Source organism: Ambystoma mexicanum, chromosome 8 (genome assembly GCF_040938575.1).
Source record: "Ambystoma mexicanum isolate Mex_15411 chromosome 8, UKY_AmexF1_1, whole genome shotgun sequence".
NCBI classification, from domain to species: Eukaryota; Metazoa; Chordata; class Amphibia; order Caudata; family Ambystomatidae; genus Ambystoma; species Ambystoma mexicanum.
Genome location: NC_090929.1, coordinates 1,475,802,382 through 1,476,090,739, shown reverse-complemented (window position 1 = coordinate 1,476,090,739; position 288,358 = coordinate 1,475,802,382).

The following is a 288,358-nucleotide window of genomic DNA, read 5'->3' as shown; positions in this document are numbered from 1 at the left end:
GCCTGGATAGGCATGCACCCTTGAAGCCCTTCCAACCCCTTACCTCGCAATTAGCGTGTGGATCTTCCTTCCACTGCACTCTCTGCTTTGCCCTGGCTCTTCAAACACACAAAATGATACCATATTAAAATATCAGCTATACAGTTACACTCCTGATTATAATAATTATAACAAACATGTCTCTCTTCGTCTAAAAACTCTGTATGAACAACATTGACGAGTCCAAGAAGCTAAATTACACTTTACAGTCATTAACAAGTTAAATTGCAGAATACAATTAAATGAACCATATTGTTTGAAAATAGAAACAACATCTGATGGCAGTGACTGTTTTTTCTGAATTGAAGCTACCAACAGCACATCAAAGATCTCTTGCGCATGTTCCTTCTCAATCCCACTAAGTCCCCCCAACCCTCCACGCCCTCCTTCCTTTTCAGCTCCACCAGAGCACCTGTAGACCATGAAAATGGCAGCAGTGCAATATAGCATAACATACAATTTATGCTATGTTAGGATTTGTATCATGCACTGCTGCCATTTGCATGGACACCAGGTGCTTTGGCAGATCTGAAAGAGAGTGGGTGAGGTTAGTTAGTTGGAAGGAGAGGAACACATGATTGCTGTGCTTTCTGTTGAGTGTGCAGACCAGATGTACCATGATCTCTCCATGAGTGAACGCTTTCTAGGTGTGATGTGTTAGAAGCATGAGGGGCTTTGTAACCAGAGAGGTAACCTCATGGGCATGCATTGGCTGAGGATGCCTGTGTCAGTTGGTTTATGAGCTATAGAAGTGTGTTTTGTTCGTAGTCTGAGGAGGAATTGTATTCAAATGCCATGTGCGAATAGCTGGTTTGAGTTTGTATCTGGTGAGTAAGGTGGAAAAAAATTAAGAATATGTCAAAATAGTTTGGGCCTCATCACGACTTTGGCGGTAACCCTTAAATCCGGTGGTAGCGCTATTACCGCCGGATTTAAGGGTCCACCAAAACAGGACTTTGGCTGATTTTGCCCCAGCACTTATCTGGGGGCAAATCCGCTGAAAATGTGCGCTATTACCGCCGGCGGGAAATCCGCCGGAAGTAAGAGCGTGAATTTTCCCCATTGAGCCCAATGGGGAATGGGGCATTCCCGAATGGGCTCAATGGGGAATGGGGAATAACATTACCGCCGAACTCGTGATCCGGCGCTATTTGCACCGGGGAGCTCGGCGGTAGGGCTAATACTGCCAGCGGTAATACCGCCGACGTTACCGCCAAAGTCGTGATCAGGCCCTTTGCGTGTTCTTGTGGGTTTCAGTATTGGTTGGTAAAGTTTAGGTCTAGGAGTTGATTTCACTGTGGTCAGTGCTGGTTTGGCTTTTAGTGATTGAGGCAGAAGGATGTCCTGTATTGTGGTTTTGGTATTTTGGAAACAGAGAAGGCATTACCTTTTATTATTACACTATTTATTGACTGCAGACCTAAATTCAGGACGCAACGGGGTGCTTTACAAGTAGTAGGGTGAAGCATGCGGCAAGGGAGGCAGATCTCAAGGAATCACAGTGGAGGCTGTGTAAATCCAGGTGTCAAGGAAGAAGGTTCTTGAGCTCCATCATGAAATGTTTCTGAAAAGTGAGGGGATGAGCCTGGTGTTGATAGGGAGGAGGTTCTAGAGTGTAGGGGCTAGACAGAAAATACCTGTTTTTTGTCTCTTTCCTTCCTCCACCAGCAGTGTTCTAGTCTACACATGTCCTGGATTATTGTAGAATTTACGGTGTTGGTGATATTTGAGATGTAATCAGGTAAGTTGGACAGAAAAAGAAGTATATGCATTCTAGTTTCTATTCTGTCCAGGCAGAACAGGCAACCTTCAGTCTTGAAACCTTCTGTGTGCCATCTGCTAATTATTAGTATTTAAAATAGGATCTCTACGGTAAGAGGAATACAATAAACATAGTTGCTAGCTGCCTTTCTCAGAGATGTCTGCCAAGACTTTGATGGATATAATATTACATTCAAGCACCTCTTTCTGTGCAGTGAAGAATGAAAGAGTCAATTAAACTTGCTCTTCTGGTTGGATGCTGCGAAGTATCCTTCAGGATCATGTAACTGAAGTTAGACTTTTCGTTGTGAACCATCTTCAAAATGAGAGGTATAGGGCATACACTCAGTGATATACATAAGCACAACTCCAGAGAGGCTGAACTTGGAGCAGAAAGTGCCAATCCCAATATTTTAAAAGAAAATTCTTTGCAAACGTCTGAAGCTGATTACCGTTGCCATAGCCATATAGGCCAGCACCATGGCCCTCATTATGAGTTTGCTGGTAGGCCACTGGTAGTACTGGTGGCCTACCAGCAACCTCGGTTTACCATTTCTGCCGCCCGATCTCCCGGTAATAATGGGATATTATGGGCGGCGACGGAACGTAAATTCCAGGATTCCACGGGAATGGGAATACTGAAGCACCGTTAGTGATTTATCTGCCGGTAAGGTCAGTCCTGCTGGTAGTTCAAAGCCCATACCGGCAGACTTGAGTGAGCCGGTTTGGAAAAGGTGACAGTAACATTGTTACTGTTACCTTATTCCCGGAGTGGCTCACTCCTAATTAGGGCCCATATATTGCATTTGCCTTAACCTTAGACTCAGATATTTTTGGTATGTATCAATGGGTTGAGTTTTATATCTTATGCAAAAGTGGTTGATACCACACAAGACCTGCACCATTTGATAGTCATCTTATCAATGTGGTCATTCTTGAGTATTTTTTCTGAGATACTTATTTCTCAGTAATCGAAGTCAGAAACTAGCAATGCTTTAAATACAGAAGAAATTACAGATTTGATCCTGGACTAAACATCACAATTGCTGATGTCCTGACATTTATCTTCTGATCAATACCAATAATAGAATTATTGTGTGCCATTATTAATTTTTAGAGAGCAGATGGTGAACTCTTTTATATTTTCAGGTTGATTTAGAGTGTGGTTTGGTGCTTGTGCACATCTGATTTATTAAGCACAAATGACTGGTTCTGTTAGAGAAAGAAATCTATGCAGAAACATTAGTAAGTTTAAGTAAGACTAAACATTGGATATGAGTTGATGAGGCAACTGGGTAAATAATTGGAGACATGAAGCTAGGGCACATTCACTCAAATATTGACTTCTCCATTTAACCAAACTGTGTAATGTTGGACACATCACTTTATTGCATTAGGTCTAACCTTTCCTTAGTTGCTCGAATTGAGATCATCTACAGGTTCTAAAAATAACAAGTGGAATCGTTTACCTCTAGAATTCACCATCATCACACCTAAACTACATTCACTCCAAATCCCAACCCACTCACATGCCCAACCTCCACACCCCAACCATGCCTTACACCGCTGGGTGTGCTGACACAAGACTGGACAAATGAGGCTATACTTGACACACAGCCAAACTATCTCGGCCTATGTGACTGTACCTTACATATGATGAGTATATGATGACTGTGTCCCCTTTTATTTGTCATAGGATGGCATTGCCTTGGTGATTGTGGTGGCACTGCCACATAATCACATCACATGGGCTGGTAAGGCTGTGACTTGCATATGACTGACTATACAGTTTATCTGGACATAGGGTGGCACTATAAGGGCATAAAGTCTGCAATCACTATATTATACAGTGCCTGGGCATTTGAAGCCGTGATCAGGATATTATAACTACACCTGTCATGTGAGGCTTGAAGTGGCAATAACTGGCTACACAAGCCTGCAATAAGTGACTGCTACTGACCTATGCTCATTCTTATGGATGGTTCCTAGACACATCGCAGCCATGGCATATTGAGGGAGCATCATAATTAGCATATGGTTGAAAACTAAAATAGTTGCTTGTTCATTGGTTTGTTTTACTTGTGTAATGTCACTTCCTGTGATGTCACCAGTTCCAAGGTCATATGATTTTGCCTTCCAGAATGTCAGCAGGTGTGCGTGATGTCACTTCCTTTGTGAATTTGAGCGCATGCTTATAAATAGTGTTCAATGTAGACAGTTGACCCACACACTGCAAATATACAAAAGTCCAGGCCAGAATTGTGACACACACACTGCAAACATACAAAAGTCCAGGCCAGAATTGGTACTTCATCTGAATGTGATTCTCTGTGGGGCAATATGGAGGGTCTGCCTATCTCCACAGTCCAGCCATTTGCATATCATACACTTCATACATACACAGCCCTTCGCTAATTTCAGACAGAACCTAACCAGGTGGCCGAGAGCTAATGACATCTAACTACTCTAACCTACACAACCCTAGATGCACCTCCCATGAAACCCACTCTCTGCTCCTGGAGCGCACTCACTATGTGTTTGAAGCTCCGCGTGCAGCATATCATTCTGACACTGTGATGACCTGATATGTCACATTGTACATAACTGTATATTATAACCTTATGACTACGCAGGAAACATGCACCCTGTTACCTTACTGTTCCTTAACTCCTACCTTGTACATACCTGTCCATTGTAACATTGTTTATGTCTGTATTTTTCTACTTATCATGTACGTGTAACTAAGTTGAGAATATCCTTGTCTGCTTGCTCCCTGATGCCCCAGGGTTTGGCGCGCCATATAAATAATAAACTAAACTAAACTAAAGTATATACACGCATTGAAAAGAAACAGGGGGATTATGGAGGTGAATAATCTGAAAATATCTCACATTAGTTTTGGGGTGCAGTGAAATGAAATAGAAGCCTCTAAACTGCATGTGGAATGGTACAGGTGCCTCCTGCCCTGAGTGTGGAGCTGGAGATCAGATAAGAGCATAGGCCTCTGTCTCCGTTTGCTGGTGTGAGCAATAATGGAGATCAGGAATGCAGTGATCATAAAGCATGGTTGGAGAGAGCAGAATAGGGAAAGATGTTTTCTGCAAAAATGCACCCAAGTCCACATCATCTGGAAAGATAATATGCTAGGCTACATGTTGAAATGGGATTAATCACCAAAATCACTAAGGAGAAAAGGGGTGAACATTGAGCAGTGGAAAGGAATGTAGTGGGAAGGTGACCTTTCTGTGTAAGCATAGAAGGGATGATGAAGTGGATAGTACAAAAATATAATAGGTGTAGCCTTGGCAAAGGATTTCACAAAACATGAGAGAGAAAAAGAAAGAAAAAAATAGAAAGAAAAGTGGATGAAAGAATGAGTCTGGCAAAAGGATAAATGGTGTGAGGTAAATAAATTGAATGGGGCAATACATTTGGAAAAAAGATAAAAGGTCTGATCTATGGAGGATTTGGGTGGGTAGCGGGTGTGCTGAGTGCTTAAAGATAGCAGAGGCTTGGGTGGAAGTTGGCTTGCTCTGCAAGACTGGTTAATGGTCCTTACATGGATTGTCGTAGTTAAACCAAATCAGTGTTGCCACTGAACCTCTCACAGTCCCACCAATATTCAACATCTATGGGATATAGCTCTGCCGTGTGCTTTTAGTAGTTTGTCATCACTAGGTAAAAAGAAAGGTATATGACCCCAATTTTGCAGATGAACCTTCGCCAGACAGACCTTGGCACGCACAGTCTCACATTCAGTCTCACTTTCATATATATATATGAAATTAAGTAAAAAAAAGTTGTTAAGGGGACGTTATGGTTCCAAGTAAAACCGAAAAACCCCTGAAATTCGCCAGTTATGGTAAGCTAAGCAACCATAACTCGCGCCACCACCGTGCATTGCTAAGACTAACACCCAGGACATCAAAGATGACATCACAAATGTCATTGATGACATCACTGATAACATCACATGTACATTTACTTTTCATGAAAACTCTGTAGAAGGTATTCTCATTATAATGTTGACCAAAAAGTGTCAAGAAATATTGGACTAAATATCAAGTGCTAATTAGTACATACATTAAGCAATGCATTGATATAAAAAGCATTCTATTATGAAGTTCTATCCAGTATACTAAGCTACTCATGTAGAAATATAGGCATTGTGTGCAGCATATTCATAAACGTGCCATGTTGAATAGTGAGATGATCTGTCTCTGAAAGGCACAGGAGACCCCCCTCTCTAGATTGGGGTATTAACGTAATAGTTCACCTCAGAAAGAAACTCCAGAGGAAACAATTTGCAAAAGAGCGTATTAAGGATTTTATTGTACCTAATACATTTTATTCTGTGAATTTAATCACAAATTAATCTGCACTGAAACAATTATTTATTTAACATAGCAGGAATATTTTTTAAAAGAACATCAAAATTTAATAAAAATCATCCTATTAAATCATTCATACATTCATCCACATCCATACTACATCCATCAAACTGCTCATACAACTCATCAATAAGTACAAGATAAAAACATATAACAAGTGTAACAATTCATCCATAATTTGATTATTGTACTGAAAGTTTTTGTGCAAAACCACACATAGTGCAAGTCCACAATAGGTGTTTTAAGTGGTCAGCAGCAACAACACATAATGCATGGCCACCATAGATTTTAAAAACGGTGGTCAGCAATTTGGATAGGCCAAAAAGAATCTTCACGGGTAGCCTTATCCTAGGTTTCTCTCGACTGGTTTCGACATGTTAACGTTGGTTTTGTTACGTCTTCATCAGGAGATTATAAGTAGTTGTCTTAGCAACTTTAACAGGAGTCAATCCGTTATATTAAATATGTATGGAACTGGTAACACTGTTGTGCTAATTGGCAATGTTCCGGTAAGCGATCCTGCGTGGTGGATGGCTGAATTTTAGGCTCCAATCATCACCGTTTCTTCCTCCCTTGTGAGTTTAGGGTTAGGAGGTGCTACTGCGTCCCTCTGGAATACATCAGGAACTGGGGGTGACAGTACTCTGATGTCCAAGGACCCCTGTAACTTGCCTGTGGGCATTTTGGGTTATTTCCTCAGCTCATATGTTTTACGTAGTCTGAACGGCAGTTGTTTAGTTTTTGCCCGTGACACCTGTCTCTCGCGCTGTCCGATGCAGCAGCTTCGCCCTAGCGCCACGGCTCGAATAGTGAAATGATAACTGTTTTCTTATTAGAGTTTTGTGTACTGTGAAACAGGTGATAAGTAGGTAATAAAACCCACTTACTACATAATTGCATTATTATAGACAAAACACAAAGAGACAACAACACATACACATTTGAGTATATACAAGGACTTGGAAGTAAGGAAAAAAACAGCAGTAGTAGCAGAAAGTGTTCATATTCTAACTGATTACGTTTATGCAGAGAAATGATTGCTCTATTTGAAAGGTGCCACTTACCCAATGCATATGTATCACATGATTTGACTGAGGAGAAAAGGGGTGAACATTGAGCAGTGGAAACGGGGGGGTGGGTAACAGGAGGGAGACACGGGGCATGAGCGGGTGATGGGGGGGTACATGAGTGAGGCACAGGGCATGAGCGGGGGGTGGGGGAATGGGAGGTAGACACCGGGCATGAGCGGGGGGTGGGGGAGAAAGGGAGGGAGACATGGGGCATGAGCGGGGGGTGGGGGGGAATGGGAGGGAGACACGGGGCATGAGCGGGGGGTGGGGGGAACGGGAGGGAGACACGGGGCATGAGCGGGTGGTGGGGGGTACAGGAGGGAGACACGGGCATGAGCGGGGGGTGGGGGGTACAGGAGAGAGGAGAGAGACATGGGGCATGAGCGGGGGGTGGGGTGGAACGGGAGGGAGACACGGGGCATGAGCGGGGGGTGGGAGGGAACGGGAGGGAGATACGGGGCATGGGCAGGGGGTAGGGGGAACAGAGGAGACATGGGGTATGAGCGGGTGGTGGGTTCGAAAAGGAGGGAGACACGGGCCATGAGCGGGGGGTGTGGGGGAACGGGAGGGAGACACGGGGCATGAGCGGGTGGTGGGGGGGTACAGGAGGGAGACACGGGGCATGAGCGGGTCGTGGGGAGGTACAGGAGGGAGACACGGGGCATGAGCGGGGGGTGGGGTTTTACAGGAGGGAGACATGGGGCATGAGCGGGGGGTAGGGGGGAATGGGAGGGAGACACCGGGCATGAGCGGGGGCTGGGGGGAGCAGGAGGGAGACACAGGGCATGAGCGGGGGGTAGGGGGGTACAGGGGAGACAAGGGGCATGAGCGGGTGGTGGGGTCGAAAAGGAGGGAGACACGGGCCATGAGCGGGGGGTGGAACAGGGGAGACACGGGGCATGAGCGGGGGTGGGGGGGAAGAGGGGAGACACAGGGCATGAGTGGGGGGTGGGGGGAACAGGAGGTAGACACGGGACACAGGGCATGAGCAGGGGGTGGGGCGAACGTCAGGTAGACACGGGGCATGAGCGGAGGGTGGGGGGAACGGGAGGTAGACACGGGACATGAGCGGGGGTTGGGGGGAACAGGGGAGACACGGGGCATGAGCGGGGGTGGGGGAGACAGGGGAGACACGGGGCATGAACGGGGGGTGGGGGGAACCGGAGGGAGACACGGGCATGAGCGTGGGTTGGGTGGACAGAGGAGGGAGACACGGGGCATGAGCGGGGGGTGGGGCGGAACAGGGGAGACATGGGGCATGAGCGGGGGATGGGGTGGAACAGGGGAGACACGGGGCATGAACGGGGGTGGGGGGAACAGGAGGGAGACACGGGGGATGAGCGGGGAGTGGGGGGTACAGGAGGGAGACACGGGGCATGAGCGGGGGATGGGGGAACGGGAGGTAGCCACGGGGCAAGAGCAGGGGGTGGGGGAGAACGGGAGGGAGACACTGGGCATGAGCGGGGGGTGGGGGGTACAGGAGGGAGACACGGGGCAGGAGCGGTGGTAGGAGGAACGGGAGGGAGACACGGGGCATGAGCGGGGGGTGAGGGGGAACATCGGAGACAATGGGCGTGAGCGGGGGGTGGGGGGAAAAGGAGGGAGACACAGGGCATGAGCGGGGGTGGGAGGTTACAGGAGGGAGACACGGGGCATGAGCAGGGAGTGGGGGGAAAGGAGGGAGACACGGGGCATGAGCGGGGTGTGGGGGGAACAGGGGAGACACGGGGCATGAGCAGGGGTTGGGGGAAAAGGAGGGAGACATGGGGCATGAGCGGGGGGTGGAGGGGAACAGGGGAGACACGGGGCATGAACAGGGGGTGGGGGGAACAGGAGGGAGACACGGGGCATGAGTGGTGGGGGGTGGGGGGTACAGGAGGGAGACACGGGGCATGAGCGGGGGTGGGGGGAATGGGAGGTAGACACGGGGCATGAGCGGGGGGTGGGGGAGAACGGGAGGGAGACACTGGGCATGAGCGGGGGGTGGGAGGGTACAGGAGGGAGACACAGGGCATGAGCGGGGGGTGGGGTGGTACAGGAGGGAGACACAGGGCATGAGCGGGGAGTAGGGGGAACGGGAGGGAGACACGGGGCATGAGCGAGGGGTGAGGGGGTACAGGGGAGATGGGGCATGAGCAGGGGGTGGGGGGAAAAGGAGGGAGACACGGGGCATGAGCGGGGGGTACAGGAGGGAGACACGAGGCATGAGCGGGGGGTGGGGGGGAAAAGGCGGGTGACACGGGGCATGAGCAGGGGGTGGGGGGGAACAGGGGAGACATGGGGCATGAGCAGGGGGGTTGGGGGAAAAGGAGGGAGACATGGGGCATGAATGGGGGTTGGGGGGAAGGAGGGAGACACGGGGCATGAGCGGTGGGTGGGGGAACAGGGGAAACACGGGGCATGAGCGGGCGGTGGGGGGAACAGGGGAGACACGGGGCATAAGCGGGCGGTGGGGGGGAAAAGGAGGGAGACACGGGGCATGAGCGGGGGTGGGAGGAAAAGGAGGGAGACACGGGGCATGAGCGGGGGGTGGTGGGGAACAGGGGAGACACGGGGCATGAGCGGGGGGTGGGGAGGAACAGGGGAGACACGGGCATGAGCGGGGGGAACAGGGGAGACACGGGGCATGAGCGGGGATGGGGGTAACGGGAGGGAGACACTGGGCATGAGTGGGGGTGGGGGGTACAGGAGGGAGACACGGGGCATGAGCGGGGGGTGGGGGGAACGGGAGGGAGACACAGGGCATGAGCGGGGGGTGGGGGGAACAGGGGAGACACGGGGCATGAGCAGGGGTTGGGGGAACGAGAGGGAGACACGGGGCATGAGCGGTGGGTGGGGGGAACAGGGGAGACACGGGGCATGAGCGGGGGTGGGAGGGAACAGGGGAGTCACGGGACATGAGCGGGGGGTGGGGGAATGGGAGGGAGACACGGGGCATGAGGGGGGGAACAGGGGAGACACGGGGCATGAGCAGGGGGTGGGGGGAACGGGAGGGAGACACGGGGCATGAGCAGGGTGTGGGGGGAACATCAGGTAGACACAGGGCATGAGCGGGGGTGGGGGGGAACGGGAGGGAGTCACGGGGCATGAGCAGGGGTGGGGGGAACAGGGGAGACACGGGGCATGAGCGGGGGGTGGGGGGAATGGGAGGGAGACACGGGGCATGAGCAGGGGGTGGGGGGCAATGGGAGGTAGACACTGGGCATGAGTGGGGGCTGGGGGGAACAGGGGAGACACGGGGCATGAATGGGGGTGGGGGGAAAAGGAGTGAGACATGGGGCATGAGCGGGGGTGAGGGGAAAAGGAGGGAGACACGGGACATGAGCAGGGGGTGGGGGGGAACAGGGGAGACACAGGGCATGAGGGGGGTGTGGGGGGGGAAAGGAGGGAGACAGGGGCCATGAGCGGGGGTTGGGGGGAATGGGAGGGAGACACAGGACATGAGCAGGGTGTGGGGGGAACAAGAGGAAGACACTGGGCATGAGCGGGGGGTGGGGGAGAATGGGAAGAAGACACGGAGCATGAGCGGGGGTAGGGGAGAATGGGAGGAAGACACGGGGCATGAGCGGGGGTGGGGGGATCATGAGGGAGACATGGGGCATGAGTGGGTGGGAACAGGGGAGACACGGGGCATGAGCGGGGGGTGGGGGAACGGGAGGAAAACACAGGCATGAGTGGGGTGGGGGAACGGGAGGAAGACACGGGGCATGAGCTTACTGTGCATGTGGCAGATCCCGCTCCTCGCCCCCTCCACAGGCCACCGTGTGGCGATGGTGTGAGCGGGGGTGGAGGAACAGAAAAGAGACACGGGGCATGAGCGGGGGTGGGGGGACAGGAGGGAGACACGGGGCATGAGCGGGGGTGGGCGGGACAGGAGGGAGACACGGGGCATGAGTGGGGGGTGGGGGAACGGGAGGAAGACACGGGCATGAGCGGGGTGGGGGAACGGGAGGAAGACACGGGGCATGAGCTTACTATGCAGGCGGCAGATGCCGCTCCTCGGCTCTCATGCAAACGATAAACAAAGATGGCGGGCGTCTTTCAAAATACGACGCACTGCACGCTTCACTGCACTCAGAGCACGTCACACGTCCGCTGACATCACGCAAGCTGCTTGCCCAATCCCTGTCCTGTCAGCGGAGCGAACAGGGAAGTGTGTCTGCGAAGAGGACACAGATATCACTCATTTTTTTAACTTGCATTTTTGACATTTTAAAAAAAAACTACTGGACGGATTTACACCAGCGGTTTGGGCTGTAGGCGTGAGCAAAGTTTTTTCCCATTATGTCTATGGGAAAATAAGTTTTGGGACCCCCCTATAACTTTGCGCCCAAACCTCACCAAACGTTGCAAAAACATTCAGAGTGGGCCATATACTATTTTGCAAAGTTTGGTGAGGATTCGTCCAGGGGGAAAAAACAGGGGGAAAAAACTTTGTTAAAGGGACGTTATGGTTAAGTTGCGCTACTAAAAACCTATGAAATTCAGTGAAAAAACTTTGTTAAAGGGACGTTATGGTTCAAAGTAAAACCGAAAAACCCCTGAAATTCACTGAATTTCATAGGTTTTTAGTAGCGCAACTTAACCATAACATCCCTTTAACAAAATATTTTTTACTGAATATATATATGTATGTATATATATATATATATATATATATATATATATATATATATATATTAATGAAAATATTCTGGAAAAGTGGTTAGCCTGGGACTATTCATCCCCAAAAATGCCATACATATCTTGGTAACAACAGCGTGCAGCAATATTGATGACTGGGCTAATAACATTGAATACTGTATCGTGAACCACAAACATCGATGCATTCCAAAAATAAAAACAAATGTGCAGTAATGGTCTACACATCAAATAGGTTTCAGGATATATTTTTATTTCAATACAATTCTTCTCACAAGCCCTTCCAGACATGTCACTTCTTCTTACTCTCACTACACTCGGCAATGGTCACCATTATTCCCTTCTCACGTTCTCTCTTACTCTCCTTCATCCCAGTTCTATGTTCTAAATGGATACTACACATCCCCATTTCTTTCCGATATATCATAATCCTTCAGATTCCTGGGACATCTGATGGCTCTTTCAGATTTTTCCTCACACCAGCAAGGCCCTTAATGGTTGAGGAGTCTGTTACCTCTCCCATGTCTTTTATAACTTCTGTACCCCAGTTATACTCTCTGCATCCTCTCTTCAATTCTATTTTGTCACCCTACTCAAATTTTACACAGTATCCCATCTTTAGTCTTTGCTGCCCCTTGTAGGGCTTTTATCACCCTCTGTGGTTGGGACTATTTCAGTGGACCTTTCTGTTGCGCTCAAGGCAATTTAATCCTTCAATACTCCCCCTAACAAAACATCTTCTCTTTGATGGTTTTTCTTTTATCAAGTTTTTTCTTATTGTACTCCTGTCTGTCCTTGACTCTGCACTTGCCCTTATCTATATCGCTGTGTACCCATGTTCCTTTCTTCATCCATGCAGGGCACATCCTACTATCGGGTTACCTCCTTCTACTCATCTCCAAAGTAGACAGCCCTGTAGTACTATGTGGAGTGTATCTAACCACTATCACTCTAGCCATCATAATGCCTTTCCAATCTAGATTATTAGACCAAACCCATCTGATACTGTCCTGTCTGACCTTCTTAAAACTTTCCACAACTCCTTTGGTCTGGGGATGATATGTAGAGGTGAATGTGTGCACAATGACATGATCATTCAGGTACCTACGAATCTCATTCGATCTGAACTGTATTCAATTGTCTGTAAGAACCTCATCCTGGCATCCCTCCCTCTTAAACATCTCTTCCATACAATGTATGACATCCTGTGGACACGCTCCTCGTAATCTTGACTTCTACACACTTCCAGAACAATAACAAATCGAGGTACTCCTTAATTATATTATATGGGACCGACTAAATCCCTCCGTGATTTCTCCTACGGCATTTGTGGAACCTTCATCTTGGTCATGGGAAGTTCCCAGGATACCAGGTTTTATTCACTCCTATTGCAGATCATACAATTCTTCACAACACTTTTTGTTTGTATATCGCAACCTGGCCACCAAAATTCAGCCCTAACTCTTTGTTTAGTCTTTGTGATTCCTTGATGACGCTCAAGAACGATGTTGACAATCTTCTCCCTGACACCAATAGGCGGCATTATCCTCTCCCCTCTCAAAACATCTTCTCGCACTGCAAGTATTGCATCCCTTATGGGCCAAATTCCTTCCAAATTGGTGTCTTTAACTGTTTCCTTCAGTATGCAGCCATTTTCCATCATGTTGCTTTTCCCACTTTTTAATATCACATCATCCTTCATACTTACATCCCACTCACTTTTAGATATCATACCCGGCTCTACATTCAGGACATTGCCTCCTTTCTCAACATCCTCATTCTGCTCTAAAGGCACATGCCGCTTACCCGGAACATACTCAAACGTATAATCCTGTACTGATATCACCCATCTTCTAATTCTGGATGATACGCTCTCAAGTCCCTTTGTTAGCAAAGTCTCTTTCAAAGGTTTCTGGTCTGTGCGAAGTAAAAACTGTAAATCCCACCCCCCTATAGAAATGTTCAAAATGTTCACAATTTCTACACTGACCACTTGACTGCCTAATGTTCTTTGTCTATCGTGGAGTAACTTCTTTCCGGTCGCTTAAGCATCCCTGTTGCAAAAGCAATAACTACTTCGTTGCCATTCTCCACTTGCATCAGCACAGCACCCAACCCATTGTTACTAGCATCGGTATATACATGATGGTTCTTCTCCCCACTTTGAAGTTCTTCAGCAACAGTGTTTGATTGTTCCAGTTCACTTTTCACCATTTAAAATCCCTCTGTGCATGCATCATTTAATTCATACTTAGCGTTGGACCACTATGTCTCTTGGCACTGTCCCTTAAGGTCATTGGGCCTCATTACACGGTAGGTGGAGAACCATGGCGCTATTAGCGCCATGGTTCATGCCGGTAAAATACCAGCACCGCCTTGGTGGAAAGGGGAATTACTGCCCCATTCCAAGGTTGGCGGGGCGGTAATTCCCCCTTCCACCATTGCCCTCCCCCATTCCCATCTTTGCCCCATAGGGCACTGCCAAGTCTTTTTAAACTCCGGAGATTCCCCATCCTACTACGCTACTTTGGAGGGTAGCAGATTTATAGTTCAAATTCTGTGCTAGTGCCAATTTCATATCTGCGTACCTGTGGAAATAGGTCAGCATCAGTGGTGCCAAAGATTACATTTACCAGGGATTGGGGTTGGGAGTTTTATGGGGCAATCTACAACCCAGGTGATGTAATGGTAAGTGACATCACAGGGAACACAATCACAAGGTGTAAAATTACAGGATATCGCATCACAGGGAGTGAAATCAGAGACATCACAGTCATTCTACTGTGTATAACACACTTCCTAGCCATTGCATTTTTAATGATGCTATGTTTTCCACCAAAACAAAAAATATGGATTGAAGGTTTTAAACGAATCTTAACCACTGCCAATGCTTTAGGCAACTCCCGTAATTATATTAGCCGGAATGGACCATCACAAAAGGGGGCCAGCCATTTGCAAAACAGTTTTGGTCCTGCCATCAAAGTAAACATTCCCGCCCGAACTGCTAACCAATGACCCATCTGCATGGAAAGACCACAACACCGCACATGTTTCAGCCATGTTGGAGAGAAACTTAATTTCACCAAAATGCCAGAGGTAGCGGAAGTGACATCACATGGCCCTTGACCTCTGATGGCATCACAGGAAGTGATGTCATTTGACCTCACCCAAAGTGACATCACGAGAAGTGATGGAACACGACCTTTCACCCCTTGCCAAAACTCGACGTGGCATCACATAGCATTGTTCCTAAGTACACTATGAAAAATATGCTTACAATGGATGATCATTTGTATCGTTAATATCAATGTGTATAGGCCCATATTACCAAATTACTGTCAATACAAGCAGATTTCCAATGCAAAATGATAATGATGTGTTATTCTATAGCACTTATGCGTTATATGGAACAAATATACATACACTATCATCTAACCTGCGTTGGTACTCATTTATCAACCTTAGAAGGATGAAAAGCTGAGTTGGCCTTGACGGGATTCGACCTTAAAACCTGCAGATCACATACACATTGCAGCAGCAGGTGCTCAAGCCCCTGAGCTATTTTACTGGCTATAGCACAATGTGCAATTACATGTTTGAATGTTCTCAAAGTCAGAAAGTAAATTACATTCTGTAGTGAACACTGTTAGGTAAGAGTTTCATATACATGATAAATCTCCTTGACCTGTGTCTACCCCAGAACCTTGTTCTTTGAATAGGTAACTATTTTACCTTATCCCTAGGTTAAAGGGAATCTTTTTCCCCTCTCACCTAGTCTTCTACTCTTTTTATGGGTGACCTTTTTATTTCTCTCTATAGTGTAGGGTTGAAGTTATAGTTTTCTACAACTTTTGGCCTTAGGCTGGGTTGTCTCTATGTGCTCCCCTGCTTATTACTTGGGTGAACTACAGTTCCCAAGCAGTATAGAGGGATTTTCATCCTCCTTTCCATTTTCGATAGTGAGCCAGCACACCCCACCTTATGTGGAGTGCTGGGGGCATACAATGTATCCCCTTTCTTACTTACCTGGTACCATTATGTTACAATTGCAAGTTTCCTTGAATGGCTAGTGGCACTGTAACTACTTTTATGACTTTTGAGTCTTCATTACTCGTAGGCTGTTAATTCAGCCTTGGTAAGGCACTGAAGGGCTACCATTTTGCTAAAATGGTGGGCTCCCTTTTTTCACCATATCCTGTGTGCTTGCTGTTTCTGAGGTTTTCCCCTGCCATTCTAGGTAGGAACTCCCTCAGTGGCTGTTTTGTCTTCAGCGGGAATCCTGTGGATTCCACGCCCAAGTGCCAGAGTTTCTGGAAAGGCAGGAAGCGAGGGAGGAGTTCACAACTCTGCAGCCCTTTGTCTTTCACCTTGCCAGAAAGGTACAAACTTCCAGTGGGGGTCTGGCTGTCCAAATTAAACAGCCAGACCATCCCTTGCTGTAAAATGCAGAGAGAGAATGCAGATGTTATGCTGTAGTTCCTGATAAAAACTCTGAACCTGGGAGCTGCGGACAAGTCGACCACTCAGCCTGAATCCAAAGAGAAAGATGAAGAAAACACAGCTGACATGATTTCAAGCGACTGGAGGGCCTGCTGTGTAACCAGAGCCTGTTGTTACTGGTCCTTCCAAGCAACCTGGGGACTCCGAAAATGATTACCCTGACCCAGAGCCTGGACAGATCCACTAGACTCAAGAAGACCTGCATTTTGAGCCATCCCACCTCATGCTGTGACCTTGTGGGCTGCAATACCCCAATGCCATGGGTCCTCTAACCATCATGTGGGGAATGGTCTTCCGAGTTTCAAATCGAGCTAAAACTTTGGTGGCGTCCTGCTGGACCTTCAGAAATGTGAATCAAGTCTGAAAAGTCCCCTCACCAGAGTGCTGCATCATACAAACTACGAGAATTCAATCAACGATATTCAATCTTCTTCTGGATCCTGAAAAGAGCACCAAAACCACAGAGCCACATCCAGCCATGAAGAAACTCTTGCCTGGAGCCCTCCGCATTGATCCCTGGTGCAGAAGCCTTTCCAGTGTCCTATCTTCAGTCTTGATGACAAGGAATTCAGCAATGAGGTTTTTGGCTGCAGATCCTGAAGTCTCCCCGTTGCAACCTCTTCTTCTGTGCTGAGTAAACCATGCAAAGAACCTCTTGCCTAGAGCCTTCCCCATGATCCCTGCTGAAAAATCTCTTTCAGTGCCTGGTCTCCAGTCTTCATGATAAAGGAATTCAGCAACCGTGTTTTTGGCTGCAGATGCTGAAGTCTTTTTGCTGGAACTCTTCTTCCGTGCTAAGGTACTGTGTTGGCTGTGGTATTTGTGATGCTGGAAATGCATCATAGGGACAGGGCCTCCGCATCCTTGTCCTTTACTGCTTTTTATTGTATGTTCTGTCGTGTTTTCCGCGCAGGAGTTCATGTGGGACTCCTGGTGGTGCAGCTCTCTCTTTTGGTTTGGTGTACAGACCCATGGGATACCCTTATGGCACCCATGGGTGGTGGTACAACCCTGTGCACCTAGTATATGTTTTTGGGCACCAGTGTGTGACCCACAGAGCAGGGTATGGGCTGGTGGCAGCTCCATGCTGGATTTGACAGGTGCTCTGAGTATCCTCCATTTTGTGATACCAAGGCCCTGCCATTGGAATCAGTTGATTCCTGATAGGGAACAAGATGGCCCGTGTGGCCTCTTGCTCTCTATTGCCTGTTACCTTGTTTTCCCAAAGTCCTGGGAAGCCCTTACTCTGTCCCTTCCCCCTGACCGGCTGTTGGGTGGAAGTTCCATATATAGTGTTGTTGTGAAGTCCAGTCCAGACTGGCTGGAGCCTTCCCAGTGAATGTATGTTGTGGGTACACCCTGTGGGTGGGACCTGAGTGAATGGAGTGTGTGACGAATACGCATTCTGTGTTGTGGGTGTCTAGTATCTGGTGGTTGACACAATGACTGAGACAGCCCTGCCCGAAACTGGTATGAATGCAGTGTGGAGTGTTGAATGGCTGGGTACTTGTCCCAATACACATAACTTGTTGTGAGTGTCTGGAGAGGAATGAATGGCCTGAATGCACTATGCACCTGATTGGATGACTGCCTGCATGAATGCCCTCCTGACTGATTGGTTGCCTGAGTGTGACCCAGCAGAATGAAGGGGATATCAACTAGTATATCTGGTGGCCTCTCACTGCTAGAATTCGTGTTCACAAGCTGAAGAGTAACTGGAGTGAAACTGAAGCTTAACCTTGAAGCCCTGATGGAAGAGAAGAATTGCTGTTGCTCTCATTCATCAATCTGAAAGCTGCTGTGTCTCCAAGAACTGACCCAAAGAGGACCTGGTAAGGCGCCCTCTTCCCGAGCTACGAGGGACCATCGTGCACCAGCTGATCTTTGCCAAAGCTCCCTGGTAGACAGACCTATGACAGGCTGCCGACCGGAGACGGGGACTGCCGCAGAATCCCAAAGAGAAGCGCCCAGACTGTTGTCCACCACTGTCGAAGACCGCCATCGCCGACTGGAGCCGCCATGCTCCCGTTTGCCCAAGAACTTAATTTGAACCAAGGACGCTCTCGTCTGCATCGCCGCCCGCTTTATCCCGCTGAAGAAGGCGCGACTGTCGACGTGCCGAGGAGCATCCGCTGGTGTGTGTCACACCTCGGCTCCGTTCCACACTACGACACCGTGCTCCATACCTACCTCAGGGCCGGCTGCGGAAAAGGACATTCGACAAAACTATTGCGCTGCGCCGTTCTCTTCGGCATTCTGCAGCGCCATTCCTGATGAAGTGGAAAATGCCCTGGAGGCTAACGACTACTGCAACAGCCAGACGGTTCCGAACTACGATTCCCATGAAACCTAAGGGAATTCGTAGTCCTTAACATCACGTGATCTCCACTTACTTGGCTCCACCTCCTCATTGATATAAGCGGCTGCAGCCCGGAGGACGCTGCTTCTGTTTGATAGTTACAACCGGCGCTTAAGTTCCTTCTTTTCGCCCTACTTCCTGAAGCTCCTCCTTACGGTTCTATTCTGCTTCATCCCGTGCTCAGGTAAACAAACCCTCTTTTGAACTAAGGACTGCCTGTCTGCCTGCTGATTCTGTTACCTTCTTGCTCGCCAGTGTACTGACTTGTGGATTGTTATAAGGACTGTCTGCCTGCTGATTTGGTTACCTTCCTGCTCGCTCGTGTACCGACTTTTGGATCGTTATAAGGATTGTCTTCCCATTTGGCTCAAGAGTTCAAGGACATTGGTTGTATCGGATTCCGTCCTTTAAAGTGCACTTTGGGGACGCCTTGCAGTTGTGCACCTACCCGGATCTAGTGCGTCCCTCGTTCCGCCCGGGACTAGTTACCCAACTAACATTCCCCGTTTATTATTTTGCACTATCGTTGTTGTTCTGCATCCTGGAGTAAAGGGAACTGTGACTTCCTAGGGGACTATCAGAACATTGTGGTATCAGGCTCCTAGGATTGGGTTGTTCAGGTACTATTCTGTCCTATCCCCATCTATTGATAGTCGCTGTTATTCCAAGTGATTAATTGTATGTTGTTTCTTGCAGCTGGGTCCGTGGCGGCACGTTTTCTCCCCGCTCTTTCGGGTGATCAGTCCCTCTGTCTGGCTTACATATCAGCAGTGGGTCATATCATCAGAAAGGTCGTTTTTTCCCTCATAGAGAGGAGGCTCGGGTGGAGGCTCCAACCCGAGCTCTTCAATCAACGCACAGTCTCGCTGGTTTGGCCTCCTATCTTGTCCACTCCCGTGCGGTGAGTAACAAAAACAGAAGCCATGGAAGAGACGGACCCTTTGGCTGCTCTGGTCCGTTTGGTATCCGACTTACGGTCGGACATGACGGCGGCATATGATGCCCTGCACCACCGTATTGATGGTTTACAACATTTCCCGCCTCCCCACACACTGGGGATAGACACATCTGGTGCCACTGCTTCTGGTTCCGGTGTCTCTCCAGCCTCCATGTCGGGATTTACAGCAGCCCCTGTTCTCATGGCCACACAGTTTCCATTGGCCCCGCCAGAACGCTTCACTGGCGATCCAAAGCATTATCGGACATTCATCAATCAATGCAAACTGCACTTCCTTTGCCGCCCCGCAGCCTTTCCCAACTCAACCACAAAGGCGGCGTTTGTCCTCTCACATCTAGGAGGGACGGCTGCAGCCTGGGCCAATCCGTTACTCGAAGCAAATAGCTTCCTATTGTATGACTGTGATGCCCTCATCATCGCCATGAACAGGGTTTTTGATACCCGTTATAAATCCCAAGCTACAGACCTAGAGTTCCTGAACTTACGTCAGGGTACTTCTTCTCTGTTCACTTATCTTACCAGGTTCAATCAACTCGCTGCTGAGACTGACTGGCCCGAAGAAAAGAAGTCAGCAGTGTTCTATAAAGGGTTGTCAGAAGAGTTGAAGGACACCCTAGCAATGGTACCAGTAGTCCCTACCGTATTTGGTGAACTCCTGGACCTGGTATTACAGATTGACGCTAGAAGAGCTGAAAGGAAAGGGGAACGCAAGTCAACTACACCAATACCCCCTCCCTTGGATTCTGTCAGTCTTCCTTCTTCTGTTCCAGAACCTATGCAGGTGGGAGCCGTCCGAGGTCCTTTAACACCTGCGCAACGGGAGCACCGGCGATCCCATAATTTATGTATGTATTGTGGATCAGCCGAACATTTGCTAATTGACTGTCCAAAGAGACCCCACAAAAAGGCGGGAAACGCCAGAACCCGGCGATAGATGGAGTCCCTACGCCGGGGGTATACTCTTTGGACTCTCACGGGGTCGCTTTTGCCCCAGTCAGCCTGCCGGTAGTCTTTACCGTGACCCCTGACACTTCATTTTCATCCCTTGCCATTATTGATTCTGGGGCCACCGGTAATTATATGGACTACGAATATGCTGTAAAAAACAACGTACCAGTCCTGTCTAAAGCTCAACCCGAAACTGTACATGCAGTTGACGGTACATCCTTGATCTCCGGTCTAGTGACCCAAAACACGTCTCTGCTCCGGATGCAGACAGAGGACGGGCATGTGGAAACCTTATCGTTTGACTTGATCAAAGCTCCCCAGTTTCGGGTCATATTGGGAATCCCTTGGCTACGACACCATAATCCCTCTATTGACTGGGCAAACAGGGTGGTTCAGTTCCCTTCCTCCGTGTGCAATGAAAAATGTTTTCAGAACACAAGTGTGTATCCAGAATCATCCTCTCAGGCGTTGGTAGCATCCATGGCAGTCATCGGGGCCGTTTCTACCCCTACGCACATTCCTTCGGAATACCTCTCCTTTCGGGATGTGTTTGACAAAGGGGGGGCAGATCACCTGCCACCTCACAGACCATATGATTGCCCTTTTGATCTGGTGCCAGGTTCTAAAATCCCGGTTGGGAGAGTGTATTCTCTTACCATACCCGAGGACAAGGTACTGAAAGAGTACATCGACAAATCATTGGTCACTGGGTTTATTAGACCTTCTAAATCTCCTGCAGCGTCTCCTCTCTTCTTTGTCCCGAAGAAAGAAGGAGACCTCCGTCTTTGTGTTGATTATAGAGCATTGAATGCCATTACGATAAAAAATCAGTACCCCCTTCCATTGATTTCAGTCCTTTTGGATCAACTCGGGTCTTCTGTCATCTTTACCAAATTGGATCTCCGGGGCGCCTATAATCTCGTCAGAATGCGTGAAGGGGACGAGTGGAAAACGGCATTCAAAACCCGGTATGGTCTGTTCGAGTATCTAGTGATGCCCTTCGGACTTTGTAACGCTCCGGCCACGTTTCAGGCCTTTATGAATGACATCTTTCATGACTGTCTAGACCAGTTTGTTGTTGTTTATCTGGACGACATTTTAATATACTCATCCTCCACTGAACAACACACTGAACACGTACGCTTTGTACTACAACGGCTCAGGGAAAACAATCTATTTGTCAAAGCAGAGAAGTGTGTATTCAACACTACCGAGGTTGAATTCCTCGGTTACAACCTTACCAACCAAGGCATCAGAATGAGTCATTCCAAAGTTAAGGCGGTACTTGAATGGCCTGTCCCTACCTCAATTAAAGCCTTGCAGTCCTTTCTGGGATTTGCTAATTTCTATAGGCGTTTTATCCACTCTTTTTCATCCATTTCAGCCCCCCTCACTGCTCTGACGAGCTCTAAGAAACCATATCGATGGGATGAGGAGGCGCAGAACGCCTTTGAGGCTTTGAAAGCTGCGTTCTCCACCGCTCCGGTCTTACAACATCCTAATCCTCATTTACCCTTTCTAGTGGAGGCTGATGCTTCTGGTTCCGCCATTGGGGCGGTTCTGTCTCAGCGTTGTCCTGACTCCGGGGAGATCCATCCAGTCGCCTATTATTCTAGAAAACTAACCCAATACGAACGCAACTACCCCATCACTGAAAGAGAACTCTTGGCCATTAAGGACGCCTTCTCAGAATGGAGGCACCATTTACTGGGTGCACGTCATCTGGTCACGGTCTTCTCTGACCATCGGAGTCTCCTGGCGTTTAAATCCATGAAATGCCTCACCGCTCGTCAGGCCCGCTGGCATCTCTTCTTTTCCCAGTTCAACTTCACCATCACCTTCCGGCCGGCCCGACTCAACACATGTGCCGACGCATTATCGCGTCTGAATCACAACCCGAGCAATTCTGCATCAGACCATTCTCTATTGTTACCTTGTAGGGTGGTTTGTGGTTGCACACCCCAGCCTTCGCTTCGCTCCCTGGTCTCGGAATGGGTTTCCTCACATGCAGAGGAATGCATGGCCCTCAATCTCGATGTAGTACAGGGATTGCCATACATTCAGGGTCGTTTATACTTGCCACCTGGGGAGGCACGCCTCCGCGCCCTGGAATGGTCTCATGACTCATTAATAGCGGCCCACCCGGGTCAACAAAAAACTCTGGACTCTTTGCGTCGCTGGGCGTGGTGGCCCTCTATGTCTAGGGATGTGGTTGACTATCTGGCCGCTTGTTCTGTGTGTGCCCAATGCAAAATATCACGTTCCAAACCAGTGGGGTTATTGCAACCACTTCCGGTGCCGCACAAGCCGTGGTATATGGTCTCCATGGACTTCATAGTGGATCTGCCTCCGGTGGATGGTTTTGATACTATCTGGGTGGTCATTGACTATTTCACCAAAATGGCACTCTTTATTCCCTGTATGGGTCTGCCTTCAGCACCAGTTTTGGCATCTATGTTCCTCAAGCACATCTTCCGTTTCTTTGGTCTACCATCCATCGTGGTGTCAGATCGCGGCCCACAGTTTACCTCGCGTTTTTGGAGAGCCTTAACTGTATCTTTACACATTGACGATCGGTACAGTACTGCCTATCACCCTCAGACGGACGGGCAGACTGAGAGAGTCAACGCTACTGTAGAGCAGTTCCTCCGTTGTCTGTGCTTACGCTTTCAGTCTTCCTGGTTGACGATGTTGCCGCCAGCTGAATTTGCCTATAATAATTCTTTGCACTCGGCTTCTGGGGTGTCACCTTTCTATGCATTGTATGGGCAGCATCCACGGTCGTTGCCCTTGGATCCTTCTGTTCCCTTGGATAATCCAGCGGCTCAGGCATGCGTTCGGGACATCAAATCCGTCCACATGGCAGTTCGTTTGCATCTCCTCACTGCCCAGAATAGGGCCAAGAAGTATGCTGACCGGCGTCGGAGTCCTGCGCCGACATACAAGGTGGGCATGAAGGTCTGGTTATCTACGCGCAACCTGAGAATTCCTGGTAAACGCATGCTTTTGCCCAAATTTGTGGGTCCCTATTCTGTCACTGATGTGGTTAGTCCTGTGGCGGTGCGACTTTCTCTGCCCGCCTCATGGAAATTGCATCCTGTCTTTCATGTATGTCTCCTTAAGCCCTGTCCTCCTGCTACTCGTTTGCCACTCCGCCCCCCTCCCGTGCGGGTGCAGGGCGATGTTGAATACGAAGTGGCGGATATCCTGGACTTCCGACTACGCAGGGGTCGTCCGTTTTACCTGGTTGACTGGAAGGGCTACGGTCCTGAAGACAGATCTTGGGAACCGCTGCATAATATCCATTCTCCTAGACTCCTACGCCGCTTCCATGCGCGCAGGGGGTGGGCGCCGCCTTTGGGGGCGGATGCTGTCACACCTCGGCTCCGTTCCACACTACGACACCGTGCTCCATACCTACCTCAGGGCCGGCTGCGGAAAAGAACATTCGACAAAACTATTGCGCTGCGCCGTTCTCTTCGGCATTCTGCAGCGCCATTCCTGATGAAGTGGAAAATGCCCTGGAGGCTAACGACTACTGCAACAGCCAGACGGTTCCGAACTACGATTCCCATGAAACCTAAGGGAATTCGTAGTCCTTAACATCACGTGATCTCCACTTACTTGGCTCCACCTCCTCATTGATATAAGCGGCTGCAGCCCGGAGGACGCTGCTTCTGTTTGATAGTTACAACCGGCGCTTAAGTTCCTTCTTTTCGCCCTACTTCCTGAAGCTCCTCCTTACGGTTCTATTCTGCTTCATCCCGTGCTCAGGTAAACAAACCCTCTTTTGAACTAAGGACTGCCTGTCTGCCTGCTGATTCTGTTACCTTCTTGCTCGCCAGTGTACTGACTTGTGGATTGTTATAAGGACTGTCTGCCTGCTGATTTGGTTACCTTCCTGCTCGCTCGTGTACCAACTTTTGGATCGTTATAAGGATTGTCTTCCCATTTGGCTCAAGAGTTCAAGGACATTGGTTGTATCGGATTCCGTCCTTTAAAGTGCACTTTGGGGACGCCTTGCAGTTGTGCACCTACCCGGATCTAGTGCGTCCCTCGTTCCGCCCGGGACTAGTTCCCCAACTAACATTCCCCGTTTATTATTTTGCACTATCGTTGTTGTTCTGCATCCTGGAGTAAAGGGAACTGTGACTTCCTAGGGGACTATCAGAACATTGTGGTATCAGGCTCCTAGGATTGGGTTGTTCAGGTACTATTCTGTCCTATCCCCATCTATTGATAGTCACTGTTATTCCAAGTGATTAATTGTATGTTGTTTCTTGCAGCTGGGTCCGTGGCGGCGCGTTTTCTCCCCGCTCTTTCGGGTGATCGGTCCCTCTGTCTGGCTTACATATCAGCAGTGGGTCATATCATCAGAAAGGTCGTTTTTTCCCTCATAGAGAGGAGGCTCGGGTGGAGGCTCCAACCCGAGCTCTTCAATCAACGCACAGTCTCGCTGGTTTGGCCTCCTATCTTGTCCACTCCCGTGCGGTGAGTAACAGTGTGTTTCCCGCAACCTAAGATCACAGAGACGCCGACAACTCGACGCCCTTGCTGGGCCACAGTTCTTCAACATCTCTTTGCGGTCCAGGACTACCGTCACCGAGGTGCCCGCACGCCTCTTCCTTGCAGGACGCCAATGCTCCGTCGTCGACGAGCACCGCTAGGAACAAAGCTGCCACTTCACTGCCGTAGTTCACCCTGTTCTCCGTCGGACTTTCGACGACCCATAACTCCTGCCTTAAAGGTAGGGCACTCAAGAAGGGCCGTCGATTCCCCAATGACGAACGCTACAAATCCAGGTACATTGGGGCTGTAGAACTATTGTAGAGGGAAATAAGACTCGTAGAACAATATATGGACTGGGCGTGTGATACATCTTGCTTTACAGGTTGCCCAGGTGGGGGGATCTCCACACAGAACTGTGCCTAGTTGGTAGGGGCCAGTATTCTGCCAATTGTTAAACCATCTTGCTTTCCTTCCTCTCTCTACTGCTGGTTTCCTCTTTATTGATCTGTGTGACATTTTGACAGTATAGTTGATGCACTTTAATGGAATCTGATAATATTTGTGGTACCATTTTAGAACTGTATATATTTACCATTGTTGATTTTCTGAGCACAAAGTGAGTTATTGTGATAGTGTACATAACCTTGAATATTAATTCTATAAAGACTGTGTTTTAACTATTACAGTGTGTGGACATTCCTTTGTGGGAGCTTGGGGACTACACTGTACTTAAGAACTAGTCTGCATCACCTCCTGATAAGCTAGGCCTTGTTTGCTCGACCATAGCTACCGAATAGAGAATCTTGGCTGGGGTCCTCTGTGCCTCTCCTCTACCATATAGAGAGCAGAAGTACAGACACCCCCCTCCAATCTTTACACTGGTGGCAGCAGTGGGATGCTTATGGTTTTAAGAATCAGTGTATACCCGTGCCACTTACAAAATATCTGCACTTTATTAAATTGTGGTTTAGTTGTGTACATGATAACTGCATCTATTGCAAATGATAAATTGACTAGGATGAGTCTAGAGGCTCTCCAAGGTGCTTGTGAATCCAGGGAGTTAGACTTTGTGGATAAGTCTAGGGCTTAGCTGATAGCTGCCCTGGTGGACTACCAGACTGATTGTGATACTCTTGAAGGGGGGGATGCAACCAATGAGGACTCTGCCCCTGGGGGTTTTGCTGAATCTGTTTCTAGGAATGCCACCATTCCTGCTGCCTCTGTTCCAAATCCCAGCAATTCCTTGGAGCTTCAGTTATTAAGGATGAAATTGGCCTTTGAATACCGCAAGGTGGAAATAGATGCTGAGCTTAAGAAAAAGGAGCTGGCACAAGTGGAACTCAAGAAAAGGGATCTTGAACTCAAAGACAAGGACACTGAATGTCAGAGAATCCAGCTAGAGAAAGCTAGAGTGGAGACTTCAGTGAAACCAGTTGAGAGTTTCAGGTCCCCAGCCACCAAGTTCATGAAAGATTTGGTTAGTGTGTTTGTGGAGGGTTCTGATATCCTCCAATCGATTGAAGTGTTTGAAATGGCTTGTGCAATTCATGATGTTGAGAAAAGAGATTGGGCTAAGTGTTTATTAAGCAGAGTGCCTCAAACTGGATATGACTGTATTCTGAAGCTGAGTGTGGAAGAAAGGGGTCAGTATGAGTGTATGAAGTCTGCTTTGATTGTCAAGTTTGGCAAGACACCTACCCAATACCTTAAAAGGTTCAGGGATTTTAAGAAAAGAGAGAATGTGTCTTGGGTTGACTGGGTGAGTGCTGCGCACATGAACATGATGGGGTGGATTGATGGTTACAAAGTGAAACCGTTTCTTGAATTGTCTCACCTTTTGTTTTTTGAGCATTTTTCTGAAGGTTGTTCACTGTGTCAGTATGTTGCTGACTAGAACATTTTGGATCCCTTTGAGCTGGCTAAGTTGGCTGACAAGTGGGTCTCCCACCGGGTGTCCCCTAAGGACTCCAGTAGGAAGGACAAGGACAAAGAAAAGGGGACCTCTCAGAAAGCTGAGGAGTCCCAAAAGCAGTCACAGTCGGGTAAACCAAAACCTTCCTCTCCTAAGACCCAGAAATCTACTGGGGATAAGTCATCTGTTGGTGGGAATAAGAGTAGTGGTCCACCTGCTGCAAAGCAGGCTCCCAGTGGTTCCAGTACCGTACCCCGCACTCCCGGCACTTGTTGGGATTGTGGGGCTCTGGATCACAGAAGGGGTGACTTCAAGTGTAAAGGTAAGGCACTTGGAGTCCAGGCTGTCAGCCTGAGCTACCCTTACCCCATGTCTGAGGTGGAGGCCACTCTCCTCCCCTCATCTACATAAATCACATTTGGTGCTCCTGTAGAGAGTTCCTTAGTGTCGCTTGGGCCCTGGGACCAGTACGCAGAAGTACTGGCGACTATCCCACAGAACACCTGTAGGTTTTTAAGAAGTGTCCTCCTGAATGGCCAGCCTTCTACAGGTTTGAGAGACACTGGGGCAAGCATGACAGTGGTGGACAGGACCCTGCTCAAGCCAGAGGACTATGTAGGTGCTCCTCTGAGAACCACCAGGTTAGCTGGTGGGCCTCCCAAATTATCGCGTGTAGCCTTAGTCACACTCATGATTGGAGACAAGACAGCAAAGCTTCCTGTCCTGGTTCAGGACAATGTCCCTGCTAACATTCTGTTAGGCAATGATCTAGTAGAGTTGGGGTTGATCTCGGATGGTCTTCCCTTGACTTCTGCTGCAGTCACTAGGTCACAGGTGACACAGGGTCTGGCTGTTAGTCAGGTACTCGAGCCAAAGGTGAGGCCTAAGGCAAGAAGAAGGAAGAACAAGAAGTCCACCTCTCTGCAGGGGGCTCCGTCTCTACCTGCTGTTCCTACAGCACCCATTGGGGTCCATGTTCCGGATGGGCTGGGTCCAGTGGAAAACCCAACCTCAACTCCTGAGGGAGAAGAGACAGAAGACTCTCCTGTGGGAGAGGTTCTCAACCCGGAGGATCATCCCGACCTTCAATGCTTGTTAGCTTAAGGGGGACCCTCCCGGGCAGACTTCTGTAAGGGACAGAGAGAGTGCCACTCTCTCTCCAGGGTCTGAGGAAACAGGGACTGTCCCAAGCACAAGGAGAAGTGCCTAGGACATTCTGAATCTATTGGGAGGGTGAGCTCCTTGTTAGTGAGCCCACTAAGCCTGAACCTGGTACCCTAAAGAAGGTGGTGGTACCCCAGGTTTACAGGCCCTTCCTGCTGCAGTTGGCACATGAGGTGCCCTTGGCCTGTCATCTTGGGACCAAGAAAACTAAGCAGAGGTTATCTGCCCATTTCTACTGGCCACGGATGGGAATAGAGGTGGAGCCCCACTGCAGGACCTGCCCAACTTGTCAGTTGTCTGGCAATACTGGAAGCAGTGTCATTGTTCCACTGCAACCATTGCCAGTGGTTGGCACACCATTTGAGAGGGTGGGCATTGACATTGTCGGTCCCCTTGACCCTCCCACTTCAGGTGGACATCGGTTCATCCTGGTCTTGGTAGATCATGCCACCAGGTACCTGAGGCTATACCCCTTTGGACTGTAACTGCCAAGGTGGTTGCCAGGGCTCTCCTGGGCATTTTTACCCGTGTTGGATTCCCTAAGGAGGTTGTCTCTGACAGAGGATCCAACTTCATGTCTAATTACATGAAAACCATGTGGAAAGGGTGTGGGGTAACCTACAAGTTCTCCACCTCTTACCAACCCCAGACCAGTGGTCTGGTTGAGAGATTTAATAAAACTCTCAAGGGCATGCTAGGTGCTTTGGAAGAGCCCCTAAGGAGGAGAGGAGGAAATGGGATCTCCTCCTGCCATGTCTGCTGTTTGCTTACAGAGAGGTACCTCAAGAGGGTGTTGGTTTCAGCCCATTTGAGTTACTCTTTTGACATCCCATGAGGGGGCCCCTTGCCTTGATCAGAGAAGGTTGGGAGGCGACCCCTCCAGGTCCCGCCAAGCAAGTGGGGGACTATGTGTTAGGCCTCAGACGGAGGATGACACAGACGATGGGTCAAGCAACAGCACATCTCAAGGCCAGCCAGGAATTAAATAAGTACTGGCATGAACTTAAAGCCTCACAAGTGGATTGGACTCCGGGACAGGAAATCCTTGTGATGGAGCCTTCCAAGCCTAGAGCTTTGGCAGACAAGTGGACTGGACCCTTCAGGATCATCTCCAAGATGGGTAAAGTCAATTATCTGGTTGACATGGGAATCCCAGGGTAGCCCCTCAGGTATTCCATGTTAATAGGCTCAAGCCTTTCCACAGGCGAGCAGAAGTCTCATGTCTCTTGCTAGCTTCAGAGCAAGAAGAGGATGAGAGTGAGCCCCTTCCTGATTTGCTGCATAGCAACCCTCAGGATGACTCAGTGGAGGGAGTACATCTCTCTCCAGATCTGATGACAGAGCAGCAGAGGGCCTGCAGGGCTTTGCTCCAGCAGTATGCCGCTCTGTTTTCCCTGACACCAGGCCTTACACCGTGGTGTAGGCACGAAATTGACACTGGTGACAGTGTGCCTGTCAAAAGCAGGTGCTACCATATGTCAGATACAGTTAAGAACCACATCCAGGCTGAGGTTGCCAAGATGTTGGATCTGGGTGTTATTGAACCCTCAACCAGTCCCTGGTCCAGTCCAGTGGTCCTTGTCCCCAGGGCAAGTTCCCAGGCAGGTACCAAGGATTGGAGGTTCTGTGTGGACTACCGAGGAGTCAATCCCGTCACCAAAACTGACGTGCACCCATTGCCCAAGGCTGATGAGCTCGTGGACACCATAGTTGCTGCCAAATTTGTGAGCACCTTTGACCTTACCTCAGGCCATTGGTAAATAGCTCTGACGGACCATGCCAAGGAAAAGACGGCGTTCTCAACACCAGAGGGACTCTACCAGTTTAGGGTCATGCCTTTTGGGTTGAAGAATGCCCCTGCCACCTTCCAGAGATTGGTCAATCAGGCGCTCAGCGAGCTGGAGGCCTTTTGTGTGGCCTACCTAGATGACATTGCCATCTACAGTTCTACCTGGGAAGAGCATTTGACACTGCAATGGAGGTCAGGTGGGCACCATTTGTGCATATTTCTCTTTTCAAATAAATATCAGTTATTAGTATTGTTCCAATGGGTATTGGTTTTTCAATGGAGTTTACCGGGTCAAAAAAAGGTCCAATGACATCCAGACCTTAACAACTATAGTGGTATGAAAAACTGAGTGGAGACTACCCCATAACAACCAGTGCTCACTGCTTGCTTCCTGCCTGGAGGCTAAATTCGGTACTTGAAGCTATATTTAATTGTTAGTTGAGTTAGATAATTCTTGAACTTCAGCATAATCATTAAACTTGATTCTTTTAGAAAAAAGGGATTTCAGCGACTTCCTTTCTCAAAGTTTTTACTCGGGTACTTGTGTTCAAATCACACAATATATTAGGCGCTCAGGTGGTCCATTAGCCTGCAAGGGCTAGACTTCACCATAGAGCATAGACCAGGGAAGAGTCACGATAATGCAGATGGCCTTTCCAGAAGGTATATTGACCATCTGGATGAGGGTGTCTATCTCGTGGGAGATTATGCACCCTAACATAAGTATGGGGGGGGTGACTGTGATGCTGGAAATGCATCGGAGGGAGAGGGCCTCCGCATCCTTGTCCTTTACTGCTTTTTATTGTGTGTTCTGTCATTTTTCCCGCGCAGGAGTTCATGTGGGACTCATAGTGGTGCAGCTCTCTCTTTTGGTTTGGTGTACAGACCCATGGGATAACCTTATGGCACCCATGTGTGGGGGTACAACCCTGTGCCCCTAGTGTATGTTTTGGGCACCTGTGTGTGGCCCACAGAGCAGGGTATGGGCTGGTGGCAGCTCCATGCTGAATTTGACAGGTGCTCTGAGTATCCTCCATTTTGGCCCTGCCATTGGAATCTGTTGATTCCTGATAGGAAACTAGATCCCCCCGTGGCCTCTTGCCTGTTACCTTGTTTTCCCAAAGTCCTGGGAAGCCCTGACTCTGTCCCTTCCCCCTGACCGGCTGTTGGGTGGAAGTTCCATATATGGTGTTGTTGTGAAGTCCGGGCCAGACTGGCTGGAGCCTTCCCAGTGACTGTATGTTGTGGGTACACCCTGTGGGTGGGACCTGGGTGAATGGAGTGTGTGACGAATATGCATTCTGTGTTGTGGGTGTCTAGAATCTGGTGGTTGACACAATGACTGAGACAGCCTTTCCCAAAACTGGTATGAATGCAGTGTGGAGTGTTGAATGGCTGGGTACTTGTGCCAATACACGTAACTTGTTGTGAGTGTCTGGAGAGGAGTGAATAGCCTGAATGCACTATGGACCTGATTGGATGCCTGCCTGCATGAATGCCCTTCTGACCGATTGGTTGCCTGAGTGTGACCGAGCAGAATGAATGGGAGATCAACTAGTATATACGGGGGACTCTCACTGCTAGAATTTGTGTTCAGAAGCTGAAGAGTAACTGGAGTGAAACTGAAGCTTTACCTTGAAGCTCTGCTGGAAGAGAAGAATTGCTTTTGCTCTCCTTCACAATCTGAAAGCTGCTGTGTCTCCAAGAACTGACCCAGAGAGGACCTGGTAAGGCGCCCTCTTCCTGAGCTACGAGGGACTATCGTGCACCAGCTGATCTTTGCCAAAGCTCCCTGGTAGACAGACCTATGACAGGCTGCCGACTGGAGATGGGGACTGCTGCGGAATCCCAAAGAGAAGCGCCCGGACTATTGTCCGCCACTGTCGACGACCGCCGTTGCCGACTGGAGCTGCCGTGCTCCCATTTGCCTAAGAACTTAATCAGTCAAGGACGCTCTCGTCTGCATCGCCGCCCGCTTTATCCTGCTGGAGAAGACCCGACCGTCGACGCGCCAAGGAGCATCCGCTGGTGGGTTTCCCGCCACCTAAAGACCACACAGACACCGACGACTCGACGCCCTTGCTGGGCCACAGTTCTTCAACATCTCTTTGCGGTCCACAACTACCATCACCAAGGTGCCCCGCACGCCTCTTCCTTGCAGGACGCTAACGCTCCGTCATCGACGAGCACCGCTAGGAACGAAGTTGCCACTCCCCTGTTCTCCGTCGACCCGTGACTCCTGCCTTAAAGGGAGGGCACTCAAGAAGGGCCGTCGATTCCCCGACAATGAATGCTACAGTTCCAGGTACATTGGGGCTGTAGAACTATTGTAGAGGGAAATAAGACTCGTAGAACAATATATGGACTTGGCTTGTGATATATCTTGCTTTACAGGTTGCCCAGGTGGGGGGATCTCCACACAGAACTGTGCCTAGTTGGTAGGGGCCAGTATTCTGCCAATTGTTCAACCATCTTGCTTTCCTTCCTCTCTCTACTGCTGGTTTCCTCTTTATTGATCTGTGTGACATTTTGACACTGATGCACTTTAATGGGATCTAATAATATTTGTGGTACCACTTTAGAACTGTATATATTTACCATTGTTGATTTTCTGAGCACAAAGTGAGTTATTGTGATAGTGTACATAACCTTGAATATTAATTATATAAAGACTGTGTTTTACCTAATACAGTGTGTGGACATTCCTTTGTGGGGCTTGGGGACTACACTGTACTTAAAAACCAGCCTGCATCACCTCCTGAGAAGCTAGGCCTTGATTGCTCAACCATAGCTACCGAATAGAGAATCTTGGCTGGGATCCTCTGTGCCTCTCCTCTACCATATAGAGAGCAGAAGTACAGACACCCCCCTCCAGTATTTATAGTATTTACTTACCGTAAGCCTTGGTGATTTCTGTAAAGATTTTGGGTGTTTTTATGATTGGGAGTCCTCTCATCCAGTTCACCCAGGCCCACTGCTGGAATCCTCCTAGGGTGGCCCTAACTAACTTTAAACTGAAATACTTGTTTGAACAGTCCTCCTCCGGAACACTGACTTTTTCAGCAACTGAACCCTATCTCACCCTGTCTGCAGCTGGCTCCTAGACCACTAGGGTCACTCTTCTGCCTGTGAGCGAACTCATGCAATAGATGAGGGAAGGACTGGATAAGTAAAGGGTTCTATCTCGAAAAGAATAACAAGTGTTTAAAAGTGTACCTACTTGTCAAAGAGTTAGTTTGTAACTGCAAGTCTGAGAGTGAACCATTACAGAAGTTCTTACTTACCTTGAATGTGTGTTGTGCCATTCTGATAAGTATATATAAGGTTAATGCACCTACCTGTGAATTGGTTGTGCCTCTTTCCCAAAAGTAATGCTGCTGGCTTCACTAACTATTTCTTCCAGATAATAGGTGTTTAGGTTTCCCAACTAGATCTTGCTTCCCCTGACTTGCTGTTAGCCTGTCTATAATAAGTCTGCCTTAGGTTATACTTACCTTTAAGTTGCTGGTAGCTCCTTTAAAACATATATGGGGTTTACTTACCTTGAATTGCTGTGTGCAATCCTAAAATAAGTTTGAGAGTTATTGTTTACCTCAATATATATTCCACTGATCTGTAAAGCAACTGTAATAGTATATTACAACATTAGGTTTTACCTGCCTAGAATAGCTGTGTGCCATTCTTAAAACATGCTATGTAGGTGTAGCTGACCTAAATTAGTCTAAAGAGATATTGTTTATCCTAGTCTGTCTTCCACTGAGCTGAAAAGTAACTGTAATTGTATATTACACCAAAAGGGATTACTCCCCTAGTATAACTGAGATATCTAAAAGTAGTTATAGGTGTATACTGTTTCTTGAATCTGTGTTCCACTATTCAGAAAAGTATCCTGGTAACAGGGTTGGTTGATTGTGTGATTGCTTTGCTGAGCGTCACTGCATAACTCACAGGGTCTACTACCATTGACTTACTGTAACCTAATCAGGCAGTAACATATGGTTTTACTCCCCATGAATAGATGTAGCCTATACTAAATGTGTATGATATGATCTGGCATCCCTAGAATTACTATTAGGTATTCTGAAGAAGGTGTATGCTTTGGTCTGTGTACCTCCAAGCATTGTGTTGTGTTTTTATAATGTGGGTATGACTCTATGATCAGTACTTACCCCAAGACTTAGCTTGGCCTACTTGTATTTATAAGAAACCTTTATTTTTTATAATGCTTCTGGTTGTATTATTTCTATTGAATCTTTGGTGTGCTACAGGTTCTTTGTACCTTCCTACAGCCCTCTCTCCCTCCGAAAATAAGCCCGGCCGCTCTGTCTACGCTACCATATACTCAGGTGGTACAGACTTATACTAAGAGTGGAGTCTTGTACTGTCTCAGTTGAATGGTTTTACTAAGCCCTTAGTTGGACTTCAGAGAAACTGTCCTAACAGATACCATTAAACTGTATGATTTAACAGCAGGCCAGTTCATCTGGAGGTCCGGTGCAAAGTTGGCTACGTGGATCTACTTTTCAGGCTTTAGAGGTTGGCAAAATACATACCATGGGGAGGGTTCATAACCATAGATTAAAGAATTTCGAGTAGTGCAGGGAAAGGAGTGCACTCACACGGCATCCCTCACTCTGGGCACTCGTTACCTCCTACATGCAAACAAACATCCTGAACAACATGCCATGAAGATAGGAAAGATAGACACATTACAACAAAGCATTAATTGTAGCACAATGAAATCAAGGGCCACTTTATGTGCTTTGGTCAAACATTTCTATGCAATACACAAGCTTTTAGGCACAAGGATTTTGTCAAGTGACCAAGGACACCGATATGTAATGTCTTGGGATGATCGTAACAGAGACAACGGCAGAAAATAACATGCAATAACTTCAACTTGCGTAAAGAAAAATAGCCCGAAAATGGATGCTTATTTTACTCTAAATGCTTTTTGGAGGTTTTTGTCTGCATTGTGAATGGGTAAAGCAAACATCATTTTTGTTATGTGGCTATATGGGCCTACATTGCTGCAGCCAGCCTGGTTATGTTTTCTTCCTGTGGCATGACATTTTTTACTGGGTATGAAGGGTAAACCAAACATGTGTGTTATTACTTGGCATTACTGGCCTACAATGGTGCAGCTAGTCTGGATATATATGTCTGTGACATGGCTTGTTTTACTGGCAAAGCCAACAGCAGCCTGTTCTCGTATGGTAATTCTGGCATGTTTTGGTGCAGCCTGCTGGATATGTATGGGTAGAGCCAGCATTAAATTGTTTTTTAAACTGGCATAGATTGTGGGCAAGATCATCGTAAAAATAAGCTGGAAAATGCTTTGTGCGTTGTTGGTGATTGGCATCTATTGAATTTGTTCATGTTAACCTACAAAACCAAATGTAAACTGTGTGGCTCTTAACCCATTTTCCAAAGAACGTATTCTGCAAAATACACTCTTTCAACCCATTATTTTAAAAAATGTCTCAGGGGAGAACCCCTCAATACCCCTTTGGTTGTTTGGGGTTCCCTCGCTATGCTCGTTCATTTACACATTTTCATGGGAAGGATTTGCACCCCAGCAATTTCATTCTGGCACAGATTCTGACACATGCCAAACGTGCATGAAGCTGCAATATATCCCTGTAAAGCTCCTTAAATTAGTACTATTTAGGAGCTTACTGTCGTTGTGTTATAGTTGAATGACCACCTTTTAGATAGAAAACACCAGTAAAACTCAAACTTCGCAGGAAACGTTTTTTTTACAAAGGATTACTTTTTTGCACGGAAAGTATTGATTTGTCTGATGGTTTTTATACAAGCATTATTCAGGTTGGGAATATCATTAACAATAGCCGTGTTATGTCATGCATTTGCCAACATATACTGGGGTAGGTTCTGTCGCATGCCAGACTTGCATGAACCAGCAACATATCACCCTAATGGAGTCCTATTTCTATTTCGATGTTTACTGCTGTACTGTTATGAGTTCATAGCAGACCTGTGGTGGGAAAACACCAGTAAAACACAATCGCTGCAGGAAATGTTTTTTTAAAGGATCACGTTCTTGCCAGTTGAAAACAAAGAGTACATTTTGCGTTTTAAATGCAACAAATTGTCTCAACGATTGCAAGCTATTTACCCTGTAACAGTATGCCATGTTCCCTTTAAACATCTGTTTGCAGGGAAGGCTTTGGCCTTTTCAACCTGCTGTTTGCAGGACTGGAACTGTAAGTGTCTTGCAATAATCCAAACTTAAAACCCAAACTTCTTAAAGGTTCAGGCGATGCATTGACCAAAATGTAACCTGTAAATTAAGTTGATTCTGGTTCTGTTGATCATTTTTCAACCAAGCCTAAATAGCACCAACAGCTTACTGTACTAGGGGAATATGTGCCATTATACACTCCACATGGCCAATGGCATTGCAAGTGTACTTGTCTACTACAGGGGCGTATTGGACTTCAGAAGCCCCACATGGCACCATTTAACCTGGTTACAAAAACTAGCAGGGCCCATGTTTGGCAACGTTGTGGGGCCAAAGAAGCTCTAGTTGATTATTTTCATCTGTACATGGCACCAACCGGGCCCCTGTCTTTACTAGAACACGGTGCACATGGGTTTTAGTTAGAGTGCGTTCTCAGTACAACTCTTTATCCGTGTACTGGTGTCCTGGGGCCGTATACCGCCTATTTACACAAGAACAGCACTTCGCCAGTTCCTCTGTCTATAGCAGGAGACTGCAGGGCTTTCTGTGCTAAATGTGCAATGTGCAATATAGCCAGCGGTGCACGTATATTAAGCAGTGCCTATAGTGAGCAGGAACAAAATGGCTCTTACTCAATAGGTGCCCCTTTAGCAGCCCTTCTGGTGTACCGGACTAGTTAGCACCTGTAAAGTCTGGGTGACACTGGCAAGGACCAGATCATTTGATAACATGACAATGTAAATCTGAATGTTTTGCAGTGCCCCAGAAAATACGAGTAACACGTTTACACGCCGATCTGAAATAGCAAAAGGTTGTTCAATTGCCTATACATATATTTTTTTATTTTATTATATTTTAAATTGTGCTGAAATAAATGTTGCCTTTTTGTTTCCTTGGTTTGAAAATTGTATGATCTTTGCATAACAAAGCATATCTGCAACTGGCCTCGGATTCCGTATCTACACGATGAGTGCGGTGTTGTTTACAGTCTCCATCGCCCACCTTCTTGCAGTGCTCCAGAGTAAAAGCTCAGGACTCTTTGTTCAAGCGATGCCTGTCGGTGCCTCAAAAAGTGATTGAAAGTACAATGAATCGCATATGACTAGTGTTGCGCCACGTTCGAGAGAGACTTCGCGATCATGATTAGCAAATATAGCCGGACATATTGTTACATGTTGGTATTTTGTTCATTGAAGGACTTTACCTGTTGAGCAACTGGCAACGTCCAAGCACCACACGGGCCTCATTACAAGTTTGGCGGTAGCCTTGCCGGTAAAACTGGCAGGCTGCCGCCAAACTGGCAAATTTTTCAGGCCCCTGGGAATAGGGAAATACAGGGCCATTACATCCCTGGCGGACCCTGTATTTCCTCATTGCCAGGGGCCGTAAACATTTACTCCGCATTCCCATTGGGGAGACCGGTAGCACCGGCACCATTAAGAATGGTGCCGCTGCCTGTAGGGAATGTCTGCTCGCGAGTGCTGGTACGCCCGCCAGGTCAGACCTGGTGGCCGGGAAGGCACCTGTGAGCAGGTCTCCTTAGTTTGCCGATCCAGTGACAACGGTACCGGCAATCTTACCGGTACCGTTGTTACCGGACCGACAAACTTATAATGAGGCCCAATGTCTGCCTACTGGAGCCACACAGTTGCAAGTAAGGATGTGTTTGAACATCTGTGGGTTGAAAGTACATCTAACTAATATTCCCTGATTTTCAAATTTCAGCCATTCACTTGCCACATCCGGATCATTGACCCAACTTGTGAGTTGCCACTGCCCACCTCGCTCCCACCCTTTTTAGTGGGCATTTCTGCTCTGTTCGACTCTTACCCAGTGCCAATTGCATACCCTGCACCCTGTGTTCGGGCAGTTTGGAGCTCTTTGTTACATTGTCTGCCACCTCCACGTTCTCATCATGGATCCCATCGTCAATGATTCCCTAAATCCTGCTCTCTTTTGTCTTTTTTCTCCCTCAGCTGCCCAAGCCGTATCCATCTGCATCTTTCCTGAGTTCCCATTGTTCTTGGGTCAGGAATGGTCGGTGATTGTTCTGGCTGCGTTTGGATCCCATTGGTTCTTGGATCTTGAATCTCCACCACACCCCCTTTTTCCTGTGGCAAAGGACGTGGACATGCTTTTTATAATGCCAAGCCCAGCCCTGCCCTGCCTAGCTCAGCCCAGCCACCTGATTGACGATCTCCGCCTTAGCGGTTGTCTCCTTTTTTCAGCTGTTTCCATCCGACTGGATCTCTGCCAATTTCCCCTTCTCACTGTCCCCTGTTCTTTTCTTCAGCACCCTGTGCTTCTGGCAGGCATTTCTGAGCCTCTGCCCAGACCAAGTGGTTGAGCCCCCTTCCTCTCCCCACTTATTCTTCCCTTGTCTACTGGATGGATGTGGCCTTGACGTCCTCAGCCCGCTGATCATCTGATTCGTCTTTCCAGCACTCTCCTCCTTTGCTATGTTTCTGCATTCTTACCAGCTGTTTGTCTTCCTGTTTAAACTTTCCAAAGCACGGCCCACTCCTCTGCGTAATCTACTCTATGTGCTGCCATTGCACCTCATGCCCACCTTTTCCCTCCCTTCCCTTTCTTCTTCCTGGTGAGTATTCATGGTTTCTCCTGATCTCGTCCTTAGTTCCTTCTAGCCCACCTCGGTCTCGCTCTTCTCAACTCTTTGCCCTGGTTCCTCTTTCCATCCCCCTTCTGCTACCCAGGTTTGGCTTCCCACTTGCTGATATTTTACCATCTGGCAACCATGGTGGCTGTACTGGTCTGCAAACTACTAAGTGGTCTGCCCTCCATATGTTGGATCTTGCACAGAAGCTATTTGGTACTGCTACTTTATCCACTTGCCCTCTACTGGGAATTCAGTTATGCCACAGAGGCAATGTTTGGGAGTTTTTTGCCTGAGGAGTGGGGAGGCTTAATTGATGTGGGACTCAGTGCTACCACTGCGCCGCTCCTCTCCCACACGGGATCACAAATTCCACCTTGCACATCAGGAATTCCTCGCTCTCACGCCATCCATTACTGCTATAGGTGAGTGCTCGAGCCCCATGCATGAACCATACCTCATCCTATTCACAGGCTCCCCATTTCTCACTTCATCCCACTCTCTCCATGCTCTCTCTCCGGGTGGGGTGGGTGGACGCGTGGATATGACCTGGGACCCATGCTGACTTCTAGAAGGGGACTTTGGACCTTGATTTTTCTTTTCCCCGGGGACTCTATCTGGCCCTAATGAGATCATCCCCATTTTGAGGATTTTACACATGGTCTGGAGTTTGTATGCGGACATGACTAAGTTCTGTTGGGGAGAAGTTGGACCCCCACGAGGGCTTCTGGGTGTCCGAGCTATGGGAGACTCCAACACCTCCCATTTAGCACAAGGAAATGTAGCAGAGTCCCAAGCAGGCAGCAACATGTTCCAAACTGCGTTTATTTCTGGGCAGCAAAAAAAACACAAAAAAAAAAAAACAACACACTGAGAGCTTCGTGCACAGCGAAAACCCAGGCTCTGTCTCCTCCGGGGCTGGCTTGCAAGCCAGCTTTGTAACACACTGCAGGCTGACCTCACAGAATTGGACCAGCTCCCAGAAACATAGCTCATCCTGCTATTGGCTGCTAAGTGATAGGTTAGCTATGTAGCCCTTATAGGAAGCCTGATCATTGGACATTAGGACTTTTGCGTCAGTGGGTTGGTTTAGCTGCGCCACCCCCATTACCTAATTCTAAAATTAGGTAATGGGGGTGAATTCATCACTTTTAGCTGAAACAGGCTTTTCACCCCTGGGCTCTCAGTGTTCATTGGTCAGAGCTGAGCCATTCTTGTTACAATTATGTTTCAAATGATGGGTGAGTCTTGCGAAAATGTCTTTAGAAAGGAATCTTATCTTACTGTAAGACCTTGGCTGCTGCTGGATTTGCGAGGAGCATTGCTGAAGTCAGCATGAATCCCCACTGCGGCTGGTGTTCAGTGAGACAAATGCACTTGGCTGTAATTTTCCGGAAACATGGCTTTACACTGTGCAATTAGATCAGGTTAATTCATATAGGCATCTGCAAGCCTTTAAACAGGGATACTTGTGTTTTGTAGATTCTGGTATTGCTGCATTGATAGCATGTAGGTTGCGATGTTGGTGAAGTGGGTGTCTTTCTGCATATTTGTCACCCATGGGTGCGCTGTGGCCTGGTTCAAATGATAAGTGCGCTCCTTGTTCTTCCTGCTGTTCCTTCTGTTTATGCGCCTGGGGTGAGGGGCAATGGTTTGATCTTGATTTTCCCTCTTCAGTTCATTGATTTGCATTTACGCAATCATGTTACTCTACATTTCAAATTTGTATACGTCAAATGTGACACCATGAGAGATACATTTTCTCTCTTTACCTTGCTATCTCTTTTTTCAGAACCTCTTTATTTTCTCCTCTTTTTTCTATATCACAGGGTCCTGCTATCTACTGCCCTGATGAAGGTGGATTTTTTCCTTCTGATTTGAAGAGAGAACTCCATCTATTTACAACCGCTGAAACGCATTGCTGCTAAGAGGGGAAGGAAGGTCCATCATAGACTATTGCATCTATTTTTTGGACCTCGGACCATTGACAGTCCTACCTCCAGAAGGAACACCCTCCGAGGTTCCTCCTGATTTCTCTCTCCCCCCACTGCGTTGGCAAACTTGGGAATAATGTCAACTCTGGGGTTACATTTAGACTCGATACAAGGATGTACTTTCTATATATGCAAAATGGTTCTCTTTGGTTTAAACACTGAATTGATCTCAAAAAGAAGGTTTTTTAACCTAATAGATGAACTGAGCATGTTAATAATTTATACTTTTTTGAATGCTTCATTTTTTTCATTCTCTCCCTAACCCTTCTCCATTTTTTTTTATTTTAGGGATTTTAGATTTACTTTCACAAATGTGGAATTAATTGTTAACCAAATTAGCCCCCTTATGTTGGGCTTCACTGTGTGCAAATTCTCTGCTCACTTTCACATCTTCTGTAACTGTAACATGTTTAATGTTGTTGATTGTTTTTTTAGTGTTTTTTTATACTGGTATTTTCAATAATATCATTCTGTTATTTCAAAACTTGGAACTCATAAGGTGTCTTCTTTGTTCTATGTAATTGTATGTAGAGATTATAACCTATTTGGTTAAATGGGATTGAACCCAGGGATTTTTTATAAATAATTCTAACCTAAAAGGGCCAATCCTCGATGCACCGGTACTCTCTTTGCTGACACTAGTTATTTCCGCCCCATACTGTTGCGTCCCCCAAGGGGCATACCATTTCCAGTGGATAGTGGCCCCTTTTTGTTTGCATGGGACTCAGTGCGACAGTATAGTCTGTATGGATTGTGATGGGTGCATTGCATGTACACATGCAATTGGTGCATGCAATGTGACTTGATATTGTGGTATCCTGCATGCTGTGTGTTGGTTGCTGTTGTTGAAATGCCTGGTAGAGTGTAGAGTGTGTGTGGCTGGGAGTTCCGAAGGTGTTGTTACAGAGGAACTCTGCATGGGACTGTGAGCTATGAAGATGTTTACTCCCTGTGTTCCTATCTTGGCCTAATACTGGAACTGAAGAATAAAGTACTTACCTTCTTTTATAGTTACTGTCTTCTGCCTGGTTCCTGTGTTGAGTCCCTATGTCGAATGCTTCAGATATGTACATTTTCAGACGATCTGCTAACAGCACTTGACGCACCGGGAGAGCATGGTGTTGTACTATCATCACTCTCATGGTCCAACTTTCTTTTCAGAGTTTTCTCCCCGATTGCTCGATGGAGGTGAAGCATCGAAGTACACGCAGGTAGGGCACATGTCTTGGTGCCCACCTGTGCCAGGGGATTCGCAGAACTGCAGTACAATGCAGTTGGAGGAGTCAAATCCACTGCCAGGTGTGGGATGATGAAAACCCCTCAGGTCACCAACTTTATGTTCAAAGAGTTTTATTTATTTGATTGTTTATTTATTTATGGGGCCAGTTTTATAATGTTCTAACTTGTGGTGGTGATACTTCAAAGCATGTGGGGAAACACCAAACCAAAGGTTCATAAAAGCACCTAAAACATATTGGGTGAAAGAGTCATTGGCCACTTTCATGGGACAACCCAAGAGGGAGCAGTCTACCACTGATTTTGGAAATGCCTACTCCTATCGGGTCCAGTAGAGAAATGTTGGAGTAGATCCCTGGCTCATTTTTATTTTCAGTGTTTTGTGGGCCCAGTGTAGTACAATAGAAAGTGTGTGAGTACAAAAAAAAGGTGTGACATATGTACAAGCAAAGGAATCCTGGAATGCGGTTACACGCCCAAGTAGCCTGCTGAGTTACAACCGATATCAGAGATATGAGCGGACATTTAGGTTACGTAGTGTTGTATATGCTTTTGCCAAGGCACCATAGCTTGCAGAAATTCTGGTGCTTGCAGGTTATTCATTTTTCTACAAATACAAACAATTGGACATAGGAACAAGTCAGATCACTTTTTACATGGCAAAGGTAGGAAAACACAAGGTTATCAGGTAATGGCCAAATGTGGCTTGCAGACAGAAGTGTTAATAATAGAGTTGAAGTTTGTGAGAGTCAAGCATAGGAGTTATTGGGGAGAGTGAGGGTAATTTGGTTAAGGTACACAGGAATTTCTGAGTCAGATCTTCTCTTCATATGGCCAGATTTCCACTTTCCTTTTGATTCTCTTGAGGGTATATTTTGGTTGAGGTTTGTGAGGAGGCTGATCCAGAAAGTCCTGCTCAATACCGCGAGAGATCTCCCTCCGGGTTTCAGTCTTTTGAACCTGGGTGTAGTTAGGTTATTAGCCTGTGATGATCTTGCTTAAGTCAGCATGCTCTCTCTTAACACCAGATGGTTGAAGTTTGTTCTTTAGATCGGATGAAGCCTAATAATTCCTTGGCGAACAGATTAATGGGAGCGTGATGATTTGTTGATTTTATGTGCTGCTCTAGTAATAATCTTCAGCAGCACCACACATTTATTTATTTAGGTACAGAACACGCCTTGTTGCAGATGCCTACCCTGTTAATTAAGTGCATTCTAAAGCTCCCCTTAAGGGCTTTGCTACAGATGAAATAAAAATGGAAATAAAAACAACTACTGAGTCTCATCCACAAAATCACTGAATGGGCAATGAGTGGCCTTGCCACAGTGAGAGAGATGAGTACTCATCGAGCATAGACACAATGCCCCCCCCTTCCTTAGCTCCTTAGCTTCACTTGGCACCAACCCTGGAACATCCATCTCCCCCATAACCTACCACTGCCTCTCTCACCACCCTACCCTCACCCTCTCCAACATCCCTCTCCTGAACCATGTAATTCCCTCATTCCACTATGACCTACATCTCCTATCTCCCCATCTTGCCATCACCCTACTGACCGTTCATTCTATTGACTTTCATCTGCACCAATGTACTTATCCCTACCTATTTCAATCCTTTTGGCCACCACTTACTTCATTACCCATCATCTTATCTGCTCAACCCACCGCCCATCATATCACCCATCCATCATTTTGCATTTTACTCCCACCAATTGCTCCCATGCCCTGCCTATCTTCACATACGTCGTTCTTATCCAGTGCTATCCACTTCACGCTTCCCACACTGGGATAGCTACTTCTAACTTCTCCAAGCACGCTGGTGGGTGGTCACGCTATAGCGCCAACTTTAGAAGTATGTGAGGCCACAGCGCATTCCGTGGTCTTAAATGCTGCGGAACCGTGGGGCCATTTATGTCTGCACTTACCCCTGCACATGCCACTAGCTGGCCCCACTTTTACCTCTTGTTCTTATTTATTTATTTTATTAATTTTATTTTATTGTATTTATTTTATTGTTGACCCTATGTACTGCACTGCGCCTTCCCCCTTACCCCTGCACTTTTCCCTTAACCCCCTCTCCTGCACTTGCGCGATCTCAATGTCACCTGGCCTAGTAAGATCGTTGTCTTTGTCCCGCATCTCTTCCACCCTCCCTTGCCTCGTTGCGCCTTGAAACACTTGTGCATAGGCACGTTATAAATGCCATGTCATATCATATAATGGTACTATCATCAGTTAATGAGGCCTAGGACAAGTCATTTCTTGATTCAGACTTTGGAAGTCTCCCCGTTTTACGAAATATAAAGAATCATTGAGAGAGGTTCTTCTGGGATGATATCTTGTCTTAGATCAAGTACATAAAAAGACACATTTCCGTCTTGTATGGGACAACACACATGTGGCAGGAGAGTAGTCAGCCATTGTGTTTTAGAACTGCCCACCACAGTCAGGTCCGGTGGAGAAATGTTGGAGTAGTTCCCCGGCTCATTCTTATTTGAATACACATGCTTTGTGGGCCCAGAAGGGTATCTGGACCAGACCTTGTCTCTTTTACACTAGAACCTTATGTATTAGGTTGTATCAAAGGACCCTAGATGTGACTGTTTTCACTTCTAATTGGAATCAGGGGAACTCAGATAAACGTGTGGGAATTGTTTGCATATGGAGACGAGAAGGACATGGTTACATCTGTATTTCGAGTTGTTTAGTGTAAGATCTCTGGAAGATGCTTTATTGGTCTGCAAATCCACTATGCCTAAGTGTGTAGTTTTTGCAATGTCCAACTATCTAGGTAAATCATGGCATTGTAGAACAAGCAGGTGAAATGCCAATACTTTGGACTTTTGTGTAGGCATGGGAAAGATACTTGTCAGGAACTTCCGTAGTGGTATTAACTGGCCATTGATAGTAGCAGGTGTAACATTGTGTGCATACCTGGGCATCTTATAGCAATGCCTGGCAAATGCCTAATACATATACACAAGCCAAATCTGTTGGCTTTTCCAATGCTTGTGTTTTACAGGACTTATAAATAGAGTGGCTGAAGGCAGGCCTGGTTAAGACATTTGTATTACACCATTAGCAAGCTAACAGTTCTAATTAAGTCGTCAACTCTCACAAGACTGCTTTGAAAAAACACTGGCAGGCACTGGGGGTCCTTACAGTTTACCCAGTTCAGAAAAAGGGCTGGTAAAATTGCAGGTAATTCCGCCTCCGGATTTACCTCCAGCCCTGATCTGCTGGTAAATCAGGCCCCCACCAGCAAAGAAATGCAGAAATTACTGGCACCGGTATTACCAGTGCCGATAATTGTGGCAAGCCCCTCTGGAATGGGGATTTACTGGCATTTCTGCCACCTGGACTATTCCGGCAATACCGGGATATCAGGTGGCAGAAATGGTGTCAGTTTGCCAGTATCGGCGGGATACCAGCAAACTCATAATGACCCTTAAAGTGCAAAGTTTGATGGTAAGGTTTGTTCAAGAGTTCCCATGAGGAGGTGTCTTGGGGACAGGGGTGGGTAGGGACTAGGTGGGAATGGCCATAGGAATTTGCATAGCCATGGGAAGACAATGGGTGGGCAAATAACCAAACAACACCTACACGCTGTAACTCCCTTTTCATATGCCATTTCTCCCTTTATGTACTCTAATGCAATATTTCGGCCTATAGGTGGCGCAAGCGCAATAGTCAATGGGTGAGCAAATAACCAAACAACATGTTCAACAAACTCACATGGGCCGCTGCTCTTTTTCAGTGCTTGACCCAACTTTCTGGAATGAGCTATGCTTATCCATTCACATCACTGAATTACACATCTCATGCGTAAAACTTTTACAGTGTTAGCCCCTAGCATTTTCATGGAGTGGAGCCCTGCAATGAAGATGGGCCATCTATTTGAATCGTCAATTGAAACCACGCCCTCCACTTACCATCCCAGCATCCACTACCATACAGGGTTTGGGATAATTGTAAACACTCTCGCGCAATCAACACTGTCCCTTGACATAGTGAAACACAGATTACACCCCAAGCTCACACATTGTAAGTGCTGAAAACAGGGGCATTGCTAGGGGGGCCTAATGGGGCTATAGCCCCTGATCTTTTGGTTGTAGCCCCGGATAGAATCTCAGGAGCTGCAGCCAAAAGACTAGCTAGCCCCCAGTCCCGACAGTTCCGACATCAGCGTAGCCCCGGATCTTTTCCAGACCTAGCAACTCCCCTGGCTGAAAAGATAACGCTAAGGTTTAGCCCTCCCTGCCTATACAGTGGAATGGCATGTGATCTTGTACTGCGATGCGCCCATGTTAGACAGAAGCATGCAGCAATTCCCCTGTAGACAGCACACAGTGATAAAATGCCATATCAATGATTGACAGTTCATGTTCTGTCCATCTGTAAAGGTGCCAATCCGGGAACTAACAAAACAAGCCTCCAGTCTGTGCTGAAAAATCTGCTGTGGGAGAACCCGAACCCCAAACAGCAATACACAAAAGCTCGGGCAGTTTCAGGAGTCACTGGAATCCAATTGATAATAACAATTAAATCAAATGGATTTTGGCTATTGTAACAGTACATCCTCACATGCCACTACAATAAACCAGATATATTTGTATAATTACATTTTACAAAGGTACTGCCACCAGGTCTTAGGGATCCACAATTAATAATTGAAAACTGTTTGTTTACCATCAAAGTAATTACTATTTTTTTTTTTTTAAAAGGCCATTGCGACATTTAGAAGGACTTTAGTTATAGAAATGCTAGGAAGTAATACTTTGGAGATCACCTTCCTGATATGGCCAGGAAGGTGCCTTCCAGGTTATACTACAAGCTCAATTGTAGTAGCTTTGCCAACCAAAAATGGTTTTACACTTTAAAACAAATCAATGGATGTCACATCTGCTCCCTAAGGGAGATCCCTTTCCCATGAGGCCAGGGAGTTGAGGCCGCTACACGATAGATCACCTTGGGGTGATATAATGCAGGAGGATCTCATGAGGAGGGCCTCACCCCCTAGAGCGAAGGGGAACCATCAAGGGTACTGCCTTTATGAGAACACCACAGCCCCACATCCTTTAGATCTAGCCTCTCCTTCTGCTAACCTCTTTGTAGACAGTAGGCCTGTGTACTGTCATAAGGCAGACTACTTCAAGGTTCTGGAAAGTACTAAGACAAATAAATGGTTCAGGAACATAGGTAATCCAGATACTGGGACATTTGGCCCCACTGAGTAATGAAGACAAAACATGTGAAAGAGGCAAAAGGTATGATAATGATAGATTTGTTTATTTATATAGTGCATACACCTAAGCCCTGTACATAAAACATATTTACATACATCATCCCAACAAAGGTTGGTACTCATTTATCGACCTCAGAAGGATGAAAGGTTGAGTTGGCCTTGCAGGGATTCAAACCTGCAACCTGCAGAACACACATAGATACCATCAGCCCGCGCTCAACCTGCTGAGCTATTTTACCAACTTATACAATGGGCCCAGACACTGCTGGCCACATTCTATAAAATTGACAATAGGCTAAGCACTGAGTCTCGGGGAGCCACAGAGGATGGCAGGTGTGCTGCGCACCGAACAGGAAAGATATGAACCTGCCTCGCTGATCCGGAGAGGGAGAACTCCAAGGATGCTGGCAGTCTGCTGCGTCTGATGATCAGGTGGTCTGCAAGAGAAGGCCAGTGTCCAGCAGCATCGAGAAGAGGAGGATGGAAAGCAGAAGGCAGCCAAGAATGCCGTCACACATCTGGAATGAAGGCAAGATACCGGAGAAGCCAAAAAGAATGCCCACCATCCCAGGAAGCCCCTGCAACATGTCAAAACCCTCACCAAGGTAAAGGGCAGCACAGGAGACCCAGAGGGGACACAGGGTGGCTTTTCTAGAGGGTTCATACAGTTGTACCTAGTCCCCTTTGCAACCATAATGCTTGGGTGGCACGGCAGGGGCAGAAAGCCTACACACCGTCTCCTTCTAATTACAATAGTGAAACGAAGCCTGTTGATCACCAAGAAAGGGGCCAGGACCCCAAGTAACGTAAAGAGAACTTGAGAGGGAGAGTCCCTCACAACAGTGGTGGGGATAAACCCACTAAGAGAGAAAACAGAGTCAAGGACCCAAACATTGATACAAGAGATTGATATGAGTCATCTTCCTAATGGCAGTGCATGGTAGGGAAGTGAACCAAGTGGGCCCAATCAAAGAAGAAAAGCCAGGGCCACAGACCCTCCTATCACTCAGAGCTTGGTTTTGTAGGTGTGAAACCTAGTGAAGAGAAGACCAGGGGAAGGAGGCTTCCCCCCGGTTGTAAGAGACTGCTTTATGAGTACTAGAAGAAGGTAGTCATTCTTCTAGTGACTAGGAATGGGAGGAAGGTTCAACAGGCCTGACGAAGGGAATCATTATCCCAGGCTATTTGAGACTGAATGCCAGGGGAAGGGAAGCATTCTCCTAGCCCAGGAAGTCAATATTGTTGGGAACCTTGTGACCTGGGGAAGGGAGTCATTCTCTTAGGCTATCTGAGCCTAGACATCAGGAGAAGGAAGGCATTCTCCTGGCCCACCAAGGAAACATTGTGTGGAACTTTGACCATAACCCAGGAGAAGGGAGGCATTCTCCTAGGACCAGAACAGTACTGCTTTATTCGTTAGTTTATAGTGTAAGGGCCAGAAGTAGGGTTTTCTTCACACAGGACGGCGGACACATTTACTTAAACAGACATCCTGACAGACACCTTAGATCTTTAGTTGAGGCAGACAACCCCCTCTTTGGAATAGGGAAAGGTAGGTTTTCTCTTACTTTATTATTTAAAAAACGTCTTTAGCCCCAAACATGCCTTTGTGTCAGAGGCATTCCTCTGCACCCTTACAACTTCATAAGTGAACAAATCAGCCGCAGCATTTCCTAAAAGTGTAGCCCCATTGCTGATAACATGAATTCAGTTTCAGTAGATGTTTTTTTAAGCCCACATAACCTATAATAATGTTTTAATAATTGAAGAGATGCCAATAGTTGGATCATATGAAGAAAGCCAATTATGTTTTAAAGCGGAACCTGCATGAGAATCTGTTACTCAGCCTGAGCATCTGAATGGACACATTTCATCAGTGCATACCATAGAAGAGGTCCCAGATAAAGCCTGCACTCCAGTCACCCATTCTGAAGTACCAGGAACGTTCACACCAAAATATGTGACGTATGATGAGCAGATAAATCAGCAGAGAGCCGCAGTAGGGCTCTACCCAGTACCTATTAAGAGAGCAACACCTATTGAAGTACCGATACCAAGAAAACCATGGACAGTAAGGTTTCCACTAAGGAAACCTTACCAGCAAATGAGACGAAATGAATATTGCCTAAGTACAGTCCCAAAAGAAACCAAAAAGGTCTTAATGGAAGACGAATGGTGACGTCACAAGGACCCTTCTGATGTACAAGTAGAAGAAATGACAAACCCGAGAATGACACCCAGAGACGAAACGCCATGAATAAGGATATTGTGAACCTAAAAGGGGAGAACGATGTTGAAATACAAAGAAGGTTAAGCTGTAAACAGGATGAAGATATTCAACCAGCTTACACCTATACATATGTTTGGAACTGCAAGAAAGCTAAGAAAACGATGCAGCTTGCAATGCTAAGTAGAAGAATAGTATGGCAAGCACCATTATATGTAATCTACCTCAAAATGAAGCACAGTATTATAAGTGTATCCACTTTGCAAGCAAAGCAGAATCAGCCCAGGTTACTAAAGGCCGAATGAGCAGAGATTCATATTCTAGCAAAACGAGATGAGGCGGCTGAATCGAAACTCGGTAGATGCAACTCGTGCCTGGAGAGCCAAGGTCATACCAATAGAAGTAACAAACAGTAGCTACATATAATTGAAACTTAAGAACAGAATATCCTGTCTCTGAAAGGTCAAGATAAGGAGGCGTAGGCAGGTGGCAAGCTGAATAAAAATCAAATGCACAAATTGAGAGAAACTAGACAAATTCACGGTGTGGGAAGCACGTGACCGTCCGAGCGAGGAGAAGCACGAGTTAACACCTATGCTTGGCATCCGCCCAGGCAGAGATATCGGAACTTTCCCAGACAGAAGATGCAGATCCGAGGCCAACCACAGTAACATAATTGACACATAGTTGTTGAAGTGATGATTGATTGTAACCTTAATTGGAGAAAGGCGAGGTAACTAGGTGGCACCCTGCACCTGGCTGACCATTCTGCGTGCTGCTAATCAAAGTGGAAATGTATGCATGGGGTGTTGCCAACCCAATCACAATGGACCAAATAATCTAGGGTCCTATAGTTAGTAGAACCAATGAGACATCGTTCTTTTAGTGACATCTACAGTAGTCATCCTTGAAGGAAGGGCTTAGACACCCACCTGACAGTGTTTAACCAATCCCCTCACTCCGTTACCATATACAGATATAGTACCTATATTAAAGTTACCTTTTCCTCCTAACCAATAGAATTGCATATTAACTTTTGAGTGTTATACATCAATTATGACAAGTTTTCAGTATAAATGCTATGATTTTTATGAAGTTCATTGGAGTTGAAGCGAGAAGGACGATCACATCACTGCTGATTTCCATGACTCCCCGTTTTTTGTACTTGTCATTAAACGGACTCCCTTTGCCAAACCATTGAGTTGTCCTTATTGATTGGTGTTGGAGTAATACATCTGCACCCCCCTCCATCTCAAGGGTGCAGCTATCTCATCTTAAAGTACTTTCGGAGCAAACCTCGGCTTTATGGGCCAGCCGGGGGTCTCCTGAGTACACTTGGTAGCAGAGATTGATGGTTTATCGATTATCATTTATTGATTAGAATAAGACACCCATTGACCTTCGACATAAAGTAACTCTAGGTCTTCGGCAATATCATGAGTCCCTTGCCATTCAGCCGAGTAGACCGTGAAGCTCCCCGTAGACATTGGTAGTGTAAGAAAAACTGCAGACCAGGGCTTGAAGGGACCCGTGTTCCCCACGCTATCTCTTCCCATTCCTACGGGCAGCTTAAAGGGTGAAAAGCCGAAGAAGGCTGTAACAAAGGCGGTGATCGCGAGGGTCCAGAGAGGAACCATCCGAACTGTGAGTGAAAAAGATAGAATGTTTTGGCAAAAGTGCATGCCTTAGAACAACCAAAGGGAAAAGGTAACGGAGGGAGGTGGGAAAAAACAAAATATAGTTAGAAGTAGAGAAGAATGTATGTATAAGGGAATAATGATTCAAAAATAGTTAAGTAAATAAAGGCTACCCGAGTAGTAAAGGAGGACACCCGAGAAGAGAGAAGTTACCGGGGAAGACACCCGAGAAGTGAGAGGATTCACCTGTTCCTGCGCTATAAATAGAAGTGGCTACTAAAAACATGTACCCAGAGTCCCAGCTAAAGGGGGAACGATTAGACTACCACGACGGTTAAAGACGTCGTGAAAGGGGTACGTTTAGAGGCAGAGATATCTGACCAGCTGGTGTTCGTCTAGTCTGTTAAGCGTCTGTCTTAAATGTTTTTTGTTGTGACGTCATACATCTAAAAAATTCCTTCAGAAAACTGAGTTAAATTTTACGCGATTGAATAGCTGAGATAATATTGCATATGAATTGATGTTTTTTGAGTAAATTAGAAGGTATACAATTTTGTGAAAAATTCGGATTGGAGCTCGCAGTGTTTGGTGCTCGCTCATATTGTTGGAACTGTTTAAGCCACGCGAAAGTGTTGACAAGTGCTATATAAGAGGAAAAGGAACATATTTGAGCATGGAGAACAGAACTCCATTGACACACTTGTGCAAACAGTTGCCCAAACACGCACCCAAACTGAAGAAATACAGTACAGAGTGGGTTAAAGGAACCGCCCACAAGATGTTTATGCCATGGCCACAGGGTGGGTCCTTATCTAAAGCTGTCTTGCAGCACATGATGACGTATTTGTATGCCACATACATGGGCAAAAAGTTAAACAAACGCCTCGCTGTTCTTGAACTTTGGAAAATGTATGAACAGGGAAAGGAAGAGGAGCCGCCAATAGATTGGATACTTAATGTTTGCACAGAAGAGGGTGAGACGCCTACCGTGCCACCCGCCCCATCTGAAACGAAGGGTGAAGAAAGTAAGAATGAGGGATTATACCTGCTGAGAGAGCTTAAAGCAGCCACAGGGTATAGCAACCCCGCTTATGAGTCACCTACGCATAGTAGTGATGAAAATCAAGGGAAAGATAAGGATAAGGATATTGCCTCCACAGTCCCACGGGACAAGGGGAGACGTGATGAGGAAAGAAGGGATGAAGCACAGACAAGCGCATCTCTCGACAAAGAGAAAGAAGGGAAGAGATGGAAGGGAAACTGTTACACTCACCTGGTTCCACAGGGGCGCCACCCAGCAGTTGTGGTTCAGATGTCCCTCCTTGCGATGCCCAGATGCGACCAGCAGAAGAGTTCTGCCTGGAATACAGGTAAGCTATGTTCAGGACTGGGCAACCAGGGTAAACAGCCTCCCACCTCCCTGTAGGTCTGTGACCCTTCTGGACTTCTCCTCACCTTGTTTTAGATTTTGGCGGGTTCTCCGTCCTGCTGTCTTGGCAGGGGCGCGTTGAGCTTGGTGGGCAATGTCGATCGAGTTGCTTCACTGATGCCGGCCCGTCTTGAGTCTTTCAGGTAGGTCTTATTGCTGTGAATATTGCTGTTCTTGCATGCCTTTTAAACAATGTCTTTCTCTTCCTAGATGCGCGGAAGTCCAATATGTGCAAGGCGGAATCTGTGTTTCGCCGGTAAGTATGGGCGTTTTTGGAGCGCCTTGATGCGGTGAGTAGGCGCTATGCGTTGCGCTTAAGATGCCTTGCCTTTGCTAACCTGTCATCCTTTCCTCTCCACAGGTCGCGGTACTCGGCCGGAGTATGGAATTTATGTAGTGATGCTGATTGAGGAGCGGCTGGCGAGGTAAGCCTTTCAGCACAGTTAGTTAATTGTACAATGTCTAATGCCTTGTTTCTTCTCTTTTACAGGTCCGTCGATCTGAAGGAGCGCTGGTTTCAGGATTATGGTCGGAAGGGCTGCGGACCGCTGGCGATGAAGTTCAGGTAAGCTGCTGCCTTTTTCTCACGATGTCTTCTCCTTTCCTTTGCAGGCGCTGTTCTTACGAGGTTCGTGGCTGGAGCTGAACACGGTGAGCGTTATGTTGCAGTAATGCAAACTAACGCGAAGCGTGTCAGTCTATTCGGGTGTGGTTTAAATAGCTTCAAGAAAGAAGTCCAGGTAAAATAGTCCCCATGGTACCACACCCAAAAACACTACACTGCTAGCCTGGTTTCAAGGAGCCAGGTTATGAGGATGCCTCCACATGACTGGCATTAATGAAAAGTAGTTCCCAAGCACAAGTCCATATTCAAACATGAGCCTGGCTCCAAGGAGGCCTAGGCTGCAATTTCTTGGGTTAGTGGGGACTGGAATCAAGACTCTCCCTGGCCCATAGGTTGGCCAGGGGGTCTTCAGAGTGTGGGTCGTGACAAAACGAAGATAGAACTGATGAGATAGCATTTGCAAAAAACAAATGTATGGGAGGACACATTTTATTGAAACTTGATGGCAAAGGCATTGATGACGCGAAACAAAAGGAGAGGTTAGATAATGTACAGAGAAAAGGGAAAGAGAAGGAGTTAAGAGACGAAAAATAAGAAAGAAAGAGGTGAGAACAGCTATATCGCGAAGACCAAGAAAGACAGCTCGATCGCAAACAAAGAGCAGCAACTGATCATGACAGGCAGGAACAAGGATACGAGAGAAAAGAATAAAGAGACGAAGAGATGAGGAAATTAGAAGGGCAGGTGAACATAGAAATGAAAAGAAAAAGGAAGAAAAACGAGTAAGGAAAGAGGTGAGGAAATGCAGAGAATTCAATGACGACATAGAAAGTAAGCGGAGACAGAGAGCACGCGATCTTGAATATCTGGGGAGAGAGGTTGGGAAACCCGCTCCAGTAGTAGACTGCGAAGACATAGAAGAATTCTTTCCTGTGCACGATTCAGTACCAGGCATGTCTAGGGCAAATATGGAAGATGACTTCGACACCAGAAGCATTGGAGAAACGATCAATAGAATTTATGATGAAATGGGGTTAGAACAAACACCCCAAGAGGAGGGGGAAGACGAGCGCCTGGAGAGCACTCAGCTTTACGACACTGAGGATGTCTCCCGAAGTAGTGGGAATAGAGACCTATCCTTGGATAGACTAGAAATAAGTAGGAACAAAGAAGACACGAAAAGTGACCTAGTTGGGCACAGACACTGTCTGACTCAGAAAGGGAGGAGCGTGAGGAAAATGAGGAAGAGAGACAGAGCGAAAGACGACTCCCAAGAGAGAAAGGAATAAGATGGTAAGACACTAGATAGTCTGCACCAAGGACATCAGAGTCAGCCATGCAGTCTGACCGACATGAAGACGTATCTCACGGCAAGAGGGGGGTGTCTTCACCGCCCTATGTAGATAGGCTCAGGACATTGCCAGGAAGACGGCGATGTGGGAATATTACCCCTGCAATATACAGGAGAACAATGAGAGCAGACAGAGAGGGCTATGCATCCCAATATCCGCTACTCAAGAAAGGGGGAGTAAGACAACAATATATTCCAAGGCCACACATGGATCAAGAAAATTTGAAAAACAAGCTTCCAATACTGACATCCGGAGCCGGAAAATGGATACACGAGTTAGAGAAAATGACAGGAGGGAACAAGTTAGCCAAAGGGGAAATTAAGGGTCTCTTAATCTCCATACTTGGTGAGAGAGCAGACAATGTGTGGGCATGAGCAGGCTACCCTGGTGTAACCACAATGAATACTGCACATGACGGAGCTCCATTTAACAATTGTAGAGCCGCAGTATGGAAAGCGCTACAAGTGCTATACTCAGACACTTCTGATATGGGTGCTATGATGACACGAAAAATGAAGGAGTCTAAGGATCTGTTAATTTATATACAGAATTTTCAAGATGCATGGATACTCGAGACTCATTAATCTTGGACAAAATCTATACCTATACCAAGCCTTGGGCTGAAATACAGCTAACTATTGCGCACTATTGCAGATTACTGCAAGAAAAGAATTGCAAAAAGGATGGTGCACGTAAGGGTGAGGAAGCGAAATTGGTGCAGAAGAAATTGTCAAAATATGTTCGTGAGGGAGCCATGATAACTAGCCCAGCTGAATTGAGCATGCAGCAGGTGACTAATCCACAGCAGAATAATCAGGGCAATAAGGGGTTTTACCCCAGGGGAAGAGGATTTAGGGGAAGAGGATGGCAGAGCAATCAGGGAGGTTTCCAGAATAATCAAGGAGGTTTTCAAAACATGAAAAATGGTAATCAGGATATGTCAAACGGGCAAATGATCCGACAACCGCCAGCATGTTGGTTGTGTGGAATGACAGGGCACTTAGCTCACACATGCAGAAACCAAGGCAGGATGCAGAACGGCCAAGGGACAGGAGCAGGCATGGCAAATCCACCTGCAGTTTTACAGCAGGGTATTGCACAGAATCACATGGTGCAACACCAAGCACCAGGAGCGCAACAAGGCGTGCAACCTCAGAGCATGGGGAATTTTCCACAAGGACAATCCCAACAGGCACCGTTACAACTATCGCAGATGATGAGCACAGGGCAGACCACGAACCCTGGAATGGGAAGTAACAATGGGAATGGGGGAAATCCACCAGCACACAGTGGACCAAAATTGTATATAGACTAGGACAGCTCACTGGGAACCATGATGTGTTCTATCCTATCAGTGACACCAGACCCTTACAGGGAACCTAGGGTGGATGTCGTTATAGGGGATACAGAATATTTCTTCCTAGTTGAAACGGGTGCAACAGGCTCGTGCATACGTGAAGGCAAGTTTTCCTTGTCTGGCGAGGCCATAAATACTCAGAGTTTTACAGGAGCTACAAGTCGTGTTCCCTTCACAAATGCACTTCCAGTCTCTATAAGGGAATGTGAGATCAATGGGGGTCATTACGACCCTGGCGTTAAGGGTTTAATGGCGCCATAAAAGGTGTCAGCGCTGTTAAACCCTTTATGACTGATTACGAGGTCCCTTTGCGGGACCGGACCTTAACGGCTGGTTTTAGCAGCCGTTAAAGTAGGATGCCGCAAAGGGACCTCGGTGCTAATTATGGTACCGCAATTTGCGGTACCGTACTTAGCGCCTTCCCCAGTCCCATTGAGCCCTATGGGGCGAAAATGGGAATGGGGAAGGGCCATGGTGGAATGGGGAGATACCGCCCTGCCAACCTTGGAATGGGCCGGCATTTCCCCTTTCCACCATGGCGGACTCATTACAACACCGGCACCAACCATGGTGCTAATAGCGCCATGGTTTAGCGCCGGGGTTGTAATGAGGGCCAATGTTCCTTTACTATATTCACATCAGACCCCAGTAAACATTTTGGGTAGAGATTTATTGACGCTGTTAAACACGACAATCTCGTTCATGGAGGAGGGCATAGTATGTTCAACTCCAGCAATGCACTATTGAAATGTATGCAAGATAATCAGAGCATATGCGGGACACACAGCCATGAGGGCTATACCATTAGAGCCAGAAATATTTGCATATGGTATGCGTGTGCTTATGGCAGGTTTGCCAGGCCTTGCAGACAGAATCATGAGAACCCTTGATGAATTCCTATTCAGGCCAAGACTACTGATGCACGATGAAAATGGACAAGTATTTCCCTTGATGATACACACAGCTGCAGGACGAGGGAAAATGGCCTTGATTGACGTTTATGTTGACGAGGGCTGACAATGGTGCTTAGTAATTGCCATTGAAGAAGGATATCGATTGACTGACGTCGCCGATGACGATCTGTTTGAAGAACAAGCAGATATGGGAGAGACAATGGTGGAAGTGAGTCTCACCTTTTCGGTAAAAATGATCAAAAGAGAAGTACCTCAGAGAATGATATTGGCACGAAACCGTCCAGAATATTTTGATGACGACATGGCCCAGGTGCTTGTCTCAGTGTGGACCAAAGGCCCCTATGACGTAAGCCTTTTGAAGGGGGTTGGAGAAGTTAAGATTAAATTGAAACCAGGAGCAATTCTCCCAAGAGCACGGCAATACCCCATGTCCACAGAGGCAGATGAAGGGATTTTTAAGACAATTTCGGCTATGATGGAGCAGGGCATTTTAGTGACATCAGAGTCGTCATGCAATACTTCGGTTTCTATGATCAAGAAATCAAAAGGGGGGTCTTGGAGGCTAATCCAGGATTTACGCCCAATAAATGATATTGTTGAGGCCGTGTTCCCTTTATTCCATAACCCTGCTACAATTCTATGTAATATACCCGTTGAGGCAAAATATGTCACAGTGATTGACTTGAAAAATGCATTTTTCTCAATCCCGTTGCACTGTGACTCACAAGATCTGACGTCATTCACATTGCGACAGATGCATCTGAAAAGCACGAGACAACCCCAGGGGTATTGTGAGTCTCCATCTATTTTCAACAGAGTCCTGCAGATGGACCTAAGCAATATTGCACTGCAATACGTAGATGACATCTTAATTTGCAGCACAACAGAAGAGCAATGCAGGTACGATTCTGTTCAGCTATTGACTATACTAGCAGAGAAAGGTTATAAGGTTGACAAGGAAAAGTTACAATATTGTCAACAAGAAGTGCTGTACATAGGCCAGCTAATCTCACATGAAGTAAAGAGAGCAGTGGCGGCCGCTTTCATTGGGTGGGGGGGCACCGTCCCCCCCACCCAGGGCCCCCACCTGTGGAGCGTGTGAGAAGAGTGTTCCACAACTTCTGCAGAACAGATTCAGAAGTTCTGAATCTGTTCTGCATTATTTGTGAGCAGTGTGGTGGCATGACGGCAATCATATGTGTACTGGTACTGTAAATAATAAATAATGATCTGCCGCTCTCTGCATGCAATGATGTTTTGTCTTCGTGGCTGGGCCAGCTGCCACAGTGGCGCGTCCCATTTTACGCAGCTTTTTCTACTTTAAAATGTGCGAAGCTCGGAGCTCCACGCACTTTACGTAAGGCATCACAATCTAGCAGGCTGGCGGGGCGCTAGAGTGGTGGCCCCGCCAGTTTTAATCTGTGCACCAACAGCGCACCAGCAGTGTTGGATCTGATCATTACAGTTAGGCATAGTAACAAAATTGTTTGCTGAATGTCATTGGCTGTTTCCCAGCCAATGACATTTGAGTGTGGGTGGAGTGATGGGCGTTCACGTGTCGTGATGGTGTGCGCCATCTTCTCACTTCGTGCTGCTGAGTGAGTCCATGGGACGGCAGCAGAAGAGCTGCCCAGAAAGACCAGCAGATGCCAGGGCCCACATGTGCAGCCTACCCCGCTGGTAAGTAAAGTAACTTTCCTTGAATAAGATTTAATTTACTTGAAGCCTTGCCTTCATTCCCCAGGACAGTGCTCCAGGACCGTCCCGAAGCCCTGCCCTGGGGACTGCAGGGCCTACTCGACACTGTTTAGGCCAGGCCGCGTAGGCCTGCATTGACGCTCGGTTCTCACCCAGTATGGAATGTAGCACTTCGGCTGCTTAAAGTAGCTGATATCTGTTCCACTTTACAACGTGTAAAGCGGAATATCAGCGGAATATCAGCAGCCACTTTAAGCAGCCAGCGGCCACCCACAGGAACCGTTTTCAATTCAACACTGTATGCGAAGATCCGAGCATGTACATATGTGGCAAGGCTGAGGGTCTCATCTATTATCAGATGGGTGCATCACGGACCGCTGTGATAAAGTCTAAAGGCCGCTGTGCACTTTACTAATAGCACCCATCATCAGTGTTCAATTCGGCTAAAAACGGCTGACAAACACATTTTGAATGTTTGTGGTTACATTTAATCTGACGGTGACCGTTTAAGCAGTGGGGTGCACTTGTCTGCCTCTCTGTGCACTCTGACATGCTTTTAAATGTTTACCTGCCGAGTCCCGTATTTCCTACGCTGCGGGCAACTAAAGACGCAAACTGCTGAATCACAGGAGCAACTAACTTAGGCCAAAAGCAAAAAACCTGACTGGAAATACTCAGCACGCAGGGCGCAGCAAACGAAGGCCCATTCACTGAATCACCCAGGAGCAATGAGGGAGCCCTCCCTGCAACACTTTTCAAGCAGACCCACTATTAACAGCTGGTGCCAGTGTCCCTCACTGATAAACACCAAACCGTGACAATAGGATGCATATATTTCGCACCACTTAATCTATACCAGTCAAAGGTCTTAATTAATCCCATGAATTATAGGGCCCGTGCCCCTGCCTGTGGTTTTTGCGTGCTCTCTCGAGCTAGCCATCAATAGACAAGTCTTGGCATTGTGCTTTGCCTAGCCACTTTAACCAATGACTGCTCACTACCAGAGCTGCGTACAGCATGATTTCTGATAACTTGATTGAAAACCGTACATGTTCTCATTACGTTCATGGTCGGCCCGCACATCATTCATTTTGTGAAGGTGTTTTTTTTTTTAATTGCTTGCTATATCTGTAGTGCCTGAGCACGGAGTCCTAACATATCACTGTGCTGCATTTGGCTGATGTATTAAGGTTCTGTGCTCAGCCACCATCAAATGCCGAAATTGAGCCAAAGCTAGATTGCTGAGTACTGCCAGAAAACGATTTGACCATATTTTACAGTAAAACAAAGCCCTGCTGATATGTGCAGCCGAGATGAGTCTCCTCAGAGCTGCGGCTGTCATCTCCCATTCCCACTACAGAGAACTATTTTGTAATATCTCTTCTTGTTCACCTATTCACATGTTATTTTCTTTTACATTTGTCACTGCCTCGTAGGTCATTTTAATTTGTAGAATTCATTAAATATTGGTTTTCACTAAAGAAACATGATTGCATGAAAATGCCGGGGGGTAGTAGTCTCTGATGTTATGGCTGATTGTTTTATCTGAAGCTGTACAAACATGTGTATGTCTGTCTCCATTGGATGAGCTCACTTAATTGGCCTCTCCTCTCCAGGTCCTCCCTCTATGCTATCTCTCGGTGTTCTCCATGTTTTTTGTAAAGTGCTCAGTTTCTTGGTGTACGATTTTGCAATACATAAATCCCACAAATAGGTACTTTTCTCTTCTGCTTTACAACATTAATCTGCATGCAAAGTAACTGCTGATTGTATGCACCTTTAAAGCAAGCAATCTCTATTTTATGGAGGAGTTGTCATTTTAATTTGGAATCTTAAAGGTTATATACCCTAAAGTGAGTGTGTGTTTCATTTTTTATAACAATACCATTCATGGGGAAGATGATAACTCGATTGCTGCAACACTTGTAAAAATCTAAGCTGGGTCTTGAAAATACTTCTACAGACAGAATAGAAATACATTCCATTTATTGCACTTTCAAAGTAACAGACTGACAGCCATTGGAGGTCGGAAAATGTTGCATTAATTAAGTGGTAAACAAGCAATATTTTAGCTTAGTTTCTCCGGTTTCAGTTAATGCCTAAAATACCACCTTAGTAAGAGGATGAACGCATATGAATGCCAGTAACAGCATTACTGGATATCTATATAATGTATTTCTTTATGCATACAACATAGTACAAGCTATTCTCAATACAAGCTGTTGTAAAATACACCATCACACTTGTACACATAAGAATATTGTACCACCATTAGTATGTAAAACCCAATGCTTTTTATGTCATATTTCTGTGGGTTTGGAGGACAGCAAATTGCGCATTTTGGAAGCCATTTTGTCGTGGGGGATACTCCCCCCACACTCCCCTTGATGTGGGTTGGGCTTGCTCGCTGCGCTCGCTTGCTCCCTAATTTACACATTTTTTTCGAACAAGAGGGTCCTGACCTCAAATATTTAGGCTACAGTTGTTTGCTGTAGACACAATTCTCATACCTCTCCATGTACAGTACTTTGCATTTTACAGATTATGTATCCTAGGAGGAAAGTGTACAAATCCAAGTTCTGGAAGGACTGGAAAACCAGTTTGGGGACCTTTATTACTTTAGGTCACATATTACAGCGAAATTCAAGCACTTCCACTGTTTAGCAATCTTACAAATGAATAGAAAATACAAACAAACAAAAAAACACATAGTCATTAGCTTGCTCAATTGTATAAAGCGAGGACTCAAGTGTTTGGACAAAAAGAGAAAATCATTCAAAAACAACTTTTTGTACTTGTAGGCGAACAGAGATCAAAAAATAAACTGTTGGCATCCTGCCTATATTTTAAGAAAGAACACATTGGCAGGAATAAAGGTGTAGTTTGTTAACTCCACAATGTTACCCTTTACTCTCTTATTTTATCTGTGTTTTTGGTGTAACAAAATATTCATTCATATTTGTCTCCACATATATATAACCAATACTTTGTACAAGGCAATCTATTACTTCATAGAACCTAAAGATTGGGTCTGCTGAGAGGCAACACTAATGCAGACAGTGCTTTGTACAAGTCAATTTTTTGCTTCACGACACCTAAAAATAGGAGCTGCTAGGAGGCGATGTCCACACTCAAGGTGGTAGGGATGATGTGTGTCATTGGTCTCAGTGTTGTAATTATAAGACAGGAATGACGCGGGACGTTTCGGCTGTGTAGAGATGGCAGCCTTCTTCTATGGCCTGAAATAGCAGGTCTTCCTATGGTTAAAAAACGCAATGAGCCAGCTCTTTTCCTAGATGACAGGGCTTATATGGAGGATTTTAGTAATATCGCAACAAAATGTAGCAGAGACCTAATGGCTCTCACTATTACAACAGCCAAGAGAATACATACAAAAATGATGACAGATTTAAAGAATGAGGAAACCAAGTTCCTCAATGACGACACCGTCACCAACGCCAGGGAAAAACTTAAAGAAATTGATGCCACCCTTGAAACTTTCTCAGCCCTCACATTAGAATGAAAACACAAGAAACTCGCCAAGGACATTACACATTTCAAACTAGAAAATGTATACCCTTATCTTGCAATAGATTACAAGGACATCAAAGAAAAGGAAAGAACTGCCTAACAAGGAGGAATCAACAGGAGCCGACGTAAAGGCGTCTCCTTCTTTGGCTCAGATAATTCAGGCTCAGGATCCTCATCTGGAGATCAAAGCAGTTTTGGAGGCAATAACCCGAACTATGGCCAATTTCAACCACCACCCATGATGCCTTTTTTAGGGCAAGGGGGCCCCAGAGGCGGATTCTGGGCCCCCCCTCAACTTCAAATGCCATTTTTCAACTTCCCTCAGTGGAGACAACCCGGCAGGAGACGCAGGGGCAACCGAAGACGCCAGACCTAATCCCAATATTCAACCTCTCGAGTACACCACTCTCCAGAGACGAGACCTCCCTCTTGGCCAAAGGCCTCTCTTATGTACCAACGAAAACCACTGATTGGTTCCAATTAGATGGAGAACTGTCCACCTTCCTCCGGACGATCGGAAGGAAAATCTTTTTCAAGGATAAAGACGTACCGCAAGAAACAGAGGACACAGGACTGAGACCAAGAAGGGAATTCTACCCAAGGGACAGTGATATCCCATCTACATTTCTTGCATTCTAAAAATGTATAAGACAGGAAATAAACAAACTCAAGTCCACACAAAACCATCATAGAAACAACCTCACTGTCGGGAACAAAAGGCACTTAAAATCCTGTCCAACAACCCTGACATCGTGATAAAAATGGCAGACAAAGGCGGTGGTATCGTGATACAAAGTAGAGAGCAATACACGTTGATGGTTATGGAACTTCTTAATGAAGACAATAACTATAAAAAACTCAAAAAAGATCCCACCAACCTGCTGAAAAACAAAATACAAGAAATTACAAAATTTGCAGTCGAAAGAAATTGGATCTCTGACAAAGAAGAGGCGTTCCTTAATACCAATGAGGGAAGGATACCGGCATTCTACGCGTTACCTAAAATTCATAAAAATAGGACCTTACCCCCAGGCAGACCTATCGTCTCTGGATGTGGTTCTATACTAGAACCTTTGTGCAAATTCATAGATTTTTTTCTAAAACCACTTTGCCAGAACACACCCACTTATCTTAAGGACACTATGATGACTATTACCATCTTTGAAAATCAGCCATTTGATCCCACCACTGAAGAAATAGTCACTATGGACATCAAGAGCCTGTACACCAGAATCCCCCAGGAACAGGCAGTTGAATGCATAAGACAACATTTGGGCTTACATATGGCTCAGAGGAGAGTTCAGGCCAACTTTATTTCTGAACTTCTGGATTTTGCAATAACCAACAATTACTTCTCATTTAATGACATCTTCTACCAGCAGACCTGTGGTACAGCCATGGGGGCAGCATTTTCACCTAGCCTGGCCATCATCTTCATGGCCGAATATGAAAAAACCTTCATACTGAATAATACCAACCCATTCCATAACAACATCCGCCTATGGTACAGATACATTGATGATGTGATGTTTATATGGCACGGCAACAAGAAAGAACTGGTTAACTTCCTGGATTGGATCAACAACTTAACACAAGAAATCCAATTCATGATGAGCCAAAATAATGAGAAAATGAACTTCCTTGACCTCAACATACTGGCAAAAGATGGGAAACTCTCATGTTCCATTTTCAAAAAAGAGACGGACTGCAATACCACCTTGCACTATAGAAGCAATCATCCCAAAAGCCTTCGCAATAACCTACCTTACGGACAATTTCTTAGAATCAGACGCAACTGCACAGACACTAAGGACTTCAAAACCCACGCATCAGAACTGCAACTCAAATTGGAAAACAGAGGCTACCCCAAAAAACTTCTCAAGGACACCAGGAAAAGGGCTCTGTATACACCCAGAGAAGCCTTACTGACCCCTAAGGTCCGTAATCAAGACTCCGAAAATCCCATGGCATGTATAATAACCTTTAACGCCAACACATCCAAAGGCATTATCAAAAAACTATGGCCTATTGTCCAGCTGAGCCTGCCAGATGAACCGCTACCGAGAATGGCTTTGAAAAGATCCAAAAATCTCAAAGACCTGCTAACACATGCCAGAAACAAGCGCAAAGATTCCAGATCCACCTTGTGGAATATGCAGGAGATTCGGGGGCACCACCCCTGCGGCAACTGCTCTGTCTGCAGTCAAACCAAGAAACTACGGTCTTTTCCGGTGGATGGCAAAGAGTGGTAAATCCGCCACTTTTGAAACTGCAAGACCCCCAACGTTATCTACCTTATCGAATGTCCATGCCACCTACGCTACATAGGACAAACATCAAGGCCAGTGAACAAGAGAATAGGGGAACACAAGTCGAGAATAAGATGTAAGACTCATAACGCACCATTAGTTTCACACTTTCTCGAATACCAACACAACTGCGACTCCTTCAAATGGTGGGTGGTGGACAAAGTGAGTGATTGTTCCAATATTGCCAATGCCCTTAATTTTAAAGAATCCAGGTGGATTTTCAAGCTGCAGACCACTACTCAAGGTCTTAATGAACTTACACCAGTGGAGTATCTATAGATATCGGCCTTGCCCCTTTGCGGCGGGCCCCCCTCCGGCTCAAGCACTTCACCATGCCTGGGAATACATTTACTTTGCATGCCACTGCCTAGTGGCCCAGTAATCCAGCTGCTCCTTTACAATTAGTCTCTCCTGCACCAACTCTGGTGCACAAACCCTGCAATCTCCGGAGCCCCTATCTTCTCTCCACTCAGGCATCATTTTCTCGACAGCCGGTGCATACACAGAGCCATATCCAGTTCTGGGCCCCCTGCCCCCAACACAGGACCACCGGGACCCATACGTCTCCGATCACCCCCCACAAAAACTGGCTCGTGACACCCAGGCGCATCATAGGACCTTCCGACGCACTCCTTCGCCTCCACGTCGCTGCGGCAACAGGATCCCAGCACCCGTGTGCATGCGTGCCAGGCGAACACTTAGCCTGCACACATGCGCACACCACCTAACTCGCACAACTCTTTCGTTCACAAACGCGAAACGAGATGGAGCACAGCTAACGCGATCGCACTACAACAGGCGGACAGGTAAGCAGATTCCCATCCCGGGCAATCCCTGTCCACCCCTGCCTCCAATCTTCAGTCTGGACTATGTTCTGATAGACTGCTTTGTTCTTTTCCCATCCTTCTCCCCCCGCCCAGCAGCAACCCTTGCCTGGCCGCTTCGCATCGCTGGACAAGAACCACTGCCCGGTTCCACCCAATCCTTTCCTTACCACGGGATTCCATCAGCACCACACATGTACGGTGCCCCCACCAACAAGGTACCCCTTCTTCCCAAATGGCTTCTGCAAACCACAACAAGGTTCCCCAGCCATGTGTGTAACCCACATTCACGTGTTTCTTGCAGGGTGCCCCGCTGCGCATCAAACCAACAGGCTTCCATCTCTCCCTCACCAGGAGCCCAGTCACCATGAGCTCCCACATCTTTTGAAGTGCAAGGTCAGTGTTTGGGTCCGGAGGGCCAGTCCACACTCTGTAGCACCCAATGGGTATTTTAACATTTGTTTACACTATCCACTTTCTGGATACTCAACAATATTGCACATATTGTTTTTTAACCATAGGAAGACCTGCTATTTCGGGCCATAGAAGAAGGCTGCCATCTCTACACAGCCGAAACGTCCCGCGTCATTCCTGTCTTATAATTACAACACTGAGACCAATGACACACATCATCCCTACCACCTTGAGTGTGGACGTCGCCTCCTAGCAGCTCCTATTTTTAGGTGTCGTGAAGCAAAAAATAGACTTGTACAAAGCACTGTCTGCATTAGTATTGCCTCTCAGCAGACCCAATTTTTAGGTTCTATGAAGTAATAGATTGCCTTGTACAAAGTATTGGTTATATATATGTGGAGACAAATATGAATGAATATTTTGTTACACCAAAAACACAGATAAAATAAGAGAGTAAAGGGTAACATTGTGGAGTTAACAAACTACACCTTTATTCCTGCCAATGTGTTCTTTCTTAAAATATAGGCAGAATGCCAACAGTTTATTTTTTGATCTCTGTTCGCCTACAAGTACAAAAAGTTGTTTTTGAATGATTTTCTCTTTTTGTCCAAACACTTGAGTCCTCGCTTTATACAATTGAGCAAGCTAATGACTATGTGTTTTTTTGTTTGTTTGTATTTTCTATTCATTTGTAAGATTGCTAAACAGTGGAAGTGCTTGAATTTCGCTGTAATATGTGACCTAAAGTAATAAAGGTCCCCAAACTGGTTTTCCAGTCCTTCCAGAACTTGGATTTGTACACTTTCCTCCTAGTATACATAATCTGTAAAATGCAAAGTACTGTACATGGAGAGGTATGAGAATTGTGTCTACAGCAAACAACTGTAGCCTAAATATTTGAGGTCAGGCCCCTCTTGTTCGAAATATTTTTATAGCCTTATTGTCCTGTCCCGTCACAGGCTTTCCCTCAGGTTACAAAAACCCTAATTTACACAGACACATTTACGCCCCACCACCTTTAAAAGTCACCAGCCACCACTGAAAGAGAGTGACCCCAGAAAGGGCATAAGCCATACTGAACACGGCTAAGCCACACACAATAAAACAGATGCAGAGCTTTCTAGGCCTATGCAACTACGCTAGGGCATGGGTCTCCGACTATAGCTCTTACACTAAGCCTTTACTTCAGGCCCTAAAGAAGGCCCAAGTGATGAAAGAAAAGATTGAATGCTCTGAGACCATGGAGAAAGGATTTGCTGAACTCAAAGGAGCTATTTGCACAGCACCAGTTCTAGGGATCCCCAATTATGCATAGGAATTGTACCTGTTTTCACACACGAATGGCACGTCATGACGGCAGTGCTCACACAGAGAACCACACTGGGGTACAAGCCCCTGGCATACTACAGTGGGAATTTGGACCCAGTTATGAGAGGTCATTTTCCTTGTGAACAATGTTTAGCTGCCGGAGCATTCACCATAGAGAAGGCTACAACCATCGTGATGGGATGCTCCATGACATCATACGTCGAGCACTCACCATTTGCCATTCTAGAGAAACCAAAGGGCACATTGACATCTCAGAGAGCTTCTGCTTATGAAGTAATCATATCAAATCCATCGATTAAGATAGTCTGATGCAAGATAGTGAACCCAGCTATGTTTAAAGTAGAGCTAGTCACTGAAGGAGAGCCAATACATGACTGTGCAAATTATGAAGAATTCTATGATGAAATCCCCAGGGTGAAAGAAAATGCCTTGGCAGAAGGAGAGATTGTCTTCATTGACGGGTCTTCAAGGATCGATCAAAGTGACGGACAAAGATATACAGTTGTTGCTGTGGTAACACACACAGCAAATGGAGAATTTCGAGTACTTATTAGTGCACGAATACCATCCCATTATTCAGCACAGGCTGCAGAATTATTGGCGTTGATACTCGCCATTGAGAATCACACAGACCAGGAAGTAACAGTGTAAAGTGACTCTGCCTATGTGACATTAACAGTGCATGCAGGCTTAGCATGCTGGAAAAGGAGGGGCTACCTCAGAGCAGATGGCACGCCAGTGCAGCACGCAGCCTTATTGGACAGGCTGATCAAGGCACTACAGCTCCCAGTGGGCATAGCGATTGTGAAATGTGCCGCTCACACGAAGGGGACAGATTTTATCTCACGCGGAAATCAAGCAGCAGACACAGAAGCCAAGCGTATGGCATCCAAAAGTGAAGCGATCATGGAAGTGGAAATTATCCATGCCAACGAGTGAATGATGGTTACACGAACTGCACCTGAAAGTTACAGTAATTTGGGGCAAACACATCTAATGGAACTCCAAGGGGAGGCACCACAGGAAGAAAAGAACCTTTGGAAACATCAAGGGTGTTCTTTAAACCTCTCTGACAGCTTGCAGCTTGTGGCGACAAGACAGCACTGGTAAACCAGTAATGCCTGTAGCCCTATTAAAAATAGCGCTGGAGCAGTTACATTATCCGGCGCACATGACAAAAGAACATTTTGCAGCAACCCTCGCAGAAGACAGGTTCATACCGAATTTAGCTGAGCACGTTGCATTCTTTATAGTGAACTGTATAATCTGCCAGCAATTCACGGCTGGGCATACATTAAAAGTAATGAGAGCAGTCATCCCAAGGCCAAATGGGCCTTTTCAGCACTTGCATGTCGATTACGTCAAAATGATTCAAGTATGTAACGGGTACAGATACTTAATAGTTGTGGTGTGTCCATTCTGTAGATGGATTGAGGCAGGTCCATGTACACACCCAGATTCTACCTGTGAGGCCAAATTTTTAGTTATCGAGGTGGTCCCCCGGTAGGGAGTGTGCAAGGTCATGAGATCAGATAATGGCCTTCACTTTGTTATTGCAACATTCAAACAGATTAGCTTGCTGCATGGTATAAAGCACAAATTCTCGTCGGCGTATCATCCGCAAGGTAATGGGAACTGTGAGAAGCTCAATGGCTTGTTAAAGAAAAGGATAACCAAGTTGAAGCTGACTCTTAGAAAGGGATGGTTGCACTGCCTTCCTTTGGCACTGTATGCACTTCGGAACCAACCTGGTTATGACCATCATCTTACGCCAGTGCAGCACGCAGCCTTATTGGACAGGCTGATCAAGGCACTACAGCTCCCAGTGGGCATAGCGATCGTGAAATGTGCCGCTCACACGGCACTGTATGCACTTCGGAACCAACCTCGTTCTGACCATCATCTTACGCCACACGAGATAGCCACAGGAAGAAGAATGAGAACTCCCTTGACACCCCAAGATAGAGCTAGTTGTGATGCCCAGTCAACAGGAGAAAGTTTAGGGTCTGAAATACAAAACTATCTGAACTGCATGACATCTTGCCTTACTGTAATTTCAGGCCAGCTGCAGCAACGACGAAAAGGGTGCAGGGCAGCACGGAACACAGAAGGAGATACTATTACAGACACAGCTCAAGGACGTTGTGTACCATCCATCTTCCCTGGATACACCATCCTTGTGAGGAATCATACAAGGAAAAAGTGGGACGAGCCAAGATTTAACGGTCCCTTCATGGTGGAGGACTGTACACCATCTGCAGTGAAACTACAAGGCAGGAGAGCTTGGATTTTTCTCGCCGATATCAAACCCTACATCGGAGAAGGCCCCCTGCCTGCACCCCAACGAGAGGAGTCGATGAGCGTCGAGGAATAACCACAGCATGTGCAGACAAGATCCATGACGAGGAAAAAGGACACATGACCAGCCAAACACAGACAAAGAACTTTTTGCAAATTGTGGCTTAAATTGGACACTTCCTCTAAGTAAAAAAGGGGATAAGGACATGAAAACGGACACTCTGTGCATCCTAGTTGCAGGGTGAAGAAGAAAATTGCACGCTTAAGCCACAACATAACCTGTGAACTTTGAACTTTGGACTGAGGCACACTTGAGCCTTGACGAGAAAAGAATATGCCAAATTTTGACCGAGGACACTTACATTGGAAGCAACTACAATATCCCAACTCATTTCACACCGAGACCCTATTCAGAATCACTTATGGTATCGCCAAGGATGTTGCCACCTATTTTGATCTAGTGCTAAAATCATACCCGTCATTGGTAGGGAGGCTCACCATTGTCAATGACTTTCTTCAAGATCCTGAGAATGAAAAGAAGACTGCTTACTGTCATTGCCGAACAATTTCTCTTACTTCCTGAGTACAGTGAGGAGAAACGAAATGTTGCAAACACAGATGGAAATAAATGAGCTTATCAACACATTGTTCTTTCGTATAATCGAAGATTGTCCAACTCTTGTCGGAAGAACAACAGACGCACTCACGTTTCTTCGAGACCCAGCAAATACAGAAGATTTAAGCCAACTTTTAAATAAAATTGTGATCCTAGTCGCAGTCAACGCAACCGTTCAGTGCAGGAATTGTTTAGATCAAGGAAAGAACATATAATCCTGAACCTCAGCAAGACAGGATGGATGTCCCTGTCACTAGAAGACAGCAGGTTGGCTCACAATGTCCTCTTTCACCTATTCACTGACTTTCCAGAACTAGTGGGGAGACCGATCGATGTCGACATTCTCACATTCATCAGAGATCCAGCTAATGTTGCACAGATGGGCATGCTCTTGCATGGAATTGCGCTCCAAGTAGAACTCTCGAACTATCAGCAGAATTACCTGAGGAGATTCTAAAAGCCTTCTGCCGAGCAACAAATCGAGGAAGCAGTGTAAAGCACTTCACTTATTGCATTTGTTGTTATTTTTTCATTATTTCTTCATACTGATCAGCATATAATATGTCCTCAGGACTGAAGCAAATCCGAGGAGTGGACTGGGGCTTACCTAATTTGAAGATGCACAGTGAAAGGACTTACTGAAGTGTTATTTAATTAGATTTTTTCCATAGTCTAGCAAAGGAACTGCATCATGAAATAAGAGACTATTCATCACCCGCAAGAAGGGGGACACTTGTAGAACACCTGACACTCTTGAACCCAGAACTCGAAAGACAATAATGTGTAAAGGAATACATTAAAGCATTGACATTTGGTGAATGATCGAGATGGGGGTCTAGAGCAGCAATCTGGACCTACCGCAGGAGGAGAGAGAACCACGCTTCTCTGGAAGTAAATGCTGCCGCCTGACATACAGGGGCATAATGTATTTCTGTATCAGATTCATCATTGTTTTACTGTCATTAACGATGAGAACTGCATTTTTTATTGGTGCACAAAGCGTTCCAATTCCAGTGCACCCACCTAATGATGCAAGCATGAAACCCACAAAATAACCCAGAACTTACATAGTCATTCCAGTCCCTAGAAGATCTGATGGTTGAGTGAATGAACTTGAAATGGATGTGATTAGCAATGATACACACACACTTGTGGTAACAAACAAACAGAAAATCCAGAGACAGGGTCGGCAAAGAATGAATAAAGAAAGGTTACTGACAACCACACGCATGCAAACACTGAATGCACACAAAACAGACCACTACAATGACTGCAGAACCACAAGCCAAAACAGTATAAAAGAAGAGACTGATTGTCATAAGAAACTCCACAACAGACATTGTGGAAAGACAAGAGGAATCGGAAAAGAAACCAACAGAAATGATAATGATAAATACCCCTGAGACAACACTGATGGAGACAAAGACAAACTCAAGGAAGATCCCACAAGTAGAACTAATAGTAGACGGCCATCATTAGTCAGAGAAAGAAAACGACTAGAGGAATTGAAGAATAAAACCCCAGAGATAGTAGTAACAAACATATATGTTCCAACACAGGGGGCAAGTACCAGTTCCACAGTACAACCATATATTAGACCAATGCCAGAACGGACAGGAGCTTTTCTAGCCTGACAGAAAAGAATGTATGAAGAGAGGGAAAAAGCTACCAGATGTGTGTCTACTCAAATGGCACAGATGAGGAAGCCTGCACCATGGACCAGGATACCTGAGAATCCTCCAGCAAGAAAGAGCCATACAGATGCATTTAGGGATGTAGTCATAGCAAATTACAAGAGAACACTAAGAATCAAGAGAAGCATGCACGGAGATGATAATGAACGAAACGATTACCTGGACAGCACAGCACATTTGGGAAACAACATTTTGTACCAGCATATGAAAGAAGTTGGAAGACGAAATTCAGAAGGGGATTGCTTTGTTTATGCACTCTTACCATACAGCATGGGGAAATCCAAGATCTTCGTAGCTGTAGAAATTGATGTCCAGACAGCACATTGCCTATCAAACGTAGCAATTTGCAAGACCAGAGGCCAGTTCATGGGTAGTGATGCCTCATTAATATGGGCAACTGAAACAGTCTATACCGACGAAGATGATTATGTTCAAGACATTAAGACAAGAAACAGAGTTCATACTAGAAATCAGTGATCAGGTACGAGAAGCCTGGAGTTAAAAGAGCAGGAATAAGATGGGAAGTGAACCTGAGACTAAATGTCCAAGGAAAAACTCCAGAGGAAGCTCGAAAGTGGAAGAATAGAGCCCAAATGCAGATTTGGGGAACAGTGCTTTTACCAGATGGGTGGGAAAACGGAGTGGTGATTTGCAGAGCCTGGGTGATCACTGGACTCTATAAAGAAACTGTTGACATTGTGAAGAATGGCTGCAAGCCATTGTGGCCGAAACTTGCAAAACTATTGACATGGGTGGAAGACAGAGGAGGACCCTTGTATATAGTGCCACTAGAAAGCCCAAAATTCTGCTTCAGGAATAATGGCACTAGAAAGATGGGAGAGAATAAGAACTGTGGACGAGTTTTTGACACTCCAGGAATGGTGCATGGAACTGCAGTAATAATGCATCATTATTGGGCATGCGGATCCAAGGCATACATCAGACAGCCAGGAAACTGGGGAGGTATATGCACAATAGTGAATGTCCACTTTCCAGCATTAGTGATTCCGAAAAGTGACCTGAATATTGACAGTTTGCCGAAAGCAGATGCTCACCTGAGGAAGAAGAGATCTGTGGAACTGGTAACTCAGATGAAGAGATAGAATTACTTCTCTGCTAAATCGGAAGAAGCCTTTCCTGCAATTCCATACGAACACAGTCTGTTCAGCCTCACCTCATCAGTGTTAACAACGATTTTTATGCCAAGAATCCAAATTGGAGTAAATACTAAGTGGTTGCAGATAACCAGATGGAAGTTACTGCAGACGATCAACACAACCATAAAAGGATTCAATGTGATCAAGGAAGAGCTGAGAGCCATCCGACTGATGACTCTTCAGAACAGATATGTCCTTGACATGATCACAGCCATGGATGGAGGAGTTTGTGCAAAAATCGGAGAATCATGTTGCACATTCATACCATCTCATGATGAGGAGAATGGAACATTAACAGAGGCCATAGGTATTCTATCAAACCTGCACAACTAGATGATCTATGAAACTAATGAAGTTTATGATGACAGCTGGTTTGGATGGCTGTTTTCATGGGTCCCACAATGGATGGCAGACGCATTCAAGTTCTTGGGAGCCCTGTTAGTGATGATATTGTTAGGATTTTGTGTTATCAAGATAATAATCTCGCAATGACAGAAGACTGCGAAGAAAGCCATAAGGATGAAGATCATGATTGATGTCAAGCCAGGATGGAAGCCCAAAGACCTGACTGATGAAGAAATAAGAGACTTTGTGAAGACCAGTATTCACGCACCAGAAGGAACAAAGTTTCTCTATCCCAGGAAGCACAGAAATTATGTGGGAATATGGGTTTACTATAGCCCAAATGGACAATGTCAACTAATGACATGGAATAAAGATGAACATGTAAGGACAGCAGGAAGCCTGAAAGGAGTAATAAAAATATCCAAAGAGACACTTCTTCAAGCCATCATGTACAGACCCCGAAGATGAAGAAGGAATGAACCCAGGCGATGGAGTGAAGATAAATACAGAAGAATCGAGTAAGTTGAATCCAAAGATGGAGGTGAAAGTGGTCGATGAATCGGCCAGAGGGGGGAGTGTGCAGGAGGTCACAAATAAAGCCTGCACTCCAGTAGCCCATTTATAAGTACCAGGAACGTTCGCACCGAAATATGTGGCGTATGATGAGCAGATAAATCAGCAGGGAGCCGCAGTAGGGCTTTGCCCAGTACCTATTATGAGAGCAACACCTATTGAAGTACCGATACCAAGAAAACCATTAAGGTATCCATTAAGAAAACCTTACCAGCAAATGAGATGAAATGAAGATTGCCTAAGTACAGTCCCGGAAGAAACCAAGAAGGTCTTAATGGAAGATGAATGGTGACGTCACAAGGACCAGGACTGACGTACAAGTAGAAGAAACGACAAACCTGAGAATGGCACCCAGAGACGAAACGCCATGAATAAGGATATCGTGAAACTGAAAGGGGAGAACGATGTTGAAATACAAAGAAGCTTAAGCTGTAAACAGGATGAAGATGTTCAACCAGCTAATACCTGTACATATGCTTGGAACCACAAGAAAGCTAAGAAAACGATGCAGCTTGCAATGCTAAGTAGAAGAATAGTGCGGTAAGTGCCATTATATATAATATACCTCAAAATGAAGCACAGTATTATAAGTGTAACTCCACTTTGCAAACGAAGCAGAATCAACCCAGGTTATTAAAGACCGAATGAGTAGAGATTCATATTCTAGCAAAACGAGAAGAGACGGCTGAATCGAAACTCGGCAGATGCAACTCGTGCCAGGAGAGTGAAGGTCATACCAATAGAAGGAACAAACAGTAGCTACATATAATTGAAACTTAGGAACAGAATATCCTGTCTCTGAAAGGTCAGGATAAGGAGGCGTAGGCATGTGGCAAGCTGAATAAGAATCAAATGCACAAATTGAGAGAAACTAGACATATTCATGGTGTGGGAAGCACGTGACCATCCAAGTGAGGAGAAGCAGGAGTTCACACCTACGCTTTTCATCTGCCCAGGCAGAGATATCGGAACTTTCCCAGACAGAAGCTGCAGTTTTGAGGCCAACCACAGTAACATAATTGACACATAGTTGTTGAAGTGATGATTGATTCTAACCTTAATTGGAGAAAGGCCGGGTAAATAGTGGGCACCCTGCACCTGGCTGACCATTCTGCGTGCTGCTAAGCAAAGTGGAAATTTATGCATGGGCTGGTGCCAACCCAATCACAATGGACCAAATAATCTAGGGTCCTTTAGTTAGTAGAACCAATGGGACGTCGTACTTTTAGAGATGTCTAAAGTAGTCATCCTTGAAGGAAGGGCTTAGATGCCCACCTGACAGTGTTTACCCAATCCCCTCACTCCGTTACCATATACAGATATAGTACCTATATAAAAGTTACCTTTTCCTAACCAATAGAATTGCATATTAACTTTTGAGTGTTCTACATCAATTATGACGAGTTTTCAGTATAAATTCTATGATTTTTATGAAGCTCATTGGAGTTGAAGCGAGAAGGACGATCGCATCACTGCTGATCTCCATGACTCCCCGTTTTTTGTACTTGTCATTAAACGGACTCCCTTTGCCAAACTACTGAGTTGTCCTTATTGATTGGTGTTGGAGTAATAAATCTGCACCCCCATCAATCTCAAGGGTGCAGCTATCTCGTCTTAAAGTACTTTTGGAGCAAACCCCAGCTCTATGGGCCGGCCGGGGGTCTCCAGAGTACAATACATTTATTCTAGTGTTGTCATGAATCGGCGATTCTGACCCTTCTGGACCGCCTGGTCCCTTAGGCAATGGCTATTGCAACCCGACTCTTCCTAACATGGCCAACACCAGGGAACTGCACGGTCTAGTCTTTCTGATTCCTTCTCATGCTTCCTTGAAAATAGACAAGCCCCTGCGGCTCGGCGCGTCTCAGCGCTACGCCTGTCTGTACTCCTCGTCCCAGCAAGTTGTGTACCTTTCTTCCCTGCCCTCATTGTTTCCTTCGTTCCCAGCTAGGGGCTGATATTACTGCCCTCTTCCTGGCATGCCTACCTGAGCGGTCCCGCTACGTCCGTCTTGCAGAGTTACGTGAGCCACCTTTTTGGCCATTCCCGCTTAGTCCTTTCTTGTCCTAGACCCTTCCTGGAACCTCCCTGGAACTCTGAACTCCTTCCGAATCCTCTGATCTCCCGCAGGCAGGAGCCTCGGACTCAAGCGCTTGCTACCTGCCAGCTGATTGGCATCAGTGGAAACAAGACCTTACCGCTACAAGACCTGCACCTCCAAGAAAAAGAAGCCTGTAAACACCAGAAAACGAACAACAAGAAACAAACAGGTGAGTCACTAATCCGAAGACTCGGATTCCGACAGTTTGAGGCGCCAAAAAACAAATACTGTTTCCGCAATGGAGGCTGCTGTACAAGACCTCATGAGAGGAATGCAGGAACTGTCTACAGAAGTTCAGAACCCAAAGGCTGAGAATGCAGCCTTAAAACGTCTTCAAGAGCAGCGTATGTACCTAACTACTGAACCTGTTCCTAAGTAATGTAACTATGTTAACCTTCTGCCAAGTGAAAATACTATAACAGTGTCTCGATGCCCGAGGGCAGTTTGTGTGCTTTATAAATGGAAATAAATAAAAAATAAATAAATAAAACAACTCGTTCTATCCAGGGATTCGGCATATCAAGAAAGTGCATCTGTAGGAGGCATAATGGACAAATATGATGGCAATCCGAAAGCATTATGCTCCTCCCTTAATTCATGCCTGGTTCATTTTACCTTTAAACCCTACTATTTCTCCACGCCCAGGGCTAATGTGGGGTTCATGATCTCTCATCTATTTGGCAATGCATTGGCTTTGGCAACCCCTTTGGTACCCACTGGGGATTCGTTACTTGAAAACTATGACAAATTTGTTACGGTCCTTAAGGCCATTTTCAACCGTCCAGAACAGGTATATTCTGCCCAAGAAAAACTACTGGAATTTCAGCAAGGAAACCAGGATATGTTGACATACGTGACCCGCTTCAAGCAATTGGCTAAAAATGCAGACTGGACCCCTGAAGTGTGCTTTACTTTGTTCCGACACGGAATAAACAAAGAGGTTAAGGATTAATTGGCCAGGGTAGCCCGTTCCGGATCCTTCCAGGCCTTCTTAGATTTGTCTATACAGATAGACTAAGGATTCAAGAAAGAAAAGCAGAGAAGAGGAAGACATGGAGTCCTCTACAAAGACCCTCACCTGAATACACCAGTCCTAAGGAAAAAGAAACACCTAATCCAAGCCCCACTGAGCCAGAGCCCATGCAGCTGGGTTCCTTGCGGGGTCCCATCACTTCCCAAGGACGGACCTGGCGGATCAACAGTGGTTTGTGTATGAATTGTGCTTCAGACAAACATTTAGTAAGAAACTGCCCAATAGCCCCTCCAAGACGTTCGGGAAATGCAGCTCCCGATCCTGAACGGAGCTCAGCTTCGGGAGAATGGTTTGTGCTCTGAATCTCCTCTAACCCTGGACTCCACCCCCAACAACTCCTTGGTGCTTCTCCAGGTGCCCCTACCTACACCCAACAAGGACATTTCTTCCATCCTGGCCTTGGTGGATTGTGGGGCCATGGGCATCTTCCTAGATGATGAATTGGCACAGAAACATCAAATTCCAAGAGAAAAAAAGAATGTTTTCCAGGCGGTCGAAGGAATAGACGGGAAATCTCTATCCTCAGGACCCATAACTCAACAAACCTCAGAGCTATTACTTACCATTCACAACCATCAAGAGCTATTGTGCTTTGACATAATTAGGGCCGCTCATTACCCAATGGTTCTGGGCATGCCCTGGTTGCAGAAACATAATCAATATATCAACTGGACAGCAGGATCCTTGTTCTTGGGTTCAGAGTTTTGTCTTACACACTGCCTTCTTGGAAAATCTCAACAGTTCATAGGAGAAAGGTCCCCGGATTCGCAACCCAACACCGTTTCTAGCATCACACAGGTACCTGAGGTAGTATACCATCAGTTTTCAGATGTATTTTCCTCTGCAATAGTACAGTCACTACCTCCTCATCGTCCTGAAGACTGTGCTATTAATACAGAAGAAGATGCAGTCATTTCCTTTGGGAGGATGTTCATTTTGTCTGATCCCGAGAAAGCTGCCCTACGTGAATACTTAGACACCAATCTGACCAACGGAACTATTCCTCTGTCCAAATCCCCTGCTGGAGCCTTCTTGTTCTTTGTACCTAAAAAGGATACTAAGGAACTCCATCCATGCTTGGATTATCGGGGACTGAACAAATGTACCCTTAAAGACCGATACCCCTTACCACTCATTTCAGACATTCTGGAGCCGCTACGTGGAGCAGTGATCTTCCCAAAACTGGATTTGCGAGGAGCCTACCACCTGATTCGCATCAAGGAAAGTGGCGAATGGAAGATGGCCTTTCGAACCTCCTTTGGCCACTACGAGTACCTAGTGATGCCATTTGGCCTATCCAATGCTCCTGCCGTATTCCAACGTATTATGGACAGAGTCTTCTCAGACATGTTGTACCTTTTTGTAATTGTCTACTTAGACGACATATTGGTTTACTCATACAACCCGGCCCTGCATCAGGAACATGTCACCCTGGTTTTACAATGATTATGAGATCACCATCTGTTGGCTAAACCTGAGAAGTGTATCTTCCATGTTTCCATGGTTAAGTACTTAGGATTCATTCTGAGCCCTCAAGGGGCGGCTATGGACCCAACCAAAGTCGAAGCCATCCTCTCCTGCCCCGCACCAGCCTCAGTTAAACAAGTACAGTCATTCCTAGGACTTGCTAATTTCTATAGGAAATTCATCCCTGCATTCTCATCTATAGTGCAACACATTATCAGTCTGCTGAAGAAAGACACACCTTTTCACTGGTCAGCAATTCAAGAAACTGCCTTTCAGAAACTTAAACATCACTTTACTTGTGGACCCATCCTGGCTCAACCAGACACCACCAAAACCTTCCTAGTAGAAACAGATGCTTCAGAATACGCAATTGGGGCGGTCTTCAAACAGGAAGCAGAAGTTGGACATGAGCACTCCATTGCCTATTTGTCACAGACCTTACATCCTAGTGAGACTCATTAGTCAGTCCTGGAAAAGGAACTGCTTGCTATTAGACAAGCCTTCATGGAATGGCACCACCTCCTTTTGGGAGCAAGACATCCTGTGATTGTGCAGACTGATCATCGAAACCTCCAGGTTTTACAGTCTATGGAATGTATAAACAGCCGCCAAGCACGTTGGGCCTTTTTCTTCACTCAGTATCTGTTCCGCATTCAACATGTTTCCGGTCCATCCAACGTAATCGCTGATGCTCTCTCCAGACGACCAGATTACATGCCAGAAGAATCACGCACCTTCCCCAAGATGTTTCCGGACATAGTGTTCATAGCACAGGCCAACTCGCTTTTGGATATCATACGCTCAGAGACTCCGCTTCAGACCTTTGGAAGGACTACACCAAGGATAACCACTGGGCACTATCAGCCAAGTATGGATCTCTTCAAGGACAAGAATCTGGTTATCCCTACCCAGAACACTCGGTCTAAGATCATGAATCATTGTCATGACACATTTCATTCCGGGCATCGTGGAATCAAGGCCACACATCAAACAATCCGGAGGAACTTCTGGTAGCCTACAATGATCTCAGACATATGTTCATATATACAAGCCTGTGCAGTCTGTAACCTGAACAAGACCGATAACAGGAAACCAGTAGGGTTACTTCATCAACCTGACCTGCCAACTCGACCCTGGGAAATGATTGCCACTGATTTTATCGTGGATCTTCCTCCCTCCAAAGGATATACCACCATAATGGTTACAATAGACCTGTTTTCTCACATGGCCCATTTTACTCCACTGATCAAGCTATCTTTGGCACAAGAAATGGCAGGTATTTTTGTTACTCACATCTTTTTATTACATGGCCTGCCCACGAAGATAATCTCAGACTGTGGACATCAATACGTCTCCAGGTTCTGGAAACACCTTTGTCAGCAGTTAGGTATTCAACGTGCCTTATCTTCAGGATATCATCCTCAGACAAATGGCATAACCGAGAAGGTAAACCAAACCCTTGAATAGTATCTATGGTGCTTTGCTTCGAGGGTCCAGGACGACTGGTCGTTATTGATTCCAGTGGATGAATTTGCTTACAACAACTCTGATCACTCCACGACCAAGACCAGTCCTTTTTTTGCACTCAGAGGTTCCATCGTCTGTTTTACCCACGCTGTTACCTCATACCACACTAACTCCTTCAGTGGATTCTTGGATTGCCCAACTGGTTTCAGTACACAAAGAGGTTAAGGAACACCTAGAAAAGGCCAGGATGGACATAAAGAAATTTGCTGATGCCAAAAGGGGACCTGGCCCTTCATATACTATTGGAGATAAAGTTTGGGTTTCTTCTCGATACTTGCCCAGGCATCTGAGACCCAACAAACTGGCACCTTTTTTTTACAGACCATTCACTGTGACTGAAATCAGCAACCATGTGGCCTTCCGACTCCGGTTACCGGAATCTTGGAAAAGAATCCATCCTGTTTTCCATTCATCCTTATTGAAACCATTTTACCAATCAACCAGGTCAGCACCTCAACCTCCCCCACTCCTTGTCAACAACCAGGTCGAATTTGAGGTTTCCAGGATCTGTAACTCCAGGTACAGAAGAGGTTGTCTCCAATATCTGGTGGAGTGGAAAGGATATCCGCCTAGCGAACGGACTTGGGAACCAGTCTCCAACATGAATGCTCCCCATCTGTTACAGCGTTTTCATCAGACTCATCCGGGCCAACCTGGTGGATTGGAGTGTAGAGGGGGGCATGCTTTCATAAATCAGCGATATCTACCGTTCCGGACCACCTGGTCCCTTAGACAATGATTATTACAACCCGACCCTTCCTAACATGGCCGACACCAGGGAACTGCATGGTCTAGTCTTTCTGATTCCTTCTCATGCTTCCTTGAAAATAGAAACTCCCCCGCGTCTCGGCGCGTCTCAATGCTACGCTTGTCTGTACTCCTCGTCCTGGCAAGTTGTGTACCTTTCCTCCTTGACCTCATTGTTTCCTTCGTTCCCAGCTAGGCACCGATATTACTGCCCTCTTCCAGGCATCCCTACCTGAATGGTCCCACTACCTCCGCCTTGCGGAGTTGCGCCAGCCACTTTTTTTGGCCATTCCCGGTTAGTCCTTTCTTGTCCTAGACCCTTCCTGGATCCTCCCTGGAACTCTGAATTCCTTCCAACTTCTCAGATCACCCGCATGCAGGAGTCTCAGACTCCAGTGCTTGCTACCTGCCAGCCGACTGGCTTCAGCGGAAACAAGACTGTACCTCTACAAGACCCGCACCTCCAAGATAAATAAACCTGTAAACACCAGAAAAAGAACAACAAGAAACAAACAGGTGAGTCACGAATCCGAAGACTCGGATTCCGACAAGTGTTGTAACAGCAGCTGGCAAGCCAATTATTTCTTCCCTGCTGAAATTATACATGATATGTCTTATATATGGATGTTGTTAAGTTCAAATATACACCCAGTGGCAAGCAGGCCCATCTGGATACAAACCCATCAGCCCCATTGTTTAAAACAGGGGGTGCTGACTGGAAGTGAGAGAGTTTAGCAGATCTAATTTTCATGGCAGAATTCATTTACTAGCACACCTAAATGTAAAACAATTATGGGAGATTCCCCCTGGAAGATAGAAATCCTTCACACATATTCTACCATAACCAGGTGGAAGTAATAGCAATAATAGATATACAAGAGAAGAGAAGCGACCAAAACATTGCAATTGCAGTCTGCAATGCGTCTTGCAGTTTGATGACTGATCACTGAAATCAAGAGAATGACTTCCAAATCAAGCAACAAGGAGCACATAAAAAATGAATGACAGGGCCAGTGAAAATTGGGCAGTATGTTTGGAGATATCTTCACTCAGCTGCTTTTTAGCCCAGCTTTTGGAATAGCCTCCCCCTCCCTCTCCGGCTTGAGTTGTATCTCCTCAAATTCTACAAGCATCTGAAGGCCTAGCTCTTCACCTCCTCCTCTCCCTCCCATTCTAAACCCCTCAGTCGCTGAGCTTGGTGGTCCTGGCCCTTATGTGTCCTTCTGGGTCATGGCCTTCCTCCCAATCACCTTCAGCCCCTCCCACTCCCAGCACTTGCCCTTGGGCACCCACTGGCCTGTGTTCCCTCACAGTACTGCACTTATTGTATCGGCAGATGACCACTCTTTACTATGTGACCTCTGCCAAGCACTTACCTGTTCCTGGCAACTTACTCCCTGGTACTTCCCCCTCCAGGGAATCTCCTAGCACTTAACCCACCTTCCCCTGTCCCTTCTCTCTCTCTGCACTTGCATGATCTGAATGCTTACATTTGTGCAAATCAGCACACATTCCTGCACCTTTTAAAGTATATCCTGAATTCATAAATGGGATGCATTTTTAAATATGCACACAATAGAGACCTCCCACTGTGCCTGTTTGAATAGGTGCAGAACAGCAGGAGGAGTGCATTGATTGAGAGTGTATACCCTGACTCTGTCATGCATTTACTTTGAAGTGTGGCAGCGGCAGAATGAACGTTTGCCAAACCATTTGAATTTCTATCACTCAAACAGAGATAGAAATGGGTTTTATTTGGTTGACATTTCACCATGACGGGCCTTTTAAAGCTGGTCAGAGAGTACAAACGAGAATATATGTTGACCAAGCGAATATATACCGAGGATAAAAAAGCATGGACAGGCCCTTGGGAGATACCAACAGGGAGAGGTTAGAGGTTAGTGGTGGCATGTTACATAATAGAAAGAAAGGCTAATATGAGAGACGGGAGGCAATCAAGTCTAGAGCTGTTTCCTGAATTTCAATGCTGGCAAACCCATGAAGAAGAGAGTATTAATCCACTGTGTCAAAATCATTAATGTCTAGCTAAATGGAGATTATGTTAATAATGTGCACAGAAGATAGACCCCACCCCCTCAAACTGAATGCAGATAACTTGTTGGGTTGATCAATGACTCTAATACTGCAAAAATCATAAATGTAGTGCCTTTCAGAAAAGCACTTTGAAGGGCGACCTATTTTGTGGGGTCAGAATGTCATGCCCACCAAGAGGGTATGTTGAATTGTATACATTTATCATAGATACCAAATTTCTAGTCTTGAAACTAAATAGGAACCAAGTTATAATTAACTCTGCGATGGTGCTTGGGCATACAAATAGTGGATTCCTGTAAACTCATGCCGAAATAATTAAAGAATTACCTCATGACAGTTCATTGAAGGTTCAGTAGAAGAGAACATACTGTCTGGACCTCTCGGCTGTAATCTTGACAGTGATGGGCCGGGACAGCCATGTAGTGTTCAAGGGAAGATAGCAATGAGCTCAGACATCTGGTCAACTAGCAACAGTTGCTGAGTTGACAGGGAGGGCACACAGCTGATGCCCATACATGGGCTTCTGTGACAGGGAGACATGGTGCAGCTTGCTAAAAATATCTCAGGGCTGACCTCAGAAATGTTCTCTCTTGATACTTCAAAGGATTCATTGTAAAGGTCAAGTGTATCACACACAATTTTAATTAGTTGAATGCGTAGGTATGACATAAGTGCTTGGTGAATGACAGTTCAGTCAACCAACACTAGAAGGGAAAAGGGCTTGTCTTTGAGTATTCAAACCAATAAGAGTGAACTGCATCATGAAATAGAGGGCTGTGCAAATTGCAAACTGAATATAAGGAGGGAACATTCAGAGCTTATTTGAGAAATTCTGGTGTCCTGATGTATGATGGCTGGTGTATCTTGACTTGCTGTAATCTGAAGAATATAGAAGCCTTTGAAATCCAGACTGAGTCTTTGCCTGCTTCCATACTTGGTCTCAAGAATGTGTTTCCTGATCCAGAGATGTAAAGACCCCAGGGAGGGTTTTGGGCCGTCCTGCACAAATGAGTTTTTCATGGATTATTTTAGCACTGAGGTCTCATAAATACGAGATATTAGTTGACAGGATTAATGAGCTCAAACAAGGGCTTCTTAAGGATTGTTAGAACTGTTGTTACATTGAAGTCGGTCAAAAAGAAAGAAGTTGAAGAGGGGTGAACGGTAGAAGCAGGTGAGAGGCACAAGTTCCTTTAATGTCTGTGGGGAAAATGGGTCAACAAGAGCACAGGAGAGGATGGCTCTACTCAAGGTGAATGCTGATTCCAAGAGAGAAGTTGAGAGGAAGGCGAATAAGTAGGAGGTTGTGGTGGTAGTGGGGGAGAAGGGAAGGAAGAATGGAAGATGGGAAGAGAAGGGTTATGAGGTTGTCCACCTTTTAGGAATCTTAGATGAGTGGTTTTAGGCAAAGATGCTAGTGTATAGGAATGAAGGGCTCAAATGAAGGGGAGTTAGCATTGATTGTAGTGTGGCGATTCAAGATCCATGGTGAAGGAGAAGAGGGCAGTCTTTTAGGCGAGTAGGAGAGTGGGCAAGGTACCTTGTCCCACTTACAAAGGGGGTGCTGCTTGTTTATTTTGAGAGGTGTTTCTGGGGGTCTTCATGGCTTGGGCAAGTGCTATAAAGGACAAAGGTACAAGAGGGATAGTACTGAAAAAAGGGGAAGTGGTGATCCTGTATAAAGTAAAAGAGGGTTTGTTCAATACAAAAAGCCTGGAACTGCAAAAGGATTTAGCTCTTTAATCTAGGTTTGTATCTCGGGTAATCCCATTTCTGTCACCATCAGAGGGAAAACCTTAAGGGTCAGGTTTGATTCCACTTTATCCTATGATTCACAATGAATAGCCTTTTCCTGCCAACTATTACTTGATGCATCACAGTCAATTATGTACTCTGCTATCTTTAGATTAAGCCTGTGTGAATACATTTGTCCAAACCTCGAATCAGTAGATTTCTCACTGTGTGTTTGTGATTAGGATCTTGCTGAAATTTTAGGAGTTTCTGGTGACAGAGATGGGTTAAGTTCATGACAATTCAAGCTGTTGAAATGTTGCCATAAACATTAGGTTTCAGAACATAGACCTTTTCCTGACATCAAATGTCCAAAGCAAACACACTATAAAGTTAATAGAATAGACCATACGTTCAGAACCTTTCCTGCAAGGGATGCTCAAAGAAAACAACATTTCTCAATGTCTAAGGACTTGCACCTGGCATTTCTTTAATATAGACACAAAAATTAACTCATTGTTTGCAGCTGACAAAACATTCAATGTATTTTTTTTTTTAAAAGCTCTACGTGTCAAAGTCACAAAAAGAGATGAAAATAGAAAATGTGCAGGGGATTTTTATCTGGATTACTTTGAGAATGGTGGTCTGCTCATTTCCAGGGGCCTGTGCTACAGCACAAATAATGTGCTGGCCATCCCGCTTTCATACATTAATGTCAGGAGCACCAGCCTGGAACTATTGGTCTTTCTGAAAGCATTGACTGGCAGCCAGGTAGTCTCCCTATTATCAAATTAATAAGTAAAACCTCAGTAGTCAACATGGAAGAAAACTCAGCAAGATTTAACCTCATGCACCCTTAATGCCTGAGTGACTTGTCCCAACTCCTATAAGTCTTTCAGCAGCCCATGTCTATTATGAATCCCCTATGTTATCTTTATATATAAAGCTGAATGTATGTATGTGTGTATGTTTGTCTGGCTATACAAATCCACACCGTTGAAACCACGTCCCCCAAATTTTGCATGGATTCCTCTTTTTCTGGGGCAAGATTGTAGTCTATGTTTGAATGCAAAAAAATACTCTGTCGACACCCTCATTTACTGATGCTCACCCCAATTCACTACAGTAGGTACTAGAAGGAGGCAAAATTTGGAAAAGTGACTGCAGCAAAATGTCATATATGTTAGTTATTCCTTTAAAATGTATTACCACCGTATACAGTTCAAAACTGTTTATAAAAGCATTTTTACAGGGAATAAAAAAATAGAATGTACATGTTTTTTATCATGCCACTCCAAATCTGGGAAATGGCAAGGTTATAGTTTACTTACATTCACTGACGAGAAGAGAGCACAATCAATCTTTCTTGGACATTTTCTCAAATGTTCTGAAGCCATTGACTGACTGAAACATGGCACACAAAAAGCGAACATCACTTGGAAAAGCTCCATCTGATGCAAAGCGAAAATCAATATCAAGAGCTTTTGAAACACAACAAACAGCAGCATGACTTGCCGACAAGAGCATCTTCCTCCAGGGCAAATGAGATGCCAGAGCAAACTGAAGCAAGACTTGCTGACATGAGGACAAGAGCAACATCCTCCAGGGAACATGAAACACCACTCGATCAGGACACGGGCAATGCGGGATACCCCAGCTAGTAACATTATAAACCTCAATAATTCAACTTAAATAATTTGTCCAAATTAAGAAGAATGAAAGGCTGAGTTCTTCTTTAAAAGATTCAAACTTACGACTTTCTGGTTACAAGTAAATCTCTGTAGCATTAATCTACTGAGATATTTTACTGCATAGTTTTACTGAGATATTTTACTGCATAGTTTAATGTACTCTCCTTCTTGGAAAACCTTAATAGATGCTCAGGACTCCATGTCCTCTTACTAACCCCCCACCCTGCTTCACACAACCTTTCCCTTTCCCATAACCGTTCTCTCCATTCCTGAAGCCTTTTAAGTTCTTTTGTGCATGTGTTTTTCCCTAGAATCAGCCCAAACCTGACCAACTTCATCTGAACGTCTCTGAAGATGTAGGACTCATAAAGGAAATGCAGCAAGATTCGGGCTGGAAGGAAAATATGTGGCTTGGGAATCTTAGAAACGACCCTAGTCTTACTAGGAGATTTGCAGGAGCCCATGGCTCACTTTTGATAAAGTTTGCCCAGACTTAGTTCAGAATATACTGCCACTATCACTCAAGCCATTATAGGTTCTTAGCTGGGTGGATTATTGCAATGCCTTAAGGCTGGCATCCAAATAAGAGACTTGTTATCAACACCAGGTCATACAAAATACAGATCACTGGAACATTACTAAGACATCAAAACGTGAGCACATTTCTCCCATACTTAAAGCCCTACACTGGCTTCCCATGAAGGCACAAGTCCATTTCAAAGACTAAACTGTCAATGATAAGGCCAAGCTCCAATCTGCGTGCAGCAACACGTGTCCATTGGAATATTGCAAGCAGACCATTACGATCTAGGGCTTGTAAAAGTATTGCTATTGTATATTTCAATTACATCAATAAACAAAATATAGATATGCAACAACTCACATGTACATATGGAAGGTAGTGAATATGTTAACTCTGTAAAGGCCACTTGACATATGAGCAATGAACGGCTAGCATAGGGCTATGTGTTAAGCCATTTACATGCAGAAGGCAACCTGCTTGCATTGGCTCATGTAAGTTTGAATTCCCAGGTAATGTGTGATTTACAGTCTAAGCATGTTTTTCGATGGGTGTGTGTTTTCCATCGGCTGGTGCATGCATACTTCAATATGTATAATCCTGCAGGTAATGCTTTCAAGCTTTCTGGACTGGAGATGTACTATTCGACAATAACAAATACTTCACTCTTCACTCCCACACTACAACTGAATCTTCCTAGACATTGGCAGACAGGAGAATGCAGAGGGTTTTCACTCTGCACAGCTCTTAATAAATAGTATTAATTATTTCAGGATGCATTTCACCGGGCAAACATCTGGTCTATACTATGGTCTAGGTTGGCTGCATCAAAGCATAATATTGCCACAAGCGATAGTGTGTTCACCATACTATGACCTTCTGTGACTCATCGCCAGCTTCGACTATTAACTATAGTTTCAAATAATACTTAGCTTTACAAAGGCAGTCCCACTTTAAAGTGGCAGCCAAAAGGTTTTCAGTTTGGCGTTTCGTTTTTCAGTGCAATGAGCTAAAAGATCAACCCCATGCTCTGCATTCAAGATATACATGAGGAAGCACATGACATTAAGATACTAGCACTTAAGCTCCTAATTTCGAATTGCACCCCATCTGCATTCCCAGTCCTTTTCCCTCCCCAGATTTTACCCCAATAAAAGTTGGCCAATTTTAAAGAATGGGTAGGGGTTTCTTTTGATTTACATTTAAAGATGCAACTTCTGATTTGGGGAAAATCAAACAGGGACCCAGACAGGCAGGCATCAGCAAAACCTCCAATTTAGATGGCAGGCTTGGAAGTCATCACTTCTGCACAAACTGGACATCCATCTACGGGATGCTCAGACTTCCTCCTCTCAATGGACACACTCAATTACTAGTCTGCTATCTGTAAAAAGTCAGTTCTCTTGTTCTGTAGTCTTCCAGTTGGTTCCCTCCTGTATCTTCCTGACCCATATATTTGATAATCCAGACTTCTCTCCATCTGTCTCTGCCCTCTGTATATGTTATTTTTATAGGTTTTTACCCACCCCTTCTCTTAGCTTAGAGGTGTTGTTTCCAAGCCGCCTGACCAAAAGGAGGGGGCTGGTACATCTCTTTGTGCAAAGAAGCTAATTTTGTTTTTGTGCACTAACTTCTGAGCCATCGCCCTAATAGTTTTAGATTCTGCAAGGCAAGGCATACAGTTTGATTCACATGATGTAATTCGCATGATGTCTGACTATTCTACACATTTTTGTCATTTTTGAGTCATTTTCAATAGTTCTATGTCATTCCATCACCAGGCTTTATTTTGCAGAGTTTTTGCCACGAACCTTCCCTCCCAATCCCCTTCCCAGTTTTTTACTACCTATTGTACATATACCCTACCCCATATATCCCTTTACCTGCCCGCCAGCCCCACCTTCTTTTCCAATTAATTTTTTCAGTCAAAGATCAGCAGTAAAAAACTCTGTGAAAAAACTCGGGCAGTTTATGAACATCTCACCATTTTCCGCATGAAAACATAGAAATCCTTCATATTCTTATAAAGCATACTTCTATCTACAAACTGGCCAAATGTGGAGTCAATCAGATATTTCACTGCGATGCACCTCTAACAATCGTTTTACACACATAGGTAAGATTTCTGTTAAGAATGCATTGGCTCACTTTACAGCAACCTGAGAGTCAAGACAGACAGAATTCCTGTGCTTTTGTTGTTGAACTTCTTTGAGACATACTTCAAGCTGTTTGACACTTTTTTGAACCAACAGTACCAACCAGAGCTGCCTTTGCCACTAGACCGATCTTTGAGCCCCTGTTCTGCACTCCTGAAGAAGTTGGCCTTTGCACTGTGACAGCTGAGTGCCTTGTTGCTGCGGCTCAAACATGAAGCTCATTGTTGCATTCGCTGTCTTTGAACCACCTTTTGAACTGCCATCATCTTCATTGTCGATGTTCAGGGTCAGTGGAGCAGACGCTGGGGGACCGTAGCCTTTGAATGCCACACGAGAGCCATCCGACTCGAAATGCGCACCTGAACGTAAGATGAACTTGATATTGAGGGCAAACACATATAATCATCATTGTCATTTGTATAGCCACTTTCACCATTGGTATGGTCCCAACATGCTGGAGGTTGAATGTCCTCTGGGCACCGAAGTCCAGTTATGGGAAATTCATCCAAGGATTTTAGAATGCGTTTGTGCATTTTGGCTAAAGCGAAGCTGGGTGGGGTGGCCAGGTCCCTACTAGGTACGTATATTGAGCTAGCAAGTGGATGGGTGCTTTGAGTTTGATAAGAGAGACTGCGAGAGTAATAGATTCATTATGTGTTTAGCTAGACCGAATTTTGGTCACGGGGGATAGCTGATTTCTAATGGCAGAGGTGTTGTGTAAGGTGGTCGGTCATTTTTTCAAAAAAATAATGTTGAATGACAATTTTTTCGAAAAAATAATGTGGAAAAAAAAATGTCGAATTCCGTTTTTTTAATTATCTATTTATTTTGGGGGTTGAGGGGCGGAACCCCCCCATTTAAAAAAAAAAATGCATTAAAAAAAAAAATTGTACATTTTTTTTCCGACTTTTTTTTTTCGAAAAAATGACTTTCGACATTATTGGTTTCGAAATTTTCACTATAAACCGTTGTGTAATATGTTGTTGGGGATGGAGTATGGTGGCAGATGTGCGTGGGTGAGTGGATTTGCCTCTGACTATCTTGCATAAGCATGGAGTGTGATAAGTACCCGAAGTCTGTGTATGGGAAATTCGTCAGAGTAGTTTAGAATGCGTGTGTGCATTCCAGCCATAGTGCAGTTGGTAGAGGTGGCCATGTCCCTTATTAGCTACCCATATTGAGCTGGCATGCGGATGGGTGCTTTGACATTTACAAGATTCAATGTGAGGGTAGTAGGTTCATTATGTGTCCAGCTAAACAGAATTTTTGTCATGCGGGATAGCTGCATTCTAATGGTAAAGGTATTGAACGATATGTTGCATTGCATTGCAAATTCTACCTACTAAGGGCTTCAAAGGCAGACCAAAGAATGGGCTAATTCTTAGCATTAATACTTAATGGAACTTAAACCCCCTTTAGCTATCTTCTGGCAGTTATTACCGACTGGGAGCCAGAGGAGGCTTCTAACATGTTACTGCACTTATCAACATCCATGACCCACCGGTCAATGAAGTACATTTTGCGATTCTAAAAACGGTGCACACACTTTTAGAACTTTACTTGACCATTGAAGAATTTACATTAGCAGTGATTTTAATGCTATTATTCACCCAGATCACAGCTTTAAACCCGGTCACACATTTTCCTCAAACCTTACTCACCAATATACGGATGTAAAGGACTTATGCTGGCCCACATTATTATATCACTTTGGCTTCACCATGCTTAATGACTAAAGACCAAGTGACTACCCTTGCAACTACACTAGAGTTTCCAACTTCAGTGCCACAGTAATTTCCGACGTATATGTTTCTTCAATCCTTATGGGAAGAAAGCGATCACTATCCACTGATTAACATGTTTACTTCTGAAGAGCCGAAGTAAGGTCAGACCCCATAGGCACTCTTTATGTTAATCCTGACATAAAAAGAGTAACCTGGGATCCTGATCATTTAGAAAAGGCACATTTGTGTGTGACTATTTAAGACTGACTTTTTCTCTTCGTTTTTCTCAATTTACGGGTGACCTACACGAGTTACATTCAAGGGATCCTCTCTGTTACCAATGCAAAGGTCGCCTTGGCTAAGGATATTTTCAACAAGTTAGAACACTTGACCACTAATATAGCTGCGTGCTCGAATATTAATAGAAAACCCAAAGAATCGACCAACATAAGCAGTAATAACATCAATTATCGAAGATGTTTTGATAAAGATGTTTGTACTGCTAAGAGACTTCTAAGGCACGATTTACAGACTTATTCTGGAACCTTGATTAATGCAGAGGAGCTTGTGATTGCCACTAGAGATAGAAAAGCCAAATAGCAAAGGTGGCCAAGAGCGCATTTTCACAAGCTGGATAAGGAACTTTGGTACTCTCTGGCCCTATGTTCCCATACACAGGTCTCTAGTACCTTTGGGGACATTATAAATAGCAGGAACCCAGTTAAAGCCGCAAGGAGAAGGCCGTTGGAAAAGGCCTTTCTCCCTCTCTGCAGCTCTGCTGCGAGGGACCGTGTCAGCTGTGCCAACCTGCGTCGGCCAGAGGAAGGAAGCACCCCCCAGGAACCCACCGCCTGCCCAATCCACATCGATCCCTGAAGCTGCTATGGCAACCCGCCACAACATCCTTGAAAGCGGGAAGCTGCCTGCGAAAACTACTGCAGCGTCGGTCCGCCACCATTGGCACCTGCACCCTGCCAGCTCCTCCCCTCCTGGCTCATATGGAGGAGGAGGAGACCGGCAGGCGTAGCCGCAAGGAGAAGGCCATTGGAAAAGGCCTTTCTCCCTCTCTGCAGCTATGCTGTGAGGGACCGTGTCAGCTGTGCCAACCTGCGTCGGCCAGAGGAAGGAAGCACCCCCAAGGAACCCGCCGCCCACCCAATCCTCATCGATCCCTGAAGCTGCTATGGCAACCCGCCACAACATCCTTGAAAGCGGAAAGCTGCCCGCGAAATCTACTGCAGCGTCAGTCTGCCGCCATTGGCACCTGCACCCTGCCATCTCCTCCCCTCCTGGCTTATATGGAGGAGGAGGAGACCGGCAGGCGAAGCCGCAAAGAGAAGGCCGTTGGAAAAGGCCTTTCTCCCTCTCTGCAGCTCTCTGCTGCTCGACGGCGCTGCAAAGCACTCTGTTCCAAGGTACGGCTCCAAATGCTACCGTTACAGATACGCGCCCCCCGACAAGGGAAACCAGTCCCTCTCACTGTTTGCCACAGAAATGCACGGCTGCAATCACGCACCCGCTCTCACTTACAGTCCCACCCCAACCCTACGTAACCTAAGGCTAGGTTATAGATGCTCCCCATCCTCAGCACGCCCACATATCACTCAATATTGTAGTGAGACCCGACCTCGCACTCCGCCTCACCCTGAGGCCCAAGCACCGGTGAATACAAGGATCAAAAACATTGGGACCTCTATGCATCTAGCACCTGAGCCTCCTGTGGCCCCTATGCACATTACTTTAAAGGCTTGTCATACAACGCCCAAGATCTCTGTGGCCCATATGCACCACAATATGTTTCCCATTAATGATGCTGCAATGTTTACCATACCTAAGCCCTCCGTGGCCCCTGTGTCTACTGTTGTGTTGCCCACTACTGATGCTGCAATGTTTACCATGCCTAAGCCCTCCGTGGCCCCTGTGTCTACTGTTGTGTTGCCCACTACTGATGCTGCAATGTTTACCATGCCTAAGCCCTATGTGGCCCCTGTGTCTACTGTTGTGTTGCCCACTACTGATGCTGCAATGTTTACCATGCCTAAGCCCTATGTGGCCCCTGTGTCTACTGTTGTGTTGCCCACTACTGATGCTGCTATGTTTACCATGCCTAAGCCCACCGTGGCCCCTGTGTCTACTGTTGTGTTGCCCACTACTGATGCTGCTATGTTTACCATGCCTAAGCCCTCCGTGGCCCCTGTGTCTACTGTTGTGTTGCCCACTACTGATGCTGCTATGTTTACCATGCCTAAGCCCACCATGGCCCCTGTGTCTACTGTTGTGTTGCCCACTACTGATGCTGCTATGTTCACTATGCCCAAGCCTTCCGATGCCCCTCTGCATGATGCTTCCACACTTTCAAAGACCAATACTACCCTCAGGTGTGCCCTAGTTAACACCCGTTCACTACCTGCCCATGCATTAGACATTAATGACCTCATCATCAATGACAACCTCGATCTCCTAATAATCACTGAAACCTGGCTCACTGAGAGCTCAGGCCCAACACTATCTCTCGCCATTCCAAAAGGGTACACCATCTTCAGAAAAGATTGGGCCCTCCAGAGAGGCAGGGGTGTAGCCCTCATTGCCCGTGAAAGTCTATCCATCAGAGAGGTGGAAGGGAAACTGGTCCACAACTCTGACTACTTCCCACAAAAAATGTATTTCTCCCACAATTGCACTATCAACATGCATATTGTCTACAGACCTCCTGGTCCTATCATAGACTTCCATGACGCCCTCATCCACTCGTTGTCAGACAACATTAAAAAGACCTCACAAGTCATCCTACTGGGTGATCTAAATCTAGGGCTCAATGACCCTAAGGAGTCCCATGCCAGATTCCTCAAGAAGGCCCTCACTACCTTGGGCTATTCACAATCTATTACAGACCTTTCCCACGTCAAAGGACGCACCCTTGACTGGATCAGCCAACATAACTGCTCCATCCAAATCGTCGCTAACCCCTTCCCTGCAGCATTCGCAATGAGCTCACGCCTACTCACGGCCCAAAACCTAGCACCCTTCTTACAGGTGCCAGGCCTTCAAGCCCCCTTCTCCAAAGACCCTGAAACCCTAGCCAACACTTTCAAAGAAATCGTCACCCAAGCAGTCGACGCCATAGCTCCACTTACCCTAAAAAAAGCTAAGAAAATTCAACATTCTAATACTTGGTTCTCAAAAGATTTGCTTGACCAACGCTCTTGGAAGAGGGCTGCACTCTCCACTTGGAAAGCTAATCCCTCAGAAGCCACAAGGAATGCCTTCAAAACCATTTCCATCTCCTACAAAGCCAACATCACCTTAGCCAAATCTTCATCGTTCAACTCTAGGATCAACAACGCCAAATCGGTCTCCAAAGAACTGTTCACTATCTTCAGGGAACTAGAAAATCCCTCTGCGCCACTTCCCGCTCTCGTTAAGGATGAGAATTGGTGCAAAAGAATCGTCATCTTGGCCTGCAACAATCTGGCTTCTGCCCACGACACGGCACTGAGACGGCCCTCTTAGACCTAAAGAACCAAATGGATGATATCAGAGACACAGGCAAACTGCTCCTCCTGCTCCTTGACCTGTCAGCAGCCTTTGATTTGGTTGATCACAACACTCTGTGTCGCCATCTAGCTACTGAGGCCAACTTTTCCCCAAAGGCATGTGAATGGATCAACTCCTTTCTCCAGCAGAGAGTCATGAAAGTATTCTCTGACACTGCCTGTCCCACCCCCAGCCACATAAAATGTGGTGTCCCACAGGGATCGTGCATTGCGCCTACCCTCTACAACCTCTTTACAAGACCCCTGTTCAGCATCCTTGACGCCATGCACATCTCATACACGAACTATGCTGATGATACGCAGGTGCTTATCCCACTCACAGGGGACTATGATGCAGATCTCACCACTCTCACCTGCATTTACTCCACCATCCAATCTTGGATGCCAGACAATTGGCTCTGCCTCAATAGTGAAAAAACTGAGCTCCTGCTCATAGGGTCACCCACCACCCTGGGGAACCTCGATGAGCAGTACTCATCCTTCTCTATTGACAACATTCCTGTCAAAGTCTCTACCAATGTGAAGACCCTTGGAGTCTACCTGGACGCCGACCTGACTATGGACAGGCAGGTTAATGCCATTGCCTCATCATCTGCGTACTACACCAAAGTGCTAAACGCAGCTTGACCCTTCTTATCCCGTGAGAACTGCCTTACTATTGCCAGGGCTATAATCGGCTCTAGGCTTGATTACTGCAATGCTCTCCTCATAGGAACATCCCAAAAAAACCTCAACAAACTCCAGATGGTGCAAAATAACGCACTCAGGGCAGCCACTGGAACATCCAGAACAGACCACATCTCTGGAGTGAGAAGACAGATCCACTGGCTTCCAGTCAAAGAGAGAATTGTCTTTAAAACTCTTGCCATCACCCACAAATGCCTCCATGAGCTCGCACCCCCATACCTATCCCAGAGAATCACCAGACATACTGCCTTAAGGCCTCTCAGAGAAGGCTATTCCAACACGATCCTCATCCCTAAAATCCGTAAAGCCCGAGCAGGCAGCTCCAGCTTTCCCACACTGGCCGCTACTCACTGGAATGCACTCCCTCCTCACCTAAAACAGATCGAATCCCACCAAGTTTTCCGGAAAGCCATCAAAACTAAGCTCTTTATCTGAAAAGCTGTAACCAGTACCACCCTCTGAGGTAGAACCAACATACTGTTACTCTATCATTCTGTATGTTATGTATTTTGTCATGTAATTTTGTAATTAACCAAGAAGCCTAAGGGCACCTCAACCTGTATGTCAAACCTCTTACATATTCTTGTAACAGCACCTCGATGCCCCTGGGCTGCAAGTTGCGTGATACAAATGCAAATAAATAAACAAACAAACAAACAAACAAATAAATAAATAAATAAATGAATGAATAAATAAAGTACCAATAATAGAGTATCCAAAGAGAACTGGATTCAACACATTCACAACTCCACTGGATCTGATGCCCCTAGTGACACTTATTTTAGCCCTGATACTTGTAGATGGACTCTCTTAGAGCTCCAGATTAAACATATTATCAACGGTGCTAAACTTCCTCGGGCACCTGGCCCTGATGGATTATGTAACACGCTATTAAAGGTAATTGAGGGAATGGACAAAAATATGACACTCTCTACCTATAAACTTAACTGGTTCTTTATCTCAGTCCTGGTCAGAAAGCATCATAGTTCAAGTGTCTAAGGAGGGCTCACGCGACAGCCCTAGGCACTACAGAATATTGGGCATGTTAGACCCTCTGGACAAAATATTTGCTTGAGTGCTGCCAAATTAACTAAACGATTGGATAAAGGAAAATAATATCATCCCCTTTAACCAAAGAGGCTTTTTTTTAAAATGCCACCAGACTGGATAACATCTTGACACTAACTACTGCTATCCAATCATCGTGGAAAATCCATACCCGAGCAATATTTGTATCTTTTATTGACTTCAGCTCGGCATTCAACTCAGTTCAGAAAGATCGCCTATGGGGTAAACTACAACAATGGAATAGCCCAGCTGGATTATTGAAGATGATTGCCACTCTATACGCCAATACTAGAGTGAGAGTCTGACAGAATAGAGAAGGTGCAGTCACAGATTGGGTCCCAACACATCTTGGCCTCAAATGCAATGGATTTTGGCACCCACTATTTTTAATCTCAACCTAGCTGGCTTAACTTCAGCAATAACATAGGAAAAAAAATACCCCCCCAAAGATAGGAGACTCTTCTATCCAATGGCTGGGATACACCAATGACCTAGTTTTGTTGGACTACACCCCCAGAGGTCTCCAAGAACAACTAAATCTCCTTGACTCCTATTCTCTCACAAACAGTCTAAAAATGAACATTGAAAAAAACAAAGTCCTGGGCTTTTACCCAGTGGGTAAACCCAAAAATAATGGATTTGGATGGACCCTAGATGGCCGTCATCTTAAACTAGTGCATCAATACAAATATTGGGGTATCATCTCTGACAATAAACTAACTTGGTACACTGAGCTGATGAAGACCCAGTTTATGGTTAATCAACATCTGGGACCTACTAATTCCCTCGCACATATGCCTGGTGGTTACTCTCTAAATGTCCTTATAAAATTCTATTCAGTAAAAATGGTACCGATCATAACATATGGTGTTGAGATCTTGGCTACCAAACTTGGCCAGGGGCTTGACATCATGGCAACCAAATGTCTGAAATCCTGGATAAGATGACTGCGCTCTAAAATCCTTGAATACATGTAGTATGTAGAGTATAACCTACAAAAAATGTGATTGATTCCGATAGCTAGGCAGCTCAACTATCACTGGAAGTGTCTGAACTCTCCATCTGGCTGTTTGCTCTCGGTAGTTACCCTGGGTTGCTTACTAAAATCTGCCTTTCTCAAGGGAACCAAGATTGATGTCATCTTTGAGATCACCACCAGTTGGAGTTCTCACTGCCCCATCAGTTTTCAAGATTCTACATATGGGAAATCTAAATTAGCTACCAAAAAAGATCAACTTGTTTGACCTCGAGTGCTCTACGATCATCTTAGATACTAAAGCCAACAATGGCCCTTACCTTATGTCAGGCCTCGACCACATACGTTTGCCTGCATATTTATATTAATTTCCCAATGACAATGTATTATGGAAATACATCAGGATTAAGTTTAATCTCGTTGAGTCACTTGAGATTGTAGGGTTGAGATTAAAGATTCGCAGAAATGAGTGAAGCAGATTTTATGGTGATGATTTACTCAAATCTTCCAAACATCTAATACTCTGATGTGAGAGCTTGGTTCCCACTCGTCGAAAACATCTATTAGCTTATGGCAATTTCTGGTCTTATAATGTGCCTGCGGACACGTTTTGGAAATGACACAGCTCATTTTAACTTAATCTTCGATTTAACTACATGTTGGGAATGTGTCGAGGTTGTAGTGAATGAGTTATGTACTTAACAATGTTCGCTGCTATGGTTGCTTTTCCCTGTCTATCTTTTGGAATTGTTGATCAATTGTCAGATATGTATATTTTACTTATGTTCTCTTTTGTATAAAAAGGTCACTGTGTAACTATAGTGTACTAACAAAACAAATGTAAAAACGCAATGTATATCAAGTTACCAGCATCTTTGCCATTAAATCGGCTGTTTAACTGAACCTGGTGGCCCTCACGATGTGCGCTTCTACGAACCGCCAAGAAACTTCAGCTGGACCCCAACTCACAGTACTGTGCTACTGGTAAAAGATGCCAGCCCAAATGCTGGCTACCTACACTCTGCACAGCGCTTCACTGATTTCGAGTTAGGTCTGCGCTTTAAACAATAAAATAAAAAATAAATAGGAATAATTACTATTTATATCTGATGTTCTGCAATTTAGTTTAAGTGGAATGTGATTTTGAGATTCTTCATTCTGCGATGTCCTTTACTCTGTTTGTGGAAAGTGTGCTGCAAAGGGATGGGAAAGAGGTGTTATGGAATGACACACGGAGGCCTTTTAAAGAGTCATAAACACGTGTACATTGTTGAAATATTTTGCCAAACCATTCAATAGTTCACTCTGCAGAATATTGTCGCAAGTGATTCCCTATCCCCAAGTTGATACATGAACAGCTGGATTCGTTATTTTTTTTGTCTTATCCTGTCATCCAGCGGTCTGTTTTTTTCCACATCTCTCCATTTTGTTCAAACACTGATCATGGTCCTGAATCTCGAAGCACCGCAATAACAACAGTGTCCCAATTACTGGTGAATGAGCGACATCATGTGGACAGTTTAGGCAGCACCACTATCCAATATTAAAATAGTAAAAACTGGTTGATGTGTTCGTTACGTGTGCTCTTCTATTTCATATGCGACCAGGTCACATTCATTTGTTTAAGAACGACTCTGTCACATGTATTTTTTAAATACTCCTACTAACACGTTACACTTAAACATTAGTTTATAGTTATTTGTTCAAAGAACAATTATTCCAGGTAGCCAAACCATCTCATACGGAAAATTGTCTAATCTATAGGTCAGATCTATGGCATTTAAGTCATTTGGTCACATGGGATGTCTAAGGTGTCAAAGAAATGACGCGCTGTGGCAATAATATCAATCACATGGACCCCGGCGTGCAGCCCTTTAACTTTCTCTCGGTGTTTGGCCATTTTAGGTCTAGAATAAGCTTTGTGCTAGAATTTATGAAGATACATAGAAGAGGGGGACCCCAGTGCCAGTTAGCTGCCCCATCCTGCATACCCAATGCATCCTGCTGAAAGGCCCCGGTGCCCGTCAGCTGCCCCCTCCTGCATACCCAATGCATCCTGCTGAAAGGCCCCGGTGCCCGTCAGCTGCCCCATCATGCATACCCAATGCATCCTGCTGAAAGGCCCCGGTGCCCGTCAGCTGCCCCTCCTGCATACACAATGCATCCTGCTGAAAGGCCCCGGTGCCCGTCAGCTGCCCCCTCCTGCATACTCAATGCATCCTGCTGAAAGGCCCCGGTGCCCGTCAGCTGCCCCCTCCTGCATACCCAATGCATCCTGCTGAAAGGCCCCGGTGCCAGTCAGCTGCCCCCTCCTGCATACTCAATGCATCCTGCTGAAAGGCCCCGGTGCCAGTCAGCTGCCCCATCCTGCATTCCCAATGCATCCTGCTGAAAGGCCCCGGTACCAGTCAGCTGCCCCATCATGCATACCCAATGCATCCTACTGAAAGGCCCCGCCTGTGCTAGTCAGGTGCCCCATCCTGTATACCCAATGCATCCTGCTGAAAGGCCCCGGTGCAAGTCAGCTGCCCCATCCTGCATACTCAATGCATCCTGCTGAAAGACCCCGGTACCAGTCAGCTGCCCCATCCTGCATACTCAATGCATCCTGCTGAAATACCCCGGTACCAGTCAGCTGCCCCATCATGCATACCCAATGTATCCTGCTGAAAGGCTCCGGTGTCAGTCAGCTGCCCCATCCTGTATACCCAATGCATCCTGCTGAAAGACCCCAGTGCCAGTCAGCTGCCCTATCCTGCATACTCAATGCATCCTTTCTCCTATCCTCCCACCTCACCCTCCCTACCCCGCAGGCCAAGCCCCCTTCTGAACTCTTTTGCGACCTCTGCGACTCTCTCTCACTCACCATTCTCCCCTCTGGCCCGACTCATTCTGCAGGGCACACTGTTGATGTTCTGATCTCTTCTGACCTTCCCCTCTCTGTCCCTCTCTCCACTCCTCTCTCCTGGAGTGACCACTTTCTCCTATCCTCCCACCTCACCCTCCCTATCCCGCAGGCCAAGCCACTTCCATCACTGCCACCCACCTTCTCGGTCACCCGACCATGAAGCGTGTGTCAGTTGAGGCTTTCGCCGCCACCTTCTCACCCCCTTCTCCCCACTTGGCTGACTCTCACCCTGACACAGCCCTCTCAACGCTCCACTCTTCTATATCTGATACTCTCAATATCCTTGCCCCTGTCATGAGAATCCGCCTGAAGCCCAAAGCCAAGTGTAACTCCTGGTATGATTCAGACCTCGTCTCCCTTAAACATAAGTGTAGGGTTGCCGAGAGGAAATGGCGTGCTTCAGGCTCATCCTCTGACAAACTGGCATGCCGCCTGCTGCACAGGCAATACCGGCTCTCTGTCCTCACCAAGAAAAGAGCCCATATCCAAGCCTGCGTCTCTGTGGCATCTAACAACTCGGCTGAACTCTTTAAAATCTGCAAGGAACTGGCCAATCCTGCCGCAGTCTCTACCTCTCCTGTCCCTTCCTGGGCCCTCTGCACGGCACTGGCTTCTCACTTCATTTCCAAAACTCAGGACATCCTGTCCTCACTCTCCCTCTCCCTCTCTTACCCCCCTTGCGCTATTCCCTGCTATTTCTCCGGCCCTTCTGCAGCCACCCCTCCTACCTCCTTCTCTGCCTTTCCCCTTTTCTCTCCAGACGAGGTTTCTAGACAAGTCCGATCTATGAAAGTCTCGTCAAAACAGGTTCACCCCTGTTCATCCAAAACTATCAAGGATCACATCGACTCCCTGGCTCCTACCCTGGCAGATTTCTGCAATCACTCCTTCGCCACTGGAGTCTTCCCTTCCCCCCTGAAGCACTCCCTTGTGCACCCTCTTCTTAAGAAACCCTCTGCCGACCCCTTCTGCCCGGCTTACTATCGGCCAATCTCCATCACTCCCTTCCTGGGCAAGCTCCTGGAGAAACTGGCCATCTCCCAGCTCAATCTCCACACTGAATCTGTTGGTTGTCTTCATGACCATCAGTCTGGCTGCAGAGCTGCCAGAAGCACGGAAACTGCTCTCCTGATCATCCGTGAAGACCTGCTCACCAACCTCGACTCTAACACCCCTTGCATTCTCATCTTGCTTGATCTCTCTTCTGCCTTTGACACGGTCAACCATGCGGTCCTGCTCAACCGTCTCCGTGATAAACTGGGTATCACTGGTCAGGCCGTGGCGTGGCTGACTTCTTTCCTCTCTGACCGACCCTCCCAGGTCCAACTTAGGTCATTCCTTTCCGACATCTTTTTCTCTACTTGTGGTGTCCCCCAGGGGTCTAACCTCTCTCCCTGGCTGTTCAACCAATACCTGGCACTCCTGGCCCACCGCATCGCTGCTCTCTGTCCCAACTTTCAGTGCTATGCTGATGATACCCAGCTCATTTTCAGGCTACCCTCAGCCTCCTCATCTCCTTCCCTTATCTCTGACTGTCTTTCTGCTATCCAGGACTGGTGCGCCGCCAATAACCTCTGTCTTAATGCCAGTAAGACTGAGATTCTACTCATCGGCACACCCACTCCCTCCTTCCCTGCAGCTCTCTGGCCGGCCTCTCTTGGCCCTCCTCCCACTCTCACCTGCAAGGCTAAAAACCTGGGGGTCATCTTCGACTCTGTACTCTCCTTCTCCCCTCACATCTCCGACGTCTCCAAGAAGTCACACTACCAGCTGCACCTCCTTAGAGGTATTCTTCCTTTCCTCTCCTAGCCCCGGAAGCTCACTGTCTCCAGAGCCCTGGTCCTCTCCAAGCTGGACTACTGTAACAGCCTCTATCTAAATCTGCCTGCCTCTGCTCTCCGCCCTCTGCAATTTATCCAGAACAGGACTGCGAGACTTGTCCTTGGCCTCAAGCCCAGGGATCGTATCTCTCCAGGACTGACTTCTCTGCACTGTCTCCAAGTGGCTGCAAGGATTAAGTTCAAAACCCTCTGCATTGTACACAAGGCCTTCTGGGGTCAGGGAAACTCTCTCTACCTAAATATCTCCCTTCTCAAGCTCTTCGCTCATCTGCCTCCAATTCCCTTAGGGTCAGTCGCTTCTCCTAGCAAAGAGTTGGTGGCAGATCACTCTCTTCAGCAGGGGCCTCTCTCTGGAACAGCCTTCCTGCCTCCCTGAAACTTGAGGAGAACCATCTCTGGTTCCGGAAACACCCCAAAACCCTCCTCTTTGCTTCTGCTTTCTCTCCTCCCCTCCCTTGCTCAATTCCAGACCGTAATTGCCCTGGTTACCTGGCCACCCTTTTGATCTCTGGCCCAGGCCCCGTCATTTGCCCACCTGCACTGCCTCCCTGGCAACCCCTGCACTTGGGGACCGTTTTTCTGTATCCTTTCAGTCCCCTTACATCTGCACTTCCTTGCACTTGCCACTAGCTAGCTGTTTATGTGTCATATGTATTCCACTTCCCATGTACTGCACTTCCCCTCTCCCTTCCCCCTGCGCACTTTTCCTTTCCCACCTTCCCATGCACTTGCGCGATCTGAATGACACCTGGCCTAGTAGGATCGTTGTTTGTCCTCCCATTGTCCCCCCCCCCCCCTTGCCTCGTTGCGCCTTGAAACACCTGTGTATAGGCGCGTTATAATTGCCACATCATATCATATCATATCCTGCTGAAATACCCCGGTACCAGTCAGCTGCCCCATCATGCATACCTAATGCATCCTGCTGAAAGACCCCGGTACCAGTCAGCTGCCCCATCATGCATACTCAATGCATCCTGCTGAAAGACCCCGGTACCAGTCAGCTGCCCCATCCTGCATACTCAATGCATCCTGCTGAAATACCCCGGTACCAGTCAGCTGCCCCATCATGCATACTCAATGCAACCTGCTGAAATACCCCGGTACCAGTCAGCTGCCCCATCATGCATACTCAATACATCCTGCTGAAAGACCCTAGTACCAGTCAGCTGCCCCATCGTGCATACCCAATCCATCCTACTGAAAGGCCCCGCCCGTGCAAGTCAGCTGCCCCATCTTGTATACCCAATGCACCCTGCTGAAAGGCCCCGGTGCCAGTCAGCTGCCCCATCCTGCATACTCAATGCATCCTGCTGAAAGACCCCGGTACAAGTCAGCTGCCCCATCCTGCATACCCAATGCATCCTACTGAAAGGCCCCGCCCGTGCAAGTCAGGTGCCCCATCCTGTATACCCAATGCATCCTGCTGAAAGGCCCCGGTGCCAGTCAGCTGCCCCATCCTGCATACTCAATGCATCCTGCTGAAAGACTCCATTAACTCAGATGCTTATCATGGCAGAGGATCGCTGAAAAAGAAAGAAGTGATAATATTGGACTTTACCCATTAATTGGGAGAAGAGGCAAACCTTGTTAAAATAAAACTATCAAGCTTAGTTGATCATCCACTTAAACCTGTCAAAAATAGCTAGATGAATGCTAAAATCACAGATTGGATACACACTTCCGTTCCTAATGAACCATTGTTAGCAACTATGGGGAAACACGTGTTGAGAGAGACATAGTAAGGCATAGATAATTAGTCTAAATTGAGGACAATATAAATTAAAACAATCTTTTCTTGAAGAGCCACCAGACTACAGGTGTGGAGTTAACACCTCATATCAAGTTGCATTAAGGATTAAAATGGTGTGAAGTAAATACAAAAAAAGCCACCAAACTACAAGTGTGGAGTCAACACCCTACATTAAGTTGTATTAAGGATTGTAATGGTGTGAAGGAAACACAAAGGGGTCGATTCATGGAATTAATGTGCGCCGAAAATTCCCGCGCAGAGGTGCCAAAACCTGCGATTCACAGTAAAAGTGCGAAAATCACAGTGCAAGTGTGAAAATCGCAGGGAAACCAGCGCAGATCGATTCATGGAAGTCCGTGTGCGAGAAAAACATTGGATGTGCGCTAAAAATGTGCGCCGCACATGCCGGCGCACAGGTCATCCAACAGCGTGCGCCACGGCCACTGCGAAATCGCACATAGCGCGGCGCACATCACAAAAGTAGGCGGAACACGGGGCGTAACACTCGGAATGGGGAACAACGCGTGAAAATATGGGCGTCACGGGGGAAGTACACGAGGCAAGTGCGCGGAACGCCCACACGCTCGCCTACAACCCGTATTCATGGAATCGAATAGGGCAAACCAGCGCACGGTCAAAGACGCGCACAGGGCCAAACAAGTACCCCACAAGAAAGCAGGCGGTAGCGCCACTGCGCCTGAAAAAAATGTGCGCCAAAAAGTGTGCTAACAAGAAGCACCCATATACAGCCATGATGAATGGTCCATACAGTGGCCCTCTAGGACAAATGAGGTGCAAAGGGGTACCGACAAACACGGACACCTGCTGTGTGAAAAATAGCGTGTGCGTGTGTGTCTGGGTGCGCGGGAAGTTCCACACGCGATTGGCCTGGGTACGTGTACTTCGGGGTGTGCGGGAAGTTCCACACGCGATTGTTCTGGGTACGTGTACTTCGGGGTGCGCGGGAAGTTCCACACGCGATTGGCCTGGGTACGTGTACTTCGGGGAGCGCGGGAAGTTCCACACGCGATTAGCCTGGGTACGCGTACTACGGGCTGCGCGGGAAGTTCCACATGCGATTAGCCTGGGTACATGTGTTCCGGGGTGTGCGGGAAGTTCCACACGCGATTGTCCTGGGTACGTGTACTTCGGGGTGCGCGGGAAGTTCCACACGCGATTGGCCTGGGTACATGTATTTCGGGGTGCGCGGGAAGATTCACATGCGATTTCAGCAGGGTACGTGTATTTCGGTGGTGCCGGGGAATGCTACACGTGATTTGGCCATGTGGCTCCTCCCAGGTGTTCCCTCTACACCCTCCACGGCCCCTGCAGCCAGCCCACACCACAGGGGACTACCCTACACCCCTGCTCATGTCCCACAGGCAACCCATCCACCATGGCCATGCCCACCAGCCAACCCACATGTCACCTTGCACTACTGATCACCAACACATGTCTCCCAGCACCCCCACCCCCCAGCATCCAGGGGCACCCACCACCAGGCCCCCAAACATGTCTACCACCACCCCCACCCCCAGCAGTGCAGGGGCAGCCTCCACCAGGCCCCCACTCATGTCTCCCACCACCCCCACCCCCCAGCAGTGCAGGGGCAGCCTCCACCAGGCCCCCACTCATGTCCAACACATGTCTACCACCACCCCCACCCCTCAGCCACCAGGGGCACCCTCCACCAGGCCCCCACTCATGTCTCCCACCACCCCCACCCCCCAGCAGTTCAGGGGCAGCCTCCACCAGGCCCCCACTCATGCCTCCCATCACCCCCACCCCCCAGCAGTGCAGGGGCAGCCTCCACCAGGCCCCCATTCATGTCTCCCATCACCCCCACCCCCCAGCAGTGCAGGGGCAGCCTCCACCAGGCCCCCACTCATGTCTCCCTGCACCCCCACCCCCCAGCCACCAGGGGCACCCACCACCAGGCCCCCACTCATGTCTCCCACCACCCCCACCCCCCAGTCACCAGGGGCACCCTTCACCAGGCCCCCACTCATGTCTCCCACCACCCCCACCCCCCAGCAGTGCAGGGGCACCCTCCACCAGGCCCCCACTCATGTCTCCCATCACCCCCAACCCCCAGCAGTGCAGGGGCAGCCTCCACCAGGCCCCCACTCATGCCCCCCTGCACCCCCACCCCCCAGCAGTGCAGGGGCAGCCTCCACCAGGCCCCCACACATGTCCCCCTGCACCCCCACCCCCCAGCAGTGCAGGGGCAGCCTCCACCAGGCCCCCACTCATGTCTCCCACGACCCCCACCCCCCAGCCACCAGGGGCAACCTCCACCAGGCCCCCACTCATGTCTCCCACCACCCCACCCCCCAGCAGTGCAGGGGCACCCCCCACCAGGCCCCCACTCATGTCTCCCATCACCCCCACCCCCCAGCAGTGCAGGGGCAGCCTCCACCAGGCCCCCACTCATGTCCCCTTGTGCCCCCACCCCCCAGCCACCAGGGGCAGCCTCCACCAGGCCCCCACTCATGTCTCCCACCACCCCCACCCCCCAGCCACCAGGGGCACCCTCCACCAGGCCCCCACTCATGTCTACCACCACCCCCACCCACCAGCAGTGCAGGGGCAGCCTCCACCAGGCCCCCACTCATGTCCCCTATCACCCCCACCCCCCAGCAGTGCAGGGGCAGCCTCCACCAGGCCCCCAACCATGTGTACTATCACCCCCACACCCCAGCAGTGCAGGGGCAGCCTCCACCAGGCCCCCACTCATGTCTCCCACCACCCCCACCCCCCAGCCACCAGGGACACCCTCCACCAGGCCCCCACTCATGTCTCCCTGCACCCCCACACCCCAGCAGTGCAGGGGCAGCCTCCACCAGGCCCCCACTCATGTCCCCATGCACCCCCACCCCCCAGCAGTGCAGGTGCAGCCTCTACCAGGCCCCCACACATGTCCCCCCTGCACCCCCACCCCCAGCAGTGCAGGGGCACCCTCCACCAGGCCCCCACTCATGTCTCCCATCACCCCCACCCCCCAGCAGTGCAGGGGCAGCCTCCACCAGGCCCCCACTCATGTCTACCATCACCCCCACCCCCCAGCAGTGCAGGGGCACCCTCCACCAGGCTGTCAGGGATGGCACTCTATTAAGAGTGGCACAGGACACCCAGGAAGGGTTTGGGTGGTTGTGCCAAAGTAAAGTGGACAGATAAGTACACACACAGCTGAAAGGAAAGAGAACGAAGAGTAGGCAAGAGTAGCAAGGAAAAAGGTACAGAATGAATTCCCTCTTGGGGTGTATGCAGATATAGGAAAAGAGTATTCCACGAACCTTAGGAAAACTCTAGCCTTCTGCACAGTTTGCTATAACAGAGGCCCACGCTGTTTGCTCATAGCTTGGAACAACAGCTAAGGGTGTCTGTAACGCAGAAACGATACAAGGGAAGGGGCAGAGGTTGCCTGACGGAAACCAACAGACAAGCTCTGTACAAGGGGTTTACAAACAGTACAAGAGAAGACACTAACAAATTAATCCAGGAAAAAGGAAGTTGAATAGCAAACTAGCAGAAGGAAATGAAGGGAAAGTCCTGTAGCAGGATTGGATAACAGAGTAACAAGGTTGAGAGCTAAGAGGAGCAAGAAAGCAATGAGCAAGCCCACAGGAGCAGGGCTGTAAGATAGAGAGCCTAGAGGGAAAGGGCTTAGGGCAGCGGAGTAAAGCAGGATGAGCAAGCCCACAGGAGCAGGGCTGTAAGATAGAGAGCCTAGAGGGAAAGGGCTTAGGGCAGCGGAGTAAAGCAGGCTGCACGGCAAGGAACCCAGAAGGGCCGGGCATCAAGGTGTGAGCCCTGAGGGGCAGGGCCGCTGACCGTGGAAGGTTGCAGAAGACTGTAGAGGGCTGCTAGGCCGAGAACCCAGCGGAAAAAGGTAGATAGTAAGCAGCGGAGCATGATCAGCTGCAAGGTAGTAAGCCCAGAGGACAAGGGCTGTAGGCAGCCGGAGTGAGGCAGGCTGCAGAGGACTAGGATTGTAGGCAGCCGGAGTGAGGCAAGCTGCAGGGTAGGGATCCCAGAAGACAAGGGCTGTAGGCAGCTGGAGTGAGGCAGGCTGCAGAGCTGGGAGCCCAGAGGACAAGGGCTGAGGCTGGAAAGCAGCAGAGCGTGATCAGCTGCAATGTAGAGAGGCCGGAAAGGCAAGGGCGGAGTCTGGAAGGCAGCAGAGCGTGATCGGCTGCAATGAGGAGAGCCCGGCAGGGCAAGGGCGGAGGCTGGAAGGCAACAGAGCGTGATCAGCTGCAAGGCAGGAGCCTGGAAGAGCAGGGCTAAGGCAGGGAGCCCAAAAGGCTAGGGCTGTAGGCAGCAGGGTGTAGCAGACTACAAGGCAGGATGCCCAGAGGAGCAGGGCTGAGGCTCGGAGCCCAAAAGGCCCAGGGCGGAAGGTAGAAGGCAGCAGAGCGTGATCAGCTGCAAGGCTGGAGACCGCCAGGGCACTGGAACAAAAGCAGGTGAAAGCAGGAAACAGCAAACAGCAAAGTTTGTAGCTCAAAGCAAAAATGTGCCGGAAGGACTCTCAATGCAAGAGACTGAGCTCTCGCAGGCAGCAGCCTTTATACTGCCCAGCCCAGCACAGAGGCAGGCTAATTGGTTGCACCTAGCTCAGCACACCTGCAGACAATCGGCCACCTCCCTCTCTGTTCCTGAGCTGGTGGAAGCAGAGCAAATCCCTAGGGCTTCTGGGGATTGTAGTTCTGATGAAGGAAAATAGGAATAGCCCGGAATAGATGGTTATAGCCAAGTGCATTATGGTAAGTGTAGTTTTCTGGGAAAAATAAAAAGGCACCAAAGTCTTGCAAATGGGAAATAAAGTCCAAATAGTGAAAAGCGGTTGATCCAAGAGTTTTCTGTAGATAAATGAATAACAATTTGTCCATATTGATCGCCAATGTATGTGCCCATGGCGCAGGCATGACACAGGCCCCCACTCATGTCTCCCACCACCCCCACCCCCCAACAGTGCAGGGGCAGCCTCCACCAGGCCCCCACTCATGTCCCCATGCGCCCCCACTGCCCAGCAGTGCAGGGGCAGCCTCCACCAGGCCCCCACACATGTCCCCTGCACCCCCACCCCCCAGCAGTGCAGGGGCAGCCTCCACCAGGCCCCCACTCATGTTTCCCACCACCCCCACCCCCCAGCCACCAGGGGCACCCTCCACCAGGCCCCCACTCATGTCTACCACCACCCCCACCCCCCAGCAGTGCAGGGGCAGCCTCCACCAGGCCCCCACTCATGTCCCCTATCACCCCCACCCCCCAGCAGTGCAGGGGCAGCCTCCACCAGGCCCCCACTCATGTCTACCATCACCCCCACACGCCAGCAGTGCAGGGGCAGCCTCCACCAGGCCCCCACTCATGTCTCCCACCACCCCCACCCCCCAGCCACCAGGGGCACCCTCCACCAGGCCCCAACTCATGTCTCCCTGCACCCCCACACCCCAGCAGTGCAGGTGCAGCCTCCACCAGGCCCCCACTCATGTCCCCATGCACCCCCACCCTCCAGCAGTGCAGGGGCAGCCTCTACCAGGCCCCCTCACATGTCCCCCCTGACCCCCACCCCCCAGCAGTGCAGGGGCACCCTCCACCAGGCCCCCAGTCATGTCTCCCATCACCCCCACCCCCCAACAGTGCAGGGGCAGCCTCCACCAGGCCCCCACTCATGTCTACCATCACCCCAACCCCCCAGCAGTGCAGGGGCACCCTCCACCAGACCCCCACTCATGTCTACCAAAACCCGCACCCCCCAGCCACCAGGGGCAGCCTCCACCAGGCCCCCACTCATGTCCCCCTGCACCCCCACCCCCCAGCAGTACAGGGGCAGCCTCCACCAGGCCCCCACACATGTCCCCCTGCACCCCCACCCCCCAGTAGTGCAGGGGCAGCCTCCACCAGGCCCCCACTCATGTCTCCCACCACCCCCACCCCCAGCCACCAGGGGCACCCTACACCAGGCCCCCACTCATGTCTCCCACCACCCCCAAGCAGTGCAGGTGCAGCCTCCACCAGGCCCCCACTCATGTCTCCCATCACCCCCAGCCACCAGGGGCACCCTCCACCAGGCCCCCACTCATGTCCAACTCATGTCTCCCTGCACCCCCAACCCCCAGCCACCAGGGGCACCCTCCACCAGGCCCCCACTCATGTCCAACTCATGTCTCCCATCACCCCCACCCCCCAGCAGTGCAGGGGCAGCCTCCACGAGGCCCCCACTCATGTCCCCCTGCACCCTCACCCCCCAGCAGTGCAGGGGCAGCCTCCACCAGGCCCCCAAACATGTCCCCCTGCACCTCCACCCCCCAGCAGTGCAGGGGCAGCCTCCACCAGGCCCCCACTCATGTCTCCCACCACCCCCACCCCCCAGCCACCAGGAGCACCCTCCACCAGGCACCCACACATGTCTACCACCACCCCCACCCCTCAGCAGTGCAGGGGCAGCCTCCACCAGGCCCCCATTCATGTCCCCCTGCACCCCCACCCCCCAGCAGTGCAGGGGCAGCCTCCACCAGGCCCCCACACATGTCCCCGTGCACCCCCACCCCCCAGCAGTGCAGGGGCAGCCTCCACCAGGCCCCCACTCATGTCTCCCACCACCCCACCCCCCAGCCACCAGGGGCATCCTCCACCAGGCCCCCAGTCATGTCTACCACCACCCCCACCCCCCAGCAGTGCAGGGGCAGCCTCCACCAGGCCCCCACTCATGTCCCCTATCACCCCCACCCCCCAGCAGTGCAGGGGCAGCGTCCACCAGGCCCCCACTCATGTCTACCATCACCCCCACCCTCCAGCAGTGCAGGGGCAGCCTCCACCAGGCCCCCACTCATGTCTCCCACCACCCCCACCCCCCAGCCACCAGGGGCACCCTCCACCAGGCCCCCACACATGTCTCCCTGCAGCCCCACCCCCCAGCAGTGCAGGGGCAGCCTCCACCAGGCCCCCACACATGTCCCCCTTCACCCCCACCCCCCAGCAGTGCAGGGGCACCCTCCACCAGGCCCCCACTCATGTCTACCATCACCCCCACCCCCCAGCAGTGCAGGGGCAGCCTCCACCAGGCCCCCACTCATGTCTACCATCACCCCCACCCCCCAGCAGTGCAGGGCACCCTCCACCAGGCCCCCACTCATGTCTACCACCACCCCCACCCCCCAGCCACCAGGGGCAGCCTCCACCAGGCCCCCACTCATGTCCCCCTGCACCCCCACCCCCCAGCAGTGCAGGGGCAGCCTCCACCAGGCCCCCGCACATGTCCCCCTGCACCCCCACCCCCCAGCAGTGCAGGGGCAGCCTCCACCAGGCCCCCACTCATGTCTCCCACCACCCCCACCCCCCAGCCACCAGGGGCACCCTCCACCAGGCCCCCACTCATGTCTCCCATCACCCCACCCCCCAGCAGTGCAGGGGCAGCCTCCACCAGGCCCCCACTCATGTCTCCCACCACCCCCACTCCCCAGCAGTGCAGGGGCAGCCTCCACCAGGCACCCACTCATGTCTACCACCACCCCCACCCCTCAGCAGTGCAGGGGCAGCCTCCACCAGGCCCCCACTCATGTCCCCCTGCACCCCCACCCCACAGCAGTGCAGGGGCAGCCTCCACCAGGCCCCCACACATGTCCCCCTGCACCCCCACCCCCAGCAGTGCAGGGGCAGCCTCCACCAGGCCCCCACTCATGTCTCCCACCACCCCCACCCCCCATCCACCAGGGGCACCCTCCACCAGGCCCCCACTCATGTCTACCACATGTCCCCTATCACCCCACCCCCCAGCAGTGCAGGGGCAGCCTCCACCAGGCCCCCATTCACTTCTACCATCACCCCCACCCCCCAGCAGTGCAGGGGCAGCCTCCACCAGGCCCCCACTCATGTCTCCCACTACCCCCACCCCCCAGCCACCAGGGGCACCCTCCACCAGGCCCCCACTCATGTCTCCCTGCACCCCCACCCCCCAGCAGTGCAGGGGCAGCCTCCACCAGGCCCCCACACATGTCCCCCTGCACCCCCACCCCCCAGCAGTGCAGGGGCACCCTCCACCAGGCCCCCACTCATGTCTCCCATCACCCCCACCCCCCAGCAGTGCAGGGGCAGCCTCCACCAGGCCCCCACTCATGTCTACCATCACCCCCACCCCCAGCAGTGCAGGGCACCCTCCACCACGCCCCCACTCATGTCTACCACCACCCCCACCCCCCAGCCACCAGGGGCAGCCTCCACCAGGCCCCCACTCATGCCCCCTGCACCCCCACCCCCCAGCAGTGCAGGGGCAGCCTCCACCAGGCCCCCACACATGTCCCCGTGCACCCCCACCCCCCAGCAGTGCAGGGGCAGCCTCCACCAGGCCCCCACTCATGTCTCCCACCACCCCACCCCCCAGCCACCAGGGGCACCCTCCACCAGGCCCCCACTCATGTCTACCACCACCCCCACCCCCCAGCAGTGCAGGGGCAGCCTCCACCAGGCCCCCACTCATGTCCCCTATCACCCCCACCCCCCAGCAGTGCAGGGGCAGCCTCCACCAGGACCCCACTCATGTCTACCATCACCCCCACCCCCCAGCAGTGCAGGGGCAGCCTCCACCAGGCCCCCACTCATGTCTCCCACCACCCCCACCCCCCAGCCACCAGGGGCACCCTCCACCAGGCCCCCACACATGTCTCCCTGCACCCCCACCCCCCAGCAGTGCAGGGGCAGCCTCCACCAGGCCCCCACACATGTCCCCCTGCACCCCCACCCCCCAGCAGTGCAGGGGCACCCTCCACCAGGCCCCCACTCATGTCTACCATCACCCCCACCCCCCAGCAGTGCAGCGGCAGCCTCCACCAGGCCCCCACTCATGTCTACCATCACCCCCACCCCCCAGCAGTGCAGGGCACCCTCCACCAGGCCCCCACTCATGTCTACCACCACCCCCACCCCCCCAGCCACCAGGGGCAGCCTCCACCAGGCCCCCACTCATGTCCCCCTGCACCCCCACCCCCCAGCAGTGCAGGGGCAGCCTCCACCAGGCCCCCACACATGTCCCCGTGCACCCCCACCCCCCAGCAGTGCAGGGACAGCCTCCACCAGGCCCCCACTCATGTCTCCCACCACCCCACCCCCCAGCCACCAGGGGCACCCTCCACCAGGCCCCCACTCATGTCTACCACCACCCCCACCCCCCAGCAGTGCAGGGGCAGCCTCCACCAGGCCCCCACTCATGTCCCCTATCAGCCCCACCCCGCAGCAGTGCAGGGGCAGCCTCCACCAGGCCCCCACTCATGTCTACCATCACCCCCACCCCCCAGCAGTGCAGGGGCAGCCTCCACCAGGCCCCCACTCATGTCTCCCACCACCCCAACCCCCCAGCCACCAGGGGCACCCTCCACCAGGCCCCCACTCATGTCTCCCTGCACCCCCACCCCCCAGCAGTGCAGGGGCAGCCTCCACCAGGCCCCCACACATGTCCCCCTGCACCCCCACCCCCCAGCAGTGCAGGGGCACCCTCCACCAGGCCTCCACTCATGTCTACCATCACCCCCACCCCCCAGCAGTGCAGCGGCAGCCTCCACCAGGCCCCCACTCATGTCTACCATCACCCCCACCCCCCAGCAGTGCAGGGCACCCTCCACCAGGCCCCCACTCATGTCTACCACCACCCCCACCCCCCAGCCACCAGGGGCAGCCTCCACCAGGCCCCCACTCATGTCCCCCTGCACCCCCACCCCCCAGCAGTGCAAGGGCAGCCTCCACCAGGCCCCCGCACATGTCCCACTGCACCCCCACCCCCCAGCAGTGCAGGGGCAGCCTCCACCAGGCCCCCACTCATGTCTAGCACCACCCCCACCCCCCAGCCACCAGGGGCACCCTCCACCAGGCCCCCACTCATGTCTCCCATCACCCCCACCCCCCAGCAGTGCAGGGGCAGCCTCCACCAGACCCCCACTCATGTCACCCACCACCCCCACTCCCCAGCAGTGCAGGGGCAGCCTCCACCAGGCCCCCACTCATGTCCAACTCATGTCTCCCTGCACCCCTACCCCCCAGCCACCAGGGGCAGCCTCCATCAGGCCCCCACTCATGTCCCCCTGCACCCCCACCCCCCAGCATTGCAGGGGCAGCCTCCACCAGGCCCCCACACATGTCCCCCTGCACCACCACCCCCCAGCAGTGCAGAGGCAGCCTCCACCAGGCCCCCACTCATGTCTCCCACCACCCCCACCCCCCAGCCACCAGGGGCACCCTCCACCAGGCACCCACTCATGTCTACCACCACCCCCACCCCTCAGCAGTGCAGGGGCAGCCTCCACCAGGCCCCCACTCATGTCCCCCTGCACCCCCACCCCCCAGCAGTGCAGGGGCAGCCTCCACCAGGCCCCACACATGTCCCCCTGCACCCCCACCCCCCAGCAGTGCAGGGGCACCCTCCACCAGGCCCCCACTCATGTCTACCACCAACCCCACCCCCCAGCAGTGCAGGGGCAGCCTCCACCAGGCCCCCACTCATGTCCCCTATCACCCCCACCCCCCAGCAGTGCAGGGGCAGCCTCCACCAGGCCCCCACTCACTTCTACCATCACCCCACCCCCCAGCAGTGCAGGGCAGCCTCCACTAGGCCCCCACTCATGTCTCCCACCACCCCCACCCCCCAGCCACCAGGGGCACCCTCCACCAGGCCCCCACTCATGTCTCCCTGCACCCCACCCCCCAGCAGTGCAGGGGCAGCCTCCACCAGGCCCCCACACATGTCTCCCTGCACCCCCACCCCCCAGCAGTGCAGGGGCACCCTCCACCAGGCCCCCACTCATGTCTCCCATTACCCCACCCCCCAGCAGTGCAGGGGCAGCCTCCACCAGGCCCCCACTCATGTCTACCATCACCCCCACCCCCCAGCAGTGCAGGGCACCCTCCACCAGGCCCCCACTCATGTCTACCACCACCCCCACCCCCCAGCCACCAGGGGCAGCCTCCACCAGGCCCCCACTGATGTCCCCCTGCACCCCCACCCCCCAGCAGTGCAGGGGCAGCCTCCACCAGGCCCCCGCACATGTCCCCCTGCACCCCCACCCCCCAGCAGTGCAGGGGCAGCCTCCACCAGGCCCCCACTCATGTCTCCCACCACCCCCACCCCCCAGCCACCAGGGCACCCTCCACCAGGCCCCCACTCATGTCTCCCATCACCCCCACCCCCCAGCAGTGCAGGGGCAGCCTCCACCAGGCCCCCACTCATGTCTCCCACCACCCCCACCCCCCAGCCACCAGGGGCACCCTCCACCAGGCCCCCACTCATGTCTCCCATCACCCCCACCCCCCAGCAGTGCAGGGGCAGCCTCCACCAGGCCCCCACTCATGTCTACCACCACCCCCACCCCTCAGCAGTGCAGGGGCAGCCTCCACCAGGCCCCCACTCATGTCCCCCTGCACCCCCACCCCACAGCAGTGCAGGGGCAGCCTCCACCAGGCCCCCACACATGTCCCCCTGCACCCCCACCCCCAGCAGTGCAGGGGCAGCCTCCACCAGGCCCCCACTCATGTCTCCCACCACCCCCACCCCCCAGCCACCAGGGGCACCCTCCACCAGGCCCCCACTCATGTCTACCACATGTCCCCTATCACCCCACCCCCCAGCAGTGCAGGGGCAGCCTCCACCAGGCCCCCATTCACTTCTACCATCACCCCCACCCCCCAGCAGTGCAGGGGCAGCCTCCACCAGGCCCCCACTCATGTCTCCCACTACCCCCACCCCCCAGCCACCAGGGGCACCCTCCACCAGGCCCCCACTCATGTCTCCCTGCACCCCCACCCCCCAGCAGTGCAGGGGCAGCCTCCACCAGGCCCCCACACATGTCCCCCTGCACCCCCACCCCCCAGCAGTGCAGGGGCACCCTCCACCAGGCCCCCACTCATGTCTCCCATCACCCCCACCCCCCAGCAGTGCAGGGGCAGCCTCCACCAGGCCCCCACTCATGTCTACCATCACCCCCACCCCCAGCAGTGCAGGGCACCCTCCACCAGGCCCCCACTCATGTCTACCACCACCCCCACCCCCCAGCCACCAGGGGCAGCCTCTACCAGGCCCCCACTCATGCCCCCTGCACCCCCACCCCCCAGCAGTGCAGGGGCAGCCTCCACCAGGCCCCCACACATGTCCCCGTGCACCCCCACCCCCCAGCAGTGCAGGGGCAGCCTCCACCAGGCCCCCACTCATGTCTCCCACCACCCCACCCCCCAGCCACCAGGGGCACCCTCCACCAGGCCCCCACTCATGTCTACCACCACCCCCACCCCCCAGCAGTGCAGGGGCAGCCTCCACCAGGCCCCCACTCATGTCCCCTATCACCCCCACCCCCCAGCAGTGCAGGGGCAGCCTCCACCAGGACCCCACTCATGTCTACCATCACCCCCACCCCCCAGCAGTGCAGGGGCAGCCTCCACCAGGCCCCCACTCATGTCTCCCACCACCCCCACCCCCCAGCCACCAGGGGCACCCTCCACCAGGCCCCCACACATGTCTCCCTGCACCCCCACCCCCCAGCAGTGCAGGGGCAGCCTCCACCAGGCCTCCACACATGTCCCCCTGCACCCCCACCCCCCAGCAGTGCAGGGGCACCCTCCACCAGGCCCCCACTCATGTCTACCATCACCCCCACCCCCCAGCAGTGCAGCGGCAGCCTCCACCAGGCCCCCACTCATGTCTACCATCACCCCCACCCCCCAGCAGTGCAGGGCACCCTCCACCAGGCCCCCACTCATGTCTACCACCACCCCCACCCCCCCCAGCCACCAGGGGCAGCCTCCACCAGGCCCCCACTGATGTCCCCCTGCACCCCCACCCCCCAGCAGTGCAGGGGCAGCCTCCACCAGGCCCCCGCACATGTCCCCCTGCACCCCCACCCCACAGCAGTGCAGGGGCAGCCTCCACCAGGCCCCCACTCATGTCTCCCACCACCCCCACCCCCCAGCCACCAGGGGCACCCTCCACCAGGCCCCCACTCATGTCTCCCATCACCCCCACCCCCCAGCAGTGCAGGGGCAGCCTCCACCAGGCCCCCACTCATGTCTCCCACCACCCCCACCCCCCAGCCACCAGGGGCACCCTCCACCAGGCCCCCACTCATGTCTCCCATCACCCCCACCCCCCAGCAGTGCAGGGGCAGCCTCCACCAGGCCCCCACTCATGTCTACCACCACCCCCACCCCTCAGCAGTGCAGGGGCAGCCTCCACCAGGCCCCCACTCATGTCCCCCTGCACCCCCACCCCACAGCAGTGCAGGGGCAGCCTCCACCAGGCCCCCACACATGTCCCCCTGCACCCCCACCCCCAGCAGTGCAGGGGCAGCCTCCACCAGGCCCCCACTCATGTCTCCCACCACCCCCACCCCCCAGCCACCAGGGGCACCCTCCACCAGGCCCCCACTCATGTCTACCACATGTCCCCTATCACCCCACCCCCCAGCCACCAGGGGCACCCTCCACCAGGCCCCCACTCATGTCTCCCTGCACCCCCACCCCCCAGCAGTGCAGGGGCAGCCTCCACCAGGCCCCCACACATGTCCCCCTGCACCCCCACCCCCCAGCAGTGCAGGGGCACCCTCCACCAGGCCCCCACTCATGTCTCCCATCACCCCCACCCCCCAGCAGTGCAGGGGCAGCCTCCACCAGGCCCCCACTCATGTCTACCATCACCCCCACCCCCAGCAGTGCAGGGCACCCTCCACCAGGCCCCCACTCATGTCTACCACCACCCCCACCCCCCAGCCACCAGGGGCAGCCTCCACCAGGCCCCCACTCATGCCCCCTGCACCCCCACCCCCCAGCAGTGCAGGGGCAGCCTCCACCAGGCCCCCACACATGTCCCCGTGCACCCCCACCCCCCAGCAGTGCAGGGGCAGCCTCCACCAGGCCCCCACTCATGTCTCCCACCACCCCACCCCCCAGCCACCAGGGGCACCCTCCACCAGGCCCCCACTCATGTCTACCACCACCCCCACCCCCCAGCAGTGCAGGGGCAGCCTCCACCAGGCCCCCACTCATGTCCCCTATCACCCCCACCCCCCAGCAGTGCAGGGGCAGCCTCCACCAGGACCCCACTCATGTCTACCATCACCCCCACCCCCCAGCAGTGCAGGGGCAGCCTCCACCAGGCCCCCACTCATGTCTCCCACCACCCCCACCCCCCAGCCACCAGGGGCACCCTCCACCAGGCCCCCACACATGTCTCCCTGCACCCCCACCCGCCAGCAGTGCAGGGGCAGCCTCCACCAGGCCCCCACACATGTCCCCCTGCACCCCCACCCCCCAGCAGTGCAGGGGCACCCTCCACCAGGCCCCCACTCATGTCTACCATCACCCCCACCCCCCAGCAGTGCAGCGGCAGCCTCCACCAGGCCCCCACTCATGTCTACCATCACCCCCACCCCCCAGCAGTGCAGGGGCACCCTCCACCAGGCCCCCACTCATGTCTCCCATCACCCCCACCCCCCAGCAGTGCAGGGGCAGCCTCCACCAGGCCCCCACTCATGTCTACCATCACCCCCACCCCCAGCAGTGCAGGGCACCCTCCACCAGGCCCCCACTCATGTCTACCACCACCCCCACCCCCCAGCAGTGCAGGGGCAGCCTCCACCAGGCCCCCACTCATGTCTCCCACCACCCCACCCCCAGCCACCAGGGGCACCCTCCACCAGGCCCCCACTCATGTCTACCACCACCCCCACCCCCCAGCAGTGCAGGGGCAGCCTCCACCAGGCCCCCACTCATGTCCCCTCTCAGCCCCACCCCGCAGCAGTGCAGGGGCAGCCTCCACCAGGCCCCCACTCATGTCTACCATCACCCCCACCCCCCAGCAGTGCAGGGGCAGCCTCCACCAGGCCCCCACTCATGTCTCCCACCACCCCAACCCCCCAGCCACCAGGGGCACCCTCCACCAGGCCCCCACTCATGTCTCCCTGCACCCCCACCCCCCAGCAGTGCAGGGGCAGCCTCCACCAGGCCCCCACACATGTCCCCCTGCACCCCCACCCCCCAGCAGTGCAGGGGCACCCTCCACCAGGCCTCCACTCATGTCTACCATCACCCCCACCCCCCAGCAGTGCAGCGGCAGCCTCCACCAGGCCCCCACTCATGTCTACCATCACCCCCACCCCCCAGCAGTGCAGGGCACCCTCCACCAGGCCCCCACTCATGTCTACCACCACCCCCACCCCCCAGCCACCAGGGGCAGCCTCCACCAGGCCCCCACTCATGTCCCCCTGCACCCCCACCCCCCAGCAGTGCAAGGGCAGCCTCCACCAGGCCCCCGCACATGTCCCACTGCACCCCCACCCCCCAGCAGTGCAGGGGCAGCCTCCACCAGGCCCCCACTCATGTCTCCCACCACCCCACCCCCCAGCCACCAGGGGCACCCTCCACCAGGCCCCCACTCATGTCTCCCATCACCCCCACCCCCCAGCAGTGCAGGGGCAGCCTCCACCAGACCCCCACTCATGTCACCACCACCCCCACTCCCCAGCAGTGCAGGGGCAGCCTCCACCAGGCCCCCACTCATGTCCAACTCATGTCTCCCTGCACCCCTACCCCCCAGCCACCAGGGGCAGCCTCCATCAGGCCCCCACTCATGTCCCCCTGCACCCCCACCCCCCAGCAGTGCAGGGGCAGCCTCCACCAGGCCCCCACACATGTCCCCCTGCACCACCACCCCCCAGCAGTGCAGAGGCAGCCTCCACCAGGCCCCCACTCATGTCTCCCACCACCCCACCCCCCAGCCACCAGGGGCACCCTCCACCAGGCACCCACTTATGTCTACCACCACCCCCACCCCTCAGCAGTGCAGGGGCAGCCTCCACCAGGCCCCCCACTCATGTCCCCCTGCACCCCCACCCCCCAGCAGTGCAGGGGCAGCCTCCACCAGGCCCCACACATGTCCCCCTGCACCCCCACCCCCCAGCAGTGCAGGGGCACCCTCCACCAGGCCACCACTCATGTCTACCACCAACCCCACCCCCCAGCAGTGCAGGGGCAGCCTCCACCAGGCCCCCACTCATGTCCCCTATCACCCCACCCCCCAGCAGTGCAGGGGCAGCCTCCACCAGGCCCCCACTCACTTCTACCATCACCCCACCCCCCAGCAGTGCAGGGCAGCCTCCACTAGGCCCCCACTCATGTCTCCCACCACCCCCACCCCCCAGCCACCAGGGGCACCCTCCACCAGGCCCCCACTCATGTCTCCCTGCACCCCACCCCCCAGCAGTGCAGGGGCAGCCTCCACCAGGCCCCCACACATGTCTCCCTGCACCCCCACCCCCCAGCAGTGCAGGGGCACCCTCCACCAGGCCCCCACTCATGTCTCCCATTACCCCACCCCCCAGCAGTGCAGGGGCAGCCTCCACCAGGCCCCCACTCATGTCTACCATCACCCCCACCCCCCAGCAGTGCAGGGCACCCTCCACCAGGCCCCCACTCATGTCTACCACCACCCCCACCCCCCAGCCACCAGGGGCAGCCTCCACCAGGCCCCCACTCATGCCCCCTGCACCCCCACCCCCCAGCAGTGCAGGGGCAGCCTCCACCAGGCCCCCACACATGTCCCCGTGCACCCCCACCCCCCAGCAGTGCAGGGGCAGCCTCCACCAGGCCCCCACTCATGTCTCCCACCACCCCACCCCCCAGCCACCAGGGGCACCCTCCACCAGGCCCCCACTCATGTCTACCACCACCCCCACCCCCCAGCAGTGCAGGGGCAGCCTCCACCAGGCCCCCACTCATGTCCCCTATCACCCCCACCCCCCAGCAGTGCAGGGGCAGCCTCCACCAGGACCCCACTCATGTCTACCATCACCCCCACCCCCCAGCAGTGCAGGGGCAGCCTCCACCAGGCCCCCACTCATGTCTCCCACCACCCCCACCCCCCAGCCACCAGGGGCACCCTCCACCAGGCCCCCACACATGTCTCCCTGCACCCCCACCCGCCAGCAGTGCAGGGGCAGCCTCCACCAGGCCCCCACACATGTCCCCCTGCACCCCCACCCCCCAGCAGTGCAGGGGCACCCTCCACCAGGCCCCCACTCATGTCTACCATCACCCCCACCCCCCAGCAGTGCAGCGGCAGCCTCCACCAGGCCCCCACTCATGTCTACCATCACCCCCACCCCCCAGCAGTGCAGGGGCACCCTCCACCAGGCCCCCACTCATGTCTCCCATCACCCCCACCCCCCAGCAGTGCAGGGGCAGCCTCCACCAGGCCCCCACTCATGTCTACCATCACCCCCACCCCCAGCAGTGCAGGGCACCCTCCACCAGGCCCCCACTCATGTCTACCACCACCCCCACCCCCCAGCAGTGCAGGGGCAGCCTCCACCAGGCCCCCACTCATGTCTCCCACCACCCCACCCCCCAGCCACCAGGGGCACCCTCCACCAGGCCCCCACTCATGTCTACCACCACCCCCACCCCCCAGCAGTGCAGGGGCAGCCTCCACCAGGCCCCCACTCATGTCCCCTATCAGCCCCACCCCGCAGCAGTGCAGGGGCAGCCTCCACCAGGCCCCCACTCATGTCTACCATCACCCCCACCCCCCAGCAGTGCAGGGGCAGCCTCCACCAGGCCCCCACTCATGTCTCCCACCACCCCAACCCCCCAGCCACCAGGGGCACCCTCCACCAGGCCCCCACTCATGTCTCCCTGCACCCCCACCCCCCAGCAGTGCAGGGGCAGCCTCCACCAGGCCCCCACACATGTCCCCCTGCACCCCCACCCCCCAGCAGTGCAGGGGCACCCTCCACCAGGCCTCCACTCATGTCTACCATCACCCCCACCCCCCAGCAGTGCAGCGGCAGCCTCCACCAGGCCCCCACTCATGTCTACCATCACCCCCACCCCCCAGCAGTGCAGGGCACCCTCCACCAGGCCCCCACTCATGTCTACCACCACCCCCACCCCCCAGCCACCAGGGGCAGCCTCCACCAGGCCCCCACTCATGTCCCCCTGCACCCCCACCCCCCAGCAGTGCAAGGGCAGCCTCCACCAGGCCCCCGCACATGTCCCACTGCACCCCCACCCCCCAGCAGTGCAGGGGCAGCCTCCACCAGGCCCCCACTCATGTCTCCCACCACCCCCCAGCCACCAGGGGCACCCTCCACCAGGCCCCCACTCATGTCTCCCATCACCCCCACCCCCCAGCAGTGCAGGGGCAGCCTCCACCAGACCCCCACTCATGTCACCCACCACCCCCACTCCCCAGCAGTGCAGGGGCAGCCTCCACCAGGCCCCCACTCATGTCCAACTCATGTCTCCCTGCACCCCTACCCCCCAGCCACCAGGGGCAGCCTCCATCAGGCCCCCACTCATGTCCCCCTGCACCCCCACCCCCCAGCAGTGCAGGGGCAGCCTCCACCAGGCCCCCACACATGTCCCCCTGCACCACCACCCCCCAGCAGTGCAGAGGCAGCCTCCACCAGGCCCCCACTCATGTCTCCCACCACCCCCACCCCCCAGCCACCAGGGGCACCCTCCACCAGGCACCCACTCATATCTACCACCACCCCCACCCCTCAGCAGTGCAGGGGCAGCCTCCACCAGGCCCCCACTCATGTCCCCCTGCACCCCCACCCCCCAGCAGTGCAGGGGCAGCCTCCACCAGGCCCCACACATGTCCCCCTGCACCCCCACCCCCCAGCAGTGCAGGGGCACCCTCCACCAGGCCCCCACTCATGTCTACCACCAACCCCACCCCCCAGCAGTGCAGGGGCAGCCTCCACCAGGCCCCCACTCATGTCCCCTATCACCCCCACCCCCCAGCAGTGCAGGGGCAGCCTCCACCAGGCCCCCACTCACTTCTACCATCACCCCACCCCCCCAGCAGTGCAGGGCAGCCTCCACTAGGCCCCCACTCATGTCTCCCACCACCCCCACCCCCCAGCCACCAGGGGCACCCTCCACCAGGCCCCCACTCATGTCTCCCTGCACCCCACCCCCCAGCAGTGCAGGGGCAGCCTCCACCAGGCCCCCACACATGTCTCCCTGCACCCCCACCCCCCAGCAGTGCAGGGGCACCCTCCACCAGGCCCCCACTCATGTCTCCCATTACCCCACCCCCCAGCAGTGCAGGGGCAGCCTCCACCAGGCCCCCACTCATGTCTACCATCACCCCCACCCCCCAGCAGTGCAGGGCACCCTCCACCAGGCCCCCACTCATGTCTACCACCACCCCCACCCCCCAGCCACCAGGGGCAGCCTCCACCAGGCCCCCACTGATGTCCCCCTGCACCCCCACCCCCCAGCAGTGCAGGGGCAGCCTCCACCAGGCCCCCGCACATGTCCCCCTGCACCCCCACCCCCCAGCAGTGCAGGGGCAGCCTCCACCAGGCCCCCACTCATGTCTCCCACCACCCCCACCCCCCAGCCACCAGGGGCACCCTCCACCAGGCCCCCACTCATGTCTCCCATCACCCCCACCCCCCAGCAGTGCAGGGGCAGCCTCCACCAGGCCCCCACTCATGTCTCCCACCACCCCCACCCCCAGCAGTGCAGGGGCAGCCTCCACCAGGCCCCCACTCATGTCCAACTCATGTCTCCCTGCACCCCTACCCCCCAGCCACCAGGGGCACCCTCCACCAGGCCCCCACTCATGTCTCCCACCACCCCCACCCCCCAGCAGTGCAGGGGCAGCCTCCACCAGGCCCCCAATCATGTCTACCACCACCCCCACTCCCCAGCAGTGCAGGGGCAGCCTCCACCAGGCCCCCACTCATGTCTCCCACCACCCCCACCCCCCAGCCACCAGGGGGAACCTCCACCAGGCCCCCACTCATGTCCAACTCATGTCTCCCTGCACCCCAACCCCCCAGCCACCAGGGGCAGCCTCCACCAGGCCCCCAAACATGTCTCCCACCACCCCCACCCCCAGCAGCGCAGGGGCAGCCTCCACCAGGCCCCCACTCATGTCTCCCATCACCCCCACCCCTCAGCAGTGCAGGGGCAGCCTCCACCAGGCCCCCACACATGTCCCCCTGCACCCCCACCCCCCAGCAGTGCAGGGGCAGCCTCCACCAGGCCCCCACTCATGTCTCCCACCACCCCCACCCCCCAGCCACCAGGGGGAAGTCTCCACCAGGCCTCCAAACATGTCTCCCATCACCCCCACCCCTCAGCAGTGCAGGGGCAGCCTCCACCAGGCCCCCACACATGTCTCCCACCACCCCCACCCCCAGCAGTGCAGGGGCAGCCTCCACCAGGCCCCCACTCATGTCTCCCATCACCCCCACCCCCCAGCAGTGCAGGGGCAGCCTCCACCAGGCCCCCACTCATGTCTCCCACCACCCCCACCCCCAGCAGTGCAGGGGCAGCCTCCACCAGGCCCCCACTCATGTCCAACTCATGTCTCCCTGCACCCCTACCCCCCAGCCACCAGGGGCACCCTCCACCAGGCCCCCACTCATGTCTCCCACCACCCCCACCCCCCAGCAGTGCAGGGGCAGCCTCCACCAGGCCCCCAAACATGTCTACCACCACCCCCACTCCCCAGCAGTGCAGGGGCAGCCTCCACCAGGCCCCCACTCATGTCTCCCACCACCCCCACCCCCCAGCCACCAGGGGCACCCTCCACCAGGCCCCCACTCATGTCCAACTCATGTCTCCCTGCACCCCAACCCCCCAGCCACCAGGGGCAGCCTCCACCAGGCCCCCAAACATGTCTCCCACCACCCCCACCCCCAGCAGTGCAGGGGCAGCCTCCACCAGGCCCCCACTCATGTCTCCCATCACCCCCACCCCTCAGCAGTGCAGGGGCAGCCTCCACCAGGCCCCCACACATGTCCCCCTGCACCCCCACCCCCCAGCAGTGCAGGGGCAGCCTCCACCAGGCCCCCACTCATGTCTCCCACCACCCCCAGCCACCAGGGGGAAGTCTCCACCAGGCCTCCAAACATGTCTCCCATCACCCCCACCCCTCAGCAGTGCAGGGGCAGCCTCCACCAGGCCCCCACACATGTCCCCCTGCACCCCCACCCCCCAGCAGTGCAGGGGCAGCCTCCACCAGGCCCCCACTCATGTCTCCACACCACCCCGACCCCCCAGCCACCAGGGGCACCCTCCACCAGGCCCCCACTCATGTCTCCCAGCACCCCCACCCCCCAGCCACTAGGGGCAGTCTCCACCAGGCCCCCACTCATGTCTCCCATCACCCCCACCCCCCAGCCATGCGATTTGCCTGGGTACGTGTATTCCTGGGGTGCGCGGGTAGTCTCCCATGCAATACCATCAGGGTACGTGTATTATGGGTCCGCGTGAACTTCCACACATGATACCAGCAGGCTATGTGTTTTACGGGGTTTGCGGGAAGTTCCACACACGATTGCCCTGGGTACGTGTATTTCGGGGTGCGCGTGAACTTCCACACACAACTGGGCCTGTGAGAGTGGGGTTTGTGTATTCCAGGGGTGGGCGGGAATATTTACTCGCGACTGGGCCTGGGAGAGTGTGTTATGTGTATTCCTGGGGTGGGCGGGAAGATTCACACGTTCGCCTACGACACGCCAAAAAATAAATGGTCCAATCCTGAAACACGTACGACAGCATGAAGCAGGCGTACGTCGACCCGTGCAGCATAAATGTGTGCGCAAACAACAAACAAGCTCAGACGCCAGGATGAATATACCGTTCCTAACAGCAGTGGCCGTGGGTCAAGGAGGAGGAGGAGGATAGTGAGGGCCCGAATTTTCACTCCCAGAACCAGCCTTTTTTGGGATGCCTGATGACCAGGTGTATGGGAGGTACAGGTTTCCACCACACATAATACTGGACCTGGTCAGTGAGTGGGAGGATGACCTCACATCACCCACCCTGTGCTCCCAAGCACTCAGCCCCCTGGAGAAGGTCCTCAATGTACTGCACTTCTTGGCCACAGGATCATTTCAACGGACAAGTGCCATAGTGGGTGTGGTGTCACAGGCCACGCAGTCACGCTGCCTACACCAGGTCTTGAACATCATCACTGCACGCCCATCAGTCCGTAGGCACATATACCTGCCCAGGACACCTGCAGAAAGGCAGGCTGCCGCCCTCGATTTCTACGGTGTGGCACAATTCCCCAAAGTGCTAGGTGCCATTGACTGCACCCATGTGGCACTACGTCCCCCCAGGGCATCTGAGCACATCCATAGGAACCGCAAGCACTGGCATTCCATCAACGTGCAGGTAGTATGTAATGCCAAGGGAATCATCACCTCAGTATATGCCAACTATCCAGGGTCCACCCACGACAGCTTCATTTACTGAATGTCTACCCTAAGCCGGGACCTAGAAGCTGGGCGGCATGGCGATACATGGCTGCTTGGTGAGTATGAATGCCACTGCACATGCATGCATGTCAGATGCAGAGTTATGTCACTACCCCACTAATGATACCCATCACCTCCTCACCAGGGGACAGTGCCTACCCTCTGAGCACCCACATGATGACACCAATTCGGAACCCCATCACGCCTCCAGAGGTAAGATACAACACAGCCCCTATTGCATCCCAGGGCATAGTGGAGCGCACATTCAGAGTGCTCAAGTCACGCTTTCGCTCCCTTGACCGTTCTGGCGGGCAGCTGTTATATGCGCCCCCGGTAGTGTGCAGGATCATAGTGGCAGCATGTGTCCTGCACAATGTTGCAACACGCCGGGGCCTGGCTGTGGACATGGTGGTGCCCCCACATCCCCAACCACATGCACGCCCGCTGCGCATGGGAGGGGAGAGGGCATGGGGTGAGGCAGCCCGTACGCAGCTGGTGGCTAATTACTTCACATAGAAATCACACCCCTGTGGAGTGCACACAGCCCTGGCACATACCATCTGTTAAGCAATGATGACTCGACCTGACAATTATGGCCAACAAAGGGACAGTCAACTGTCAGAACCATAGCAGCCTGAGTTTGTTCATGTGGAAGTGTCACAATGTGTGCATCCCTACCTACACAAACACCACCAATGCAGTGTCATCAAAAGACACACTTCCATGCTGCAGAAATGAACACCCACTTGCAAAATACCACATGAAAACAGTGCCATGTCACCCAACCCCTCCCTGGTACGGCCACACAACACACCATGGCATGTCATGCAATGTGAGGGCAAACAAATTAATCCCCACAACATGCCCCAAGTGTCACCAGCTACAGCGTCCCTAATGGAAACATGGCCACACATGAAATGCTCACAGTAATGCAGGACCTACAACACACATCACCAAATACTTACCAAGAATACCAATCACCTACACAACCTCCAACCTACCTTAAACATGACATTACAGACTTAAAAATGTGCTAGCCTCACTACCTGATGATGCCAGCACTTCGAACACTTCCAAGTATACAGTGTTAGCGCCACGCAAGAGTGTAGGTGCACTGCTTACAACATGGACTCCAGTTCCAAGGTGGACCGCCTTGTGAAGACATGAGAAATGGACCTGCAGATTAGGAGGATGAGATGGATGCAGAGGCGCATATCAATACACCATGCAGTGTACAATACAACAACAGTATGCAATATGAATGTATACACAGTATTGACTACAGACTGCCCACACATCGAATGGGAGTCCAATGTCACCATGTATGTCAATGCAACTTGGGCACACCCTTTGCAAGCCCATGGAAACGGGAAGCAGGAGGGGTGTGTGTCACAAAAACCCAAGCATCTGAACCAAATTCATGACAAGCCTGCATGTGCCCAGCCACAATGCAGCGTATGCCCACGGGAGCCACACAAGGCAACACACTGTCCCCAAAAAAGAAAAAAAAAAAATGGCCATTAATGGGCCCGGGGGGGTGGGGGAGGCCACCCAGGAGGTCCGAGGACAGGGTGCACACCAAAACCCACCTGTGTGGATCTTGCGGAAAAAAAACACCTCCATGGGCTCATGGCCTACACGGCTACCCTATTGTGGGAGAATCACTGCTGTCGCTCTCCTCACCCTCTGCAGCTGCATCAGGAGGTGGTGGCACTATGGGAGGCAGCCCACGCAAAGCCCTAGTCTGTTCCTCCATGGCTGCAAGCATGCGGGTGTGGTAGGTCTCGTTCTGGAGGATAATTGTGCGGAGGTCCCCATGCAACAACTCACGGGATGCCCGGACCTCCACCCTAGTTGCCTGCATCTCAGCTGAGAGCGTACGTGTGAGACGCTCCAGCTGCTGTTCTGTCCTTCTGTTTGTTGAAGCCTCAAGCTCAACAAGAGTCGTCCTGAGGTGAAGGAGTTCCACCCTCAGGGCTTCCCTGTGGCCCTGGGACTCTATGGAAATGGCTTCCTGCAGAGTCGCCAGTGCCGCCCGCCTGTCCCTGTCGGACGCCAACATGTCCTCCCTGTGTGACTGGCAGATGGAGTCTGTTGCCTGCTGTAGTCGCTCCATCAGCCTTTCGGGGGGGACAATGGAAGTGGCCACCCAATCCATGGCCTGATGATACTGCCTGTTGGGTTGCGATACCGTATATGGATTGCTCCCATGCGGTATTGCCAGGTGGCGGATGGCCACCACGTTGGCGGGCACCACACCTGTCTGGGGCAAGAAGAACTGCGCTATGCTGTGCCGGCACTGCCTGAGGCTGCAGGACTGCAGTCCCCCTCTGATCTGCTGGCCCAGAAACAGGATCAGATGTCGCGGAGTGTGACCCTGCATCCGTAACCACCAAAGGCGTACCTGCCAACACTGACATCCCCATTGAGGGTTCTAACTCTGGTGCAGGTGGGTCGGACAGAACAGAATCCCTCCCAGGAACACTCACCTGCGACGGCACATAGGTCTCATTATCCGAATCGACACCTGAATACAGCTCGGGGGAGGTGCAGCCAGAGACACCCCTTGAGAGCACGACCTGCAGCAGTTGTGGGTTCTCACCCACCACCACACCACGTCCCTCACTGGTGGTCGGTCGGGCCTGAGACCCCTCCTGGGTCTGCACCATCTCCACAACCCCAGCAGTATCAAGTGCGTCATCCCCTACAAAGACATAAAATAAAACAAATGGAAACAGGCATTAGCACTATGGCACACAATTAGGGCTGAGAGGCTACAGAAACAGTACTTGATTGACACTAAAACCCTCCCATGCATGCACCGTCACTGCGTGTGAAGGGTAGGCAGATGGCACACATCAATGACACCAAGATGGAAGATGAACACATTTGCTGCATGCTGCCTAGCAGTGGCATCACACATTGGCCAGTGATTGGCAGGTCAAATACACATGCCATCACACAGATGGCATGTACCCTAGCCATGAAGTGAAGAGGGAGAGGAGGGCACCAATTGTTCATTCAGTCCAGTTTGCTCATGAAATTGATTTTTTCATTGAAATGGTTCAAATGTTTAACCTGGAGCTGCCAGTCCAAAATGGTCCTATAGCACAGGGACATGTCTAAACAAATCATGTCCAGGAAACAAAGCCAGCCCACTGTACCATAGCCATGTCAGACATGTGACAATAGGACTGAGAAATCCTGAGTAAAAGTGGTAATATGCAAACAATCTGCCTGAATAAACAGAGGTAAATAAGCAACTATGTTGTGGCAAGATGACACTTCAAGGGGAACTGGTGTGGTGTTGGGCTGATGTCTAATGTTGGCAGAAGGGATGCTGCTATACCCAAATGCTGGTGCGCAGAATGTATAGGATGAGGCACATGGGTAACCCAAACCACTCAGGCACACACACCCTCACCTGGCACCCAAACAGAAGCCCTCCCACACACACCATGCACATGGATGACACACACATGCATGTGCACTCACCGGACAATGCCTCGTAATCTGCCAGTTCTCCCATGCCTTGGATCTGTTCCTCCGTGACGTAGGTCCCAGCAACCTGCTCATGTGGAGTGAGTTCTATGTCGTCTGCTGGAGACCCACCTCCAGTCACTAGAGTTGCGGCATGACTTGAGGCCAGTTTATTCTTTGCCCTGCGCTTTTGGTCATTCCAGCGCTTGTAGCATTCAGTAGCTGTGCGCCTCACGATTCCAAGGGCACTTATGATGTCCGCAATGGTCTGCCAGTGTGCCTGACGTTGTGCAGGTGTGGTCTTGGATCCTGCAACAATCACCATTTCACGGTCATGTGCGGACACATACTCTACAAGTGCATTCAGTTCGGCCTCATTGAAGCTGGGCTTCCTTGACGGGCCGGACTGTGTAGCCGTGTCTGAGGCATCAGCCTCTACTGGACGAGCACTCTTCCTCTTCCGCTTGGAAGGTGGTTGGGATCCTGAGTGTCCTACGCCGCTCTGGACACTAGGGGCAGGAGCCCCGGTGGACTCTGTACTAGGAGTGTGGGATTGCACACTCAGCATGGGAGTTGGTGCAGGCATTAGCTCAAGTGTGATGGTGTCAGGGGGAATGTCAGCATGATGGACTTGGACCGACCCTGTTCTGGCTGGGTGTGTGAGAGGTGGGGTGGATGGAGCCGCAGCTGCCCCTGCAGCTTCCCCAGCCTGCCTACGCGGGGCAGCAGATGACCTAGCTGCCCCTGATCCACGTGGCCTGATGACACCAACGTTCACCGGCGCACGTGGCCTAGACCTGCTGACCTGGAAGTCAGCCATGGAGTCACCCTGTGCCAGGTCTGGTTCCACAGTGGGCTGGTCCAACAAGGGCTGAGCATGGATGGTGTCAGCCACGTTAACCTCAACCGGGGGGGGGCATGGGTGTCCCTGACTGCTCCTCCACACATGGGGGGTTAGGGGCACCCTGCAAGTCACGGCCAAGTCCCCTACCGGATCCACCACGGCCACCACTTGGTGCTCGGCCACCTTTGCCACCCTTACGGCTTGTTCGCCTCCCAGCCATGGCACTGATGTTATTGTGCGTATGGGAGTCGATGTGAACTATTGTCCTGGGCAATTGGGGGTCAAAGGGTTTGGGTACCAGATGGCAATCGTACCCTAGTGCTCTAGCAAGGCTGTATGTCATCCCTGGGGAAAGATGACGGGTCACGCAACGCACAGGCACCCCAAAAAAAGGAAGTAAGGTGCACGCAACCCCTCCTAGACCACGTGCGTGGAAAAATAAACCTGCACTACGCTGTGGCACCCAGAAACACAAGAATGAACGTATGCGTGTCACACGCAGCCTGGAATGACCTCTGAAGGGGTACGCGACACAGGGGGCAAGCACAGATGTTAAATACGTGCGCGACTCACCATCTGCCAGGAACAAAAGCGTGAAAAATATGCGCGTGTGCGCTTTGGCAACACCCCCGCCAAAAGAAGAATTGTACGCTGTCTGAGGAGACAGGACAACAGTAGAAGGGAACGTTGTTTGAGGAAACAGACCCAGGAAAAAGAGGAAAAGAGAAAAAGCTGTCAGAGGTAACAGGGAGTACGAATTGGAAACGCCGTGAAGTAAATCGCGTGTGAACCGACAAGAAGTACAGATTTCACCCACTCGCTCCCCACGAAAAGCACGTACAAGGAAATGGCGTTCTACACGTACCTTTTATACACACGTCACAGACGCGCATACGCGATGCGGCCATTTCCACCAATTACATGCTTTGATACTCGGACGTGTATCATTTTTTTTTACACGCGCCATTCTCTACGGCCATGCGCGTGACGTCACAGCTGCGCATGGGGGCCTTTGGGCCAATGAAATCGCGTATGCGTGCTGACGCGCTTACGCGCTAAGGGCCTTTCCTAGAATTACACACAGACATGCAGGACTTTTCACCTGCCAAATAACTCCGTATAAAGCTGGCCACGCGTAAGCACACGGAAGACCACGCTCCTGCCCAGAAAGCTGATTTACTGCCCCCCAGAGCGCCGAGCACGCTCCCACCTGCCATCTGCTGCTGCCTGACTGCCTGCTGCCCACATGCCCTGCCATTTGCTGCCTGCACATCAGCCAGGGGTGCTGTTGCTGTGACCACCCCTGCTGGAACTGAAGACTCCCGACTGGGATTCCATCGCTCCACAGCCCAGCCCCAGGACCCAGTTGCCCACCCACTCCTGCCTCTGGGGTTGTCATGTTGGGCTCTGCAACATCTGGCACCACTGACAACCCCCGGCCAGAGAGGCAGAGGGGCACCAGTGCCAGGGAAGTTGGTGTCCTGGTGGAGCAAGTCCTGGGGCAGTATGATGCCCTCTACGGAAGGGTGCGCACCGACATGGAAGGACGGACTCGGATCTGGACGGACATCGTGACTGCCATCAACGCGGAGGGGGTGGCAGTCCGCGACTTCCAACATGTCAAGAAGCGCTGGGAGGACTTCAGGTCCAGGACCCTCAGCAAGGCCCGGCGCCTCGGAGTTGGACTCCTCGGCAGCAGAAGGGGCAGCTGGGACCCCACAGGGCCCAACGGGGGAAGATGGCACGGAGTCATCCAGGTTGGTGAGGGGTTTGGTGGAGGAGGAGGCCGTGCAAGCAACAGAGACGAGGTCTGGAGGTGGGGATTCCACTGGTGCTAGTGGTGCAGTGCAGGACCAGGAACAGGAGGCAGCAAAGGTCGCCGCGGAGGTGCCTGTGTGCAATCCTGTCCCTGATCCTGTCACTGCATCATCTTGCACCAGCAGGGATGCCTACGTCCAGACCAGTTTTTAGCCAGGGGATGAGCTCACGACAACTGGCCTTCCTCTGCCTGCGGACGTGGCTATCCGGGTCCGGGTTGAGCCTGTCCTGACTGGTGTGGCGTTGCGTCAACGGGCCATGCGAGGTGACCTGCAGTCTTTTCATGAGGTGACTGCATGTCATCTCAAATGGCTCGTTGACCGCATCGGCCTACTGGGACAGGTCACCCAGGCCAGATTCCTTCGTTTCATGGGGCTTGCTCCGACCCCCTCCTCAACTGAACCCCCTATGCGCCAGTCGTGGTCTGTGCCATCTTCCCACCCATGAGTCACCTGGGTGCCCTGTGGAGCTGCCTCTGACGGTGCGGCCAGGCTGGTGGAGGAGGCATCCCTGCCACAGTCGGGAGTCGGACATCCAGCAGGGGTGGCCACATCAACGACTGCACCCCAGCCAGCGGAGGATGTGCAGGCAGCAGGAGGCAGTGCACGGGCAGAGGCGCAGCAGCAGCAGCAACGTGGTGGGAGCCATGATGGCTCGGGGCCTTCGACATCGGAGGGGCAGGCATCGGCCGGAGGGCAGGAGGACCCAGGACGGGAAGTGTCTTCCGTGTGGCAGCGGTTGGGCCACGCCATAGATGCGGAGCGGCAGCGGGCGGAAGAGGCACGGCTCATGATGGTCAGGGCGGAGAACTCCATGCGGAGGGCCCTGAGGCGGGCCGAGTGCCTCGAGGCAATCCGCAGGGAGTTTGGGGGGAACATGTGGACGGCCCTGCGGACCCTCGGGCCATGGAGGAGGAGCGCCTCCGGGACATTGAGCAGGATTTCGATGATGCCCTGGCCCGGAACATCCCGAAGTGAGCCGTCGGACTAGCCCGCTGCCCTTGTAAATAGTTCTGCAGTTAGTGTTAGGTTTCCTTTGGTTTAGCATTTTTTTTGGACCTTTTGGACAATGGGCCACATTTTTGTATATAGTTGTTTTTATAGGTAGTGTTATTAGATAGGTTTCATTTCTTCGGTTGGGATCATGGACCCTGGATTGTTTATCTGTATATAGTTGACTTTTGGATTTTCATTTTTTTTCATGATTTCCCCATGGAGCAATGCTTTTCGATTTTAATTTTCTATTGGATTTACTTTTGTGGACTGTGACTTTGGACACCTTTCGTTTGCATTATGATTTGTGGTTTTGCATTATTTCACGTACCTGCTGGGTTTTTTTAAAAAAAAATTCCATTATTGTTTGTTTATTTTTGATTCAATTTATGTTGCGTTTAATACATATTTTTTCTTCAAACTTCAATGTGTAGTATCATCTCATTGGTTTCATGCATATCATGATATGGGTTTTGATATTCACTGACACCCATTGGGTGTATGTGAGGGACATGTGTTCATTTCCAAACTTGCAATTGGGGTTATATCATGTTTTTGCCATTTCTAAGTGGGTGGATGCAATACTCAGGTGGATGTTTGGCATTTGGAGGCTGACCATAAGGGCCAGGGATCTAGATTGTGGTGACATATTGGCTGGGGGACATGAGTGGGGGCCTGGTGGAGGGTGCCCCTGCACTGCTGGGGGGTGGGGGTGATGGGAGACATGAGTGGGGGCCTGGTGGAGGCTGCCCCTGCACTGCTGGGGGGTGGGGGTGATAGGGGACATGAGTGGGGGCCTGGTGGAGGGTGCCCCTGGTGGCCGGGGGGTGGGGGTGGTGGTAGACATGAGTTGGACATGAGTGGGGGCCTGGTGGAGGCTGCCCAGGCACTGCTGGGGGGTGGGGGTGATAGGGGACATGAGTGGGGGCGTGGTGGAGGGTGCCCCTGGTGGTTGGGGGTGGGGATGGTGGTAGACATGAGTGGGGGCCTGGTGGAGGGTGCCCCTGGTGGCTGGGGGTGGTGGTAGACATGAGTGGGGGCTTGGTGGAGGGTGCCCCTGGTGGCTGGGGGGTGGGGGTGGTGGTAGACATGAGTGGGGACCTGGTGGAGGCTACCCCTGCACTGCTGGGGGGTGGGGGTGATGGGAGACATGAGTGGGGGCCTGGTGGAGGCTGCCCCTGCACTGCTGGGGGGTGGGGGTGATAGGGGACATGAGTGGAGGCCTGGTGGAGGGTGCCCCTGGTGGCTGGGGGTGGTGGTAGACATGAGTGGGGGCCTGGTGGAGGGTGCCCCAGGTGGCTGAGGGGTGGGGGTGGTGGTAGACATGAGTGGGGGCCTGGTGGAGGCTGCCCCTGCACTGCTGGGGGGTGGGGGTGATGGGGGACATGAGTGGGGGCCTGGTGGAGGGTGCCCCTGGTGGCTGGGGGGTGGGGGTGGTGGTAGACATGAGTTGGACATGAGTGGGGGCCTGGTGGAGGCTGCCCAGGCACTGCTGGGGGGTGGGGGTGCAGGGAGACATGAGTTGGACATGAGTGGGGGCCTGGTGGAGGCTGCCCTTGGTGGCTGGGGGGTGGGGGTGGTGGGAGACATGAGTGGGGGCCTGGTGGAGGCTGCCCCTGCACTGCTGGGGGGTGGGGGTGATGGGAGACATGAGTGGGGGCCTGGTGGATGCTGCCCCTGCACTGCTGGGGGGTGGCGGTGATAGGGGACATGGTTGGGGGCCTGGTGGAGGCTGCCCCTGCACTGCTGGGGGGTGGGTGTGGTGGGAGACATGAGTGGGGGCCTGGTGGAGGCTGCCCCTGCACTGCTGGGGGGTGGGGGTGCAGGGAGACATGAGTTGGACATGAGTGGGGGCCTGGTGGAGGCTGCCCCTGCACTGCTGGGGGGTGGGGGTGATAGGGGACATGAGTGGGGGCGTGGTGGAGGGTGCCCCTGGTGGTTGGGGGTGGGGATGGTGGTAGACATGAGTGGGGGCCTGGTGGAGGGTGCCCCTGGTGGCTGGGGGTGGTGGTAGACATGAGTGGGGGCTTGGTGGAGGGTGCCCCTGGTGGCTGGGGGGTGGGGGTGGTGGTAGACATGAGTGGGGGCCTGGTGGAGGCTACCCCTGCACTGCTGGGGGATGGGGGTGATGGGAGACATGAGTGGGGGCCTGGTGGAGGCTGCCCCTGCACTGCTGGGGGGTGGGGGTGATAGGGGACATGAGTGGAGGCCTGGTGGAGGGTGCCCCTGGTGGCTGGGGGTGGTGGTAGACATGAGTGGGGGCCTGGTGGAGGGTGCCCCTGGTGGCTGGGGGGTGGGGGTGGTGGTAGACATGAGTGGGGGCCTGGTGGAGGCTGCCCCTGCACTGCTGGGGGGTGGGGGTGATGGGGGACATGAGTGGGTGCCTGGTGTAGGGTGCCCCTGGTGGCTGGGGGTGGGTGTGGTGGTAGACATGAGTGGGGGCCTGGTGGAGGGTGCCCCTGGTGGCTGGGGGGTGGGGGTGGTGGTAGACATGAGTGGGGGCCTGGTGGAGGGTGCCCCTGCACTGCTGGGGGGTGGGGGTGATAGGGGACATGAGTGGGGGCCTCGTGGAGGCTACCCCTGCACTGCTGGGGGGTGGGGGTGATGGTAGACATGAGTGGGGTCCTGCTGGAGGTTGCCCCTGCACTGCTGGGGGGTGGGGGTGGTGGTAGACATGAGTGGGGGGCTGGTGGAGGCTGCCCCTGCACTGCTGGGGGGTGGGGGTGATGGTAGACATGAGTGGGGGCCTGGTGGAGGCTGCCCCTGCACTGCTGGGGGGTGGGGGTGATGGGAGACATGAGTGGGGGCCTGGTGGAGGCTGCCCCTGCACTGCGGGGGGGTGGGGGTGATAGGGGACATGAGTGGGGGCCTGGTGGAGGGTGCCCCTGGTGGCTGGGGGGTGGGGGTGGTGGTACACGTGAGTGGAGGCCTGGTGGAGGGTGCCCCTGGTGGCTGGGGGGTGGGGGTGGTGGTAGACATGAGTGGGGGCCTGGTGGAGGGTGCCCCTGCACTGCTGGGGGGTGGGGGTGATAGGGGACATGAGTGGGGGCCTGGTGGAGGCTGCTCCTGCACTGCTGGGGGGTGGGGGTGATGGTAGACATGAGTGGGGGCCTGGTGGAGGCTGCCCCTGGTGGCTGGGGGGTAGGGGTGGTGGTAGACATGAGTGGGGTCCTGGTGGAGGCTGCCCCTGCACTGCTGGGGGGTGGGGGTGATGGTAGACATGAGTGGGGGCCTGGTGGAGGCCGCCCCTGCACTGCTGGGGGTGGGGGTGTTAGGGGACATGAGTGGGGGCCTGGTGGAGGGTGCCCCTGGTGGCTGGGGGTGGGGGTGGTGGTAGACATGAGTGGGGGCCTGGTGGAGGGTGCCCCTGCACTGCTGGGGGGTGGGGGTGATGGGGGACATGAGTGGGTGCCTGGTGTAGGGTGCCCCTGGTGGCTGGGGGTGGGGGTGGTGGTAGACATGAGTGGGGGCCTGGTGGAGGGTGCCCCTGGTGGCTGGGGGGTGGGGGTGGTGGTAGACATGAGTGGGGGCCTGGTGGAGGGTGCCCCTGCACTGCTGGGGGGTGGGGGTGATAGGGGACATGAGTGGGGGCCTCGTGGAGGCTACCCCTGCACTGCTGGGGGGTGGGGGTGATGGTAGACATGAGTGGGGTCCTGCTGGAGGTTGCCCCTGCACTGCTGGGGGGTGGGGGTGGTGGTAGACATGAGTGGGGGGCTGGTGGAGGCTGCCCCTGCACTGCTGGGGGGTGGGGGTGATGGTAGACATGAGTGGGGGCCTGGTGGAGGCTGCCCCTGCACTGCTGGGGGGTGGGGGTGATGGGAGACATGAGTGGGGGCCTGGTGGAGGCTGCCCCTGCACTGCGGGGGGGTGGGGGTGATAGGGGACATGAGTGGGGGCCTGGTGGAGGGTGCCCCTGGTGGCTGGGGGGTGGGGGTGGTGGTACACGTGAGTGGAGGCCTGGTGGAGGGTGCCCCTGGAGGCTGGGGGGTGGGGGTGGTGGTAGACATGAGTGGGGGCCTGGTGGAGGGTTCCCCTGCACTGCTGGGGGGTGGGGGTGATAGGGGACATGAGTGGGGGCCTGGTGGAGGCTGCTCCTGCACTGCTGGGGGGTGGGGGTGATGGTAGACATGAGTGGGGGCCTGGTGGAGGCTGCCCCTGGTGGCTGGGGGGTAGGGGTGGTGGTAGACATGAGTGGGGTCCTGGTGGAGGCTGCCCCTGCACTGCTGGGGGGTGGGGGTGATGGTAGACATGAGTGGGGGCCTGGTGGAGGCCGCCCCTGCACTGCTGGGGGTGGGGGTGTTAGGGGACATGAGTGGGGGCCTGGTGGAGGGTGCCCCTGGTGGCTGGGGGTGGGGGTGGTGGTAGACATGAGTGGGGGCCTGGTGGAGGGTGCCCCTGCACTGCTGGGGGGTGGGGGTGATGGGAGACATGAGTTGGACATGAGAGGGGCCTGGTGGAGGCTGCCCCTGCACTGCTGGGGGGTGGGGGTGCAGGGAGACATGAGTTGGACATGAGTGGGGGCCTGGTGGAGGCTGCCCCTGGTGGCCGGGGGGTCGGGGTGGTGGGAGACATGAGTGGGGGCCTGGTGGAGGCTACCCCTGCACTGCTGGGGGGTGGGGGTGATGGGAGACTTGAGTGGGGGCCTGGTGGAGGCTGCCCCTGCACTGCTGGGGGGTGGGGGTGATAGGGGACATGAGTGGGGGCCTGGTGGAGGCTGCCCCTGCACTGCTGGGGGGTGGGGGTGGTGGGAGACATGAATGGGGGCCTGGTGGAGGCTGCCCCTGCACTGCTGGAGGGTGGGGGTGCAGGGAGACATGAGTTGGACATGAGTGGGGGCCTGGTGGAGGCTGCCCCTGGTGGCTGGGGGTTGGGGGTGGTGGTAGACATGAGTGGGGGCCTGGTGGAGGGTGCCCCTCGTGGCTGGGGGGTGGGGGTGGTGGTAGACATGAGTGGGGGCCTGGTGGAGGGTGCCCCTGGTGGCTGGGGGGTGGGGGTGGGGGTAGACATGAGTGGGGCCCTGGTGGAGGCTGCCCCTGCACTGCTGGGGGTGGGAGTAATGGGAGACATGAGTGGGGGCCTGGTGGAGGCTGCCCCTGCACTGCTGGGGGGTGGGGGTGATAGGGGACATGAGTGGGGGTCTGGTGGAGGGTGCCCCTGGTGGCTGGGGGGTGGGGGTAGTGGTAGACATGAGTGGGGGCCTGGTGGAGGGTGCCCCTGGTGGCTGGGGGGTGGGGGTGGTGGTAGACATGAGTGGGGGCCTGGTGGAGGCTGTCCCTGCACTGCCGGGGGGTGGGGGTAATGGGAGACATGAGTGGGGGCTGGTGGAGGCTGCCCCTGCACTGCTGGGGGGTGGGGGTGATAGGGGACATGAGTGGGGGCCTGGTGGAGGGTGCCCCTGGTGGCTCGGGGGTGGGGGTGGTGGTAGACATGAGTGGGGGCCTGGTGGAGGGTGCCCCTGGTGGCTGGGGGGTGGGGGTGGTGGTAGACATGAGTGGGGGCCTGGTGGAGGGTGCCCCTGGTGGCTGGGGGGTGGGGGTGGTGGTAGACATGAGTGGGGGCCTGGTGGAGGTTGCCCCTGCACTGCTGGGGGGTGGGGGTAATGGGAGACATGAGTGGGGGCCTGGAGGAGGCTGCCCCTGCACTTCTGGGGAATGGGGGTGATAGGGGACATGAGTGGGGGCCTGGTGGAGGGTGCCCCTGGTGGCTGGGGGGTGCGGGTGGTGGTAGACATGAGTGGGGGCCTGGTGGAGGCTGCCCCTGCACTGCTGGGGGGTGGGGGTGATAGGGGACATGAGTGGGTGCCTGGTGGAGGCTGCCCCTGGTGGCTGGGGGTGGGGGTGGTGGTAGACATGAGTGGGGGCCTGGTGTAGGGTGCCCCTGGTGGCTGGGGGTGGGGGTGGTGGTAAACATGAGTGGGGGCCTGGTGGAGGGTGCCCCTGCACTGCTGGGGGTTGGAGGTGATAGGGGACATGAGTGGGGGCCTGGTGGAGGCTGCCCCTGCACTGCTGGGGGTGGGGGTGCAGGGAGACATGAGTTGGACATGAGTGGGGGCCTGGTGGAGGCTGCCCCTGGTGGCTGGGGGTTGGGGGTGGTGGTAGACATGAGTGGGGGCCTGGTGGAGGGTGCCCCTCGTGGCTGGGGGGTGGGGGTGGTGGTAGACATGAGTGGGGGCCTGGTGGAGGGTGCCCCTGGTGGCTGGGGGGTGGGGGTGGTGGTAGACATGAGTGGGGCCCTGGTGGAGGCTGCCCCTGCACTGCTGGGGGTGGGAGTAATGGGAGACATGAGTGGGGGCCTGGTGGAGGCTGCCCCTGCACTGCTGGGGGGTGGGGGTGATAGGGGACATGAGTGGGGGTCTGGTGGAGGGTGCCCCTGGTGGCTGGGGGGTGGGGGTGATAGGGGACATGAGTGGGGGCCTGGTGGAGGGTGCCCCTGGTGGCTCGGTGGTGGGGGTGGTGGTAGACATGAGTGGGGGCCTGGTGGAGGGTGCCCCTGGTGGCTGTGGGGTGGGGGTGGTGGTAGACATGAGTGGGGGCCTGGTGGAGGCTGCCCCTGCACTGCTGGGGGGTGGGGGTAATGGGAGACATGAGTGGGGGCCTGGAGGAGGCTGCCCCTGCACTTCTGGGGGGTGGGGGTGATAGGGGACATGAGTGGGGGCCTGGTGGAGGGTGCCCCTGGTGGCTGGGGGGTGGGGGTGGTGGTAGACATGAGTGGGGGCCTGGTGGAGGCTGCCCCTGCACTGCTGGGGGGTGGGGGTGATAGGGGACATGAGTGGGTGCCTGGTGGAGGGTGCCCCTGGTGGCTGGGGGTGGGGGTGGTGGTAGACATGAGTGGGGGCCTGGTGGAGGGTGCCCCTGGTGGCTGGGGGTGGGGGTGGTGGTAGACATGAGTGGGGGCCTGGTGGAGGGTGCCCCTGCACTGCTGGGGGTTGGGGGTGATAGGGGACATGAGTGGGGGCCTGGTGGAGGCTGCCCCTGCACTGCTGGGGGTGGGGGTGATGGTAGACATGAGTGGGGGCCTGGTGGAGGCTGCCCCTGCACTGCTGGGGGGTGGGGGTGGTGGTAGACATGAGTGGGGGCCTGCTGGAGGCTGCCCCTGCACTGCTGGGGGGTGGGGGTAATGGTAGACATGAGTGGGGGCCTGGTGGAGGCTGCCCCTGCACTGCTGGGGGGTGGGCGTGATGGGAGACATGAGTGGGGGCCTGGTGGAGGCTGCCCCTGCACTGCTGGGGGGTGGGGGTGATAGGGGACATGAGTGGGGGCCTGGTGGAGGGTGCCCCTGGTGGCTGGGGGTGGGGGTGGTGGTAGACATGAGTGGAGGCCTGGTGGAGGGTGCCCCTGGTGGCTGGGGGGTGGGGGTGGTGGTATACATGAGTGGGGGCCTGGTGGAGGGTGCCCCTGCACTGCTGAGGGGTGGGGGTGATAGGGGACATGAGTGGGGGCCTGGTGGAGGCTGCCCCTGCACTGCTGGGGGGTGGGGTGATGGTAGACATGAGTGGGGGCCTGGTGGAGGCTGCCCCTGACTGCTGGGGGGTGGGGGTGATGGTAGACATGAGTGGGGGCCTGGTGGAGGCTGCCCCTGCACTGCTGGGGGGTTGGGGTGATGGGAGACATGAGTGGGGGCCTGGTGGAGGCTGCCCTTGCACTGCTGTGGGGTGGGGGTGATAGGGGACATGAGTGGGGGCCTGGTGGAGGGTGCCCCTGGTGGCTGGGGGGTGGGGGTGGTGGTAGACATGAGTGGGGGCCTGTGGAGGGTGCCCCTGGTGACTGGGGGGTGGGGGTGGTGGTAGACATGAGTTGGACATGAGAGGGGCCTGGTGGAGGCTGCCCCTGCACTGCTGGGGGGTGGGGGTGCAGGGAGACATGAGTTGGACATGAGTGGGGGCCTGGTGGAGGCTGCCCCTGGTGGCTGGGGGGTGGGGGTGGTGGGAGACATGAGTGAGGGCCTGGTGGAGGCTGCCCCTGCACTGCTGGGGGGTGGGGGTGATGGGAGACATGAGTGGGGGCCTGGTGGAGGCTGCCCCAGCACTGCTGGGGGTGGGGGTGATAGGGGACATGAGTGGGGGCCTGGTGGAGGCTGCCCCTGCACTGCTGGGGGGTGGGGGTGGTGGGAGACATGAGTGGGGGCCTGGTGGAGGCTGCCCCTGCACTGCTGGGGGGTGGGGGTGCAGGGAGACATGAGTTGGACATGAGTGGGGGCCTGGTGGAGGCTGCCCCGGTGGCTGGGGGGTGCGGGTGGTGGTAGACATGAGTGGGGGCCTGGTGGAGGGTGCCCCTGGTGGCTAGGGGATGGGGGTGGTGGTAGACATGAGTGGAGGCCTGGTGGAGGGTGCCCCTGGTGGCTGGGGGGTGGGGGTGGTGGTATACATGAGTGGGGGCCTGGTGGAGGGTGCCCCTGCACTGCTGAGGGGTGGGGGTGATAGGGGACATGAGTGGGGGCCTGGTGGAGGCTGCCCCTGCACTGCTGGGGGGTGGGGTGATGGTAGACATGAGTGGGGGCCTGGTGGAGGCTGCCCCTGACTGCTGGGGGGTGGGGGTGATGGTAGACATGAGTGGGGGCCTGGTGAAGGCTGCCCCTGCACTGCTGGGGGGTTGGGGTGATGGGAGACATGAGTGGGGGCCTGGTGGAGGCTGCCCTTGCACTGCTGTGGGGTGGGGGTGATAGGGGACATGAGTGGGGGCCTGGTGGAGGGTGACCCTGGTGGCTGGTGGGTGGGGGTGGTGGTAGACATGAGTGGGGGCCTGGTGGAGGGTGCCCCTGGTGGCTGGGGAGTGGGGGTGGTGGTAGACATGAGTGGGGGCCTGGTGTAGGGTGCCCCTGGTGGCTGGGGGTGGGGGTGGTGGTAGACATGAGTTGGGGCCTGGTGGAGGCTGCCCCTGCACTGCTGGGGGGGGATAGGGGACATGAGTGGGTGCCTGGTGGAGGGTGCCCCTGGTGGCTGGGGGATGGGGGTGGTGGTAGATATGAGTGGGGGCCTGGTGGAGGGTGCCCCTGGTGGCTGGGGGGTGGGGGTGGTGGTAGACATGAGTGGGGGCCTGGTGGAGGCTGCCCCTGCACTGCTGGGGGGTGGGGGTGATGGTAGACATGAGTGTGGGCCTGGTGGAAGCTGCCCCTGCACTGCTGGGGGGTGGGGGTGGTGGTAGACATGAGTGGGGGCCTGGTGGAGGCTGCCCCTGCACTGCTGGGGGGTGGGGGTGATGGTAGACATGAGTGGGGGCCTGATGGAGGCTGCCCCTGCACTGCTGGGGGGTGGGGGTGATGGGAGACATGAGTGGGGGCCTGGTGGAGGCTGCCCCAGCACTGCTGGGGGTTGGGGGTGATAGGGGACATGAGTGGGGACCTGGTGGAGGGTGCCCCTGTTGGCTGGGGGGTGGGGTGGTGGTAGACATGAGTGGGGGCCTGGTGGAGGGTGCCCCCGGTGGCTGGGGAGTGGGGGTGGTGGTAGACATGAGTGGGGGCCTGGTGGAGGGTGCCCCTGCACTGCTGGGGGTGGGGGTGATAGGTGACATGAGTGGGGGCCTGGTGGAGGCTGCCCCTGCACTGCTGGAGGGTAGGGGGGTTGGTAGACATGAGTGGAGGCCTGGTGGAGGCTGCCCCTGGTGGCTGGGGGTGGTGGTAGACATGAGTGGGGGCCTGGTGGAGGCTGCCCCTGCACTGCTGGGTGGGGGGTGATGGTAGACATGAGTGGGGGCCTGGTGGAGGCTGCCCCTGCACTGCTGGGGGGTGGGGGTGATGGGAGACATGAGTGGGGGCCTAGTGGAGGCTGCCCCTGCACTGCTGGGGGGTGGGGGTGATAGGGGACATGAGTGGGGGCCTGGTGGAGGGTGCCCCTGGTGGCTGGGGGATGGGGGTGGTGGTAGACATGAGTGGGCGTCTGGTGGAGGGTCCCCTGGTGGCTGGGGGGTGGGGGTGGTGGTAGACATGAGTTGGACATGAGTGGGGGCCTGGTGGAGGCTGCCCCTGCACTGCTGGGGGGTGGGGGTGCAGGGAGACATGAGTTGGACATGAGTAGGGGCCTGGTGGAGGCTGCCCCTGGTGGCTGGGGGGTGGGGGTGGTGGGAGACATGAGTGGGGGCCTAGTGGAGGCTGCCCCTGCACTGCTGGGGGGTGGGGGTGATGGGAGACATGAGTGGGGGCCTGGTGGAGGCTGCCCCTGCGCTGCTGGGGGGTGGGGGTGATAGGGGACATCAGTGGGGGCCTGGTGGAGGCTGCCCCTGCACTGCTGGGGGGTGGGGGTGGTGGGAGACATGCGTTGGTGGGCAGTAGTGCAAGGTGACATGTGGGTTGGCTGGGGGGCATGGCCATGGTGGATGGGGTGCCTGCGGGACATGTGCAGGGTAGGCCCCTGTGGTGTGGGCCACCTGCAGCGGCCGTGGAGGGTGTAGAGGGAGCACCTGGGAGGACCCACACGTGCAATTCACGTGTGGTGCTCCCCGCGCACCCCTGGAATACACGTACCCTGATGGAATCGCGTGTAATACTTCCTGCGCACCTCTAAAATACACGTACCATTCTGCTGTTGCGTGTGATACTTCCCGCGCACCCCTGGAATGCACGTACCCTGATGGAATCGCGTGTGATACTTCCCGCGCACCCCTGAAATACACGTACCCTGCTGCTTTTGCGTGTGATACTTCCCGCGCACCCCTGAAATACACGTACCCTGCTGCTTTTGCATGTGATACTTCCTGCACACCCCTGGAATACACGTACCCTGCTGTTTTTGCGTGTGATACTTCCTGCGCACCCCTGGAATACACGTGCCCTGATGGAATCCCGTGTGTTACTTCCCACGCACCCCTGATGTACACGTCCCCAGGACAATCGCGTGTGGAACTTCTCGCGAACCACTGAAATACACGTTCCCCACTTGGCGTTTGCTGTTTGCCAGCCCTGTGAACTGGTTCAGGGTTAGCGCAGCCCTTTGTGATGATTTGGGGATTTTGAAGGCTTTTCCTTGCGCGAAGGCGTTCTTGGGGGCGTAACTGGCGCTGCTGCAGGGTCGCTGCGCCACTCTGCGCCACGGCTGGTTTCGGAGGCTAAAATCCATGAATACGCTGTGCGATGAAAAGGATTTTTTCGCATGCGGCTGGCGCAGTGTATCGCACGGGGACACTGTGCGCCAGCCGCGTGCGCCATTTTTGTGGGAATTTCTATGAATTACCCTGAAAATTGGAACTATTTTTGTTTGAATGTTCTTTAACCTATTGTGCAAAATAAAAAGACAAAACTGAACTGACTCACCTTTGAACAAAAATACTTTTTGAGTAAGGTTGGCGCATTTGAGTAATATTTTCCAAACCTTTTCTTTTTCACTAAAATTGCATCTATGTAACAGCCACACAGTTTTGGGAAAAACTCATGCTGCCAACCCAGCACAATCAATTCAAAATGTGTATTTAGTCTACTTTGTTTTACACCACAAATTAGCGGTTGCCAAGGGAATACTTCTTTCCTCAAGGCTGGAAAGGTTTTCTAATCCTGCTGAAAGACCCCAGTACCGGTCAGCTGCCCCATCCTGCATACTCAATGCATCCTGCTGAAAGACCCCGATACCAGTCAGATGCCCCATCCTGTAAACCCAATGCATCCTGCTGAAAGACCCCGGTACCAGTCAGCTGCCCCATCATGCATGCCAAAAGCATCCTGCTGAAAGGCCCCACATGTGCCAGTCAGCTGCTCCATCCTGTATACCCAATGCATCCTACTGAAAGACCCCAGTGCCAGTCTGCTGCCCCATCATGCATGCCCAATGCATCCTGCTGAAAGGCCCCGCCCGTGCCGGTCAGCTGCTCCATCCTGTATACCCAATGCATCCTGCTGAAAATTCTGTTGCAGAAGTGGACCTGTGTTCACTGGTGAGGGATTTGCTGAATGCTGCTTTCAGGAACTTGGTTTGTTCCCATGCTGCTCTGAACACTGGCAGGTTGTCTCCCTTGTTGCTGCATTAGACTCTGTGTTTGTGATGTTTTCCACAGATACCATTAAATAGCTTGCATGTAATACTAATGTATGTAAATATGTCCTATGTAAAGCGCTTTAGATTAAAGCGCTATATCAAAAAATAATTATTATTATCATTATTATTATGTAATATGTGCCCATCAGAAAAATAATAATCTAGTGCCTACATGAATAATCATATTTACTTTCACGGCGTGGTTTGAGTTGGTGTGTCTGTATCTCAAAACGTGCTGCAAAAGTCACCTTTATTACTTATATAGGTCCTATATCCCTAGAAATTATTTCCAATGGCCCACAAATCAGTGGAAGCTATTCTTTAGTTGTGTTCTGTGTGTGTACCAGTGTATCGCCATCCCATATTCCAGAATTGCTGTGCTCCGGAGCTAGTAGTTTCTCTGACCAACCACAGCCCACACAGCCCATGTCAGTATCAGATACAACAAGTGCTGTGATTGGCCAGAGCATGTCTCCAATCAAAAAGATGCATTCCTCACAGAACAGAACATGCAAGACAAGGGAGTAACCTGTCAAGACAAACTTGTGTGTATAAATATCCTGAAAATGCCTTGAAAAACCCACTTCCTAACGGAGTAGGAATTGGGGTTTTCAAGGCATTTCCAGTATATCCCAGTTCCTCAGACAGTTTATTTCAGCAACTGGGATTTTCAAGGTATTTTCAAGATATTTATATGCACACCTTTGTCTTGCCAGGTTACTCCCTTGTCTTGCATGTTCTGTTCTGCATTAGGCGGGCATTTTTGCCATTATTACGGTGAACTGATTGGGGATAACCACATGAGGTATGGTCCTTAAGTACTTTTTGAATTTATGTAATACTGTGATTGGAGATTATAATGGGACCTCATTATGTATTCTCTACTAGTGTAGAGTGAACTATGGATTCTTGAAATTTGTACATGAACATCATTGCTACTGATGAAGGGAAACAATCTCGAAACACGTAGAGCCTGATCCATGGATGCTTTGATATATGAAATATTTATTCTCACATTTAAATGGTCTTATTCTTATATATTTTGAGTGTGTATGGTATAAGCAGTTGCTCACTAAAACTGTATTATTGCATCTTGAATGCTCTTTTACAGGCTGATTGTGTTCCAACTATTGATGGTGTGCAGGGGACAGGAGTATCCCTCACTGTACGGCACTTGTGTTTTTAAAACATATTTGCAGTTTGTAATGTCGCCAGGGTACCTAGGGTAAACAATTAACATCTTTAGGAATTAGAAGTGCAGACAATTAAAAAGCCATCTCTGCCTGTTGGAACTTTGTGTTCCAACAGCTGTCAGGATTGCATATTTGATGTTTGAACCTAAGCGGCTGCCACAGTAGGGCAGGTGCTGGGGATGCCAAGAGACAGTTTCGGCAAAGGTACATGTGTGTACTATGATTTAGACATAGAGCATTACAAAAGGGAATTTTATTAGCAGACCTCCCTTTCAGAGTTACCTGCATCATTTTATTTCTAAAAATCAAAAAATCTCAGGCTAACCCACCATCACCAGATGGAAATCTGTCACACTCTGCTCCCGTCTTTGCTTCTAGCAGACCCGTCAGTGGTGAATCCAATGCATCACTGCCTCAAGCTCATACATGTTGGACATTAGATGTTGTTTACAATCTGGGGAGAACCAGAAGAAGGACTCAGGCTAAGTAGTGCCATATGAAAGAAAGTTTATTCAAAAAGAAAAAGAAAATGCCTATCTAGCCCTACTGCTATGAGGAAAGATCCCTGCCTATCAAACTAAAAATAAGGGTGCTTGTCAGAGTCCGGAAGAATAGTCCTTAGTCCAAATCCTAATAGCTAAATGGACCGACCTAGGACAACTTAACAAAAAAGAAGCATGGCGGCACAATAACCTCCGGTTTAGGCTTCTGCCTGGCCCAACACTTGGATCCATTTTCCAAGAAGAAGGTTTTTAAAGGTCATCAAGTTCTGTATGTCTGTCTGGAATATGTGTAGAAAGGCAGTGTACATCTGTGTCATTTCTGGTAAAAATCCAATATTGGTAAACAAACCAAAAAGTGCAAAATGTTGTCATTTCTTAATCCAAGCTCTTAGAAACATCAGAGTTGGAACAGAAACTACCTTATGTGATATATGATGTGTATATGTAATGTCAACCACTTGTGTATCTGGGAAATGTGTTTAGTTATGAAAATGATTTTCTAAGGTAAAAGCAAAGGGGAGGCTTCTTTCTGTATGCCATAAAGATGACACCTGATGACTCACTGCTCCCTTCTCAAATCAGGTCAAAGAGAAATCCTTGACCTATCAAATCAAGAGTGGGGTGGGCACAGAAAGTTAACATCCACACCCATTTTCAAAAGACATAAAAAGAGCCACTGGAAGCCAGACAGGAACATTCATTTTCCAACCTTCAACTGAATTCCTGCGCAGCACGCTGACGGAGAACTCCAGAATCCAGAACAGAACCAGTACCCAGAAAGCAGTGCTGTCTCCAGAGAGACCAGACCAGATCGCTGTGAGCAGAACCAGAGACCCACACCAGACCGCTGTGAACAGAACCGGTGCCTGATTGACCCACCAAGCAGAGAGAACCGCAGCTAAACGTGTTGACCAGATCCGTGACAAGGCCATTCCTTTCAAATTTATAGTGTGAGTACCCAGCTAGAACTGTGCAGAACCCATCTCTTAGCTTAAATTAATCTGATTCAAAACATTTGAACCTGTCCAGAGTTGCATCATAGGAATCGTGTGTTCCTTCTCCGATTTTAAACCTGTAAAAGTGTCATTTGCCATTTTGAATCATTATTTCATTTCTTAAAATCTACCTTCACGAAATCGTCCGTATCTCTTGAACCGTTTGTGCTAGAAGCGAGATTTAACATTTTAAAGCTAAGATTCTAGGCTTTCCAACGAACCCAGAACCGACTTTCTATTCATTATACTTTTTCCGTAATCGTTACTCCTGGCCTCTGGTGGGAGAGCTTCTTTGCCTTGCCTTTCTCTATCCCCCTGCATGCCTTCTCTGGGACTGTTCTCTTCCTGGGATCCTCCAATATCTGTCATTTGTTCCTGGTGTGCTTCTGGAACTTCTGGAATGGGTTCTGCTAAGGACAAATCCCTCGATTCTAGAGTCCGCCTTCTGAACCTAGCGACTTGTTTAAGGTTCCATTTCCTTCAATTTTTGGTACATATGTGGTTGATGCCTTTCTGCATTACTTCCACTGGTTGGCTGTACTTGGACCATGTCACTTGATCCTTATGTGGCGACTTTTTTTTTCACTAGGCCACTAAATGCTTTCATCTGATCCTTATTCTTTTGTATCCTCCAGATAAGTTCTTTTATGTCGATCCTGAAACCATGTCATACCTTGGATAATCACAGGGACACCATTGTGGAGGCAGCCCTCCTCCCCCTCAACAGTTGAAAAGGTGACACATTGGTGACTGCATTCAGGGTCAATCGATACGCCGCTTTTGCTTCTCGAGTGCTTCTGTAGGGGTCCATCCCAGATGCTGCTGTAAAGCTCTTCTTTAAGAATCTATTTGCCCTTTCAACCAGCCCATTGGCTTGGGGGTGATAAAGGCTCACCTTGATTTGTTTGATATTGTGACTACGAAAGAACACTTTAATTTTTCTGGAGGCCAGCTGAACACCATTGTCCACTACCAGCTCTTTGGGCAAGCTTTCCCTTTGAAAAATGATGTTCAGCAGTTCTATGACATTGGCTGTCATTTTATTGGGTACACATTCTGCCTAAACCCATTTTGATAGGTAGTCCACTATCACTACATCATATATGTGGTCGGGTGACATGGTGTCTAACGATCCTACGAAGTCCAGGCCCAACTTTTTCCATACTCGATTCATGCACGGCCACCATTATGATTCTCACACCCTGTGCCTGGTTATGTTGCCGCCTTGGGTCTCACCCTAAGTTACTAGGGGAATCCAGACGTGGACCCCTTGCTCACTATTCTTAGAGAGGCACAGATCCACCCTTCTGATGAGGTCCAACCAGACCGAAACACGTGTCTGGGGTTTCTGTTGGTACTCTTGTTCAGAGGAGAATTGCCTAGCATTTCGGTGCTGGACTGCCCCTGGGCAGGACAAAGACTGATATGTTTGGGATATTTCTTCTCTGTGAAAGATAGTGAGCTAAAGACTCTGGGTAAGTCTCTCGTAACCAGGACTAATGTCTGGCAGAGGGACTCCCAGGACCCCCCTTGTTAAGCCGCCTAGGTGGCCTGCATGCACTCGGCACAGTATTACTTTCCACATTCTCATTGGGGGTATAACTTAATCCCCTCTCATTAATAACTAATCAGCTTCATATATGCCTCTGCTCACTTTCCAGTACAGCATCAATACTTCTGAAATGGTCCTTTCGCTTGGGCCACCCATCTTGATGCCAATCAGCAACACTTCGCAACATGGCATCTTTGGGAAATTCTTCCCTCCACTGGCTCTACCTCATCTCTAGGAACTTGTGGCTTCTCAGGCTATTCACAGACGCTACCATGCATTCATCCTGAAGACATGTTGTTGCTGGCTCTTTGTGCTCCAGCAAACGCGACATGCAGTCTGCTTGTGCGCTCTCCCACCCTGCTATGTGCATTATCTCATATCTCTATTCTTTTAGCTTAGCTGCTATCCGCGCTTGTCTCAGAATGGAGAGCTTTGTGTCTCCTGAGCTCAGCATGTGGATCAAAGGTTTATGGTCAGTGACCAAACAGAACTAGGTGCCCCACATGTAGACCTAAAATACTTCACTGCCCAGGCACAGGTGAGCATCTCTTTCTCTACCATGGAGCCATTTGTTTCAGCGTCAGAGAGGGCCTTGGATGCAGAAGCAACCACATGTTACACATCGCCTTTCTTTTGCGTCAGAGTGCCTCACAGCCCATATGCACTGGCATCGGTAGTTATGAAAGTGTCCCATTCGGGGTTGAATGGTCTAGAACACTGGGTGTTCACTATTCTCCTCTTGACTTCTTCAAACACAGGCTTTTGCTCTGGACTCAACTCGCAACTAGTGCATTTTTCAGTAAACCTTGCAGTGGAGCAGTAGTTTCTGAAAACCGTGGTACGAACTCTACATAGTACTCTGCAAGGCCGAGAAAAGAATGTAGTTCATCTTATGACTCGGGTGCAGGGGCCTTGACTTGTAGAAGGTTCTTCTTGGGCCTCACACCATCTTTTGAGATTTTATACCCAAGGTATTCCACATCTTTTGCCCCGATCATGCACTTTTCATATCTGAGTCATACTCCAGCTCTTTGAAATCATTCCAATACCTTCATCAGGGTTCTATCATGAGTCTCTGCATCACTGGCATATATGAGAATGTCATCCTGGAAGTAGGGTATGTTTCCCACATTTCTTAACAGGGAATCCATCATCCTCTGGAATGCCAATCCAGGAGATGATGACCCAAATGGCATACTTGTGGGTTGGTAGATGCTAAACAGCGTGAAGAATGCTATTAGTGGTCTGGAATCTTTATGGAGGCTTACTTAGTGGTATGCATCGTGCATGTCCAATTTAGAAAAATATTTGGCTTCCTTCATCATAAGGATTAGTTTGTTGATACTGAGCAGTGAGTAATTGTCTGCAGTCACCTCCACGTTTAGGCTGTGCACACTATGATGTCGTTTGAGTGTTGTTTTTTTATGAATACCAATGGGCTCAGCCATTCAGAGGATTCTACAGTCTCAATGGTACCTTCTTTGACTATTTCCGTCAGTTGGATTACAAAGTGCCTCTTGCAGTTGCAGACACGGGCCTCACCGTATAGCATTGGGCTTCAGCCTGATTTTGAAGACATAGGGCCTCATTACGACCCTGGCGGAAAGTGACTGACCGGACCGCAACAGCGTAAATAGCGTTTCCGCCATTGCACGAAGGAGCAAAGTGCGGCTAATTACGACCCATCGGGCACGAGCATTACGCCATGGCGGAATCCGAAAGGCTGCGATGGCGGAAATGACCCCAAAACGGCCCTTACCGCCGCCGTACGCTGCACCAGGTGCAATACCGCCACCCATCTTAGCGGTCACCGTAATGAGCGGTCACCGTAACGAGCGGGCACCGCAAATTACGGGCACCGTAAATATACGGAAACGGAAGTAAAAGCATGTGGCCGGAACGGGAAACAGCACGCCGCACAACTATAAAATCCGAATCCCAACACAACCATTAAAAATCCGACCCTGACACACATCCCAACCCGTTAGCAACCCCAGTTAAAAAAATAAATATGGGAAAGGTAGCCAAGAAAGCGTGTGATCGCAAGCGGCAGGTACACTTCTCCCGAGAGGAACTGACCGTGCTCACCGAGACCCTCCAGGAAAATGCCGCCGTCGTCTTCTCCAGTCAAATGACCAGGACGGCCCTTGCCAACAAGAAGGCCATATGGGCCCTGGTGGCACAGCGCGTAAGTGCGGTGGGGACAACACCCCGCACGCCACAGCAATGTCGCAAGCGGTGGGACGACCTGCGGATCCGCGTACGCAGCATACTTTCTGCGAACAGGAACATCGCCACAGCTACCGGGGGGGGTTCAGAGTCGCCCATCAAGTTGACCCCCTGGGAGGATATCTGCGCCTCCACCATAGGAATGGAGAGCATAGAGGGAGTCGGAGGGATGGAGAAAGGAGTGCCGACATCCGGAGAATCAGGTAGGTTGGCCAAGAGAAACAATGCGAAATCCACAAAACACGAACATGTGCAGTACCATGTGACCCCATAGTGCAATACATACTTTGCCCTGACAGCGCCCTCTAAAAGTCAGAATGAATAAACAAATCAATCAAGATCCCATAAACAACCCCTACATGTGCAGCATGCACCCCCTAACTGCAGGCAGCCAAATGAATGCATCCTCAATCCACACGAAAATGAGACCACCTCCAAGGCCCAGTCCCAAATCAGCCTCATGTACCACCCCAATGCATTTGATACGTTGCCATTCCAAATCCGACAGACCCATAACTAACGCTCGCCCCTCTTTACTCCACCACAGGGTCCGATACCAACGACGAGCTGCAGGACACCCCTACCAGCACGCCTGCAAAGAGGGCCAGGACCAACGTCCCAAGAGCCTCCACCTCAGGTGCAAGGATCAAGACACGGCAGCAGCAGGAATCAAGTGGCAGCACACTGGAGGGGACTGCAACAGGCACCCCAGCAGCCAGCAAGTCCACAACCCCAGCACCACAGGTCCCCCCAAAGAACGTATCTGATGGCACTGCCTCTGGTGGTAGCAGCACCATAGGTGACACAGCTGTCATGCCAGCATGCTCCGACACGGAAAACAGTGCTGGCGACGTAGGTACCATCCATGACCTTTCCCAATCCCCCTGCATGTTCCATCCCCTACACCATGACGAAACCACGCAGGGGCACCCTGAAGACGACGACTGGCCAACCCCCACAAGTCCTGTGCCAAGGCAACATGTGTTGAGCAGCCCCCCTGTCACACCACCGCAAATGTCCATGGCCCAGCAGAGGCAACAGTCCCTCGACCTGCTGATCGAGCAACAGCAGGAAGTGTCCACGCTACTCAAGGACCATGCAAATGAATGCGGGGGTTCCAGGGCAGCCATGGAAACATCCACCGAGACACTCAGGGCACAAATAGAGAAAAGTAGTGAGAGCCTCAGGGGAGAAATGGAGAGAAGCACCGAGAGCCTGAGAGCACAAATGGAGAAAAGCACCGAGAGCCTGAGAGCACAAATGGAGAAAAGCACCGAGAGCCTGAGAGCACAAATGGAGAAAAGCACCGAGAGCCTGAGGGGGGAACTGCATGCGACGTCCAAAGACGTTTGTGCTGAACTTGCTGCTGTGCGCCGTGTGCTCTCGGAGCTCTCACAAACCCTCAGAGACATGCATGGACGCGAGCAGGCAGAGACATCATCCGTGGCAAGTTCCGTCCAGGGCAGCCCCCAACGCAGATCTGGCAGGAACCTGCGCTCCACGGGCAGGGGTGCCCCTGATACCCGTAGAGGGGGCTTGCAATAGCGTCTACCCACGGACAGCATGCATATTTGGACACTGGTGTTGGGGGGGGAGGTAGTAGGGTGGAGGGGGTGTGTTGGGCTTCACTGGGTGGCGGGTCCATAGGGTGTATAAATCAAATCACATTAACAATACAGCACCTCATTATCATCCAATGACATGTGTGGACATTGATATTTGCGTACGAGGCCTTCATAGGCGTACAGTCCACAATGTGCCTGTACTACACACACACAGTGCCACAGGTCCCCTTTCCGTGTAATAGGCACCATGCGTGGTTGCTAGAAGCATGCATCTATGATGCTCTGTCGGATTGCACGTGCATCCTGTGCCTCATGGACTCCTTGAGGTGCCTCCACATCCCCACCCTCATCATCATCATCATCATCTTCAGGTGCATGCAGTACAGCGTCAGGGGGCATGGGCACATTCCTACGTATGCACATGTTGTGCAGCATGACACATGCCATGACCATCTTAGAAACCTTCTCATGGCTGTACATGAGTGCCCCGCCAGACCTGCTGAGGCTGCGGAAACGAGCCTTCAGTAGGCCGAATGCCTGTTCAATGACCACACGGGTACGTGAGTGGGCATGGTTGTAGTCCTCCTCATGCTCGTTCTGTGGGTTCCGGATTGGTGTAAGGAGCCATCTCTTCAGTGGATACCCGGCATCACCTGTATGAGACGAATAAAGGGTGTCAGTGGAATGATAGTGCTAAGTAGCCCCCCCCCCTCCTGCAAGGTCATTGACGCATCAAATGGGCCACGATGTCATGCATGGAATGAGACTCACCGAGTAGCCAGGATCTGTGCCCTGCGTGTCGCTCCATGTAGCGTGGTATTCTTGTGTTCCTCAGGACCATAGAATCATGGGTAGATCCTGGAAATCTGGCACAACAATGCGTAAAGATCTTGTTGGAGTCACACACCATTTGCACATTGATTGAATGAAATTGTTTCCGGTTGCGGTACTGGACCTCCATGGCATGTGGGACAACCAATTCAACATGGGTGCAGTCGATGGCACCAATGCAACCCGGGATGCCGCCAAGTGCATGGAATCCCACTTTTGCGTTGGTAATCTCCTGGTACGTGCGTGGTAGTGTGATGTGGTCGTCGGCGTGCTTCAGGAGGGCATCGTGCACTTGGAAGAGTGTCCGTGAGAACAGTGGCTGTGAAATGCCATGCAACTGTCCCACTGTGTGCTGGTAGGTGCCTGTGGCCAGGAAGTGGAGTACAGACACCACCTTCAGTAGGGGTGGGATGGCGGTTGGGCTATCTATCATGCTCACGAGGTCAGCATGTGTCATGTCCACAATGGCGATTATGGTGTCCCGGTCCAAACGGTAGAGGGTGTGGATCTGCTCAGCAGTGAGGTTGAACGGATCAGCTCGGAGGCGTGGGATTGCGGGCCGCCTGCGTGGTGGTAGTGGCAGTACTTGTGGGCCTTGCTGACCCTGCCTTGCCCTCCTCCTCCTCCTTCTCCTCCGTCTCCCCTGTGCGCCCGGTTGTTGTACCTGTTGTTGTTCGTCGTCTTCTTGTAGTTGTAGCACTTGCAGTGCTATCTGGTCCCCCAGGCCCAACATCGCTAGTCCTGCCGGTAGCATTTTGGAGTGGGAGTGGTTGTGGGAGGGGTTTGGGTCTGCTATATATGTGCTGTCGGCCTGTATGGCCTCCACCTGTGCTGATTGAATGAATCTGTGGCAGATGCAATCCCTTCTGGCCGAGCACGTCCCGCACGTAAGGCTGCATTTGGCCGCATGGCATCTTGGGATTGGAATCATGTATCAAATCCCGATGGCAGTGTGATGTACTTTGACTGATTTTCATGCTATGCTCCCATTGTTGCACATGCTATGATTGCAGCCGCTTACATACCTGTGAAGAGTCAGTGGTATGTAGGGCTCGATCGATGGCCGACCCTCATGCAGCACAGTAACGTACTTCACCGACGGGCGTGGCGTCCCATTTGTGATTGCAGCCAGTTAGCATTATGACACACAGCCGCACTACATTGATGTAATTGTGAATGCAAGCGTTCACAGAAGCCTTTTCGACGTAATGTTGCAAGTGAGGAATTCGAAGGCCAGCATTTTTGGTTTTGAAGTAGCGGCGAGGATACGCCCACAGGTCTGGCTGGGAATGTAACGTTCTATTGTAGAATGTCCTTGGGACATGGCCCATAACGAGCAAGCAATGAATGATATGAATTGAATGGGATGCGCAATAGCGTAGTGGACGATAAGGCAGGACGTTCCCAAATCCATCTTGCTTCACAACACTACAGATCCGGCCAGGAGCACAGTGGTTTTTGCAGACTGCATTACGCACAGACGCGATGGAAGTTTCACATATTATGTGAGTGAATATTCATGCGTTTTCATTGCGGGATGAGGGAATGATGAATGGATGCATGGACAGATGATTCCGTTTAGGGTCTGCCATGTACATGGGTTTTTTGAATCACTCCCCTTCCCCTGCGCTATGTGATGCAAGGCTGCCATAGTGGGACTTACGTCTATCTGCCCTTGTCGGATCCTCCCTGTCTCGACGCGCCTTCATACACTTGTGTCTAGGCACGTTACTAATCCCATGTCATGGGTTCTATCTTGACGGACGCATGCACAGTAACCGACGTTGCCAATGGTGTATTTACCTCGATTGATTTCGTTATGAATCGATACTGATTTAGGGGTCTGTATATTCCTTTGGAGTGGGCTAGCATGCATATGGGTGTGGATTTGGTGTGTTGAATGAAGATTGTAATGCATCATGAGTCCCGTAATGCAATCGGTTAATTTGTGTTTCATTTGGGTGACAGGTATCTCCTGCCCTATTGCAGATGCCATCTCTACGCCACTCCTCCAGATGGGTTTTACTCTCGACACCTGCAGCTTCGGGTGAATCAGTGGAGCACCATTTCGATCTTATGGGACGATCGCCAATGGGCCACATGCCCTTACGCTGTACTGGTGGCTAGGTGCAACATTTCGGCCTTTCAGCTCGACTAGTGCCTGCCTCATGGGACGGACCTGCGGTTCTTGCCGCTTCCATGTTGCCTTTTGGAACGTTGATGTAGGCCCTGTGTGCCATGATGGTACAGGGCGTCACACAAGTGGAAGCTGGTCAATTATTGCAGATGCAGCCCTCGGTGATGATGGATGTTTTGGTGTTATTTTGCAAATTGCTGTGGGGCCTTTGTCATTTGGATGTGCATTTAAATTGTATTCCGATATTTGTCGTGTTGCGTTATTCTTTGCAGGTGATGTGGCGATTTTCGATTTGTGGCGGTATGTATTGCGAGATGATCTGCATTGTGTTCCGCCTTCTGAGTTGAGTTGTGTGGTACAGTACTGGCCGCGTTTGCCTACGTAGCACAGTATGGTCACGGATAGGGGCTGCCATTGTGACTGTTTACATGATGTGCTGTTCAGGGGCGGGGGATTGGCTTTTGGCCGACTGGTGCCTGTCAGCCAGGTCGATTGGTGGAATGATGGGATGTTCAGAATGTGGCTGGTCACAGGTGCCTGTGTTTGCGTGCGTTTGTTGGAGGGGGACTGGGGTCATGTCCATTGGAATAGCTTCTGTATTCATGCCATCTGTGCCCTGCAGCTCCCATCGGCCCCTCTTGGGATGAGCCTGGCTGCTCAGTCACTCTGCCAACTTGTGTGGTACATGCTTCTGCTGATGGTTGGTTTGTTTACTGGCAAGAGTACAGGGCTGGTGCAATCCCCCTCAGGATGCTGTTTTGGATGTTGCCTTGCGCTGGTGGCAAGCGATGGGGGACTACTGTTGTTTTGTGTCATGTGTTCTTGATTTTCATTTTGATGTATTGTACCTTCACATGCCTGTGCTGCATCAGTACGGCTATGGTGACATGCCGTACATGGATGCCCACTCACGGGGCGCTTTGAGCCCCTGCATGCATTTCTACGTTGGCATGCATGGGTGAATTGTAGATTTCACTGGTTGCATAGTGTGAGTACATTGCGCCTGCCAGGAGTTGTGCAATGTGGCCAGGGAGTGGAGTACAGGCACTCAGTGGGCCATTTACGGTTGGTTCACGATGCCGTATTTCTCGCCATGGCGGAATGGTACTTTACGACGTGCTTGATGGCGTTCAGTACATGTCCGCTAGGGTCAGAATTCGCGTACCGTTGCGCCATGGCGGTGATTCCGGTTTTGCAAGGCGCGCGTGCGCGTACTTGGTGCAGTTAGCGTTGCCGTTCACTGCGGTGTCGCTAATGGCATCGTACTTTACGGTGACGGGTCATAATCGCAACGAGCGGTGTTCGATGGCGGTATTGCATTTCCGCCATCATTTTTCCATTTCCGCAAGGGTCGTAATGAGGCCCATACTGTTTTACTTCTCCTGGGGCTTCAGAGACCTGTACGGGGAATTCATCTCTCAATACTGATGCTCCTCCTGCCTTGATCAATAGTACTTGATCGTCGGTGCTGGGATCCAGTCTTATGTTCTGTTTGTGCTTGTCCTCCCACCCCAAAACCGCCAGGCCTTCCTCATAGAAGTGCACCCGGGTCATTGTCTGTCTGCCATCGAATCAATTCATGCATTGATGTGACCCAACACATCCACTGACACTCCCCCAAATACCATAGGTCTATGCTTGGTTCTTCTGACTTCCACTTCCTGACATCCCACCATGTCTTTGTACATCTGGATGGGCAGTATGGTGATACAAGAGCCCGATTCTGCCATTACACAAGTATTGTTGCCATTCTACTTTTATGAAACAGTGCAGTTTTTCCCTGCTCACCTTCAAGCTGTTCACAATTATTACTGATGGTCTATCATCGTAACCTTCATCATCGCCACTCATGCTCCCGTTGCCTTCAATGTGGGTGATTTTCTTCCCCACCATTTGCAGGATATGGCGGTGTGACCGAATCTTCTGCAAACTCAAGCTCTCTTTGCTCCTCGCAGAGCCTTCCTTGTCATTCGTGAAGTGCTGTTTGCTGGTGCATCTGTGACACTTCAGAGGCTCTCTCCTCTTGCCCCCTTTCCCCCCTTTTCCCCGTCAAAATCCTGCCTGTCATGTTGCCCTCTCCATTGCACCACATTCACATCCGCGGCCGGCGACGATCTCGCCATTTCTTTGCGCCTGCTCGAGATCTCTTCTTCTGCTATTGCAATCTGGACAGCTTTATCCAGAGAGTTTTTTTTCACGGATGAACTTGTCCTGCACCTTTCTACAATTGATGTGCACCACCAGCATGTCACAAATCATATTCTCGGCATTTTCACCAAAACTGCCCAATGCAGCCTGTTCCCTCGTGTGAGTGACATAGTTCTCAACTGGCTGCGCACTTTCTTGCTTACTTGTGTAAAACTTGAGACAATGCAATAAAGAGTCCTCTTTACAGGACAATCTTTTCACTTTCCTGCACACTGCTTCCTTGAAGATGTCATCATCGTTCCCTGCTGCATGTTTAGCTTTCAAGCCAGCGAAAATCCTTTGCCCTTCGACCCCTATGGCATTGAGCAACATCGCTTTCTTCCAACCCACAGCATAATTCACACCCCCACAGCTTCCAGATATGAGTTAAACAAGGGCTCCTATTGCAGCCATGGAATCGCTTACCTACCTGGGGCTTGAAGAAATGCTGGTGGCGGTGTCGCACCCTGCATAACGGAGCTGATGGGGTTTGCTCTGGATCCTCGTTGCAAAATATGTAGTGGCTTACACACAAGACTCAGCACTGCTTAATGATTAAAGGTAGGGGTGTATTCTTACAGACATGCATCACAGTGGAAATGACAATCAGTCTGTTGTCCAATGAGTTATGTACAATGTCCTGCAGTTGCTTTACTTCCAATGGGCCCTGGGCTTAAATGAGGGTGTATGGGTGAGCCAGACTTCTTATGCTATAACGGGGCTCCATTCAACTATAGGAGGAGCGCCGCAGAGCATCTGCTATGACCCTCAGTCTTGCGCACCAAGCCGCGCTCCAAATACTATGGTCTCGCATTGGCCGGCATCTTGCGAGATTACATTTCTACAAGAACCTATTTGTCTTGATTTACAGACTGACACTGTCAGATCAGATCAGGTCCTGGCCAATGTTGTGTTGAGGCTTGGACTGATAGCGATGGTGCAATTTGTATTCACTGCCTCCGTTTTGAACACTGCAAGGGTCATTGTCATATCAGACCTAGGGCCTTCCCGAATGACCAAACCAAGGTAGCCTTTGTACTTTCTTATCTCAGCGGCAGCGCAGCTGATTGGTCAATCCCATTGGTTACTCAAGACGACCCGATCCTTCAGAACTTTCAAGCCTTCCAGACAAGTATGGAAAGACTTTTTGCGAGGCATTCTCAGGGACAGGCCCTGGACAACGAACTCCTATCTCTACGACAGGGTAATCTGGACCTCTTAGCTTACATTGCGACCTTCAATAGGTTAGTTGTGGAAACAAGATGGCCCGAGGATAAGAGAATTACGCTATTCCATCGAGGTCTACGTGGAGAACTTAAAGATGTCTTGGCCTAGGTTGTAAATCCACCCCAGGACTGCTCGGACTATATTGACTTAGTGGTCCAACTGGATCACAGGCTTCAAAACAGAAAAGCAGATCGGTCCAGGTTTGAAACCCGGGTTTTTGCCAAAGCCCAGGTTCCCCCAAGGGTGTCGATGCTACTGAACCTATGCAGATTGGAGTAGTCAAGGGACCTTTGACCCAAAGGGAGCGTGAAAGAAGACGGCAAATGCAATTGTGCCTCTACTGTGGAACTTCAGGACACTTCTTACAAGACTGCCCTGTAAAACCGCCCAAAAAGGCGGTAGGAGCCACGGATAAAGATCTTGTAGAATCTGAACCGGGAAACGACCACGCCGACAAGCGTAGAGGTCCGCTTGCCGAGCTTAAAAACCAACTCCTTGACCTCGCACTTCACCATGCCAATGGTCCTCGTAAATCCAAAGCAGCCTGAACGGTTGCATGCAATTAAGGCATACATCGATAGTGGGGCTATAGGAAACTACGTGGATCGTGAATTGGCTTCTAGGATGAACTTCCCTCTTTGCCCTAAAACCAATAAAGATGTCATCACCACTGTGGATGGAACCGAAATCGCCTCTGGGCCGGTAACTCACTCCACCACGGAAGTGACATTGCTGGGTCAAGACGGGCATCGGGAGGCAGTGGTGTTTGACGTAATCAAGGCTCTGCAATTTCAAGTAATTCTAGGAATCCCTTGGTTGGAAACACACAATCCTCAAATTGATTGGTGAGCAAAGAGGATAACCTTTCCAGAGTGTGTACAAACCTGCTATCCACGAAATACAAGCATTGGCCTAGCTACCGTAACTCCTGTCAGTTTGCAAATACCGCCAGAGTACCAAGAGTTTCAAGACGTCTTCCAAAAGGAACAGGCCAATACTCTACCGCCCCACAGGTCATACAATTGCCAGATAGATCTACTACCCGGTGCAACACCCCCTTGCAGCAGGATCTATGCCCTTACCGAGCCCGAGAATCCTCATTTACGATAATATCTGGACCAGTACTTAGCCAATGGTTTTATTCGCCCATCTAAGTCTCCTGCATCCTCGGCTTTATTCTTCGTACCAAAAAAAGAAGGCGATCTCAGAACTTGTATAGACTACCGCGCACTGAACCAGATAACTGTCAAAAACAGATACCCTCTGCCTTTGATCCCTGAACTCCTTGACCAAGTGAAAGATGCCTGCATATTCACCAAGCTAGATCTCCGGGGGGCTTACCATCTAGTGCGAATCAAAGAAGGCGATGAATGGAAAACTGCCTTCCGCACTAAATATGGGTTGTTCGAGTAGCAAGTTATGCCTTTTGGACTGTGCAATGCACCGGCTGCCTTCCAATATTTCATGAACGATGTCATCAGGGAACTCATCGATGTTTGTGTTATCGTATACATCGATGACATTCTTGTATACTCCTCTTCAGAATCTGATCATCGAAACCATGTCAGGGCAGTCCTCGAGAAATTGCGCCAACACAAACTATTTGCTAAACTTGAAAAATGTGTTTTCCATGTCACGGAAGTCGAATTTCTAGGTTTTATCCTGACACCTAAAGGAGTCCACATGGACTCACGAAAAGTGGATGCTATCCTCAAATGGCCATCACCCAGCTCTGTAAAAGGTGTTGAAAGCATGCTTGGCTTTGCCAATTTTTATCGCAGGTTCATTCTGGAGTTTTCACGGGTGGTTCAACCCTTCACTGCACTCTTAAGAAAAAATAAACGTTTTGAATGGTCTAAAGAAGCTGAGCAAGCCTTTCAAGAACTAAAAGCTAAATTTACTTCTGCACCCATATTGAAACACCCGCGCCCAGATCTCCCTAATATCGTCAAAACCGACGCATTCAGTCTAGCTATGGGAGCTGTCCTTTCTCAAAGAGACCCAGAGACTAACCAACTGCATCCCGTTGCGTTCTGGTCCAGAAAATTCTCGGCTCCCGAGATTAACTATGGCATCACGGAAAAAGAACTGTTAGCGATTAAATCTGCTTTTAAGGCCTGGCGACATTATCTCCTTGGCGCAAGACATACCATCACGGTGATCACCGACCATCGGAATTTACAGTACTTGAAAACCACCAAGGCTCAGTCATCTCGACAGCTCCGTTGGGCTCTGTTTTTTGCTGAATTTGATTTCATAATCACCTACCGTCCTGGCTGTAAGAATGGCAAAGCGGATGCTCTGTCCCGAATTGGAATGGGGGACACAGTCACTAACTCTGAGCCTGTGCCGATAATTCCCGAACAGAGGATCTTAGGTATGACTTCTTCACAATCGCTAGAAAATATCCAAACTAGAGTTAAACAACTCCTGGACCCAACAGACTTGCAGGACTGGGTTCAAAAGGGATCTGATTTTACTATAGATAACGATTTACCTTATTTCCGAGGACGATTATTTCTTCCACACACGGATTTACAAAAGCTAGTTGTTTCTTGTTATCACGATACACTAATAGAGGGACACCCCGGCATTGCCAAAACTGAGGAAAAGGTGAAAAGACAATTCTGGTGGCCTTCTTGGCAAAAAGATGTAAAATCATTTGTGATGTCCTGTGGTGTGTGCGCCCAAAATAAAGGCCAAAAGAAAAGACCAGCCGGTCTTCTTCAACCGTTAGACATTCCACCATCGCCCTGGCACACTCTGTCATTGGATTTTACTACAGACTTACCCCCCTGTTCAGGATATAACACTATTCTTGTTACTGTGGATTTATTCTCCAAGATGGCACACTTCATGCCATTAAAAGGTTTACCTTCAGCTTCGGTTCTAGCTAAGGAGTTCCTTGAAAATGTTGTCCGGTTACACGGATTTCCGTCTGTGCTGATTTCAGATCGAGGAAGCCAATTTATTTCCCACTTTTGGCGTAGCTGTTGTCAATTGGCACAAATCGATGTAAGACTATCAACCAGTCATCACCCCCAGACCGATGGTCAAACAGAAAGAACGAACCAGACTCTCGAACAATATTTACGTTGTATGCTGCAACAATCTGAAAGTAACTGGAAAGACATTCTTTGGATAGCTGAGTATTCATATAATAATTCTGTGCACTCTGGAACTGGGCAAAGTCCTTTTTACACTTTATATGAGCTTCACCCTCGAACCTCTGACCTGGATCCACCTCATGATCTCGGAACACCCGCAATGGACCAGCTGCATACCGCAATTACCAAAGCCTTCAAAGAAGCAACAGAACATTTACAACAAGCCAAGAAAAGATACAAGAAAAGTGCTGATCGGCATCGAAGTGAGGCACCTCAGTACCAGATTGGGGACCAAGTCTGGCTGGCTACCAGACACTTATCACTCAAAGGACCTCGAACTTTTAATCCCAAATACCTGTGACCATATTCCATTACGGCCATAATCAATCCTGTGGCCGTTAAACTGGATTTACCAGCTCAATGCGAATACATCCTGGTTTTCATGTGTCACTTTTGAAACCTGTGCAACCTGGATCCAGACTAATCAAGCCTCCGGAACCCATTCAAGTGGAGGGAGAACCTGCGTTCGAGGTGAAGAACATTTTAGATTCTAAAATGATAAGATCAAGGCTTTTCTATCTAATCGATTGGAAGGGTTACGGGCCTCAAGAGAGGTCATGGGAAACCCATGACCATGTACATGCTACTCGGTTAATTAAAAAATTTCATGGACCTTCCCAGACAAACCAAAACCCCTGGGGAAAACAACCTTGGGAGGGGCCTTGGGGGGGAGTGCTGTCATGATGCCTGCTCCCGAGGAGCCAGGTCAGGCCCAGCGTCCCCGGAAGCAGACTTCATACTCACCAAGCAGGACCCAGCAAACCCCTATAGGGGCTCTTTGGACCTTTTCCTGGCGCCTTTGGCGCCAGGCGCATAAAAGGCATCTGTCCTGGCGCCATAGGCGCCAGGCTCATCATGGCAGAACATATGGTAATGCTTGGGTGAACTCACCTGAGGCAGACCATGCTGCATACTCACCCGAGGCAGACCATGCTGTCTGAAGCTCCAAGCCAACTAAGGCTGGAGAGGAACTATTTTCTTTCAGGAACTCTTTTCTTACTCTGGTGGGGCCAGTGGAAGAACACTCACCTGAAGCTCTTCCAAGGCTATTTAAACCACGCCCGGATGGCCACACGTGCTTCGCGTTATTCTGCATCTTCAGCAGGATGCTCACCGAGTCGGCTCCTGCATCCTGGCCCCTGCCACGCCCGCCAGCACCTGGAACACCTGCAAGGAGAGAAAGGCAAGCATTAGGACATTACCTACCTTCATCCAGCATCCGGATTCTTAAACTCCGTCGATCCTGCAAAAGAAAGTCAAGGGTTAGAAACGCATCTCATCGCTCACTGCAGCGCCGCTTCCACTTACCTTCACGTGGCGCTGTCTAGCTCTTCAGCGGTCATAGGCGACATCGGCCGCATCCCAGCACCTACGGAAAAGAAAGACAATAGTTAGAAGCGCTCCGCTTCTCACGCTGCCGCGCCGCTTCCACTTATCTTCACGTGGCGCCGACAACCTTTTCAGCGCCCATAGGCGGCATCGGTCGCATTCAAGACCTACGGAGAAAAAGGACAAAACAAGGTGAGCAACGAACTAATTGCAAAAGGACAGATTACTCACCTTAAGTCTTACCTGAATTTTGTTGGGACCTCAGTTCCCTTTTTGGGTCGGAGCGGCTTTTCTGGCTTTTCCGTGCCCCGGCCCCTATGGGGAAACAAGACACACTCATTAAGGTGTCGGAGCAAACCACTACGGCACACCTTCATTAAAAGTACTCACCTGAGCTTACCTCGGCGAATCCATTCCTCCACACAGATTACTCACCTAGTCCCTGAAAATTAAACAAAGGCCAAGGGACAAATAAGACTTGATCTTTTGAACTATATACTTGCGGCAGCATTTTGGTAAAGGCAAGCAGACATCGAACCCTCGCCAAATCCGAGATCCAGTGAAGTAACTGGAAATCTACGCGCCCCTGCGTCAGAAGCAGGATGGAGAGCTCGTCCATACAGAAATTAAGGTGAGAGTCTGCGGAAGGCACAGCTAGGGTTCGAGGAGGGTGAGAAGGGGAAAAAGGGGGGAATCTCACACACAATCTAGCAGACAGTTAACTCCCTTTTCCCATCTACAGAAGGATTATTCTACGGGCCAGACAGACGAGGTTTGGGGGTCCAGTCCAGTCCATCTTCCAAGCACTACGCTTTACCGTGGAAGAAGTTGTAGCAGTCCAGAACAGGTCGGCGCCTCCGTGGGAATCAGGTGAGCGTTACAATACCCCCTGCTTTCGTATCTCAGGTCCTATGTGCACTGTGTTACTCCTATATTACGCCTAACAACATACACCTATCTTACTCCTATGGACACAAAACACAAGACACAAAAAAACACATGAATTGATTCAATTATAACAATAGAATACATTTATTTATGCACAGCAAAGCATGATGCAAGCAATACTAAAACTATGCAAATCTCGAATTTGCACCTTTTATGCTTTTGGTGCAAATCTACCATGCAATAACTATAAGCCTTACAGGTTTCTAATGCAAGCCTGTGATTCTAATGCAGTCTAATGCAAGCATCAGCATTCCTCTCCAATCCACACCATACTTCGCACTCACTCTCTCTCAGACAATCCCTGTCTGATTTCCCCTTTCCCAAACCCAAAGCTCTTTGTGTGAGTGTCTGTTCCAATCAATCAGTTTAGGCCATAAACCATACTTCCCATTTGCATGTACATCTCTCCCCTCTCCAGCTCTGTCTTTGTAAAGTCTCTCCTCTATGCACAACTCTGCAATCAGCCAGTCAGTCAAGGCCTCGGTCTCTCTCTGCCAGATCGATCTCATCAAGGCCTTATCAGAATGCTTCCCCAAGCTCTCGATCTCCCAAAGGCCTTCGGATTCTGCTGCACCAAGACACCTCTCTCTCATCGAACTCGAACTCCATCAACATCCCCAACAACTAAAACCAGCATCTCCCCTCTCTCTTGGTTACACTATTCCATGACATACTCAAATCCCTATGGCTACTTTAAGCATTCCTTTGTTTCTCTGTGTGTCAGCATTCTATATTCAGGCAGTGCCTGAATGTCTGTGTATGCATGTACTTTCCTTCGTGTTCCTGTCGTGTTCTGTGTCAATGTGACATTTCAAAGCATATCTCTGTCATGGCCTTCTGTGTGCGGTGCCTGCAAAACACCATCTTCCATCTATTGCTCCATTCATTGTCATTCACTATCCTTCTCTCCCAGAGAGAAAACCATCTCCCTGCAAAGCCCATGGCGCTGCCCCCCTTTCCTCTCTCTGCGAAGCACAGAGCTCAAGCTGATAAGCCAGGCCCTCTCTACTCGGACAAAGGCAACCTCTTATCAACCAAACTGTTTACGAATTCCTTCTCACAGTGTACCATAACATTTTGCACTGCCGCGGCGCTTCTGTGTCTCCTTCTAGAAATGGCTTTATAATGCCAGCCAAATGCTTTCTAGCGTTTACGCTTTTCATTCGCAAATCCAAGCGCTAGCTACATAATGCAAACATATTCTAAGTGCACACTCTACATGCATACATGTGTACATGACACTCTACATGTGTAACTACAAATATAACAATGTCTCATTCTAAATGGCTCTACATGGTTTTTCAAATATGACAGTGTGTCATTCTAAATGCAAATTGCAAATGCATACAAAGTGGAATTCTAATAAAGTGGATAGTGTCTACTTCAGTAATGTACAAATGGATAGCTTAAACAGGATGCAATAGATAACTGGATGCCTAAAGGGGTAATACTGGATAATAGTTCTCTAACAATAGGTAATGATGGGTAATGGTGTGTAACAAAGAGTAATGATTCTCTAATGATAACAAATCCAGGCTCCTCATTTTATCAGGTTCTACAGTGGGTGTGAGAAGGGGAGATTTAGCAGAACAGGCAAGATGTTTGTGCTGTGGGGAAGGAGTGTTTTTGAGAAGGGCAGAATGGTCTTCTCTATTGGGTGCATTTCTAGCCACCTTATCTGGCTCTACATGTAGTATGAAATGTAAATCAAAGTGGCTCACACCAATATCTTTAGACCATTCCCGTAATTACTGTATGTCCAACGATCTCTGACCTAATACATTAGTGGGACACCCCGCCACTGTGAGTGAGTGATTTGAATGAATGTTCATGGTGTATATCAGTTGGGAATGAGCCGTGACTATGCCAGGGTGTCTGCCCGGTGTCTTCTGCCCCTTTTTGTCTAACAAAGTTACTGAATAAACTTGTGTAATTGGAATAAAGCCATCAACCTTTTGTATATCTGCCTCCAGCCTCTTCTATCTGAAAACTGTCAGACTCATTAGGAGTGTGGGGGCTGCAGAATGAACGGTGCCGGTAAGGCACCAGCACCGTTCATTCCGGCCCGCCACATTTCGAGTGTGTTCGCGGGTGCCGCTCTGGAATGCCTGGTCACACCAGGCGTGCAAAGCAGCACCCGCAAGCAGTACAGGATGCTAACAACGGGCCCGTTATAAACAGGCCCATTGTTAGCATCCTCCCCATTCTCATTGAGCCCTATGGGGGCTCAAATGGGAATGCGGATGTACTGGGTCTGGGTCCCAAGAATGGGAATTACCGGGCCCGCTAAAGTCGGCATGGTCCGGTAATTCCCTATTTCTGGGACCCGGACCTGGTGCCCGGTTTGGGGGTAGCCATGCTGGTAAGAATGTCATGGCTACCTCCAAACTCGTAATGAGGCCATGTGTGTTTCTACATGACATAGCCTTGCATCTGAAATGGGAACAGAAAAACAAAAACAGCAAGTGGCGGAAGGCCAAGAAAAACTCTGAACTAAATGTGCATCTCAAAAATTACACAAGGCACCTTTGAGAGTTGATGGGAGTTATATGACAAAGCATCTGCGGAGTCCAAACTTGCAGACCATGCAGTAGTGTTGGTATCAGGTAATAATGTCCCCATTCATAATGTCCCCACACATAATGACGCCTGGAAAAGCCATTGATGACATTATATATGGTGACATTATTTATGGGGACGGGTTGTGGGGATGTCCCCTGCTCACCTTGAAAAAAAAGAAATTCAGGGTTTGCGGGGGTTTAATAATGTCTCTGCAAAAAACAGCGACTTTATTGTCAGGAGACATTTTTGCAGGGACATTGTTACATGGAACAGTAGTGTTAGGTGCCTCGAAGGCCTTGTGCAACTGTGCGAAATCCTGGAGCATATGATGACCGGCGAACACCCACATACTGCATCAACACTTAACAAACAATGCCTCCACTTCATGAAAAGCTGGATAATCACCAAATGACCATTGCAGCTGGATCATGTGACTCACGTGAAGTAACGTTGCTAGACAAAAATATGACCAAATGATAAGACCAGCACAGGATATTTCTTGGAAAAGTTGGCAATAATAGCTACCTCGGTTGGCGCGCTTGCTTCTATGGTGTGATTGTGCTGCGCACACTGGTGTTGTAAAGCTGTTCTGAGTGCTGAATGCTTTTCTGAGGGACTGGAAGACCTTGTCAGCCTCTGTCATGATCCCTGCTTCCAAGGGGTCAGGACTTGCCCCACGACCTTGGAAGCAGGCCCATAACTCTGATCCCAGGAACCAGCCAGTCCCGATTGGGACCTTTTGGACCTTGTCCTGGCGTCAGTGGCGCCAGGCTCATGATGGTGACCGGTCCCAGGACTGGAAGCGCCAGGCTCATATCTCATATTAGGTAAGAGTGCTTGGTGGACCTACCTATAGCAGACCATGCTGCTTACTTACCAGCTAACTGGTCTCCTGATCCTTTTCTGCCTGGGACTACTTTTCTGTCTGGGTGGAGCAGGAGCCACTCCCTGGAAGCAGAACACAGGAACTCTTCTAGAAATCTGGAACTCTTTTCTTACCTGGGTGGGGCCGTGGAAGAAGACGCCTAAGCACTACGGAAGGCTATTTAAATCACACCCGATTGGTTTCACGTGCTTCGCGTTATTCTGCATCTGCAGCAGGACGCTCACCGTGTCAGCTCCAGGAAACCTCCAGCTCAGATCCTGTGAATACGAAATAACCTGCTGGGATCCAACCTTCAGTCTTCTTCAGTCTTCTGCAGCTCCTGCAAGATAAGGGCACAGGTTAGGCTAAAGCAAAGGCAGCGAATCTACTTACCTAATCCAACGGCAGCATCCGAAGCGCCTTTTTCTGTCTTTCTCTTCCGGCATCTGACATCTGCAAAGAGAAAGAACATCGGTCAGTAATATTTAACTACAGAGCCTGCTTACCTGTGTTACGCTCATACCAACTCAGCTCGCGCTGCATTCCGGCACCTGCAAGGCAAGATACTTCGGTTAGTAACGCTTAGTTACAAGACTGCTCACCTGTGTTACGTTTGCTTCCAATCTGTTCGCGCGGCTCCTCGGCACCTGCAAAGACAAAAGAGACATTACGGTGCATTCTACAGCGCTAGAACAGTCTTTCTACTTACGTGCCATTAGAAGGATAATCTTCATCGCCACAGCATCTAAAAAGGGAAAAGACATAGACTTTAAACCTTAAGACTTTTGAAAGAGAAGAGAACAATCTAAAAGGAACTTTATTACTTACAAGGCACGCTCGTGCATTAACGGCGTCTTCGCTCTCAGCAAATCCTCTGCTATCAAGAGGCAGAGCTCGCATCCAGTGAAGCAACTGGACCCAGCGCCCCTGCACAGGACGCAGGATGGAGAGCCCGGCAATTACCTATATAAGGTAAGCGCAATATCAACCCAGTTCCACGGGGAAAGAAAGGGCGAGAGGGGCAAGGAACTTTCCAAACCTTCCAAACACTAATACCTTGGTTTACCCTTGCAGACATCTCACTCTCCAGCTTAAACTGTCGGTGGGAAGGGGGCCCAGTCCGGGAGCAAAACGAACCCTGCGCCTAACACTGAAGACAGTATCCTCGCCAGATCAAGACCTGCGCCTCCGGGGGAACCAGGTGAGCGTTACAGCCTCATTGCCTGGATGGAAGGTAACCCTTATTTCTGTAAAGCAATGTTAGGTGCCAAGGTGGCAGAAACTCCCTGTAAAAAGCAATGATAGAAATGAGCGTACCCAAGGAAGCTTTAGGCTTCCTTCACGTATATTGGAAATTGGAAATCTACAATTGGCTGCATCTTTTTTGGATCCATATGGAACTCTCTGGGCATCCAGGAGAACTATACCAAATCTATGATGCAAAGATGAAACTTACACTTACTCAATTTGGTGAGCAGTTTGTTTTATCCAAAGCGGGATACGTGTTGTGAATGTTCTTGCTTAAAGTTTGAGTAAACCAAAATATCATTAATATGAAGAATCACAAAAACGTTCCATTCTCGATTGGGGCCATAGGATACGTGTTAGGGAAGCTTTAAATGGGGAGGGATGGATTTGCATGATTTATTTCTCTAATATCAGAGTTTTCACAGCAATGTGTTAAATTTGCTGAGTGTGTGTGTGTGTGTGTGTGTGTGTTTGAACCTTTGGAAAGTAATAGGGGGCGAGCGTTGAACCATGTGGTTCCTGGGTGCTGTGGGCTCTTGGCTCGATGCACTGAAAGCTTTGGGTCTCGCTGGCTGATGTTGGTCTATGTTGATTGTTTGGAAAAACAGTTGTTAATATAGATGGTAAAAGGTTTATGTGATTTAAAGTTTTAAGTGGATCAGTTATGATGAGACAAAAATATGACAAGATGTGAATTCCTGCAGTTCAACTATAGATTAGGTGAGGCCAAATCTATATATATCGGCTTTTAAGAGACTGTGGGCCTCATCACGAGTTGGGAGGTAGCCAGGCCCGGCTCCAGCAGGATGGTCAGGGGGGCCAGGCCCCCCCAAGGCCAACCCCTGACCCCCTTAGAAAAGAAGCCTTGAATGTGGGACCAAAGGTAGTGGGGGCATTGGGGTGGGAGGGTGGACAGTTCGCTCTAAATGTGCAGCAGGATCCTCAGAGAGATTAGCAATTAGCATTCTGAGAGGCTGCACTGCAGGAGGCGTGGCCAGAATGTGTTTGCTTGCCCTGGACAATGATCTATGCCTCATAGCCATGAAAGCACCAATGACCCGGGAGATGAAGGGCCATTCGCACCTCTAAGTGAGGTAGCACACTTAATCAAGCTGGCTGCCTACAACTATTTTCTCAAACCTAACATCACAAAGTTGGCTTCTGTAATTTAAAGTATGTTCATTTGTGTGGGAATATAGCAGTTTTTCACATCATGCTTTATAACATGCTTAACTACATCAAACAATAGATGACACGATGTTGCGTGCACACATATTTCTGCAGAAGGTGCATCGACTGGGGGCTGTAAGGGTGTCGAAGAAGGAAGCTGAAACATGGCATGGTGGTGGTTATAGACATTTTTTTGTGCCTACAAAGGCTGTCACTATCCCTATCTTCTTAGAGGGGTTTCCCTGCCTCAACACTAATATTAAAGGGTCTGTCAGAATGTCAGTCAAATCAAACTCTACCATCCAGTATCACACCCTACTTCTATCCCTCACACGACAACTAAAGCATAATCTAACAGGATGTTTCTACTCCAGGAGAATATCTCCCTTCTCCTGATGCTCGGATAGTGTTTAAAAGAATGTCTCTTGCAACAAGAATGCCAGGAGGAAGTACTCCCTTGCCCTGGCTTGCAGGTTTCACACAGCCTTTACATAATTTCCACATCCAGGAGAATGGCTCCCTTCCCCTGGCGTCTCTAGCACAACTCCCAGTTCGGGACCAAGAGAAGGACTCTCTTCTCTTGGTATTTCTTGGCACAGTTCACAACAAGGCCAAGGGGAATGATTCCCTTCCCCTGGCATCTTTAGAGTTTTCCCCAAGAGCTTTAGGCCCTTCCCCAGGAGAATTACTCCCTTCTCCTGGTGTCTAAACATTTCTTTCTCTCAATCTTCAGCTTGATGTACACTTTGCCACTCTGTTTTGGTGTTAGCAATGCCCCAAATACTTCTTTGTTGATCACTGAGCTTAGTGCCACCACTGGGTCGAGGAAGTTCTCCTTGCTTGCTCAGTTCCCTTCTGTTTGGTCCCAGACCCTTCTCTGGGGGTCAGGTGGCTTATTATTGCCACTGTGACAAGGAAGCTCTCCTCAGATGTTTGGTTTCCAATAGTTGGGGTTTGTGACCCATCTCTGGTGGCCAGTGGGCTTATTGCTGCCACTGTGCTGAGGAAGCTGTCCTTGGATGCTTATTTTACAATTGTTGGGGTCGCCGACCCGTTTCTGGTGTTCAGTGGGTTTGTTGCCACTGCGATGAGGACACTCTTCTGGGGATGCTTGGTTTGTACTGATTAGGGTCTCTGGACCGTCTCTGGTGGTCAGTGCACTTATTGTCACCACTGTGATGAGGAAGCTTGTCACAGATGCTTGGTTTTGTACTGGTTGGGGTCTTTGACCCATCTCTGGGCTCAGTGGGTTAATTATCACCACTGTGACAAGGGGACTCTCTTCGGATGCTGGGTATACAAGTGTTAGGGTCCCCAATCTGTCTATCTTCCATCCCTCTGTCCCCTCCGGGTCTCTCGCACCTCCCGTTACCATCTGAGGGATTTCGGCATGCCACTGGGACTTCCTGGGACTGGGGATCTTCTCTCCGTTGCACCAGGCTTCTCCCTCTGGTTTCCACAGCACTGCAGCAGCTCTGTGCTCTGGTGTGCTGCTCGGCTATTCTCTCCTGCTTTGGGTTCGGGCTTACGTCAATTGGACCCACAGAGAAATTCTTCTGCACTTTGCCGGCATCCTCCTCTCTCCTCAGACTCTGGTCTGCCCACAGCGTTTGAAACTCCTGCTGTTTTCTGCACCTGTTATCTCTCCCAGCTAGGTTTGACAACAAGTTAAGTCCTTCTTCCATGTTTAAAGGAGTTTTCCTGTTTGGAGAATAACAAGAGTCTTTTGTCTGTTTTACTGAGGCGATCTCTATGCCTCCTCAGGGCTTCCTCGTTCTAGTATACTGGACTTTAACAAGTTACAATACAGCATCTGCGTAAATTAAGGCATATCTGGTGGTGTACTGGTATGCTGGGGTTATTAAGGGAATACGGTGGTTCTGGCCCAAAATTTACATCCTCGTCCCCGAGAGGTGAGCCCTCCCCTAGAAGGGCCTCCCGCATGTTACCAACCCTAGCGGGACTATTGGTCAGCGGCCGCACCACCCTAGCCTTACAGGGAAGGGCTCCCCCATGTGGAGAATTGACATTATTCAAAGACTCGCCACAGGGTCCTTACAGTTTACATTGAAAATATAGATTTTTTTGCATTAACAATTTAAGTATAAGTGAAAAAATAAGGTTGTAGTAACACAAATGTAATTATGGAGGGGAGAGTAGTAAAATCAAAAAGTGATAGATGCAAGGATTTCAATTAAACATTACCATTATCATTGTTCTGCATAGCATCCCATGCCTTAATTCTTTAGTATGTCTGTGCCATTAGATTAGGGGAAAAAACATTATCAAATGACTCTTGGTTCTGCCACCGAAAGGTACAGTGTAGTCTCTACACTGGAACACCAGCAACCACAGGCATTTGTAGGCCAAGTAGTCTAACAGTTCAGGCTGGGCTGCTCACATTAGTGGCAGGGCCAAGGCTGATTTGCAGACAATGGTATGGTAGGCTGACCAGAGCAATGACAGTGGTTATGATTGATTCTGATATTTACATCCTTCATTTTTGAGTTTTGCCTAACAGGTGTAAGCCATAACTCTTGCAGTTGAACACAGATAGGATGGAGACAGGATGTGAGGGGAAGCACACATCCTACGGGCGTGTTTGGTCATTTACCCACCAACATTACTACCAACTACCTGCCCCTCACCACCAAAAAAGACCCTTTGTGAACTCTTTGAGCAAGCTCTATCATAAAGTAACATCAATCCCATTGCTGCATAGGACCTGGCACTGTTATATTTAAGCATTATTTTGAGGTGTTTAATTACTTAATTGCCTCTGTGAATGAGCTCCTGGTGTGATAAAAATATCTTGGTGTGTGTCTTCAGCCAGCTGATTTTGTAAGCAATATCTGTGTCAATGGCCCTCATTACGACCCTGGCGGAAAGCGACTGACCGGAGCGCCACAGCGTAAATAGCGTTTCCGCCATTGCACGAAGGAGCAAAGTGCGGTCCATTCCGACCCATCGGGCACGAGCACCACGGCATGGCGGAAGTGCAAAGTCCGCGATGGCGGAAATGACCCCAAAACGGCCCACACCGCCGCCGTACGGCGCCCTAGGTGCAATACCGCCACCCCTCTTAGCGGTCACCGCAGTGTGCGCCTACCGGAAAGTACGGTGCCCGGAAATATACGGAAACGGAAGTTAAAACATGGGCCCGGAACGGGAAACATCCCGGCGTACACCTATAAATACACTAAAACCACACAACCACTAAAATCACTACCCTGAAACACACCCCAACCCGTCAACCACCCTAGCGAAACCAAGAAAAATGGGAAAAGTAGCGAAGAAAGCGTGCGACCGCAAGCGGCAGGTCCACTTCTCCCGTGAGGAACTCACCGTGCTAACAGAGACCCTCCAGGAGAATGCTGCCGTCGTCTTCTGCACGCAAATGACCAGGACGGCACTTGCAAACAAGAAGGCCATATGGGCGCTGGTGGCACAGCGGGTAAGTGCGGTGGGGACCGCACCCCGCACCCCACAGCAATGCCGCAAGCGATGGGACGACCTGCGGATACGCGTCCGCAGCATACTCTCTGCCAACCGCAACATTGCCACAGCCACCGGGGGAGGTCCTGAATCACCCATCAAGTTGACCCCCTGGGAAGAAATCTGTGCCTCCACCATCGGAATGGAGAGCATAGAGGGAGTCGGAGGGATGGAGAAAGGAGTGCAGACATCCGAAGATTCAGGTAGGTGGGCCAGATAAAACAATGCCAAATCCACACAGTCCATCCATGTGAAGTACCATGCGTCCACATAGTGCAACAGAAACACATGTCCAGGAGAACGTCCACACACATCGGCCTGATAGCGCACGTTAAAACCCACAATAAATACATAAATAATTAAAAACCCCTAATACACGCACTACACGTGCAGCAGGCACACCCTAACTGCAGGCTGCCAAACAACTGCACCCTCACTCCACACACAAATCAAAGCACCTCCAAGGCCCCGACCCAAATCACCCTCAGGTACCACCCCAATGCATGTGATACAATGCCATTCCAATTCCCACAGACCCATCGATAACCCTCGCCCTCCTTTACTCCACCACAGGGTCCGATCCAAACGACGAGCTACAGGACACCCCTACCAGCACACCTGCAAAGAGGGCCAAGACCAACGGCCAGAGACCCTCCACCTCAGCTGCACGCATCAAGACACGGCAGCAGCACAAATAAGGTGGCAGCACAGAGGAGGGAACATCAACAGGCACCCCAGCAGCCAGCATGCCCACAACACCACCACCACAGGTCCCCCCCATGGATGCCACAGAAGGCACTGCCTCTGGTGGCAGCAGCACCATAGGTGACACCCCATTGATGGCAGCATGCTCCGACACAGAAAACGGGGATGCCGAAGTCAGATCCATCCATGACCTGTCCCAATCCCCCTGTCTGTCCCATCCCGTACAACATGAGGATACCACGCAGGGGCACCCACAAGACGACGACTGGCCATCCCCCACAAGCCCTGTGGCAAGGCAACATGAGGACAACAGCCCCTCTGTGACACCCCCGCAAATGGCCATGGCCCAGCAGAGGCAACAGTCCCTCGACCAGTTGATCGAACAACAGCAGCAACTGGCCACGCTCCTCAAGGACCATGCTGATGAATGTGGGGGCACTAAGGCAGACATAGAAACATCAACTGAGACACTTAGGGCACAAATCGAGAGTAGCACCGAGAGCCTGAGAGTCCAAATGGAGAGAAGCACCGAGAGCCTCAGGGGGGAACTGCATGCGACGGCCAAGAACGTATGTGCCGAACTTGCCGCAGTGCGCCGTGTGCTCACTGAGCTCTCGCAAACCCTTAGGGACATGCATGGACGTGAGCAGGCAGACACATCATCCGTTGCAAGTTCCGTCCAGGGCAGCCCCCAACGTAGATCTGGAAGGAACCTGCGCTCCACAGGCAGGGGTGCCCCTGATACCCGCAGAGGGGGCATGCAATAGCGACAGCCCACTGACAATGAGCATCTTTGGACACTGGTGTTCGGGGGGGAGGTAGGAGGGTGGAGGGGGTGTGTTGGGCTCACTTGGGTGGCGGGTCGATAGGGTGTTCAACATGACATCACATATGCCATAAAAAGTGCACGATCAACCAATGAGATGTGTGGACATTGATCTTTGTGTACTAGGCCATCATAGGCGTACAGTCCATATTGTGCATGTCCCAGACACACGCAGTGCCACGAGTCCCGTGTCCATGTATCAGCCACCAGGCGTGAGTGCTAGAAGCATACATCAATGAGATGCTGACGAATGTCACGGGCCTCCGGTGCCTCGCAGACTCCATGAGGTGCTGCCACATCCCCACCCTCATCATGACCATCTTCAGGTGCTTGCAGTTCTGCGTCAGGGGGCATGGGCACATTTCTACGTACGCACATGTTGTGGAGCATGACACATGCCATCACCATCTTTGCAACCTTCTCATGGCGGTACAGGAGTGCCCCGCCAGACCTGCTGAGGCAGCGGAAACGGCCCTTCAGTAGGCCGAATGCCTGTTCTATGACTACACGGGTACGTGAGTGGGCATGGTTGTAGTCCTCCTCATGCTGGTCCCGTGGGTTCCGGACTGGTGTGAGGAGCCATCTCTTCAGTGGATATCCAGCATCACCTGTATGTGGACGAGAAACGTATGATGTGGAATGCCATTGATACGTACGCACACCCCCCCCCCTTCCTGCCAGGTCATTGCCAATTCACATACCCCACATCATCATGCATGTAATGAGACTCACCGAGTAGCCAGGATCTGTTCCCTGCGTGTCGCTCCATGTAGCGTGGTATTGTAGAGTTCCTCAAGACCATAGAATCATGGGTTGATCCAGGGAATCGGGCACAACAATGTGTAAAGATCCTGTTGGAGTCACACACCATTTGTACATTCAGGGAATGAAATTGTTTTCGGTTGCGGTACTGGGCCTCCATGGCATGTGGGACGACCAATTCAACATGGGTGCAGTCGATGGCACCAATGCAACCCGGTATGCCGGCAAGTGCATGGAATCCCACTTTCGTGTTTGTAATTTCCTGCTCCGAGCGTGGTAGGGAGATGTAGTCGTCTGCGTGCTGCAGGAGGGCATCGAGCACTTGCAATAGTGTCCGTGAGAACAGTGGCTGAGAAATGCCATGCAACTGTCCGACTGTGTGCTGGTAGGTGCCTGTGGCCAGGAAGTGGAGTACAGACACCACCTTCAGTAGGGGTGGGATGGCGGTTGGGCTATCTATCATGCTGACAAGGTCAGCCTGTGTCATGTCCACAATGGCGGCTATGGTGTCCCGGTCCAAACGGTAGAGGGTGTGGATCTGCTCATCAGTGAGGTTGAACGGATGTGCTCGGAGGCGTGGGATTGCGGGCTGCCTGCGTGGTGGTAGTGGCTGTGCTGGTGGGCCTTGCTGGCCCTGCCTTGGCCTCCTCCTCCTCCTGCGTCTCCTCCGTGCTGCTGGTTGTAGTTGGTGTTCGTCTTCTTCTTGGAGTTGGAGCACTTGCAGTGCTATCAGGTCCCCCAGGGCCAACATCGCGAGTCCTGCCGGTAGCATTTCGGTGTGGTTGTGGGAGGAGACTGGCTGTGCAATTTATGTGTTTTCAGGCTGTATGGCCTCCACCTGTGGTGATTCATTCCACCTGTGCAAACTGCCCTCCCCTTTGGCCGAGCACGTCACGCGCACAACGCTGCAATTCGGGGAATGGTATCTTGCTATTGCTATCATGTATTTGTACCCGATGGCCGTGTAAGATTGGTTGATATGTTCATTCTGCTGTGGTCCCATTGTTTCCCATTCTATCTGTGCAGTCGCGAACAGACTTGTGAAGGGTCAGTGGAACGTAGTACTCGAGTAACGGTGGGCCCTCATGCATCACTGTACCGAGTTGCAACGACGGGCGGGGCGTCCCATTCGTGGGTGAAGGCAGTTGCCATTTTCACACACAGCCGCACTCGATGGAATAATTAGTGATTTCAAACGGCCACAGATGCCTTTCCGACGTGGTGTTGCAAATGAGGAATTCGAAGGGCGGCGCTTTCGGTTTCCAGCTAGCGGCGAGGAGATGCCCACAGGTCTGACTGCAAATATAACGTTCTATTGTTCAATGTCCTTGAGACAGGGCCCATGGCGAGGGAGCAATGATTGATATGAATAGTTTGGGATGCGCAATAGCTACGTGGGCGATGAGGCCGGCCGTTCCCAAATACATGTTACTTCACAACACTGGAATTACGGGCTGGGGCACTGTGGATTTTGCAGGCTGCATAACGCACAGACTCAATGGATGTTTCTAATGTTATGTGAGTAATTATTCAGGCGTTTTGATCCCGGGATGAGGGAATGATGAATGGATGCATGGGCAGGTGATTTGATACAGAGTTTGCCATGTACAGGGCTTCTTGGGATCTATCCGCCTCCCCTACGCTATGTGATGCAGGGCTGCCATAGTGGGACCATCGTCTATCTGGCCTTGTTGAGCCCTCCCTGTCTCGAGGCGCCCTCAGACACTTGTGTCCATGCACGTTAACATTCCCATCTGATGGATTCTGTTTTGACAGACGCATGCACAGGTACACTCGTTTGTGATGGTGTTTGCACCTCGATATAGATGGTTATGAGTCGCAAGTGGTTTTGGGGTGGTGATGATCCTTTTGAGTGGGCTAGCATGCATATGGCTGTGGATTTCGTGTGATCATTGAAGTGAGTTGTTCGAATGTAGTTCTGATGGCCATTCTGTTCTTTTTCTTTTCTTTTGGTTGACAGGTATCTCCTCCCCTTTTGCCACTGCCATCTGTATGCCACTCCTGCAGATGGATTTTACTCCCGACACCTGCTGCTTCGTGTTAATCAGTGGAGCAGCATTACGATCTTATGGGACGATCGCCAATGGGCCACATGCCCTTACGTAGTACTGGTGGCTCGGAGCAACATTTCGGCCTTTCAGCTGGACTAGTGCCTCCCCATTGGGACGGCCCTGCGGTTCTGTGCGCTTCCATGTTGCCTTTTCGTACGTGAATGTGGCTCTGTGTACCATGGGGGAACAGGGCGACACACAAGTAGTGGCTGGTCATTTCTTGCGGATGCAGCCCACAATGGTGATTAGTGTTTTGGAGTTCATGGCCTGATGGCTGTATGGGCTTGGTGACTTTGATGTGCATAAATTTCTATTCTGATTTGGCCCGTGTAGCGTTTTTCTTTGCAAGTGATGTGGCATATGCCTATTTGGGGGGCGATGTATTGTGAGGAGATCTGCATTGGGTTCCAGCTTCGGGGTTTAGTTGCGTGGTACTGTACTGGGCGCGTTTGCCTACTAAGCCCGTGAGGTCAGGGATGGGGGCTGCCTATATGACAGTTTGAATGTTGTCATGCTCAGGGGCGGGGGATTGGGTTTTGTGTAACAGATGCCGGTCAGCCAGGTGGACTGGTGGAATGATGTGATTTTCGGAATATTGCTGGTCACAGGTGCCTGTGTTTGCGTGCGTTTCTTGGTGGGGGACTGTGGTCATGTCCATTGGGATGGCTTCTGTATTCGTGCCATCTGTGCCCTGCAGCTCCCATTGGCCCCTCTTGTGTTGCTTTTGTTCGTTGGCATGCATGGGTGACTTGTACATTTCAATGGTTGCATTGTGACTTCATTGCACCTACGGGGAGTTGTACTTTGTGGGCAGGGAGCGGTGTACAGGCACTCAGTGGGGCCGTTTACGGTTGATTCGCGATGCCGTACTTCTCGCCATCGCGGAATGGTACATTACGCCATGCCTGATGGCGTTAGGTACATGTCCGCTAGGGTCGGAATTGGCGTACCCTTGCGCCATGGTGGTGTTTGCGGTTTGGCATGGCGCGCGCGCGCGTGCTTGGTGCAGTTAGCGTTGGCGTTCACTACGGTGTCGCTAATGGCTTCGTACTTTGCGGTGACGGGTCATAGTCGCACCGAGCGCTATTCGATGGCGGTATTGCATTTCCGCCATCGTTTTTCGATTTCCGCCAGGGTCGTAATGAGGGCCAATGTCTCTGTTCCTTGCACGGGAGTCCTATCTAAGACAAGTAATCGCAAAGCCAGCAGTTTTGGCTTGTGTATAGGTATTAGACAGACATTTGCCAGGCAATGACATCATAAACCAAGGTACTTGCACAGTTCCCATGCTGTTCCCATTTTATGGCCAGGTGATACCCTTGTGGCAGTGCCTGGCAAATGCCTATCCATGCCTAATCAAAAGCCGTGGCTATTGGCTTTGCCAATGCATGTTGGTTTCGGTTTGTCTCCTGAAGTGAATGTGTATATGCCCAGATGTGGGTGCTTCATTTGCTATGCCTAGGGAATTCCGCTGCACCTCACTGAGTTGGTCCAACAAGGCCCTACCTGAAAATGACAAGGCTAGGGTGGCAAGTATGGACCAGTTTCAGATCATCTTCTCATAAGTACTTGCCAGTGGGGTTCTGACCTAAATAGAATGTATCTTTGTCTGTGAGGAAAAGCCTGCCTGAACTGCCAGAACTGTTCATGATTCAAACTGATAAGTACTGAATTGATAACCTCATACTGCTTGAGTAACTTAACAGAGTTTGCAAACAGAATACATCATGTTTGGAAAGTATGATGTAAATCCTGGGTGCTCGGTGTTTAGGCAGCGCCGGAAATTGATATTATTTGCTGTGGGACCCCACCAGGGATAGGGAGGGGAGCAGGTTGGTAGGATTGTTCCCACACCCCACCCCAATAAATATTTGCCATTTGCCTTTCAAAAGATTAACCTTGAACACTTGGAAAATAACACAAGAGAAGAGCGTTTTCTTCAATATTGCGGGCAAAGTATAAACGGTGTATATATTTTAAAACTAAATAACTGTGTTTAAATTGTTCCTAAAGAGTGCAATCAGAGGTGGATTTAACATTTTGACAAGTGGCAAATGCCCATTCCTCTTCCCCCCCTGATCTGCCTCTCTCCCCTCAAACACAAACAGCCAGGGCGGCTGCACAAGCCCTCCAAGTGAGGTCTTATCTTTTTAATGTGTCTCGGAGGCAGATCATTTACAACAGAAAATGATTAGAGATGTGAAAACATAATTAGCAATGAAACTTGTTTCTTAAAATGATATGCAGTGTGATTGTTGAGTGGTTAGAAATTAAGGGGATGCAGAACAAGCTGTGTGAAACAATTCGCTTGTCATGTATTTCATTTCACTTTGTCTCCTATGACATTTTTTGTAAGTACTCATTATTTTCTATGCTGGAGCTTGTAGGCTTTCCAGATTATGGAAAATAAAGCTACAATCATAGGGGTCATTTTCCAAGTCAAGCAGAGTGGAAAAGTGACGCTAAATCATTTATCGCCACTTTTTATGCGCTGCAGGATTTTGTATGATTTGGCAGGCAAGGTTGGAGAGCAGATCAGACTTAACAAGTTTGTTGCTCTCACAGGTCCCCCTGCCAAATCCAATTGGTGTTCCACCAGCATGCATTTTTATGTTTCCAGAAAACCAATGGATTCCAATGGAATCCGCCTGACTTTTACACGCTAGTAAAACAGGCAGATTAAAAAAGAAACCATTATGGATGGCTCCCACAATCGTCACTTGTAGGAGGTGTTTACACTTTTCCAGACACGCAGTAGAAAACTGATGATCAGAGGCGATATTTACCAGTGTTTTATGCTTTACTTTATCAGTAGTTTGTCGAAACATTTAAAATTGCCTGGAGAGGCCCTTTTGCAAATACTGCAAACAGGAGTGGTCCCTTCTGTGCAATTTAGGATTCAAAATGATATGACTCCCTTACTCTTTTTCATCAACATGTTTCTTCAATGATGTATACATTGTCAGGTTGGTTTATCATGTGACTTTTTAAAGTAATTGTATGCAATTGAGTATTATTTTAGGTGTTCAAAACAAAACGTCAACACATATGTGTATGAAACTGAGCTTGGAAGATGCGTGGTCAAGTATCTAAATTTCAAGCTAGGCTCACATTCTGGCTTTACCACTCAACCAAAGTGGGTGCGATCCTGGGCAAATTATTTAATCACACTGTCCCTTACCTGCCAATATCAGGTGCCTCTAGAAGTGATTCAGTTTACAGTATAAGCTATTTCAAAAAAGCCTTGCTCGTGGTTCAGTAGATGGGCAGCACACATTTCAGGACCTGCCAATAACACATACACACACCTTTCTTTGAAAATATCAGGCCACATTATTGAACAACATTGTGAAATTCAATAGAAGATCAAAATAAAAATATCAAACAAAAAGCCATCATGGACAATTGCATATTATAACCAGTATATAAACAATATGTACCAGACAATGGTGCACAGGGGCATGGCAGGGGAGGAGGAGCCCATTCTCCCTGCCAACCCCCACCGTGAGCGATACCAGGAAGCAGGAAACCCCTCCGCCTGCGCTGTCTGTCTCCTGATCCCACTATACAACCGCCCCCCAACCCCCACCCTGGCTCTCTTTCCTGCATGCTAGCCCTCCCTCATGAACTCAACCCAATTAAAATGTTCTGATAAAATGCAACATATAAATTAAATCTTGTGCTTCGAAATGTCATTTTGTAAGAGACAAAATGTCCTATTTCTTGCATCAGAATTCTGAAAGGGTCCCCTGTCTTTTACAACAAGGTGGCGGGCCCACAAGCACCGCCTCCAGGGGCCTGCTGGGAGTAGCCACATTGTTCAAGGTGGCATACTTGAGTGCACACCATCTGAGAAGGAACAAAGACTGGGGGCGTTGATGCTCAGCCCTCACAGAGGAGGTGGTGGAAGCCTCACCCTTGATTTTCCCCAGTCAGGCCAAGAAAGACATGCAGTGCTTAATTTGTGGGGCCCCTGCACTTATTTATGAGCACCGGCACTTATTGTCTCAGACTCACTTTAATTATGAAGTGGTAATAGTCAGTGCATCCACCAATCACAATGAGCATGTGTGAGCTTTAGTGTAACCCCAAATATGTCAACGTTGTCTGGAGCACCTGTGTGTGGTGGCAGCAGGGGTGGGGAACTGCATACCAAGCAGTGTCACAGGATGCTAGAAAATATTTGGGCCCTGGCACTTGTTTTTCAAATTAAGAACTGAAGACATGATGGCAGGTTACTGCAGGGTGAAAGGTAAAGGAGAAGTGGGTATAATAGAAAGGGGAGAGCAGATGGCAAGGGAAGATAGGTAGAATGATGTTGCAACATTATTTTCCTCGTTTCTCTTTTGCTCTGTACTGTTTTTTATAGAGCAGTTCAAATGTATTTTCCGGACCTGGGAAGGCATTTTTTGCTGGATCACGGATCTGGGAAATCTGGATTAATGCCAGCACATTGTTTAGGGTATTCATACACCCACACCCAATGGAAATTGGGTCCCCCTGATCACAAACCTGGCCCAACCAGATAAAAAATTCCTGGAACCCGGCCTGGCATTGGCACTTAAATGCGTCAGTAACGCTATTACTGTGGCATTTAAGGGTTGGCCCAATCATGAGTTGGGCGGAATGTTTGGAGTCTTTTTGCTGGAGGTAAGGATCTCCACTTTCTACCCATTTATGGTGCTATTAGCACAGCACTAATTGCGCCGGCGCTAATGGTGCCGAAAAACCCCACTGGGTCCAATGGAGAATGGGGCTTAACCGCCTTAACTCTACTCGTGATCCGGTGCTATTTGGCTTGGTGGTATCCCAGCGCAATTACCGCCGGGATACCGCCAACTTCCTGATGAGGCCCATGTTGGGCGTGTTAGGCATTTCATGCAGGGCGATCATTTGGGGTTTGCCAGTGGTAGCAGCTAGAGAAATAGCAGGATGCAGGAAAAACCATGAAGACGCCATCACTAACAGGTTGGCAGTCCAATAGTGAAGAATGCCTGAATGGTTGGTTTCAGAAGTGGGGCTGTCTGTGCTGCTCATACCCAGTACAGTAGCAACAGGAAGGGTATGGGATGCAAGGTCTAGCTATCTGTGAATGGCTAAGAGCAGAGCGCAGTTCTCAGTGACAGCTCAGCATGAACGCAAACCTCATCAGTGTTTCTCATTGTCTGCTTTGCACATCCAGTGAGCCACTGGGCCTGTGATGAGAGGGGTGCTCCAATCCTGCCTGGCACTGTGTGACCTAACCCAGATCTGCCCCCAGATCTGCCAGACCTGCATCACAGGCACATTGTAAATATACACATGGTGAGATAATTAATTTACATGAAGTTGCCCTCTGCCTTTGAAGTAAACAATCTGTTGCTTCCTCAAGCAAACATAATATTTATTTGGAAGGATAGCTTAGGGCAACACACTTGCTTTGGGAACAAGAGGATGCAGTGCAACATGGGTTTGGTTCTTGCTCCAGTGCCTAGAATCTGGAGGAGGCTGGCATGAAGCAAGATATAAAGGGCCAAAAGAAAATAATATTGTCCTTTTTGGGGGGATGTCATGGAGCGGCAGTTGCTGTAAAAAATAAAAAAAAACTAATATGCAGTTACTGTAACCTGCAACACATCCTTCCCCTCTATCTCCCATTTAACAAAAAAACCTGTGGGTTACTTAACAAATAAGCAGAGCAGAAAGGTGATGGCTGGAAGGTTTCAAATCATTCATAACCACTGTCACAGCTCTGGGCAACCCTCCAGACCATTGTTGTTCAGCCTACCAAGCCACTACAGAAGGGGAACCACCATATTGCAAATCAGTAGTGGCCCCACCTCAAAAGGGGCAGTCCAGCCCGAACTGCTAGGTCACATCCCTTCTGCACGAGACCACACGCATCCCCAGACATGTTCCAGCCTTATTGGGCATCGTAGGTCTCCTGGCCCCGCAGGCATTTCTAGGGATGATTTTGTGGTGCTGCTGCTTACATTTTAAATAATAAACCTTCAACACATCCTTTCCCTCTATCTCTCATTTAACAAAATACAATTAGGGTTCCTTACCAAATAGGCAAAATAGAAAGGTGATGGCTGGAAGGTTTCAGATCATTCATAATCACTGTCACAGCTCTGGGCAATCTTCCAGACCATCATTTTTCTGTTTGGACTTGTGTTGGTCAGTTGCTGTTTCCAGTCTGTGGCCAGACACTTGGCAGGCACTGGATGTCTGTGCTTTGGGGTTTAGGCCTCTTTGAGATCAGGGACGTCATTTCACCAAAATACCAGGGGTAGTGGAAGGGACGCAACATGACCTTTGACCTCTGATGACATCACTTGACCCCCACCCCAAAGTGACATTGCAGGAAGCGGTGGAACATGACCTTTCACCCCTTGACAAAACAGGAAGTGGCATCACATAGCATTGTTCCTAAGTACACTACGGAAAATATGGTTACAATATTACTATAATTTCATACAAGAATGGATCACCATATGTATCGTTAATATCAGTGTTTATAAACCCATATTACCAAATGACTGTGAATGTAAGCAGATGTCTTTGGGGGTCACCAAGGATCACACTTGCGACCCCCGAGGTCTCCCTTGCTGCCCATGTGGTCTCCCTTGCTACCCCTAAAAAACAGAAAAAATAAAACCTTTTTTTTTACAAAAGAACGTAAGCTCCTGGGCTGTGGCCAGCGCTATGTCGCTCTTTGTTTTATGAGTTTGTTTGTTTGTTTGTTTGTTTGTTTGTTTGTTTGTTTGTTTGTTTGTTTTATTCACTTATAATGCGCACCAGACCCGAAGGTAACCGGGCGCAGCAGTACAGAAAATGCGAAGCTTAGGTTGCAGGGTGGGGTCATGGGATACATACACTGTACAAATACAAATACAAATATAGAATGCAAAATATCACAGTAAGGCAGCAGTTGCGGTTTACATGCAGAATAAATACAAAATATGATCAAGACAGTCTATGTACAGGTACTGTGTGGGCGAAAGCTCAACGGTCAGGTGGGCAAAGTGGGTGGGACCATAAGATCATGATGAAATGTATGTTCTAGGGTGGGGTGAAGGATAAGTGGGCGCCAGTAGGCTATTCATTGGCAGTCCTTAGCAGATGATGTAGTTATTTCTGAATTTAGGGAAGGGCTGTGCCTCGCGTAGAGGATTAGGCAATGAGTTCCATAATTGAGCTGCTTGCACCGGGAAGCTACTACCCCCCGCCTTAGATAACCTGAATCTCGGAATGATGAGGCTGTTGGCATTTGCAGTTCTGGCAGGGCGCGAGTGATGTCTTTTTGTGAGTTTATTGCGGAGATAGCTTGGTGCTGCATTGTTCAGGGCTTTATGAACCAGGGATGCAACTTTAAGGTGGATTTTGTTTTGGGAGGACAACCAGTTGTTTTGACGCCTGATGTTTGAAATATGTGATCTTTTAAGTACACCAAGGGCGGCTCGTAGGGCATTGTTTTGAAGAATTTGCAGTCGGTGGGTAATGGATTTATTTGCTCCGATGTAGAGGGCATTACAATAATCAAGCCTCGAAAGGATTAATGCTCTCGCTAGGATAAGGCAGTTGTTATCGGAGAGAAAATGCTTGCCTGCTCTAATGAGCTTGCATGTGTAGGCGGTGGCAGATGCCAATGACTTCACCTGCTTGTCAAAAGAGAGGGTGGCATCCAGATAGAAGCCAAGTGTCTTCACATCTTTGGAAACCTTGATAATGTTCCCGTCAATTTCAAATGAGGTATAGTCCTGACTGAGTTTCTGTATGTTAGAATGTGTCCCTAGGATGAGCAACTCTGTTTTGTCATCGTTCAGGCATAGACCGTGGGTTGCCATCCATGCCTGGACGATGATATACACCCTATTCACCAAGGCCAAATCCTTGTTGTAGTCCCCGGAAAGTGGGAGGAGAATCTGGGTATCATCTGCATAGTTGGTGTAGGTGATACCAAGATGATCCAGATCATCAAAAAGGGGCTTAGTGAATATGTTGTAGAGAGTCGGGGAGACGCATGAGCCCTGAGGGACTCCACATCGGATGGGGATTGGGTCCGCCGCTGCCGAAGGGGAGAACACCCTCATGGTCCTATCACTGAGGAAGGATTCAATCCAAGATATGGCCTCCTTGGAAAAATGTGCGGCTGAGTCTAAATGGCTACAAAGTACTCCATGGTCTACAAGGTCGAATGCCGCCGAGAGGTCCAGCAGCAAGAGGAGAGCCATTTTACCTTTATCTCTTATTTCATCTATTTGTGCCTTTAGGTCGATAAGGGCAGTCTCTGTACCATGTTGTGGACGGAATCCTGATTGGCGCTCTCCTAAAAGTTTATGTTGTTCCAGGAAACTTTGGATTTGATTGTAGGCGATTTTATCCAGGATTTTGAGCAGGAAGGGGACTGTTGTAATGGGGCGGTAGTTTGTGGGTATAAGAGGGTTTAGCGTTTGCTTTTTAAGCAATGGTAGTACCCAGGATTGTTTTAAATTGGTGGGTACCGTGCCGGACGTGAATGAGGAGTTGACGAGTTTGGCAATAAACGGGGAGAGATCTCTAGCTGCGTCTTTTATAAGCTGGGCAGGGCAAGAATCGCCCTGGCAGTTAGACGGCTTAAGAGAGAGGATGACTTTCTCCACCTCGAGAATCGATGTTTTGGAAAACATAAACCGTGTGGCTGTGTCCTGGGTCTTTGGGGTAGGGTCTGTAATGAGGTTGTTAGTCTTGGGATGATGAGTAAGGGAGGCTTTCTTTTTGGTTATTTTCGTTTGGAGTAGGGAGATTTTATTGGATAAGGCTAGCTGAATGTTGGAGCACCAAGTTTTGTCTTTGGTGCAAGTATCCGGATGGGGATGGGTGACTCTAGTTCTTTGAGGATGGTGAATAGTTCCCTCATGCTTGAATTGGCGTTGGAGATCCGCTTATTAAAGGAGTTCTGTTTGGCCAGATGGATTTCTTTTTTATATTGGGAGGAGATTTCTGTTAGTTTCATTTTATGGTCTACTGAAGGGGTGAGCCTCCAAGCTGTTTCGCAGCTCCTCTTAAGTAGTCGCAAATCCTTTAGTTCGGGGGTAAACCATTTATTTAGGTAAGATTTGGGTTTACTTTTTCTGAGTTTCAAGGGTGCGATGTTGTCGAGGGTAGTTAGCATAATTTTGTTGTACTCGTTGACTAGTGTTTCTGGGTCTAGATGATCTGCTAATCCGTTAAGTGTAGGTAGAATGGCCGGGATCACTTTGTCTCTGGTGATGCTCTTTTTGTTTCTTGTTGGGCAAGGCGGGGCCATGATGGAGGCTGGTGAAGGTGGTCTGGAGGTAGATAGTTCAAATGACAGGAAGAAGTGGTCTGTCCAAGGTTGAGGGATAATAGCTTTGATATTGGCAGTGCAATTGTAGTCTACTAGCCAATCAAGGATTCTTCCCTTATTATGTGTAGGTTCAAGAGTTTTTTGCGTCATGCCCAGATTTGAAAGGGAATTGGCAATGATGGTGGCATTTTTATCTGAAAAGTCATTGAAGCCCAGATTGAAGTCTCCTAGGACAAGTAGTTGTGAAGAGGTTTTAAGGTTGTTGGAGAGTGAATTATGTAGATCCTCCTCGAAGGTCCCTAAGGGACCAGGTGGTCTGTAGATGAGGTGGATCGTCAAAGTTTGGGAGCTAGCTAGTGGAAGTTTGATAGTAAGTGATTCACATGAGTCAGCTGCTATTGTAGGTGAGATTCGCATATCTAAGCTGGTCTTTGCGATGATGGCAATGCCACCGCCGCGCGTTTTGGTTCTATCTTGCCTGAATATAGTAAAGTCTTCTGGGATGGCTAAGGAGAGTAGGGGTCCTGCTGCGTTGTGCAGCCAGGACTCGGTGATGGCGATGAAGTCCAGATTGTGGAGCACTATCAGATCACAGATATCTGTGGCATGAGCTATCAGGGATCTTGCATTTATTAGTCCTCCTTTGAGTAGGTGGTATGACGGATGAGGTGGTACAGTTTTGGTCTGGGTAGTGGGAGGAAGTCTCCTGTTTTTTGGGGGGACGTTGGTGTTGGGCTTCTGGGTTTTGGATCTTTTGTTGTTAGGAGGTAGGGTTCTGGTCAGAGGCTCATAAAGTTTCGAGAGTCTAGCTCTGAGCCTAGAGTTTCGACAGAGTAGACTACATGGGTTGCTGGGAAACTCGGAAAGGGGATTCAGATCCGGGTGTTCCATACTGGTGTCAGTAGAGAGGGTGGTGATGGTGGAATTTAGGGGTCTTGTGAGCATAGTAGGGAGGCTACTGTCCTCTCTATGGTGGAAGATAATTGCAGATAGGTACAATAGCAGGCTGCAAGGTGTGATACTCATGATGTGGAGCTGGATACACCGGGCACGGTGGGCATAGATTAGCATAGGCAATGATTAAGTTGCACGGGGCATAGATAAGCATAGGCAGTGACTAAGTTGCACAAGGCACAGTGGGCATAAATAAGCATAGGCAATGACTAAGTTGCACAAGGCACAGTGGGCATAGATAAACATAGGCAGTGACTAAGTTGCACAGGGCACAGTGGGCATAGATAAGCATAGGCAGTGACTAAGTTGCACAAGGCACAGTGGGCATAGATAAACATAGGCAGTGACTAAGTTGCACAAGGCACAGTGGGCATAGATAAACATAGGCAGTGACTAAGTTGCACAGGGCACAGTGGGCATAGATAAACATAGGCAGTGACTAAGTTGCACAAGGCACAGTGGGCAAAGATTAGCATAAGCTTGCAGGTAACCAATGTCAGAATGTCAAATTGATGGTTCCCCTGTTATGAGATGTAAGGAAAAAAAAAGCCCCTGGGCTTACCATAGTAGTATGGGTCCGTCAGGCAGTGAGCAAAGGTCCTTGCAGCATTTAGGGAGCAGGCGCAATAGGAGTGGGCTACGCCTCCCATGCGCCGAACAGGGCGCAAAACAGGGCCTTTGTGTGGGCCGGCGTATCCGCCTGCCGGCGGAAGCAAAGGGCTTAGTAGTGCCCAGATCGAGGCTCAGCCTCGCTTTGAAGCCGCGTCGCACCCGGCATGGGGAAGTCAGGCGAGCGGGAGAGACATAGACAGGCAGGCCGCCGTGTGCAGTGCAGCGGATCTGCACTTGCTGCTGCCGGGTGGTCTGCTGGATGGGAGGGGGGGCTCCTGCCCTCCACCCTCGTCGAAGGTCGTCAGGAAGGGGGGTCCTGGGGGCAAAATAACGCCTTTATAAGGCCTTCGTGTGGGCCGGCGTATCCGCCTGCCAGCGGAAGCAAAGGGCTTAGTAGTGCCCAGATCGAGGCTCAGCCTCGCTTTGAAGCCGCGTCGCGCCCGGCATGGGGAAGTCAGGCGAGCGGGAGAGACATAGACAGGCAGGCCGCCGTGTGCAGTGCAGCGGATCTGCACTTGCTGCTGCCAGGTGGTCTGCTGGATGGGAGGGCTTTCTTGTTCAGGCCCCTGAAGAGGGAAAATGGGATGATCCCTTCCCCCGATTCACGTCTAGACCATGGCCTATGACGTCACGACCTAAGCACCCACCGCGGGATGAGTTCAGCCCTCTCACTGCTGCCCCGGACATAAAGATCCACCATGGCCACACCCCGCACACCCAGGCCAGCTGTGCGCCATCCAAAGCACATAGTGGGACCTCGGGTGGAGCTGAGACCGAACATATTGACCAACTCGATTAGACGTCACCCACCAATATCGCCATAATTAGACATGACATGATGACATAACTGAAGGACAAGAACACACGTGCCACCAAGCACCTGGATCAGACACACACCAGCCTACACGAAGAACATACTCAGTGCTATGATGTAGAGGACCGCTCACGCTCAAAGACATGCATCATTGTTATTTTTCACATAGGCTAACTACTGCACCACAGAAACGCAAGACGCCAGAAGAGCTCATGTATATGCTTGCAGACGCTTCTTTGCTACTAAAACCATGAAGATGTCACCCTGTAGATGAACTAATGTATAGGACCCAAGTCGCCCCTCGCGACCCCCGTGTTATGGACTGTATGCCGCCACCCATAAACTAGGCCAAGGTAGGCCGCAAACAAGAGTCCCCAGGCCCGGAGCAGCTCAGTCGGAGCTGCAAGGTGCTGATCATGCAGAACAAACCATGACGAGAGCCTCACAGCCAAGGCCACGAAATTGCAATCTACATGCCGCGCTCCCTGCCCCAAGGTTACACTTGCCACTGCTAAACACTCCTCGGAGCCGAAATACAAATCAAATACCCGTAATTCTGCTTCAGCCACGGTCTCCCAACACGTGACCAGGTTGACCTGATATGATGCCAAGCTCCAAGGACCAGAGAAGCTCTGGGGTCTCACGTCTGGGACCCAGACTGCAACAACGAAGTTACAAGTTGGACACCGGCAGCGATGGGAAAGGGGCACTCGACAGGCAGTAGTAAGACCTGTCCATTGTCCGCCACTGACACATAGTCACACATTGTTGCCAACACCAGGTACATCGCGAGCTGGGAACAGCGATGGTCCCAGGCTTGGGGGCTCGCGGATAAACCAATCAGAATACGAGGGGCTAACCACTTACGACACTATAGTTCAAACAATCACAACTTTCCCCATGTAACTATTTTCATGTAGCAACTCTTATGGATGACCCAAGCGTACCACCTGACCCCTTCTCTACCAATAACATTTCCTTCTATACGGGTCTATACTGACCCTACCACTCGGGGAGCCAACCCGAGACAGCGTTAGGTTTAGGGGCTAGCTTTCCCAGGTGACACACGTAGTTGCATCATCCGGTTAGAAAAAGGGCCTGCAAGCCCATCACCACTGAGAGATGTTCCTTGGGTACCTATGCTCCGAGAACCTGTCCCTGTCTGTTTTGTGCAATAAACAGCAGTAACTCTTTGCTCTTGTGTGTGACTCATGCTCTTTTGGTATGCATGAGGAGATGGGGCATCCCCAACCCCGGTGGTTCGCGGACGGCCCTGCCGACCCTAGGGAAATTACCCCGACACCCCTTAAAAAAACAGGGGGCTCCACAAGTGTAATACTTTTGGCAGTGACCCTAAATAAGAATAGGAATAACAAATAATTTGTTTTTCAGGAAATCTACACAATAATTGTTAGACTTGTTAAAGGTTTATTTCAGGGACACTTCAGGAGGTGAGTCACTGATCCAGTCTGTTCTTAAACACCTCAACTCAGCCTTTTATCCTTCTGAGGTCGATAAATGAGTACCAACTCAGGTTGGGTGATATTGTATGTATATGTGTTCTATATAAAGCGCTTAAGCATAAGTGCTATACAATAACACATCATAATCAGTTGTACTGAGGACCAATGCAATGTGATGCCACTTTCTGTTTTGTCAAGGGGTGAAAGGTTGTGCGCCATCACTTCCCGTGATGTCACTTGGGGGTGGGGTCAAATAACATCACTTACTGTGATGTCATCAGAGATCAAGGGTCGTGCAATGTCACTTCCGCTAGCTACCCCAGGCATTTTGTTGAAATTACATCCCTGAGTGCCTGGGTAATGAACAATGGTCACCTGGCTTAATGATGACTTTGAAAGTAGAAGGGAAATAGGTTAGTGAGGTTTAGACATTTTTGGGTTAAGAGGAGGATCATGAGACACATCAAGTGTGTCTACGGAGGCAAGCTATGAATGTCGTCCTGGCTTTGGGGGAGAAGAGGCTGAGCAGTTTCTTGCAGTCACACTTTTGTGGACTTGACCCTGGTTTAGATCAAACCGAGAACACTTTATAATACATTCAGGACCTCAGGGCAGATGGTGATTTGCGGTTTGATAGGTGGCAATGTGTGTTAGGCACATGGTGGAGAAGGGGTCAGTATGTTGTTTTAGGAATGTAGCAAGTTTTCATATCTCTGGCTGAACATGTCAGAGATTCTAGTCACTTATGGGTATTTGATTGGAGTTATCTCCCCCACTGGTGATATTATCTAGAAGTATTGAGATCTGGGGGTGAGATTGAGGAACATGGAACTAGTGGTGAGATGTTTAGCAGTCGCAAAGAAGATTATAACAAGGGATGCCAAGAGCACCGTTCTGTGAGGGCGGTGTAATGCATTACAGATAAAAGTATGATAAAATATATTGCTAAAGTTATTACCAGGGACCAATAGTTACTTAGTGCCAGTTCATTGTAATTCATCAGTAAATTAACCACATCTGATATCTGATATCCTACCATAACACCCTTCTGATCGAGCCTAATGATTTCTCTACAAGGTGAATGAGCATGTTATTAAGCATTTTAGTGTGGCTTTTGGGGTCTTGGTTCAATAATGACGAGGCCTTATTATGCACCGGTCTCTGTTGTTTGTATCAAGTTTAGTATTTCAGAAAAAAATTATTTTGGACAGAAAAACATTATTGAAGTGTTTGACATTTGGATGAATCTTGTATATAAGTGACCCTCTAATCTATGGGCTTCTAGGTTTTCTCCCAGTCTAATGAGACTGATTGCTCAGTTACTGCTCCAACCAGTGCTGATAGACCATTGTTATTTGCTTCAGACCTCTCTAATAATGATGGGAGAGGGTTTTAAAATATTTACCCAGGTGCCCCAGCTGGATTTCTCCATCGTCACGGCACAATGCTGAATCTATCATAGTGCAAATCTATCACTCTTTCTGTATCTCTTGAGTATTGACTAATATATCATTTGTGTCTGTGGCAAAACGACTACTGTCCCACAAGAGTACTGGGATGAGTAGGACTTCTAAGCTCTTAGTCAGCCCTACACTACTGCTAGAATGGCAGTGGCAGCCCTCCCCCCCATGTGAAACAGGGACAGCAAAGATGATATACCTCCTTCACCTTTAAGGTTTCATGGACTGCCCTCTCCAGGAGGGTGTGAGACAATATGGGACGTTCCAAACAGCAATAATACGGTAAGTACCAAAATAAAAGTCCTTCTTTTTGCTGACAATGCATTTCTCCCTGCAAGAACAGGGGTGGACATGGGGAAATTGCTAAATGGAGCCGAACTTGACGATTAATGTTGATAAGTCAAGAATCATCCCTAGAGGGGAATGAGCAAGTAAGTAAAGTGCTTTCTTCGCATGGGGCTTGGGAGGCTGTACACTACAAGCAGTGAAGGTCTTTGATCATTTGGGCATGTGATTTGCAGCATCTGGCTCCTGTATGCAACAGGAACTAAAAGTGGCTGAGGTCAGGAGACAGGCAGCGAATGAGGTGCAACATTTTGCTTGGAAAATCACAGGCTATCCCTGTGGAGGCCTTTGATTTCTGTAGAGCGGTCCCTGCAGGCATACATGGAGATGAGGCATGGGGACAAAACAAACCCTAGAACTTGCAAAAGCAGAAAACAATTCCTTCAAGACCTATTAGGCAGTGCTTAATTTGTGCCTGTGTTCACTTCTAGCAAGCTTGGTATCACACAACGCACTATCCTCTTCGTGTCCAAGGCAAAGCCAGAGGCGTCTTTTTTGCAACGCCAGTTTCTGTGGCTTTTCCTCCACACCACACAAAGTGCAGTCACCCACATGATGAACATTCCAGGTAAGAGTTCTCTTAGCTGGATAACATTTTTCTTGTAGAGTGGGAGAAAAGCACGTTTTCAGCCCAGTTTGTTCTTAGGAAAGCACCTTGGCTGCATACTACACTTTCTCTTTTGCAGAATTAATTTTGGTCTGCGTTTTTTATTCTCATTTCTAAATGTGCCTCTCCCCTCTCACGCAGTCTCTCTGACTCTCTCTGTCCTTCTCCTAACTTAACCCCTGTTTTTATTTTTTACAAGTTCCGCCTCTGTCTCAGTACATATGAACGTTTGCCTTGAAGTCACTAGCTCTAATACAAATACATTAAATAAATAAATACATGGTTTATTTCTACCTCCCATTTGATTGGTTCTGAAAGAGTCTTCTCAAATCAACGGTGTCATTGCCATTGTCTACTTACATGAAGAGCGCCCGGAAACACAGAGCATGAATGCATAAAAAAAGGTGGGGATGGGATCATGTATTTATTTTTCAAAGCATATTTCAGATTTTTTTTTGCAAAATGCCAACGTTTCAAGGCAGTAGGGGTTAACGTGGGTGATGTTCACTGATTTCTAAGAATGGTCCTCATTCACGCCTATTTCCTACCACTAAAGCCAGTAACAAAATTATTGTAAACTCGTCTCTCTCATCCCTCTCAAAATCCTCACCCCCTAAAAGCATGTAACACTCACTTGGGGTTTTGGGCGGGTAAAAACGTTTTAATCACTTCAAAACACCCCAGTCCATAGTTTAGTTTGGATTTAGTTTGGATTTACAAGTGCAAGACTTTCTCAACCAGAAAAAACGTTCTCTCGACTCTTCTGCATTGTCACGTTGAAGATAATAACTGAATATCTGTCTTTCATGTCTGGCCTCCTCAGATTTGCAAAATTGCATCACTCTTTTCGGCGATCTTTGAGATTCTCGGGTGTTACCAGCATGATCTCCAGCGCTTTCTGCAACAGTGACATCATCAGCCCATTTTGAGCTACGACGAGCGCTCATTTAGTTCGGCCTCTATAAATAGGCTGGCCATCATTATCCTTCATCTCATGCATACTCATCCTTCACCCAATGAAGTTAATGAAAATGAAAATTATCTTTGTCTAGCAGAAGGAAATGTACAGTATGTTTTTTTAAGCATTTCACTCTGTGGCCACCATCTAATGGCGAAGTCAACGGGACTTTCAAAGCTGATGTGTTGTACCATATCTGCATAATATTTCCAGCTAGTCCAATAAAAGGTATCAATACTTGCATTTGGGAGGTTGAGCTAATCCAGCCCAAATATTTACCATCAGCGTACTCTTTAAACAAAATGATACCCAATAGCAACTCACGCACTTCATTAAGTCCAATGGATCTTTCACTCCAAGAACTCGACTCATTACCAGCATCATATCTGGGGTGGGCAATTAGTTTCCTAGGGTCAGTGGGCAGTGTCTGCACTATTCAGCTTTAATACCAGCCCAACTCACCGGGACCCAGAGTCCTTCATCTACTGCGTTTTCAGGGGTATTGTGAGCTGGATCTTAGCGTTAGCATTATATCTTCACTTGCAGCTTTTTCTAAAGGAACCAGAGCTTTCAGCAAGCTTTTATCTGAGGGGCTTACAGTTGAATTATGACGTTGTAGATGGTGTATTATGCTTGGAATGGAGCATCCCATTGGATCAGTGTTGTTGGCATTGTGAAGATCGATCAACCCTGACTTCTTAAGCCCTTAAAGAAATAAAGAAACAAGTGGCTTGCATGTTGGAATGAGAACAAGAACATGAGGGATTTGCTGGAGGAGTTAGACATGTGATGACTGGCTGCTGCTGTGAATTTGCTTGCATTGATTATTGTTGGTTCCAGTTATCTTAGCATGAGCCGGTACTGAACAGCTCACTGCATTATTCAACTTGCTATTATATCCTGTATTACACTACATTTCATTTACACAGGGTCTTCTATAGCAGACTGACAAGAACTGCAGGAACTTGAAATTATGATTGCTTGAACAAAATAAACAGCAATCTGTTCTTGATGGCTTTTTGAGTCTGCTTTATAGCTATTTCTAAACGACAAGCAAAGTGGATTCAGTTCACTTTCCCTAATGAAAGTGAGGCCCCTCGGGCCTTGGATTAACATTGTGTCATTAGCACTAAGGGAATTAGGGAGAATTCTTCAAACATTTCCCTCCGCGCATTATTGATGCAGCAGAACTCAGGCTCTCGTTGCTTAAATGATCTTCGCCTACTTGAGGAACATCATTTGCCCTCTGGCTGTAATCACCAAGCTTTAACTGAGTATATGGTTCAGCAGTGAATGAGTGGCTAGGAGCAGGCAGCCCCTAGCACTCATTTGCATTAAATCAAGGCAACCAACAAGTATTGGGTTTTAATATACATGTAGAAAATAGACAAAGGAATGAAGACGTCAAATCGGGCTACTTTACAATAAACTTGTTTTCTACTATAGTGCTTGATACTGCAGTGTTTGCCTGTCGTGGCACTTTAATTAACAGATGTTAATAAAATGCATTTCAATATTGCTCAATGTATTGACATGGAAGGATGAAATGCTGAGCCAGTCTTCTGGAATCATCCTTCTGGACCTACTGGAGGGGCACAGATCCCAGGGAGCTCTTTACGACCCGTTGTCCAAAAATAAGATACGAACCAATAGAGAGCATAATAATGACTTAAGAATATAGACAATGATAGTTGCCATACTCCCACAAAAATCAATTATAATATTTTGCAAGATTTGTCATACATATGTCATGTGTACAACTCGAGAGGTACAATCACGTTTAAATATTATGGAGCACTAATACAGATTGTTTATTATGTACTTTGGATAGTCCTATGTTTAGTGAGTACTCCCATAACTGCTTGCGCAGCCAATCTCCAAGGGAAAAAAGCATTTACACCCTGGATAACCCATGGGGTGCAAATGGTTTTCACCCCCGCTGTGGGAGCGGACATGGACTTTAACAGCCCACAGCCCTTGCTGAGGCCTTCGCTTCGATTGGGCCTAACTGGGCTCGGTCTGGCAGGACGTTAAAGGCCAGGTCCACCCCCCCACAGTGGGGGTGAAAGCCATATTTGAAACTATCCCCTGGTAGTTGCTTACAATCTTCTGCCCTAACAAGCCAGGCTGGCCAGAATGCTCCCTCCTGGCAGTGCAGTGAGAAATCACGTTTTGCCATATCCCTACCCTTTCCAGTTTCAGTGCCCTTGTCGCTGTCTCACTGTTCCTTTACCACCACCTGTAAGCCAAAAACTTTTGTATTCGATTACAGACAGGGAGAAACGGCATATGAGGAGATACACAAAGGTTATAGCTTATAAGTGTTATTTGTTAATTTGCCCATCCATGGCAAAGTTAATCCTTATGACCATTCCCACTCAGTTCCTGCTGCTCCCAACCTAAAACTCATCCCCCTGGGATCTCGTTGAGCTAGGTTTATCAAACCTTACCATCAAACTTTGCACTTGAAGGGCCTACCAGTGTTCTTTAAAGCAGTTTTCTGAGAGTTAATGACTTAATTGGAGTTGTAAATGGGTTGCTCGCATAATAAAAATGACTTAACCAGGCCTGTCTTCAGCAGCTCTATTTATAAGCACTATGCGGGTCCTTCACTGAAGACCTGTTAAAAACAAGAGGTTGTTAAATGCTCCTGAGGGGTGGCAATGTATTGAGGAGACTGTGCCAAAGGGAAGCATTTTGGATCGATATGTTGGACACTGTGTCACCGGGAGGAATGAATGAGAAGTTTTCCTGGCATTGTTATATCTGAAATGATAACACTAATGACAAACGACTTCATGATCTTTTGTCTTTCTAATAAGTGCATTATAAGATTGTTTACTCTATTGACATGAATTATTAGTCATTTTCATTATGTCATTTAATATCATTGCATTGATTGAACTGGGCAATATTTTTTAGCAGGGATTGGACATACAGTATGCCTCTTTTCTACTGTCTTAATTGTCTTGCCTCTCATTTCTTTATATATCTTTATTTGTTTGAGTCTCTAGGATTTGTTCATTTTTGACTCTTTGCAAGTTGCGATTATTAATTGTAAACTTGGCTTTAATTAGTTAAGTCAATAGGATTGAGCAGAAAATTTGGACATTATTTTCATCATTTCGGTAGTCTCTTGAGCTTATTAGGTATGCCTAAATAGACCTACTGTTATTCTCTGTATTGGGTTTAGATTGTTCATGTTGTGGATAAGTGACGTTGAAGTTATTCGTTTATTCTTATTTTCAGTTGTTTCATGGTCTGTACTTTTCCATACATTATTTATGTTTATCTTCTTAGATGCAGTTTTCAATGGGTTTCTAGTTGGGTATAGTTACCTCTCGGTCAGTTGATTTTTTTCTTTCACATGCTTAGTTCTGGTGTACTACACGGCTCCATGATAACGTCACTCTACTTGCATGCTGTTTATTACTATATTTCTCTGGTTTGAACATCCGTCTTTTATTTTGGTCATAAACTGGGCAAGGTCTAAACACGGCCTCATGATGATCTCATCACGTCTTCACGTAGGAACGTGATCATGTACTCTCTATTTAGATCACATTCAAGGCTATGCTATTTCTGGCTAAACTCTCAGGGGACGCTGACTTCCTGGGGCCTGATTGTGTTCTTTGGAGCATGTTTAGGCATTTTTGTGAGTTGTGAAACAGCCTTTTCTAGGCATTGCCTCTTTTTTCTTTACCTTGGTATAATACAGTGGTTTACACAGAATCATGGGCGTTTTGAAACCTCTTGAATGCTGGGATCCTACTCTGGATTGTCCCAGGTAGTCTTTGTATTTATAAAAGGTTTTTTCCGACTTGTACATATCTTCAACATCTCGTTATGCCATATAAGGAACCCACTATTGAGAGTTACCATTCACCTTTTTGACAAAACATGTATGTTATGAGCTTTGTAAGCAATATTCAATCAACACTACAGCTAAGTCAATGCCTAGTCTGGGATGCTGAGGAAGACCCTTATTGATGTATTTTTATGTCCAGTTCAGTACTCTGGATGACAACCCTTGTATAACATCCCCCCTCTTAGAATCCCCCTGACCCCACTGAGCCAAGAAGTAGGTTTGTTTTGCAAATTAAAAGGTTTATTTGAAAAATTAAACAATATATATATATGTGTCACACTTTTATAACAAATTAATATGTGATAGGTCACTTAGACATATGATGTGGATCCACAATGGGTAATGTTACAGTGGTACACTTGATTACTTAGGAGTAGTATAGAGGATGAGGTAGCTGAAATGCTTTATGGTTTCAAGGAAATGCAAGGTGGAATAAATGCAGTACAGAAAATAAACTGATATGGTTTCACAAGAGATAATATGTTCAATTTTCCCCTGGTGGCAATTCACCCCCCTATATGCAATGCAAGGAGATGGAAGTAACACACACAGTCTCCAGGAATACAATCAAATACAATATGGAACTCAGTTCCCCCCCAGCAAGCTTAGAGGAAACAAGTAGAAGTTTGAAACACAGGCCCAAAATGCTTTTAAATGTGATGGCAATGGATGGGAAAATGTGCTAACTGATTTTAATTCCCTCTAGAGATTCAGGGTGAGTGAGAGATGCTTGTTGGTATTAGTTCAGGCTCACTTTAGCAATGCTCTATGAGTTATTACCAGGTTGCAAATGGATTTTAACAAAGGAAAGAATGGAGCTGCTATTTTGACAAGTGGAGAAATTGAGCCAAATCGCAAATCGCGGTAAATTTAGCGAATGTAAAGTATAGGGAGTAGGAAGTCGGTTCTATGTTCGTTGGAAAGTCTAGAATCACAGCTTTAAAATGAAAGTTAAACCATGTTCCTAGGACAAACGGTTTCAGAGATACGGACGATTTAATAAAGGTAGATTTTAGGATTTAAAGTAAAACTCAAAATGACAGGTGACAGCTTGCAGCTGCAGAATTGACAGGTGACAGTTGTGCAGCTTTAAAAATGACAGATGACACGATTTCTAGAAGGCAGTTCTACCTAGGTTAAAATAGCTTGAATTAGATTATTTTAACTAAGAGATTGGTTCTGCACAGTTCTGCTAGGTACTCACAATATAAATTTGAAATAGGCCTGGTCACGGATCTGGTCAACGCGTCCAGCGGCGGTTCTCTCTGCTCGGCGGGTCAATCAGGCACCGGTTCTGCTCACAGGGATCCGGATCTCTGGTTCTGCTCACAGCAGTCTGGGTCTGGTCTGCGGTTCCGGCAAAAGTTCTTGGCACAGAATTCAAACAGCTCGCCCGGCTGTGGAATAGTTTGCAGATGATTTTAAGGATGCTGAGGCCTGCTGAGAAGAGTTCTCAGTTTGTGGGTTTAGGCCCTTGCTTTAAGTTCTGAAGTAAATTTCTGGTCTCTGAAGATTGATGGATGTGAAGTCTGGAGTCTCCCGGCAGAGCGTCCCGCAGAAAATGGAATTGAATCTCTCTACCTGTCCCAGCAGTCTCTTTTTATGTGTTTTGGAAGTGGGTGTGTGTGTGGCATAAGTGAACCTGCCCCTCTCTACTTGTCATTGTCCCAATTCTCCCCTCTCCCATGATTGGGGGAAGGAAATGTGAGTCAGAGTGATGCTGTAGGTTTTATGGTCAGAGGAACCTCCCCTGGTCAATTTGCCCACAAATCTAGATTTGATTCAAATACATATTTCCCAGATACACAATTTGTTGAAATTACATGTACACATTATATATTCCTTATGGTCCATGCTTGTCCGCCTCTGATCTTCCTGGGGGCTTGCATTCAAAAATGACAACATTTTGCGCTTTTGGACTGGTTTACCAATATCGGACATTTACCAAAAATTACACAAGTGTGCGCAAGGAGTATGGTCATTAATTGATGAAGTGTCAGATTTTTAACGTGCAGACATTTGGAGTAAGACCCTATTTTCCGCTAGCAATCCCCCAGCATACACCACAGGGTCCTAACACCTCTTAAAACGTGCACCGAAAAATCACAAGAATAATGATATTACTTATATAATTCTGACAAGTCCGCACTATGAGTTATCTATCTTTTTAAAATTATGATCTGGCCCAGATGGGTGTGGTTTAGGTTCCAAAGCACATAGGGGAAGCTTCTGTCTGCCCCCGCCTCCAGCACGGGTGGCTCCCAGAGGCACTTCTCCTCCCACTTCTCCCAAGAGGAAGCCACTTTACGGCCCCCCCAATATAACATTTGCCTGAGTCCAGGACAAGCCTTTGTTCAACCTCCTGCAGTTGCCCCTCCCCTGATCTAATCAGAGAGGTGTCAACTCCTTTTGGTGGGGAAGCAGGATGCAGCTAGGCCTAGGAAGAGTGGCTGAGCAGGTTTCTCCTGTCGGGGGTAGTTGTCAGGCAGAATTCAGCTAAATGTCACTTTAGTTCCCAGTTTTCTACATTCAAATCCAATTTACATGCAGCTATTTTTTATATATACATTAAATAATTACTTCCTTCAAGTCATTTCAGAATATAGTTTTACATTGTATCCACCTCTTAGCAAGTCTTTCCTTAGCCTGGTTTCGGTTCCTTTGTTCAGTTTTACACAAAAGTCTGGTGGTTTTAAAACGCCGGCTTTCTGATAGTGGTGAGTACCGGTATTGCAACCATTTTTGGGATTAAGAAAATGAATTCCCCACAGTTCTGAGTTGATTTTTGGCAATCAGCATTGCCATTCCCAATGGTTTCAGCCTATTGTGTGTGTAGCCCAATGGTGGTTTTAGGCAGTGCCCTCCACAACATAGGCAAAAATGGGTGGCAGCCTATTCTTCATGTTTTCCCTGTGCACTCTCTGGGGAGTTCTGGCCATCATGATGTTTTCCATGCCAGAACTGCACAGTTTTATGGTAGGGCTTGGATGCATGGGTAAAAACATCCCACAAGCCCCCCTCTTACAATGGCCATTCTGTCCTTTCACTGATGGAACTAGCAAGATCTGGGATGTTCATCTCCTCTTCTTCCAATTCCATAGATGGCACAGTTCAGCATCTTTTCCTCCCTCCAGTCGATCAATCAGTTCTCCTTGCTGGTCCTGATGGGAGGATTGGGTCTTCGGATCTTCGCTCCCGGTCCCCAGGTCGCCTTCCGTGGTCAGTCTCCATAGTTTCATCTCTCCTAGGATGATAAAGCAAAGCGGCAATACACATTTCTAGACATTTTTCCACCACTATTAATGGTGTGGTGAACATATACATTTTATAAATCAGACGATATGAACATTTACATTTTCTTTTTTAAATTAAGAGACAAGAACATATATATATACAAGAATCACAGAATGTTATATGCTATATGTGGAGTATTTTAGGGTTGGAACTGAAATACTCTGGAGCGGCCCCCTCTGGGATTCCAGTGGATTCCTCCAGTTGTTGCAGAGTGTGCCTGGGATGGCAACACTTCAGCTGATTAATATGGACCCACTTATCTTCCCCTTCCGCCAAATTACCTTTGGGGATGCAGATTTTGTAGGCCACAGGGGAGATTTTGTCTATAATTTCAAACGGTCCCTTCCATGTAGGCAAACATTTTCGCTGTTTGGCCTGGTTCCTTTGGAAATTGTATAGATAGACCCGGTCCCCAACAGTATATTTCTTCCTGGTGGTCTTCAGGTCGTAGTGGGTTTTCATGCTATCAGCTGATCTTTCTAGATTCCGCTGAGCATAGGCAAAAGCATGCTGAAGGTGTTTCCTTAAATTCTCCACATACTCATGAGTTGTGGAGGCATTTATCAGTGTCTGCTCTTGGGTCCTGTACAGCAGATGCTGGGGAAGCACCATCTTGCGTCCGGTCATCAACTCAAATGGTGACATTTTAGTTGCAGATGAAGGGGTAGATCTGCTGGCCATTAGGACCAGAGGTAATCGGATATCCCAACTTGGCCCAGAATCTGCCACAAACTTTTTTAATATGCTCACAATGGTTCGGGTGTATCTTTCCACTGCTCCAGAAGAAGCTGGCCTGTAAGCAATGTGTAGCTTCCTTTTAACCCCCAGTATCTCCCACATCTTTGTCATTACTTCACTGGTGAAGTGGCTACCTCTGTCTGACTCAATCCTTTGAGGTAGACCAAAACGGGAAAAGATGTGGTTAATCATCAGGGCAGCTGCTGTTTCTGCCTTGCAGTTTGGGGCAGGGAGACATTCCACCCACTTGGTAAACAAGCATGTAACGGTCAACATGTACTTCTTTCCTCTAGATGAGCGAATTACAGGGCCTACAAAGTCGATTTGCAAATCGGACCATGGCAGTGTCATCCCCCTCTTTTGGAGAGGCGCACGGTGTGTGAGGGATGATGGCTGAAATTGTGCACACACAAGACATCCCTTCAAGTATTGGTCGAGGTCCTGCCCCATGTGTGGCCAGTATGCAACCTCTCTTAAGATTTCCAGTGTTGTGTGAAACCCCCTATGACCGGCGGTTGCCGCATCATGGGCGTGACTTAACATCAGGCTTCGGAATGAGGTAGGGACCACCCACTGATCATGGCCAGCTTGGGATTTCCTTACCAACAAACCGTCTTGGATTCGGAACCTTTTTGGACATTTCATCAACACTCTTAGGTCCTCTTTCCCAATGTAATCGGTATCCATCAGGGGAAAGTTCTCAGGGACCTCAATGTGTTGGTAAAACTTACCAATTATTGGATCCCCCTTCTGAGCTGTAATCAAATCAGCATCAGGGGTCTCCTTACTCCATTGTGCAGTTGAAAGATCATTGTGAGCATTTGTCTGGGACCTAGTGATAGCAGTGACCTGGATTTCCCCCAACAGGGACTCTATTTTGATTAGATCCCCTTGGATGGCCCCGGTTTTGGCCAGCTGATCAGCTAAGTCATTTCCAGTTTTGTCTGGTCCCTCTACTTTGGAATGACCCTTGATCTTTTTCCAGTAGATGGTCATCCCATTCGATGTGACCAGATCATCAATATTTTGGATTAACTTCCCATGTTTCAGGGGTTTGTTATTAGCACATAACATGCCTCTGGTTTTCCAGTTAACCAGGTGCTCCACGAAGCCGTTCCGTACATAATCCGAATCTGTGATTATGACCAGTTTGTGGAGTTGATGTTGGACAGCAGTGAGGATGGCCTGATGCACAGCCATCAATTCTGCCACTTGACTACTTCGGGGACCAATTTTATATCCAACAGAGGGTTCTGGAAACTCCTTCACCCATGCATTCCCTACGCCGGCCACCAGTTCTTTCTCCCCGTTGTTGTCAACATGGTATGAGCATCCATCCACATAGACAGTGGGCATTCCCTCACACTTGTCTTCTTCAAAGACTTTGTGGGGGGAATTAAGGTATGCTTCCATGTTGTCCTTGATTTTTAGACTTTCGTCCTCGAGACAATTTTCTCTGGCACAATCATGCAAGTCAGCCAGACCTTGCGCGAGGGGACTCTTCTTGTTTTGGCCATATCTGACCTCCACAGAAAAGCCTTGCATTGACAGAATCCAGGAAGTAATTCGGGAATTACTCACATTTCCGGCCCGGATTCTGTCACTTTGGAGATATTGCAGAGGCTGGTGTAGAGTCTCCACTATGATGTGTTCCCCCTGGATAAACGGGTGGTAATTCTTCAATGCCCACACCGTTGCCAGGAGTGCCTTCTCACAATCGTTGAATTTTTCCTCCACAGAGGATAAAGTTTTGCTCGCATAGGAGATTACTTTATTGACCTTGTCATGATTTTGGTATAATACTGCCGTCAAGCACGTATTAGAGAACCCTGTCTCCAGGAAGAACTCCTTGTTTCTGACAGGGTAAGCTAGGCAAGGCGCTTGTGAGAGGCATCTTTTGAGTTGTCTTACTGCCTCGGATTGTTCTGGACCCCATTCCCACTTGACCACCCCTCCTTCAAGAGATGAATCAGGGGTCTGGTGATCTCTGCGTAGCCCTCAATGAACTTCCTGCTGTAATTAGTCAGTCCAAGGTGGCTCCTTAGTTCCCGCAGAGCTGTGGGATCCTTCAGTTTCTGGAGTGCTTCCACTTTCTTTTCCTGGGGACAGAGACCCTGAGGAGTAATCTCAAGCCCTAAGAAATTAACACGGCTTCTACACCACTGTGCTTTCTGAAAGGAAAGTTTTGCTCCGGCGGCCCTCAACTGTGTCAGAACATAACAGATCACCGCTATGTGTTCCTCCACAGATGAACTTTTGATGAGGACATCATCTACATAAGCCAGGTTACCCCTCGCACCCAGGTCGGGCATGGCCTTATGTAGGAAAATGTTGAATTCATTGCCGGAGTTGAGGTATCCGAAGGGAGTCCGGGTCCATGTGTACTGCTGGCCCCCAAAGGTAAAAGCCAGTTTGTATTGGTCCTCCCTACTGACAGGCACGGTCCAGTATCCATTGGTCAGGTCTATTGCTGTGAATACCTGTGACCCCTGAATCTGGGCCAGCCCTTGGTCAATGTAGGGCAGAGGCCATCGGGAAGTATGGACCCGTTTGTTGAGCTCCCTAAGGTTGGCGCAGAGTCTCCACTGGCCGTTTGGCTTTTGGATTATTGAAGGTGCTGTGTACTGGACGGATTATTCCCCGGGACTCAAGGTTCTTAATTATTTCAGTAAGGGACTCCATGGATGCGAGAGGCAAACGATATTGCTTCACAAACACTGGAGTCATTCCAGGGTCCGTGGGAATTGTTGTGGTGTGGATGTCGGTGCGACCACAGTCATATGAGTCTACCGCAAAGATATCTTGGAAATCCAAGAAAACTTGTTTCAACTTTTGCTTCTGTTCCAGAGTCACGCAGGCATCAGCTAGGTTGACTCTCTCTTCCACCATCTGCCTGAAGTCTGGAAAGACTTCTGGTTTGGCTATCTCAGCGGCCTCCTCCAGCTGGGTGGAGAAGTCCCTGGTCAGATGCTGATTTGGACTGGAGGCTTCAGGTGGGAAAGGCAGCCCTCATGGACCTGGAAAATCACCTCATCCCTCCTGAAGTCACAAGTCACATCTTCCTTACCATAAGGGCAAGAAGTGTACACCAGGAGGTTCCCTCCATGCCGGGTGAAAATCCTGTCTGGGGTTGTATTGTCATCACTGTTACTGTCAAAACAGTCCTTGGGGATTTGTCCTAACAGTTCATTTCCTAAATCAATGGAGAAATGTTGGTCATCAACCGCCATTCCAATGATGGTGCCTGCAGCTAGAGTAATACTCTGTAAGTCGCTGTTATCCACCTCTATTGGAATGGTGTCATGTTCTATGTTGACTAATGGTGTTGGGTTTACCCCTAACCCTTGTTGTTGGAGAGAAGCATTTAGATGAATATAAGCATCAGGGTTTTTCAATGTTTGTCCTCTTTTAACATTCACTTCCAGGGAGAATTGTCGGGTCCTTTCTGGGATGGTGACTTCCTCTTTAATCTGAATTTCAACTGCATAAGGTAGCAATTGAGCTGACCTAAATGCTTTTTCTGAATCATCAAAGCCCATGGGATTATCCGCTAATCGGGACCAAGCTTTGAAGTTTATTAGGTCCAAACTAATGGCAAAGCGATTAAGAATGTCACTGCCTAAGTAAAAGGCGGCAGTGACGTCTCGCACGACCCAACAATTATGGACTATGCTCTTGTTGCCAATGGAGATTTTGAGCATACACCTGCTTGGCAGGAGATGTTTGGAATTAGGTGCTTCCAGGTCCATTTCCCATTTGTCTATCAGTTTGAATGTGGGAATGGCTGGATCTTGTGGGAGTTGGCGGAACATGGCTTTGCTAATGAAGCTCTTACCGTTGTACACACACACTCGAGCGAGAACAGAGTACTTCCCATCATTTAACTGAACAGGGATGAACAACTGCTCTCCAATTTGCTGAATACCAGCCAGGCTCTGAGCTGATTTCACATCTTTCTGGACTATAGGAGTGGGAGTGTCTGATTGTGGATTGGTAAAGAATTTCAGAGTGTTTCCTTCCAGTGTGGAATACCACCTTAAACTGGAAGGAAGGTTGATTTTCAGAAATAGAGAGGACCCCCCACCACCAGTCTGTTGTCCTACTGCTATTACTGTCACGTCTGGAATTTGGTTGTTCTGGAAGTGAAATTCTACTTGGTCAGATTTTTGTTCAACCATGTGGCAGGTGCCATTTAAATTAACATGGTTGACACTCTGTTTTAATTTTATTGGTCGGCTAGTCTGGGTCCAGAGGACCTTGTTTACACAATCTATTAGGGGTGACAACCTTCTCAGGAGGTTGTTCCCTAGTAAACAAGGGGTGCCCTCTGGAGTCACTACTATGGCCGGGTGTTTCACCTTGTGTCGCCCAATTTTGATGTCCAAATATGCAGTCAACTCGACAGGAATTTCCTTCCCGTCAAAGTTCTGCAGTTGTCCAGGAAGAGAGGTGAGAGGAATACGGTAATTCTCCCCCCTTCCTGCATTTAGTTCATCAAAGGCCCTTTTGGACAGAAGGGTAGCTTGGGATCCAGTGTCCACCAGTGCCAAAATTGTACCCTGCCCCTGTACTTGTACCGGGGCATAATATCTTCCCTCCTTCTCCTCAAGGGGGCACAGATAATGCACATTTTTGGACAACTGGTGGGCTAACTTTCTGGTTTTGGACATTGCTAGCAAAGAGATTTGGGGAATCTGAAAGAAAAAGTTGGCAACTGGAGATCAGGGCCATTGTGGGTTCCCCTGGTTCCGGTTCTGGGCCACCCCCCCCTTTTTGGAGGCAGTCACCAGGATGGGTTTGAACCAGGGGATTTCGGTATTGTGGGTTCTGGGATGAGATGATGGGCGGCGATAGCTAAGTCTCCATATCTCCCCAGTCTGAATTGGCATCCCTTGGGACCCATTTTTCCTTGGGAGGAGTTCCCCCTTCTCTGAAGGAGAAGATCCTTTTCCCAGGAACTTCTGAGGATCCCTCTCCCTCAAATTGGAAGACCTGTACTTCCTCCACAAAGTGGGTCTGTTTGGGTCCTTTGTTTCTCCTACCCCCCCTCTGCTCCTTGGGAGGCAGGCTTTCAGGGGCAGGAGATTTTGTTTCCGGTTCCTGGTTTTCCAGGGGCTGTTTACAAGTTGGGAAGGAAGGTTCCTCCAAGGCTTTACACCCCCCTTCCCCTTGTGCCTCCTCCTTGGGAACCGGTGGGTTATCGGGGTGCTGCCCCGTCATTGTTCTGGAGCACCAGGTCCAGAGTTTGGGGCATTCTGCAGTGGCATGCTCATATGAGGGTTCTGTTGAGCCCTCAGTATGTGATCCAGATCCCGTGTCATATTTTGGACCTGGCGCTCTAACTGGGAAACCCGCTCAGGCTGATACGGGGCTCTATTTTTTCCCCTGGGCTGATCCCGGGAAGGGTAGCCATCCCTTCTCTGGTAATACCCTGGGTTGGGAAGATTCGGGTACCCCTCCACCCTTGGCCTCCCCTCTCCCGGATTAGGTTGTCTGGGCTCAGGGAATTGGGGAAAGAAGGGTGGATGGTTTTGGGGTTGGAAATTGGGTGGATACCTGGGATAAAAGTTCTGCCCAGGATTTGATGAATTTCTGCCCTCCTGGGGGACATTAGGAGGGAAGTTCCCTGGGCCAGGTGCTTGGCTGGATCCCCACCTTGGGCTGGAAGAGTCCACACATAACCCAGGATGGGTCGGTTTCCCTTGTAGCGGGGACTTACATAATCAGGGGAGCGAGGGACCCCATTTGTGGGACTACCTCCTCGACTCCCTGTCGGTGACTGGCCCGAGGGCCTTCTGGGCGGTGAATTATTTGGTGCAGGCAGTTTTTTAGGCCCCCCCCATCTCCAAATCCAAAACGGGGGTGACCTTTACCTCTGCCACCTTGACAGCAGCAGGGGTGCTGTTGGTTTTGGGGGTTTTCTGTGCATTATTTTTATTTTCAATGGGCTTCTGCACCTCATAGATCCGGGTAGCCTGTTCAATGACCGAGTCTAAAGATCTTTTCTCATGAAAATCTCTCACGAGCTGGGTCATTATGTATTTGGGTAAGGCATGGAAAAACGTATTGATAAATTCTCTGCTATACGTGCGCACCCATTTGGTGGTCTGCGCAAAAGCACGCTTTAATTCTTGCACAAACTCTTGTGGGGCCTGATCCTCCCCACATTGCAAATTGTAGGCTGCCTTGCGAGCCTCTTGAGGATTTCTGTGCACAGAAAAATGTTTCAAGATGGCCGCCCTGTATGTGGACCACCTTGAATGGTTTTGATCCTCCAGCCCTGCAAAGAAACTGGAGTATTCTGGTGAGAAGGTTCATTTGACGTACTGGATGCAGCTACTGCTGTCCTTCAAATGGAAAGTCTCCATCATTTGCTCATAGAGCTCCGAGTGTTCCCAAACAGAATACTTGGCATTCTTATGATAAGGCGTGATGACACTCCTTATTGCCTTTATTTGTTTCAATGGGTCCTTAAGCAAGGCCCTTTTTGCCTTATTGGCCTTTTTTGTTCGGGTAACCCTGGTCCATTCATCCTCTGACTCAGAAGCACTGCTCCCAGAGGTGCCCGTCTGATCTTCCAGGTTTTCCCGGATTCTGCGAGCCTGGGAATGGCTGGCAGAATGTGGGGACCTGGCCTCCTGTGTCCTGTAATGCTCAGAGGAGTCTTCAGATCCCTCCTTGCTGCCAGGATTTGATGGGTACCCCCCCACTGACCTAACTGGGCAGAGGTTTTCAGGATGCCCTTAATGGGCCTACTGTCCTGGGGTTCCCCACTAAATTGCACTGTGCTTGGGTGCCCATACCCGGATGCCCGCCCATTCATTCCTGGGAGGTACTGGCCTATGAGCCCCATACTTCTAGCTGGATAGTAATCTGCCATCCCCGTGGCCCTGGGCTCATGTGCGTGTGGGGACATGGGGGTGGCAGAGTCCAGGGACTGGGAGAGATGAAGGCCTCTGGTACTAGGGCTCCTGAGGTTATGCTCAGGAGTTTCTCTTTCCCAGCGAACCTCATCTCTATCCGCCCCTTCTCCCTGTGGCAATGCAAGAGCCTGCGCTTTCAGTTCCTCAGTTAAGGCCTTACTAGACTCTATCAGTCTCTCCTGCATCGCTACCTGTTGCTGGAGCCTATCATTGTGCTGGCAGAGAGCCTAATTCTCTCTCTGTGCCTCCTGATTGGTCCTGGAGTACTGGGCCAGTCTTTGCTGCAGGAGGGTTACCTCCTGAGCTGTGTCCCTATTGGCCTGCTCCTTTCTTGCCAGAGCATCCTCCACCCTCCTGGTGTGCTCTAACAAGTTCTGGTGTTCTTTTTGGAGGTCACCCAGTCCCTGGAGGGCCAGGTGATTTTCTTCCATTTTCCTTTTTAGGTGGAAGACTTCCTGGCCTAAGGTATCCCTTTCCTGACTAAGAGCCTGCATCTGTGCCACCAGGTCGTCCCTTTGCCTTTGGAAGGCACCAGATTTCTGGCGCTCCTGGTCAAACTCTGCCTGGGTATCCAGGTCTTTAAAAATCAGTTTATTGCTCTCTGCCTTCTCCCTATCTAGGTGGCTTTGCAGTGTGATTACGTGCTCAGCACATGCCCTATTGAAGTCTAACTGTTGCTCCAGCTTTTTCTGGCTCTACAGTAGGGAGTCCAAACCTACTTGGTACTCCTTCTGCAAGGCCAGAAATCTGGTATCCTGGTCAGCCTTTTCCTGTTGCAGCACATCCATATCCTCCTTTATTTTAGTGATGTACTGTCTGCTGTCATTTCCTGACTCCTGGCTCCTGAGCAGCCTCTGCTCAGAAGAGTCCAGATCAGCTTGGGCCTTCTCTAACGCCATCTGTTGCCTATTTGCCAGATCTTGGCCTTCAGCACATTTGTCCTGCATGGCTCCCATATATAGGTACAAATATGCCGCTATCCTGGCAATCGTATTATGTTCATCTTTGGCTTTAGAGGCCATATATAGTTCACTCAGGGCCACATGTAGGGGACCCTGATCTCTCCATATATCTGACCCTGTTTCAGTGACCTGTTGTGCGATTGCCTGCAACCAGACCGTTTGGTCCTGATGAGTCCACTCACCTCTCACAAATAGCTTATGTAAGAAGTGCTCTCTGGCTATTTTGATGTCTACCAGTGTCGTCATTCTGGAATTTGAGTTCCTTCCTGACTTACAGAAGTTTGTATTTTATTTTTGCAAAACAGACCGTTTCCTTAGAGCGTTCCTTTGAGGAGTGCTTTACAGCGTAACACAGTGTGGTGATCCTACTGGATGTATGTCTCCTGTCAGTTAGCACACTGTATTAATCTGCACAAGTGATAGATCTAACCCAGAATCTCCGGCTACGAGCCCCCACTTTTGTAAGCGATATTCAATCAACACTACAGCTAAGTCAATGCCTAGTCTGGGATGCTGAGGAAAACCCTTATTGATGTATTTTTATGTCCAGTTCAGTACTCTGGATGACAACCCTTGTATAACACCCCCCCTCTTAGAATCCCCCTGACCCCACTGAGCCAAGAAGTAGGTTTGTTTTGCAAATTAAAAGGTTTATTTGAAAAATTAAACAATATATATGTGTCACACTTTTATAACAAATTAATATCTGATAGTACACTTAGACATATGATGTGGATCCACAATGGGTAATGTTACAGTGGTACACTTGATTCCTTAGGAGTAGTATAGAGGATGAGGTAGCTAAAATGATTTATGGTTTCAAGGAAATGCAAAGTGGAATAAATGCAGTAGAGAAAATAAACTGATATGGTTTCACAAGAGATAATATGTTCAATTTTCCCCTGGTGGCAATTCACCCCCCCCCCCTATATGCAATGCAAGGAGATGGAAGTAACACACACAGTCTTCAGGAATACAATCAAATACAATACGGAACTCAGTTCCCCCCCCAGAAAGCTTAGAGGAAACAGGTAGAAGTTTGAAACACAGGCCCAAAATGCTTTTAAATGAGATGGCAATGGATGGGAAAATGTGCTAACTGATTTTAATTCCCTCTAGAGATTCAGGGTGAGTGAGAGATGCTTGTTGGTATTAGTTCAGGCTCACTTTAGCAATGCTCTATGAGTTATTACCAGGTTGCAAACGGATTTTAACAAAGGAAAGAATGGAGCTGCTATTTTGACAAGTGGAGAAATTGAGCCAAATCGCAAATCGCAGTAAATTTCGCGAATGCGTAAATCGCGATTGCGGAGAAAGTATAGGGAGTAGGAAGTCGGTTCTAGGTTTGTTGGAAATTCTAGAATCACAGCTTTAAAATGAAAGTTGAACCACGGTTCCAGAGATACGGACGATTTATTAAAGGTAGATTTTAGGATTTAAAGTAAAACTCAAAATGACAGGTGACAGCTTGCAGCTGCAGAATTGACAGGTGACAGTTGTGCAGCTTTAAAAATGACAGATGACACGATTTCTAGAAGGCAGTTCTACTTAGGTTAAAATAGCTTGAATTAGATTATTTTAACTAAGAGATTGGTTCTGCACAGTTCTGCTAGGTACTCACAATATAAATTTGAAATAGGCCTCGTCACGGATCTGGCCAACATGTCCAGCGGCGGTTCTCTCTGCTCGGCGGGTCAATCAGGCACCGGTTCTGCTCACAGTGATCCGGATCTCTGGTTCTGCTCACAGCGGTCTGGGTCTGGTCTGCGGTTCCGGCAAAAGTTCTTGACACAGAATTCAAACAGCTCGCCCGGCTGTGGAATAGTTTGCAGATGATTTTAAGGATGCTGAGGCCTGCTGAGAAGAGTTCTCAGTCTGTGGGTTTAGGCCCTTGCTTTAAGTTCTGAAGTAAATTTCTGGTCTCTGAAGATTGATGGATGTGAAGTCTGGAGTCCCCCGGCATAGCGTCCCGCAGAAAATGGAATTGAATCTCTCTACCTGTCCCAGCAGTCTCTTTTTATGTGTTTTGGAAGTGGGTGTGTGCGTGGCATAGCTGAGCCTGCCCCTCTCTACTTGTCATTGGCCCAATTCTCCCCTCTCCCATGATTGGGGGAAGGAAATGTGAGTCAGAGTGATGCTGTAGGTTTTATGGTCAGAGGAACCTCCCCTGGTCAATTTGCCCACAAATCTAGATTTGATTCAAATACATATTTCCCACATACACAATTTGTTGAAATTACATGTACACATTATATATTCCTTATGGTCCATGCTTGTCCGCCTCTGATCTTCCTGGGGGCTTGCATTCAAAAATAACAACATTTTGCGCTTTTTGACTGGTTTACCAATATCGGACATGTACCAAAAATTACACAAGTGTGCGCAAGGAGTATAGACATTAATTGATGAAGTGTCAGATTTTTAACGTGCAGACATTTGGAGTAAGACCCTATTTTCCGCTAGCAACCCCCCAGCATACACCACAGGGTCCTAACACCTCTTAAAACGTGCACCGAAAAATCACAAGAATAATGATATTACTTATATAATTCTGACAAGTCCGCACTATGAGTTATCTATCTTTTTAAAATTATGCTCTGGCCCAGATGGTTGTGGTTTAGGTTCCAAAGCACATGGGGGAAGCTTCTATCTGCCCCCGCCTCCAGCTCGGGTGGCTCCCAGAGGCACTACTCCTCCCACTTCTCTCAAGAGGAAGCCACTTTACGGCCCCTCCAATATAACATTTGCCTGAGTCCAGGACAAGGCTTTGTTCAACCTCCTGCAGTTGCCCCTCCCCTAATCTAATCAGAGAGGTGTCAACTCCTTTTGGTGGGGAAGCAGGATGCAGCTAGGCCTGGGAAGAGTGGCTGAGCAGGTTTCTCCTGTCGGGGGTAGTTGTCAGGCAGAATTCAGCTAAATGTCACTTTAGTTCCCAGTTTTCTACATTCAAATCCAACTTACATGCAGCTATTTTTTATATATACATTAAATAATTACTTCCTTCAAGTCATTTCAGAATATAGTTTTACATTGTATCCACCTCTTAGCAAGTCTTTCCTTGGCCTGGTTTCGGTCCCTTTGTTCAGTTTTACACAAAAGTCTGTCGGTTTTAAAACGCCGGCTTTCTGATAGTGGTGAGGACCGGTATTGCAACCATTTTTGGGATTAAGAAAATTAATTCCCCACAGTTCTGAGTTGATTTTTGGCAATCAGCATTGCCATTCCCAATGGTTTCAGCCTATTGTGTGTGTAGCCCAATGGTGATTTTAGGCAGTGCCCTCCTGTGCTCACAACATAGGCAAAAATGGGTGGCAGCCTATTCTTCATGTTTTCCCTGTGCACTCTCTGGGGAGTTCTGGCCATCAGGATGTTTTCCATGCCAGTACTGCACAGTTTTATGGTAGGGCTTGGATGCATGGGTAAAAACATCCCACAGCTGGTGATATCCCGTGATGGAATTATGTGTTTTTCTTTGATAGATTGAACAGATTTGTTTTTAAATGGGATTATATTTCCCCTCCATTTAATCATCACTCAGAATTAATTTGTCTATTATTTGGTAGATATTTGTATAATACTCCTAATGAAGGAAATTACATTCCCAAAACCATTGAAAATTAATGAAGGGACAGGTCGACTAATTGGACGATTGAGACTCTTCTGTGCATTGTTTACACTATCTTTGAATTATTTCTTTGATTTCTTGACATTAAAAGTTGTTGACTGTTCATCAGTACTGTGGTGTGCAGGGCATGGGAGTATCCATATTCCTTTTGGATAACATTTTCTTTGCATTTATTTTCTTTGTGGAAGCTGAGAAACCTCAGAACGAAAAGGCTTCCGAGCACACTCACCTATGTCTATTTGGCTATGTTAGAATCTGGGACCTATTGGGGGATTGCTGGTAGCCTTACAGCATGGCCATTCAGGCTATACCACTGCTTAAGGGTCCCCGGCCTGCATTAACTTCTCTTGCTTTGCTCGAGCCATTAACTTCAGCTTCTGTGCCTCCAGCAGCTGGTATAGCCATCTGGTGCAGGCTATAATGCTATATCATGTCGACGTCAGGCTTATAAAGCTCCTGCCAGCTAGGGAAGTGGCTGCTGCTGAGATGTGAATGGGTATCAGTGGTAGCAAGATAACATAGGGAAGAACAATGTTTTAAGCTATCTGCAGAAAATGTGAATTTCCATTTTTTGCATAAGTCTTGCTGCTGCTTTTCATAAGATGGCGGCTGCTAAATAGAGCAGTCTTTCACCTGTTCAAAATCTTCAAGCGAAGGCTAATCACAGACTTGGCTTCCAGGCATCCTACAGTGCAAGTGGCCTGCCATGTGAAATAGCTTGCACTGTAGCCCCGTGCTATAATGGACCCTCCCTTGGTTTATAGGGCTATTCACACATTGGGGTGCTAGCAAATCATGGTGGTGATGTGAAAAGGAGAGACTAAATAGATAAACTCAGTAAATTAAAGGAGGCTTTCTTTTATTCGTAGTATTTAAATAACAAGGCTGTCTTCATAAGGTAAGCATTTCAATTCCAACCGTTGTTAAACTGGAGAGGGTTTAGAATGAGCCTGCATTAGGGGTTGTGTACAAGTAAACGATTTCTCTATAATAAAGTGAAAACATTTTCCCATGTCTTTGGGATGTTAAAGAAAAGACGTTGCAGTGAAAAAAACAGATAGGGAGTGTCTTGTTGAAAGACAACTTACCTGGAAATTGCATTCTATGTTTCCTTGTCTGTTTTTGACGTCAGAATGTTCAGAGTGCAGTCCATACAGGTAGTTATGGACTTCGGTCTGAACATTCTGAGTGGTTGACAGGAGGTCAATAACAATTTCCATGTGCTAATATGATTTATGCCGGCACTGCTGCCTTGTTCGTGTTCCTTAGGCGCTCAGGCCGACCTGAAAGTGTGGGTGTGTTATCTTAGGAGAAGGACAATGCATGACTGCTGTGCACTGTGTTGATTGAGTGCAGACCAGAAGTTCCCTGATCTCTGCCCCCTTGTGAGCTCTTGACATGTTTTGTGATTTGAAGCACTGATGGCTTTGTGTCCAGAAGGTGAAGGTGGTGGCATTTATAAACAGCACGTCAACCAACCTTGAACCTTAGTTCGCCACCTACAGAGAGCTGCAATATGAAAATCCTACAGCTATAACATGCACAAGCACACACGTCCTCGTTAAGTTCTTGAATGCTTCCCGCCATACTGACAATGGCCATATATAGGGCCAGATCCCAGGCTCTGCGGAAATAGCTGCATTAATAGTAACCAGCCAGGGTGCAGAGGTAGCGTTCCACATCATTGTTTGTTTGTGATCAGAATGCGTTCACTGCACTGTGAGTTAACAAGTGGCTTGTGCTACATCCAGTGTAATAATGTCTTTGTGCATAAAGATCCTTTAGGGAATCCTCAGCTATTTATACCCACATGACTAGTTGTTTGTGTGCCTTGGTTGCTGACATTTTGTGGAAATGGCAGTATCCAAGACACGAACGTAACTATGCACAAACAAACCATTATTTCGAAAATATGTTTAACTCACAGCCATTTGTTCACTTCCACCTCCTGAAAGACAGGGAGTACAAATGACTTTGTGTTATGTGTTTTGCAATTTCTTTTTTAAAAAAACAACAAAAACACCTTGCCTAGAAGGGTCCCCTTGCAAGGGTGCCGCGTGGGGGCCCTTCAAAGTGAAACAAAGACAGATTTCTGGACGGCATGTGCGGAACACCGCGGGAACAGGTGGAAACTGCGATCCCAATCTGTGGCTGAAGCCCTCCACTCAGGGCCATCAAATATAAGTACCTGGTTGATCCTGCCTTGACTCTGCAATGCCCCGTGACCAGGAAGGGCATAGCTCACTTCCATACCTCTGCAGTCCCAGCTCTTCATTGGTGTGGCACTCCATTTTTGCCATCACTACCGCAGGCCGGCTCTCTTTGCGCAACACCCCATTGCTTGGAAGGGCGCAACAGTGTTGTTCACCGCCATGGCCTGGCTCGTGGTTTAGCGCTGCCCGGGCTGCTCAAACTACCTGATGCTCCCTGTGAAAAGTGGGGAAGCGCTGCGTGATTGCTGCATCCTGAAACACAGGGCCGCATCTGGCATACGTGGCCTGGGTTTAAGAGACTTTGCAGGCCCCCGCCCTTTGCTGCAATCAGTGCTGGTGCTGCTGGCATATGGGCCCTGGCTAGCACTCACATCATGGGCTCCACACTGCTGATGAACGTACCGGGCCGTGGCTGCCATACGCAACCTAGCTACGAAGGATGCTGGACAGCCATCTAACCACAGAGGAGCCCTTTAATTTGGTCATCCGTAGCCCAGGGGACCTTACGGTAGCCCTGGGCCAGGCTGCCTTGCAAGTAAAGATTCCTGTAAATAATTTTCATACTATGGAGTGGACTTTATAAGGAATATATATTGTTTAAATGACTCTTTCATTTTTGGGATACAGCTGCTTAGGCATAAGAAAAGTTTATAGTGTACAGTGTTACCCGTCCTTTTTTTTTTCTGGGTCGACCAGACTAATCAGATGATCCAAGACTGAATAGCTCCTGACCGGGAAGAACAGCAATACATCATCGAGAGTATGTAAGGTCCTGCGCTGAGAGTCAAACAGACACGCCGTGCCATGCATCCAGACCCAACTGCAGGGGATATAATTACACAGGCCCTCATTACGACCCTGGCGGAAATCGAAAAACGATGGCGGAAATGCAATACCGCCATCGAATACCGCTCGGTGCGATTATGACCCGTCACCGTAAAGTACGATGCCATTAGCGACACCGTAGTGAACGCCAACGCTAACTGCACCAAGTACGCGCACGCGCGCCATGCAAAAACGTAATTACCACCATGGCGCAACGGTACGCGAATTCTGACCCTAGCGGACATTTACTTAACGCCATCAAGCATGGCGGAAAGTACCATTCCGCCATGGTGAGAATTACGGCATCGTGAACCAACCGTAAATGGCCCTACTGAGTGCCTGTACACCACTCCCTGCCCACATTGCACAACTCCTCGTAGGTGCAATGAAGTTACACAATGCAACCAGTGAAATGTACAAGTCACCCATGCATGCCAACGAACAAATGAATGTAGGGGCTCCAAGTGCCTTGTGAGTGGCCATCCATATTTGGCATGTCACCATTGCCGTACTGATGCAGCACAGGCATGTGAAGGTTCAAGTACAGCAATATGAACTGAAATATGAGACAAAACAACAACAGGCCCCCATCGCTTGACACCAGTGTAAGGCAACATTCAAAGCAGTATCCTGAGGGAGACTGCACCAGCCCTGTACTCTTGCCAGTAAACAAACCAACCATCAGCATAAGCATGTACCACACAAGTTGGCAGAGTGACTGAGCAGCCAGGCTCATCTCAAGAGGAGCCAATGGGAGCTGCAGGGCACAGATGGCACGAATACAGAAGCTATTCCAATGGACATGACCTCAGTCTCCCTCCAAGAAACGCACGCAAACACAGGCACCTGTGACCAGCCATTTTCTGATAATCACATCATTCCACCAATCCACCTGGCTGACCGGCATCTGTTACACAAAAGCTAATCCCCCGCCCCTGAGCATGACACCATTAAAACAGTCATAATGGCAGCCCCTATCCCTGACCTTACTGGGCTTCGTAGGCAAACGCGGCCAGTACAGTACCACGCAACTATACTCAGAAGCCGGAACCCAATGCAGATCTTCTCACAATACATCGCTCCACAAATAGGAATATGCTACATTACTTGCAAAGAATAACGCTACACGGTTAATATCAGAATAAAATTTTAATGCACATCAAATTCACCAAGCCCATACAGCTATTAGGTCATAAACTCCAAAATATTTTTCATTACTGTGGGCTGCATCCGCAATAAATGACCAGCTTCTTCTTGTGTGACGCCCTGTTCCTTCATGGTACACAGGGGCTACATTCACGTTCAAAAAGGCAACATGGAAGCGCCTAGAACCGCAGGGCCGTCCCATTAGGTAGGCACTAGTCCAGCTGAAAGCTTGATATGTTGCTCCTAGCCACTAGTACTGCGTAAGGGCATGTGGCCCATTGGCGATCGTCCCATAAGATCGTAATGGTGCTCCACTGATTAACTCGAAGCAGCAGGTGTCGGGAGTAAAAGCCATCTGCAGGAGTGGCATACAGATGGCAGCGGCAAAAGGGGAGGAGATACCTGTCACCCAAATAAAATGAAAAAGAATAGTATGGGCATCAGAACTTCATTTGTATTACTCACTTCAATGATCACACTAAATCTACAGCCATATGCATGCTAGCCCACTCAAAAGGATTATTTCCACCCAAAAATCACTTGCGAATCATAACTATATAAATCGAGGTGAAAACACTATTACAAACGAGTGTTTGTGTGCATGTGTCTGTTAAAACAGAATCCATTAGATGGGATTAGTAACGTGCATAGACACAAGTGTTTGAAGGCGCGTCGAGACAGGGAGGGTTCAACAAGGGCAGATAGACGATGGTCCCACTATGGCAGCTCTGCATCACATAGCGCAGGGGAAGGGGATAGATTCCAAAAAGCCATGTACATGGCAAACTCTCAATTAAATCATCTGTCCATGCATCCATACATCATTCCCTCATCCCGGTATAAAAACGCCTGATTATTTACTCACATAACATTTGAAATGTCCATTGAGTCTGTGCGTAATGCAGTCTGCAAAATCCACTGTGCTCCAGCCCGGAATAATAGTGTTGTGAAGTAACATGTATTTGGGAACGTCCTGCCTTATCGTCCACTACGCTATTGCGCATCCCATACTATTCATATCAATCATTGCATTCTCGCCATGGCCCCTGTCCCAAGGACATTAAACAATAGAACGTTATATTTGCAGTCAGACCTGTGGGCGTCTCCTCGCCGCTAGCTGAAAACCGAAAGCGATGTCCTTCGAATTCCTCATTTGCAACATCACGTCGAAAAGGCATCTGTGACCGCTTGAAATCACAAATTCATCCATGTAGTGCGGCAGTGTGTGAAAATGGCAACTGGCTTCACTCACAAATGGGACGCCCCGCCCGTCGGTGAACCTCGGTACAGTGCTGCATGAGGGTCCACCGTTAATCGAGTACTACATTCCACTGACCCTTCACAAGTTTGTTCGCAACTGCAAAGATAGTATGTGAAACAATGGGACCATAGCAGAATGAACATATAAACCAATATTTCACTGCCATCGGGATTAAATACATGATTGTAATAGCAAGATGCCATGCGTCAAATTGCAGCGTTGTGTGCGGGACGTGCACGCCCAAAGGGGATTGCAGCTGGCACAGGTGGAATGAATCATCACAGGTGGAGGCTATACAGCCTGAAAACACATAAATTGCACACCCAACCCCCTCCCACAACCACACCCACTCCAAAATGCTACCGGCAGGACTAGCGATGTTGGCCCTGGGGGACCTGATAGCACTGCAAGTACTCCAACTTCAAGAAGAAGATGAACACCAACTACTACAACAACCGGCCGCACAGAGGAGACGCAGGAGGAGGAGGAGGGCAAGGCAGGGCCAGCAAGGCCCACCAGCACAGCCACTACCACCACGCAGGCAGCCCGCAATCCCACGCCTCCGAGCTCATCCGTTCAACCTCACTGCTGAGCAGATCCACACCCTCTACCGTTTGGACCGGGACACCATAACCGCCATTGTGGACATGACACACGCTGACCTTGTCAGCATGATAGATAGCCCAACCGCCATCCCACCCCTACTGAAGGTGATGTCTGTACTCCACTTCCTGGCCACAGGCACCTACCAGCACACAGTCGGACAGTTGCATGGCATTTCACAGCCACTGTTGTCACGGACACTATTGCAAGTGCTCGATGCCCTCCTGAAGAACGCAGACGACTACATCTCTTTACCACGCTCGGAGCAGGAGATTACAAACACAAAACTGGGATTCCATGCACTTGCCGGCATACCGGGTTGCATTGGTGCCATCGACTGCACCCATGTGGAATTGGTTGTCCCACATGCCATGGAGGCCCAGTACCGCAACCGGAAACAATATCATTCTCTTAATGTACAAATGGTGTGTGACTCCAACAGGATCTTTACACATTGTTGTGCCCGATTTCCTGGAGCAACCCATGATTCTATGGTCTTGAGGAACTCTACAATACCACGCTACATGGAGCGACACGCAGGGAACAGATCCTGGCTACTCGGTGAGTCTCATTTCATGCATGATAATGTGGGGTATGTGATGCGGCAATGACCTGGCAGGAAGGGGGGGGGGGGTGCGTACGTAGCAATGTCATTCCACAAACATCCTTTATTGTCCACATACAGGTGATGCCGGGTATCCACTGAAGAGATGGCTCCTTACACCACTCCGGAACCCACAGAACCAGCATGAGGAGGACTACAACCATGCCCACTCACGTACCCGTGTAGTCATAGAACAGGCATTCGGCCTACTGAAGGCTCGTTTCCGCTGCCTCAGCAGGTCTGGCGGGGCACTCCTGTACCGCCATGAGAAGGTTGCAAAGATGGTCATGGCATGTGTCATGCTACACAACATGTGCGTACGTAGAAATGTGCCCATGCCCCCTGACGCAGAACTGCATGCACCTGAAGATGGTCATGATGAGGGTGGGGATGTGGCAGCACCTCAAGGAGTCCGCGAGGCACAGGAGGCCCGTGAAATTCGTCAGAATATCATAGATTCATGCTTCTAGCACTCACGCCTGGTGGCTGATACATGGACACGGGACTTGTGGCACTGTGTGTGTCTGGAACATGCACAATGTGGACTGTACGCCTATAAATGCCTCGTACACAAAGATCAATGTCCACACATCTCATTGGATGATTATGAAATGTTTATAGCATATGTGAAATTATATTACACACCCCATCGACCCGCCACCCAAGAAAGCTCAACACCCCCCTCCACCCTCCTACCTCCCCCCCGAACACCAGTGTCCAAAGATGCTCATTGTCACTGCAGACGCTATTGCAAGCCCCCTCTCCGGGTATCAGGGGCACCCCTGCCTGTGGAGCGCAGGTTCCTCCCAGATCTACGTTGGGGGCTGCCCTGGACGGAACTTGCAACGGATGATGTCTCTGCCTGCTCACGTCCATGCATGTCCCTAAGGGTTTGTGAGAGCTCAGTGAGCACACGGCGCACAGCGGCAAGTTCACCACATACGTCTTTGGACGTCGCATGCAGTTCCCCCCTCAGGCTCTCGGTGCTTCTCTCCATTTGTACCCTTAGTGTCTCTGTACTTCTCTCCATTTCTACCCTTAGTGTCTCTGTACTTCTCTCCATTTGTGCCCTAAGTGTCTCAGTAGATGTTTCTATGGCTGCCTTAGAACCCCCACATTCATCAGCATGCTCCTTGAGGAGCGTGGCCAGTTGCTGCTGTTGCACGATCACCTGGTCGAGGGACTGTTGCCTCTGCTGGGCCATGCCCATTTGCGGTGGTGTCACAGAGGGGCTGATCACCTCATGTTGCCTTGCCACAGGGCTTGTGGGGGACGGCCAGTCGTCGTCTTGTGGGTGCCCCTGCGTGGTATCCTCATGGTGTACGGGATGAAACAAACAGGGGGATTGAGACAGGTCATGGATGGGTCCTACATCGACAGCACCGTTTTCTGTGTCGGAGCATGCTGGCATTAATGCAGTGTCACCTATGGTGCTGCTGCCACCAGAAGCAGTGCCTTCTGTGGCATCCATTGGGGGGACCTGTGGTGCTGCTGTTGTGGGCATGCTGGCTGCTGGGGTGCCTGTTGAAGTCCCCTCCTGTGTGCTGCCACTTGATTTGTGCTGCTGCCGTGTCTTGATCCGTGCAGCTGAGGTGGAGGGTCTTTGGCCGTTGGTCTTGGCCCTCTTTGCAGGTGTGCTGGTAGGGGTGCCCTGAAGCTCGTCGTTTGAATTGGACCCTGTGGTGGAGTGAAGGAGGGCGAGCGTTATTTATGGGTCTGTGGAAATTGGAAAGGCAATGTATCACATGCATTGGGGTGGTACCTGAGGGTGATTTGGGTCAGGGCCTTGGAGGTGGTTTCATTTTTGTGTGGATTGAGGATGCAGTTGTTTTGCAGCCTGCAGTTAGGGTGTGCATGCTGCACGTGTAGAGGGTGTTTTTAGGATTTTTAATTATTTATGTATTTAATGTGACTTTTAAAGTGCGCTATCAGGCCAATGTATGTGGACGTTCTCCTGGACATGTGTTTCTGTTGCACTATGTGGACACATGGTACTTCACATGATTGGACATTGTGGATTTAGCATTGTTTTATTTGGCCCACCTACCTGATTCTTCGGATGTCTGCACTCCTTTCTCCATCCCTCCGACTCCCTCTATACTCTCCATTCCAATGGTGGAGGCACAGATTTCTTCCCAGGGGGTCAACTTGATGGGTGATTCCGATCCTCCCCCGGTAGCTGTGGCAATGTTACGGTTGGCTGATAGTATGCTCCGTACGCGTATCCGCAAGTCGTCCCATCGCTTTCTGCATTGCTGTGGGTTGCGGGGTGCGGTCCCCACCGCACTTACCCGCTGTGCCACCAGGGCCCATATGGCCTTCTTGTTCGCAAGTGCCGTCCTGGTCATTTGCGTCGAGAAGACGACGGCAGCATTCTCCTGGAGGGTCTCTGTGAGCACGGTGAGTTCCTCATGGGAGAAGTGGACCTGCCGCTTGCGGTCGCACGCTTTTTTAGCAACTTTTCCCATTTTGATTGTTTTAACTAGGGTGGCTAACGGGTTGGGATGTGTCTCAGGGTAGGGTTTTCAATGGTTGTGTTGGGATTCTGATTTTATAGGTGTACGGCGTGCTGTTTCCCATTCCGGCCCCATGTTTTTACTTCCGTTTCCGTATATTTACGGTCACCGTATTTTGCGATTACCGCTCAATACGGTGACCGCTATGATGGGTGACGGAATTGCACCTAGGGCGCCGTACGACGGCGGTGAGGGGCGTTTTGGGGAAATTTCCGCCATCGCGGACTTTGCACTTCCGCCATGGCGTAATGCTCGTGCCCGATGGGTCAGAATTAGCCGCACTTTACTCCATCGTGCAATGGCGGAAACGCTATTTACGCTATGGCGGTCAGGTCAGTTACTTTCCGCCAGGGTCGTAATGAGGGCCACAGTCTTTGGAGCCACAGAATCAGGTGCGCAGCTTATAGTGATATAGATATACATATTTCTTTTCATTACTTGTGTTTAATTAAATAAGATTTTTACAAGATCCGAGAAAAAGGTTCTGAAGAAAAAGAGAACAGAAAAGCTGAGAAGCAGAAGGAGACAGAAGGAGACGGAGACAAAAAAGAGGGAAATCAACAGAAGCACGAGATCAGAGAAGAGTCCACAGCAAATCAAGTCAATTCAAATAATCGAGTCCGGTCCTAGCCTTAGGAGGTTCACAAAAGTCACGAAGAAGGAGGATCCTCTGCCATAATTTGGCAGTTTAGTCTTGTTCAAGGCAATTAAGAGCTTTGCCGTCGCTAAGGGCCATCTCGTTAGCTGATATACTATGCCACCTGCCCCCAACTGGTAGAGAAGCACTAAGAATATCTGGCCAGGACAATGATTCTTCAGCTGGCTTTACAGCAGAAGAGGTTTGAGCCAAACAGTCTGAACCTGGTCAAGCTGCAGCAAGGAATGCATGGAGCAAGATGCCTCCCGCTGATGCTGGTGCCTCCTGCTGATGCTGATGCTGATGCCTCCCGTTGATGCTGATGCCTCTTGCTGATGCTGATGCCTCCCGCTGATGCTGATGCCTCCCGCTGATGCTGATGCATCTGCGACCACAGGAACAGGCGTAGAAACCACCTTCCTATCAATTGGTCCGGCAGTTGCCAATACTGGAAGGAGAGATGGAGGACACCCTGTACAGTATACCCAGTCAACTGGTGTCCCCATATACATCTCCAGAGTATGACCTGAGACATCAAGTGGAAGAGTTGCACCATAACATCCAGGCCATGAAGCTGCAGAGGGCACCAGCCAAGATGCAGCCTTCAGTGACATCCAGGCCACCAGAGCAAACAAGAGGCTCTGCACTGCCATCCCAGGAGAGAGAGAACCCCAGACCTTCTGGCACGCTCAAGATCCATGGCATATCGGAGAGTACCAATGGTGAACTGCACTGCTCCAGTTCTGGCAATTCTGCCACAGGTGTGGGCAGGAGGGCCATACCTTCTATATGTGCACAAACCCACCAGATTACATTAAAGTTGCAGAGAGGTTCCAGGCCTTTAACACCCCAGCACGCACAATGATTGGAAATGCCAGCAAGAAACAGGACCCAAGGCTGCAGTGACTCCACTAGTGGGCAAGCCATCAGAGAACCCGTATACACCCAGACTGGCTAGTCCACCTGAGAGGAAAATCACCTGTAGTGCCACTACCACAAGCACAGCACCTGAATATCTTGAGGAGTACCCGAGGGCTTGTAGGATCACCAGACACAATCACAGTTGATATTGCTGGACAGAATGCACAAGTGCCAATGGATACCGGCGCACAGGTGACCATTGTGTACAAACTGTTTAACAGGAAACACCTGGCACATATCCCATTGGAATCATTGGCTGGACTGAACCTTCTCAGAGTGGGAGACAACCCCTGAAACTATCTGGGTTACTTCCAAGTCAGACTGAAGTTTCCCTGCAATGTAACTAGAGTCAGCACGCCATCAACACCCTGGCTCTGGTCTGCAGAAGACCAAGTGAAGGATCTGCAACACTGTTGGTGATAGGAAACAATTCCTCAATGTTTGATGACTGGCGGGAATGTGTCGGGAGATGACTAGACCACTATAAGCCTGCACAATGTCCAGCAAGCGTACCTGCAGTGAGGTATCAGGTCCAGATTGCCACCCGATGGACCTGTTGGAGATGTTTTCACCTCTCAGTTTGGGAATATCAATATCCCAGTACACTCCACCTTTATGGTTCCTGGTAGTGTGAGACTCACAGAGGAGCAACACCCAAGACATCTGGTGATGGAGAGAATAGGGAACCCCCAGCTTGTTTACTGAAACAGCAAACCCTAGTGATGACAGATGCCATAGACCTGAAGACCATTAACGTACCGGTCATAAATGTGACCAATTGGACCATGTGCTTAACATAATGCACCATCATTCACTGTTCCACCTGAATGCTAGCCCAGTGAGTGTTGCTACCAGCCCATCCTGGATGGTGTTGGATCCAAAGACATTGTACTTTGGAGACTCACTGATATTGGAAAGTGACAAGGACAGTCCGAGGGTACAGCTCTTCCTGAGCACTGAGGCTTTCTCCACCAACCCGTGGGACATCAGTGATGTGGAACACCGGACCCATATGAGCGATAGGATGCCGTTCAGGGAGCAATCACAATACTTGGCCACAGGAGACATGGAGAATGCATGCTACCACCTGGATGTTCTTCTACAGGCAGGGATATTCCAGGAATCCAGAAGCCCCTACACTTCAACCATTATTGTCTCCTGGAAGAAGAACAGGGATGTCCAGATGTGCATTAACTATCGACAAATGGACTACTCCAGACCAATAGGCCACGTCCCTGGTGGATGAGTCATTGGACAAACCTGACAGGGAGTAAATGGTTTTGGGTGCTGGACTCAATTAGTGGGTATTATCAAATCCTGATGCATCGGGAGGACCATGAGAAGATGGACTTGACCTGCCTTCTTGCAATCTACAAGGTTGTCAGTATGCCACTGGGGTTCTGATCATTTCCTTGACTCTTTTCGTTTTCTCCAGGAAACGGATTTATCTTTTAATAGACCTAATTTCTCCTCTTTTTCCTTTTTTTTTTGTTATATCCCCAGGCATTCTGATTTTTATGGCATTACTTTTCAGTGCTCCACATCTGATTAAATCCACGCTCATCCCTCACTGGTGAATTAAAAAAAAATAATGTCTCTTTCTCACACACCTAGAATATTTTATTTATTCATACTACCTGAAATAGCAACATTAAATACATTACTGGTACGTGCATGTAAATTCCAGCTAAGTGACATCCATTTCAATTAAATGCTCACCCTCCTCTGCATCAGACCCAGTTTGGAAGATTAACTTTTCAGTTAAAAGCTAAACTGCTGTCAGAAACCTCTGTGTTGTCTAAAAGTGACCATAAACTTGTCTGCATGCATAAACGTTTCTCCATGCAGTGGGTGCTGCTACCCAGTCAGTGCTATACAAAGACACTTCGAGGAACAGAAATGAAGTCTAAGACGTTATATAGACATTGGCCACCCGTGTATTCATGCTGGCGCTTGCCACATGGTTGTAAAGTGGATTGACAACTTTCCTAGCGTTGGTGGCAAAGAGAGCTGAAAGTTAGTTAAGCTTGACGTCACACCATTCAATTTCAAACCATCAAACTTTATAGGATGCAGGAAGAAGCATTACCTTGCTGTCAAGGAACCAAAGAAGATTATTCTTCAATTGTCAGCCTCAGAGTGTCTATCAAAGTCGGAAAGCCAGTGGAGCAGAGTCCTCTGCCTCCCTGATGGAGTTCTTCATCTGGAATTGCTGGTCTGAGATGTCTTCTGAGTCTGTAGGATAGGGGAACATTTGTAGCTGCCCAAAGCAGTCTGTATCGTGAGTGTAGCTGTATGCCCTGACACATGTAGATGCTTGTGTAGGAAATGTGCCATAGACGGGGTGTCGACTACAACCCCCAGAACAGAAACACTGAAAATCACCCACACAATTCACTGTTTAAAATGTTTAAACTCTAAAGACCCAAACAGGGACGACCTCCCCAGCTAATGTGCAGAGGCTGCATCATTGCATCCCTCAGGCAGTGCCAGATCTCCTTGTTAGCTTCAAGCGCTGCCCAGCTTCCCAGAACACTTGCCAACTATTGTCTCTGTCCATTCTATGCTGAACAATTATAAGATCCACAACTAGCATCTTCCATTATCAACCAAGATAATCTCACCAAGTTAGTTCAACTAAAGGGTGTTATGCTCCAGCCTCTGGAAGGTGCATTACCCTACACAGAGCATTTACATTCTACATTCGTGTTTTCACTAAGGTCCCTTACACGCTGTATCCACTGTCGCATGGCTCTCCCTAAACACGACACCACCTATGACCAGCAGCGCCTTAGGAAACCTGAGTTCTATAACAAATGCACTTCCAAAAGAAACTGCAAGCAGTTGCCATGTGTCTGGAGGCTTTCTATACTACTTTACCCATCAGTTACGACCAATGGCTTTGCAATAAAGTCGCAGTTGAGAGACAATGTGATGGGTTTTGTGAGACCTGCGGGGCTGGGCATCAGCACCCACTCGATGATGTTAAACCCTGAGATGGCACACAGAGGCGATAATATTAATAACCATTTGCACTTATATAGCGCTACAAACCCTCAGGCATCTGAGCACTGCTTATTATTACCCATGGTGAGTGGTGCTCATTTATCGACCTCAGAAGGACGAAGGTTTGAGTTTGTCTCTGACGAGATTCGAACCTGCGTCGATCTGTGCGGATATCAAAAATCGAGCGCTCTACTCGCTGTGCTATCTGACCAGATCCCTCAGGACCTCCAGCCCATCCCTAACCTCATTCATTATAGCACCTATGGCAGATCCCCACTAAAGCTTGCAGTATGTAATATTGAAACAAGAAGGGTGAGTCATGGGGAATGGAACACCACTGGTCAGATGGCTCTGGTAACTGCAGGATGACATTCATGGAATATGGCATGAGAGACAACCAAACATCATGAATGGAAGTTTCCGTGAGCTAGTCACATCAAGTCTGTTAGAAGCTTGTGATCTTTCCAAGAAACCCATAGGTCATATAGAGAGAAGGTTAGTACCACTGTGGCACCATCTGAATGGCAGAAAGCCTATTTATGGCCACACCATGTCAAGCCACATGCCTGTGGGCAGAAGAAATTGATTTTCCTCTGGAAATTGCAGCCAGCACCCATTCTAACCAATTAGAAACCCCACTTGGAAGTTACGCACAGCTCCCACAGAGTGGAATAGGTGGGATTTAGGAAATGGTTCAAGAGCCGAGGGAGAGGCAGGAATGCGGAGAGGAGAAGGAGAGCTCAAGTAGAAAACAGAGACAAGCGAGGCACAGAGAATGAATAGAAGGAGCAGGAGAGGAGAAAAATAGATAAGGAAGCAGTCAGAGTGGAGCAAGGGTGAGAGAGTGGAAAGAAGGGGGCAGGAGAAGGAGTGCAGAAGAGAGGCCAGAATGGAGAGAAAGCACAGAGAAGGCGAAGGAGGTAGCAAAAGATCTGATAAGTGAAGGAGAGAAGCAAACACATATGAGGATGACAACGGGAGGAGACATATCTAAGCAGAGAGACGGAGGTGTTGAAACACACTCCGGGAGAAGTGGAGGGGGTGAAACAGCTTAAGTCAAAAGTGGAAGAAGGAGTGCAAAGTGCAAACTAATCAAAGAAATAATGAGGCGAGGCATAAGAGATGCTAAACATTGAGAGGGCAATGGAGGAATATCTACCAGAAGAGATATGAAAAGAGAGAAAAGAAGGAGGAGGAAGAAAGAGAGCCTATGCCAAAAAGGTATGCAAAAAAGCAGTAAAGAGTAGCAAAGTTCTGGTCGAGGTGATGGAGCAAAGGCTGTAAAGCAGAGGTTGGGAGTGGCAGCTCTTAAGACCTGGACCTTCTCCACTATTTAAAGGTGATCCTTAAAGGGTGGAGAAGTGGCCAGAGACAAATAAAAATGGGAAGAGGCTTCTAGTCCATATCTCAAAGTGAGAGATTAGAATGTGAATAGCAAACAGGAGGGGCAAGATTAAAGTACCCACAGGACCAACTAACTGCAGTGTTTGACGCCAGCCCCCTTCCGATTACTTAAGAGTACTGGTTGATGGTACCTGGAAGATGAGTCCAGGAGGCTCAAGGCGAAACCCTGATATGATATGATATGATATGGCATTTGTAATGCGCCTATACACAAGTGTTTCAAGGCGCAAGCCTCAATGTTGGCCAAAAAGGACACAGAGCCAAGAAAGAAGTGTTTTGGAAACTATAAAAACCTCATAAACTGTGAGTGCCTGTTTGGCCTGCCCAAGAAGCGCACTTGAACCCAGGAACAGAGAGAAGGTCTGAGGACCAAGGGCCTGCAGTATATGAAGGACCTGATGATGCTCCAGACTGCTGGACGTGCTGTGCCTTACCCCATCAACGTAGACTCAGTCAACCCTAATACCGCCAATAGAGAAAATAAAGCACAGAGTTAACTTTCATTTGCTTTCAATTTATCTGTTGAGCCCCTGTTCATGACACCTCTCAATGGCTCTATCCAAGATCATGGATGCCATTGCAACCTTTGTCTGTGACAAGTCCCACTTGTATGCTTGGACCTCCAGAAAGTCAACAAAGGGCAAAGGTATTTTTTATCTTTGTGCTCTGCACCTCAAGCTGTCCTAGGTCAGCCATGACTCCGCTGTCGGAATAGGTTACTCTGATAATAACTGCAGAGGCTCTATGGTTAATTATTCACATATTTTGATTCCCCATAAACCTCCATGGCCCTCATTTGCCTGCATTTGTTGACCCACTGACTCCCTCTGAAGTAGTTAGGCTCATGTGTATTCATGAGAAATGGTTAGGCCTATTGTCTCTTCTTCTGTTCAGTTCTAAATATAGAACTATTTAGGGATCATTAGTGTAATACATTCTAATGGTTTACGTTTACTCTGTTCACCTCAGACAATATTACATGTGTCAAACGGTACTTCAGCAAGACCAGTCAAGTATGCGCCCTATGTCTGAAACCCTCCTTGAATTGCAATGTGGGAGATAGCTCAGTTAGAGTAAGCTAATACTTCAGCCACTCTCTGACCCACGTTCTCCCATTTCAGTTTGTAAAATGCCTCTGTGTGATTACTAGCTACTCATTCTTCTCTGTCACTTGGAATTAGTATTGACTACTACTTTGACTGTGAATCCAGGCAAACAAATACAGAGTCAGAAACATGGCCCAATCAGAGGGTTAAATGGCCTTCAACATCATCATTTGAATCATGTTCTTGCAATAATTAGTTGTGATGGCACTTCATGCCAACAGTCTGAAATTAGGTCTCTATTTTCTTTCTAACAGAAGCCAATCTGTAAACATATTTCATATCTCATATGGATCATGCCTGGTCCCCTGCTGGGTTCCTTAGGGTTCATCACTGTCACCCCTTCCTCTCAAAGTTTAAATTTGCCGCTTGGTAAGCCTCATCTATTTCTTTGATATACTTTTCCATGTCTACACTGACCACGCTGAAATTCTCCTCTTTAATAGAGGAAATAGTTGCTCAGCAGCATCTAGGCTTCATGATTGCTTTTCAGCCATTTACCATGGCCATAAACCATCTCAACCCACATGAATAAGCCATAACTCTTAGTCCCACATTACCCGGTGACATTTTGGAACTCTCCCGTCTGGCTAGAGAACGTGAGCTCTTGACCCACCCCCTCAATTCTAAATCACGAATCTTAGAGTTATCATAGATTCCAAGGTTTTCTTAGAACTTGACGTTTCCAGTGTAATAAAGTTCTACTTCTGCGAAATCAAATACTTTAGGTTTCTTTTTCACTAACTCTCCTCCCCACCCCACTTTCAGGTGATGATTAATTTTGTATGTGTGTGTCTCAATTTTAGAAATAGCATCTACTTAAGCCTTTTATCTGATGAAGTGGAGGAGCCGGGATCTAAGTAGGTAGGCAACACGATTCCTAGGAAACTAAACAGTGAAATCTACTCACAACCCTATTGGTGCACTACTGACCCTTTATTTAATGCACTGAATGAGTTCATATTCATCAAACATTTAACTCATATTGATTGATACATATTAGGGATGATGGTCTTTTTCTTTATAAAATCCATACATTCTCTAAATGAGCATTTCATCCTTATACAAATATATACTACAATTCACAAATAATTCCTCTTCAAATAGACAACCAAAGCGCTCTTTACTTTCTATATACACATAACAATCATAACACCCATTATGCACTTAAAACCAGTAAATACACTTATTTTTCCATAGTAGATCACTTCTCATCACATCCTTTGAGTTCCCACAGTATATCCTTACAAAGTTGTCATGCAAAAATCTGTCCTCTACAAAATGTATGGAAGGTTGCGTCCTCAGCTCCTTATCCTGTATTGTACAAAGTCCACACTTAGTAGATACTTGTCTGTTACCTGCACGTGACAGCCCCCGAGATTTGATCTTACTCAAAGATATTTTTGTTCTGAAAAGACCTTCTTTCCGTCACTATGAATATACCAATGAGACATTGGCCCTCATCACAAGGTTGGCGGGTGCCGGTGCCGGTAAACCCATTCTGCCCTACCACGAGGTCTCCTCGCGGGACCCGCAATGGGCACCTGGAAAAACCAGGCGTCCATTCCGGGTCCCGCGAGCACACCAGGGAGCTAACAACGGGCCAGTTAGTAATGGGCCCGTTGTTAGCTCGATCCCCATTCCCATTGAGCCCTATGGGGGCTCGAATGGGAATGGGGATGGACCGGGTCTGGGTTTCTCGGACGGGGAATTACCGGGTCCGCCAAGGTTGCGATGGCCCGGTAAGTCCTCATTTGAGAAACCCAGGCCCGGAATGCGGTAAGGAGGCAACCATGCCTCTAAAAGCGGCATGGTTACCTCCAACCTCATGATGAGAGCCATTAACTCTGGGACATCTCCTCTACTCGCGATTCTTCATTAAATGAATTATTTCCCTGGGTGATTAATCAGAAAAACTTGATTTCACATTGCCTCTGATTTTTAATGCAGTTTTCCTACTATAAGCATTCCACGTCTCAAAATATTCCCTCTATTATCTGCTTAAAATCTGTCCGTGGATATGGTTTCCTATCAAATTAGGAAGTTCAGTAGTTTGGTGTAAAGGTTTCAGCCCACATAAAACCTTGGAGATAAGAGATTAAATCCAAATGTTCTTCTTATTGGCATACAGAGGCGTCCATAGTCATTTCATGATCTTATATTGAATCCAAGAGTGCACGCCCTAGTTTCTGTTACTATAGGGGCATGATCAATTATGGATGTCCTGACTACTGAGTGTTTAAAACATGTTAGCATGGTTGTGTCGGTATTGCGTCCTTTTGCCGAAACCCGTTTTTCCGATGGGTGTTTTGCCACAGGAGTTTTGCCAAAAGTTTCCATCGACATTTGTGGTGGGTGGGGGTGGAAAAGGGTAAATAAAGGGTTGGGGGAAGGGTAATAAAAAAATAATTAAATGATGGGGGCTTTTTGGGCTGACATACCCAAAAATAATGTAAAAGAAATGCTGATTAACTTTTTTGGCAAAACTCCCACAGCAAAACACCCATCGGAAAAAAGGGGGTTAGCGAAATGACATGGAACCGGTTGTGTCTCCCATTGAAACCATCTGGTTGTATCACTCTGGCAGAGGCCAACATGTTTTGCAAAGGGATAAAGCTGAAATAGTGATGCTTCCTTCCTCACTGCATGGCTTAGAGGCCCAACACAGTTTCTGCTCCATCAGTGCGGATCTCCTGTTTTTCCCATACTCTAGATCATCACCACTCTGTGACGCATCATTTTCTTTTCAGGCCTCCCATGTATAGTAGCACTCAGGACCACCTGATTCAAGACATGACCAATGCTGGGGCTTCAAGAAGCCTGTCAAAACTGTCATTTTGAGCTTCCATGCCATTTCAGCCAGCAGTCACCCGTTTCCCCCAGCAACAAAATGGCCACTTGTGGGTGAATATCAAGCACAGTTGCCAGTTTGATGATGCCACCATCACCATCTACCTAGTTTTCTAAGATGTCAAGCCAAGCGGATCCCATTTCCAGACCTTGATGGTAGCACCCTCCTTGTGTTATCGTTATGCCATTCATCAACTTTCTGCTAATGAATCAGATTTCACTTCTCAATTGTTTTCTTCAACACTTTCCACACAGTGGCTTAATCAGCTCTCTGCTCTCTCTGGCCTGTTCTTGATGAAACAATGGCATCCTGCAGCCACCACTCACACTAATCCTCCTCACATTCTTATTGTATCACTTAGGAATTCGCACGATATTTCACACGCACGGTCAACAGTCATCAGTTAACTTCCTCCACTGTCATCTCCCCCCTCCTCCACAACACTTCCCTTTGAGCCCTTTTCTGTTCCGTTACTGGAGTTGGACATGCAAGGTGTCGGTGTAATGTGTATCCCATCACTTTACCATTGAGGCCCTTTGTTGTTGCCCCATCTTGTTGTTTTCGATAACCACTCAAAATCTCCTGGATGTGTTCCTCACATTGTACACCTTCTTGGCGCACTTGTCTTCTTCCAGCTGCCTGTCAATTTTTCTTCTTTCACCTAGTTCTAAACCTTCTAAATGTCTGATTTATTTACAAATGACACTGTAGCTCAATGTTAACCAACTTGCCCTTTGCAGTGTATATCCACCCAGCCTGCTCCACATAGCATGCCTTCAATTGTGTCCTATTCCACATGCAATAGACTCACTAATCACTGGATCTCAATGTTTTGCCACATAATCTCTTATCCTGGATTATTTTTTCTGGCGTTACCCTTTCGCTTCCTACCCTTCCAGTTGTGCTTTCCCAGTTTTCTAGTCCCCTTTTCTTTTCCTATACAGGGACTTTCATGGCCCTGGCTGTATCTTTCATCGCCTCTTGTTGTTTTCTCCATCTATAATATTCCTTTGACTGCTATTATTAATTAATCAACTTTCACGTTTTACTGTCTGTACCCTGATGATGTGCCATTGATGCCGCACCTCACAGACCTTTCCCAATATCCGCTCGTCTAGTCATGAACAACGCAACCACCACACCGCGGGAGAAAATAAAAGGCGGGCAGGTAAGAGAGCAAAAGGTCCAATCCGTGCTCCAAAGAGAAGAAACAACAGTTAATAAGCACCAAAAGGGGCAGTATATATATGCATACTATGTTGAGATGTATCCGCGGTGATGTACGGTGATATCCAAGGAAAGGGGTATATCAGAGCTCTCTGCTACGTGACAGCACGCAGATGTAAAATAAATGAACACCATCCAGCAATGATGACACACAGATGAATGGAGTTACTCCAGAAGGTCCTTAGGATACAAGACAAAAGTCTGAAGGATGGACACGGAACGCATGGAACGACAGAGTTGGGATAGTGGTACAGATTGAGATCAGCAATAGCCTCGGAGGAAGTGACACAATGTGATCACGCCTCAACCTGAAAAGGGAAAACAGTGGAAACTGCTTGCAGTCACTGGTGCTGCAGACGGTACAACGTCCTTTCGTTGGGGGATGTTTTTTTCCCACGGTTTTTTACCGCAAATTGTTTTCCGAAAAAAAACCATCAAATTTTGTTCAAAATGGGCCAGTTGGTCGGGACCCCCCCAAAACAACAATTTGATGGGTTTTTCCGAAGAAAAAAATCACAGTAAAAAACCCAGCAAAAAAACACCCCGCGATGAAATTACATGGAACCGCTGCAGACAAGGTCCAGGGGGTGCATGCCCTGAGTTGTGAGAACACCTGAACAATCCAAATCAGGCAGAAGGAGAAGGCACAACCAGTGTATCAGCCCAGGTCCAACAAATGTAAGACGCATGGATCCAGCATATGTTGACAGTGAGGAATAGATCCAGCAGGAAAGGGATGGGAACAGCCTAAAGGGAGGTGCGTTAAGGGTATAGGGAGGTGGAATCAGGGCCAGGGGTAACATGAGCAGGAATCTGATGCAGAAGAGAAGAAGAGCAATAGCAAGCTCAGTATGGCACAACATGGATGTGTTGGGGAGTGCAGGGTTGCACAAAGCAGGAAGAGAAATAGCAAAAATCCCAACATCATGTCTGCAGAGTACAAGGCATGATGGGAAATTAAGCCCATTCTTGCTGTGCTACAGGCACAGCTGGCTGCACTACCACCTATACCTCCCCTTGCACTGGGTTCTGCATCTGTACCAATACAGTCCCACACCCACTTCTCTTCTGCACTTATCAGATATACCCTATCTGCTTAACCCATCACTTGTCACTTGCTGGCTGCACTACCACCTATATTTATTTATTTGTTTTGCTTATTTATTTATTCTGTTCTCTCCTCTGTTCCGCACTTTCCACCTCTCCCCCCACGCCCTTTCCCCCTTTTCCCTTTCCCATGCACTTGTGCATTCTTATTGTCACTGGGGCTAGTGAAAATGTTTTTTTGTTCTCCTCTGTTCCCCTCCCTTTGCCTGGTCGCACTCTGAAACACTTGTGTATGAGCGCGATATAAATAAAATATCATATCATATCATATCATACCATAGCTATAACCAAACAAGTGATGGTTGGAAGGTTTTAAATTAATCTGAACCACTGGCACTGCTCTGGGCAACCTTCTACACCACCGTTTATTAGCCTACCTGTGCCATTGCAAAAGGTTGCCAACCATATGCAAATCAGTCTGGTACTGCCACCAATGAGAGCAGCCATGCACGAACTGCTAGGCCAGGTCCCCTCTGCACGGAATCACAAGCAACACCAGAGCTGTGGGTTATGATTTATTCAAAACCTTACAGCCATCACTTTTCATTTTTGCTTTAGTCACCCCGAGTGGGACGGGTATGCCTAGACGTGGGTCCCTGCTGCTTCTAGAGACCTAAGCTACTCCTCACTGATGACGCCCAACAAGGATGAAACATATCCGCAGACACTTGTCTTGTGAAAAAGGGATGTGACCTAGCAGTTTGGGGCAGACTGCCACTTTTGGGGTGGGACCAAACCTGATTTGCATATGGTCTTTACCCTTCTGCAATGGCTTGGCAAGCTGAAAACGATGGTCTGGAGGGTTGTCCAGAGCTATGCCAGTGGTTATGATTCATTTAAACCCTTTCAGCCATCAACTTTTGGTTTTCGTTCTACCTTAGATGGCAGTCTCTGATGACGTAACATTGTGTGTGCCAGTGGTGTATGTCGGGGTTGCTGTTTGTGTAGCGCTTCAAGGTGGGTTGATGAAGAAAATGGCAATGGAAACACACCAGCACGTGAGGACCAGCATATGTCCTGATGCCATGCCAGTAAAAGCGGCATGGCTACCTCCATACTCGTAACAAGGCCCAATGTCTTTGATATCATATTCTGGATGGCCTTCTTCCTTTGTCACAAATCTGACAACAGACCAGATACACTGAAGAATTTATAATTAAAGTAGCTCAATTTTGTGGATATTGCATTTCAGGCAGAAAAAATGTCATTAGCAAATGCATGTTATGCCCGATGGAATGATATAGGGACTAAGCTAAATAACTAAATGTACAATAATTAGCTGATTGTGTAACTTTTCCTATTCAAGAAATGTATTTTAGAAGACAGTATGTATATATGTCAATTCTTGAAAACAATTACTATAATGTAAATTAACACATGGTGTGTAAAGTTAACTATGTATTAACTGAATCACACCAGAACTAATTTAAAAATATATTTAAAAAGATTTATTTGAAAAATGTTACAAATCGGGGGAAACATCATAAATGAAGAAGGCATAATTGGCAACCGAAAAGTGTCAGGATGTCTCTGAGAAATTGCTACTCAAACAATGCAGGTTGACTCAAAGTTCACAAACGACTTAAGATGGTATTATCAATCCCTGGAAGTGTATACAGTGCACAAAAAGAAAGACCAAAGTCTGTGTTTTTCCCCCAATGTCCAGTACTTGCTGTCTCTCCTGGAGGCCTTGGTGGCTCGAGCAACCATTGATTTCATGGAGACACCCTCACTTTCTTCCCCCTTCTTTTTCACTCACTCTTCTTTCCAGTCTTCTGTTCTATCGGTTAAACAGGTATTTAATCGAAGAAGTCTTTAAGGTAGTCTCTGCATGGAAAGCCCTCAATCTCCCATATGCAAGAATAAACAGGCTTACGCATCCAGCATGGCACTTCACAGAGATCAAGGTGTGGCCCAAGGGATCTCCGTATGGTGAGGTGGTGGCCTACTACTCTTGCACCCAAGCTAGATGAGTGGGACCCTTGATTCTCTCCCTTGGAGTCTCCTTTAAACTCTTCCTGGCCTTTCCGTATTCCTAGTTGGAAGCAGTTGAACTGTGCAGTCAACTCCTCCATCTCTGTCTATCTCTTGCAGTAATCATTCCTTCTGTAACCACTTCTGATCTGTATACTCCTTGTGACAATACTCCTGCAATACATTCCTTGGCCCGTGCTTGTTCATCCTCCACATTTCTATTCCTGTGTAAGGCCAACCTGTCCCAACACAACCTTTATAAGCTGACTGGCTAATATCGCCTCAGTTCCTGTTCTTTGAGTACAGCTATTGTATATTTGTTTTTGCTAATATATCTAACACTTTGAATTTCTCTATGTGTCTAAATCTGATACTCAACAAGAACCTTCCACTGGTGTTCACTTCTGTGCTCTTCTTCCTCCTTCAGCTCTCTGCCCTCCTCCTGAAATGTATCAACATCCACCTTCTGAAGAGGAGGCTGGTTGGTCATCGTTGATGACCAATCAGCTTCGGCTTCACAACTTGTTCAACCTCTTCCTGTTGTTCATGCTCCTCCTTATCAATTGTCTCAACATCACAACCACTTCCTGATGCTCAACCTCCTCTCTTTAGCCACTTCACCAACCTTCTCTGGATGTTTAACCATCTCCTTCTTAACTTCCCCATCTTCTACTTTCTGAACCTCACCAACCTTCTCCTGATGTTCAAACACCTGATGTGAGGTGGGTCTGTAGATGCAGAGCTGGTGTCTATGTGCTGGCAAATCTTGCTGATTTTGTCGATGAAGAAGGTGTTGATGGCGGTGAATTTTTTAATGGAGTGTGGTATGGCAGGGTCGGGTAGCGGGTTGACACAATGCTTGATCACTTTGGAGAGGGCTCTGCTTTTGTTGTCGGCTTCTGCTATGGTATTCTGATAGTAGGAGGCCTTGGCTGTGTTGATTAGTTGTTGGCTGGTTGCTTGGGGTTCCTTGAGGAGTGCCTGGTCGGATGCAGTCCTGGAGTGGTGCCAGGGTTTCTCTTGTTTATTGATGATTCTTGTGCTAATGTTGAGTTCTTGCATGTACCAGGGTGCTGACAGTTTTGGTTTGCATGTGCATTGTTTCAGAGGCACATGTGGGTCAATGGAGACTGAGAGGGTGGCGTTGAGTGCTTCCAGTAGAGAGTCATAGTTCAGTTGGGGGTGTTCGCTCTCTGTGAGGTGCAGGTTGGTGAGGTCTTCTGTGAGGGCCTCCATCGTGAAGTTCTTGAAGGACCTGAAGGTTTGTCTGATTGGTTTCTGCTGGGAGTGCTTGACTGGGGTTGTGTGCAGTATGTTGAAAGGCACAGCCAGGTGGTCAGACCATTCATGCGGGAGTGGACAGCTTTAGTAGAGGGAAGGCAGTGCAGGGATGATTAGGTCGAGGATGTTAACTTTCTTGAGCATTTGCTCTTTCGTGTCCTGTGTGAGGCCGAGGGTGTTGAGAAGGCTGAGGAGAGCTTCGTTCATCGGTTTGGTGGCCTTGTTGCCTGGGAGGTTGAAGTCACCTAGGAAGATGTTGATGTGCAGGAGGGACATGCTGGTAACCAGTTTGAAGTCTCTGATGAAAGCGGTGTTGGGTTTGTGTGGTCTGTAGATGAGATGAAAGGTGGCTCTGTCTGTTGGGGAGAGTGGAAGTGGCAGGAGAGGACTTTGAAGGAGCCAATGCAATCCATGTCAAGTCTGGAGCAGAGCCACAAGGTTTTGTGGATGACTGCAAGGCCTCCACCTGTCTTCTTTGGCCGGTCTCTATGCTGAATGCTGTAGATGTGGGGGACAAGGACTTCTAGGATGTGGGTGGAGGTGGGTGTCAGCCAGGTCTCAGTGATAGAGATGGCATCAATGTCCTATGTAATGATGAGATTGGTGATGTCTTCTGCATGTGTGATAGCTGAGCGGATGTTTGGGAGCAGCAACTTCCATGTTGTTGACGGTGAGGGGGTGCTGATGGGCTCAAGGCTGATGTGGGTGCGGTTGCTGCATTGCAGAGTTCATGCCTTAGAGCAGGGGCAATGTTGTTGACTTTGGCATTGCCTAGTGATGGTGGGGATGGCCTGTGGGGACAGAGGGAGAAGATAAATGTCAACGCATGTTTACCTGTTGTCTTGAGCAGGGTTTCTGACCCAGGGTCCTCCCGGTTCGAACAGGGCCAAACATGAATTGCCCTTTTCTTCATATGCCTCTACACTTCGGACACCCTTTATCTAAAAGTTAAGAGCAGAAAGGAAGAGGAAGGGTTAAGAAGGTTGGTGGGGCTTAGGCTACGTGACCTAGATCCACTTGCACCTTTGCACCTGCTCACCAACTGCAAAGGAAAAGAGGCTGGAGGGCTGCTTAAGTTGAAAGAAAGGGAGGCAAAACAGGAAGGCACCAACAGTTTAGCAGTGATGGAAAGTGGGGGCAGCTTAGGCCACGTGACCTAGATCCACTTGCATCTACTCCCCAACATGATTGATTTTTTGTTGATTGATATGGTGCGCCACTGCAAGGCACCCCAAGCGTGAATGGGGCAGGGAGAGAGTAACGTCAAAAGAGGAGTACAGTTTTATGATGATTCACAGTTATTGATACAAGAAGATCAATATAAGCACTAGGAGAAGGACAAAGAGCGGAAATGGCGGCATATTCAGTGTGGTTTAGAGGCCGCTGTCTGTCCATGTTCATTAATTTTTAATAGACTTAAAACTGTTGAAAACTAAACTGAAAACATCGCTGGCAGCACATAGTCGTGCTATGCAATTCGTTCCTTTAACCATACGAAACAACTCCATGCTTGTTCTTCTGCTAAAAATGTGCATGTTAAGCCTTGAAAAATATCCTTGAGGGCGAAACACGTGTCAGCTTTCATGATGTTTAAACGTGTTTAAAACCCTTGCCACATTTGCACCCATGGGGATTTTTTGTGTACAAAAAGTGCAAAAAGATACCAGCTACATATGCATAATTGTCTGAAGCAACCAGCTTGCAATAGCTGAACAGGGTGAGCCGTCGAATGTATTAGCAAATATGACGTATCATTCCTAATTACATTTAAAGCTAGTGAATTTTCCAGCATTAACTAATGTATTTGCGGCATCCATTTGGTTAAGCGTTAAATATTGCAATATTCAGGGAGAACTGCAGCACAGAGGAACATGGTAAAATTACTCTTGTAATATGTGATGTCTAAAAATAGATGCACATAGCAACGTGACATAAAGCTTAGGTGCTGTCAGTGGTCCACCCTGTCAGTCGTGTGCACATAATAAAGCATTTGTGGAGTATTGTGGCTCACTGACTAGTGACTGGTCGTGAACTCGGTATCATGTTGTGCACCCACTTTTATATTCGTTTGTCTGGAATGTGCAATGTAACATTAACCACATCAGTACAATAGGCAGCAGCCAACAATGTGTGCCTGCTCTCCTCCCTCTACCATGCTGCCTGTGGCCCAGATGTGTAATACATAACCGAGCCCTCATTCCATCCCTGCAACATCAGCCCACCTAAGCACCAATTCCCAGGTTCTGGGCCTCATTACGACCCTGGCGCTAAGCGAAAAACGATGGCGGTAAATGCTTACCGCCATCGTTTTCCGCCAGGTCCGATCATGACCCGTGACCGTTAACTACGATGCCAATAGCGGCATCGTAGTTAACGCTGCCGCAAACTGCGCTAAGGGTGCGCGCACGCGACCGCCCACACCGTACTTAGCGCCATGGCGGAAAGGCACGCAAATGCCGACCCAAGCGGACATGCACCTAACGCCATCATTGAGGCCGCTAAGTACCTTACCGCCATGGTGCAAATAACGCCATCGCGAACCAACCGTAAAGGGCCAATTCAAGTGAATGCAGCTGCCACAGGTGCACAGAAACAGCACAGGTGAAGGCAATACAGACTCAGGGGAGTATAAAAAGAGCACACCCCACCCCTACCCACACCCAGTCACACTCCACAATGATGCCAATACGACTAGCAATGTTGGGGCTGGAGGACCTGATAGCAATGCATGTGCTACTACAACAGCAACAGCAACAACAACAACAACAGGCAGCACAGAGGAGACGCAGGAGGAGAAGGAGGGCAAGGCAGGCCCAGCAAGCCCCACCAGCACAGCCAGTGCCACCACGCAGGCAGCCCCCAATCCCACGCATCAGAGCCAATCCAAACAACCTCACTGCTGAGCAGATCCACACCCTGTACCGTTTGGACAGGGACACCATCACCGCCATCGTAGACATGACACACAACGACATCGTCAGCATGATAGAAAGTCCAACCGCCATCCCCCCCCTACTGAAGGTAGTGGCTGTACTCCACTTCCTGGCCACAGGCACCTACCAGCACACAGTGGGGCACCTGCATGGCATTTCACAACCATTATTCTCACGAACACTCATCCAAGTGCTTGATGCCCTCCTCAAGCACACAGACGACCACATCTCATTACCACGGACTGCCCAGGAGATTGCAAACACCAAAGTGGGTTTCCATGCACTAGCCAGCATACCCGGTTGCATTGGTGCCATCGACTGCACCCATGTGGAATTGGTGGTTCCACGTGCCATGGAGGTACCGTACCGCAACCGGAAACAGTTCCACTCTATCAACGTGCAAATGGTCTGTGACTCCAACAAGATCATCACACATTGTTGTGCCCGATTCCCCGGATCAACCCATGATTCCATGATCCTGAGGAACTCCACAATACCACGCTACATGGAGCGACATGCAGGCCCAAGATCCTGGCTACTCGGTGAGTGCTATGTCATGGAAGTGGGCATGGGAATGACGTACCAGTGCATACTCCACCTGGCAGAAAGGGGGGGGGGGATGATGCATACTCCACCTGGCTGAAAGGGGGGGGGGGATGATGCATACTCCACCTGGCTGAAAGGGGGGGGGGGATGATGCATACTCCACCTGGCTGAAAGGGGGGGGGGGGATGATGCATACTCCACCTGGCTGAAAGGGGGGGGGGGATGATGCATACTCCACCTGGCTGTGAGTAACACAGAGAACGGATACAGAGGAAGGCCACTCACAATGCACTAAACCCCTCTGCATACATAGGGTGATGGCATGCTAAACAGGCCATGGCAGCAATGGGCATATACTGGTTGCATAGTGTGAATCAATTAGTGCATGTAGAAGTGAGCCAAGGTAACAGTTCCATGCCAGCCATGGTGGGACATCATGTTCCTGGACAGACAACATGACTGACACATACATTCTCGCCTACATACAGGTGATGCAGCCTACCCCCTGAAGAGGTGGCTCCTCACGCCAGTCCGGAACCCGCAGAACCAGCACGAGGAGGACTACAACCGTGCACATACACGTACTCGTGTGGTCATAGAGCAGACATTCGGCCTCCTGAAGGCACGGTTCCGAAGCCTCAGCAGGTCTGGTGGGGCACTCCTGTATGGCCATGAGAAGGTGGCAAAGATCGTCATGGCATGTGTCATGCTGCACAATATGTGCGTCAGACGGAATGTGCCCCTGCCCCCTGACGCAGAACTGCAACCACCTGACGATGAGGATGAGGATGAGGAGGGTGCAGAAGGGGCGCCACCACATGGAGGAGGCGATGCACAGGAGGGGCGTGCCATGCGCCAAAGTATCATCAACCACTGCTTCTAGCACACACGGCTGGTGTTCATCGCATGGAGACAGCACTTGGGGCACTGTGTGACTCTGGGGCATGCACACTGAGGACTGGACACCAATAAAGCACACATACGCAATGAAAATGTCCACACGTTTCCTTTTGTGAAACGAATAAACTGTATTTGAACTATGTACTGTCGTGTCACACCCCCTCCCACCTCCCACCTCCCCCCTGCACACCCCCCCCCCCAAACTCCCCCCTTAACTCCCCAACACACCACCCCGCCACCCCCCTGCACACCCCAACACACCCACTCCCCCCTCCACCCTCCCCCCCCCCTGGAATCCCAACAAAGGTGTGAGTTGGTCTGTGCAGCAGTGTCAGTAGTAGGATTCCTACACTGTCCGGCCACTATTGGCAGCCCCCTCCACTGGCCCCCGGGGCACCCCTGCCTGTGCTGCGGAGGTTCCTCCCCGATCGGCGGATGGGGCTGCTCGGTGTCGAGCTGGCAACCGAGGAGGATCCTGCCTGCTCATTTGGACGCATGGCCCGTATTGTCTGCACAAGGTCAGTGATGGCGTGCCGCACAGCAGCTAGTTCCGCGCAGATGTCCTTTGTGGACGACTCTATAGCTGCCTTCACAGTCTCAGCACATTTATCCATTGCTGCACTTGACCCCCCACATTCAGCAACATGTTCTTCGAGCAGCGAGGAAAGTTGCTGCTGCCGGGTGGCAATCGCCTCCAGAGAATGGTTGGGATTCTGGGCCATGGCTAATGGCAGTGGCATTCCCATTGGGCTGATCTGCCCCTGCAGCGGGGATGGAGTGGCTGGCCAATCGTCATCCTCTGGCTGACCCTGTGTGGCATCCACATGCGGGCTGCTTAGGGACAGGTAGGGGGAATGAGGGTGGCCTGTGGGGCTCCTGACATCACTCTCCTCAAAGGTCCCTGCTTCACTATCGGAGGAGGCAGCAATGGCAGCAGTCTCCCCAAGTGTGCTGCTTGCAGCAGAGGCTGTGGCTTCTGTGGGCATGATTGGTGTGATGTCTGCTGCTGCTGCTGCTGTACTGCCTGCTGGGGTGGCTGTCTGTGCCCTGTCCTGTTTCCCTTGCATGGATTTTGCCTGCTGTGGTGTTTTCCTCGGGACGACAGAGGTGGAGGGTTGTGGCGTTGGCACAGTTGGCCTGGCCCTCTTGGTGGGTGTGGAGGCTGTGGTGTCCTCTTCCTCAAGGTCGGAATTTGAGCCTGTGGTGGGACAGAGGAGGGAGAGTGTTATTGATGGGTCTGCGGACATTGGCCGGGCATTGTTGCGACTGGCATCTCATCAGTTAGTACATGTGGCACATTTCATGCAGGGGAAAAAAGTTGACTCCCTTTTGTGTGGAAGTAGCATGGAGGTATGTGGGTGCCTGCAGTTAGGGTGTGCATGCTGCATGTGTACAGGGTGCAGATCGGATGTATCTGTGGGCAGTCTCCTGCTGATGTGTTGCATTCACACTATGGGCCAACATTGTACTTCACATGAATGGACTTTGCATGCCTTGATTTGAGCCACCTACCTGCATCGCCCGATGTCGGGGCTCCTCTCTCCATTCCTCCTACTCCTTCAATGCTCTGCATTCCGATTGTGGAGGCACAGATTTCCTCCCATGGCTGCAATTTTATAGGGGACTCCGATCCTCCCCCAGTTGCCATTGCCAGGTTCATGTTGGCTGATAGTATGCTCCTGACTCTGAGCCGGAGATCGTCCCACCGCTTGCGGCACTGTTTGACATTGCGGGGTGTCGTTCCCACGGCACTGACCCGCTGAGCTACCAGTGCCCATATGGCCTTCTTCTTGGTTATGGCCGGTCTTGTCAGTTGGTTGGAGAATACCACTGCAGCGTTCTCCTGTAGGGTCTCCGCTAGAATGGTGAGCTCCTCTCTGGAGAAGCGGTCTTGCCGCTGGCGGTCACAGGCTTTTTTCAAAACTTTCGGCATCTTCCTGCAGGTAGAAGGTTGAAGCCGGTATTGGCGGGGTCTCAGGCTCGGATGTCCAGTGGTTTCGGAGGATGGCAATGGATTGTGTTTTTAAAGATGGCCGCCGTGCTCTTTCCCGTTCCGCCGCGGTGACGCTACTTCCGGTTCCGCTTATCTACGGTCAACGCTAATTGCGGTGACCGCTAACTACGGTCACCGCTATGTACGGCGGTGGCGGTGGTGCACCTTGCGCCGCATACGATGCCGGTAGGTGCCGTTTTGGGGGCATTACCGCCATGGCGCTGTTTACATTACCGCCATGGCGTAATGCTCGTGCGCGATGGGTCGTAATGTGGCGCACTTTACACCATCGTCCCACGGCGTTAACGTTCATTACGCCATGGCGGTAATGACGGCGGATTACCGCCAGGGTCGTAATGAGGCCCATGTTGTAACATCGCCAGTTATTTTTTCGATTCGTTTTTTTCTGATTTTATTTTTTACTCATTGATCATTTGTTTTCATATTTGGGGGCTTCCTCCCCAAGTTCCCCCACTACTATTATTTACTCCCTATTCCTCCCCTACTCCATGTAAACCCTTACCCACGCCCCTATATTTTTCAATTCGTTTTTTCGTTGAAACATTCTTGGCAAAAAACGAATTGAAAGATATACTGGCGGTGTAACAACGTCGAACCCAATTCTCATCCATCCGGTCAGACTCAGACCGGGGCCCAATGCGATTTTGGTACCAGTGGAAACAATTTCTTGAACGATGCATATTTGTCTTGGTTTACTTTTTTGCAATTCTGTAATGCTGGTCCAGACCCTCATCCTTGTCTCTGACTTAGATAACCATGGGTCTGGTGGTGCATTTTCTTAAAACAAGGCTTTTCCAATAGCCTCCCTAACAGACATTGAGGACATACATATAATGTGTGTGAAGAGTCATTATTTGGACCTGTACAAACTTACTTTCTATGTGCCGGGTGATTGGACTTGCTGCAAGACTCTCTTGTCGCACTCATACCAAAGCACCATGAAGAGGTTAAAAAGTGACATTTGTTGTGTTTACAAAAGTCGAAATGCACAACATAACTAAATATATGAATGTGCACAATCATGCTCACTTACATGTAACATGACTGGGTCCGTGAAGATGTGCAATGCAGTCAGGTCATGCTCCAAACTCTGCTAGGGGAATTTCAGACCCAATTAGCAAGCACATCCATATTGCATGCAAAACATCATGGCCAGTATTGCACCACCTATAAACACGTGCAATGCAAACACTGCATGCACATGTCCAAGCATATGTGCACCAATCAAAATGTGTATTTTGGATTGGTGCTAATGCAATTGTGTATATGCTGTCACTGTGCCTATTTAAATAAAATCTGCAATAAGCAAAGGGGCCATACCACAGGTGTTCATGTTAAATAATGTCTGATGGCTTTAACGGAGTATTTTTGGGCACCCGAACTTTCACGCTTTGTGCAGTTTGAAAACTATCATGTTATCTTAGTCGAATGTCATCAAACATTTTTTGTTTAAATAAAAAATGTGAGATTTGCTCATTGAATTAAGCATTGCAAAAGGTAGTATTTGTATCTTTGTAAATCCAGACCCTAAGAAAAGTATGCACAACACACACGGGGCAGAAAAAGGTTTTTCTTCTACATTTGCAAATCTTTAGCTTGGCTTTGCCAATTCTTGTTTTAGAACATTGGTGATTGGAGAGCATTCCCAATGCTGCCATGTCATTCCATCTGCCAAACTGCCCGCTCTGCTTTCTTGGCAGCCTTATCTGCATTTACATTTCTCTGACCAGCCCGAAGGTCACATGTGTACAGGCATGACGCCGGCTCTGTGCATTAGAAACTGCTGCTTGTATCTAGTAAATCAGACTATGGCCCTCATTACGACCCTGGCGGAAAGTGACTGACCGGACCGCCACAGCGTAAATAGCGTTTCCGCCATTGCAAGAAGGAGCAAAGTGCGGCCCATTCCGACCCATCGGGCACGAGCACCACGGCATGGCGGAAGTGCAAAGTCCGCGATGGCGGAAATGAACCCAAAACGGCCCACACCGCCGCCGTACAGCGCCCTAGGTGCAATACCGCCACCCATCACAGCGGACACCGCAGTGTGCGCCTACCGTAAAGTACGGTGACCGGAAATATACGGAAACGGAAGTTAAAACACGGGCCCGGAACGGGAAACAACCCGCCTTACACCTATAAAACCACTAAAACCACACAACCACTAAAATCACTACCCTGAGACACAACCCAACCCGTCATCCACCCTAGCGAAACCAAGAAAAATGGGAAAAGTAGCGAAGAAAGCGTGCGACCGCAAGCGGCAGGTCCACTTCTCCCGTGAGGAACTCACCGTGCTAACAGAGACCCTCCAGGAGAATGCTGCCGTCGTCTTCTCCACGCAAATGACCAGGACGGCACTCGCAAACAAGAAGGCCATATGGGCTCTGGTGGCACAGCGGGTAAGTGCGGTGGGGACCGCACCCCGCAACCCACAGCAATGCAGAAAGCGATGGGACGACCTGCGGATACGCGTCCGTAGCATACTTTCTGCCAACCGCAACATTGCCACAGCCACCGGGGGAGGATCGGAATCACCCATCAAGTTGACCCCCTGGGAAGAAATCTGTGCCTCCACCATTGGAATGGAGAGCATAGAGGGAGTCGGAGGGATGGAGAAAGGAGTGCAGACATCCGAAGAATCAGGTAGGTGTCCCAAATAAAACAATGCCAAAACCACAATGTCCAATCATGTGAAGTACCACGTGCCCACATAGTGCAACAGTAACACATGTCCAGGAGAACGTCCACATACATAGGCCTGATAGCACACTTTAAAACTCACATCAAATACATAAATAATTAAAAATCCTAAAAACACCCTCTACACGTGCAGCAGGCACACACTAACTGCAGGCTGCCAAACAACTGCACCCTCACTCCACACACAAATGAAACCACCTCCAAGGCCCCGACCCAAATCACCCTCAGGTACCACCCCAATGCATGTGATACATTGCCATTCCAATTCCCACAGACCCATTAATAACGCTCGCCCTCCTTTACTCCACCACAGGGTCCGATCCAAACGACGAGCTCCAGGACACCCCTACCAGCACACCTGCAAAGAGGGCCAAGACCAACGGCCAAAGACCCTCCACCTCAGCTGCACGCATCAAGACACGGAAGCAGCACAAATCAAGTGGCAGCACAGAGGAGGGAACTCCAACAGGCACCCCAGCAGCCAGCATGCCCACAACACCACCACCACAGGTCCCCCCAATGGATGCCACAGTAGGCACTGCTTCTGGTGGCAGCAGCACCATAGGTGACACTGCATTAATGGCAGCATGCTCCGACACAGAAAACGGGGATGTCGAAGTCAGATCCATCCATGACCTGTCCCAATCCCCCTGTCTGTTCCATCCCGTACACCATGAGGATACCACGCAGGGGCACCCACAAGACGACGACTGGCCATCCCCCACAAGCCCTGTGGCAAGGCAACATGAGGTGATCAGCCACTCTGTGACACCACCGCAAATGGCCATGGCCCAGCAGAGGCAACAGTCCCTCGACCAGTTAATCGTGCAACAGCAGCAACTGGCCACGCTCCTCAAGGACCATGCCGATGAATGTGGGGGCACTAAGGCAGACATAGAAACATCAACTGAGACACTTAGGGCAGAAATGGAGAGAAGTACAGAGACACTAAGGGCACAAATGGAGAGTAGCACCGAGAGCCTGAGAGTACAAATGGAGAGAAGCACCGAGAGCCTGAGGGGGGAACTGCATGCGACGTCCAAAGACGTATGTGCCGAACTTGCCGCAGTGCGCCGTGTGCTCACTGAGCTCTCACAAACCCTTAGGGACATGCATGGACGTGAGCAGGCAGAGACATCATCCGTTGCAAGTTCCGTCCAGGGCAGCCCCCAACGTAGATCTGGGAGGAACCTGCGCTCCACAGGCAGGGGTGCCCCTGATACCCGCAGAGGGGGCTTGCAATAGCGACTGCCCACTGACAATGAGCATCTTTGGACACTGGTGTTCGGGGGGGAGGTAGGAGGGTGGAGGGGGTGTGTTGGGCTCACTTTGGTGGCGGGTCGATAGGGTTTTTAACATGATATCACATATGCCATAAACAATGCACGATCATCCAATGAGATGTGTGGACATTGATCTTTGTGTACGAGGCCATTATAGGCGTACAGTCCATATTGTGCATGTTCCAGACACACACAGTGCCACAAGTCCCGTGTCCATGTATCAGCCACCAGGCGTGAGTGCTAGAAGCATGCATCTATGAGATGCTGACGAATGTCACGGCCCTCCTGTGCCTCGCAGACTCCTTGAGGTGCTGCCACATCCCCACCCTCATCATGACCATCTTCAGGTGCTTGCAGTTCTGCGTCAGGGGGCATGGGCACATTTCTACGTACGCACATGTTGTGTAGCATGACACATGCCATCACCATCTTTGCAACCTTCACATGGCGGTACAGGAGTGCCCCGCCAGACCTGCTGAGGCATCGGAAACGAGTCTTCAGTAGGCCGAATGCCTGTTCTATGACTACACGGGTACGTGAGTGGGCATGGTTGTAGTCCTCCTCATGCTGGTCCCGTGGGTTCCGGACTGGTGTGAGGAGCCATCTCTTCAGTGGATACCCGGCATCACCTGTATGTGGACAATAAACGAATTATGTGGAATGCCATTGCTACGTACGCACCCCCCCCCTTTCCTGCCAGGTCATTGCCGCATCACATACCCCACATCATCATGCATGAAATGAGACTCACCGAGTAGCCAGGATCTGTTCCCTGCGTGTCGCTCCATGTAGCGTGGTATTGTAGAGTTCCTCAAGACCATAGAATCATGGGTTGATCCAGGGAATCGGGCACAACAATGTGTAACGATCCTGTTGGAGTCACACACCATTTGTACATTGAGAATGAAATTGTTTTCGGTTGCGGTACTGGGCCTCCATGGCATGTGGGACGACCAATTCCACATGGGTGCAGTCGATGGCACCAATGCAACCCGGTATGCCAGCAAGTGCATGGAATCCCACTTTTGTGTTGGTAATTTCCTGCTCCGAGCGTGGTAGAGAGATGTAGTCGTCTGCGTGCTGCAGGAGGGCATCGAGCACTTGCAATAGTGTCCGTGAGAACAGTGGCTGTGATATGCCATGCAACTGTCCGACTGTGTGCTGGTAGGTGCCTGTGGCCAGGAAGTGGAGTACAGACACCACCTTCAGTAGGGGTGGGATGGCGGTTGGGCTATCTATCATGCTGACAAGGTCAGCCTGTGTCATGTCCACAATGGCGGTTATGGTGTCCCGGTCCAAACGGTAGAGGGTGTGGATCTGCTCATCAGTGAGGTTGAACGGATGTGCTCGGAGGCGTGGGATTGCGGGCTGCCTGCGTGGTGGTAGTGGCTGTGCTGGCGGCCCTTGCTGGCCCTGCCTTGCCCTCCTCCTCCTCCTGCGTCTCCTCCGTGCGGCCGGTTGTAGTTGGTGTTCGTCTTCTTCTTGAAGTTGGAGTACTTGCAGTGCTATCAGGTCCCCCAGGGCCAACATAGCTAGTCCTGCCGGTAGCATTTGGGAGTGGGTGTGGTTGTGGGAGGAGACTGGGTGTGCAATTTCTGTGTTTTCAGGCTGTATGGCCTCCACCTGTGGTGATTCATTCCACCTGTGCAAGCTGCTCTCCCCTTTGGGCGAGCACGTCCCGCACACAATGCTGCAATTCGACGAATGGCATCTTGCTATTACAATCATGTATTTGTACCCGATGGCAGTGTAACATTGGTTGATATGTTCATTCGGCTATGGTCCCATTGTTTCACATACTATCTTTGCAGTCGCGAACAGACTTGTGAAGGGTCAGTGGAACGTAGTACTCGAGTAACGGTGGACCCTCATGCAACACTGTACCGAGGTTCACCGACGGGCGGGGCGTCCCATTTGTGAGTGAAGGCAGTTGCCATTTTCACACACAGCCGCACTAGATGGATTAATTTGTGATTTCAAGCGGCCACAGATGCCTTTTCGACGTGATGTTGCAAATGAGGAATTCGAAGGGCGGCGCTTTCGGTTTTCAGCTAGCGGCGAGGAGATGCCCACAGGTCTGACTGCAAATATAACGTTCTATTGTTCAATGTCCTTGGGACAGGGGCCATGGCGAGGATGCAATGATTGATATGAATAGTTTGGGATGCGCAATAGCGAAGTGGGCGATGAGGCCGGACGTTCCCAAATACATGTTACTTCACAACACTGGAATTACGGGCTGGGGCACAGTGGATTTTGCAGGCTGCATAACGCACAGACTCAATGGAAATTTCACATGTTATGTGAGTATGGAAACAGGCGTTTTCATTACGGGATGAGGGAATGATGTATGGATGCATGGACAGATGATTTGATACAGAGTTTGCCATGTACAGGGCTTCTTGGAATCTATCCGCCTCCCCTGCGCTATGTGATGCAGGGCTGCCATAGTGGGACCATCGTCTATCTGGCCTTGTTGAGCCCTCCCTGTCTCGACGCGCCTTCAGACACTTGTGTCTATGCACGTTACCAATCCCATCTGATGGATTCTGTTTTAACAGACGCATGCACAGGTACACTCGTTTGTGATGGTGTTTTCACCTCGATATAGATAGTTATGATTCGCAAGTGGTTTTTGGGTGGTGATGCTCCTTTGGAGTGGGCTAGCATGCATATGGCTGTGGATTTGGTGTGATCATTGAAGTGAGTAATTCAAATGTAGTTCTGATGGCCATACTATTCTTTTTCATTTCATTTGGTTGACAGGTATCTCCTCCCCTTTTGCCACTGCCATCTGTATGCCACTCCTGCAGATGGATTTTACTCCCGACACCTGCTGCTTCGTGTTAATCAGTGGAGCAGCATTACGATCTTATGGGACGATCGCCAATGGGCCACATGCCCTTACGCAGTACTAGTGGCTAGGAGCAACATTTCGGCCTTTCAGCTGGACTAGTGCCTCCCTATTGGGACGGCCCTGCGGTTCTAGGCGCTTCCATGTTGCCTTTTCGTACGAGAATGTAGCCCCTGTGTACCATGAAGGAACAGGGAGTCACACAAGCAGAAGCTGGTCATTTATTGCGGATGCAGCCCACAATGGTGAAATGTGTTTTGGAGTTCATGGCCTAATGGCTGTATGGGCTTGGTGAATTTGTTGTGCATTAAATTTCTATTCTGATATGAACCGTGTAGCGTTCTTCTTTGCAAGTGATGTGGCATATTCCTATTTGGGGAGCGATGTATTGTGAGGAGATCTGCATTGGGTTCCAGCTTCGGAGTATAGTTGCGTGGTACTGTGCTGGGCGCGTTTGCCTACGAAGCCCAGTGAGGTCAGGGATAAGGGCTGCCAATATGACTGTTTTGATGATGTCATGCTCAGGGGCGGGGGATTAGCTTTTGTGTAACAGATGCCGGTCAGCCAGTTGGATTGGTGGAATGATGTGATTATCGGAATATTGCTGGTCACAGGTGCCTGTGTTTGCGTGCGTTTCTTGGCGGGAGACTGAGGTCATGTCCATTTGTATGGCTTCTGTATTCGTGCCATCTGTGCCCTGCAGCTCCCATTGGCCCCTCTTGAGATTCATTTGTTCGTTGGCAGGCATGGATGACTAGTACATTTCACTGGTTGCATTGTGTGACTTCATTGCACCTACGGGGAGTTGTACAATGTGGCCAGGGAGCGGTGTACAGGCACTCAGTAGGGCCGTTTACGGTTGGTTCGCGATGCCGTACTTCTCACCATGTCGGAATGGTACTTTCCGCCGTGCTTGATGGCGTTAGGTGCATGTCCGCTAGGGTCAGAATTCGCGTACCGTTGCGCCATGGTGGTAATTACGGTTTGGCATGGCGCGCGCGCGCGTACTTGGTGCAGTTAGCGTTGGCGTTCACTACGGTGTCGCTAATGGCATCGTACTTTGCGGTGACGGGTCATAATCGCACCGAGCGCTATTCGATGGCGGTATTGCATTTCCGCCATCGTTTTTCGATTTCCGCCAGGGTCGTAATGAGGCCCTGTGTCTGTTGGCTTGCAGATGGGTTGAGTGTGTGCACTGGCTTGTTGTATCCGTAAGGTTAAGTCCCAATGCCTGGATTTGTTATATGTGAATGTTTGTTATGTTGGGTGTGTGTTTGTGTGTTTCCTGCATAGTTTGGCCAGTAGTTTGTATTGTGCATACTCACTGTTGAATCGGTAATGGGAAGGTCCAGTGTATGGGTTTTTTGCTGTATATGGGTGTTTGTTATGTTTGGTGTGTGTTTTTTTTGTGTTTCATGTGTAGTTTGGCTGGTAGTTATGGTTGTGCGCACTGGCTTCTTGTGTCCATAGGGGCAAGGTCCTGTGTCTAGGAGTGTTTGTTGTATGTGAATGTTTGTTATGTTGGGGGGAGGGGGTTTGTGTGTAGGTTGGCTAGCCCACATGGCATGTATAGTACTTGGGAGGTATGTTGGAGGGAAGCAGGAGCAGGGTGGTTACTACATAGGCTACTCTTCAAGTTCTTGCAGGTGTGTCCTCAGAGCTCATCCAGCTGCAACTCAATGCTACCCTCCAATTCTCCTAAGTGCAATACACTGGCCGGCCTCACCACCCCTCAACACACCAGGCACTCCCACAAATTCATCTAAGTGCAATACATTGGCTACTCCTACTAGCCCCTCTCTATGGAGCAAGAATTACCAGACACAAAATGTGCTTGTGAGCGCATGAAGATTAAACAGCCAATGTGACGCATGGCTAATCTTCACAATTCTATCTAATGTGATTCATGACTAATCTTCACAAATGTATCTAAATGTGATTCATGGCTAATGTTCACAATTCTATCTTATGTGATGCATGGCTAATCGTCACAAATGTATGTACGTGTGATGCATGGCTCATTATCACAAATGTATGTACATGTGATGCATGGCTCATCTTCACAATTCTGTATATTTTAACACATTTCCTGCCCCAATATACATCTAAATTGAACACATTTCCTGCCCTCAAAATACACAGCATGCACAGCCCCACCTAGTAGTCATCGGGTGCTGTGCATGTGTGGCTTTTTAGCTGAAGTGGCCTATTTGATAAAAACCCAACATAATATTGAAGGTAATTTCAGCAGATGAGCCAAGTGTTACCAATTTACACGAAATCTTTCTGCAAAAATGAGGTCAGCTAGCTACAACGAGGTTCACGGAAGCCACGCGTGTCTGTTTGTTTCCAGGGCTTCAGATTACCGTTTTTAAAGTGTAAGTCAGGTTTGAGTTAGCAACCATGACACTGAATGGCATGATGGTGGACATTAGCGCCACGATGCCCCTGGGCTGTTTGTGGGCTCTATAAATACAAATAAATAAATTAGAAGATAACTAATGTATCTGAAGGCACTCGAGGAGAAAAGGATAAACCTGATTAACATGGGTCAGAGTCCTACTCCTGACTGCCAAGATGGTCACGTCCTATTCTACATTGAATGGGTCACGGGGTCTGGAGCCGACTGATGGCAGAGATTTATTTTTCTATGTTGTGCTGCATTTAGGACCAGATGTTCCAGAGGCTGGTGTTGAGAGTGAGGCAGAGGGAATTGGGAAACAGCTGGGCTCACACACACAGGTGTGGTAACGTCAAAGGCATTACATCATTGTACTGGATGACACATTCCAGTTTCTGATGGCATATATCTTTTTGCTTAACATTATAAAGGTAGCCTTGATTGAAGAGTAAAAAGCTAGCAACTAGATGGCCTTAGGTCTGCCCCCAACTCCGTTATAATTTGTCAAATCCTGGGGCAATACCTTCATAAAAAGAAAAAGGTGTTAGGGTTTACCCAAACTTTAGGTGTTCGGGCTCCTGTCTCCATTCCAGGGGAAGCACAGTCCATAGTTCAGGATCCAGAGTGACCAATGTTCTTCACCCTAATGTATTTGAACGCTGGGTTGACTCTGGAGATTCTCATTCACAATCTTGTATTGGCATGGGATATACGTATAGATATAGATACTTAATGGAATCACTGTACAAGGCCCCAGTAAGTTTATACACGGATTAGTGTACTAACGTTTGATGAAGGTGAAATATTAGCTAGGTGGAGAATGCATAAAAATGCGAAGCAAAATGTCTTAAAGAGTGGGAAGACTTGAGCTGTAAAGCAAGTTGAGTGACATGCCTTGAGAACTGCCTCAAGAAGCGGCCTCGGTTGTAATGAAAACTTCAAAACCAATGTATGTGTAAAAGGTAGAATTTTGCTATTGACTCGTTGAGGGAAAAGAGTTTCCTGAGACAGAATGGAATCAAAACCGATCTACTGTTCGTCAATAGGAAATGCACCTTCAACCAACAATTCATCCAAACGGTTGTGACAGTGCTTTATTGTATGGATGGATGGTTGCAGGTTTGGAATGTGTGAGGTCAGAGTGACTGATGGAATGATAGAATGTCTATGTCTGAGTGAAAGACTGCTACGTCCTAGGTGTTCCACCACTGGCAGTTATAGAGATATAGCCTGGGTGGTGGAAGCCAGGGGATTCTGTACTGTAACTATGTTGGACTTATTCGGATTTGCACCCGGGAAAGACAGATTGACTAATCACAATCTGCCTTTCCCGGGTCATCTCGGGAGCACCAAGCATCCTAGGCGATGGGGTACTGTTAAGGCTTGCCTAGTGCCTCGGGCCGCCTCACACACAACACGCATGCATACATAAAGAGAACTGCTCCGACACGTCTGTTGGCTGTAAGGTCCGGGCGGCAACTGCCACTTGGACTGCATTTATTTAACATGTGCATGCGTGAGCCGAAACGAGGTTCGCGCATGCGTAATACCTCTTAACTCCGTAACATCCCTCTTTTCTTTAAAATAGAAAACAAAACATATCATAACAGAACCAAACTCAACGTGAGTCATATAACTTTAATCTCTTCGGCATCAGCCGTCGGAGTCCATAATATAGTCTCTGAATCGAGCTGGCAGTTGACGTCCTTGTCTGCACGGATACCTGCTGCTAGCCCCTGTGGTTGGCACTGGGGCTTCCACAGAAGGGCCCCTACTTTCGGGTGAGCTCAGGTCTGGCTGGGTTACCTCTGTCTCTAGTGAAATTGTGTTTCCAGGCCACTCTGTCTGAGGGCTCTCTTGAATTTGCTTGAAGAATGACTTATTCCTGGTCACTGTACCTCACTCATTTGCAGCTGTAACCATTGACCCTCTCACATGGGTTACCCCCAGAGGTTGGGGCTCGTAGGTGAGAGACATTTTCCCTTCAGGATGACGGTTCTTGACCAGCACAGTGTCACCCACAGCGATGTCCTTCTCATGGAGATGTCTCCCTTCACTCTCTTTCTCGTTTCTAGCCAGTCTCTCAAGTCCGACGGGATCATCATCGATGACTCCTGGTGTTCTCCCATCCAAATCGGGAATTCATACTCTCGGACACGTCTGAACAAAGCTTCCGCTCGTGGGACGCCAGTGGATTGGTGGGGGGTCGTCCGGTACTCTCGCAGGAACTCGAATACGTTTCGCCATAATTCTCCACCACCATTTGCAGAGATTCGAAAAATCTTGTTCAAAGTTCTCATGAACCTCTCAGCTTCTCCATTGGCTCTTGGCCAGAGTGGTGTCCCCTTTCAGTGCTTGATTCCCCTTTCCTCCATGTATTTTGCGAATTGAGTACTTTGAAACAGTGAGCCGTTATCTGAACAGAGTACCATCGGAAATCCGTGGGTGGCGACAATCTTTTCCAGCGCCAAGATGGTGTGGTCACAAGCTGTCGACTCCACTAGTTCTACCTCTGGATATGTCGACCACTGGTCTATGACTGCCAGAAAATACATTCCTCTACCGGTGGACCCAAAATCCACATGTACCATCCCCCACGGCTGCTCACTTCTGTCCATAGACTCGATCATGGGCGCTCTTTCTGCCGGACTTGCTGCTTGACATGGGATACACCTTCGTACGTGGTCATCAACTCTTTCCTCTAAGTCAGGAAACCAAACTTTTGGCCTTAAGCGAGCTTTAGTCTTGGTCGACCCTTGGTGTCCTGTGTGCGCTAGTTCTAGTACTTTGGCAACCAGCGATCTTGGGACCACTATTTGGTGGCCACACAAGATCAGGCCATCCTCTGACACAGACAGTTTGTTTCTCACCTTCCATAGCACTTGCATGCCACGTTGAGCTTTAGCTTCTCGCCTGGCATTGTTGCTTAGCACGTCCTTCCACTCCCCAGTTCCAATGGCTGCCTTAATAACTCAGAACACTTCATCATTGTTGGATGCGTCGACAATATCTTGACGAGCCAGGGCTGTAGGCATGGCCGTTTCCACAACCATACGTAATATTTCTTGGCTCTCTGCAATTGCTTTTTGATCATGCGCACGCCCCTGGTTGGGATGCCGTGACAAATAGTCTGCAGAGTTGTTGGTGTCTGGCCTATACTGGAGCTTAAAGTCATACTAAATGAGCGACAACATCCAGCGTTCTATGTGTGGGGGTGGTTTTGAGGACATGCCAGTCATAATTGGGATGAGAGGCTTGTGGTCGGTGATGATTGACACTGGCTTTCCAATAATGTATAAGCGAAAGTGGCGACAGCCCCATAATATTGCCAGCCCCTCCCTTTCAATTTGAGAGTACCTCTTTTCAGTTCCAGTAAGTGCTTTGCTGGCATAGGCAATGGGACACATGTTGCCCTTGCATGTCTGCCTGTGATAGTACAGCGCCCAACCCCACTGGACTTGCATCAACTACAATTTCAGATTCCTTCACTGGACCGAAGTACGCTTTGGATTCCTGATCGGAAAGTGCACATTTGATGTCCTGGAACGCCTTCTGCTCTCTCTCATTCCATGTCCACAGTACATCATTTTTGGTTAACGCTCTGAGTGGTTCAGACAGTGAAGCCAGTCCTTTGATGAATTTGCCGCAGTAATTGACCATGCCCAGGAAGCTTCTAACTTCTGCAGGTGACTCTGGTGCTGCTGCATCACGAATATCACAAACCTTCTCGGGGTAGGGAGAGATCCCTGTAGCATGAAAAACAAACCCAAAGAATTCTATACAGTTCTTAAAGAACCCCCATTTGGTTCTGTGGAGGGTGAGGGCTAGGTTGCTTAGCCTTTTCAAGGCTAGTTCCAATCTTTCCATGTGTTCAGCTTCAGATTTTGCGAAAACAAGGATGTTGTCACTCATATTTATAACTCCTTTCAGCCCGGCAAGTGCTCCCCTGATGGTGTTCTGGAACACTTCTGCCACTGACGATACCCTGAAGCTTAGCCTCTTGAAATGATATAACCCTTCATGGGTGGTAAAAGTGGTGATATAGCGTGAATCTTTATGCAGTTCAAGTTGGTGGTATTATGAATGCAAATCTAGCTTTGAGAATATTTTGGCTCCTTGTAGTTTGCTGATGTTGTCATCTAATGTCGGCGTGATGTTACGTTCCCTTTTAATGGCAGCATTTGGCAGGCACATATCCACACAGATGCGGACCACACCTGGCTGCTTGGGTTTATGTGCAACCACAATCGGTGATACCCACGCAGTGGGGCCTTCTACTTTTTCAATAATGTCCATCTCTATTAATGGCTGGAGTTCCTTTTCTACGTGCGCTCTGAGATTCAACAGTATCCTCCTATGCTTGAGAGCAGTGGGCCTTACTGTCTCGTCAATGGGAAGACATCTTGGTGAAGCTTTCATTTTCCCTACACCTTTGAAGAGGTTATCGTATCTTTCCAGGAGTCTTTCCACGTCCGACTGGTACACCGCCATGGTGAAGTGCACAATGTCTAGGGCTTCTGAAGCTGCACAACTTAAGAGAGAATGAGGGCTGGCATCAGTCACAAAAAATCGTGCTTTGATAGCATTGGGTCCATGTGTGACCGGTGCGACAAAGACACCTTTTATCGGCAAAGGTGTGTTGCCTCCAAACTGGTAGATTCTTGCCTGGGATTCCTCAAGCATGGGTGGGCCAGGGAGGGCCTCATAATGTTCAGTTGCCAGAACACACACTGATGCACCAGTATTAATTAAGACTGGCGTGGGAATGCCCTTAATATCCACAACACAAGTAGGTTGTCTCCTCTTTCTGGTTCCAGTGTCTATATTGGATATAAAGAACATTTCTTCATCATCTTCTTCCTCCTCAGCCAGGTCTAGTCTTTGTATGCCCTGTACCACTGTCGCCACACTTCTGGGTCTCCTAAAGTTTCCACCGGTAACCCTCGCAGGACCTCTAGGAGTCGTCACTGGCGCCGCTGCCCTACACATTCTGGCATAGTGTCCCGGTGTGTTGCATCTCCCACATACTCTAGATTTCGCTGGAAAATCTTCAACGTGTGGCAGATCATATCTGCAATATTGACACGATGCCGGAGTGCCATGGACAGGCACTGTATCCGGTCGCTTTTGGCTCCACTTAGACTTTGTTGGCGTGAACTTCCCCAGAGCAAAGGCCTCATCAGTTTTACCTGGTCTAATGGCAGCATCCATCTTAGCACCTCTGCTTTCGCCGAGTACATAGGCCCGCCCAGTGTCCAGCATTTGTGATAGTGTCATACCTGGTTCACAAAGGATCTGCCTCCTCAATTTGCCCGAGCTGCATCCCTGTATGAACTGGTTTCGCACCAGACCCTCTTCGTTTTCCATCTACATGTGCTTGACAATTGGCGCAATCTTGCACAAAATTGATCTAGGGATTTGTCGACATGCTGTTTTTCTCCACACATTACAAATCTATCATAGTCCATATTTGCCACAGGAAGAATATAATCATGTAAAGCTGCTTTGACTGCTGCATACGTGACCACTTGAATATTTAATGATTAAAAAATGCGGTGCACTTCAGTTCCTGCAGAGTACAGTAGTGTTGCTACTTTTACATCATCATTGTCCTCACCAGTAGCTCTAAACGACATTTCCAATTTCTTGGCCCACATTAACCACTTGGGCCCCAGCTTAGATGGAGGTCCTGATGTGTCAAATTCTGGCATTGGTGCCAGTGTGCTTTGCTGTCGCCATGACATCTGTGTTGGGGCAATGGCTGCTCCATCCTGGTCACTCATCTCTCCAGGTCGCACAGGCACCCCACTTTATGGTGTGAAGCCACAAACCTGCGCTGATTAGCTGATGTAGGTCGCACAGGCACCCCACTTTGTGGTGTGAGGCGTCAAACCTTGGATGAGTCAAATATGCAGGCACTACAGTGCTCTCCTGTACCCTTGATTTCCCTGTATATTGTCACAGATATACACTGACCTCATACATGGAGTCCCAGTCCTTGGCCAGACTTGTCTTGTGCTTCCTTATCTTCCTGGATCACCTTTGTGCCTGTCAATGGGCACCCACGTCTTCACTGACTTTAAATCATAGCTTCCCAGTGTAGGAAACTATGAAGGTTCCAAAAATTGTTCATAAATTAACTGTTACGCTCACCTGGTATCCACGGGGACATCACCCAGCCCTGGTTGGATGATTTGCACTCTCGAACCCTCTCCTTGTTCCTTGGTAAGGCCTCTGGTTAAAGATGGGTCTGCAATATAGGAGAGCTGGATTCAATACCAGATTGTCTTTATGTTTTCCCACCTCCCTTGGCCTCAACTCCCTCCTCCCCCTTGGGCCTTCTCCTCACCTTAATATTGTAAACGGTAGATTCTCCGTCCTGCTCCTCGTGGCAGGGGTGCGTAGATGTGGGGGGCGAGCAGCGACCAAGTTACTTCACTGGTGCAAGCCCCCCTATGGGAATCCAGGCCTGCAGCGACTCCATAGGTTTGCTGCTTTACAGTCTTTATATGCAGTTCTTATGTTCCTCTTAGTTCGAATAATAATGTCTTGCTTCTTTCCTTTTAGGTATGGAAAGGTATTTTGGTGTTGTCATGCAGTTTGAAGATGAGCATGGACCGGTAGGCGAATGCGCGATGTGCGCGATGTTGTCCTGAATATGCGCGATGCGCGGCGCTGTTTTGCCTTTTATATTGCTAACCTGTGTCTTTTCTCTCCTTGCAGGTTGCGATGTTCCTTGCCGAGCGCTGTAATGTTCCATCAATGATACTGACCAGGAGATGACTACCAAGGTAAGAATTGTGTGGCTTTCTTCGTTCGAGAGGAAACATGAGTAAACGCTTACTAATGCTGTCTTTCTTTCTCCTCTTTCCATGTTATGGTATTCCAGGATGCATGCGGTGCCGGATGATGGAGTTCCTACCTTCAGGTGAGCTGAAGTCGGCGATGGATTGAAGACAGGATACTGTTCCAGGTAAGTTTCGTAGTGGTCTTTCTCTCTCTGAAGGTCCTTGGTTTCAGGTAAGTTGGCATCAAAGAACTGGACACTGTGAGCGTTACGCTGTCCACAGCAGAATAACGTGAAGCGTGTTCTGCTGTTTGGGTGCGGTTTAAATAGTCTCAGGTAAAGTAGTCCAGGTAAAATAGTCCCAGGCCTGCCACACCCAAAGTAGTCCAGGTAAAGTAGTCCCAGGCCTGCCACACCCAAAAGACTAGACTGCATAGCTCAGTTCCTTGTAACTGAGCTATGTGCGTGCCTCCATGTTGGCTGAACACCCCAAGTTAAATAGTCCCAAGAAAATAGTCCCATTCTAATGTTGGTCTTCATGATTGTTATGAGCCTGGCGCCAAAGGTGCCAGGACTGACTCCAAGAGAGTCTTGGATGGGGTTTTAAAGCCTTTGACCTGGCCCTAACTGGAAGGCTGATTTGCCAGTGAGGGCCAGGGGTAAGGGTTATGACATTAACCCACGGACAGCCCACAAGCCCCTTTTCAGGCCGCAACTGTCGTGTGAGGAATTCGAAAATGGCCGGACCCACCGCGTCGGGTCCGGAGCTACGCAGCATGAGGAAAAGCTGCTTCCACTTTATAACACGTGGACCGTCTCCCTCAACTCTATGCAGCCCTTGCTCCTCGTCACCAATGTTAAGGCTTGCCTGGTACCTCGGGCCTCCTCACACACAACACGCACGCATACATACAGAGAAATGCTCTGACACGTTTCTTGGCTGTAAGGTCCCGGCGGCAACTGCCGTTTGGACCGCGTTTATTTAACACGTGCATGCGTGAGCCCAAACGAGGCTCACACATGCGTAATACCTCTTAACTCCGTAACAGTTACCGTGGCAAATAGAGCACAAAAACCAAGGAGGTTCTGCAGCCAGAACCAAATGCTACCGTCCTGATGAAGGTGGTATAATGGACAAATCCACTGAATGCGGCAGACCATTACTACGGATGAGTAAATGTTGATAGCACGCACCGCATTGAATAATCATAAAATAGACTCAGAAGTGGAGGTGTTTTTCTCCACTTATATTTTCTCTATTCTTTTGCCAATGATACATTTCGTACTTTTTTTACTCTTTAAGTTTTATTCTTACTTTCCTTTGCACACGAATTAGAAAATCACATTTCGTCTGTGCTCAAACTTTTAATATCGATGAACACACCAGTACAAAATAAAAAACGTATGACTGACCAGTTGTGTATCATTAACATTTGTATTATTAGTTTAGAGAGGGATAGTTTCTATCTCTGCCTTTCACCTAGATAAGTGGCCCACCACTGCCGACCAGTGATAACGCACCAACACACAAAGGAGAAGTTAGAGTCTGTGCAGGGTCAGATAGCTATTTTTTAGATTGAGAAATAAAATGTCAAGTTCCTCTCTCAATTAGTAGTAGTGGGAATCAGCATCAGCCACTGACCGGACTCTGTCAGCTAAATCTAGCTTGACATTCCAAGGCATAACACATTCCTTTTAAAAATGGTCCAGGGCACTGCAGAAAGACAACTGATATTGGACCCACTGTCACCAAATCTGCGATCACTACCCTTGTTCTCCATCAACACCGAACCCATCGTCAGCTCACTCTGCAGCGCCCACAGATGCAGCCATGAAAAGGGCCTCAATGTGCCACAGCACTAACATACAACAGCGCACTCTTCACTACAGCCTGCGCTCAATGGAGAAACCCCTTCTCGAAATCCCTCAAACACAACGTAGCTCCAACAGCGGCAAATGCTCTGTAGTCTCCCACCGCAGCCGACTGAAGAATGCACTTCCCGAGGATGTTCCACATGGAATCCAGTGGCCCACCTGCCAAGTAAACATCTCAAAATTGGCATCAGCAAGTGACTCTATGTGATTTCATTCTCACAGACACTCAATTACTCCTTCATTCATCATCTGCAGATCACTGGCTTTTGTTTATTAGAAACATATTGTATGTTGGGTTTTGTGGATGGGCTTGATTATTTGCAGGCATACCTTTCAGAAATGCTTAAAGGGACTGATTACCAATAGCAATTATAAAAATGATCCTATAAGGATTTGTCAAGATACCTTTTTAATCACAAAAATAGACAGAACAGTTGGCCACAGCTATGTGGTCGAATCTCTATCATAGGTGAAAAATGTTTTAGGACAAACATTCACACTAGGGCACTGGCTCTCTGCAGATGTGGTCTTTGCTTTAATTATTTATTTGTTAATTGCATAACTTTAGCGACTTTGGGCCTAATTCCCAAAGATAGGCACTGGAGCAACTCAAGAGATGCTCGGGAGCATATCAGGTTTGCTCCTGCCACCTTGCACACGACCCCCAAATCCGCACACGACCCCCAAATCCTAAAACTAGAGCAAATCAAGAGATGCTCGCGAGCATATCAGGTTTGCTCCCGCCACCTTGCACACGACCCCCAAATCCTAAAACTGGAGCAAATCAAGAGATGCTCGCGAGCATATCAGGTCTGCTCCCGCCACCTTGCACACGACCCCCAAATCCTAAAACTGGATCAAATCAAGAGATGCTCGCGAGCATATGAGGTCTGCTCCTGCCACCTTGCACACGATCCCCAAATCCTAAAACTGGACCAAATCAAGAGATGCTCGCGAGCATATCAGGTTTTCTCACGCCACCTTGCACACGACCCCCAAATCCCAAAACTGGAGCAAATCAAGAGATGCTCGCGAGCATGTCAGGTTTGCTCCCGCCACCTTGCACACGACCCCCAAATCCTAAAACTGGATCAAATCAAGAGATGCTCGCGAGCATATCAGGTCTGCTCCCGCCACCTTGCACACGATCCCCAAATTCTAAAACTGGACCAAATCAAGAGATGCTCGCGAGCATATCAGGTTTGCTCCTGCCACCTTGCACATGCCCCCCAAATCCTAAAACTGAAGCAAATCCGGAGATGCCTGGAGTGTCTCTGATATGCAATTGAGCAAATATCTGTGGATCACATTTGCATGTGAGCCTTTCAGTGATGCAGCAGCAGGAATCTTGCGGCTTTCTCTGGTTTTAGATTTTGTGATTCGATTATAATGTGTAGATTGAAGTATCAAGTGCAGATCCTCGGATCAAGCTGGAGAGAGAGAGAAAGAGAGGAGAGAGAGGCAGAGAGAGAGGGAGACAGAGAGAGAGAGATACCCTCTCTTTGCTTCTAATAGAAGATAACCTCTGGCTGCTCGGTGTCTAACTTTACATTGCATGCATTTGCGCCAGTTCAAGGGTTGACCTACACATTAACCCTGGTGCCATCCAGTCTGTAGACTTCAATTTCAAATCCCGATAGATTGTATATGTAAGCGTATCTGCAGCCTCTACACACCACAAATTGCTTCTTTGCCGTTTAGCAGGTCAAAGGGCCATGCAATGACATTTGGAAATGTATTCTTCAAGTCCACTGTCAGACATTTGCCCTTGATTTCTTCTGCATGTGTAAGGAAAGCAGAGCGTGAATGATGTCCCCTGATCCCTGCAGTATTCTGACAGGGCAAAGTGGAACTGGGTGTGTCTCAGTTTCAAACGCCCAGTTTGCAATCGATGATGAAAGCCCCCAAGGAGGCGTAAGGTCGCATCTTTATTCACAACGCTCCAGGGAGCAGGGTAAGTGGTCTAGGGTTAAGTGTTTATTATATCCGGCTGATAACCAGGCTGTTTGCAGATTCCCTCAGAGTGTGGCAATAGTCCTCAAGTTATATGCCGTAGCGTTGTGCTTGACTGGCAGTGATAATGAAGGATTTTTTTTTTAAGGATGATCGTTGTTAAAAGAGTGACTGACGCAGGCAAACCATCCATAGCAATTGTACGTAGCAAGTGAAACATGAAAAGCGCTCTACCTGTCAACAGGTTGATGAACCACAGATGGGACACACGCGCCCTTTTTTGAGTCCCAATCCCACGTCGTGAAAAAAACAGCTGTTAAACCCTGGAGTAAAAGAGTTACGTCAGGTTTAGTTTAACACCCCTTTTTACACTCGGGGGATGCCTGTCATGTGTGCAGGTGAAGTGGGGATACGTAATGGGGTTACTGTTTCTGCCTTCCATACCTGCTCTGCCTGTGAAAATCAGATGGTTTCACGCCAGCATGACGTAAAACCAATCGATTCCAATAGACTCCGACTATGTTAACATCTGCTAAAAGCAGGCTGATTCGCAAAGGGAGCCAGTGAAAATGCCTCCCACAACCATAAATTGGGAGAGGCATTTACACGTCTTGCACTATGAAGTAAAAAAAAATAATAAAAAAAGTGTTTGCCTAAATTCACCAGTTTTAACCCTTTTTTTAAAACTTTGAAGTACAAATGACAAAACGTGTACGATGGCGACCAATATACGTGAAAGTGCAAACGTAGGTGGTCCACTCCATGCAATGTACCCTTTTTAAAAAAAAATTATGTTCGGAGTGGTATTTTCCGTGGAGTGATCAGCGTGTGTGTGTCTCACAGAACAATAGGGTACTTGGTTGAATCACATTTCAATTAGTTTGTACTGACAAAGGTGCTGATTCCAGAAACCGATGGCATTTCCCTTTACGATCCTGACAACTGCATGGCCAAACATAGAGATGACGCACATTTTGCGTGAAGGCTAATGTATGAAACAAAACATGCATGTGCAAATGCCTTTGTGCAAGCAGTTTTGCCCTCTGGCAAAATGTACAGACTGTGGGTGTGGCAAGGGTTTGAAAAGTGAATGGCTTGTTTAAAAAAAGAAGCCCCTTTTCGATGTGCTCTTTCACTGATGCCTGGCCAGCCCCGCAGGGGCACAGCAGAAAGCACAAGGCAAACAAAGGTCTCTGCAGACCCCTGCCTCCCTTGCCGTGCATTTCCAAACCATAGAAGGGTTTGGAAATGTAGAAATATATGCTTGAAGTCCAAGATCTGTCACATGCAATGCACACCTTGCCCCCACGTGGGTGCAGAGGGCTATCATTTAAACATGCCAGGGGGGCACGATGTGAGATGCCTGCCATTGCAAACTAGCCAACCTTCTGAACCCAGGCCTGCGTTGTAAATGAGGGGTATTGAGTGCAGTCCCTGATGGCTGCACTTTGCTTGCTGCATCCTCCTTCCAGCAGGATTTTCAAATGAGGCCCCCAGGTCACCAGTAGTCATTGGATAACGTGTTAGGCAGGTGTAATGACGAGTGCAATGGCTAGAATGATGCAGTGTAGAATGATCTACGTGCTTTCGTAGAATGTATTTTAAATGTGTGCCATTGGGGCATTGCTCTTACATATCTGACCTCAGGTCCTGAGGAAGGCGGTCTTTTTCAGATCAATATGCCGAAACGTTTTTCACCACGCCATTTTGACTTTTCCAGCAGGTGTGAGTGATGTGCCTGTGCATGGCAGGACAGGCCATATACGTAGACCTTTAGCAGAACTGTAAGAAAGAGTGGGATAGTGTTCACACATAAACCAATCTCTACCAGCTATAACCCCAAGTTCTGCAACAAAAACAATTAAATATTTTATGACACTGTGGGACTTTTTCGACTCTCAAAATTGAAGTTGAGTTGAAACTCTGTTGAGACTTTGTTCTCAAAACCATTAGCTAGCAACGTTATGGAAATTGGATGGCCTTTTTGGAAAGAAATGAATCTGCTATAGTCATTTTACAGCATTCTTTATTGTAGGATACTAATCCAATCTTTGTGATTTTTAGTGAAATTTCATGCTCATTGGAAACCTTCTTTTTCTGCTTTGCTTGTGAATACCTAATTATTATTGACATGTTTCTTTAATCCAGATGATTCGTCCTTCTTTCCTTTTTGTAATATGTTTAAAGTTGAGTTTGTTTTAAAACAATATTGCGACATGTTTTGTAAAACTGTGAGTTTTTGTATAAAGAATTGATATATGTTTTGCAATAAATTATGAAAAGTACGTTTGAGTTTATTTTTAGATTTCATGTTCAGTGAAGTGAAAAGAAATTACTGAAATGGCTCAGATAATTGTATAAGTTTTGGACTTCTATGTATATGTGATGTCATCTTGAACATATGGAGAGCATTAGGACTCTATCTGGTAACATTGATTAATACATCCAGAGAGGAGTGATCCTTAATCTCCCATTTTTGTGCTTTTTCCGTTCAGACAAATTCGTGGGGGGGGTAAGTAATTCATACACCGCATTACCCATAGACCATTACCTGTGGGGACAAACTATGCTGGTTTTTTCTCAATGGGCCATGTAAGCCCAGGTTTTTATATTTGCTTCCAATCCTTGCATGGCCCATTGGGGATACCGGTTAGGGTACTGCAGCTTTGATTGTATGTGGGGTTGCTCCTGTCCTCCCTGCATAGTCAAAGCACATGGGATGTCACGCAAGGAGGGTTCAGGCACCAGGAAGCTCTCCCTGCTGCCTAGTTGCTGGTCCCGTTGTGTGTGGCCAGACAACCAGAGAGCATTCGTGGTAGCCTGTCCTGATGGCAGCCGAGTGGATTCTGGAGTGGAGCTGCAGGTAAGGAAAACGTGTGGGTCTGCATGACTGTGTGTTTAGGAATAAGTGTATGTTGTTTGGGTGCATGTGTAAATGAAAGAGTGTATGTTTTGTGGTTGCTCATGTGAATGAGAGAGTGTATATTATGGGTGCCTGAGTGAAAGAGTTATGAATGCTGCATTATATATGATGAGTCATTTATAACGTGCCTGTACACATGTGCTTTAGGTGTGACAAGACAATGGGCCTCATTACAACCCTGGCGTTAAGGGGTTAACGGCGCCGTAAAAGGCTGTGGCGCCGTTAAACCCTTAACGCCAGATTCCCACTTTAACGCCTGCTTTTTGCAGGCGTTAAAGTCCCTCCCGCTAAGGGACCTTGGTGCTAATTACGGCACCGTAATTTACGGTGCCATAATTAGCGCCTTCGCCATTCCCATTGAGCCCTATGGGCCAAAAATGGGAATGGGGAAGGGGCCATGGTGAATGGGGATTTACCACTCCGCCACCCTTGGAATGGGGCGGTAAATCCGCCATCCACCATGGCGGAATCCGCATTGGACCATGGTGCTAATAGCACCATGATCCAACGCCAGGGTTGTAATGAGGCCCAATGGAGGGAAGACAGAGGGAGGATAAACAAATGATCTTACTAGGCCTTGTGTCATTTAGACCGTGCAAGTGAGATAATGCAAGGTGCGGGGAGGGAGGGAAAAGGGGGAAGTGCCCGAGAGAGGAAGGGGTAAGTGCAATCAGGGAAACATTGTTCAGAGTATGAGCAACCAGGGCAGCACAGCTCTGGGTAAGTGCAAGGAGGCTGGGGACTGTAGGGTTACAGTTACAGCCCCTAAGTTCACGGTAGGCCCAGAGACAGTCTAGGGGTGACTAGTCATGGAGGATCCTGGTAACCAGTAGACTCTGAGGGTAGCCAGGACACCATTCAGTGCAGCAGAGAGGTAGGTCAGCAGGGGGGAGAGAGAGAGAGAGTCTGTGAGAGAAAGAGATAGAGAGAGAGAGAGAGAGAGAGAGAGAGAGAGAGAGAGAGAGAGAGAGAGAGAGAGAGAGAGAGAGAGAGAGAGAGAGAAAGCAGAGTGCCATGAGCTGCTTCCGGAACTTCAGGTGGTCCTCCTCAAGTTTCATAGGGGGAGGGAGGCCATTCCAGAGGGAGGCACCTGCAGAGGAGGGAGATCTACATCCCACTCTCTGCCTGGAGAAGCGTCTGACCCTCAGAGAGTTTGAGGTGGCTGAGCCAAGGGCTCGAGAAGGAAGGTGTTTTGGAAGAGAGAGTTGGATGCAGTGTTTGCCCCGCATGAGGTTTGTTGCATGTGAGCTGTGAAGAGGGCCTCTGATTTGCAGGGTGCAGCAGAGGCATGTTGTACTGGGCATCAAGGTTAAGGCATACGTTTTCTGGGTATGGCATGGCTGTTTTTACTGGGCATCAAGGTTAAAGCAAACATGATGAGGTGCTGTTACAGCGCTAGACTGGCCTTAATTCATGCAGTCAGTCTAGTTATGTTTTCTGACTATGGGATGGCATTTTATACTGGGAATCAAGGTTAAAGCTAATTTAAGTCGTGTCACATGGCTAGACTGGCCTGCTTTGTTGTAGCCAGTGTAGTTACCTTTTCTGACTCCAGCATTTTTTACTGAGCATCAAGGTTAAAGCAAAAATTATAAGGTATTGTTACATGGCTAGTCTGGCCTGCATTGCTGCAGCCAGTCTAGTTATGGTTCTGACTATGATTTGATATGATGAGGCATTTACAATGCGCCTGTACACAAGTGTTTCTAAGTGCGACAAGACAAGGAGGGGGAAACAAAGGGAGGACAAAATAACAATCTTACTAGGCATTGTGTCATTCAGATTGCGCACATGCGGGGAAGATGGAAGGGGAGAAGTGCCAGGGGGGGAGGGGAAGTGCAGAGAGAAGGGACTGTAGGGTTGGAGATACAGATCCTTAAGTGCTGGGGAGCCTGGAGGCAGTGCGAGGTCAAAAGGATATACTGGAGCATATCCAGTTGCCTGAGTGGGCCTTAGTGGGCCTGAGTTCAGAGGTTTACCAGGTGACCAGTGTGCAGAGCAGTCAGGTGCATCAGCAGGGGAGAGGAAGAGAGAAAGCAGAAGCGAAAAGGAAGGTGTTGAGTTGCTTCTAGAACTGGACATGGTTCTGCTCAAGTTTGAGAGAAGCAGGGAGGCTGTTCCAGAGGGATTCCCCAGCCGAGGAGATGGATCTGCCCCCAACTCTCTGCTTGAAGAAGCATCTGACCCTCAGAGAGTTGGAGGTGGATGAGCGGAGAGCTCGAGAAGGAAGATGTTTTGGAAGAGAAAGTTGGAGGTAGAGCAGTCCCAGGTCCCAAAAAGCCCTGTTGATGATGCCGAGGGTCTTGAAGTTGATCCTTGCAGCCACAGGGAGCCAGTGAAGGGATGTCAGAGCTGTAGATATATGATCCCTAGGTTTGAGGCCAAGGACAAGTCTTCCAGTCCTGTTCTGGATAAGTTGTAAAGGTGAAAGGGTAGAGGTAGGAAGATTTAGAAAGAGGCCGTTGTAATAGTCCAGCATCAAGAGGACCAGAGCTCTGGTGAGAGTGAGCTTCTGGGGGAAAGTGAGATAAACAAGAATACCTTTGAGGAGCTGCAGCTGATAGTTTGACTTGGAGATGTCATAGCTGTGAGGAGAGAAGGAGAGGGTGGAGTCGAAGATGATACCAAGCTTCTTAGCCTCATAGGAAGGAGCAGGAAGAGGCCCCAGAGTGAGCAGCCAGAGAGGGAGAAGAAAGGAGGGAGCGGGTATCCCAATGAGGAGGATCTCAGTTTTACCAGCATTAAGGCAGGGATCACTGGTAGCACGCCATCCCTGAATTGTGGCCAGACAGTCTGGTATGAGAGAAGAAGCAGAGGTGGCTGACGGGAGCCTGAAAGAGAGCTGAGTGTCATCCGCATAACATTGAAAATTGGAGCAGAAAGTTGCAATGTGGTGGGCAAGAGTTGGTGGTTGAAGAGCCAGGGAGACAGATTAGGCCCCTTGGGAACACCACAAGTAGAGACAGAGATAGAAGAAAGGAAAGACCCCAGTTGGACCTGAGAGAGTTGGTCAGTGAGGAAGGAGGTCAACCAGGCCAGGGCCTGATCAGTAATACCATGGTTGTCGTGAAGACGATTGTGCAGGATGACATGGTTGACTGTGTCAAAAGCAGAGGATAGATCAAGGAGAATGAGCACAGAAGAGAGATTAGAGTCAAGATTGAAGAGCAAGTCTTTAAAGGTGTTCAGGGGAGCAGTTTCCATGCTCTGAGAGCTCTGAAGCCAGACTGGTGGTCATGGAGGCAACCAACCCATTTGGTATATAGATTAAGCTGAGAGATGGCCAACTTTTCCAAGAGTTTGCCCAGGAATGGAGTGATGGAGGCGGGCAATAGTTAGCCGGAGAGGAAGGGTCGGCTGAGAGCTTCTTTAGAAGTGGGTGCACAAGAGAGTGCCTAAGGGGGAGGGAAAAGTTCCAGTGGCAAAGGATTGATTGCAGAAATCAGCCAAGGCTAAGTGTGTCGATGTGGTCCTTGATTGTTCTGGATGAGCGGGGAGAACCGTCTTTGACAAGACTTTCATAGATCAGGCTTGTCTAGAAACATTTGTCAGGGGTGAATAGGGGAAAGGAGGAGAATGGAGGAGGAGAGACGGCCTCAGATGGGCCAGGACTGGTAGAGGAGGAGAAAGAGGAGGTAGAGGAAGAAAGGGTGGTAGGATGTCCTGCGTATTAGTAGTGAAATGAGAGGCCAAGGCCATGCAGAGGGCCTGGGAGGGAACAAGAGAATTAGAGACTGCAGCAGAATTGGCCATCTCCTTGCGGATTATGAAAAGTTTGGCTGAGTTCTTAGATGCCACAGAGATGCGGAATTGGATGCATGCTCTCTTTTTAGAGAAGACAGAGAGTCTGTACTGCCTTTGGAGCAGGCGGCTGGCTAGTTTGTCAGGGGGTGCGCCCAATGCCCTCCTCTTCCTCTCCACTGCCATTCTATGGCAAGGAATCCTTTATTGGGGATCAGTGTTAAAGCAACCATGATAAGTGTTTTCACATGGCTAGACTGACCTGCATTGCAACAGCCAGTCTAGTTAGGGTTTCTGACTATGGTATTGCATTTTTTACTGGGCATCAAGGTTAACACAAACATCCTACAGTGTTGTTACCTGACTGCAATGACCTGCGTTTCTGCAGCTAGTCTATTACATTTTCTCACTATGGCATGGGAATATTTACTAAACATCAAAGTTAAAGCAAACATGATAAGTGTTGTTATGTGGCTTGACTGGCCTATGTTGCTGCAGCCAGTCTGTTTATGTTTTCTTACTGTGGCATGTCATTTGTTACTGGACATCAAGGTTAAAGAAAACAGGATTAGTGTTATTAAGTGGCTATATTGTCCTATTTTTTTAAGCTAGTCTGGGTATATTTTCTAAATGTGACATGGCATTTTTACTGACAAAGTCAACAGGATTATGTTCTTATATGGGAACACTGCCATGTATTGGTGACGCCTGCATGGACATGTTTTGGCACAGCCAACATGAAAATGATTTTATACTGCCTTAAATTGTGCGCAAAGTCATTAAACTAAGTTGGACAATGCTCATGTGCAGTTAAAACTCTCGGGGTCTATCTTGACTCAATGCTCACCTTCAAGAAACAAACCAACTCACTAGCATCTTCCACTGCATACACCTGCAAACTGATCCGAGCATGCAGACCATTCCTAACGGAAACTAGTTGCATTACTCTAGCGAACGCACTTATCATATCCAAGTTGCATTACTGTAATGCCCTATATGCTGGTTCTAACAAATACATCCATGACAAACTCCAAACGCTCCAAAATAACGCTATCAGAGTAGCCTTAAACATTCCTAACAGAGTTCATATCTCCACCGCTAGGAAGAATATCCATTGGCTAAAAATCAAAGACAGGATTGCGCTTAAAACCTTATCCCTTACTTCTAAATGCCTTAACAACATAGCGCCCCCCTACCTGGTAAACAGAGTCAACAAGAGAATCTCAAACCGGCCCACCAGAATGACGAATGCCTACACATTAGTGGTGCCCAGATATAAAAAGAGCACAGCGGGCGGCTCCAGCTTCCCGGTCATAGCTGCTCAAATCTGGAACAGACTCGCCCTTGATCTCTGAATGGACCAACCCTACACCAGCTTCAGGCGGAAAGTCCTCACCTGGATTCGTTCCATCAACACTTAGCTTGACCACCTTACCGCCACTTATTCTAGAGACTGCAGATGAGTATAACTAGATTACTGGTTTCTAGGCAACCTGCTCTATCTGTATTTCTGTACTGCCTGTATATGCGTTCATCTTATCTGTATAACCGTTTTTGTCTTGTAACCAAGTTCTCAAGTATCCTTGTGCTGCCTGCGCCCAGTTACCCTTCCGGGTTTGATTTTTTGCGCTATACCAAATAAACAAACAAACAAACAAATAAACAGACAAACTTGCATCTATTGGATTTTTGTATGTTTTACCCTAAAATAACATATGTAAACTGTGTGGCGTTTGAACCAATTTTTCCCAGACCCAGCATGGTGTTGATGTTGATTTAACAGCATATATTCTGGGACAAGGGGCAGATGAATAATGAGGCTCTTACGCAAACCTGTTTGTTCTGATTGTTGATCCCTATATTTTCGGCCCTATGTTTCTATAACTTTGGATTGCAATATGAACAGAAAGCTGTGGATAAACTGATTTGGACTACTCTCTGCATGATCACAAGCAGTGCCGGCCAGGTATTTGTTTTTGGGTGTTTTAGTGGTGGCTCTTAACAAAGATGAAATGACTATAGAGGCAGGATGTTGCCATTATCATTTAGAAGTATTATACCCTTGAACTTTGGTTTTACGTATTGCAGTCTAAAGCCAGTTGAGGCTTTTTTGGGAATTTTGGGGTCCAATTGATGAAGACTGGAGATTGAGATTCCATTTAACAGGAGAGACCATCCATAATGAGCAGGTAACCACTTATGAAATATTTTTGCTTGGCTTTACAAGCAATAGCCAGATTGAACAGAGTTATGTGCTTTGTAATTACACAATTGTTGATTATTGGTATCTGTGACTTTTTCCTCTTTTTATTATTGGTTTTAGAACTAGAAGTGTTGCTGACATTTCCATCGTCTTTTGAAGTTCACAAAAGAGTCTGTAATTACATCATTTTTCACTGTTTAACCTCTGATGAATGTTCAATGTATTAAATTGGATGAGAGGGACAGAAACATCTAGGGCCAATTTCTGCACAAATTGTATTATTATATATCTTTGTATGTTCGATTGTGTAGTTGTATCATTTGTTTGGACAAGTCCATAGGAGTATTAATGGGCACTGCTTGTTATGTGATTTTTGGACTTACTTTTGTGTATTAGTTTATTTCGTTGTCCATTTTATAGATTGTTAATACGATTTTTGCTAGGTGCAAGTGAACTGTGATCAAAATAAAGTATTTTTTGTATTTTGTGTACATGACATGCTACTTGGTCAATGTTCTCAAGACTTAATAGATTCTTTTTCTGTAGGAGGAAAAAGCCGTAGAGACTGAGTTTTGCAACCTTACCATTTTCTCTTCTTTCTATAAACGAATGCTGTAAAATGTACCATCTGAAAACATTATTTTAAAACTTTTATCAGGGTGAGAATGCACCCAACCTTTTCCCTTCTCATTAGGATCAAAAGCCCCATGGAATGCAGCACCCTGGTGTGAAGCTACTTATGTCTTTTAGTGGCTGTGCTTCCTGTTCCCATGACAGATTCCTTTGGAGTGAATGTTTCTCTGGGGAGGGTGTTACCTGCCCTCTCTGAGGAACAAAGAGAGGCAATCCCCAATGCTACAGTCCTGCTAACAGTACCAAGGTCAGCATGTCTGGGCAAAATACACATAATCCTTTCACAGCTGAGCTGGGCTCACAGGACTGACACATATGTGATTTCAAATTGTTGTGGGTGTAATAATGAGAAATACCATCCACCATACCATATCTTAGGTATGGCTTATAGTTGAAGATGTATCTGTTACTAGGACAGTAACCTCATAATTATGGGGTTTTGGTACAAGGGTGCATGTCTTCAGTGCAGCCCCTGTGATGCAGAGACATGACTGTCACAGCAACTGTAAAATGGGCACCTGTGTCCTCTAAGCCTGTTCTGCACCACTGGAGACTAGGATACTGATGCAGCGGGGCACAGGTACGCACTATGCTTTTGGTGTGGAGCTTATGAAAGGAGAATCTGATTAGCTGATAACCCTTTCAGAGATGGAATTACCCACATCATTTTTATAATTTTTGTTTACAAATCAAAACACCATGGCTTCTAAAACCTTGCCAAATGGCAATCTGTCATAGAGAGGGTGTTTTACGGGCTGGGTAACTAACATGGTGAGGTCGAGCAGGTGTTGAAGGTGGCTTGTGCAACACAGCCATAGTGAGTGGGGGAGCCTAATTGGAGTTTAGGGTAAGGAAAGAGGGATTTGGGGAGAGGTACAAGAACAGAAAGGGAGGTCGTGGGATTTGCTTTTTGGAGGGAGGGTTAGCAGTTGCACATGTCAATCACCTGGGTTCAACCAATATGCTCCTGCTCATAGGAAATAATAGGGGGAGACCAATTGGGGTCGAGCAAATGACCCATCATCAACTTGTGAACAAAAAAAGGCACAGACCATTATATCAATTTCTAATAGAAACTCCCTACATAAGGGAGGCCAAAGCAAAATAGATGCCAATGTATCCCTGGAAAACAGTTTGAATGAGATTTTACAAATACAGAAAGGAGAAATTAACTGCTTGTTCAGAAAGTTGAATTTCAAGCTAGAAGCACTCTTGAGCGGGGGGCGCTATTGAGCCGCTAAGGAATGGCTGCCTAAACATGTAGCACTGTCTAGGGCAACATCCTTATGCGCTAAGTATCCTCTTCGGTGCCACGTTTTTACTTTAAAAACAACTAGACTCACACCTGAGTGCCCCACCCTTGACCAATGGCTCAGTGCTGTCACCTGGGTCTCAGATGTCGAGGAGCTCTACCTCTATACCTCGAAAGACGATCAGTTTGTGTAGTAAAATGTGATTCTCTAAGCATGGGAAAGGTCTGAAAAGTGTACATTGTGTGCCCATATATGATGGTGGAATATGAAAGGATTATACTTGGATTTAAACTATCATGGGCATTTTAACTGGTAGAAAAGAGCCACAGAGTTTATGTGCTCAAATTTAGAGATCCCTACGATGAATTGTCACAACTCAGTGTTGCACTTTCTGAGCTGCTAAAAGTACCTTGAAATGTACATAATGATTAAACTGTGAAATTAGTAGCTTTGTTGACTTATATAAGGCTAGACAAATGTAAAAGGGATTTTTGGTGCTTCATGGAAGTTGGTTAGATTAAATTATGATTTTGCAGTAAAGCCAGTGAACAATCACTTATAAAGCCCAGCTATTGCATGACTACGTCGTTCCCTAACTCACCCCTATGCCAAACGATTGGTCAATTCTCTAGCTGTGGCAACATGTACCTGCTGTGTAGTGTTTAAACTCACTTTGACAAAGAGTTGCAACATCCATGGTTGTACATTGGTCAAGAAATCCCATGTCTTTGGTAAATCATTCAACTCACATACATTTAGCCCCCCCCCTGTTTGTTGGTAGAATGATAACTCTTGCAATCCCTGGTGAGCCCATGTCAGTCATGGGCCTTACCTCAAGCCATTCGGTTCTTCCTGATTCAGAGCGATACGGCCCTCCCCTTCCTGACGCCATCCTTTCAGCATTGGTAAACAGTTTCCAGTTGGATGCTCTTGAAAGAGGACAACTTCCAAGGGGGAAAGATCCCTACATTATTTCCTGCAGGTGGGTGATGGAGAGAATTGCATATCAGAGGGTGCACACAGTACCCAGAATGTGATCACCAGCACACTAGCCACTGGAAGGCCCTTGTGACAGGAACCTCAGTGAAATTCATGGATACAGTCAGGTTCCAAATAACTGAAAGCACTCTGGAAGTAGCAGAAGTGGAAGTTCCAGAGGTGGAGAGGGGAATTGTGATATGTCAATTTGAGAAACACCAATGGGAGAGCGAGGGTGAGCAGTAGCCAGGGAGAATCAGGTGTTGTGACAACACTCAGCAATCCGTCTGGCAAAGAGATAAAGATGGTATGGGAACGAAACAAGACAGATACCGTGTTTGTAGTGGAGAAAAGGAGCAAAGGAATATGGATACTTGTTATGAGCGGGGACAAATACTAGCACATGCAGTATTGTAATGTGATCACCTGAGTTCCTGCTCCCATTTTCTTTGATTTTGTAGCCTGCCCGGAGACCTCGAAGTGACATCACACAAGATCCTACTGTATTTTACATTTTCGGCAGCCATCTTGGAAGGTTCCAGTAGATAAAACAGAATACTATTGTAGCACAAGTGTGATATTTGATGCCTAATGAATATGGAGAGTCCACTTCAATTTGTCCCACAACCTCCTCCACACTGTGACATCTCACTGTGATGCCACATACAGATTAAAAACAATCATTCACAAAGTGACTAATTTTCTGTTTTACATAGACATTTCACTAACATTTGAGAGGTGCTGCCATCATACACTCATGCATTTACCCTATTTGACAGCTATTGCCATCTTTTGACCATGTAGTATAATAATTTGCCAGGCAACAGCACTTCAGATCTCTATTTGAGTGGGCAGCATGCAGCACGGTTGTACTCACAAATGTGTCCTTAACTGGAAAATGATGGAAATAGTTGAGTAGCTGGACATATGATCAGGTTTTTGTTAACCAAAAGTATGACTGAAATGTATATATGATAAAGAGGGATAGAGTCAAAGGCTACCCTAGACGTAGGCGTGACAAGGGGTCAACAGGACCTTGCAGCTGAGCTAGGTGGCTGCTAGCTCGAAAGGAGATCACCGTGAGATACAGAAATGAAAAAGGTTTTATTTAAACTAACAAGAAAACATATTTACAAAATGTACATGTGCCGTAGCACGAGAAATATGCATTATGAAGTACATTATAGTCTGCATATTGGTGAGTTAGTAAGCAACGTGACAGTTTATTTCATGTGTTGTTTAAAATAACAATACTTTAAGAATGTTACGCACATGTACATTTTGAAAATATGTATTCTTGTTAGTTTAAATAAAACCTTTTTCATTTCTGTATCTCACGGTGATCTCCTTTCGAGCTAGCAGCCACCTAGCTCTGCTGCAAGGTCCTGTTGTCACGCCTATGTGTAGGGTAGCCTTTGACTCTATCCCTCTTTATCATTGTACTTCCTAACCCTCTAGAGTCAGGCCCCCTTATAAAAAAGAGGGTTTGGCCCATATCTCTTACCTCTGAAATGTATACATGACAGGTCTGTTTTCCAGTGCAATGTCCTATGTGGATTCCGGTTTACAGGGGTATCACAGAACTGGTACCAGATGCATGTGCCCGTCCACCCTCCCTGAAATCTCTGGTTGGCTGATAGTGACCACAGCCAACCGGGTGTCCAATGAGGTTTAATGGTTTTTTCTAGGTGCCTCAGGTGTATAGTTTGGTGGCATGCATGCCAGCCCTCCCAATTTAGTCCCGAGACTCCCAATTTTGTTTACAAAAACACAGCTATTTTGTACTGCCTCCCTCCCAAAAGAATTATAACCCCAATACAATGGAATGGGGTAGTGCAATTCTCCCAATTTCTCTGAGAGAATCTCCATCCAAGGTGCTGCAAAATGTTAATATGTATGCGGTTGGATGTCCCCTGTGGCAGTGGCGGCTCATCCATCATAGGCATTGGGACGCTGTCCCACCAGTACCCTCGCCCATTATGGAGGACCCAAGCCAGCTCAGTGTCAACATTGAGCACTCCCTCAGCTAATTACTGCAACTGAGGGAGCACTCCTACGCTGTCTTAAACTATCAAAGGGAAATGTGGTTTCCCTTTGACAGATCAGTAGTAGACCAGCACGCATGCCCAATGAGCCATGCAAGTCCGGAGGCTTTTGCTTTCCCAGCTTTGCACGCCCCATCGTGAATGCAGGTTGTGTTTCTGCAGTCATGAATGTGTGAGGGGGCCCTGTTGCTCCTCCGCACACATTCAGGGGTGGTGAGATGGAGGCACTCTGGCTCCACCGTGCATATGCAGGAGCCAGGAAACACTGTCTGCTTCCTAGTTCTTGTTGTATGCAGCACGGGAGCCAGAGGGCCTTTGTAGCAGGCAAGACGAGGCCCAGAGGCCCAGTATATGGAGCGTGGCTGCAGGTAAGAACATTTTTTTTAAAGTGTTTGTGTGTGCTAGTATGCAAGAGTTTGTATTTGTGAGTGCATGAATGCATCCATTAGGCTGTCCCTCTTCCGGGTAGCCATACTTTGTTTTCTGTGTCTTTGCAACTATCTGCATCTTCCACATTTTTCCCATCTAGGTGAATGTATTGGCCTCTATCACTGTCCTTTGCATTTCTTTTTCATTCTTAGCATCTCCCCTCTAGGCAAATGTTCCTGGGTGTGCTTGCACACGGCTTGCTGTGTCCACAAGGCCTTTCTCCTCTTCTCTAGGTTCCCTCTTATGCTGTGATCACTACTGTTGCCCTCCAGGCCTTTTTTCCTCTCTAGGTTGAGCTGAGCCTTGTCGGCTCCCACTGCTTTGTCCACTCACTGCCTGTTGCTATCCTTGCTTACTTGTCTCCTTCTGCGCTCTGCTGTTGCCCATTGTTTGTTTGTTTCTTTATTTATACAGCGTGCCGAACCCTGAGGTAACTGGGCGCCAGAGACTTAGAGCAGGTTACAGCATATTATAGATATACAAGATAATACGAATAAGTGCAAATGACCGGGTTGCATAGTGGTCAAAGGGCAGGCATCGGTAGAAATACAGTGGTGAGACAAAAGGTTGGTTCAGACAGAGGGAAAGTTCTTGTTGGCAAGCCAGGACTTAGTTTTTGTTCTGAAGGTCCAAAAAGATGGTTCTGCTCTAAGGTTCACAGGTATAGCATTCCATTGTTTGGCAGCTAGGACCAGTAAGCTGGAGCCGCCTGCTTTTTTTAGAGAGAATTTGGGGATGGATAGACAGTGAGATTACAGTGTTCTAGTTGGTCTGGCTGATATGCGTTTGTTAAACTTGTCTGCCAGGTACTTAGGGGCGTCGTTAGCGAGGCATTTGTGGACAATGACGAGTGATCTAAGGGTGATTCTGTCTCGTACCGGGAGCCAGTGGGCATCCTGTCTGAAGCTGGAGATTTGAGAGTGCCGCGGGATACTCAGCGCGGCTCTGAGGGCATTATTCTGCAGCACCTGCAATTTGTTCAAGTTGCGTTCTGAGGTGCCAAGGAAGAGCGTATTGCAGTAATCGATTTTTGAGAGCACAAACGCTCTGGCTAGGGTAGTGCAGCTGGACGGCGAGAGGAAGGCTTTGCAGGCATTGATAAGCTTATTTGTGTAAGCCGTGGAGGAGGCTCTGGCGTTTACTTGTTTTTTGAGCGAGAGTGTAGAATCCAGATAAACCCCTAGGGTTTTGATTTCTTTGGTTACTGTGATTAGGTTACCATCTATGTTGATAGAAGCGTAACAGGGGTCCAGTTTGTTTAGCCGTTGTTGGGAGCTGACGAGAAGGAGCTCCGTTTTCTTGTCATTGAGGCATAAGCCATGCTCTGCCATCCAGGCTTGGATCTCCAGGTAGAGGTTGTCAATCTGTGTGGAGTCCTCTTCGTAGCAACCTGATAGGGTGATGAGAACCTAGGTATCGTCAGCATGTGTATGTGACACCCAAGTTATCTAAGCGGTCGAACAATATCTTTGTGAAGATATTGTATAAGGTCAGCGAGACGCACAAGCCTTGAGGGACGCCACAAAGGATGGGGATGGGGTCGGCTGAAGCCCCCGTGGAAAAGGCCCGGGTGGTTCGGTTGGCGAGGAAGGATTGGACCCAGGCGGTCGCCCGGCTGGAGAATGCAGCTGAAGCCATCAGATGTTCGTGAGGATCTGGTGGTCAACGAGGTCAAAGGCTGTTGAGAGGTCAAGCAGCAGGAGAATAGCTAGATTTCCTTTGTCCTTCGCTTCATCCATCTGGATTGTTAGGTCCAGAAGTTCAGTCTCGGTTCCGTGCCTTGGCCTAAAGCCAGATTGTCTGAGGCCCAGAAGGTTGTTCTCTTCCAGGTGCTGCTGGATTTGAAGGTAGGCCACTCTGTCTAAGATCTTTAGGAGGTAGGGGACAGTGGTGATTGGCCTATAATTAGTGGGGTTGTTGGGGTCTAGGTTAGGTCTTTTTAGGAGGGGCATGACCCACGCCCCCTTGAGGCTGCTAGGGACTGAACTCGTTTTGAAAGAAGCATTGATTAGGACTGTTATGAACGGGACCAGATTGTTGGCGCCTTCCTGAATGATGGAGGCTGGGCAGGAGTCCCCTTGGCATCTGGAAGGCTTGAGGCCTTTGATGATGCTTTCCACTTCTTTTCTGTGATGGGAGAAAGAGAAGGGAGGGCAGGTAGGATTTTTAGGGGTGGATGATAGTGTGGAGTTTGCTTTTTTGGCTAAGCTAGTCTTTTTCTGTTCGATTTTGGATTGTAGCATGGAAACTTTGTCTGCCAAAGCTTTTTGTATTCTCTAACACCAGTCTGCGTCTTTCACGCAAGTTTCTGTGGATGTGGAGGGGTCTCGAGTTCCCTGAGGATAATGAAGAGCTCTTTTGTTCTTGATTTGGCATTGTTAATTCTGTTGTCATAGGTCTCTTTTTTGGCCCTGAGGATGGAGGTTTTGTAGGTGGTGGACACTACCGTGAGTTGTGTTCTGTTGGCCGGGTAGGCGTTTTTCTCCAGGTGGCTTCCGCCGCTCGTTTGGCGTTCCTAAGGATTTAAGCTCAGGAGTGAACCATTTATTCAAGTGGGCTGCCGGTTTGGCTTTAGTAAGTCTGATGGGAACGATGATATCAACTGCTGACTCAAGTGTTTTGTTATAGAGGTCAGCAAGTTTATCCACATCTATATTGGCGTAGTTTGCTGGGGCAAGTATATTGTGTATTAGAGGGTGAAGGCTTTGCAATGTGATATTGTGGTTATTCCTGGTGAGGGTTTGTGGGATGGTAGCCGGTGAGGTGTTCGGCTGCACCTTCCCTTGGATGGAGAAGGTGATGACGTAGTTGTCTGACCAGGCAGTTGGTTCATTATTAAGGATGGAGGTGGAGCAGTTGTAGTCCGCCAACCAATCCAAGGTTCTGACCTTTTTATGCATTGGGGCTGTGATCCTGTGCTTGAACCCTAGTTGAGAGATAGTATTTTCCAAGGATAATGCATTGGCGTCATTGGGATCGCCGAGGCCTAAGTTTAAATCTCCAAGTAGGATGATTTGTGATCCTGTTTTGGTATTATTAGTCAGGAGGTTGGAGATCTCTTCCTCAAATGAGAAGATGAGGCCTGGTGGCCTATAAATGAGGTACATAAGGTTGGTTTGTGCTGCAGAGAGTTGGAACTTTACTGACAGAAGTTCAGCGGACCGGAAGCTGGACGAAGGGGTCGCTCTAAGGACAAGGGATGTTTTGGCGATGAAGGCTACTCCTCCTCCTTTACCTGAATCCCTCTCATTCCTTAATCTAGAGTAGCCCTCGGGGATGGTGAGGGACAGAGCAGGGCCTGCTGCCTGATGCAGCCATGTTTCAGTATAGCCAGAAAGGGAAGGTTGTTGGAATAGATAAGGTCTGCAATGTCAAGCGCATGGGTGACCAGCGACCGAGCATTGATGAGGGCCCCTCTAATCAGAGGGTGATCAACTATGCTGACTTTTATTTTGGGTACTGTCCAAGATGCATAGGGCTGGCTTGTGGTTGGTTGGGGAGAGAGTGAAAGGGGTGTTTAGCGTTGGATGTCCTAGGGGGTAGGAACCGGGAACCAAGTCTCAGGTTTCTGTCCTTCACTGTGCACGGGTTCTAAGGTGTGGGAGGTGCAACAAATCGGCGAATCCATTCTAATAGGGTGAGTGGTTGGCTGGGCATGGGTACCTGGTTAAGGTCTTCATGGTCAAAGATCATTGTGCGTGTGATGAGATATTGGTGGTGGGAGATTTTTGAATCGCAAGTGGGACAATGAGTCGGTATTGAGTAGGGGAAGTATCGTAGCTAGGATTCGTGTGGATCTACAAGGGTTGCCATATACGCAGTGGGAGTGTGTAAGGATCCCTTAGATGCAGACGTCTATGGGTGTGGAAGTAGAGGTCACAATCGCGATGGGGTGCAATGGATAGCACCCAGTTCAGAGCATTTAAAATAGGTGGTTCGTTCAATGGGGTGCAATAGGCCGATTCCAGTTAATATATGCATAAGGCACATTCAGTAATGAGCAGTAGGGTAGTCCCAATCAGCAGAGGCACATTCAATAATGAGGAGCAGTAGGGTAGTCCCAATCAGCATAGGCACATTCAATAATGAGGAGCAGTAGGCTAGTCCCAATCAGCATAGGCACATTCAATAATGAGGAGCAGTAGGCTAGTCCCAATCAGCATAGGCACATTCAATAATGAGGAGTGGTGGGCTAGTGCCAATCTACATAGGGCACCTTTCAGTGTTGTGCAATAGGCCAGAGCATGTGCGCTGTGGCGTGAAAGGCGTGTTCACTTTGGAGGTGCAGTGGGCTGTTGGCATGTGGTAGTCAACCTATCATATATCAAGCAGATGTGATATTGGAACAGCTGATTATAGTACTCACAAATTTTCGCGGTCCGGTCAGAGGCGTAGGATGGTTGAGTAGTGTTCTGCTGATAGGGTGTAGTTTTCCAGCAGGTAGGCTAAGTCAAGTGGGTGCTCCCGGTGCGAACAGGGGCAAACAAGGCTTAAGGCCTTATAGTGGTCTTGATTGTGGCTGCCGGCGGAAGTTTGTGTTTATTATGAAAATAAACACACGTTGCTTAACAATGCAGGCAATGCTCAGCCTCGTTCTCAGGCCGCATCTCGCCCTCTGTTTACCACTACCCTTTTTCCCAATGCCCTCCTTGTGCACCCTGTGGGGTATAGCTTTGTACAGTGTTTCCTTCTCTTCTCCTCCTCTCACCTCCCCTTTCTCTTCCCTCTATCACACCCACTATGGTGCTCTAATTTTCCCCCATCTTCTCTAAACGCTTTTCTATCTCCTATCTTACACTTCTCAATAAGACTGAAGGAAGAAGCTCAAGAAGGACACCTTATCCTCCAATCCAGGCTTTCCCATCACCGACACCTATATCAGTGCTTCCTCCAGACAGACTCTCACCAACATCCTCTTTGTTGTTCCTTCACCTGACCTATGGACAATTCATATGGTCGCACTTCTCTCTCCTTCCTCTTCTTCTCTCATTAATGCTGGCACCCGGTGGGAGGTCCTCTTCGTCCCCTTCCAGTCCTCCAGAGTCATCATTATTGTCTATTTAAATGGCACTGTCATGGCCCAGGGCCCTCAGCCCAATCTCCTATTATTTGATAGGTGCCTCCCTCACCTCATCAACTTCTTCCTTCTCCTGCTATACCTTCTACCACTTGTCTGGCTCATCTGCCACCTCTTTCTTCTATTGCTCCTGCTCCTATGCCACCTCATCCTTCACCTCTCTGGCTCCCTTGCCATCCACTATCTCTCTGGCTCCTCTGCCGCCTCCTCCTTCCACCTCTCTGACTCCTCTGCCAATTTCGATGGGTACTCCTCTCCCCAGTATACCCCCACAGAAGTCTTTCAAAAGTGGTAACATGCTCCACGTGGCTACTCTCCACTCTCTCTCTGCTGTCAAATGCTTCTCTGACATCTGCCACCTCCTTGAAGTCCTGGATCTGGATGTTCTCGCTCTTACCGAGACATGGTTCAAGGCCAGCTCTGTCATGAGTTTTAACACACTCCTCCCAGAGGGCTACAAGATCCTCTCTGAGCCCAGCCCCAATAGGCCCAGAGGCGGTGTGGTCCTGATCCTTTCTGAGAGGGTTCTTGCTTCCATCATCCCCACTGTAAAGACTGGAGGGGTATCCATACTTCTGCCCCTATATGATAGGGCAAAGGCAAAGAACACCCCAGCATGGCTTACAATTTGGTAACAGTGGAAAAGCAGCCAGGCTTAAGCTTTCAGGAGGTGATGCAGGCTGGTTCTTAAGTACAGTATTTCCCCCCAAATCCCTCACAAAAGCATGTCCATACACAATGTTAGGTGACAACACAGCGTCTTTATATAAAATAAGGTTTGCTACCACTACCAGATATATATATAAATAATAACACTTTGTACTTGGAATATTTATTCAAAGAATGGCAAATATGTACACTCTATGTGGTACCACACACTTAAATTCACTGATAGGTGCACTAACTGCAGACAGTTTTAAATATGCATGTGAATTCTTAAGTGAGGTATAACAGCATAGAATAGGGAAGAAAGGCAGGTTAGTCGTGAACAGTGGCAGAATGCTTTCTTTAGACTAGATACACAATTCTGTGTGGGGACCCCTCCTGCCCACCTGGGCCACCTGTAAGGGAAAAGTTAGGGAGTAACTTATCTTGTCTTTTACAGCCCAGTCAAATATTGTTCAATAACCTTCTACTTTCTTTTAAAAGGTTTTACCACCCCAGGGTACCTGAGAGGCCACAGGAGAACATGATTCAAGACGAAGCTGGGACCCATGTTTGACTCCTGAGGCTAGAAGATACTCTTCCTCGTCACAGTACCTTTGGTGCCTTGGTAGGTGAAGTGCCAGAGTTTCTCAGTTTCAATCACCAATTCCATCTGAGGATGGACCCCCCCTTGGAAGAAGGAGCCACCGGGATGCTGAGTCTATGAGAAAAATGGAACCAAATTCTTTCTGAAGTGCAGCAGTTTTACCCTTCGCAGTGCTCTCCTTTGGTTGACGATTTATCCGACTGTAGAAGTCCTGAAGATGAAATTTGCTGTGGGCTGCTTAAAGGCTTCGCAGATGAGAGGAAGACCTCTGTGCCCTTCGATCACTTCTGATGATGACGGGTACATAGGTCACTGGAAGTCGGGTTTCGGAATATTGTGGTTTTCCGACTTTCGGTTCTTCGTTGCTGCAGACGGATGTCTTGATGGTTTCTGGTGACCCGGACTTGATCACTGGAGTGCACCTCAGACCTTCACAAAGTCTAGATGCACGGGTCAACGTCTTTGCTTCTGGTGGTGGGAAACCCACCGACGGACCTTCCTCTGCACTCAAAGACTCTGGACTCTATCCGGCAGGAAAATGTGGCCATTGATGATGGTGAGGACGTCCCTTGAAATGTTCCTATGTAATTAGGAACTTTCACAGCTTTGGGTGTCCAGCAGCACTATGCCAGGGTACACCCTCTTCTTTGCAGTCATGAAATGCACCTCCGGACCCTGGGTAACACCAATGAACTTCTTCGACGCAAAATGTCTGGCCACTCCTCTTCAAGACCCACGAAGGCCCCTTCTCCAGTCGGCACGTATACAGGACTGGCTTCCAGGGCACTTTGGATGAAGAACAGCAGTTTGCACAATGGTCCCTTGTAGCTCGGGGAGAGGCCTCCTTTGCAGGTCCTCTCCGGATCAATCCTTTGGAGACACAGCAACTTTCTGATTACACTGAAGAAATGCAGCAACAGACTTCTCCTCCAGTTGGGCTTCAAGGACCAGGTTCTTCTTGCTTCAGCTTCGACTTCAGCTTCAGAACACTTCAGTTTCAAGACCAGCATCTGAACAACTTCAGTTTCAAGATCAGCTTCAGAACAAATTGGTAAGTGAGAAGTCCCCAGATACACACATCTGTTCCCCATTCACTCTGGCTGAGCCAGGCGCAGTCAGCCAATCACACAAAAGGGCATTCATGAGGCAGGCTGCCAATCAGGCTCACAGGCATTCAGGCCCTTTACTCCACCCAGACACCCATAACAAAGAATGTGGATTGAGGTAAGTACCCAGCCTTTCAGCACACCACACTGCATTCATGTCGGTTTCAGTCAGGGCTGTCTCATTCATTGTGTCACACACACAGAAACCAGATGCCCACAACAGAGAATGTGAGTTGACTCCCAACTCCATTCACACAGGTACCACCCTCAATGTGCACCCATAACACACAACACCAGTCAGTCATATATGGTATTTTCACCCAGCAGCCAGTCAGGAGGAAAGGGAACAGAACAGAGTCATACATGTTGGTTCCACCCAACAGCCACTCAGGAGGAAGGGAACAGAGCCAGGGCTTCCTAGGACTTTGGGAAACAAGGTAAAAGGCATTAGAAGCCAAGAGGCCACAGGGGCCATCTTGCCTTCTATCAGGAATCCATTGATTCCTATGGCAGGGCCTGGTTGTCCCAAAATGGAGGACACTCAGAGCCACTGCCAAATCAGCATGTAGCTGCCACCAGCCCATACCCTGCTCTGTGGGCAACAAACAGGTTTCCAAAAACACACATAAGGGTTACAAGAGTTACCCCCACCTATGAGTGCCATGAGGGTATCCCATGGGTGCTGGTCACCAAAATATAAAATGAATAGCTGCACTGCCAGAGGTCCAGACTAAACCTCAGTGGCAGAAAACATAAAGAAACCACACAAGTAGAGGTGGTAGGACAAGGAATAGCAGGCCCTGTTATTTCCAGCATCACACCCAATCAGACCCATTTCTCCTTTGAATGCCTGGTCTGTAGGCTCTCTATCTCTCCTGGCCTTTCTCTGACCTTGGCCACTATCTACAAGCCACCTGACCAGGTCACCCTCTTCCTCTCTGAATGGGCTGACCTCGCTCCCTCCCTCCTTTCCTCTACCTCCCAGTTTTTCCTTCTTGGGGATCTCAACATCCACCTGGACTCCGCAGACTCCTCTGGTTTTTTTTGCAACATATGCAACTCTCTTTCCCTCTCCATTCTACCCTCTGGTCTGACTCAAACTGCCAGCCACACCTTGGGTGTTCTCATCTTTTGAGACATCCCCTTCTCTAATCCTCTCACTACTCCTCTCTCCTGGACTGACCACTTTCTTCTTTCTTCTCACTTGAAGTTTCCTGTCCCCTTAACAAAGGCCCACCCAGCACTTCCAGCTTCCTCCACGTGCATTCGACCTATGAAGCGAGTGTCAGTGGCCACCTTTGCCTCCACTTTCTCTCCCCACCCATTCCTGTGGCTGACTCCCATACTGACACAGCTCTTTCCAACCTTAACCTTTTCATCTCCAACACTCAAGATATCCTTGCCCGTTATGAGTGACCTGAATCCTGCCACCAAGTGCAATTCTTAGTATGACGCCAAACTGACCTCTCTGAAAAGCAAGTGCAGAGTAGCTGAACAGAAGTAGGGAACTTTGGGCGCACCCTCTGACAAACTGTCCTACTGCAATACAGACTCTCCAACTTCTCTAAGAAGAGGGTCCATATTTAAGCCTGCATCTCTGCAAGAATCTAGCCAATCCTACTGCAGTATCTACCTCTTCAACGCCTACCCAGCCCCTTTGCACGGCTCTGGCTTCTCATTTCACCAAGAAAACCCAGGACATCCTGTCCGCACTCTCCTCCTCTTCTCTTCTCTCTCCATCTACGTCTCTCAGGCCATCTTTGGCCGCCCCCTCCTCTCATTCTCTGCTCCCTCTCTCCTGCAACACCTG